This window comes from Pseudophryne corroboree, chromosome 1, assembly GCF_028390025.1.
Source record: "Pseudophryne corroboree isolate aPseCor3 chromosome 1, aPseCor3.hap2, whole genome shotgun sequence".
Lineage (NCBI taxonomy): Eukaryota > Metazoa > Chordata > Amphibia > Anura > Myobatrachidae > Pseudophryne > Pseudophryne corroboree.
Genome location: NC_086444.1, coordinates 174,154,203 through 174,442,560, shown reverse-complemented (window position 1 = coordinate 174,442,560; position 288,358 = coordinate 174,154,203). Strand labels below are relative to the sequence as shown.

Genomic DNA, 288,358 nt, shown 5'->3' with positions numbered 1-288,358 from the left:
CAGACATAGAGGGGGGGGCATAGACAGTGAGAGACATGGGGGGTTGAGATACTAAGAGACATGGGGGGGGGAGACACTGAAAGACATAGAAGGGGAGAGAAAGACACAGAGAGAGAATAGGAGAGAGACACTGAGAGACATAGAAGGGGGGAGAGAGACACTGAGAGACATAGAAGGGGGAGAGAGAAACACTGAGAGACATAGAAGGGGGAGAGAGAAACACAGACATAGAAGTGGGGGGAGAGACACTGAGAGACATAGAAGTGGGGGGGGGGGGGAGACAATGAGAGACATAGAAGGGGGGGAAAGAGAGACAGTGAGAGACATAGAAGGTGGGGAGAGACACCGAGAGACATAGAAGGGGGAAGCGAGACACTGAGAGACATAGAAGGAGGGACAGACACACAGAGACATAGAAGGGGGGAGATAGAGACAGTGAGAGACATAGAAGGTGGGGAGAGACACTGAGAGACATAGAAGGGGGAAGAGAGACACTGAGAGACATAGAAGGAGGGACAGACACACAGAGACATAGAATGGGGGAAAGACACACAGAGACAAAGAAATGGGACACACACTGAGAGACATAGAAGGGGGGGAGGAGAGAGAGAGATACATTGAGCACGAATCAATTTGATGACAGTTGAATAGCACCGGGAATTAGCTCCCGTGCTATTCAATACAGCGCCCTGTGACAACCGGCAACGGGATTTCTTCTCTCACCCCTAGAGGGGTGCAAGCAGAAATCCGACAAAAGTGCCGGCATGAAGCTGATTTCTGCTCTTAGCACTGCAGAAACAGCGTCGCACCAGGCACTTAAGTCGAAGAATGTCGGTTCTCCCGACAAAACATCCTGTTTAGTCCAGGGGAAACAGGCATTCTCCGACTTACCACTGCGCTGTATTGAATTGCACCAGGAGCTAATTCCCTGCGCTATTCAACTGTCATCGAATTGAATCGTGCCCATAGAAGGGGACAAACACACTGAGAGACATAGAAGGGGAGAAAGAGAGACACTAAGAGACATAGAAAAAGGAGGGAAGACACAGTGAGAGACAAAATGAAGGGGAGGGGAGACACAAAGACGAAGAATGTGATGGTGTGCTGAAAGACTTTGCAAGAGGAGGTGATGGTGTGCTGAGAGACGATGTAGGGGGTAGGTGATGATGTGCTGAGAGACAATGTAGGGGTTGTGATGTGCTGAGACACGATGAAGGGGAAGGGTGATAATGTGCTGAGAGACGATGTAGGGGGTAGGTGATGGTGTGCTGAGAGATTATGTAGGTGATTGTGTGCTGAGAGACGATGCATGGGTAGGTGACGGTGTGCTGAGAGATGTCGCAGCAGGAGGTGATGGTGTGCTGAGTGACGATGCAGGAGGAGGTGATGGTGTGCTGAGTGACGATGCAGGAGGAGGTGATGGTGTGCTGAGTGACGATGCAGGAGGAGGTGATGGTGTGCTGAGTGACGATGCAGGAGGAGGTGATGGTGTGCTGAGTGACGATGCAGGAGGAGGTGACGGTGTGCTGAGTGACGATGCAGGAGGAGGTGACGGTGTGCTGAGTGACGATGCAGGAGGAGGTGACGGTGTGCTGAGTGACGATGCAGGAGGAGGTGACGGTGTGCTGAGTGACGATGCAGGAGGAGGTGACGGTGTGCTGAGTGACGATGCAGGAGGAGGTGACGGTGTGCTGAGTGACGATGCAGGAGGAGGTGATGGTGTGCTAAGTGACGATGCGGGAGGAGGTGATGGTGTGCTGAGTGACAATGCAGGAGGAGGTGATGGTGTGCTGAGTGACGATGCAGGAGGAGGTGATGGTGTGCTGAGTGACGATGCAGGAGGAGGTGATGGTGTGCTGAGTGACGATGCAGGAGGAGGTGATGGTGTGCTGAGTGACAATGCAGGAGGAGGTGATGGTGTGCTGAGTGACGATGCAGGAGGAGGTGATGGTGTGCTGAGTGTCGATGCAGGAGGAGGCGATGGTGTGCTGAGTGACAATGCAGGAGGAGGTGATGGTGTGCTGAGTGACGATGCAGGAGGAGGTGATGGTGTGCTGAGTGACGATGCAGGAGGAGGTGATGGTGTGCTGAGTGTCGATGCAGGAGGAGGTGATGGTGTGCTGAGTGACAATGCAGGAGGAGGTGATGGTGTGCTAAGTGACGATGCAGGAGGAGGTGATGGTGTGCTGAGTGTCGATGCAGGAGGAGGTGATGGTGTGCTGAGTGACAATGCAGGAGGAGGTGATGGTGTGCTGAGTGACGATGCAGGAGGAGGTGATGGTGTGCTGAGTGACAATGCAGGAGGAGGTGATGGTGTGCTGAGTGACGATGCAGGAAGAGGTGATGGTGTGCTGAGTGACGATGCAGGAGGAGGTGATGGTGTGCTGAGTGACGATGCAGCAGGAGGTGATGGTGTGCTGAGTGACAATGCAGGGGGAGGTGATGGTGTGCTGAGTGACGATGCAGGGGGAGGTGATGGTGTGCTGAGAGATGATGTAGGGGGTAGGTGTTTATGTGCTTAGAGACGATGTAGGGGGTGGGTGATGAAGTGATGAGAGACGATGTAGGGGGAGGTGATGGTTTTCTGAGAGATGATGTAGGGCACTGGCGTTTCTATAAGGGGTGCAGTGTGTGCGGTGCATACGGACCCCTGAGTCCAGAGGGGCCCCCTCCGCACACGCTGCACCCATTTTTTAAAATACCCCTCCGGAGTCCAGCGCCGCCATCCGCAGCGCTGTGAAAACACAGTGAAAATGGCTCAGTGGCCATTTCACAGAGTTTTGTGCATGCGCAGTAGAGAAATCTCAGGGAAAATGTCCGCCGCACCATTTTCCCGGAGATCTGCGTATGCGCAGTAGAGTCTCAGCCCTCTAGTGCTCAGACTCTACAGCACTCTGGGCAGAGAGGAAGGGGCCCGAATGGAGGAGGCTGAACACGGGCCTCCTCCTCTCTTAAAGCACCCCTGATGTAGGGGTAGGTGATGATGTGCTGAGAGCAGTGCCAGATTAAGGTCCACATGGGTCTGGAGCTGAAATTTCTGAAGGGTCTATTTTGAGCTGCTGCAGCGGGTGTGACTAGTGATGTGGGGGACATGACCAGTGCTGTGGGGGGGTGGTCTGAAAAGGGGGCGTGATCTGAGTTATGGACTGTGGCTAGTACAGATGGAGCTGCGCTCATCTGAGGCAGCTCCATCGCAAACGAGCACTCCCGGCGTGACTAGGCGATCCGTCCACCAAGTCACGCCGGGAGTGCACAGAGACGCTCTCCCATTCATAGAATAGGAAAGTGTCTCTGTCTGGGCGCGCGTGCCTGCCCGGATGGAGACGCTCTCCCATTCTAGTGAATGGGGCGCGTCTCTGTCACGGGTGCCCACGCCCAGCTGAAGACAAAGACGCTGAGTCCTAGGTACATTTCGGCAATCATCTCAATTGCCTTCCCCACTATGCTTAAATTAACAGTGTAATGTGAGTCTACAAAAGTAAATGGCGCTTGTTAACGTGACAAAAAATTAAAAATGTCTGATACAGTAATACGAGTAGAACATATGTATGTTTTATAAAGTTTTACAATTATGTAAATGCTAACAGTAATAACAAATCTATGACATCATAGTGTATTGAACAAATATAATAAAACTTGGTCATAAAAGTGGTACAAAATAGATCTTTTAACCTCAAAAAATGTCAGCAACGTAAGCAATGAATATAGGGTCCTGGTATGTTTAATTCCATACAAAAGCGCTTAATCTGCATTTACAGTATTCTAGGGTTGAGCCATTTACCTGAAATATATCACAGTTTCCTGAAGTAAATTGCAATAGTGCAGTAGTAAAGACGGCAGCTTTAAATTAGAGATGAGCGGGTTCGGTTTCTCTGAATCCGAACCCGCCAGAACTTCATGTTTTTTTTCACGGGTCCGAGCGACTCGGATCTTCCCGCCTTGCTCGGTTAACCCGAGCGCGCCCGAACGTCATCATGACGCTGTCGGATTCTCGCGAGGCTCGGATTCTATCGCGAGACTCGGATTCTATATAAGGAGCCGCGCGTCGCCGCCATTTTCACACGTGCATTGAGATTGATAGGGAGAGGACGTGGCTGGCGTCCTCTCCATTTAGATTATAAGAGACTGAGAGAGATTTACTGGAGCTGACTAGGAGGAGTACTGTTACTGTAGAAGTGTAGAGACTGAGTGGAGAGAGTTTACTAGTGAGGACAGTGCAGTTTACTTTATAATCCGTTCTCTGCCTGAAAAAAGCGATACACAGCACACAGTGACTCAGTCACATACCATATCTGTGTGCACTGCTCAGGCTCAGGCCAGTGTGCTGCATCATCTATTATCTATATATAATATTATATATATCTGTCTGACTGCTCAGCTCACACAGCTTATAATTGTGGGGGAGACTGGGGAGCACTACTGCAGTGCCAGTTATAGGTTATAGCAGGAGCCAGGAGTACATAATATATTATATAGTGAGTGACCACCAGACACACAGTGCAGTTTATTTAATATATCCGTTCTCTGCCTGAAAAAAGCGATACACACAGTGACTCAGTCAGTCACATACCATATCTGTGTGCACTGCTCAGGCTCAGGCCAGTGTGCTGCATCATCTATATATATTATATATCTGTCTGACTGCTCAGCTCACACAGCTTATAATTGTGGGGGAGACTGGGGAGCACTACTGCAGTGCCAGTTATAGGTTATAGCAGGAGCCAGGAGTACATAATATTATATTAAAATTAAACAGTGCACACTTTTGCTGCAGGAGTGCCACTGCCAGTGTGACTAGTGACCAGTGACCTGACCACCAGTATATATAATATTAGTAGTATACTATCTCTTTATCAACCAGTCTATATTAGCAGCAGACACAGTACAGTGCGGTAGTTCACGGCTGTGGCTACCTCTGTGTCGGCACTCGGCAGCCCGTCCATAATTGTATATACCACCTAACCGTGGTTTTTTTTTCTTTCTTTATACATACATACTAGTTACGAGTATACTATCTCTTTATCAACCAGTCTATATTAGCAGCAGACACAGTACAGTGCGGTAGTTCACGGCTGTGGCTACCTCTGTGTCGGCACTCGGCAGCCCGTCCATAATTGTATATACCACCTAACCGTGGTTTTTTTTTCTTTCTTTATACATACATACTAGTTACGAGTATACTATCTCTTTATCAACCAGTCTATATATTAGCAGCAGACACAGTACAGTGCGGTAGTTCACGGCTGTGGCTACCTCTGTGTCGGCACTCGGCAGCCCGTCCATAATTGTATATACCACCTAACCGTGGTTTTTTTTTCTTTCTTTATACATACATACTAGTTACGAGTATACTATCTCTTTATCAACCAGTCTATATTAGCAGCAGACACAGTACAGTGCGGTAGTTCACGGCTGTGGCTACCTCTGTGTCGGCACTCGGCAGCCCGTCCATAATTGTATATACCACCTAACCGTGGTTTTTTTTTCTTTCTTTATACATACATACTAGTTACGAGTATACTATCTCTTTATCAACCAGTCTATATATTAGCAGCAGACACAGTACAGTGCGGTAGTTCACGGCTGTGGCTACCTCTGTGTCGGCACTCGGCAGCCCGTCCATAATTGTATATACCACCTAACCGTAGTTTTTTTTTCTTTCTTTATACATACATACTAGTTACGAGTATACTATCTCTTTATCAACCAGTCTATATATTAGCAGCAGACACAGTACAGTGCGGTAGTTCACGGCTGTGGCTACCTCTGTGTCGGCACTCGGCAGCCCGTCCATAATTGTATATACCACCTAACCGTGGTTTTTTTTTCTTTCTTTATACATACATACTAGTTACGAGTATACTATCTCTTTATCAACCAGTCTATATATTAGCAGCAGACACAGTACAGTGCGGTAGTTCACGGCTGTGGCTACCTCTGTGTCGGCACTCGGCAGCCCGTCCATAATTGTATATACCACCTAACCGTGGTTTTTTTTTCTTTCTTTATACATACATACTAGTTACGAGTATACTATCTCTTTATCAACCAGTCTATATATTAGCAGCAGACACAGTACAGTGCGGTAGTTCACGGCTGTGGCTACCTCTGTGTCGGCACTCGGCAGCCCGTCCATAATTGTATATACCACCTAACCGTGGTTTTTTTTTCTTTCTTTATACATACATACTAGTTACGAGTATACTATCTCTTTATCAACCAGTCTATATATTAGCAGCAGACACAGTACAGTGCGGTAGTTCACGGCTGTGGCTACCTCTGTGTCGGCACTCGGCAGCCCGTCCATAATTGTATACTAGTATCCAATCCATCCATCTCCATTGTTTACCTGAGGTGCCTTTTAGTTGTGCCTATTAAAATATGGAGAACAAAAATGTTGAGGTTCCAAAATTAGGGAAAGATCAAGATCCACTTCCACCTCGTGCTGAAGCTGCTGCCACTAGTCATGGCCGAGACGATGAAATGCCAGCAACGTCGTCTGCCAAGGCCGATGCCCAATGTCATAGTACAGAGCATGTCAAATCCAAAACACCAAATATCAGTAAAAAAAGGACTCCAAAACCTAAAATAAAATTGTCGGAGGAGAAGCGTAAACTTGCCAATATGCCATTTACCACACGGAGTGGCAAGGAACGGCTGAGGCCCTGGCCTATGTTCATGGCTAGTGGTTCAGCTTCACATGAGGATGGAAGCACTCAGCCTCTCGCTAGAAAAATGAAAAGACTCAAGCTGGCAAAAGCAGCACAGCAAAGAACTGTGCATTCTTCGAAATCCCAAATCCACAAGGAGAGTCCAATTGTGTCGGTTGCGATGCCTGACCTTCCCAACACTGGACGTGAAGAGCATGCGCCTTCCACCATTTGCACGCCCCCTGCAAGTGCTGGAAGGAGCACCCGCAGTCCAGTTCCTGATAGTCAGATTGAAGATGTCAGTGTTGAAGTACACCAGGATGAGGAGGATATGGGTGTTGCTGGCGCTGGGGAGGAAATTGACCAGGAGGATTCTGATGGTGAGGTGGTTTGTTTAAGTCAGGCACCCGGGGAGACACCTGTTGTCCGTGGGAGGAATATGGCCGTTGACATGCCAGGTGAAAATACCAAAAAAATCAGCTCTTCGGTGTGGAGGTATTTCACCAGAAATGCGGACAACAGGTGTCAAGCCGTGTGTTCCCTTTGTCAAGCTGTAATAAGTAGGGGTAAGGACGTTAACCACCTCGGAACATCCTCCCTTATACGTCACCTGCAGCGCATTCATAATAAGTCAGTGACAAGTTCAAAAACTTTGGGTGACAGCGGAAGCAGTCCACTGACCAGTAAATCCCTTCCTCTTGTAACCAAGCTCACGCAAACCACCCCACCAACTCCCTCAGTGTCAATTTCCTCCTTCCCCAGGAATGCCAATAGTCCTGCAGGCCATGTCACTGGCAATTCTGACGAGTCCTCTCCTGCCTGGGATTCCTCCGATGCATCCTTGCGTGTAACGCCTACTGCTGCTGGCGCTGCTGTTGTTGCCGCTGGGAGTCGATGGTCATCCCAGAGGGGAAGTCGTAAGCCCACTTGTACTACTTCCAGTAAGCAATTGACTGTTCAACAGTCCTTTGCGAGGAAGATGAAATATCACAGCAGTCATCCTACTGCAAAGCGGATAACTGAGTCCTTGACAACTATGTTGGTGTTAGACGTGCGTCCGGTATCCGCCGTTAGTTCACAGGGAACTAGACAATTTATTGAGGCAGTGTGCCCCCGTTACCAAATACCATTAGGTTCCACTTCTCTAGGCAGGCGATACCGAGAATGTACACGGACGTCAGAAAAAGACTCACCAGTGTCCTAAAAAATGCAGTTGTACCCAATGTCCACTTAACCACGGACATGTGGACAAGTGGAGCAGGGCAGGGTCAGGACTATATGACTGTGACAGCCCACTGGGTAGATGTATGGACTCCCGCCGCAAGAACAGCAGCGGCGGCACCAGTAGCAGCATCTCGCAAACGCCAACTCTTTCCTAGGCAGGCTACGCTTTGTATCACCGCTTTCCAGAATACGCACACAGCTGAAAACCTCTTACGGCAACTGAGGAAGATCATCGCGGAATGGCTTACCCCAATTGGACTCTCCTGTGGATTTGTGGCATCGGACAACGCCAGCAATATTGTGTGTGCATTAAATATGGGCAAATTCCAGCACGTCCCATGTTTTGCACATACCTTGAATTTGGTGGTGCAGAATTTTTTTAAAAACGACAGGGGCGTGCAAGAGATGCTGTCGGTGGCCAGAAAAATTGCGGGACACTTTCGGCGTACAGGCACCACGTACAGAAGACTGGAGCACCACCAAAAACTACTGAACCTGCCCTGCCATCATCTGAAGCAAGAAGTGGTAACGAGGTGGAATTCAACCCTCTATATGCTTCAGAGGTTGGAGGAGCAGCAAAAGGCCATTCAAGCCTATACAATTGAGCACGATATAGGAGGTGGAATGCACCTGTCTCAAGTGCAGTGGAGAATGATTTCAACGTTGTGCAAGGTTCTGATGCCCTTTGAACTTGCCACACGTGAAGTCAGTTCAGACACTGCCAGCCTGAGTCAGGTCATTCCCCTCATCAGGCTTTTGCAGAAGAAGCTGGAGGCATTGAAGAAGGAGCTAAAAGGGAGCGATTCCGCTAGGCATGTGGGACTTGTGGATGCAGCCCTTAATTCGCTTAACAAGGATTCACGGGTGGTCAATCTGTTGAAATCAGAGCACTACATTTTGGCCACCGTGCTCGATCCTAGATTTAAAGCCTACCTTGTATCTCTCTTTCCGGCAGACACAGGTCTGCTGGGGTTGAAAGACCTGCTGGTGACAAAATTGTCAAGTCAAGCGGAACGCGACCTGTCAACATCTCCTCCTTCACATTCTCCCGCAACTGGGGGTGCGAGGAAAAGGCTCAGAATTCCGAGCCCACCCGCTGGCGGTGATGCAGGGCAGTCTGGAGCGACTGCTGATGCTGACATCTGGTCCGGACTGAAGGACCTGACAACGATTACGGACATGTCGTCTACTGTCACTGCATATGATTCTCTCAACATTGATAGAATGGTGGAGGATTATATGAGTGACCGCATCCAAGTAGGCACGTCACACAGTCCGTACTTATACTGGCAGGAAAAAGAGGCAATTTGGAGGCCCTTGCACAAACTGGCTTTATTCTACCTAAGTTGCCCTCCCACAAGTGTGTACTCCGAAAGAGTGTTTAGTGCCGCCGCTCACCTTGTCAGCAATCGGCGTACGAGGTTACATCCAGAAAATGTGGAGAAGATGATGTTCATTAAAATGAATTATAATCAATTCCTCCGCGGAGACATTGACCAGCAGCAATTGCCTCCACAAAGTACACAGGGAGCTGAGATGGTGGATTCCAGTGGGGACGAATTGATAATCTGTGAGGAGGGGGATGTACACGGTGATATATCGGAGGGTGAAGATGAGGTGGACATCTTGCCTCTGTAGAGCCAGTTTGTGCAAGGAGAGATTAATTGCTTCTTTTTTTGGGGGGGTCCAAACCAACCCGTCATATCAGTCACAGTCGTGTGGCAGACCCTGTCACTGAAATGATGGGTTGGTTAAAGTGTGCATGTCCTGTTTTGTTTATACAACATAAGGGTGGGTGGGAGGGCCCAAGGACAATTCCATCTTGCACCTCTTTTTTCTTTTCTTTTTCTTTGCATCATGTGCTGATTGGGGAGGGTTTTTTGGAAGGGACATCCTGCGTGACACTGCAGTGCCACTCCTAGATGGGCCCGGTGTTTGTGTCGGCCACTAGGGTCGCTAATCTTACTCACACAGCTACCTCATTGCGCCTCTTTTTTTCTTTGCGTCATGTGCTGTTTGGGGAGGGTTTTTTGGAAGGGACATCCTGCGTGACACTGCAGTGCCACTCCTAGATGGGCCCGGTGTTTGTGTCGGCCACTAGGGTCGCTAATCTTACTCACACAGCTACCTCATTGCGCCTCTTTTTTTCTTTGCGTCATGTGCTGTTTGGGGAGGGTTTTTTGGAAGGGCCATCCTGCGTGACACTGCAGTGCCACTCCTAGATGGGCCCGGTGTTTGTGTCGGCCACTAGGGTCGCTAATCTTACTCACACAGCTACCTCATTGCGCCTCTTTTTTTCTTTGCGTCATGTGCTGTTTGGGGAGGGTTTTTTGGAAGGGACATCCTGCGTGACACTGCAGTGCCACTCCTAGATGGGCCCGGTGTTTGTGTCGGCCACTAGGGTCGCTTATCTTACTCACACAGCGACCTCGGTGCAAATTTTAGGACTAAAAATAATATTGTGAGGTGTGAGGTATTCAGAATAGACTGAAAATGAGTGTAAATTATGGTTTTTGAGGTTAATAATACTTTGGGATCAAAATGACCCCCAAATTCTATGATTTAAGCTGTTTTTTAGTGTTTTTTGAAAAAAACACCCGAATCCAAAACACACCCGAATCCGACAAAAAAAATTCGGTGAGGTTTTGCCAAAACGCGTTCGAACCCAAAACACGGCCGCGGAACCGAACCCAAAACCAAAACACAAAACCCGAAAAATTTCAGGCGCTCATCTCTACTTTAAATCATTGGCAGCTGTAAGTGCTGACCATACAGGGTAAGAAAACAGAAAGCAGCGTGAACATACCAGTCAAGTGTTCTTTTTACTCTATGGAGTCCCATTCGTGGCAGGTAGAAGAAACCCCCTTATTACCATGGTGTTGTGGTATGTGTAGCTGGATTGCAGAGCAGCAGTCCCATGTAGATGGCGCACTATGTGCCTAATTCAGTAAAGATTGCAGTTTCTGCGATCACATAGTTGCCGCCCAGAAATAGAGAAAAAACGCCCATCGTAAAAATTGTGAATGCATCACAATATAAGGGGTGATCGCAAAATCATACTTTAATTACCGGAACATCGAAGATTTTTCCTATCTACGCCAGGCAAGCTCGTCCACATTTTTTGCTAAACAAGAGGCTGGAAGTGGTCATCGCTAACGTCAGAGGCACTCCTTAAAAATGCCTGGGCACGCCTGCGTCTTTTCAGGCACACCCAGAAAACAGCGGCTTCCTGTCACTTAAACAGCGGTTGCATTGTGATCACAATGTGTATGCATTTTCTGTCGCTATGTTTGCTAACGCGTGAGCAATGCGAACGCTGAGCATGCGCAGTTGTTTGATAATCGTCCAGAGTGCGAATCGCAAATTTTGCAATCCAACCTGAATTAGGTCAATTATGCGCACTTACTTGTTACAAACTACGCAAGTGTCTGGCGGCAGCAGCAGCTTGAGCTCCCTGTCCCTGTAGATAGTGGTTACCTTTGGCTTTCTTGAATAAAGACAATTACATTGTAATGTTTATAAGTGAGGGCATTAAATGAAGGTGCCAGCATCAGATGCACTTATTCTGTAGTTCCGGGGTGTATTCTCTTTAAATGCAACATTGTGGTCAGCACTGTCTCAAGACTCAAAGGTAAATATTCTGCCTGTACTACACTACCTCACCCATCACAGAGCATCAGTGACCACTACATAATACAGAGAGCACCAGTGACGCATATAATACAGAGAGCACCAGTGACGCATATAATACAGAGAGCACCAGTGACGCCATATAGTACAGAGAGCACCAGTGACACCATATAGTACAGAGAGCACCAGTGACGCATATAATACAGAGAGCACCAGTGACGCCATATAGTACAGAGAGCACCAGTGACGCATATAATACAGAGAGCACCAGTGACGCATATAATACAGAGAGCACCAGTGACGCCATATAGTACAGAGAGCACCAGTGACGCCATATAGTACAGAGAGCACCAGTGACGCATATAATACAGAGAGCACCAGTGACGCATATAATACAGAGAGCACCAGTGACGCATATAATACAGAGAGCACCAGTGACGCCATATAGTACAGAGAGCACCAGTGACGCCATATAGTACAGAGAGCACCAGTGACGCCATATAGTACAGAGAGCACCAGTGACGCATATAATACAGAGAGCACCAGTGACGCATATAATACAGAGAGCACCAGTGATGCCATATAATACAGAGAGCACCAGTGATGCCATATAATACAGAGAGCATCAGTGACACCATATAATACAGAGAGCATTAGTGACGCCATATAGTACAGAGAGTACCAGTGATGCATATAATACAGAGAGCACCAGTGACGCCATATAGTACAGAGAGCACCAGTGACGCATATAATACAGAGAGCACCAGTGACACCATATAGTACAGAGAGCACCAGTGACACCATATAGTACAGAGAGCACCAGTGACGCATATAATACAGAGAGCACCAGTGACGCATATAATACAGAGAGCACCAGTGACGCCATATAGTACAGAGAGCACCAGTGACACCATATAGTACAGAGAGCACCAGTGACGCCATATAGTACAGAGAGCACCAGTGACGCCATATAGTACAGAGAGCACCAGTGACACCATATAGTACAGAGAGCACCAGTGACACCATATAGTACAGAGAGCACCAGTGACGCCATATAGTACAGAGAGCACCAGTGACGCCATTTAGTACAGAGAGCACCAGTGACGCCATATAGTACAGAGAGCACCAGTGACGCCATATAGTACAGAGAGCACCAGTGACGCCATATAGTACAGAGAGCACCAGTGACGCCATATAGTACAGAGAGCACCAGTGACGCCATATAATAAAAAGAGCACCAGTGACGCCATATAGTACAGAGAGCACCAGTGACGCCATATAGTACAGAGAGCACCAGTGACGCCATATAGTACAGAGAGCACCAGTGACGCCATATAGTACAGAGAGCACCAGTGACGCATATAATACAGAGAGCACCAGTGACGCATATAATACAGAGAGCACCAGTGACGCATATAATACAGAGAGCACCAGTGACGCATATAATACAGAGAGCACCAGTGACGCCATATAATACAGAGAGCATCAGTAACACCATATAGTGCAGAGAGCACCAGTGACGCCATATAGTACAGAGAGCACCAGTGACGCATATAATACAGAGAGCACCAGTGACGCATATAATACAGAGAGCACCAGTGACGCCATATAGTACAGAGAGCACCAGTGACGCATATAATACAGAGAGCACCAGTGACGCATATAATACAGAGAGCACCAGTGACGCCATATAGTACAGAGAGCACCAGTGACGCCATATAGTACAGAGAGCACCAGTGACGCCATATAGTACAGAGAGCACCAGTGACGCCATATAGTACAGAGAGCACCAGTGACGCATATAATACAGAGAGCACCAGTGACGCATATAATACAGAGAGCACCAGTGACGCCATATAGTACAGAGAGCACCAGTGACGCCATATAGTACAGAGAGCACCAGTGACGCATATAATACAGAGAGCACAAGTGACGCATATAATACAGAGAGCACCAGTGACGCATATAATACAGAGAGCACCAGTGACGCATATAATACAGAGAGCACCAGTGACGCCATATAATACAGAGAGCATCAGTGACACCATATAATACAGAGAGCATTAGTGACGCCATATAGTACAGAGAGTACCAGTGATGCATATAATACAGAGAGCACCAGTGACGCCATATAGTACAGAGAGCACCAGTGACGCATATAATACAGAGAGCTTCAGTGACACCATATAGTACAGAGAGCACCAGTGACGCATATAATACAGAGAGCACCAGTGACACCATATAGTACAGAGAGCACCAGTGACACCATATAGTACAGAGAGCACCAGTGACACCATATAGCACAGAGAGCATCAGTGACGCATATAATACAGAGAGCACCAGTGACGCATATAATACAGAGAGCACCAGTGACGCCATATAGTACAGAGAGCACCAGTGACGCCATATAGTACAGAGAGCACCAGTGACGCCATATAGTACAGAGAGCACCAGTGACACCATATAGTACAGAGAGCACCAGTGACGCCATATAGTACAGAGAGCACCAGTGACGCCATATAGTACAGAGAGCACCAGTGACGCCATTTAGTACAGAGAGCACCAGTGACGCCATATAGTACAGAGAGCACCAGTGACGCCATATAGTACAGAGAGCACCAGTGACGCCATATAGTACAGAGAGCACCAGTGACGCCATATAATAAAAAGAGCACCAGTGACGCCATATAGTACAGAGAGCACCAGTGACGCCATATAGTACAGAGAGCACCAGTGACGCCATATAGTACAGAGAGCACCAGTGACGCCATATAGTACAGAGAGCACCAGTGACGCCATATAATAAAAAGAGCACCAGTGACGCCATATAGTACAGAGAGCACCAGTGACGCCATATAGTACAGAGAGCACCAGTGACGCCATATAGTAGAGCGTCAGTGACGCCATATAATAAAGAAAGCACCAGTGACGCCATATAGTACAGAGAGCACCAGTGACGCCATATAATACAGAGAGCACCAGTGACGCCATATAATAAAGAGAGCACCAGTGGCGCCATATAGTAGAGCGTCAGTGACGCCATATAATACAGAGAGCACCAGTTCTAACCATAATTAACTAACCCCATTATTCCCAATAGCATTTCCCTTATTATACTTCTCCCTCCACTCCCAGGCTCTCACAAACTGCTGTTTTTTTCTATTCCTTTCCCCTCACCTTTTGAAGAGCATGTGAATCCTATTAGGGGGGCCATCATGAGGAGGTAGGGGCTATGTGTGCAACACGGCCTCTGCAAGTCCCCAGCGTAGAGCATTTTTTTTAAAAACAATAAAATAAACTATCAAATCAGCTGCAGTACAGTACAGAGTTCAAAAGACGTGTCAGTGTCCTCTCTACACTCTGCACCGATACTCACAGCGCAGACTTGAAACCATCACGCCGCTGCTAAAATCATCCTTCGTTCACCCTGGCTTCCCCCGCTAGCTCCGCCCCCGGGGTGGAACCTATGTGACGTCATGCGGTGCAGGAAGGATTGTGAAGCTCTTCACTGCATCGCTATTTTAATGCCGGGGACCCTGCTTCATGGCAATGTAGGTATTCTCCCGGGCAGGTAGGGGAGGTGGTGGCTCTGCAGGGTTTGCAAGGTGGCCAGGGAGGACGTCCGCTGGCAGCTTGTGATAGGAAAACATTTTTCCTATCAACGCTGCCAGTCTCCTGTGGGCCTATTTTCATGGGGAGGCCTGGAGCTGCAGCTCCATCCGCCCCATTGTTAATCCGGCCCTGGCTGAGAGATGATGTAGGGGGTAGGTGATTATGTGCTGAGAGTTGACGCAGGGGGAGGTGATGGTGTGCTGAGAGATGATGTAGGTGATTGTGTGCTGAGAGACGATGCAGGGGTAGGTGATGGTGTGCTGAGAGATGTCGCAGCAGGAGGTGATGGTGTGCTGAGTGACGATGCAGGAGGAGGTGATAGTATGCTGAGAGATGATGTAGGGGGAGTTGATAGTGTGCTGAGTGGCGACGCAGGAGGAGGTGATGGTGTGCTGAGAGATGATGCAGGGGGAGGTGATGGTGTGCTGAGAGATGATGCAGGGGGAGGTGATGGTGTGCTGAGAGATGTCACAGGGGGGAGGTGATGCTGTGCTGGGTGACGATTCAGGGGAGGTGATGGTGTGCTGAGTGACTATGCAGGGTGAGGTGATGGTGTGCTGAGTGATGATGCAGGGAGAGGTGATGGTGTGCTGAGAGATGACAGGGGGGAGGTGATGGTGTGCTGAGAGACATCGCAGGGGGAAGTGATGGTGTGCTGAGAGATGATGTAGGGGGAGGTGATGGTGTGCTGAGAGATGGTGTAGGGGGAGGTGATGGTGTGCTGAGTGACGATGCAGGGTGAGGTGATGGTGTGCTGAAAGATGACACAGGGGGAGGTGATGGTATGCTGAGAGATGACAGGGGGAGGTGATGGTGTGCTGGGAGACGTTGCCGGGGGAGGTGATGGTGAGCTGAGAGATGTCGCAGAGGGAGGAGATGGTGTGCTGAGTGACGATGCAGGGGGAGGTGATGGTGTGGCTGAGAGACGATGGTGGGGTAAGGAGATGGCATGCTGAGAGACGGTGGGCGACATGATGTGCCTGAGAGACGCAGGGGGCAGGATGTGACACAGGCGGCAGAATGTGAGTCTGGTTGAACTGCTGTCTTATGATGCTAACCTTGTTAATATTGCTACACAAACAGGCATCTTCTGGGCGATATGATCTCCTACATGAATAGTGAATACCGACTGAAGACACCATCTGCCTTAGAGGATACGTATCTTCAGAGATTGCACAGTGTGAGAAACCAAAATACAAGTAAGGTGCATGTGGAACTGAAAAGAATGATGCCAGTATGACGTGAATCATGTGGCGTGTCATATTGGCATGCCCCATTTTCAGTGGCCATGCCCCTTCTGGCATGTGACCACGTCTCTTCTGGTGCATGACAACTCCCTTTTTTGAGGTGCGCGCCTTCGCCGCACACACATAGTTTGTGTTCTAGGTATTGATTTATAGTGGGGGGGGGGGGGGTTGCTCTACTCCTCAACTTGCCCTGGGCTCCGAAAACCCTGGTTATACCTCTTTTTGTATGTATAAATATGCAAAAGCCACAGGAGTAAAAATATGCCTTCTGTCAGCTCGGGATCATTTGCGTTAACATTGGACATCTGGCTATGGCCCCTATACATCTGAGATGTATCAATGCCCTGATTCTCCGATGGCTGGTTCGGTGTATTGGGAACATTAATCATGTTTAAAAATCCGAATCCCCTGGTCCCAACAGTTTTCAGTTGGGATCAGGGAATTTTTAACATGTTTCATTTCCCTGACTCCACAACGGATCGCTGATCAGTGCTGGCCACCGATCGGCAGATTCAGTCAGCAGATTGGTGGTGCTTCCAGGTCAGGGAATTGGCATCGCGGCGAGTGATGTGTAGGGACCTTCACTCAAGCAGTCTGGTCAAATCACACTGCTGATGCCAGTGACGCTGCGTTCAAGGATGAAACCACTGACTTTGGCACACCCAGAAATGGACCAACACACTCCTATTTTCTAGAATGCTCCCCAGCACTACCCCCAAATGCCAGCAGTGTGTTAATCATGCTGCGTCTTTTGGGGCACTGCGAGCAACATCACATCCCCAGATCTGCACATGCGCAGGTCATTAAACATCTGAGATTTACATAACTCTCTGGATCATCCCATCTAACTTGAGGACGATAGAAGTATCTTGGTCATCAGGATGCCTAGTGTCACACAACACAATAATACCTTACTTACACAAGCTTTTGCCATTTTGCCAATGCTGTGTGTTAAATCTAGAGAGGTGGGACCTTAAGACGGTCATCAACCATCTATGTTAGCAATTATCGATGATTTCGTCCCTATGGCAAATATATACCATCAATGTTACAGGATCAATGGCAAAATCCCATCACTTTTCAGTACTGCACATGAGCGGCTGCAGTACCTGTTCCTTTGCACATGCTCAGACCCAAACCATCAGTGATTTAACTATCAATGCAGGCATGAACTTCTACAGGTGCCACTAATCCTAATCTAACTTTGGTGGAATTGTAACTATACACCAAGTAGTACTGGCCACACTTGAGCTGTGCACCGGGCTGGCACCAGTGGGTTTAACACCAGGCAGGACTGGCAGCTCTTGGACTGGACACCAGGGGGTTTATTTACTAATATTCGTGTTTTTGCCGTTTTGAAGGGTGTTTGATCTCGAATGGTATCGGGTGCATTTTACTGCAACTTTTTGAATCCTGATACGGTCATTCACTAAGCTGCCGAGTTTTGCACATTCGTTTTTTCCGATGTCGATGTGATTCGTAATATCAGGCAGTGTTTTACGGGAGTGATGAGTAAAACACTGCCTGACAAAACACAAGGAATCCCGGCCGGATCTGTGAGATCCGTGCATGGCTTCATTGTGTACCTTAAAAAGTTCATTAAAGTCAGATTTTACACTAAACAGACCCTTTCCCATAGATAACCATGCACAGATCTCACTGATCCGTGCATGGTTATCCAAACTCGACTGGAAAAAGCAGGTCTATTTTTTTGCTGCTTTTTTTAACGAATCGAAAAAAAACAGACCCGCACTTGAGCACTCAGAAACTAACACCCAAATACGAATGAATAGCGAATTCCCGTATTCTATGAAATAACAGACGCGTTTGACCGATGGTCTATTCATTCGTATTTCGGAACGTTGTCATTCAAACCATTACGAATAGACCAGACACTGCCGAGATTGGTGCTTAGTGAATTCCCGGATTGGGACTTTTTTTTTTTCCGGATTTTTAGTAAATACTGGCCCAGGTTGGAACCAGTGGAACTGGACACTAAGCTGGAAACAGTGGATGAAACTGGACACCAGGCTGGAACCAGTGGTTCTGTATGCTAGCAAGGACCAACGATTCGGTGACTGGACACCAGGGTGGTACCGGTGGTTCTGAGTGCCGGCAGGGAGCAGTATTTCTGTGACTGTACACCAATCTTGAACTTGGGATTCTGGACGCTGGCAGGGACCAGCGGTTCAGTGCTTCTGGATGCTGTGGAGGGTACAGCTGCACTGTGGCTCTGGAAGCTGTGTAGGGTACAGTGGTACTGTGGCTTTGGATATTACAGAGCTTAGATAGAAATAAAGTAGTCTCAGGACACTGGAAGATAAAGTATGCAGGAGCTTATCTAAGGCTAGAAGCAAAGGGAATGTTCACACACAATCATATGCTTGATTGCTGAAGATTCAGGGGTAAATTGCACATCTGGATTGAGAATCTCTGCAGCAGATTAATGAAAGCACTGAACAAGCTACTGATTACAAAGACGGTAACCCTGTGCAATTAGGAAATTGCAGGCTGGAAACTCAGGTGAGACTCACAGGTGAATGATTAGACTGTTAGGAAACTCAGCAACCTGATAAGCAGATACTTATACAAAGCTGTAAATGCTGCAAACTAGAAACTTGTATGCATGAGATCTCAGAAGTCTGTGAACTGTAGCAGACGTCTGTACAAGGCTGTGAGACTGGAAACAGGTATGCTATAACTTGGAAACAGATACAAACTGAATAGAGCTCTGGACCTTGTGGTAGGGAAGTTTCAGAGGCAGGGAACCCAGCAATGCAGAGAGCTGTGGAAAACCAAGAACTGTAGTCTATAATACTCTGGAACCAGGAGTAGCAATACAGCTTACTGAATGCAGCAGCCTAGAAGTCAGGATGTGATGTATTACTCTGACCCTGATTGAATGACCAGAGCCAGTTTGATAGGCAGCCAATCAGAAACATGCAAATCCTGTGTCAGCTGAGGCAAAGAACATTCTGACTGGAGGTAGTGCAGTCAGCTGACATGCTCCAAATGGTGACGTTTGTGCATCTGTTCACAAAACAAAGCAAGCAGATAACCTGACCTGCGGGAAAACTGTATTGTTTCAGGACCTGACAGGATGGTCATATGAAAGAGGTAAGTTGATCTAGAGGAGCAGATTGTGACACTCTAAAGATGTTGATGGAAGGTGGAGGTGCTTATGTGCCACCATGCTTAGCCCATGTGCACAATGGTGCAGTCATCCAGTCCTTCACTGAGCATCCACAGTGTCTACCTGCAGTAAGAGGGGGCAACTTTTCATAATAATATCAAATGTTGATCAGAAGAAACGTGGGTCAACATATATGTCTTATGGTTCTAAAATCTGTTGAGATCTGATATACTGTCCTGTTACAGAATCATGAAAGAGTTAATGGATGATGTGGGGCCATGGTTGTAAACTCTGTTTCATCTAAATCATACAGTAGCCAGCACTTTATGTTCTCCATAATAACTTGTCACTGGGTTTATAGGGAGGAGTGCTATCCATAAATATTGTAATAGCTCGTTATATTACATACCAAATCAACACAAGGCTCTCAGGTGTTAGCCTGGCATTTTGTTTAGAAAAGCAGTGTGACGTTCTTGTGATTTCTTTAGGGACTTAGTCATAAGACATGGATTTTTTTCTATCAATTACATGTTTAATGCATCAGAAGCACTGTAGAATGGCACCGTGAGTGATTATTTCTTGAGGGGGCTGGCAAGGTCAGTCTAATATAACCTTCGAGGGGGAGGAAGAAAGAAAAGTAGAGTACAGGAAAATACTTCAGAGGGGAATTTGGTTATTGTCACAATAAAGGAACACTGTTTTGTCATAGAAATTATTAGGTTTTCATTTAACACATTAATTTCTCCCCACACAAATTAGCAGCATTGTGCCATAGTGGTTAACATTGCAGGCTCAGAGTGTTGGATCCATTTACATTCTGCTTCATCCCATGGACACCCTCAGCACACCTGGGTGTAACTTCTAAATAAGAATTCCTTGGAGAAGGAACATTTATTAGGCAGAAGGGGCACATGACTGGTGAGGGATAAACTGGTGTTCTTTTGAATTCCTCTATATTAGCTTAATGAAGTACAGGGATTTAGTGGTCTATTCATGAAACAGTGAAAAGATTGGAGAAGTGAGCCAGTGGAGAAGTTGCCCACGGCAACCAATCAGTGTTGAGGTAACATTTGTAAAGTGCATTCTATAAAATTATACATAGCACATAGCAGCTGATTGGTTTCTACAGGCAAATTCTCCACTGGCTCAATTCTCTACTTTTTTCACTGTTTAATGAATAGACCCCTTAGACAGATCAGAACCCTCAAGGTACTGCCACTAGCCAGGACTAGCTTCTGTTGTAGTCTTGCACAGGAGTCATTCGTATAAGTATATACTGTACGTATATCATAAGTATAAGGATTTTTTTCACTTTAGTAAGTTAAAGATATATCAAACCTTCAGTAGAGTGTAGAAGTCGCCCATAGCAACCAATAATATTCTAGTTATCATTTCCCATGTACTTTGTATAAAATGATAGGTTGAAGCTGCCTGGTTGCTATAGGCAATTTCTCCACTCTTTAGAAGTATTTATAAATTTCCCCCAATATGTCTATAAACCACTGTACAATATATTTAGAATGTTTAGAAAAACAAAACAAAAAGCACAAACACAGGTTAGGGATGAAAATTTAAAAAAAGTTTTTATCATCAAAATACAACAGGTGCCATCATAGACAAAGAATTGAAATTGCAGTTGACCGGTCTTCTAATGAGCTTATTTTTCAGTAGTATTGCTGTGCTAAAATATTCATTGCACAATAGTATCAGAAAAAGGCTTAATTTAAATGTTAATGCAGAGTTACTATCAACTGACGAACCTTAAAAACACTGGATAAGAACGAGTAACCATGGCTACCATCCAAGAATGTCTATGTACAATTAAAATGTAGCTGCTTAGCAGGGATAATCTAACTGTACACAACCTTACTCTGCTCTATATGAACTGGTTTACTTAAGTTTCACTGGATATTGATATACGGCAAGTAAAGGAGAAATAAATAAAACTACTGTTCTTTGTCTGAACGCAACTCGTCCCCCAACCCCCCCACCCCTCCCCCCAAAAGGGAAAATAAAAAATTTAACAGTTTGTTAAAACCATCATAATTTGCGACTGGATATTGGGAGAAGAGATGAGTGACTTACATGGAAGTTACACTAGTAAAGATGGTTTCTAAGGGACATACTGTATTTATTAATATTTGCAGCTACCCCTGAAAATTGAGAATTCTTATAGTTGCATATCACGGTAATACAGGTAGTTTTTTTCATTTAAATATATTCATTTAAATTGGCAGACACTGGCAAATGTGATCACTTTGCTTCCTTGTTAGGATACCAAGCTGGCTACTGCACGGCTTTCCAGCTGCTCGTGGGCAGTGTGAAGACGGTTTGATGTGCAATTGAATCACCTGCAGCCCAAACCAGGTGTGCTAAGGGCGGAGGGGAATCTTGTACTACTTACCCGGGCTTGTTGGAGGGGCTCAGTGACACAATAGTCAAGGAGAGAAGAGACTGCTGCTGCTCAGTGGCAGCCATAGGCGGATCCAGGAGGGGGGGGGGGGGGGGGGCACTCGGTCCAGCCTTCCCCTGCTCACACTGCAACCGAACTCCCCCACTGCCAGCCAGTCAGAGTCCAGCCCAGGTGCGGGGTTCAAATGCCAGCATCGAATAAGACTGTTACTTATGACAGCGCAGAAGGCTTCATTAGCCCTCACTGCACCGCACAGTTTTCCAGCGCTTCCTCCTCCACTTCCTTTACCACCATGCTAGGTGCAGTGACACTCAGCCTCAGCTTTGAGAAGGCGGCCCGTGTGATTGTGACAGGGCTGTCCTGCAGATGTCTTATGCTGCTTGTTGGAGATCCAGCTGGCTGCTTCTGCTAATCAAAGATGGGCAGTTCGTGTCCTGCAGTGCCCAACACAAGGTATGCTGCACCTGCCACCACCAACTAAAAACTATAATAATTATATTGTGCTGGAGTGCCTTCCAAGCTCCCATACCTAATGGAACAGGTGACCAACATTTCAAGGCCCAATCAGCCTTTTCATCAGGGTGAAACATTGGCAATAAACCAGGATGCGCTCCTATAGCCAATCATTACCTGATGGCGTATTCTGTGAGGCCACGCCCCCTGTGATACCACTCCTCTTATCTGGGAGCACACGTGCCTTAGGTGCATGTAAATATAACTATTACCGTTCCCCTATCATGGTGCCCACCCTTTCATTTTCTTCTGGATCCGCCCCTGGTGGCAGCTGTCTCTCTTCCAAGTCCGGCACATGATGCTGCTTGCTGGGCTGCGGAGGGTCCAGAGATGCTGCATGATGTGAGTTTCTGCAAATGTCATACAAGTTCTTTCCCTTGTGTACATCGTTATGCCCAAATGTGCAAGGACTGACACGCCCACTGTTAGCACCTGTACATACAGCAATACTCTTCTATACCACCATCAGTCGCACTTGCACCAGCCCTATGGCAGGTACAATTTCTCCATCTGACTACGACCTCCCTTGGAGTGAACCCAGTCATTTGCATTGACTCACCTGCATCACTTCCATAGAACACCCTTTGAATGGCACATTTCTGAGCACACTTCTAGCCAAGAACACCCTTTGCTTTTGTACTCTCTGGTACAATCTGTCCAATCATAACAGCACCTCTTTGTGCAGTCCACTTTGGGTACCACCTGCGTTGTAGGGTTTCTATAACTTTGTTCTCACGTGCAGTTGTAAACAATCGCTCAACTAAATGAACAGTGTCATTGCGTTTATTACCTGCGACTCAGAATCAGACTCATTGTTGCTACACTCTGAAAAACAGTTAAGGGCCCTATACACTTGGCAACATCGATGATAGATGCGAACAATATCGTTCAAAAATGAATAATAAATCATTCATATCGTTCAGTGTGTATGCATCAACGATGAACGATGCGCGTCCCCACAGTCGTTCATCGTTGGTCGATCATCATTTGTACATGCAAGCCAATTTGGACGATATAGATGTAATGTACTCCAATTCAGCCATAGATATCATCCAGTGCGTATGCAAAAATCTTTGTTGAAAAATCGGCCAACGATAATATCGCTGAAATCGCCAAGTGTGTAGGGCTGTTTCCTCTTAAGGGCTGCATCATTCTGAAGCACTGAACACTCCATGGGTTGTTGGGGCAGTGGAACATTGCTTATTTTTGCTCACACCCTATAGTGTTGTAATTAAAAATAAGCAATGTTTTACCAACCATCAAAAGCGTAAGTACTGTGGGTGCAGGGGTGCTGTTGCCTCCGGGGCTTACCAGACGCAATCTCGGGTCTCTCGACCCTGCTATCCTGTCCTCCTCCGAGACTTTCATCTCTCTTCTTTCCACCATGACCTGTCCCAACCAGGCAGTCTCCTTCTATAACTCTTCCCTAACCTCTACTCTTGACTCTGTGGCCCCCTTCTCCTCTGTCCCCCTCCGCCACTCTAAACTCCAACCCTGGCACACCAAACTAACATAATTCTTACAAAAATGTTCACTCTCCGCTGAACACTTCTGAAGGAAATTCACTCTCTAGCGGACTTCCCCCATTTCAAATTTATTCTCTCCTCCTACAGCTCTGCTCTTTCTCTCGCCAAGCAATCCTTTTTCCAATTACTCATCTCTTCTCAGTACTCCAGTCCACGCCGTCAGGTGGTCTTCAGGTTGCCGAATGTCGGGATCCCGGCGCACAGTATACCGGCGCCGGAATCCTGACACCCGGCATACCGACAAATATTCTCCCTTGTGGGGGTCCACGACCCCCCTGGAGGAAGAATAAATAGCGTGGCGCGCCCGCAAGGGGCTCATTTGCGCTCGCCACGCTGTTGGAATGCCGGCGGTCGGGCTACCGGCGCCGGTATGCTGGTCGCCGGGAGCCCGGCCGCCGGCATAGTACCATACTACACCCACGCAGTCTGTTTGAAACTTTCAACACTCTCCTTCATCCCTCTCCATCCTCCCTCACTGCCACTGACTTTGCCTTCTTCTTCATCTCCAAAATTGAGGAAATCAGACATAATATCTCCTCCCGTCACCCCTCTGCTGCCCCCCTGCCCCCATTATCCTTCCCCTCCATCTATCCCACCCTGTCTCCTTTCACCCCACTGCAGACAAGGAAGTCCACTCCCTCATATTATCCTCCCCACCCTCAACCTTCCCCTTGGACTACCTCCCCTCCCGTCTTCTCCGCTCCCTCTCTCCCACTGCCTGCTCCCACCTTGCTTACCTCTTCAACCTATCACTCTCTACCGGCATCTTTCCCTCACCATTCAAACATGCTCTGGTCTCACCTATTCTAAAAAACAACAACCTTGATCCTTCATCACCCACTAGCTACCGCTCCATCTCTCTTCTCCCATTCGCCTCCAAACTACTTGAATGACCGGTTTACAGTCGTCTCACCAGCTACCTCTCTGACAACTCCACCCTTGATCCACTACAATCTGGCTTTCGCCCACTCTACTCCACTGAGACCGCCCTGGTGAAATTCACCAATGACCTGCTTTTGGCAAAATCCAGGGGCCACTTATCTCTGGTTATCCTTCTCTGCTGCCTTCAACACTGTGGATCATCCTCTCCTCCTCCACACACTCCAAAACATTGGCCTCTCTAGCACTGTCCTTGATTGGTTTACCTCTTACCTCACTAACCACTCCTTTTCGGTGTCTGCCTCCGGCACCACCTCACACCCTTCCATCCTTCCCGTTGGTGTCCCTCAGGGTTCGGTCCTCGGCCCCCTTTTGTTCTCTCTGTACACCTCTTCCATGGGTGCGCTTATTAGCTCCTTTGGCCTTCAATACCACCTCTATGTTGATGCACACAACTCTACCTCTCCTCATCTGTCCCCCTCTGTCCTCTCTCATGTTTCCAGCTGCCTCTCTGCCATCTCCTCCTGGATGTCTGAGCACTCTCTGAAGCTCAACATGGACAAAACTGAACTCATTCTTTCCCCCAGCCAGAGTAACACCCCACAAATATCTCTATCACTGTTGACAACACCATCATCTCCCCTGTTCCCCAACTGATGTCACTCTTTACTCCTCCCTCTCCTTTGCATCCCACATCCAAGCTCTACCACAATCCTGTCAGTTCCAGCTACGCAACATTGCTCGCATCAGGCCATTTCTCTCCCAGAGTGCAACTAAACTTATCATCCACTCACTGGTCATCTCACGGCTCGACTATTGCAACGTTCTCCTCACTGGCCTCACTCGCTCCCCTACAATCTGTCCTGAACTCCGCGCTAGGCTTATCTTCCTCTCCCGCCGCTCCACTTCTGCCACTCCCCTTCGACAAAATTTGCACTGGCTCCCATTCCCCTACAGAATCCTCTTCAAACTCCTCACCCTCAAATACAAGGCCATCTTTAATTCCACTGCTCCCTACATCTTCAATCTCCTCTCCCTTCATACTCCCTCCCGCCCCCTACGGTCGGCCAATGACCGTCGCCTCTCCTCTACCCTTCCGATGCATAACCTAGTTCTCCTCCATCCCCCTGCCTCATGCCTTGACCATCTCTGCTTTGTTTACATCCTGCCATCAGGCTACCTCCTGCTTGCTTGCACCTCTTGTCATCTGTCTGTCGCCTCTTCCCACTAGATTGTTATCTCCTCAGAGCAGGGCCCTCTTTCCTCTTGTCAACGCCCTCTTCTCGACACATTTCACTCACAGCTCTCTCCTACTCAGCGACCATCTTTACCCGCATTTTCTCCTGCTGGTAAAGGCTCATCTCTATCTATGGCCGCCAGCCCCTAGTAGTACGCTGATTACTCCCTCACTACTTACATCTAAGCTGTATTATGTTTTTAGAATTCTGGTGCTCTTTGTTACCTGTACTCTGTTTTTGTTATTTATGTGCTGTAATGTTAAGTTATGTCTCCCTGTACTGTTCTATTGTATGCCCTTTGTACAGCGCTGCAAAACACTTGTGGCACCTTCTAAATAATAAGATTTTAAACCTACCAGTAAATATTTTTCTCCTAGTCCGTAGAGGATGCTGGGGACTCCGTAAGGACCATGGGGTATAGACGGGCTCTGCAGGAGACATGGGCACTATAAAGACTTTAGAATGGGTGTGCACTGGCTCCTCCCTCTATGCCCCTCCTCCAGACCTCAGTTAGAGAAACTGTGCCCAGAGGCGATGGACAATACGAGGAAAGGATTTTGTTAATCTAAGGGCAAGATTCATACCAGCCCACACCATCCACACCGTATAAACTGGAATATACGCAACCAGTTAACAGTATGAACACAAAACAGTATCAGCTAAAGACTGATCTTAACTGTAACATAACCCTTATGTAAGCAACAACTATATACAAGCCTTGCAGATTTTGTCCGCACTGGGACATGCGCCCAGCATCCTCTACGGACTAGGAGAAAAAGATTTACCGGTAGGTTTAAAATCTTATTTTCCCTTACGTCCTAGAGGATGCTGGGGACTCCGTAAGGACCATGGGGATTAAACCAAAGCTCCCAAACGGGCGGGAGAGTGCGGATGACTCTACAGCACCGATTGAGCAAGCAGGAGGTCCTCATCAGCCAGGGTATCAAATTTATAGAACTTTGCAAAAGTGTTTGAACCTGACCAGGTAGCTGCTCGGCAAAGCTGTAAAGCCGAGACGCCTCGGGCAGCCGCCCAAGAAGAGGCCACCTTCCTAGTGGAATGGGCCTTTACCGAATTTGTTAATGGCAATCCAGCTGTAGAATGAGCCTGCTGAATCGTGTTACAGATCCAGCGAGCAATAGTCTGCTTCGAAGCAGGAGTGCCAACTTTGTTGGCTGCATACAGGACAAACAGTGCTTCTGTTTTCCTAACTCGTGCCGTCCTGGCTACATAGATTTTTAAGGCCCTGACTACATCCAGGGACTTGGAATCCTCCAAGTCACTCGTAGCCACAGGCACCACAATAGGTTGGTTCATATGAAATGAAGAAACCACCTTAGGCAAAAATTGAGGACGAGTCCTCAACTCTGCTCTATCCACATGGAAGGTCAAATAGGGGCTCTTGTGAGACAAGGCCGCCAATTCGGACACCCGCCTTGCAGATGCCAAGGCCAACAACATGACCACCTTCCAAGTGAGAAATTTCAATTCAACAGTTTGAAGAGGTTCAAACCAGTGAGACTTCAGGAACCGTAACACCACGTTAAGGTCCCAAGGTGCCACTGGGGGCACAAAAGGAGGCTGGATGTGCAGTACTCCCTTTACAAAAGTCTGGACTTCTGGGAGAGAAGCGAATTCCTTCTGAAAGAAAATAGATAGGGCCGAAATCTGTACCTTAATGGAGCCTAATTTTAGGCCCATATCCACTCCTGTCTGTAGAAAGTGGAGAAAACGGCCCAGATGGAAATCTTCCGTAGGAGCATTCTTGGCTTCACACCAAGAAACATACTTCCTCCAGATACGGTGATAATGTTTTGCCGTCACCTCCTTCCTAGCCTTTATCAGAGTAGGGATGACTTCATCCGGAATACCTTTCCCAGCTAGGATTCGGCGTTCAACCGCCATGCCGTCAAACGTAACCGCGGTAAGTCTTGGAACACGCAGGGCCCCTGTTGTAACAGGTCCTCCCTGAGAGGAAGAGGCCATGGATCTTCTGTGAGCATCTCCTGAAGATCTGAATACCAGGCCCTTCGAGGCCAATCTGGAACAATGAGTATTGTTTTCACCCTTTTTCTCTAACGTCCTAAGTGGATGCTGGGGACTCCGTAAGGACCATGGGGGATAGCGGCTCCGCAGGAGACTGGGCACATCTAAAGAAAGCTTTAGGACTATCTGGTGTGCACTGGCTCCTCCCCCTATGACCCTCCTCCAAGCCTCAGTTAGATCTCTGTGCCCGAACGAGAAGGGTGCACACTAGGGGCTCTCCTGAGCTTCTTAGTGAAAGTTTTAGATTAGGTTTTTTATTTTCAGTGAGACCTGCTGGCAACAGGCTCACTGCATCGAGGGACTAAGGGGAGAAGAAGCGAACTCACCTGCGTGCAGAGTGGATTGGGCTTCTTAGGCTACTGGACATTAGCTCCAGAGGGACGATCACAGGCCCAGCTTGGATGGGTCCCAGAGCCGCGCCGCCGGCCCCCTTACAGAGCCAGAAGGCAGAAGAGGTCCGGAAAATCGGCGGCAGAAGACGTCCTGTCTTCAACAAGGTAGCGCACAGCACTGCAGCTGTGCGCCATTGCTCTCAGCACACTTCACACTTCGGTCACTGAGGGTGCAGGGCGCTGGGGGGGGCGCCCTGAGACGCAATAAAAACACCTTGGATGGCAAAAAAATGCATCACATATAGCTCCTGGGCTATATGGATGCATTTAACCCCTGCCAGAATCCATAAAAAAGCAGGAGAAAAGTCCGCGAAAAAGGGGCGGAGCCTATCTCCTCAGCACACTGGCTCCATTTTCCCTCACAGCTCCGTTGGAGGGAAGCTCCCTGTCTCTCCCCTGCAGTCACTACACTACAGAAAGGGTTAAAAAAAAGAGAGGGGGGCACTAATTAGGCGCAGTATTAACTATACAGCAGCTATAAGGGGAAAAACACTTATATAAGGTTATCCCTGTATATATATATAGCGCTCTGGTGTGTGCTGGCAAACTCTCCCTCTGTCTCCCCAAAGGGCTAGTGGGGTCCTGTCCTCTATCAGAGCATTCCCTGTGTGTGTGCTGTATGTCGGTACTTTTGTGTCGACATGTATGAGGAGAAAAAAGATGTGGAGACGGAGCAGATTGCCTGTAATAGTGATGTCACCCCCTAGGGGGTCGACACCTGAGTGGATGAACTGTTGGAAGGAATTACGTGACAGTGTCAGCTCTGTATAAAAGACAGTGGTTGACATGAGACAGCCGGCTACTCAGCTTGTGCCTGTCCAGACGTCTCATAGGCCGTCAGGGGCTCTAAAGCGCCCGTTACCTCAGATGGCAGATATAGACGCCGACACGGATACTGACTCCAGTGTCGACGGTGAAGAGACGAATGTGACTTCCAGTAGGGCCACACGTTACATGATTGAGGCAATGAAAAATGTTTTACACATTTCTGATAATACGAGTACCACCAAAAAAGGGGTATTATGTTCGGTGAGGAAAAACTACCTGTAGTTTTCCTGAATCTGAGAAATTAAATGAGGTGTGTGATGATGCGTGGGTTTCCCCCGATAACAACGGATAATTTCTAAAATGTTATTGGCATTATATCCTTTCCCGCCAGAGGTTAGGGTGCGTTGGGAAACACCCCCTAGGGGGGATAAAGCGCTCACACGCTTGTAAGGGCTCTACCTTCGCCTGAGATGGCCGCCCTTAAGGATCCTGCTGATAGAAAGCAGGAGGGTATCCTAAAAGGTATTTACACACATACTGGTGTTATACTGCGACCAGCAATCGCCTCAGCCTGGATGTGCAGTGCTGGGTTGGCGTGGTCGGATTCCCTGACTGAAAATATTGATACCCTAGATAGGGACAGTATATTTTTGCCTATAGAGCATTTAAAAGATGCATTTTTATATATGCGTGATGCACAGCGGAATATTTGCCGACTGGCATCAAGTCTAAGCGCGTTGTCCATTTCTACCAGTAGAGGGTTATGGACACGTCAGTGGTCAGGTGATGCGTATTCCAAACGGCATTTGGAAGTATTGCTTTATTAAGGGAGGAGTTATTTGGGGTCGGTCTTTCAGACCTGGTGGCCACGGCAACAGCTGGGAATTCCACGTTTGTACCCCAGGTCGCCTCTCAACATGAGAAGACGCCGTATTATCAGGCGCAGTCTTTTCGTGGACAAGCGGGCAAAAGGTTCCTCATTTCTGCCCCGTGACAGAGGGAGAGGAAAAAGGCTGCAGAAATCAGCCAGTTCCCAGGAACAGAAACCCTCTCCCGCCTCTGCCAAGCCCTCAGTATATGCTGGGGCTTTACAAGCAGAATCAGGCACGGTGGGGGGCCCGTCTCAATGAATTTCAGCGCGCAGTGGGCTCACTCGCAAGTAGACCCCTGGATCCTTCAGGTGATATCTCAGGGGTACAAATTAGAATTCGAGACGTCTCCCCCTCGCCGTTTCCTAAAGTCGGCTTTACCGATGTCTCCTTCTGACAGGGAGACAGTTTTGGAAGCCATTCACAAGCTGTATTCCCAGCAGGTGATAATCAAGATACCCCTCCTGCAACAGGGAACGGGGTATTATTCCACACTGTTGTGGTACCGAAGCCGGACGGCTCGGTGAGACCGATTCTAAATCTAAAATCTTTGAACACTTACGTACAGAGGTTCAAATTCAAGATTGAGTCACTCAGAGCAGTGATTGCGAACCTGGAAGAAGGGGACTACATGATGTCTCGGGACATCAAGGATGCTTACCTTCATGTCAAAATTTACCCTTCTCACCAAGGGTACCTCAGGTTTATGGTACAGAACTGTCACTATCAGTTCAGACGCTGCCGTATGGATGGTACACGGCACCCCGGGTCTTTACCAAGGTAATGGCCGAAATGATGATATTCCTTCGAAGGAAGTGAATTTTAGTTATCCCTTCCTTGGACAATTCCCTGATAAGGGTAAGATCCAGGGAACAGTTGGAGGTCGGTGTAGCACTATCTCAGGTAGTGTTGCGGCAGCACGATTGGATTCTCAATATTCCAAAATCGCACCTGGTTCCGACGACGTGTCTTCTGTTCCTAGGGATGATCCTGGACACAGTCCAGAAAAAGGTGTTTCTCCCGGAGGAGAAAGCCAGGGAGTTATCCGAGCTAGTCAGGAACCTCCTAAAACCGAGCCAAGTCTCAGTGCATCAATGCACAAGGGTTCTGGGTAAAATGGTGGCTTCCTACGAAGCAATCCCATTCGGCAGATTCCACGCAAGAACTTTCCAGTGGGACCTGCTGGACAAATGGTCCGGATCGCATCTTCAGATGCATCAGCGGATAACCCTGTCACCAAGGACAAGGGTGTCCCTCCTGTGGTGGTTGCAGAGTGCTCATCTTCTAGAGGGCCGCAGATTAGGCATTCAGGACTGGGTCCTGGTGACCACGGATGCCAGCCTGCGAGGCTGGGGAGCAGTCACACAGGGAAGGAATATCCAGGGCTTATGGTCAAGCCCGGAGACATCACTTCACATAAATATCCTGAAGCTAAGGGACATTTACAATGCTCTAAGCTTAGCAAGACCTCTGCTTCAAGGTCAGCCGGTGTTGATCCAGTCGGACAACATCACGGCAGTCACCCACGTAAACAGACAGGGTGGCACAAGAAGCAGGAGGGCAAAGGCAGAAGCTGCAAGGATTCTTCGCTGGGCGGAAAATCATGTGATAGCACTGTCAGCAGTATTCATTCCCGGAGTGGACAACTGGGAAGCAGACTTCCTCAGCACGACCTCCACCCGGGAGAGTGGGGACTTCACCCAGAAGTCTTCCACATGATTAAAAACTCGACAAGTATTGCGCCAGGTCCAGGGACCCTCAGGCAATAAGCTGTAGACGCTCTGGTAACACCGTGGGTGTACCAGTCAGGGTATGTGTTCCCTCCTCTGCCTCTCATACCCAAGGTACTGAGATTGATAAGATGGAGAGGAGTAAGCACTATATTCGTGGTTCCGGATTGGCCAAGAAGGACTTGGTAACCGGAACTTCAAGAGATGCTCACGGAGGATCCGTGGCCTCTACCTCTAAGAAGGGACCTGCTCCAGCAAGGACCCTGTCTGTTCCAAGACTTACCGCGGCTGCGTTTGACGGCATGGCGGTTGAACGCCGGATCCTGAAGGAAAAAAGGCATTCCGGATGAAGTCATCCCTATCCTGATCAAAGCCAGGAAGGATGTAACTGCAAAAACATTATCACCGCAATTGGCGAAAATATGTTGCGTGGTGCGAGGCCAGTAAGGCCCGACGGAGGAAATTCAACTGGGTCGATTCCTACATTTCCTGCAAACAGGAGTGTCTATGGGCCTGAAATTGGGGTCCATTAAGGTTCAAATTTCGGCCCTGTCAATTTTCTTCCAAAAAGAACTAGCTTCAGTCCCTGAAGTTCAGACGTTTGTAAAAGGGGTACTGCATATACAGCCTCCTTTTGTGCCTCCAGTGGCACTTTGGGATCTCAATGTAGTTTTGGGTTCCAAAAGTCACATTGGTTTGAACCACTTAAATCTGTGGAGTTAAAATATCTCACATGGAAAGTGGTCATGCTGTTGGCCCTGGCCTGGGCCAGGCGCGTGTCAGAATTGGCGGCTTTATCCTGAAAAAGCCCTTATCTGATTTTCCATTCGGACAGGGCGGAATTGAGGACTCGTCCTCAGTTTCTCCCCAAGGTGGTTTCAGCGTCTCACCTGAACCAACCTATTGGTGGTGCCTGCGGCTACTAGGGACTTGGAGGCCTCCAAGTTGCTAGACGTTGTCAGTGCCCTGAAAATATATGTTTCCAGGACGGCTGGAGTCAGGAAATCTGACTCGCTGTTTATCCTGTGTGCACCCAACAAGCTGGGTGCTCCTGCTTCTAAGCAGACTATTGCTCGTTGGATTTGTAGTACAATTCAGCTTGCACATTCTGTGGCAGGCCTGCCACAGCCAAAAATCTGTAAATGCCCACTCCACAAGGAAGGTGGGCTCATCTTGGGCGGCTGCCCGAGGGGTCTCGGCTTTACAACTTTGCCGAGCAGCTACTTGGTCAGGAGCAAATACGTTTGTAAAATTCTACAAAATTGATATCCTGGCTGAGGAGGATCTGGAGTTCTCTCATTTGGTGCTGCAGAGTCATCCGCACTCTCCCGCCCGTTTGGGAGCTTTGGTATAATCCCCATGGTCCTTACGGAGTCCCCAGCATCCACTTAGGGAGTTAGAGAAAATAAGAATTTACTTACCGATAATTCTATTTCTCATAGTCTGTAGTGGATGCTGGGCGCCCATCCCAAGTGCGGATTGTCTGCAATACTTGTACATAGTTATTGTTACAAAAATCGGGTTATTATTGTTGTGAGCCATCTTTCAGAGGCTCCTCTGTTATCATGCTGTTAACTGGGTTCAGATCACAGGTTATACGGTGTGATTGGTGTGGCTGGTATGAGTCTTACCCGGGATTCAAAATCCTTCCTTATTGTGTACGCTCGTCCGGGCACAGTATCCTAACTGAGGCTTGGAGGAGGGTCATAGGGGGAGGAGCCAGTGCACACCAGATAGTCCTAAAGCTTTCTTTAGATGTGCCCAGTCTCCTGCGGAGCCGCTATCCCCCATGGTCCTTACGGAGTCCCCAGCATCCACTACGGACTATGAGAAATAGAATTATCGGTAAGTAAATTCTTATTTTTGTCTTATGATTCTCAATCTTTTTGAGATGAGAGGAAGAGGGGGGAACACATAGACGGACTGAAACACCCAAGGTGTCACCAAGGCGTCCACCGCTACTGCCTGAGGGTCCCTTGACCTGGCACAAGACCTCCAAAGCTTCTTGTTGAGGCGTGACGCCATCATGTCTATGTGAGGAACTCCCCAAAGACTTGCTATCTCTGTAAAAACTTCTTGATGAAGTCCCCACTCTCCTGGATGGAGATCGTGTCTGCTGAGGAAGTCTGCTTCCCAGTTGTCCACTCCCGGAATGAAGACCGCTGACAGAGCGCTTACGTGATTTTCCACACAGCAAAGAATCCTGGTGGCTTCCGCCATTGCCACTCTGCTCTTTGTCCCGCCTTGGCGGTTTACATGAGCCACGGCAGGTCGCGAAGAAGATCCTCCGCTTGTCGTAGGCCGTTGTATATGGCCCTCAATTCCAGTAAGTTGATGTGTGGACAAGCCTCCTGGCTTGACCATAGCCCCTGAAAATTTCTTCCTTGTGTGACTGCTCCCCATCCTCGGAGGCTCGCGTCCGTGGTCACCAGAACCCAGTCCAGAATGCTGAACCTGCGACCCTCTAGAAGGTGAGCACTTTGCAGCCAACACAGGAGAGACACCCTGGCCCGGGGGGACAGGCTTATCTTCTGATGTATTAGTAGATGGGACCCGGACCACTTGTCCAGGAGGTCCCACTGAAACGTCCTTGCATGAAACCTGCCGAAGGGGATGGCCTCGTAGGCTGCCACCATTTTCCCCAGAACTCGAGTGCATTGATGAACAGACACTCTTTTTGGATTTAGCAAGTCTCTGACCATATTCTGGAGGTCCTGGGCTTTTTCCACTGGGAGAAAAACCCTCTTCTGTTCCGTGTCCAGAATCATGCCTAGGAATGATAGTCGAGTCGTTGGAATCAATTGTGACTTTGGCAGATTGAGAATCCAACCGTGTTGTTGTAGCACTCTCAGGGAGAGCGACACGCTCTTCTGCAATTGATCTCTCGATCTTGATTTTAACAGGAGATCATCCAAGTATGGGATAATTGTGACTCCCTGCCTGCGCAGGAGCACCATCATCTCCGCCATCACCTTGGTGAAAATCTTCGGGGCCTTAGAAAGCCCAAACGGCAACGTCTGAAACTGGTAATGACAGTCCTGTACAGCGAATCTGAGGTACGCCTGATGAGGAGGATATATGGGGACATGAAGGTATGCATCCTATATGTCGAGTGACACCATAAAATCCCCCCCTTCCCGACTGGAGATCACAGCCCGGAGCGATTCCATCTTGAATTTGAACTTTCTCAAGTACAGGTTTAGGGATTTTAGATTTAAAATGGGTCTGACCGAACCATCCGGCTTCGGGACCACGAACAGGGTCGAATAGTACCCTTTCCCCTGTTGGACTAGGGGAACCTTGACAATCACTTGCTGTTGATACAGCTTTTGAATTGCAGCGAACACTACTTCCCTCTCTGGGGGAGAAGCTGGCAAGGCCGACTTGAAAAATCGGCGAGGGGGCACCTCTTCGAATTCCAATTTGTAGCCTTGGGATACAATATCCATCGCCCAAGGATCCACGTCTGACATAACCCAGACCTGGCTGTAAAGTGAAAGACGTGCCCCCACATGTGCGGACTCCCTCAGTGGAGCCCCAGCGTCATGCGGTGGATTTAGTAGAAGCCGGGGAGGACTTCTGCTCCTGGGAACTAGCCGTAGCAGGCATTCTTTTCCCTCTACTCTTACCTCTGGCGGGGAAAGATGAGCCCCGCCCTCTTCAGGACTTACGCGACCGAAAGGACTGCATCTGATACTGTGGTTTTCTTTTGCTGTGGGGGAACAAAAGGCAAAAAGGTAGATTTACCTGCGGTAGCTGTGGCAACCAGGTCCGTGAGACCTTCCCCAAATAAAACTTCACCTTTGTATGGCAAAACTTCCATATGTTTCTTTGAGTCGGCATCACCCGTCCATTGGCGAGTCCACAGGGCGCACCTAGCAGAAACCGCCATGGCGTTGGCTCTCGACCCCCGCAGCCCAACGTCTCTTTTAATCATCCCTCATATATAAAACTGCGTCTTTAATGTGGCCTAAGGTTAATAAAATGGTATCCCTATCTAGGGTATCAAGGTCAGCTGTCTGTCCAAGATGCAACTGCACTACACACCCATGCCGATGCTATTGCCGGTCTGAGCAAAGCACCTGTATGCGCATAAATAGACTTTAAAGTAGTTTCCTGCCTGCGATCAGCAGGATCTTTGAGGGCTGCCGTGTCCGGAGACGGTAGCGCCACTTTCTTGGACAGGCGTGTTAAAGCCTTGTCCACCCTGGGTGAGGATTCCCAACGTACTCTGGAGTTAGAGTCCGTGTCGGTATCAGTGTCTGCTATAGGGGATGTTTTTGAGACCCAGAAGGGCCCGGTGACCCAGCCGAAGCCGTGGATTGCCTCCCTGCTCTTTCCCTGGACTCTGCTTTCTCCAATCTCTTATGTAATAAGGTCACATTTGCATTTAAAACATTCCACATGTCCATCCAATCATGAGTCGGCGTTGCCGACGGCGACACCACAATCATCTGCTCCACCTCCTCCTTAGCTGAGCCTTCCGCTTCAGACATGCCGACACACTCGTACCGATACCCCCACACACACAGGGATATAGTTATAAGGAGACAGTTCCCCAATAATGCCCTTTGGAGAGACAGAGAGAGAGTATGCCAGCACACACCCAGCGCCAACTAACACTGGAAAATAATGTCCCAGATAACAGCGCTTTTATATTAGATTACTGTGTAATACACTCACTGCGCCTTACAAGTGCCCCCCACCCCCCTCCTCTTTCCAGCCCTGTGTCACCGTGTTCAGCAGGGGAGAGACCGGGGAGCCAGCTTCTCTGCAGATCTCTGTGGAGAAAATGGCGCTGGTTAGTGCTGAGGGACCAAGATCCGCCCCCCTCCGGCGGCGGGCTTCGGTCCCGCTCAAAATATTTCAAACTGGCGGGGGATATAAAGAATTACTGCCTCCGCAGTGTCTATGCCAGATCCAGAGGTTTTATTGCTGCCCAGGGCGCCCCCGCTGCGCCCTGCACCCATCAGTGCCCGCTAGTGTGTGTAGTGTGTGTGGGAGCAATGGCGCGCAGCGTTACCACTGCGCGCTTACCTCAGTGAAGATCCAAAGTCTTCTGTCGCCTTGAAGTCTTCTTTTCTTCTTATACTCACCCGGCTTCTATCTTCCGGCTCTGTGAGGAGGACGGCGGCGCGGCTCTGGGACGAACGGCGGGGGGGAGACCCGCGTTCCGACTCCCTCTGGAGCTAATGGTGTCCAGTAGCCTAAGAAGCAGAGCCTATCACTTAAGTAGGTCTGCTTCTCTCTCCTCAGTCCCACGATGCAGGGAGCCTGTTGCCAGCAGTGCTCCCTGAAAATAAAAAACCTAACAAAATTCTTTTTCAGATAAACTCAGGAGAGTTCCCCTGTAATGCACCCTATCTCCTCTGGGCACAGGATCTAACTGAGGTCTGGAGGAGAGGCATAGAGGGAGGAGCCAGTGCACACCCATTCTAAAGTTCTTTATAGTGCCCATGTCTCCTGCGGAGCCCGTCTATACCCCATGGTCCTTACGGAGTCCCCAGCATCCTCTAGGACCTAAGAGAAAAAAATAAGAATTTACTTACCGATAATTCTATTTCTCATAGTCCGTAGTGGATGCTGGGGACTCCGTAAGGACCATGGGGAATAGCGGCTCCGCAGGAGACTGGGCACATCTAAAGAAAGCTTTAGGACTATCTGGTGTGCACTGGCTCCTCCCCCTATGACCCTCCTCCAAGCCTCAGTTAGGATACTGTGCCCGGACGAGCGTACACAATAAGGAAGGATTTTGAATCCCGGGTAAGACTCATACCAGCCACACCAATCACACCGTATAACCTGTGATCTGAACCCAGTTAACAGCATGATAACAGAGGAGCCTCTGAAAGATGGCTCACAACAATAATAACCCGATTTTTGTAACAATAACTATGTACAAGTATTGCAGACAATCCGCACTTGGGATGGGCGCCCAGCATCCACTACGGACTATGAGAAATAGAATTATCGGTAAGTAAATTCTTATTTTCTCTAACGTCCTAAGTGGATGCTGGGGACTCCGTAAGGACCATGGGGATTATACCAAAGCTCCCAAACGGGCGGGAGAGTGCGGATGACTCTGCAGTACCAAATGAGAGAACTCCAGGTCCTCCTCAGCCAGGATATCAATTTTGTAGAATTTTACAAACGTATTTGCTCCTGACCAAGTAGCTGCTCGGCAAAGTTGTAAAGCCGAGACCCCTCGGGCAGCCGCCCAAGATGAGCCCACCTTCCTTGTGGAGTGGGCATTTACAGATTTTTGGCTGTGGCAGGCCTGCCACAGAATGTGCAAGCTGAGTTGTACTACAAATCCAACGAGCAATAGTCTGCTTAGAAGCAGGAGCACCCAGCTTGTTGGGTGCATACAGGATAAACAGCGAGTCAGATTTCCTGACTCCAGCCGTCCTGGAAACATATATATTTTCAGGGCACTGACAACGTCTAGCAACTTGGAGGCCTCCAAGTCCCTAGTAGCCGCAGGCACCACCAATAGGTTGGTTCAGGTGAAACGCTGAAACCACCTTGGGGAGAAACTGAGGACGAGTCCTCAATTCCGCCCTGTCCGAATGGAAAATCAGATAAGGGCTTTTTCAGGATAAAGCCGCCCATTCTGACACGCGCCTGGCCCAGGCCAGGGCCAACAGCATGACCACTTTTCATGTGAGATATTTTAACTCCACAGATTTAAGTGGTTCAAACCAATGTGACTTTTGGAACCCAAAACTACATTGAGATCCCAAAGTGCCACTGGAGGCACAAAAGGAGGCTGTATATGCAGTACCCCTTTTACAAACGTCTGAACTTCAGGGACTGAAGCTAGTTCTTTTTTGGAAGAAAATTGACAGGGCCGAAATTTGAACCTTAATGGACCCCAATTTCAGGCCCATAGACACTCCTGTTTGCAGGAAATGTAGGAATCGACCCAGTTGAATTTCCTCCGTCGGGCCTTACTGGCCTCGCACCACGCAACATATTTTCGCCAATTGCGGTGATAATGTTTTTGCTGTTACATCCTTCCTGGCTTTGATCAGGATAGGGATGACTTCATCTGGAATGCCTTTTTTCCTTCAGGATCCGGCGTTCAACCGCCATGCCGTCAAACGCAGCCGCGGTAAGTCTTGGAACAGACGGGGTCCTTGCTGGAGCAGGTCCCTTCTTAGAGGTAGAGGCCACGGATCTTCCGTGAGCATCTCTTGAAGTTCCGGTTACCAAGTTCTTCTTGGCCAATCCGGAACCACGAATATAGAGCTTACTCCTCTCCATCTTATCAATCTCAGTACCTTGGGTATGAGAGGCAGAGGAGGGAACACATACCCTGACTGGTACACCCACGGTGTTACCAGAGCGTCTACAGCTTATTGCCTGAGGGTCCCTGGACCTGGCGCAATACCTGTCGAGTTTTTAATCATGTGGAAGACTTCCCCGGGTGGAGGTCGTGCTGAGGAAGTCTGCTTCCCAGTTGTCCACTCCCGGAATGAATACTGCTGACAGTGCTATCACATGATTTTCCGCCCAGCGAAGAGTCCTTGCAGCTTCTGCCATTGCCCTCCTGCTTCTTGTGCCACCCTGTCTGTTTACGTGGGTGACTGCCGTGATGTTGTCCAACTGGATCAACACCGGCTGACCTTGAAGCAGAGGTCTTGCTAAGCTTAGAGCATTGTAAATGTCCCTTAGCTTCAGGATATTTATGTGAAGTGATGTCTCCAGGCTTGACCATAAGCCCTGGATATTCCTTCCCTGTGTGACTGCTCCCCAGCCTCGCAGGCTGGCATCCGTGGTCACCAGGACCCAGTCCTGAATGCCTAATCTGCGGCCCTCTAGAAGATGAGCACTCTGCAACCACCACAGGAGGGACACCCTTGTCCTTGGTGACAGGGTTATCCGCTGATGCATCTGAAGATGCGACCCGGACCATTTGTCCAGCAGGTCCCACTGGTGCGTGGAATCTGTCGAATGGGATTGCTTCGTAGGAAGCCACCATTTTACCCAGAACCCTTGCATTGAGACTTGGCTCGGTTTTAGGAGGTTCCTGACTAGCTAGGATAACTCCCTGGCTTTCTCCTCCGGGAGAAACACCTTTTTCTGGACTGTGTCCAGGATCATCCCTAGGAACAGAAGACACGTCGTCGGAACCAGGTGCGATTTTGGAATACTGAGAATCCAATCGTGCTGCCGCAACACTACCTGAGATAGTGCTACACCGACCTCCAACTGTTCCCTGGATCTTACCCTTATCAGGGAATTGTCCAAGTAAGGGATAACTAAAATTCACTTCCTTCGAAGGAATATCATCATTTCGGCCATTACCTTGGTAAAGACCCGGGGTGCCGTGGACCATCCATACAGCAGCGTCTGAACTGATAGTGACAGTTCTGTACCATTAAACCTGAGGTACCCTTGGTGAGAAGGGTAAATTTTGACATGAAGGTAAGCATCCTTGATGTCCCGAGACATCATGTAGTCCCCTTCTTCCAGGTTCGCAATCACTGCTCTGAGTGACTCAATCTTGAATTTGAACCTCTGTATGTAAGTGTTCAAAGATTTTAGATTTAGAATCGGTCTCACCGAGCCGTCCGGCTTCGGTACCACAACAGTGTGGAATAATACCCCGTTCCCTGTTGCAGGAGGGGTATCTTGATTATCACCTGCTGGGAATACAGCTTGTGAATGGCTTCCAAAACTGTCTCCCTGTCAGAAGGAGACATCGGTAAAGCCGACTTTAGGAAACGGCGAGGGGGAGACGTCTCGAATTCTAATTTGTACCCCTGAGATATCACCTGAAGGATCCAGGGGTCTACTTGCGAGTGAGCCCACTGCGCGCTGAAATTCATTGAGACGGGCCCCTCACCGTGCCTGATTCTGCTTGTAAAGCCCCAGCGTATACTGAGGGCTTGGCAGAGGCGGGAGAGGGTTTCTGTTCCTGGGAACTGGCTGATTTCTGCAGCCTTTTTCCTCTCCCTCTGTCACGGGGCAGAAATGAGGAACCTTTTGCCCGCTTGTCCACGAAAAGACTGCGCCTGATAATACGGCGTCTTCTCATGTTGAGAGGCGACCTGGGGTACAAACGTGGAATTCCCAGCTGTTGCCGTGGCCACCAGGTCTGAAAGACCGACACCAAATAACTCCTCCCTTAATAAAGCAATACTTCCAAATGCCGTTTGGAATACGCATCACCTGACCACTGACGTGTCCATAACCCTCTACTGGTAGAAATGGACAACGCGCTTAGACTTGATGCCAGTCGGCAAATATTCCGCTGTGCATCACGCATATATAAAAATGCATCTTTTAAATGCTCTATAGGCAAAAATATACTGTCCCTATCTAGGGTATCAATATTTTCAGTCAGGGAATCCGACCACGCCAACCCAGCACTGCACATCCAGGCTGAGGCGATTGCTGGTCGCAGTATAACACCAGTATGTGTGTAAATACCTTTTAGGATACCCTCCTGCTTTCTATCAGCAGGATCCTTAAGGGCGGCCATCTCAGGCGAAGGTAGAGCCCTTACAAGCGTGTGAGCGCTTTATCCCCCTTAGGGGGTGTTTCCCAACGCACCCTAACCTCTGGCGGGAAAGGATATAATGCCAATAACATTTTAGAAATTATCCGTTGTTATCGGGGGAAACCCACGCATCATCACACACCTCATTTAATTTCTCAGATTCAGGAAAACTACAGGTAGTTTTTCCTCACCGAACATAATACCCCTTTTTTTGGTGGTACTCGTATTATCAGAAATGTGTAAAACATTTTTCATTGCCTCAATCATGTAACGTGTGGCCCTACTGGAAGTCACATTCGTCTCTTCACCGTCGACACTGGAGTCAGTATCCGTGTCGGCGTCTATATCTGCCATCTGAGGTAACGGGCGCTTTAGAGCCCCTGACGGCCTGAGACGTCTGGACAGGCACAAGCTGAGTAGCCGGCTGTCTCATGTCAACCACTGTCTTTTATACAGAGCTGACACTGTCACGTAATTCCTTCCAACAGTTCATCCACTCAGGTGTCGACCCCCTAGGGGGTGACATCACTATTACAGGCAATCTGCTCCGTCTCCACATCATTTTTCTCCTCATACATGTCGACACAAAAGCACCGACATACAGCACACACACAGGGAATGCTCTGATAGAGGACAGGACCCCACTAGCCCTTTGGGGAGACAGAGGGAGAGTTTGCCAGCACACACCAGAGCGATATATATATATACAGGGATAACCTTATATAAGTGTTTTTCCCCTTATAGCTGCTGTATAGTTAATACTGCGCCTAATTAGTGCCCCCCTCTCTTTTTTTTAACCCTTTCTGTAGTGTAGTGACTGCAGGGGAGAGACAGGGAGCTTCCCTCCAACGGAGCTGTGAGGGAAAATGGCGCCAGTGTGCTGAGGAGATAGGCCCCGCCCCTTTTTCGCGGACTTTTCTCCTGCTTTTTTATGGATTCTGGCAGGGGTTAAATGCATCCATATAGCCCAGGAGCTATATGTGATGCATTTTTTTTGCCATCCAAGGTATTTTTATTGCGTCTCAGGGCGCCCCCCCCCAGCGCCCTGCACCCTCAGTGACCGAAGTGTGAAGTGTGCTGAGAGCAATGGCGCACAGCTGCAGTGCTGTGCGCTACCTTGTTGAAGACAGGACGTCTTCTGCCGCCGATTTTCCGGACCTCTTCTGCCTTCTGGCTCTGTAAGGGGGCCGGCGGCGCGGCTCTGGGACCCATCCAAGCTGGGCCTGTGATCGTCCCTCTGGAGCTAATGTCCAGTAGCCTAAGAAGCCCAATCCACTCTGCACGCAGGTGAGTTCGCTTCTTCTCCCCTTAGTCCCTCGATGCAGTGAGCCTGTTGCCAGCAGGTCTCACTGAAAATAAAAAACCTAATCTAAAACTTTCACTAAGAAGCTCAGGAGAGCCCCTAGTGTGCACCCTTCTCGTTCGGGCACAGAGATCTAACTGAGGCTTGGAGGAGGGTCATAGGGGGAGGAGCCAGTGCACACCAGATAGTCCTAAAGCTTTCTTTAGATGTGCCCAGTCTCCTGCGGAGCCGCTATTCCCCATGGTCCTTACGGAGTCCCCAGCATCCACTTAGGACGTTAGAGAAATGTAATAATAATAATCCTCCCTGCACCCAGTCATGCTTATGGGCCCAAAGCTGCTAAAACAAATTGCAGCCATGCATTATTGCTCATCGAAGCGTAGGCAACGCACAGCTGTGTTGACTTAGCTCAGCTGCAGCATATATCACTGCAGCTCCGCCCCCTAGTTAGCATTGTGCTAAAGTGCCTGACACTAGAGCCTTTTCTGCCTCCACCTGCAGCTCTACATTTGGCACCGTTGAGTTGAGGATCCAACTAGTGCACTGCAGGCTCACCTCAGAGTGGAGCGCCCCTAGCCCACCAGTGACATAGATGTTGTAAGATATACATTATGCCCTGCCGCTAATGTGGGTGTTAAACTGGAGAGAAAGATGATGTCAGATAGCTGGAATCTCTAAAGCAGACATATGCAAGTTGTGGCTCTCCAGCTATTTTTCAACACCGAACAAACAGGCTTCCTATTCTAAGTATTCTACAGCTGCCTATTTAGCCGCTTAGAGTATTACAATTTATTTCAAAAAATAACTTCTAATGTGGCTGTTGAGAGCGAGCTGTGGGTGATGGCGGGGACGGGAAATTTGGCTAGGTTGCATAATCTCTGCACAATATATCATCCACATGGCTTTCTATAAGTCCCTTACTTCTGTTGCTGGCAAATTAGAATAGCTTTGGTCTACTGCTCCCCAAACCTCCCTTGAACACAGCCAAACAAGTACACGGGGAAGCGGCATGCAGCTAGCCCCTTCAAACCTATTCATAGTTGCATCACTGCTTCTCTCTGCTCTCTAGCTATTACTCAGATGTTACTGCCCCATCCAGAAGCTTATCAAGAAACAAGTATTTATTTTGTGGAGATTTAGCAGAGTTTTTCCACTGTGATTAGATTTTTCTTCAGATTTCGTTGGTATTGTTACTTGGTCTTCCCTAGCTGTTAGATTGAAATTGTGTGAATGGGTATATGATCGCATTCCTCTTATCCATGCTCTGGTTGGTAATGCTTGTGTGCAAGTATACTTGCTGACTGCAATCTTATGCCAATTAATGTGAATGAGTTAACCTCATTATTAGAAGGAAAATTGTGTTTAAGATTGCTTGGAATTGCATTGCAGATACTGTATAATATGCACACAAGAGACCCACTTGAAGCCAGATGTGGTGGTTACTTAGTTTATAAATACTATGCTTGTTTAATTTAAATCGTGGACCCCTGCATTTTTATACTACACTTCAATACCCCTGTTGAAAGATCCCAGAAGTAGGTGTAGAATATTAGTGGGTTTGCAGCAGATGCGTGAAACTACAAGTCTCGGCATGATAGCACCGCTTAATATATTTGGTATTGGGTTATGCATTCCAAGGTTACCGTCCCCCCATATACTGTATTCCAAATTGTGTACATGTGTACATTTGAAGGCAGAGACTCCTTCAGCTCATATTTACACCTCTCTCACCTGCCCAAGCTGTTTTTGATCAGCATGGATCTCTGCCGTTTACAGACCGCATATTGGGAAAGCGATCATGATGCTAAATCCTGAATAAATTTATACAATTTGTATATGAGTTCAGGGCACGGGAACCCCTGTGTTGGTGTGACCTGGCTGCTTTGGGGCATCACATTGTAAAACTTAATCTAGCACATTTTTTGCACCTAATTATTTTTCTACCTATGTAACACCTTTTAACATTCTGAATATTACTTCTCACCGATGTAACACTCCTAACACACAGTAAGTGCTCCATAAATAAGAAGCAGAAGCTAACAATTTAACCTCTCACTAGGGGGGTTCTGTGCCTTGGACTTGATCCTGAGTGTTAGGAACCCACCAGATGGAGCTCTCCTGGTTGCAGTTGGCAGGTTCATATATTTTTGGCAAACAATTGTGCTAAGCGCCTCAATTTTGCTCTATGTTAGATTACAGAGTTTATTACAATTATTCTGATTAGCAGTGTTTAGTACCTACAGTTTCTTTTTTTTCTGGGTGAAACTACAATTTCTTAGCATCAAGGCACCTCTTATGTTTGGAATTAGGATGTGCCAGCCAAGGTCATACCTCCCCATCTGGTCAAAGAGAGGTCCTGTGTGTAGACCCCGTGTGGGCCCCCTCCTCTCTTCACAGTGCCAGAGTCTACTGCGTTTGTGCAAATTTCCAGGAAAATGGTGGGTGCAACATTTTCTGTGATTTGTACAGCGCCAGCGTGAGACTCCAGAGAAGTGGAGTATACTAAATGGGCACAGGATGTGCAGTGTAGGTGCCCCTGGAACCATGTGCACCACACACGCATTATAGATATGCCACCGACTTTCAGCTTGATACATATATATATATATATATATAAAGTAAAAAAAAGCGCCTAATAGTGTCAATGAATCACTCTTCGTGAGTATAAGTGTGGTGGTAAAAAAGACAAAATATAGCAACCGAGCTGCAGATAATTTCAGGTAGATGACTCTTAGAAGCCGGACATGTAAGAGAGAGATAAAATCGACATAGTGTGTACTGTTTTAAAATGATCACAGATTTTTAAAACCAGTGTTTTTTTTAGGAACTGTGCTGGTTCCAATTTTTGGTAAGAAAACCATATTAGTTAAAAACAGTAACACTTTAATAAACACACTCCTGCCATACATGCAGGTTACATATATAAACAATAAACAGTAAAAAAGGGCATAAGGACATATATAGCAGCTCGTTCAGTTATAAATGTAGGTATTAACCGTACAAGATTATGAAGTATAGCAGGCTTATCTGTCCACATATAAAAATTTCAGGATAAAATTCATCCGTAAATGCAAGTATCAAACGTACAGGATAGAATATAAAAACATGGCTTATCTGTCCACGAATGGGAAGTCAGAGGAGTAAGCATCCAGTCCCTGTCTTAACGCGTTTCGTCCTGGTATGAGGACTTCTTCAAGGGGATAACACACTGTGAGAGTTACAGGATTTTTATACTATAATGAGTGGTCACATGTAAGGAAGTGAACTCACTTCCTGTACATCCTTCTGGATGTAACTAGAGTATAGAAAGTTGTAACAGTATATCTAATAAGTGTCTATGAATATAAGATTTTTGCGTTCCAACATCCACAGAATAACCCAAATGGGCAAAGATGGCTGTGCGTTCCAATGACAGGATATGATGTCGGCGGAAATGGACTGTTCGTTTTCTATTATATTATCCAGGCCGGAAATGACGTCGTGCTACGGCGGCACTTGTGAGAAATTATACACACACCCTTGTTGAACACTGAGCCGCAATGAAGGCCTCACCCGCCTTTATTAAAAACTTATCGTCTCTCCCGCCTGAATTCTGCCTGAACTGTTTTTTGCCGCTGGCGGAAGTGACGCAATGCGTTCCACCGCTATAAGCGGAAATGACGTTCCTTGCGTTCGACCATCGTCTTGTACTGCTTCCTAATACGTGTTCTCTCTATGAACTTATTGTTTTAAAGATATATCAGTTATTTCTACTATATCCCCGCTATTTATATAAATAGATAATATAGATATACTGTTACAACTTTCTATACTCTAGTTACATCCAGAAGGATGTACAGGAAGTGAGGTCACTTCCTTACATGTGACCACTCATTATAGTATAAAAATCCTGTAACTCTCACAGTGTGTTATCCCCTTGAAGAAGTCCTCATACCAGGACGAAACGCGTTGGAACAGGGACTGGATGCTTACCCCTCTGACTTCCCATTCGTGGACAGATAAGCCATGTTTTTATATTCTATCCTGTAAGTTTGATACTTGCATTTACTGATGAATTTTATCCTGAAATTTTTATATGTGGACAGATAAGCCTGCTATACTTCATAATCTTGTACGGTTAATACCTACATTTATAACTGAACGAGCTGCTATATATGTCCTTATGCCCTTTTTTTTTTACTGTATATTGTTTATATATGTAACCTGCATGTATGGCAGGAGTGTGTTTATTAAAGTGTTACTGTTTTTAACTAATATGGTTTTCTTACCAAAAATTGGAACTAGCACAGTTCCTAAAAAAAACACTGGTTTTTAAAATCTGTGATAATTTTAAAACAGTACACACTGTCGATTTTATCTCTCTCTTGCATGTCCGGCTTCTAAGCGTCATCTACCTGAAATTATCTGCAGCTAAGTTGCTATATTTTGTCTTTTTTACCACCACACTTATACTCACGAAGAGTGATTCACTGACACTATTAGGCGCTTTTTTTACTTCATTTTTTAATATTTATCTTTATATCGTTTAAGAGCTGCCACTCACTTATTTGTGAGGAGTGTTAGGTCTGGCTAAAGAGTCATTATTTTTCCTTCATTCTTAGGGGTCTTATTGAATTTACCTAGGCGCTATCCTCTATTTATTTATTTATTTATTTATTTATTTATATATATATATATATATATATATATATATATATATATATATATATATATATATATACACACTATACAATATATTGCAAATATTGCCACCAGTGCTATGTGAAAACTGATTTTAAGGTGGGGCCTTCCGAGTGGCTATCAATCTGAGCTTCGGTTGCTCCTTGCCCTCTCAGTGTTGTGCATTAACAGCCACTCAGAGATTTTTATTGCACATTTGGCAAATGTAACTTATGGAACACTTGGAGATTTTGCTAACCAAATCCTAAACACATTCCATTTTATTCTCACACCATTAGAATGACTGTAGGATATACGGAATAGTTTATTGCCCAAATTAGCTGTAATGAAGATTCATCCTCAGATTCTATCACATGGATATAAATGAGTCACTGTTATCAGTCTCTCCTGCGATTTCAACTGTAAATTATACACTGGAGACCCATTTTATTGAAAATTCTTTCAGAAGCTCTCTCTGCTGGCACGGTATAATCTAGGCAGCATATAAAACCGTAGGTAGAGGGGAATTAAATATGGGTCACACCGCAAACAAAACTCTAACAGAATAATTTACCAAGAAACTACACTAACTTCTAATTTAATAAATAATAGTTAAATAAGACACATCCAATGGCCAAGCACTTTCCTTACCTCAATATTGACAAACCAAACTCCTATTTATGTGGTCAGTAATTATTTCTGGAGTGCATTATGGTACTAAGACCAGCTCTAGACTGCTTAATAAATATCTGGACGATATTGTCAAAGAATTTTGCACCTTGACTTCTCCTTACGTGCAGAGAAGTGTGAGGGTTTCTTTTCATATTGTTAGCTGTCAAGAGTTACACATGGCGAATTAAACTGTTTAAATTCAAAAGTTACAGCTACAGTGACTTCAGCTATGAAATAAGACACAGCTGGATTGGCAGCAGCTACTATCACATTTTACTTTAGCTTTAATTTAGCAGTTAGTATCTGTCACAGTACTAATAGGAGAGAACCACTTGGCTGCGGTAACTATCAGAGACGTGTCACAACTCAGCCTTAAGATGAACAGAGCTGTAGACAATGGGATGGTGAAGGTTGAATTGTAACATAGGAATCCGAGGTCCATGCTTTGCTAAACAAAAAAAAGACTGAAGACTGAAGTGTCAGCAGAGAAACCAACTTCCATCTCTGCTTGTACAAAGACTGGTATGAATGAGGGCCTTATAAAGGCTGCATACACATGAGGTCACTTAGGGGGTAATTCTGACCTGATCGCACACTAGGATTTTTCGTTGCGCTGCGATCAGGTCAGAACTGCGCATGCATATGCACCGCAATGTGCAGGCGCGTTGTACGGGTACAAAGCAGATCGTTGCTGAGCGATGGATTTTACGAAGAATACATTCACACAGCCGATCGCAAGGAGACTGACAAGAAGAGGGCGTAAGTGGGTGTCAACTGACCATTTTCTGGGAGTGGATGGAAAACGCAGGCGTGTCCAAGCGTTTGCAGGGCGGGTGTCTGACATCAATTCCGGGCAAGAACAGGCTGACGTGATCGCAGCAGCTGAGTAAGTTCTGAGCTTCTCAGTAACTGCACAAAACTTTTTTGTACGCTCGGCTGCACATGCGATCGCACACTTGCAAACCAAACATGCACTCCCCTGTAGGCGACGACTATCTGTTCGCAGTGCTGCAAAAAATAGCTGGCGAGCGATCAACTCGGAATGACCCCATTAGTCCTAACAGTCTTTACCTTTAGCATTACCTATAGCAGTAGTGAAAATACAGTTGTCATTACTGAAGGTTTACTGCCACCTGCTGTCTGGAGTTGGTATCGAAGTTTTCATTCTCAAATTTTGTTCTTCGATATCCATTTGATAAATCCTATGTGGACAGATGCAAAATGCGTCAGTGACTGTGTGGGCACATTCTCTCAACTTGATATAATGGTCTCACACTAATGCAGTAGCCTGCTATTCTTGCTTATTTCATATCCTCCACCGGAGCACATCTGATATAGAAGCTACACCTAGAGAGGCTGGTTTGTTCACTGAGATGAGCCAGAGACACTTTGGAAGTCGTTACCAGAACAACTTGTTCACTCACAAAAAGATGCCAGAAAACTGGCACAGTAACTGTAACAGGAGACGCTTATTCGCAGACAGACGCCAGAGACATGTTGGTATAGCCACAACCAGAACAAATTATTTGCACAAAGAGAGACACCAAATTTAGCAATTTTAGTTACACATATATCTTTCGAGCAGGGCCGTAACTAGGTGTGTGCTGGCGGTGCTTTGCACACAGCGCAAATGTGCTTTTCTTTCAATGCGCTGCCCCAGTCCGCTGCCGCTAGCTGTATGTAATGTAGGGTAATGTATGTAAGCTGTGCGCTCAGCTCCGTGACAGACGGACCTCCTGAGACAATGAGATCATTTGAGACCTGATCCGGTGAGGCAGGCCATCCCACTTGGCAAGAATCAGCCTCTGGAGAGGGCGGGAAATGGAATTGAGCGTACTCCACCATGTCGAAAGCCGACACCATGAGACCTAGCACTTGCATTGCCGAATGTATCAACACTTGCGGACGAGATAGGAAGCATCAAATCCTGTCCTGAAGCTTCAGGACTTTCTCCTGAGACAAGAACAACCGCTGGTTGTGAGTGTCCAACAACGCCCCCAGGTGCACCATGCTCTGAGCAGGGACCAGGGAGGATTTCTTCCAGTTGATGAGCAACCCGTGGGCTTGCAGAAACTGGATAGTCAGATCCAGATGGCGTAGGAGAATCTCTGGGGAATTTGCCAGGATCAACAAGTCGTCCAAGTACGGTAGGATCCTGACCCCTTGACAGCGGAGTACAGCCGTCATTACCGCCATGACCTTTGTGAAGACTCGTGGAGCCGTGGTCAAATCAAAAGGTAACACCCGAAATTGGTAATGGAGGTTTCCAACCGCAAACCTCAGGTACTGCTGATGCGACACTGCAATGGGAATATGCAGGTAAGCATCCTGTATGTCCAGTGAGACCATATAGTCCCCAGGCTCCAAGGCCAGAACTATAGAGCGAAGAGTTTCTATACGAAACTTGGAGATCTTCACAAATTTGTTCAAGGACTTGAGGTTGAGAATGGTCCGGGAAGACCCATTTGGTTTCAGGACTAGGAACAGCGGTGAATAGTACCCCTTGCCTCTCTGAGCCAGAGGCACCTGTACTACCACTCCTGTGTCCAGGAGGGACTGTACCACCGAATGAAGGGTCTTTGCCTTCACCTGATCCGAAGGGACGTCTGTCAGGCAAAATCGATGAGGGGGACGATTCTTGAAGGATACGGTGTAACTTCGAGTGATGACTTCCCGTACCCAGGCATCGGAAGTGGTCTTCAACCATTCCTGGGTAAACCCTAGAAGTCGGCCCCCCACTCTGGGATCCCCCAGAGGGAGGCCAGCCCCGTCATGCAGCAGGCTTGTCAGTTTTGGGAGCAGGCTGACGGGCAGCCCAGGCCCGTTTGGGTTTGGGCTTAATGGGTTTGGAAGTGCAAACCTGTTTTGGGTATGCCTGACCTTTTTGCTTTCCCTGAAGGACGAAAGGAAGTACTCTTAGCCTTCGGCACCGAAGGAGCAGTACTATGAAGACATGCTGTTTTAGCAGACGCTAAGTCAGCCACTATCTTGTTGAAAAGAATGTCTCCTTTGAAGGGGAGTACCTCCAGGGTTTTCTTAGAGTCCATGTCCACAGACCAGGACCGTAACCAGAGAATTCGGCGAGCCAAAATGGACATAGTAGAAGCCTTGGCCGCCAGAATACTGGCATCAGAAGCTGCCTCTTTAATGTAATGAGATGCTGTAACAATATACGACAGGCATTGTCTAGCATGATCAGAAGCATTGGAAGGGAACTCTGCCTCCAGCTCCTGAGCCCAGGCTTCCACAGCTTCTGCAGCCCATGTCACTGCAATAATGGGCCTATGCACTGAACCATTTAGGGTGTAGATTGCCTTCAAACAACCCTCCACACGCTTGTCCGTCGGCTCTCTCAAGGACGTGACGGTAATTACAGGCAGAGCTGAGGATACTACCAGCCGCGCCACTTGCGAATCCACTGGTGGGGGTATTTCCCAATTTTTACTAAGCTCGGCAGCGAGGGGGTAGCGGGCCAGCATCTTCTTGTGAGGCGTCTTTCCAGGATTTTCCCAGGACTCCTGACGTATGGCAAGTAAATGTTCAGTGAGGTAAAACTTGTTTAACCACCTTCTGACGTTTAAACCTGTCCGGTTTCTTAGGGGCAGCGTCAGGCTCCGGTTCATCATCAACCTGACGAATGAGTCTGATAGCCTCTAACAAGTCAGGAACATCCACCTGCGAAACAACTTCCCCATCAGAAGCATCAGGATCAGAATCTGTGGGGTCCGTATAAACGCCATCCTCATCAGACGAGGGGTCTGGGACGTTGGTGGATTGTGAGTAAGTAATTGCCCGCTTAGAGGCCCCCTTGGTCTTAGGCGACTTTTGAGCAGTCAGTGATTGGTTCAATTGCTGTAACTGATTGGACAGTTGATCTGCCCACAGCGGGTTAACCGCAGGGACCATAAGCGGTTGTACCGACACAGGAGGTCCCATAGAGGGTGTTAGTCTAGTTACCAGCGTATTCAATAGCATGGAGAAGGTAGCCCAAGGTGGGTCACTTTGCACCCCCGTTGCTACAGTCCCACTGGGGGGTAAGGAACCCCCAGAACCTGAACCCTCAGCTGCTATGTTATCCTCAAATGTGTCTGCAGCGTCAACACCATGCAATGTGGGATCAGCCCCAGCTCCGTTGCCCTTTGTAGCTGACATAATCAAAAGTTCAATGCAAGGCAACACAGTACAATATCAGCAGCACAATACTTGACAAGAACCCCCTGTGCAGTGTATCAGCACAAACAGGGAATTCAAGAGGTATATGGTGACTAAAAATCACAGAGAAAAACACACACTGAGTATATCCTGTGAACTGCCTATATTATGATAAACCTGACACACTTAGCCCCCTCAGGTTATAGAATATAGGGATAGCAATCTGAGTGAGATACACGAAATGGAGGTCACACAGAAGCTACTGTATATACACACACACACACACACACACACACACACACACACACACACACACACACACACACACACACACACACAGTAACAGTTTGTACAATGCAGAAATTATGACATGCAATAAAACTGCACTGGACTAGCAATACAGAGTAGTACTATGTACACTTAATAGATATAACAATGCACAGTAAAGACTGGATGTATATCACAGGGTACTTGTACTAAATAGCCCTGACTAATAATATAACCCTTGTACTAAATAACCTAGCATAATATAAATTGGTATTATTTTGTGGCCATGCCCCTTCCCCATGAAGCCATGCCCTATATTTTTGTATCGAGCTGTGGCCCTATTTAGAATATGGGGGGGCGCCGATGCTGTGACTTGCACACAGCGCTGAAATGTCTAGTTACGGCACTGCTTTCAAGGTGCTTTTAGAGGTAGAAAGTGTATCCTGTTTTTGGCTGTAGCAGTAATTGTGGCATATGTTGACATTACATTCCCCCTTTAGGAGCAGAATCCGGATTAGACCCCTTAGGCTTGGCAGGATGCACCTGCAGAATTTGTGGAGCGAAGCAGGTGTGTGTAACTAAACTAACTTATTCCAGGAACAGTCCCTAGGATCGAGGCACTTCAAGTTGTCAAAGTACCCAACCTCTGCCAGATTATTACAATCTTGTATTTATAAAGGCAACACAAGCGTTCTATAAAACACAATTACAGGGTGAAGTCAGCATAATTATGTAAAGAAGACAAAGCAGTGCCGTAAGTAGACATTTTAGCACTGTGTGCAAGAAACGGCATCAGAGCCCCACCCCTCAATGTAAAACAGGGGCGGCGCAAAAAATATAGGGGTGTGGCTTCGTGGGGAAGGGGTGTGGCCACCAGTGGCGGATTTGCCGCTAGGCAACCTCAGTGGTTGCCTAGGGCCCGCCGGGTCAGGGGGCCCGAAGCGGGCCCCCCGCTTGTGTCACTGAGACACGCTGCCGCTCAGTCCGGCAGCAGCGTGTCTCAGCTGTCAGGAGAGGAGAGCGCCCGCCAGCGCGGCTGTGTCTGACGCGGCGGCGTATAGCAGACTTCAAACCAGCCGCCGGTTTGTTAGCCAATCAGAGCTCGCGGACCGGCAGCCAAACAGAAGCCGCCGGTCCGCGAGCTCTGATTGGCTCACGAACCGGTGGCTGGTTTGAACGAAATCCGCTATACGCCGCCGCGCCAGACACAGCCGCGCTGGCGGGCGCTCTCCTCTCCTGACTCACCCGTCCCTCACAGCCGGAGCCCGTAGGAGGAGCAGCAGCAGCAGTGCAGCAGCGGTAAGCAGCTGCAGCACTGGCTGCTGTGGGGGCAATTGTATACCTGGCACTGTGGGGGCAATTGGCTGGCACTGTGGGGCATTTGTATACCTGGCACTGTGGGGGCAATTGTTTACCTGGCACTGTGGGGGCATTTGTATACCTGTCACTGTGTGGGCATTTGTATACATGTCAGGTATACAATTGCCCCCACAGTGTCAGATCCACAATTGCCCCCACAGTGTCAGGTATTACCTGACACTGTGGGGGCAATTGTGGATCTGACACTGTGGGGGCAATTGTGGATCTGGCACTGTGGGGGCAATTGTATACCTGGCACTGTGGGGGCATTTTTATACCTGGCACTGTGGGGGCATTTGTGGATTTGGCACTGTGGGGGCATTTGTATACCTGGCACTGTGGGGCATTTGTGGATCTGGCACTGTGGGGACATTTGTATACCTGGCACTGTTGGGGGCATTTGTATACCTGGCACTGTGGGGACAATTGTGGATCTGGCACTGTGGGGACAATTGTGGATCTGGCACTGCACTATTGGGGGCATATGTCTGTGTTTCTCGTCCCATTTTAATTGGCCACACCCATTTTTTGGCGCGCACGAGCCGTGGGGCACAGTACCTTTATGAGGCACTCTCTGTCTGATTGGTCGCCGCTTAGCCCCGCCGGGAGTGCACACAGACGCTCTCATTCCAGTGAATGGGGCGCGTGCGTGTCACGGACACGTGCGCGCCCCAGACGCGGTGATAGGCCCAGGCACAGACGGAACTCCATCTGTAATGTAAGGGGGCATAAGTCAGAACAAAAATATAGTGCTATGGATTGTTTGAGGTAGGGGGGCCCCAAATTGGTATTTCGCTTAGGGCCCCATGAGGTCTAAATCCGCCTCTGGTGGCCACAAAATACCACCAATTCATATAACAGTGCACAGTAGTCTCCATTATTCAAATTATGCCGCACAGTAGGACCACTACACCAGGTAGAGCCCCTTTTACACATTATGGCAGACAGCGTCCTCTTTTTACACATTACGGCAGTGTCCCCTTTTTACACATTACGGCAGACAGCGTCCCCTTTTTACACATTAAGGCAGAGAGCGTCCCCTTTATTACACATTACGGCAGTCGGCGTCCCCCTTATTACACATTACGGCAGACAGTGTCCCCCTTATTACACATTACGGCAGACAGCGTCCCCCTTATTACACATTACGGCAGACAGCGTCCCCTTTTTGCACATTACGGCAGACAGCGTTCCCCTTATTACACATTACGGCAGACAGCGTCCCCCTTATTACACATTACGGCAGACAGCGTCCCCTTTTTGCACATTATGGCAGACAGCGTCCCCTTTTTACACATTACGGCAGACAGCGTTCCCCTTTTTACACATAACGTCAGACAGCGTCCCCTTTTTACACACAACGTCAGACAGCATCTCCTTTTTACACATTACGGCAGACAGCGTCCCCCTTATTACACATTATGGCAGACAGTGTCCCCCTTTCACAATTGGTGATAAAATATACATATGCGGCACTGCAGTGCTGCTACGCACAAGTCAGGGGATGGAAAATTGCAGCCTGCCCGAGTGCGTTCTCCTCCTCTCAAAGCTACTGTAGCAGGCCAGCTCCTCGCAGCGCTTGGCGGGGTGCAGGGAGGCCGAGTAAGCCGGGACAGGCTCCCGAGTTGCGGGGGTGGCGATCCGGCATCCAGGGCAGTGAGAGGCAGTTGAGTGTGAAGGGAGAGACCCGGGAGCTGGCAGCTGCGCTCCCGAGTCCCCTGCAGAGGCGGGAGACAGGCGCCGGCGGAGACCTGACAGCGCGTTGTGCGGGGGGGTGTCAGGAGGAGAGATGTGGCGCTCAGGGACCCGTTCAGAGAGACAGCGCTGGACTCTATAGCAAATGCTGCCAGTGTGGCTGCGGCCGTGCGGGGGGGGTTCCGGTATGAAAGATAGATAGTGTCTAGTTAGACAGTCAATAGATAGACACCATATGTTAGACTGACATTAGGTCGACGATGTCAAAAGGTCGACAGGGTCAAAAGGTTGACATGAAAAGGGTCGACAGGTCAAAAGGTCGACAGGGTCAAAAGGTCGACATGAAAATGGTCGACATGAAAAAGGTATGTTTTTTGCATTTTTGTGGTTTGTGTGGATAGTTTTGTCATCTGGGACCCCCAATTGTAGAAAGGCATACCCTCGCGGGGCTCGCTTCGGTCACGGTGGCTCGCTGCACTCGCCACAAGGTTTATAACCAACTCTATGCCGACATGGATAGAGAAAGTATGAAATAGTCCAAAAACATGTTACATTAAAAAAAAAACATTTGTCTCTTTTTTATGTCGACCAATTTCATGTCGACCTTTTGACCCCGTCGACCTTTTGACCCTGTCGACCTAATGTCTCTCTAATATATGGTGTCTATCTATTGACTGTCTAACTAGACACTGTCTGTCTATCAAACGGATAGGGTGCGTGTGTGTGTGTGTGTGTGTGCTGACGATGGTGCGCCTTCAGTGCATGTGCGCTGTGGGCAAGGCACCATCGGCACACACCTAGTTACGGCACTGAGACAAAGGGTAGAGGGCATACTTGCCTACTTTTGAAAAAGCATTTCAGGGAGATTGTGAAAGTAACACCTATCAGCGCAGGCGCATACTGCTACATCGGAGAGGCGTTTCATGAAAATGACTTGCATCCAAATGTAAATGAGCCCCAAAGTTAGTCAAATCTATTTGTTGAAGAAAAGACACTGACATTTTGCTGGAATTGATTATGTATTGTGTTTTTCAAGAGCTTCCATATACTGTAAGTGGCCATAGGGATCATTGTGCCTTATAACCGATGCAAGGAAATAGCACTAATGATCCCATTTGAATGTATCTAGCTCTGATTTATTTTCCCCCCAAGAATGTAATAGCTGCATAATGGGGGTAAGGTGCAATCAGGGAGATTGTTGGACTTTTCAGGGAGTCAGGGAGATTGCTGCTATTTCAGGGAGTCTCCTGCAGAATGAGGGAGGGTAGGCAACTATGGTAGAGGGCCCTGTTCATATAAGCTTGCATTCTATAGTAGAGTGAAGGATTGACTGCGTGATGTGTTCCTGGTGGCCCTCTACCTCTACTACGGGAGGCAAAAAACATCTTTTCAAAGTGGCAATTTGTTCCTCTTGGTCAGATATCTGGGATTTAGTTGTCAGGTGATTGAGTTGACTGACCAGTAACTCATAGTGGGCATCACTTGCAAGGACTGCTTGATGCAGGATGCCAACTTCCGCTTTGTGTATCTTTGAGCAGGTTTGTATTGTGGCAGACCATGTAATTCAGACTACAGTATTTTTTTTTAAACTAGGTTAGTTATTCTGATGCGTAATAGCATCGAATTCATAACAGTGTTTTAGTTACCTTATTACATTCCCAACCATATGTTGATAGAATTAGAAAGTGAGAGATTTTGTGAGACTTTTCTGGAGTTTTTAAAGAAGTTGATTTTGCTGCGAAAATGATCAGTGTTAAAAAAATAAGATTTTACTTACCGATAAATCTATTTCTCGTAGTCCGTAGTGGATGCTGGGGACTCCGTCAGGACCATGGGGAATAGCGGCTCCGCAGGAGACAGGGCACAAAAGTAAAAGCTTTAGGATCAGGTGGTGTGCACTGGCTCCTCCCCCTATGACCCTCCTCCAAGCTTCAGTTAGGATACTGTGCCCGGACGAGCGTACACAATAAGGAAGGATTTTGAATCCCGGGTAAGACTCCTACCAGCCACACCAATCACACTGTACAACATGTGATCTGAACCCAGTTAACAGCATGATAACAGCGGAGCCTCTGAAAAGATGGCTCACAACAATAATAACCCGATTTTTGTAACAATAACTATGTACAAGTATTGCAGACAATCCGCACTTGGGATGGGCGCCCAGCATCCACTACGGACTACGAGAAATAGATTTATCGGTAAGTAAAATCTTATTTTCTCTGACGTCCTAGTGGATGCTGGGGACTCCGTCAGGACCATGGGGATTATACCAAAGCTCCCAAACGGGCGGGAGAGTGCGGATGACTCTGCAGCACCGAATGAGAGAACTCCAGGTCCTCTTTAGCCAGGGTATCAAATTTGTAGAATTTTACAAACGTGTTCTCCCCCGACCACGTAGCTGCTCGGCAGAGTTGTAATGCCGAGACCCCTCGGGCAGCCGCCCAGGATGAGCCCACCTTCCTTGTGGAATGGGCCTTGACAGATTTAGGCTGTGGCAGGCCTGCCACAGAATGTGCAAGTTGAAATGTGCTACAAATCCAACGAGCAATCGTCTGCTTAGAAGCAAGAGCACCCAGTTTGTTGGGTGCATACAGGATAACAGCGAGTCAGTTTTTCTGACTCCAGCCGTCCTGGAAACCTATATTTTCAGGGCCCTGACAACATCTAGCAACTTGGAGTCCTCCAAGTCCCTAGTAGCCGCAGGTACCACAATAAGCTGGTTCAGGTGAAACGCTGACACCACCTTAGGAAGAAACTGGGGACGAGTCCGCAGTTCTGCCCTGTCCGAATGGACAATCAGATATGGCTTTTGTGAGACAAAGCCGCCAATTCTGACACTCGCCTGGCCGAGGCCAGGGCCAACAGCATGGTCACTTTCCATGTGAGATATTTCAAATCCACAGATTTGAGCGGTTTAAAATGTGATTTGAGGAATCCCAGAACTACGTTGAGATCCCACAGTGCCACTGGAGGCACAAAAAGGGGGTTGTATATGCAATACTCCCTTGACAAACTTCTGGACTTCAGGAACTGAAGCCAATTCTTTCTGGAAGAAAATTTACAGGGCCGAAATTTGAACCTTAATGGACCCCAATTTGAGGCCCATAGACACTCCTGTTTGCAGGAAATGCAGGAATCGACCGAGTTGAAATTTCTTCGTGGGGCCTTCCTGGCCTCACACCACGCAACATATTTTCGCCACATGTGGTGATAATGTTTTGCGGTCACCTCCTTCCTGGCTTTGACCAGGGTAGGAATGACCTCTTCCGGAATGCCTTTTTCCCTTAGGATCTGGCGTTCCACCGCCATGCCGTCAAACGCAGCCGCGGTAAGTCTTGGAACAGACCTGGTACTTGCTGAAGCAAGTCCCTTCTTAGCGGCAGAGGCCATGAGTCCTCTGTGAGCATTTCTTGAAGTTCCGGGTGCCACGTCCTTCTTGGCCAATCCGGAGCCACGAGTATAGTTCTTACTCCTCTACGTCTTATAATTCTCAGTACCTTGGTTATGAGAAGCAGAGGAGGGAACACATACACCGACTGGTACACCCACGGTGTTACCAGAACGTCCACAGATATTGCTTGAGGGTCTCTTGACCTGGCGCAATACCTGTCCAGTTTTTTGTTCAGGCGGGACGCCATCATGTCCACCTTTGGTCTTTCCCAACGGTTCACAATCATGTGGAATACTTCCCGATGAAGTCCCCACTCTCCCGGGTGGAGGTCGTGCCTGCTGAGGAAGTCTGCTTCCCAGTTGTCCACTCCCGGAATGAACACTGCTGACAGTGCTATCACATGATTTTTCGCCCAGCGAAGAATCCTTGCAGTTTCTGCCATTGCCCTCCTGCTTCTTGTGCCGCCCTGTCTGTTTACGTGGGCGACTGCCGTGATGTTGTCCCACTGGATCAATACCGGCTGACCTTGAAGCAGAGGTCTTGCTAAGCTTAGAACATTGTAAATTGCCCTTAGCTCCAGTATATTTATGTGGAGAGAAGTCTCCAGACTTGATCACACTCCCTGGAATTTTTTCCCTGTGTGACTGCTCCCCAGCCTCTCAGGCTGGCATCCGTGGTCACCAGGACCCAGTCCTGAATGCCGAGTCTGCGGCCCTTTAGTAGATGAGCACTCTGCAGCCACCGCAGAAGAAACACCCTTGTCCTTGGAGACAGGGTTATCCGCTGATGCATCTGAAGATGCGATCCGGACCATTTTTCCAGCAGATCCCACTGAAAAGTTCTTGCGTGAAATCTACCGAATGGAATCGCTTCGTAAGAAGCCACCATTTTTCCCAGGACCCTTGTGCAATGATGCACTGACACTTTTCCTGGTTTTAGGAGGTTCCTGACTAGCTCGGATAACTCCCTGGCTTTCTTCTCCGGGAGAAACACCTTTTTCTGGACTGTGTCCAGAATCATCCCTAGGAACAGCAGACGTGTCGTCGGAAACAGCTGCGGTTTTGGAATATTTAGAATCCACCCGTGCTGTCGTAGAACTACTTGAGATAGTGCTACTCCGACCTCCAACTGTTCTCTGGACCTTGCCCCTATCAGGAGATCGTCCATTTTCTTTGAAGAAGAATCATCATTTCGGCCATTACCTTGGTAAGGACCCGGGGTGCCGTGGACAATCCAACCGGCAGCGTCTGAAACTGATAGTGACAGTTCTGTACCACGAACCTGAGGTACCCTTGGTGAGAAGGGCAAATTGGGACATGGAGGTAAGCATCCCTGATGTCCCGGGACACCATATAGTCCCCTTCTTCCTGGTTCGCTATCACTGCTCTGAGTGACTCCATCTTGATTTGAACCTTTGTATGTAAGTGTTCAACTATTTCAGATTTAGAATAGGTCTCACCGAGCCATCTGGCTTCAGTACCACAATATAGTGTGGAATAATACCCCTTTCCTTGTTGTAGGAGGGGTACTTTGATTATCACCTGCTGGGAATACAGCTTGTGAATTGTTTCCACTACTGCCTCCCTGTCGGAGGGAGACGTTGGTAAAGCAGACTTCAGGAACCTGCGAGGGGGAGACGTCTCGAATTTCCAATCTGTACCCCTGGGATACTACTTGTAGGATCCAGGGGTCCACTTGCGAGTGAGCCCACTGCGTGCTGAAACTCTTGAGACGACCCCCCCCCACCGCACCCGAGTCCGCTTGTACGGCCCCAGCGTCAAGCTGAGGACTTGGCAGAAGCGGTGGAGGGCTTCTGTTTCTGGGAATGGGCTGCCTGCTGCAGTCTTCTTCCCTTTCCTCTATCCCATGGCAGATATGACTGGCCTTTTGCCCGCTTGCCCTTATGGGGACGAAAGGACTGAGGCTGAAAAGACGTTGTCTTTTTCTCCTTTATACGGCAATACTTCCATGTGCCGTTTGGAATCTGCATCACCTGACCACTGTCGTGTCCATAAACAACTTCTGGCAGATATGGACATCGCACTTACTCTTGATGCCAGAGTGCAAATATCCCTCTGTGCATCTCGCATATATAGAAATGCATCCTTTAAATGCTCTATAGTCAATAAAATACTGTCCCTGTCAAGGGTATCAATATTTTCAGTCAGGGAATCCGACCAAGCCACCCCAGCGCTGCACATCCAGGCTGAGGCGATCGCTGGTCGCAGTATAACACCAGTATGTGTGTATATACTTTTTAGGATATTTTCCAGCCTCCTATCTGGAGACGGTACCGCCACTTGTTTTGATAAGCGTGTGAGCGCCTTATCCACCCTAAGGGGTGTTTCCCAACGCGCCCTAACTTCTGGCGGGAAAGGGTATACCGCCAATAATTTTCTATCGGGGGAAACCCACGCATCATCACACACTTCATTTAATTTATCTGATTCAGGAAAAACTACAGGTAGTTTTTTCACACTCCACATAATACCCTTTTTTGTGGTACTTGTAGTATCAGAAATATGTAACACCTCCTTCATTGCCCTTAACAAGTAACGTGTGGCCCTAAAGGAAAATACGTTTGTTTCTTCACCGTCGACACTGGAGTCAGTGTCCGTGTCTGTGTCGACCGACTGAGGTAAAAGGACGTTTTAACGCCCCTGACGGTGTTTGAGACGCCTGGACAGGTACTAATTGGTTTGCCGGCCGTCTCATGTCGTCAACCGACCTTGCAGCGTGTTGACATTATCACGTAATTCCTTAAATAAGCCATCCATTCCGGTGTCGACTCCCTAGAGAGTGACATCACCATTACAGGCAATTGCTCCGCCTCCTCACCAACATCGTCCTCATTCATGTCGACACACACGTACCGACACACAGCACACACACAGGGAATGCTCTGATAGAGGACAGGACCCCACTAGCCCTTTGGGGAGACAGAGGGAGAGTTTGCCAGCACACACCAAAAACGCTATAATTATACAGGGACAACCTTTATATAAGTGTTTTTCCCTTATAGCATTTTAATATATATAGTCATATCGCCAAATAAGTGCCCCCCCTCTCTGTTTTAACCCTGTTTCTGTAGTGCAGTGCAGGGGAGAGCCTGGGAGCCTTCCCACCAGCATTTCTGTGAGGGAAAATGGCGCTGTGTGCTGAGGAGAATAGGCCCCGCCCCCTTTTCGGCGGGCTTCTTCTCCCGTTTTTCTGAGACCTGGCAGGGGTTAAATACATCCATATAGCCCCCAGGGGCTATATGTGATGTATTTTTAGCCAGAATAAGGTACTATCATTGCTGCCCAGGGCGCCCCCCCCAGCGCCCTGCACCCTCAGTGACCGCTGCTATGAAGTGTGCTGACAACAATGGCGCACAGCTGCAGTGCTGTGCGCTACCTTATGAAGACTGAAAAGTCTTCTGCCGCCGGTTTCTGGACCTCTTCACTTTTCGGCATCTGCAAGGGGGTCGGCGGCGCGGCTCCGGGACGAACCCCAGGGTGAGACCTGTGTTCCGACTCCCTCTGGAGCTAATGGTGTCCAGTAGCCTAAGAAGCCAATCCATCCTGCACGCAGGTGAGTTCACTTCTCTCCCCTAAGTCCCTCGATGCAGTGAGCCTGTTGCCAGCAGGACTCACTGAAAATAAAAAACCTAACAAAACTTTTACTCTAAGCAGCTCTTTAGGAGAGCCACCTAGATTGCACCCTTCTCGGCCGGGCACAAAAATCTAACTGAGGCTTGGAGGAGGGTCATAGGGGGAGGAGCCAGTGCACACCACCTGATCCTAAAGCTTTTACTTTTGTGCCCTGTCTCCTGCGGAGCCGCTATTCCCCATGGTCCTGACGGAGTCCCCAGCATCCACTAGGACGTCAGAGAAATAAGATTTTAAACCTACCGGTAAATCTTTTTCTCCTAGTCCGTAGAGGATGCTGGGGACTCCGTAAGGACCATGGGGAATAGACGGGCTCTGCAGGAGACATGGGCACTATAAAGAAACTTTAGAATGGGTGTGCACTGGCTCCTCCCTCTATGCCCCTCCTCCAGACCTCACTTAGAGAAACTGTGCCCAGAGGAGACGGACAGTATGAGGAAAGGTTTTGTTAATCCAAGGGCAAGATTCACACCAGCCCACACCATCCACACCGTATAACCTGGAATATACGAACCAGTCATATGAAACAGAACAGCAATAGTCAAAGACTGAACAAACCTGTAACATAACCCTTATGCAAGCAGTATATATATACAAGTCTTGCAGAATGTCGTCCGCACTGGGACGGGCGCCCAGCATCCTTGACTAGGAGAAAAAGATTTACCGGTAGGTTTAAAATCTTATTTTCTCTTACGTCCTAGAGGATGCTGGGGGACTCCGTAAGGACCATGGGGATTATACCGAAGCTCCAAAACGGGTGGGAGAGTGCGGATGACTCTGCAGCACCGATTGAGCAAACATTAGGTCCTCATCAGCCAGGGTATCAAACTTGTAGAATTTAGCAAAAGTGTTTGAACCCGACCAAGTCGCCGCTCGGCAAAGCTGTAATGCCGAGACGCCTCGGGGAGCCGCCCAAGAAGAGCCCACCTGCCTAGTGGAATGGGCCTTTACCGAATTAGGTAACGGCAATCCAGCCGTAGAATGAGCCTGCTGAATCGTGTTACAGATCCAGCGGGCAATAGTCTGCTTAGAAGCAGGAGCGCCAACCTTGTTGGCTACATACAGGACAAACAGGGCCTCTGTTTTACAAACCCTAGCCGTTCTGGCTACATACATTTTCAAAGCCCTGACCACATCAAGGGACTTGGAATCCACCAGGTCCCTTGTAGCCACAGGCACCACAATAGGTTGGTTCATATGAAAAGAGGAAACCACCTTAGGCAAAAATTGAGGACGAGTCCGCAACTCAGCTCTATCCACATGGAAAATCAGATAGGGGCTTTTGTGAGACAAAGCCGCCAACTCAGACACTCGCCTTGCAGATGCCAAGGCCAGCAACATAACCACTTTCCAAGTGAGAAACTTCCACGGTTTTAAGAGGCTCAAACCAGTGAGACTGAAGGAACTGTAACACCACGTTAAGGTCCCATGGTGCCACTGGGGGCACAAAAGGAGGCTGGATATGCAGCACTCCCTTCACAAAAGTCTGGACTTCTGGGAGAGAAGCCAATTCCATCTGAAAGTAAATGGACAGGGACGAAGTCTGTACCTTAATGGAGCCTAATTTTAGGCTCAAATTCACTCCAGTCTGTAGGAAGTGGAGAAAACGTCCCAGATGGAATTCTTCCGGAGGAGCATTCTTGGTCTCACACCAAGACACATACTTCCTCCAGACACAGTGATAATGTTTCGCTGTCACCTCCTTCCTAGCCTTTATCATAGTAGGAATGACCTAATCCGGAATGCCCTTTCCTGCTAGGATCCGGCGTTCAACCGCCATACCGTCAAACGCAGTTGCGGTAAAGCTTGGAACAGACCAGGCCCCTGTTGCAACAGGTCTTTTCTGAGAGGAAGAGGCCACGGATCTTCTGTGAGCATTTCCTGCAGATCCGGATACCAGGCCCTTCGAGGCCAATCTGGAACAATGAGAATTGTCTGTACTCCTTTTCGTCTGATGATTCTTAATATTTTTGAGATGAGAGGAAGAGGAGGGAACACATAGACCGACTGAAACACCCACGGTGTCACCAGGGCATCCACAGCTACCGCCTGAGGGTCCCTTGACCTTGCACAATACCTCGGAAGCTTCTTGTTGAGGCGTGACGCCATCATGTCTATTTGAGGCAGTCTCCACTCTCCAATCTCTGTAAAGACTTCCTGATGAAGTCCCCACTCTCCTGGATGGAGATCGTGTCTGCTGAGGAAGTCTGTTTCCCAGTTGTCCACTCCCGGAATGAAGACTGCTGTCAGAGCGCTTACATGATTTTCCGCCCAGCGAATAATTCTGGTGGCTTCTGCCATTGCCACTCTGCTCTTTGTTCCACCTTGGCGGTTTACATGAGCCACTGCTGTGACGTTGTCTGACTGAATCAGAACCGGTAGGTCGCGAAGAACATTCTCCGCTTGACGCAGGCCGTTGTATATGGCCCTCAATTCCAGTACGTTGATGTGCAGACAAGCCTCCTGGCTTGACCACAGTCCCTGGAAGTTTCCTCCCTGTGTGACTGCTCCCCATCCTTGGAGGCTCGCATCCGTGGTCACCAGAACCCAGTCTTGAATGCCGAACTTGCGACCCTCTAGAAAGTGAGCACTCTGCAGCCACCACAAGAGAGATACCCTGGCCCTGGGGGACAGGCTGATCATCTGATGAATATGTAGATGTGACCCGAACCACTTGTCCAGAAGGTCCCACTGAAAGGTCCTCGCATGGAACCTGCCGCAGGGAATGGCCTCGTAAGACGCCACCATCTTTCCCAGAACTCGAGTGCATTGATGGACCGACACCCTTTTTGGCTTTAACAGGTCCCTGACCAAGTTCTGGAGTTCCTGGGCCTTTTCCAACGGGAGAAAAACCCTTTTTTGTTCCGTGTCCAGAATCATGCCTAAGAAAGGCAATCGTGTCGTTGGAACCAACTGTGACTTTGGTAGATTGAGAATCCAGCCGTGCTGCTGCAACACCCTCAGGGAGAGTGATACGCTGTTCAGCAACTGTTCTCGCGATCTCGCTTTTATCAGGAGATCGTCCAAGTACGGGATAATTGTGACTCCCTGCTTGCGCAGGAGCACCATCATTTCTGCCATTACCTTGGTGAAAATCCTCGGGGCCGTGGAAAGCCCAAACGGCAACGTCTGAAATTGGTAATTACAGTCCTGTACAGCAAATCTCAGGAACACCTGATGAGGAGGATATATGGGGACATGAAGATATGCATCTTTTATGTCCAGGGACACCATATAATCCCCCCCCCCCCCCTTCAGGCTGGCGATGACCGCTCTGAGCGATTCCATCTTGAATTTGAACCTTTTCAAGTATAGGTTTCAGGATTTTAAATTCAGAATGGGTCTGACCGAACCGTCCGGTTTCGGGACCACAACCAGGGTTGAGTAGTACCCCGTCCCCTGTTGAAGCAGGGGAACTTTGACCACCACTTGTTGAAGACACAGTTTTTGAATTGCATTTAAAACTACCTCCCTCTCTGGGGAAGAAGCTGGTAGGGCCGATTTGCAAAACCGGCGAGGAGGCACCTCTTTGAATTCCAGCTTGTAACCCTGGGAAACAATGTCTATTGCCCAGGGATCCACCTGTAATTGAACCCAGACGTGGCTGAAAAGTCGAAGACGTGCCCCCACTGGGGCGGACTCCCTCAGCGGAGCCCCAGCGTCATGCGGTGGATTTTGTAGAAGCCGGGGAGGACTTCTGCTCCCGGGAACTAGCTGTAGTTGGCAGCTTTTTCCCTCTGCCCTTACCTCTGGCGAGAAAGGAAGATCCCCATACTCTTTTGGATTTATGCGACCGAAAGGACTGCATCTGATAATGTGGCATTTTCTTTGGCTGTGAGGAAACATAAGGTAAAAAGGTGGACTTACCTGCAGTAGCTGCAGAAACCAGGTCCGTGAGACCTTCCCCAAATAAGTCCTCACCCTTGTAAGGCAAAACCTCCATATGCCTCTTTGAGTCGGCATCACCCGTCCATTGGCGGATCCACAGGGCTTGCCTAGCAGAAATCGCCATGGCGTTGGCTCTGGAACCCAGTAGACCAACGTCTCTCTGAGCATCTCTCATATATAGGACAGCATCCTTAATATGACCCAAGGTCAATAAAATGGTATCCTTATCCAGTGTCTCAATTTCAGCAGACAAGGTATCTGTTCACGCTGCTACAGCGCTACAAACCCAAGCCGACGCTATCGCCGGTCTGAGTAATGTACCAGTATGCATGTAAATCGACTTCTAGGTAGTCTCCTGCCTGCAATCAGCTGGATCCTTGAGGGTTGCGGTATATTGAGACGGCAGCGCCACCTTTTTGGATAAGCGCGTCAACGCTTTGTCCACCCTGGGGGAGGATTCCCACCGTATCCTGTCCTTAGCCGGGAAAGGATACGCCATAAGAATCCCAAGCCCTTTTAAACAACTCATTTAACTCATGTGAAGGGGGGAAAGTAACCTCAGGTTTCTTTTCTTTAAACATGTGGACCCTCGTGTCAGGTACAGAGGGGTCGTCTGTGATATGCAACACATCTTTTATTGCAATAATCATATAATGAATACTTTTTCGCCAATTTTGGCTGCAACCTCGCATCATCGTAGTCGACACTGGAGTCAGAATCCGTGTCGGTATCAGTGTCTACTACTTGGGATAGTGGGCGCTTCTGAGACCCAGAAGGGCCCTGTGACATAGTGGAAGGCAAGGATTGACTCCCTGTACTTTTCCCTGGACTCCGCTTTGTTCAACCTTTTGTGTAATAAATTCACATTTGCATTTAAAACATTCCACATATCCACCCAATCAGGTGTCGGCATTGCCGACGGAGACACCACACTCATTTGCTCCACCTCCTCCCTAGAAGAGCCTTCCGCTTCAGACAAGCCGACACACACGTACCGACACCCCACACACTCAGGGAAATCTCTAATCTGGAGACAGGTCCCCAACAAGGCCCTTTGGAGAGACAGAGAGAGAGTATGCCAGCACTCTGAGTCTGCAAATGAGTGAGTCATGCCCTTTGCATTTTGCAGACTAATCTGTATAGCTATGAGCTGTGCTGTTAACTCCTTCTGTGCTGCAAGCCGTAGGCTGCTGGCACAGTGCTATGCAACTCCAGCAAACATTTTACTGTTATTAAAGTCATGCTGGCACCTGTAGTGCCACAGTTGATTTGGGCTGCAGTTTCAGGGTATCACACACCCAGCGCCAATGACCCTGGATACACAATTCCCAGATAGATATATATATATATATATCTATCTATCTATCGCTTTTTTATATACTGACTGCGCCAAAATTATGTGCCCCCCCCCCCTTCAAAGCCCTCTGTCACCGTGTTCAGCAGGGGAGAGTCCGGGGAGCCAGCTTCTCAGCAGCGTGCTGTGGAGAAAATGGCGCTGGTTAGTGCTGTGGGATCAAGCTCCGTCCCCTCAGCGGCGGGCTTCGGTCCCGCTCAAAATACAAAAAACCTGGCGGGGGATTGTAGATAATAATGCCACAGCTTAATATACAATTATTTATGCCAGCCAAGAGGATTATTGCTGCCCAGGGCGCCCCCCCAGCGCCCTGCACCCATCCGTGCCTGTATCGTGTGTGTGTGTGTGTGTGTGTGGGAGCAAAGGCGCGCAGCGTTACCTCAGTGAAGATCCGAAGTCTTCTGCCGCCTGTGAAGTCTTCTTTCTTCGTATACTCACCCGGCTTCTATCTTCCGGCTCTGCAAGGAGGACGGCGGCGCGGCTCTGGGACGAACGGCTAAGGTGAGACCTGCGTTCCGATCCCTCTGGAGCTAATGGTGTCCAGTAGCCTAAGAAGCAGAGCCTATCACTGAAGTAGGTCTGCTTCTCTCTCCTCAGTCCCACGACGCAGGGAGCCTGTTGCCAGCAGGACTCCCTGAAAATAAAAAACCTAACAAAATTATTTTTTTTTACAGAGAAGCTTAGGAGAGCTCCCCTGAAAGCACCCAGTCTCCTCTGGGCACAGGATCTAACTGAGGTCTGGAGGAGGGGCATAGAGGGAGGAGCCAGTGCACACCCATTCTAAAGTTTCTTTATAGTGCCCATGTCTCCTGCGGAGCCCATCTATTCCCCATGGTCCTTACGGAGTCCCCAGCATCCTCTAGGACGTAAGAGAAATAGGATTTTTATTACCTACCGGTAAATACTTTTCTCGTAGGAGGTCCACATTCGTACCATGGGGTGTGGGCTGGCTCCTCCCTCTATGCCCATCCTACCAGACTCAGTCTAGAAACTGTGCCCGAGGAGACGGACATCTTCGAGAGAAGGATTTTACACAGATAGTGGCGAGATTCATACCAGCTCACACATACAAGGCAAACCAAGCTAATTAGCTTGAAACTCCGCAACCACTGAAACATTACTTACCACGTAACAAAGCAGTACTCAACTAAAAACAAAGTTGTACTGAACCAGATAACCACTGCAGGAAAATGAAGCGCTGTGCGGGCGCCCAGCATCCTCTAGGGCAGGCATTCCCAACCACGGTCCTCAAGGCACACCAACAGTGCAGGTTTTAGTGATATCCAGGCTGCAGCACAGATGGTTAAATCAAAATAACTGAGGTACTAATTAAGTCACCTGTGCTGAAGCCTGGATATCACTAAAACCTTTACTGTTGGTGTGCCTTGAGGACCGTGGTTGGGAATGCCTGCTCTAGGGACTACTAGAAAAAGATTTACCGGTAGGTAATTAAAATCCGATTTTCTCTTACGTCCTAGAGCAGTGATGGGGAACCTTTGGCACTCCAGCTGTTGTTGAACTACACATCCCAGCATGTCCTGCTACAGTTTTAGCATGGCCAAATAGCAAAACTGTAGCAGGGCATGCTGGGATGTGTAGTTCAACAACAGCTGCAGTGCCAAAGGTTCCCCATCACTGTCTTAGAGGATGCTGGGGTCCACATTAGTACCATGGGGATGTACCAAAGCTCCCAAAACGGGAGGGAGAGTGCGGAGGCCCCTGCAGAACTAATTGACCAAACTTAAGGTCCTCAGAGGCCAAAGTATCGAACTTGTAGAACTTTGTGAACGTGTTCGACCCCGACCGAGTAGCTAGTCGGCAGAGTTGTAAAGCTGAGACACCCCGTGCGGCCGCCCAGGAAGAACCCACCTTACGAGTAGAGTGGACCTTAATAGACTTAGGACACCGCTAGCCTGCCGTAGAATACGAATGCTGGATAGTGAACCTGATGCAGTGAGAGATCGTCTGCTTAGAAGCAGGACACCCAATTTTCTTGGGATCATACAGGACAAACAGAGAGTCCGATTTTCTGTGACGAGCAGTCCTCCTCACATAGATTTTTAGAGCCCTTACAACATCAAAGGATTTTGATGAAATTGAGGAGTAAGTTGCAACTGGCACCACAATAGGTTGGTTGATATGAAATGCCAACACAACCTTCGGAAGAAACTGCTGACGTGTCCGAAGCCCAGCTCTATCTTCATGGAAGATCAAGTAACGGCTTTTACATGACAAAGCCCCCAACTCTGACACACGTCTAGCAGAAGCTAAGGCCAACAAAGTGACAGCCTTCCACGTGAGAAACTTGACCTCAACCTCCTGTAAAGGCTCAAACCAGTCCGACTGGAGGAACTGCAACACCACATTAAGATCCCAGGGCGCCGTAGGCAGTACAAAGAGAGGTTGGATGTGCAGAATTCCCTTCAAAAAAAGTCTGAACCTCAGGGAGGGCATCCAACTGTTTCTGGAAGAAAATGTATAGGGCCGAAATTTGGACCTTTATTGATCCTAACCTCAGGCCCATATCCACACCTGCTTGCAGGAAGAGGAGAAAACGTCCCAGTTGAAACTCCACCGCAGGAAACTTCTTGGACTCACACCAAGATACATATTTTTTCCAAATATGATGGTAATGTTTAGACGTAACTCCTTTCCTAGCCTGTATCAGGGTAGGAATAACCTTGTTCGGAATGCCCTTCCGAGTTAGTATCTGGCGTTCAACCTCCATGCCGTCAAACATAGCCATGGTGAGTCTTGATAGGCGAACGGCCCCTGCAGCAGCAGGTCCTCCCGAAGAGGAAGAGGCCTTGGCTCTTCTAGCAGTAGATCCAGAAGATCCGCATACCAAGATCTTCTTGGTCAGTCTGGAGCAATGAGGATCGCTTGAACCCTTATTCTCCTTATGAGCTTAAGCACTCTTGGAATGAGTGGGAGTGGGAGTGGAGGAAACACGTACACGGACTGGAAAACCCACGGAGTCACTAGGGCGTCCACCGCCACTGCTTGCGGGTCACTCGACCTGGAACAATATCGCCGAAGCTTCTTGTTGAGATGAGAGGCCATTATGTCTATTTGAGGTACACCCCAAAGATTTGTTACCTCCTTGAACACCTCCGGATGGAGACCCCACTCCCCTGGATGGAGATCGTGTCTGCTGAGGAAGTTGTCTGCTCCCGGAATGAAGATTGCTGACAGCACCAATGCGTGTTTTTCTGCCCAGAGGATGATTCTGGTTACCTCTGACATGGCAGCTCTGCTCTTCATTCCGCCCTGTCAGTTTATGTAAGCCACTGTCGTTACATTGTCCGACTGCACTTGTATGGCCCGATTTCTCAGAAGAAAGGCCGCTTGAAGAAGACCGTTGTAGACAGCACTTAGTTCCAGAATGTTTATTGGCAGGCTGGTTTCCAGACTTGACCACCTTCCTTGGAAGGTGTCCCCTTGAGTGACTGCGCCCCGGCGCCGGAGGCTTGCATCTGTGGTTAGAAGGATCCAGTCCTGAATCCCAAACCTGTGGCCCTCCAGAAGGTGAGGTAATTGAAATCCTGACCTTTGGCGACAGACGTATTCTCTGGTGCATATGTAGATGGGATCCCGACCACTTGTCTAGGAGATCCAGTTGGAAGGACCGAGCATGAAACATCCCGTACTGTAGAGCCTAGTAAGAGGCCACCATCTTTCCAAGAAGGCGAATGCACTGATGAACCAACACCCGGGCTGGCTTCAGGACATCCTGGACCATTGTTTGTATTCCCAACGCTTTTTCCTCTAGAAGAAACACTCTCTGCACTTCCGTGTTGAGGATCATTCCCAGAAAGGACAACCTCCTGGTTGGTTCCAAATGTGATTTTGGAAGATTCAGGATACAACTGTGTTCCCTGAGAAGGTGGGTCGTGAGAAGAATGGACTGTAACAGCTTCTCCTTGGACGATGCCTTTATCAGCAGATCGTCCAGATATGGAATTATGTTCATCCCCTGTCTGCGGAGGAGTACAATCATTTCCGTCATCACCTTGGTGAATACCCTCGGTGCTGTGGAGAGGCTGAATGGCAGGGACTGGAACTGAAAATTACAGTCCAACAGTGCGAATCGGAGATAAGCTGATGCGGCAGCCAAATCGGAATGTGGAGGTATGCATCTTTGATATCCAGGGATACCAGGAATTCCCCCTCCTCCTTAGAGACTCCATTTTGAACTTGAACTCCCTCAGAAAGGGGTTGAGTGATTTTAAGTTCAGAATGGGCCTGACCGAACCATCCGGTTTCGGTACCACGAAAAGGTTCGAATAGTAACCTTTGTTTTGCATCTGGGGAAGAACCGGTACAATAACCTGTGCCTCCACCACCTCCCTGTAGGATAGCACTGTCTGCCAGCAAAGCTGGCAAGCATTGATTTGAAGAACCGGTGAGGAGGGAGATCTTGAAATTCCAGCCAATACCCCTGGGACACAACATCTTGTACCCAGGGATTTAGGACGGGCGACACCCAGACGTGACTGAAATGTCTGAGTCTCGCCCCCACCGGCTCTACCTCCAGGCCGCGTGGTCCGCCATCATGCTGAGCACTTTGGCATACCTGAAGCGGGTTTCTATTCCTGGGAACCCGCAGCAGCAGGTTTCTTGGATTTTGCTCGACCTCCTCTAAAGAAGGTGTTCGACGGTTTGGCCTTTCCGGTTTTAGCAACCCGAAAGGACTGTGATGCAGCTGAAGAAAAAGGTTTCTTCTAAGCCAGTGCAGCTGAGGGAAGAAAAGGTGACTTACCCGCTGTATCCGTGGAGATCCACGCATCCAACGCCTCCCCAAATAGGCCTGACCTGTGTAGGGTAGGGTCTCCACACCTCTCCTGGATTCCGCGTCGGCAGAACACTGGCGCAGCCACAGTCCTCGACGAGCGGAGACAGACATGGAAGAAATTCCTGCAGCCATTTAACCCAGGTCTTTCATGGATCTCACCATAAATCCTGCAGAATCCTGAATGTTACGTAAAAACAATTCAACGTCACTTTTATCCATTGTATCCAAATCCTCAAGTAATGTGCCTGACCACTTTACTATAGCTTTGGAAATCCATGCACAGGCAATAGTAGGACGTAGTATCGCCCCTGAAGCATACTTGCCTACCTGACCCTCTCCATGAGGGAGAAAATGCTCTGTTCCTGGACTTTCCTGGTAATGTATGATTGCCATCACCTGTGGTGAAACACCTTTCTTATCAATTAACTAGCTCACCACAGGTGATGGCAATCATACATTACCAGGAAAGTCCAGGAACAGAGCATTTTCTCCCTCATGGAGAGGGCCAGGTAGGCAAGTATGCCCTGAAGCCGTGTATATGGATTTGAGCGTAGTATAAATTTTGCAATCAGCCGGCTCCATTAAGGTGGTAGATCCTGGAACCGATAAAACCACCTTTTCGAGAGTCTGGATACAGACTCGTCCACTATGGGTGGGTTTTCCCATTTTTTTTCTATCCTCCTCAGGGGAGGGGAAAGCAACCAGAACCCTTTTAGGGATCTGGATTTTTTTCTCCTGGTTTTCCCATGCTTTTTCAAAAATAGCATTTCTTTGGACGCAGGGAAGGTTAGCGAGGCTTTCTTATTGTCAGTGAAGTAAGCCTCCTCAACCTGCTCAGGTGTTGTATCAGCAATATTCAACACATCCCTAATAGCCTCTATCATCAACTGCACCCCTTTAGCAAAAGATGCGGCCCCCCTGAGCACATCGCCATCACCGTCTGCTGTATCAGAATCGGTATCTGTGTCACCTTACATAATCTGGTCAAGAGCATGTTTGTGGGAACCTACAGAGGGGGTTCCTGAGGTAACAGAATTAGACCAGACTGCCATAGAATTATGTAAAACCTGAGTTGCAGATTCATTCTGTGCAACCCTAGTAGAAATCTGAGAAATCATAGATTTGATAGAGGATAACCATTCAAGCTCCCTTGCTGGTATCTGTGCTAAAACAGTGCAATCCTGATTACATGGAATGAGATCATCCTGAGAGGACAAATCCTCTGCAGCATATGACACAGAGTACCTGGACATAGCTAAATGGAGACCCCAAACACACACACACACACACACACACACACACACACACACACACACACACACACACACACTGGAGGTTAGAGTTTCACTCCCAAGAATGGCAAGACAGACACAGAGATTGGAGCCAACCCACACACAGCGCTTTCAAGGTAAAGGGAGACCCCAACCAGCGCTGACTGTGTACCTTAATAGGTTACACAGCCTGTATACAGCCTACCTCCCCTTCTACAACCCCCTGGTACCGTAAGAGATAGCTGGAGTTGATCTGGAGGGACTGCTCTTCACTGACAGCGTTTCTGCAGGCAGGAAAATGGTGCCGAATGCTGCTGGGTCCGCTCTGAGGAGAAGCTCCGCCCCCTTAATGGCGCTGTCTTCCCGCTCTCTTTTGGAGAATATACTGGCCTGAGGAATCATGCTGCCAGCGATCCTGGGACCCTGACAGACTTAGAGGTCAGTGTTGGGTGTAGACGCTGGCTCAGGGCGCCGCACTATGTACTGCTGAGCCCTGGAGCGCAGTCAGTACTGCGCTCCATACCCTGTTGCTGTCATCTTCACACCGGCTCCCCGCTTGCTAGGGGGGCCGGTGACTGACTCGCCACTGATCTTCTGGCTCTGTAAGGGGATGGTGGCATGTTGCCGGGGTGAACGATCCCCTGTGGCGGGGAACGTTCGATCCCCTCAGGAGCTCATTGTTCTGTCAGCGGAGATAGTGGCTCAGACCCCGCAGGGCGGACACTACTCCTTGCATAATCTGGTCAAGAGAATGTTTGTGGGAACCTACAGAGGGTGTTCCTGAGGTAACAGAATCAGACCAGACTGCCATAGAATTCTGTAAAACCTGATTTGCAGATTCATTCTGTGCAACCCTAGTAGAAATCTGAGAAATCATAGATTTTATAGAGGATAACCATTCAGGCTCCCTTGCTGGTATCTGTGCTAAAACAGTGCAATACTGATTATATGGAATGAGATCATCCTGAGAGGACAAATCCTCTGTAGCATATGACACAGAGGTGGTCATTCCGAGTTGGTCGCTCGTTGACGATTTTCGCTATGCTGCGATTTGTTGGTAACTGCGCATGCGCATGGTACGCAGAGCGCATGCGCTAAGTTATTTAACACAAAACTTAGTAGATTTGCTGGTGTTCGTGCGACGCTTTTCAGTCGCACTGCTGATCGGTGAATGATTGACAGGAAAGGGGAGTTTATGGGTGGTAACTGAGCGTTTTCCGGGAGTGTACTAAAAAACACAGGCGTGTCAGGGAAAAACGCGGGAGTGTCTGGAGAAACGGGGAGTGGCTGGCCGAACGCAGGGCGTGTTTGTGACGTCAAACCAGGAACTAAATGGACTGAGCTGATCGCAATCTGTGAGTAGGTCTGGAGCTACTCAGATGTCAAAGTCAGAAAAATGTCTCTATGCACACTGCCATATTTGCACCGCACACTGGTCCGCGCTGCGCATGCGTACGCTCTCCCGTGAAGGCGCATACCCGCAATAGCGTGCACTCGCAGGCGCGGTATGCGTATTTACGGTAGAGTTTATGTAGTCGTAGCGTGCGACTCATTCGTTACATATTTTCACAATTAATGTAGTTTATAGATCATGATCCCTTTGATAGTTTCTGAAAGTTTGGTTAATATGGAAGGTCCCTGTTTAAAGGAATCCCTCTTTGTATTGTACGAAGGGTCTAACAGGAATCATACAGCAGTGTTTGGTACCCATCGGAAGAGAATTTAATTAGTAATATTCCGGTGTTGGTTTGGAGCGTATTAATCGCTCGTGCGAATAGTTATGGACATAAGAAGTTTATGTCCATTTCTATTATTTACTCATACTCAGGTATGCGGCGGGAAACCCAGTTTCCCACCCACCTGAGCTGTTGGAAATCGTCACAGCCCACCTGTATGAATCACCCTATGACCTTTTGTTGTGATACAGGGTCGAATCCCTTCATCCAATGGACAATGGGATTGTAGGGACTATGAGATTGCATTGTGTGTGGGGCATAAATAGGCAGGCCGACCATATCCAACTCACACTCTCTCATCAACGGTTATCTGCTGATAGCCGGGAGCTGGATATCGAGGCGCATGCGACCATACCCTTTGTGCGTAAGTTTTCTCTCCGTAATCATTGTCTTTCTGTGAGCCAATTTCTCTCATCTCTCTCCGTCTCTCTCTCTCTCTCTCCTCTTTTCTCTTATATCTCTCATAGTATTATAGCATTGTATTGTATTGCATTTAGGTCAGTGTAGTATTGTCTTTTTGTATTTATTGTTTAGTTCTGTGGTTAGGAAGACTTTGTTATATTGTAGTGTATCATTTGTACTGTTATCCCCTTTTTACAAGTATATTAGATATAATACAGTTAATAGGCTTCGGACCCTAAACCAGTATCTGTGTATTTTCAATAGTGTTAAGTGTTCACTTGAGCGTCGGTGACGCTCAAGCAGCTTTGTAGTTAGTCAGGTTACACAAGGTTGCACTTACACCCTGTATTCACATTAAGGTATTCTGTGTATTTCATTGGTATAAGGTTTAGACATAAAGGTATAGCATTGTGAGCATCTGCGCCGCTGGTGACCTCGTGGTCTTGAGCGTAAGCCACGCCATAGCGAATCATTACTCTAGTCATAGCCAATAACGTGTCCTGTGATCACTGGGCCGTGAGCGAACGTGACGCTTGAGCGTCTCGCCTACGGCTGAGCGATCGTTACGCAACTAGCGTACCATTACGGTACTTCTTAAGCACACAGCGTACAGTGTTCTTAGACTTCATAAAGGGTTGTTTATACGACAAAGGAATTTAGCATTGTCACAGAAACGGCAAATAATTATTTAGTAGCAGTTTTGCTAATCTTTCGTTCGCAATTCTGCTATGCTAAGATACACTCCCAGAGGGCGGCGGCCTAGCGTGTGCAATGATGCTAAAAGCAGCTAGCGAGCGAACAACTTGGAATGAGGGCCAGAGTCCCTGGACATAGCTAAATGGAGACCCCAAACACTCCACACACACACACACACACACACACACACGAGAGGCTAGACAGAGTTTCACCCCCAAGAATGGCCAACCCACACACAGCGCTTTTAAGGTAAAGGGAGACCCCAACCAGCGCTGACTGTGTACCTTAATAGGTTACACAGCCTGTATACAGCCTACCTCCCCTTCTACAACCCCCTGGTACCGTAAGAGATAGCTGGAGTTGATCTGGAGGGACTGCTCTTCACTGACAGCGTTTCTGCAGGCAGGAAAATGGCGCTGAATGCTGCTGGGTCCGCTCTGAGGAGAAGCTCCGCCCCCTTAATGGCGCTGTCTTCCCGCTCTTCTGGAGATTATACTGGCCTGAGGAATCATGCTGCCAGCGATCCTGGGACCCTGACAGGCTTAGAGGTCAGTGTTGGGTGTAGGCGCTGGCTCAGGGCGCCCCTCACAGCGCCACACTATGTACTGCTGAGCCTCCATACCCTGTTGCCGCCATCTTCACATCGGCTCCCCGCTTGCTAGGGGGACCGGTGACTGACTCGCCACTGATCTTTTGGCTCTGTAAGGGGGTGGTGGCATGCTACCGGGGTGAGCGATCCCCTGTGGGGGGAACGTTTGATCTCCTCAGGAGCTCAGTGTCCTGTGGCTCCCCCCCTTAGTCCCTTGAAGCAGGGAGGCTGTTGCCAGCAGCCTCCCTGTAAAATAAAAAACTCTAAAATAAACTCTTCCAGAGAAGCTTTGTAGAGCTCCCCTAGCTGTGGCCGGCTCCTCCGGGAACATTTTCTAAACTAAGTCTGGTTGGAGGGACATAGAGGGAGGAGCCAGCCCACACACTCAAACTCTTAAAGTGCCAATGGCTCCTAGTGGACCAGTCTATACCCCATGGTACTAATGTGGACCCCAGCATCCTCTAGGACGCAAGAGGGGGGGAAAAATGCAGCCAGCTGGAATCCCAGCAAAACAGGACTACTCCCACTCGTGGGTGCACATGACACCCATAGAGTGAGAATAGTTCCTGTGGCAAGAGCAGTGAGCTACCGTGCCTGCAGCATGGTAAGCACAGCAAGCATCTTTACGCTCGCCTCGCTGATGGCATTCTGGCGGACCGAATGCCGTTGTCAGGATATGGACAGCCGGCATCCCACCCGCCAGTAAACCCTAGAACGTGTGAGAGTGTTACACAAATGTAATGAATCAGGGAGGTGATACTTTACTTTTTAATAGAGATGCATTATATACAGAGCGGTGAGATTAGCCTTAGCCGCCACCCCCTCAAGAGTTAGGGGAGGGGATATGGGAAGGTAGAAATACTTACCCCCTCCTATATCTGGATCTTAAATGATGGGATGCCGCGATCAGTCATGTAACCGCCGGCAAACCGTCCGCTGGGATATAGTATACATTCTGTCAATAAACAAAGGAGTTAATTCACGCAACTGTTAGACCCAAAATATTCTTTATTACATATGCTGTGAGTGTTACTTTTTGCGGTATGTTTATTGCTGTACAGCCTTTTTGAATTCGCTGTTTTGAGGTTCAAACACATCATAAAATATCCTGTGTTTCTCTGAATGTTCCCGAATATATAGCAGGTCACCCACAGGATAGATGTCGTCTTTTCCTGTCCAGACAGTTAGACTGTACCTGCAATGAGCCAATATTATTGATCATCAATCTCTGAGCTAAAGTTGAGCTGCTGACAGCAAGTGAACAACATTATGACTGGTTTCTAAAAATATACACTCTTCGATAGGTCTTAATCTGAAACTCAGTAAGCACCCTGATTACAGATTAGTGACTTCACTGGACAAATACAGAGACATTTCTACAGGTGCACAGCAATAGATCCTTATGACGCAAAGCATCCTTATTTAATCTTCATAAATGCCAAACTAATCTTATTGCAAGTAGAATTTATTTTAACTCATCCTGTAACAGATGCCAAATTTTGTTCTACCATGTAAAAAATACTGCATGCAATGAATGCCTGAGCTGTGTATAGCCTTCACTCATTTAAAGAAAGCTGGTTGTCTAAAAGACAATGTGCCATTTACTAGCCTGGCAATGGGAAGGGGTTGTTGGGGATGGGGTCCAATCATTCAACACTCATGTATGTACCACTATTTATTAATTAGTGTATAGGGTGAAGATGGTATGGGCTGGTGTGGATTTTTTTCTTATTTAAAGTTTTTTTTATTTTCAAAGTGTAATTACATGTAAAACATTATTAGAGTTATACAGGAGTTAAACAGGAGGAAAACAGTCAACCTGAAATCTACTGCTGTAAAACTAATTTGAAGAAACTGCGCTTTGGCTTCTCTCCAATTCAAACACCTGTTTTCTCCATGTCCTGGACACCACTTGCTGGGGAGCCTGCTTGAACATTGCACACCTCTCATTGTTTTAAGTATTTCACCTACAGCTCCTGCACCCCATCCTGGACACTCTCCCCAGCTGGACCTCAGTGACTGACTGTGAGTATCTGTCCACATAAGCTAGTTCCCTAATACCCTAACCCTCACTCGTAATCCTAACGCCTAACACTAATACCCTAACCAGTGGCGGAAGTATCGCAGACAATAGTAATTTGCCACCATGATCCAGCCCTGAAGGGGCACCTCCTCCATTGCTCCAGCATCAGGGCCACCAGTCGACAGTGACGAGGATGACAACGACTGGGGACAGCCCGGGTGAAGGGGAAGAGCCATGAGGAATCCAGGTACAGAGCAGCGCAGCTGTCGGGGGTGGGCATGTCTTAGGATGGAGCAGCAGGAGCTTGGCACACCTATTGGTCAGCTGGGTAGTGAGAAGGCTGGCTTGTTTGATGTCCGAGCACCATGTAATTTCCGTGCACATGAGCCCATGTGGTGCAAGAGAACCTGCAGTGTTGAGCTCAGACCGAGTGCTGCTACTAGTACAGTGCATGTTACACTGACTAGGGAGACCTATGTGAATCTGTGTGAGGGGGGACCAGCATGTTCTAATAAAATACAGAGAAAGAAAGAGTGATATCTGTTGGTCCACTCCTGTATAATATTAAAACATAACTTTTAATTTGGTTCTATTAATTAAAATATGTGCTTTATTCAGTGGTATTCAGGTAAGCAATATGAAAATTATTAAACTATTATTTTGAAGAATGTGAATAAAGTAAGGAAATAAAGTGATTAAAAACAAATGGTCACGGTGTTATTCTTGATACTGAGATTGGGGGTGGGAACCAAACTCTATCTTACCTCTGGGCAACTAGGATGAACTTATGCTACTGACCCTAACCCTCGCCCTTACTCTTGGTACCCTATCGCTAATACCTGAACCCTTACCCTTAAGCGCCTTGAGTCCTATTGGAGAAAGTGCACTATATAGATAAAATTATTGTTATTAATCCTAACCCCAAACACTAATACTCCAACACTAAACTAACCCTTAATCCTACACCCTAACACTAATACTCTAATACTCTAATCCTTATCGGGTTAGGTTATTACTACCATAACACCAGCACCCCCACCCCTCCCAAAGCTAGATATACTAAACAGAAGGTACAGTATATAACAGACATGCAAAGCTTATGCAGTAATATTATTAAAACTGAGGTCCATGCACTGAAAACAACGGTAAGGCAATGTGTTATGGAGGTTGTACTGTGTAAGTGTGTGCTACAGTATATGCACATTCTCAAACAGGAATGTGAATTTACGTCAGAGTAAAACTTAAACCAAAGTTATGGATTTCAGTATCAGCATTACCAGACATAAACAAAATTAATTTACCTTTTACGTTTTCAGCTGTTTTTTTTTTTTCTAAAGTATTTGAGTAATCTTTTATATTACCCAAATAAAAAATAGGATTTTAATTACCTACCGGTAAACCCTTTTCTTGTAGTGCATAGAGGATGCTGGGGTCCACATTAGTACCATGGGGTATAGACGGGTCCCTTGGGAGCCATGGGCACTTTAAGAGTTTAATAGTGTGGGTTGGCTCCTCCCTCTATGCCACTCCTACCAGACTCAGTCTAGAAACTGTGCCCGAGGAGACGGACATACTTCGAGAGAAGGGAATACAAAGATAGTGGCGAGATTCACACCAGCTCACACATAATAACAGAAATCAAGCAACCAGCTTGAAACAAGTCAGCAATGGCTGAACAAAAGTACTTAACCAAGTAACAATGCAGTACCGAACCAAGTAACAAGGCAGTACTGAACCAAGTAACAACTGCAGGAAAACGAAGCGCTGGGTGGGCGCCAAACATCCTCTATGGACTACGAGAAAAGGATTTAACGGTAGGTAATTAAAGTCCTATTTTCTCTTACGTCCTAGAGGGATGTGTAGTTCAACAACAGCTGCAGTGCCAAAGGTTCCCCATCACTGTCTTAGAGGATGCTGGGGTCCACATTAGTACCATGGGGATGTACCAAAGCTCCCAGTACGGAAGGGAGATCGCGGAGGCTCCTGCAGAACCGATTAACCAAACTTTAGGTCCTCAGAGGCCAAAGTATCGAACTTATAGAACTTAGCAAACGTGTTTGACCCTGACCAAGTAGCTGCTCGGAAAGCTGTAAAGCCGAGACACCCCGAGCAGCTGCCCAGGAAGAACCCACTTTACGAGTAGAGTGGGCCTTAATGGATTTCGGACACGACAATCCAGCCATAGAATAAGCATGCTGGATAGTAAACCTGATCCAGCGAGAAATAGTCTGCTTAGAAGCAGGTCACCCAACCTTGTTGGGATCATAAAGGACAAACAGAGCGTCCGACTTTCTGTGACGAGAAGTTCTCTTCACATAAATCTTCAAAGCCCGTACAACATCCATGGACTTTGAGGTAATAAAGGAGCCAGTAGCCACTGGCACCACAATAGGTTGGTTGATATGAAAAGCAGACACAACCTTCGGAAGAAATTGTTGACGCGTCCTTAGCTCAGCTCTATCTTCATGGAAAATCAAGTAGGGGCTCTTGTAGGACAATTCCCCCAATTCTGACACACGTCTAGCAGATGCCAATGCCAACAGTGTGACAGTCTTCCAAGTAAGAAACTTGACCTCAACCTCCTGTAAAGGCTCGCACCAATCCGATTGCAGGAATTGCAGTACCACGTTAAGATCCCATGGTGCTGTAGGAGGCACAAAGGGAGGTTGGATGTGCAGAACCGCTTTCAAGAAAGTCTGAACCTCAGGGAGGGCAGCCAATTGCTTCTGGAAGAAAATGGACAAGACCGAAATCTGGACTTTTATGGAGCCCAGGCGCAGGCCCACATCTACCCCTGCTTGCAGGAAAAGGAGAAACCATCCAAGTTGAAACTCCACCGTAGGAAACTTGGATTCACACCAAGACACAGACTTTTTCCAAATCAGATGGTAATGTTTTGACGTTACTCCTTTCCTAGCCTATACTAGGGTAGGAATAACTTTGTTCGGAATGCCCTTCCGAGCTAAGATCTGGCGTTCAACTTCCATGCCGTCAAACGTAGCCATGGTAAGTCTTGATAAGCGAACGGCCCCTGTTGCAGAAGGTCCTCTCGAAGAGGAAGAGACCTTGGATCTTCCAGCAGTAACTCCAGAAGATCTGTGTACCAAGCCCTTCTTGGCCAGTCTGAAGCAATGAGGATCACCTGAACTCTTGTTTTTTTGATTACTTTGAGAATCCTTGGGATGAGTGGAAGTGGAGGGAACACATACACTGACTTGAACACCCACAGAGTTACCAGGGCATCCACCTCCACTGCCTGTGGATCCCTCAACCTGGAACAATACCTACGAAGCTTCTTGTTGAGGCGTGAGGCCATCATGTCTATTTGAGGTACGTCCCAAAGACTTGTCACGTCTGCAAACACCTCTGGATGGAGGCCCCACTCTCCCGTTTGGAAATCGTGTCTGCTGAGGAAGTCCGCTTCCCAGTTGTCCACTCCCGGAATGAAAATTGCTGACAGTGCCACCGCGTGCTTTTCCGCCCAGAGGATGGTTCTTGTTACCCCTGACATTGCAGCTCTGCTCTTCGTTCCGCCTTGTCGGTGTATGTAGGCCACTGTCGTTACACTGTCCGACTGAACCTGAATGGCCTGATCTTTTAGAATATGTGCCTCTTGTAGAAGACCGTTATACACGGCCCTTAGTTCCAGAATGTTTATCGGAAGGATGGATTCCAGACTTGACCACCTTGCTTGGAAGTTCTCCCCTTGGGTGACTGCTCCCCAACCTCTGAGACTTGCATCCGTGATTAGGAGGATCCAATTCCGAATCCCGAACCTGCAGCCCTTTAGAAGGTGAGAAGTGTGAAGCCACCAGATATTCTGCCTTTCGGTGACAGACGTATTCTCTGGTGCATGTGAAGATGAGATCCCGACCATTTGTCCAGGAGATCCAGTTGGAAAGGTCGTGCATGAAATCTTCTGTACTGTAGAGCCTTGTAGGAGGCAACCATCTTCCCCAGAAGGTGAATGCACTGATGAACCGATACCCGGGCTGGCTTCAGGACATCCCCGACCATTGTTTGTATGAGCAACGCCTTCTCTTCCGGCAGAAACACCCTCTGAACTTCTGTGTCGAGGATCATCCCTAGGAAGGATAGCCTCCTTGTCGGCTCCAAGTGCGACTTTGGAAGGTTCAGGGTCCATCCATGAACCCGGAACAGCTGAGTTGAGAGAGCAATACTCTGTAACAGCTTCTCCCTGGAAGATGCTTTCATTAGTAGATTGTACAGATAAGGAATTATGTTCACACCCTGCTTGCGGAGTAGCATCATCTCCACCATCACCTTTGTGAACACTCTTGGTGCCGTGGAGAGGCCAAACGGCAGCATTTGGAACTGATAGTGACAGTGCAGCAGTGCAAATCTGGGATAAGCCTGGTGAGGTGGCCACATCGGGATGTGAAGGTAGGCATCCTTGATATTCAGAGATACCAGGAATTCCCCCTCCTCCAGTCCTGAGATCACCGCTCTCAGAGACTCCATCTTGAATTTGAATTCCCTCAAGTAGGGGTTCAATGACTTCATATTTAATATCAGTCTTACCGTACCGTCCAGTTTTGGTACCACAAACAGGTTTGATTAATAACCCTTGTGTTGCAGGTGAGGTGGAACTGGGACAATGACATTTGACCTTAGTAACTTTTGAATGGCTTCCTGTAGGATAGCACTTTCTGTCAGCAAAGCTGGCAAGCCCGATTTGAAGAATCTGTGAGGTGGGAGTTCTTGAAACTCCAGTCTGTACCCCTTGGTAACAAAATCCTGTACCCAGGGATCCAGGCATGAGGACACCCAAACATGACTGAAATTTCTTAGTCTTGCTCCCACCTGCCCGATCTCCAGGCTGGGAGGTCCAGCGTCATGTCGAGGATTTTGTGGAAACCGAACCAGGTTTCTGAACCTGGAAACCTGCGGGTGCAGGTTTTCTGGATTTTCCCTGACCACCTCTAAAAAAAGTGGAGGGGGATTTGGACTTTTTAACTTTAGCGGTCCGAAAGGACTGCATTGCAGACGTAGGATATGATTTCCTAGTCGGTGGTGCAGCAGAGGAAAGATAAGTTGACTTACCCGCAAGTTGTCGTGGAGATACACGCATCTAACGCTTCCCCAAACAGGGCCTGACCTGTGAAGGGCAGGTTTGCCACACTCTTCTTGGATTCCGCATCCGTAGACCATTGATGCAGCCAGAGTCCTCTGCATGCCGAGACAGACATGGAAGAAGCCCTCACCTTCAGATGTGCAAGGTCTTTCATGGCTTCCACCATGAAACCTGCAGAATCCTGTATGTGACGTAAAAACAAATCAATGTCACCTCTATCTGTAGAATCTAACTCCTCTAGTAAAGTGCCTTATCACTTTACTATGGCTTTAGAAATCCATGCATAAGCAATAATTTGTCTTAAAGCTACGCCATTTGCTGTGTATAAAGATTTGAGTGTAGTCTCAATCTTGCGGTCACCCGGATCTTTTAAAGAGGTGGACCCAGGGAGAGGCAAAACCACTTTTTTAGACAACCTAGAAACAGAAGCGTCTACTACCGGCAGGTTTTTCCACTTTTTCCTATCCTCCTCAGGGAAAGGAAAAGCAATGAAAACCCTCTTAGGGATCTGGAACTTTTTCTCTGGGTTTTCCCAGGATTTTTCAAACAATGCGTTTAATTCCTTAGACGCATAGAATGTAAGGGAGGATTTCTTATTGTCAGTAAAGTAAGCCTCCTCTACTTGCTCAGGTACCTTATCAGTAATGTGTAAAATGTCCCTAATAGCCTCAATCATGAGTTGCACCCCCTTAGCAAGGGATGCCTCACCCCCCAGGATATCCCCCTCACCGTCTCCTGTATCAGAGTCTGTATCCGTGTCCACTTGCATTATTTGGGCAAGAGCACGCTTTTTAGGATATATATCAGGGGGTTTGGATGAGGCAGCGGGAGCAGAATACTACAAAACCTCTACAGATCTTTTTAAAACCTGTGTTTCAGTCTCATTATGAGCTATCCTAGATTAAATCTGTGATATCATTCCCTTAATAGAAGCCACCCATGGGAGTTCGGATTCAGAAGGCTGAGACAGTACAACATGCACACACACAGAAAAATGTCAGACACAGTTTCCCCAAGTACCTTTAGAGGGACACAGAGTATAAGGAGCCAGCACACACAGCGCCCCAGTAGGCAGTTATTATGACAAATGCCTGGCGCTGACTGAGTAACCTTAATAGATTAAACAGCGAATAACACCCCCCCCCCCCCCCTTCCCTTCTATAACAGCCTGGTACCGCAGAGGATAACTGGAGTTAAGTGGAGTGCAGCGCTCCCTGTCAACATCTCTGTAGTGTGATCTGCAGGGAGAAAATGGCGCTGGTGAGTGCTGGATCCGCTCTGAGAAGCCCCGCCCCCCGTAATGGCGCGTCTTCCCGCATTTAGTATTTTATAATGGCCTGAGGTGTATTTATTGCTAACAGTGGGATTAGCCCCTGTTAGCTCAGTGACCAGTGTTAGGGTATTGCAGTGGCCCAGGGCGCCCCTCACAGCGCTGCGCTCCCGCCCTTGTGCCACCATTCCTGCTGGCGCCCCGCTTACCGGGTCATACTCACCACTGCATCTTCTAGCTCTGTTAGGGGGTGGCGGCAGTGCTGCGGGAGCGAGTTGTCGCCTCAGGAGCTTGCGATCAACACCCTCAGGAGCTCAGTGTCCTGTCAGCGGAGATAGGAGCCATTAACCTAAAGGGTTGGATCCTACTCCCCCCCCCCCCCAAGTCCCACGAAGCAGGGAGGCTGTTGCCAGCACCTAGCAGCTCTTAAAATATAATAAAACAAGAAAAACCCCTAGGAGCTCCCCTAGCTGTGACCGGCTCCTCCGGGCACATTTTCTAAACTGAGTCTGGTAGTAGGGTAACAGAGGGAGGAGCCAGCCCACGCTATTAAACTCTTAAAGTGCTCATGGCTCCCAAGGGACCCATCTATACCCCATGGTACTAATGTGGACCCCAGCATCCTCTAGGACAGCGGTGGCCAACAAGTGGCTCTTGAGCCGCATGAGGCTCTTTATTTAAATGTGGCTCCCAAAACTCTAAATCATGTGACCACAACAGATACAGAAACTGCTACACTCCAGCCAGACATGTAGCAGCACTACAGGGACTGAAAATTGAAGGAGCCAGATACTAGAGGCGAGACACCCACTGGCAAACAGAGAACACATTAGGGGCTGCAGCAATGGCACGACTTGGTGGGGGAACTTTAGTGACACATGAGGGTGGGCTAGAGTGACACAAGGCGGAGCTGGCTGGAGTGACACAGAAGGGTCCTGGCAGGAGTGACACATAGAGGAGCTGACTGGAGTGATGGAGGAGGGTGCTAGAAGTAGTGACACATGGGAAAGCTGGCTGGAGTGACATAGGAGGGTGCTAGAAGGAGTGTCACATGGGGAGCTGGCTGGAGTGACATAGGAGGGTGGTAGCAGGAGTGACACATGGGAGAGCTGGCTGGAGTGACATGGGGGGTGCTGGCAGGAGTGACATAGGAGGGTGCTAGCAGGAGTGTCACATGGGGAGCTGGCTGGAGTGACACATGGGGGAACTTAAGTTTATTATGTGAATCTGGCTTTTTCAATTATTTTATGTGAAAGCGGCTTTTTCAATGGATCTGATTTTAACATTTTTTATTTTATGTCGTTCTGGCTTTTTCAATGTATTTTATACCAGGGGCGTGGTCTAGCAGGCACAAGGCCACATTCCATTTTTGCATGCGCGCCTTCGGCTCGATGTCGGCTCTTTGACGTACCTAACAAGGTTTTTTGGCTCTTTGTCACTGACTGGTTGGCCACCCCTGCTCTAGGACATAATAGAAATGTATAAAATGTGTAAAATAATAGAAGAAATACAAGGGGCTAAATGTAATAGCCTGTGAGCTGCCGGACTGTGCGAGTTTGGTAATATTTTTAAAGCAGCAGTCATTTTGCATTTATTTTTAGCTTGTAAATGATTGCAGCTTTAAAAATAATGGTAGGCTCGCACAAAGTCCTGCACCTTGGACAGCTCGCAGGCTATAACATTTAGCCCAATATATCTCCCAAATAAAAAGTGTCAGATATTTAACTGTACTAACAATTACTGTTGGGATACATACCGATTGTCGACATTTATGCTGTTGACCGTCAATATGTCAACAGCATTATGCCAACACGATTGTAATGTTATTTAAAGCATTTTAACTGTCGGCATTGTAACTTTTTTTTTACATTTCTATATTCATCAGAGCAACAGTACAGTACAGTACACTGTGACATAAATGAAAGGCAAAATAGTCAGTAGAGACAAAATCATAAAGGGGAACACCATAGTCAATATATTATAATGTGCAAGAAAAGAGATATACATACTATGCATATCCCAGCCCAGGCATGCTCAGCAGGCCCCTCCTAACAATACACACATAAGTAGCGGCCGTTAGAACTTTGAACATGTTTGTAAAGCATGTTTAAAATTCTAATAGCACAGACTGCCCTAGGCATTCTCCAGCAGGTATAATGCTGTCAACATATTGACTAAACAACTACTTCCCATAACTGCAATCATACGGATAGACAGATATATAAATAGTCTATGCCTTTACTGGTTTACCTGTCTGATGTTTGCAACAGCCACTGGAGCTGAGGCCACGACTGTCGCACTAAGGCCGCTCTAACTGGGAAAGTTACTGGCTGGCTTAAAGTTTTACAGATCTTCTCCATTTCCTGCACCATCTCCCAGCTGTAGCCTAAAAGTACAACAAATGTTCTATATAACTTTTTCAATAATACTGCTAATTACATCCACCTCGGCCACAAATGTCAAGGTGGTAATACATGTAATGTAAACGGATGTCAAGGAAACCATTAAAAAAAACATAAGATTTTATTTCAAAATGAAATATATATATATATATATATATATATATATATATATACATACATACAGACACTCACTTTTGCAAAAGAAAAGAAAAAAAGACCAGCACTCACGTTTTGATGATGAAAAGAAAAAAGGGGTTTATTCCTTACAGAAGAAACATCTGGACATGATCCTAGTACTACGGCCCCAGGATCATGTCCAGATGTTTTTTCTGTAAGGAATAAACCCCTTTTTTCTTTTCATCATCAAAACGTGAGTGCTGGTCTTTTTTTCTTTTCTTTTGCAAAAGTGAGTGTCTGTATGTATGTATGTATGTATGTGTATATATATATATATATATATATATATATATATATATAAATTGTATAAAATTATGTAGCCAAAGGACAGCATGTAAAATCAGGTTGGGTTAAAAGAATTGTTATACAGGTTGAGTATCCCTTATCCAAAATTCAAAATCACACATTTTTGGTTCCCCTACTGAGATAATGACACAAATATACGTATATTGGCCCTCATTCCGAGTTGATCGGTCGCAAGGCGAATTTAGCAGAGTTACACACGCTAAGCCTACGCCTACTGGGAGTGTATCTTAGCTTCTTAAAATTGCGACCGATGTATTCGCAATATTGCGATTACAAACTACTTTGCAGTTTCTGAGTAACTTCAACCTTACTCTGCCTGTGCGATCAGTTCAGTGCTTGTCGTTCCTGGTTTGACGTCACAAACACACCCAGCGTTCGCTCAGACACTCCCCCGTTTCTCCAGCCACTCCTGCGTTTTTTCCGGAAACGGTAGCGTTTTCATCCACACGCCCATAAAACGCCGTGTTTCCGCCCAGTAACACCCATTTCCTGTCAATCACATTACGATCGCCGGAGCGATGAAAAAGCCGTGAGTAAAAATACTATCTTCATTGTTAAATTACTTGGCGCAGTCGCAGTGCGAATATTGCGCATGCGTACTAAGCGGATTTTCATTGCGATGCGATGAAAAATACCGACCGATCAACTCGGAATGAGGGCCATTATATTATATATCTATATATACACATAATATATAATATATGTCATTATCTCAGTAGGGGACCCAAAAATGTGGGATTTTGAATTTTGGATAAGGGACTGTAGTTACAAATCAAAAAAGTTTTTAGGGGGATGCGGTTAATATACCGCCTGTCGGGATCCCGGCTTTCAGAATCAGGCGCCAGAATCCCAACGGGAGTTGAAATGTCGGCAGTCGCCCTGAGCCAGGTATTTCCTCTCGGGTGGTGGGTCCAGGGGTCATATTCCCACTCGAGATTCCGACAGACAGCATGTTACTGGCGGGATTCTGACAGCCGGCATTCCATCTATCAGCCAATCATACCGAATACTCTTTAGGATACCGTTATTATATCTACTAGTCTAAGTAATTTAAATAGGAGAAAATAACAATATGTAAATATAAAAGATATAATTATTCTTATAAAAATTAAGGTGAAAATAAGATTTTACTCACCGGTAAATCTATTTCTCGTAGTCCGTAGTGGATGCTGGGAACTCTGTAAGGACCATGGGGAATAGAATGGCTCCGCAGGAGACTGGGCACTCTAAAAGAAAGATTAGGTACTATCTGGTGTGCACTGGCTCCTCCCACCATGACCCTCCTCCAGACCTCAGTTAGGATACTGTGCCCGGAAGAGCTGACACAATAAGGAAGGATTTTGAATCCTGGGTAAGACTCATACCAGCCACACCAATCACACCGTATAACTCGTGATACTACACCCAGTTAACAGTATGAAATATAACTGAGCCTCTCAACAGATGGCTCAACAATAACCCTTAGTTAGGCAATAACTACATACAAGTATTGCAGACAATCTGCACTTGGGATGGGCGCCCAGCATCCACTACGGACTACGAGAAATAGATTTACCGGTGAGTAAAATCTTATTTTCTCTGACGTCCTAGTGGATGCTGGGAACTCCGTAAGGACCATGGGGATTATACCAAAGCTCCCAAACGGGCGGGAGAGTGCGGATGACTCTGCAGCACCGAATGAGAGAACTCAAGGTCCTCCTCAGCCAGGGAATCAATTTTGTAGAATTTAGCAAACGTGTTTGCCCCTGACCAAGTTGCAGCTCGGCAAAATTGTAAAGCCGAGACCCCTCGGGCAGCCGCCCAAGATGAGCCCACTTTCCTCGTGGAATGGGCTTTTACTGATTTAGGATGCGGCAATCCAGCCGCAGAATGCTCCAGCTGAATTGTGCTACAAATTCAGCGAGCAATAGTCTGCTTAGAAGCAGGAGCACCTATTTTGTTGGGTGCCTACAGGATAAAAAGCGAGTCAGTTTTCCTGACTCCAGCCGTCCTGGAAATATAAATTTTTAAGGCCCTGACTACGTCCAGTAACTTGGAATCTTCCAAGTCCCTAGTAGCCGCAGGCACTACAATAGGTTGGATCAAGTGAAAAGCTGATACCACCTTAGGGAGAAACTGGGGACGAGTCCTCAATTCTGCCCTATCCATATGGAAAATCAGATAAGGGCTTTTACATGACAAAGCCGCCAATTCTGACACACGCCTGGCCGAAGCCAAGGCCAATAACATGACCACTTTCCACGTGAGATATTTCAAATCCACAGTTTTAAGTGGCTCAAACCAATGTGATTTTAAGAAACTCAACACCACGTTGAGATCCCAAGGTGCCACAGGAGGCACAAAAGGGGGCTGAATATGTAGCACTCCCTTTACAAATGTCTGAACTCCAGGCAGTGAAGCCAGTTCTTTCTGGAAGAAAATTGACAGAGCCGAAATCTGGACCTTAATGGAACCCAATTTTAGGCCCATAGTCACCCCTGACTGTAGGAAGTGCAGAAAACGACCCAGCTGAAATTCCTCTGTTGGGGCCTTCCTGGCCTCACACCACGCAACATATTTTCGCCAAATACGGTGATAATGGATTGCGGTTACTTCTTTCCTGGCTTTTATCAGCGTAGGAATGACTTCTTCCGGAATGCCCTTTTCCTTTAGGATCCGGAATTCAACCGCCATGCCGTCAAACGCAGCCACGGTAAGTCTTGGAACAGACAGGGCCCCTGCTGTAGCAGATCCTGTCTGAGCGGTAGAGGCCATGGGTCCTCTGAGATCATTTCTTGAAGTTCTGGGTACCAAGCTCTTCTTGGCCCATCCGGAACCACGAGTATCGTTCTTACTCCTCGTTTTCTTATTATTCTCAGTACCTTTGGTATGAGAGGCAGAGGAGGGAATACATAAACCGACTGGTACACCCACGGTGTCACTAGAGCGTCCACAGCTATTGCCTGAGGGTCCCTTGACCTGGCGCAATATCTAGTTTTTTGTTTAGGCGGGACGCCATCATGTCCACCTGTGGCCTTTCCCAACGGTTTACCAACAGTTGGAAGACTTCTGGATGAAGTCCCCACTCTCCCGGGTGTAGGTCGTGTCTGCTGAGGAAGTCTGCTTCCCAGTTGTCCACTCCCGGAATGAACACTGCTGACAGTGCTAAGACGTGATTTTCCGCCCATCGGAGAATCCTTGTGGCTTCTGCCATCGCCATCTTGCTTCTTGTGCCGCCCTGTCGGTTTACATGAGCGCCGTGATGTTGTCTGATTGGATCAGTACCAGCTGGTTTTGAAGCAGAGGCCTTGCCAGACTTAGGGCATTGTAAATGGCCCTCAGTTCCAGAATATTTATGTGTAGGGACGACTCCTGACTTGACCAAAGTCCTTGGAAATTTCTTCCCTGTGTGACTGCCCCCCAGCCTCGAAGGCTGGCATCCGTGGTTACCAGGACCCAGTCCTGTATGCCGAATCTGCGGCCCTCTTGAAGATGAGCACTCTGCAGCCACCACAGTAGAGATACCCTGGTCCTTAGAGACAGGGTTATCAGCCGATGCATCTGAAGATGCGATCCCGACCACTTGTCCAAGAGGTCCCACTGAAAGGTTCTTGCATGGAACCTGCCGAATGGAATTTTGCTTCGTAAGAAGCTACCATTTTTCCCAGGACTCGTGTGCAGTGATGCACCGATACCTGTTTTGGTTTCAGGAGGTCTCTGACTAGAGATGACAGCTCCTTGGCTTTCTCCTGCGGGAGAAACACTTTTTTCTGTTCTGTGTCCAGAACCATCCCCAGGAACAGTAGGCGTGTGGTAGGAACCAGCTGTGACTTTGGAATGTATAGAATCCATCCGTGCTGTTGTAGCACTTCCCGAGATAGTGCTACTCCGACCAACAACTGCTCCTTGGACCTCGCATTTATAAGGAGAACGTCCAAGTACGGGATAATTAAAACTCCCTTTTTTCGAAGGAGTATCATCATTTCTGCCATTACCTTGGTAAAGACCCTCGGTGCCGTGGACAGTCCAAACGGCAGTGTTTGGAATTGGTAATGGCAATCCTGTACCACAAATCTGAGGTACTCCTGGTGAGGATGGTAAATGGGGACATGTAGGTAAGCATCCTTGATGTCCAGGGATACCATGTAATCCCCCTCCTCCAGGCTTGCAATAACCGCCCTGAGCGATTCCATCTTGAACTTGAATTTTTTTATGTATGTGTTCAAGGATTTCAAATTTAAAATGGGTCTCACCGAACCGTCCGGTTTCGGTACCACAAACAGTGTGGAATAGTAACCCCGTCCTTGTTGAAGTAGGGGCACCTTGACTATCACCTGCTGGGAATACAGCTTGTGAATTGCCTCTAGCACAGCCTCCCTGCCTGAGGGAGTTGTCGGCAAGGCAGATTTGAGGAAACGGCGGGGGGGAGACGCCTCGAATTCCAGCTTGTACCCCTGAGATACTACTTGAAGGATCCACTGATCGCTGAAATTTTTGAGGCGGCCCCCCACCGTACCTGGCTACGCCTGTGGAGCCCCCGCGTCATGCGGTGGACTCAGAGGAAGCGGGGGAAGAATTTTGATTCTGGGAACTGGCTGACTGGTGCAGCTTTTTCCCTCTTCCCTCGTCTCTGTGCAGAAAGGAAGCGCCTTTGACCCGCTTGCTTTTCTGAAGCCGAAAGGACTGTACCTGATAATACAGTGCTTTCTTAGGCTGAGGTAATAATTTTTCTTCCCAGCTGTTGCTGTGGATACGAGGTCCCAGAGACCATCCCCAAACAATTCCTCACCCTTATAAGGCTCTATGTGCCTTTTAAAGTCAGCATCACCTGTCCAGTGTCGGGTCTCTAATACCCTCCTGACAGAATGGACATTGCATTAATTCTGGATGCCAGCCGGCAAAATATCCCTCTGTGCATCCCTCATATATAAGACGACGTCTTATGTTCGCAAAATAGTATCCCTGTTTGACAGGGTTACAGACCACGCTGCAGCAGCACTATCTGCAGGTCTCAGTCTAGTACCTGAGTGTGTAAATACAGACTTCAGGATAGCCTCCTGCTTTTTATCAGCAGGTACCTTCAAAGTGGCCGTATCCTAAGACGGCAGTGCCACCTTTTTTGACAAACGTGTGAGCGCCTTATCCACCCTAGGGGATATCTCCCAGCGTAACTTATCCTCTGGCGGGAAAGGGTACGCCATCAGTAACTTTTTAGAAATTACCAGTTTCTTATCGGGGGAACCCACGCTTTTTCACACTTCATTCACTCATTTGATGGGGGAACAAAACACTGCCTGCTTTTTCTCCCCAAACATAAAACCCTTTTTTAGTGGTACTTGGGTTAATGTCAGAAATGTGTAATACATTTTTTATTGCCGGGATCATGTAACGGATGTTCCTAGTGGATTGTGTATATGTCTCGACCTCGTCGACACTGGAGTCAGACTCCGTGTCGACATCTGTGTCTGCCATCTGAGGGAGCGGGCGTTTTTGAGCCCCTGATGGCCTTTGAGACGCCTGGGCAGGCGCGGGCTGAGAAGCCGGCTGTCCCATAGCTGTTACGTCATCCAGCCTTTTATGTAAGGAGTTGACACTGTCGGTTTATACCTTCCACCTATCCATCCACTCTGGTGTCGGCCCCACAGGGGGCGACATCACATTTATCGGCATCTGCTCTGCCATCACATAAGCCTCCTAATCAAACATGTCGACACAGCCGTACCGACACACCGCACACACACACACAGGGAATGCTCTGACTGAGGACAGGACCCCACACAGCCCTTTGGGGAGACAGAGAGAGAGTATGCCAGCACACACCAGAGCGCTATATAATTTTGGGATTAACACTATATTGAGTGAATTTTTCCCAATAGCTGCTTGTATATACAATATTGCGCCTAAATTTTGTGCCCCCCCTCTCTTTTTAACCTTTTGAGCCTGAAAACTACAGGGGAGAGCCTGGGGAGCTGTCTTCCAGCTGCATTGTGAAGAGAAAATGGCGCCAGTGTGCTGAGGGAGAAGCCCCGCCCCTTTTTCAACTGACTTTCTCCCGCTTTTTCTGGAATACTGGCAGGGGTAATTTTACATCTATATAGCCTCTAGGACTATATATGATGTAGATTTGCCAGCCAAGGTGTCATATATTGCCCTCAGGGCGCCCCCCCCCCAGCGCCCTGCACCCTCAGTGACCGGAGTGTGAAGTGTGCATGAGGAGCAATGGCGCACAGCTGCAGTGCTGTGCGCTACCTTGGTGAAGACCGAAGTCTTCTGCCGCCGATTTTCCGGACCTCTTCTTGCTTCTGGCTCTGTAAGGGGGACGGCGGCGCGGCTCCGGGAACGAACACCAAGGCCAGTTCCATGCGGTCGATCCCTCTGGAGCTAATGGTGTCCAGTAGCCTAAGAAGCCCAAGCTAGCTGCAAGCAGCTTCTTCTCCCCTTAGTCCCTCGATGCAGTGAGCCTGTTGCCAGCAGGTCTCGCTGTAAAATAAAAAACCTAAAATAAACTTTCTTTCTAGGAGCTCAGGAGAGCCCCTAGTGTGCATCCAGCTCGGCCGGGCACAGAAATCTAACTGAAGTCTGGAGGAGGGTCATGGTGGGAGGAGCCAGTGCACACCAGATAGTACCTAATCTTTCTTTTAGAGTGCCCAGTCTCCTGCGGAGCCCGTCTATTCCCCATGGTCCTTACGGAGTTCCCAGCATCCACTAGGACGTCAGAGAAATAATAATTAGCGTTACTGAAATTATGCACTTTAAATGTAGATATACACAGGTCACTACTAACTGGTAACCTGACCAAGTAACATATAAAGTACCTAACAAATGTAATTTACAAGAGTATATAATCTATCTATCTATCTATCTATCTATCTATCTATCTATCTATCTATCTATATCTATCTATCTATCTCATGGTGATGATCAAACCTTGCAAGGTGAGTCAACGCACGGCACTCCAGGGCATATTTCAAAATAGTGCAGTTTATTGTGCAACGTTTCGGAGCATTAATCCCCTTTTTCAAGCATAACTGAATACACAGTGTACAAAATGATACTCCTAGGAACATGTGCTCTCACCAGTCAGCATGGCCAGCCACGGGGGCGGGGATTCGGGGTTGACACCCATTGATGACAAAATCCAGCTGCACCCTAGAGGTTGCCATGGCAACCGCACTGCCAAAACCCAGTGGCTGGCGCTGGGTGTGGGAGGGCTGAACGTCCATAGGGCCTAATTCAGCAAGGATCGCAAAGCAGCAAAAACAAAATCTGCACCATATACCACAAAAACTGAGAAAAAAAATGCAACTTCTGAGATGAAGCAAAAACTGCGTATGCACTACAAAAAGTAGGTGTGTAGGGGGCGTACTAAAGGGCTGGACTCGCAAAAACTACGATCAGGGGCGTGTTGTGGGTGTATGCTGATGTTCGGTGGGTGGTGCATACGCAATTTTTACAACTGATCGCACATTTATGGTGTGCAGTTTCTGAGTGACTACAGGTCTACCTTAAAAACTGCACAAGCTGACCTCAGTTGTAGGATGCTCGATGTATACTGCAATCATTGCTTCATTACAGCCAGCTGAAGAAGCTCACATCTCAGACCACAAATCACTTCATTCAGCTGTATTGAAACTTCTAAACATGTAAGGGAGATTTAAACTCTGTAACACATGTTTATTTATAAAAAATAGGTTAGGAACCTAATTGTTTTTACACTTACTAACAATCAAGGTTTGACAACCACACTATTTTTTTTATATCGCAACACACACAAACATATGTTCAATAACAGCAACACCATTTTTTTTTTTTTGGCCTGGAAAGTAGGTAGTGCAATATTTGAAGTTAAAACACAGTTGTTTGCAAAAATTGCAACATCAGTAACATGTAAGCAAAAAATGCGTAAAATTGTAAATTTATACGCAAATAATGCGTATTTTTTTAAGTCTTCGCAATATTTGTACATTTCACAAGCCCACCTTCTTTTTGTAACATTAAATTAGTCTTGCAGCTTTTCCGTTTGGCCGTGCTTTCGCAATTTTACGATTGCTCGCAATTTTTGCAAATTTGTAATTTTCACAGTACTTACTGAATTGAATAATACAAATACAGTAAAATAAGACAATACATGCAATGCAGAAGATAAAAATAGGAACCAGCTGGCAAAAAATAAGATTTTACTCACCGGTAAATCTATTTCTCATAGTCCGTAGTGGATGCTGGGACTCCGTAAGGACCATGGGGATTAGCGGCTCCGCAGGAGACTGGGCACAACTAAAGAAAGCTTTAGGACTACCTGGTGTGCACTGGCTCCTCCCACTAAGACCCTCCTCCAGACCTCAGTTAGGATACTGTGCCCGGAAGAGCTGACACAAATAGGAAGGATTTTGAATCCCGGGTAAGACTCATACCAGCCACACCGTATAACTTGTGATACTATACCCAGTTAACAGTATGAAATATAACTGAGCCTCTCAACAGATGGCTCAACAATAACCCTTTAGTTAGGCAATAATTATAAACAAGTATTGCAGACAATCCGCACTTGGGATGGGCGCCCAGCATCCACTACGGACTACGAGAAATAGATTTACCGGTGAGTAAAATCTTATTTTCTCTGACGTCCTAAGTGGATGCTGGGACTCCGTAAGGACCATGGGGATTATACCAAAGCTCCCAAACGGGCGGGAGAGTGCGGATGACTCTGCAGCACCGAATGAGCAAACTCTAGGTCCTCCTCAGCCAGGGTATCAAACTTGTAGACTGTTGCAAAAATGTTTGAACCCGACCAAGTAACAGCTCGGCAAAGTTGTAAAGCCGAAACCCCTCGGGCAGCCGCCCAAGAAGAGCCCACTTTCCTCGTGGAATGGGCTTTTACAGATTTAGGGTGCGGCAGTCCAGCCGCAGCATGTGCAAGTTGAATCGTGCTACAGATCCAGCGAGCAATAGTCTGCTTAGAAGCAGGAGCACCCAGCTTGTTGGGTGCATACAGGATAAATAGCGAGTCAGTTTTCCTGACTCCAGCCGTCCTGGAAACATATACCTTTCAGGGCCCTGACTACGTCCAGTAACTTGGAATCCTCCAAGTCCCAAGTAGCCGCAGGCACCACAATAGGTTGGTTCACATGAAAAACTGATACCACCTTAGGAAGGAATTGGGAACGAGTCCTCAATTCCGCCTTATCCATATAAAATACAGATAAGGGCTTTTGTATGACAAAGCCGCCAATTCTGATACACGCCTGGCCGACGCCACGGCCCACAGCATGACCACTTTCCACGTGAGGTATTGTAGCTCCACGGATTTAAGTGGCTCAACCCAATGCGACTTCAGGAAATCCAACACCACGTTGAGATCCCACGGTGCCACTTGAGGCACAAACGGGGGCTGACTATGCAGCACTCCCTTAACAAAAGTCCGAACTTCAGGCAGTGAAGCCAGTTCTATTTTGGAAGAAAATCGATAGAGCCGAAATCTGGACCTTCATGGAACCAATTTTAGGCCCATAGTCACCTCTGACTGTAGGAAGTGCAGAAATCGACCTAGCTGAAATTTCTCCTTTGGGGCCTTCCTGGCCTCACAGCACGCAACATATTTCCACCATATGCGGTGATAATGGTTTGCGTTCACTTCTTTCCTAGCTTTAAATAGCGTAGGGATAACTTCCTCCGGAATGCCCTTTTCCTTCAGGATCCGGCGTTCAACCGCTATGCCGTCAAACGCAGCCGCGGTACGTCTTGGAACAGACAGGCCCCCTGCTGCCGCAGGTCCTGTCTGAGCGGCAGAGGCCATGGGTCCTCTGAGATAATTTCTTGGAGTTCTGGTTACCAAGCTCTACTTGGCCAACCCGGAACAATGAGTATAGTTCTTACTCCTCTCCTTCTTATTATTCTCATTACCCTGGGTAAGAGAGGCAGAGAAGGGAACACCTACACCGACTGGTACACCCACGGTGTTACCAGAGCGTCCACAGCTATCGCCTGAGGGTCCCTTGACCTGGCGCAATATCTTTGTAGCTTTTTGTTGAGGCGGGACGCCATCATGTCCACCTGTGGCCTTTCCCAACGGTGTACAATCATTTGGAAAACTTCTGGATGAAGTCCCCACTCTCCCGGGTGGAGGTCGTGTCTTCTGAGAAAGTCTGCTTCTCAGTTGTCCACTCCGGGAATGAACACTGCTGACAGTGCTAACACATGATTTTCCGCCCATCGGAGAATCCTTGTGGCTTCTGCCATCGCCATCCTGCTTCTTGTGCCGCCCTGTCGGTTTACATGAGCGACCGCCGTGATGTTGTCTGACTGGATCAGCACCGGCCGGTGTTGAAGCAGGGGTCTAGCTTGATTTAGGGCATTGTAAATGGCCCTTAGTTCCAGAATATTTATGTGTAGGGAAGTCTCCTGACTTTTCCATAGCCTTGGAAGTTTCTTCCCTGTGTGACTGCCCCCCAGCCTCGAAGGCTGGCATCCGTGGTCACCAGGACCCAGTCCTGTATGCCGAATCTGCGGCCCTCTAGAAGATGAGCACTCTGCAGCCACCACAACAGCGACACCCTGGCCCTTGGAGACAGGGTTATCCGCCGATGCATCTGAAGATGCGACCCGGACCACTTGTCCAACAGATCCCACTGGAAAATCCTTGCATGGGACCTGGCGAATGGAATTTCTTCGTAAGAAGCTACCATCCTTCCAAGGGCTCGCGTGCATTGATGCACCGACACCTGTATACGTATTAGGAGGTCTCTGTCTAGAGACGACAACTCCTTGGACTTCTCCTCCGGGAGAAACCCTTTTTATCCTGTTCTGTGTCCAGAACCATACCCAGGAACAGTAAACGCGTCGTAGGAACCAGCTGCGACTTTGGAATATTCAGAATCCAGCCGTGCTGTTGTAGCACTTCCCAAGATAGTGCTACTCTGCCGAACAACTGCTCCCTGGACCTCGCCTTTATAAGGAGATCGTCCAAGTACGGGATAATTATTTCGGCCATTACCTTGGTAAATACCTCGGTGCCGGGGACAGACCAACGGCAACGTCTGGAATTGGTAATGACAATCCTGTACCACAATTTTGAGGTACTCCTGGTGAAGAGGGTAAATAGGGACATGCAGGTAAGCATCCTTGATGTCCAGTGATACCATGAAATTCTCCAGGCTTGCAATAATCGCCCTGAGCGATTCCATTTTGAACTTGAACCTTCGTATATAAGTGTTCAAGGATTTCAATTTTAGAATGGGTCTCACAGAACCGTCTTGTTTCGGTACCACAACATTTTGGAATAGTAACCCCGGCCTTGTTGAAGGAGGGGTACCTTGATTTCACCTGCTGGAAGTACAGCTTGTGAATTGCCGCCAGTACTACCTCCCTTTCTCCGAGGGCAGCAGGCAAGGCTGATGTGAGGTAACGGCGAGGGGGAGTCGCCTCGAACTCCAGCCTGTATCCCTGTGATACTACTTGTAGAACCTAGGGATCCACCTGTGGGCAAGCCCACTGGTCCCTGAAGTTCTCGAGACGCGCCCCCACCGCACCTGTCTCCACCTGTGGAGCCCCAGCGTCATGCGGTGGACTCAGAGGAAGCGGGGGAAGATTTTTTGATCCTGGGAACTGGCTGCTGGTGCAGCTTTTTCCTTCTTCCCTTGTCTCTGTGCAGAAAGGAAGCGCCTTTGACCCGCTTGCTTTTCTGAAGCCGAAAGGACTGTACCTGAAAATACAGTGCTTTCTTAGGCTGTGAGGAAACCTGAGGTAAAAAAATTTCTTCCCAGCTGTTGCTGTGGATACGAGGTCCCAGAGACCATCCCCAAACAATTCCTCACCCTTATAAGGCAGAATCTCCATGTGCCTTTTATAGGCAGCATCACCTGTCCACTGCCGGGTTTCTAATACCCTCCTGGCAGAATGGACATTGCATTAATTCTGGATGCCAGCTGGCAAATATCCCTCTGTGCATCCTTTATATCTAAGACGACATCTTTAATATGCTCTATGTTAGCAAACTATTATCCCTGTCTTAGAGTATTAATATTATCTGACTGGGTATCAGACCACGCTGCAGCAGCAATATTTATGCTGAGGCAATTGCAGGTCTCAGTATATAACCTGAGTGTGTATATACAGACTTCAGGATAGCCTCCTGCTTTTTATCAGCAGGCTCCTTCAAGGTGGCCGTATCCTAAGACGGCAGTGCCACCTTTTTTGACAAACGTGTGAGCGCCTTATCCACCCCTAAGGGATATCTCCCAACGTGACCTATCCTCTGGCGGGAAAGGGTACGCCATCAGTAACTTTTTAGAAATTACCAGTTTCTTATCGGGGGAACCCACGCTACTTTACACACTTCATTCATTCATCTGATGGGGGAACAAAACACTGGCTGCTTTTTCTCCCCAAAAATAAAACCCCTTTTATGTGGTACTTGGGTTCATGTCAGAAATGCGTAACACATTTTTCATTGCCGAGATCATGTAACGGATGTTCCTAGTGGATTGTGTATATGTCTCAACCTCGTCGACACTGGAGTCAGACTCCGTGTCGACATCTGTGTCTGCCATCTGAGGTAACGGGCGCTTTTTTGAGCCCCTGATGGCCTTTGAGACGCCTGGGCAGGCGCGGGCTGAGAAGCCGGCTGTCCCACAGCTGTTTTACGTCATCCAGCCTTCTATGTAAGGAGTTGACATTGTCGGTTAATACCTTCCACCTATCCATCCACTCTGGTGTCGGCCCCACAGGGGGCGACATCCCATTTATCGGCCTCTGATCCACCTCCACGTAACCTTCCTCATCCCACATGTCGACACAGCCGTACCGACACACAGCACACACAGGGAATGCTCTGACTGAGGACAGGACCCCACAAAGTCCTTTGGGGAGACAGAGAGAGAGTATGCCAGCACACACCAGACTGCTATATAATGCAGGGATTAACACTATAACTGAGTGATTTTTCCCCCAATAGCTGCTTGTATAAACAATATTGCGCCTAAATTTAGTGCCCCCCCTCTCTTTTTAACCCTTTGAGCCTGAAAACTACAGGGGAGAGCCTGGGGAGCTGTCTTCCAGCTGCGCTGTGAAGAGAAAATGGCGCCAGTGTGCTGAGGGAGATAGCTCCGCCCCTTTTTCGCGGACTTTTCTCCTGCTTTTTATGGATTCTGGCAGGGGTATTTATCACATATATAGCCTCTGGGGCTATATATTGTGATGATTTTGCCAGGCAAGGTGTTTATATTGCTGCTCAGGGCGCCCCCCCCAGCGCCCTGCACCCATCAGTGACCGGAGTGTGAGGTGTGCATGAGGAGCAATGGCGCACAGCTGCAGTGCTGTGCGCTACCTTGGTGAAGACTGAAGTCTTCTGCCGCCGATTTTCCGGAACACTTCTTGCTTCTGGCTCTGTAAGGGGGCCGGCGGCGCGGCTCCGGGACCGAACATCAATGGCCGGTTCCATGCGGTCGATCCCTCTGGAGCTAATGGTGTCCAGTAGCCTAAGAAGCCCAAGCTACCACCAGTTAGGTAGGTTCGCTTCTTCTCCCCTTAGTTCCTCGCTGCAGTGAGTCTGTTGCCAGCAGATCTCACTGTAAAATAAAAAACCTAAAATATACTTTCTTTCTAGGAGCTCAGGAGAGCCCCTAGTGTGCATCCAGCTCAGCCGGGCACAAGAATCTAACTGGAGGAGGAGGGTCTTAGTGGGAGGAGCCAGTGCACACCAGGTAGTCCTAAAGCTTTCTTTAGTTGTGCACAGTCTCCTGCGGAGCCGCTAATCCCCATGGTCCTTACGGAGTCCCAGCATCCACTTAGGACGTCAGAGAAAACACATGTACAGCAAGACGACATTGTTTAAAAAAATGTTAGTACAAAATGCTGGAGCACACACCAACTGTAGGAAGAACAAATCCAGAATTCTGCAGAAAATGGGTGGCTGTACTGAACAAGTGCAGCCTTGACCTCATGCTATTTGTTATAGAGTAAGCTGGAAGGGAGCTGAAACCCACTAAGGAGAAAATAGAACCTACTAAAATTGTTAACAAAGACTGAATGACGCCTATTTCGACAGATGGTCGTCCAAATTGAATAACCAGTGCGAAACCTATAGGAGAGAATAACAAATTCAAAAAATGTAAAGTTCTAATGGTCCAATAGGACTACGAAACCAATCAAGTTTACAGATGACTCACAGGTACTGACAACTCCAGACACAATCAAAGACAACAGCGACCATCTTAGCTTAGCAGAAGGACACGCAAAAATCAATCAAATCTATCATGCCAAAGTGACCTCACAATAATCACAGGGAGTGAAAAAAAACCCTGTAAAAAAATAGTGCGCTGTCTACACCAAATCAAAGAGACGGATATTATTAATATGCAGAATAAATTATTCTCAAAAAAACATTATTTATTTATTAAATAATTCCGTAGATAGCTATCACATGTACATACTTCATCAATACATATTAAGTATGGCAATTGCATAAAACATAATTATAAAAAGTCCATAAAGACAGGTATAGGTGATACTGAGAATTTGCGAGGCTGATACTTGCATCCAATATAAACAGCTGTTTAATTATAACGTCCACTGGGCTATTTTATAATAGCCCGTTATTTAGTGTCCTCTGGACTGTATATGTACCAAATTGGTTTATCTTCAAACACCATAGGTGTTCATGAGTCTCAACTTTATATAATATCTTAAATGTGTGCACACACTGATATGTTGAAATAGGTGATTACCATATGGATTTAATCATTTATGTCACCTCCACCTCAAAATTAAATCCACTGATCCCTTGAGTCGCCTCCCTCTGCTGGTGCTTATCCGTTACTGCAGATTATCTGGAGATGGATCGTTTCACTGGGGACTCCTGCGATACTCAGATGGTTTTGGGTGGTCTTGTCAGCCCCAGTGATTGCTCTGTGACAGGTATAACTAGCGTACCGTCAATGGTTGGAGGTGATCGTTCCCGGCTCAGTCACAACGAAAACGCGTTTCTCCACCTATACAACACCTCGGCGGCTTCCTCAGTTCGTGACCTCACCTTCATTGTGGTGGAATCATACAGCTCTAGCAGACACCCTTTAGGGGTTACTACCCGACGAGGGACGGAGGCAAACAAAAAGAACAAGGGGAGGATATCAGAATGAAAGGCAATTCAAAAACCAACAACAAAAAGAAGACTTGATATTCAATCTATCAGACAGAACTTTAACTACCATGGAAACCTCAGTATTGAATAAGGGATTGTCATTTTTCCCAACAGTACCAGATAATCCTTTTTACTGACAACTCGACATCCACCGAATGAACAGAAAAATGAGACTGAGAGAAATCTTTCAACATCAACCTGAATGCACCAGCAGGAATAACATCACAGAATTTATACGGTCCTGTCACAAATCAACCTTCGACTCCCCATCACAAAATGTGGCAATCAAAACATATACCAGATTAATGACAGACTCTGTCACCAAATTTGTCCAAGCACCAGTCAGACTTACATCAAACATAGCCAAACGGAATGCATTAAAAGCATTACAGGAAGATCAAGGAGTCATCAGAAGGCCTGCAGATAAGAGAGGAGCGATAGTCCTACAAGACCTGAATGATTACAAACTGGAAATACTACGTCAACTGGTTGATCAAACAGTATATATCAAACTACATGCTGATCCAACAGCAATGTTCATACAAGAATTAAAAGTCCTTCTAAAACAAGTAGTATCCTCTGGCACCATTGAGCAAAACCTGACAGAGACTCTACTACAGGAATAACCAGTTATCCCTACCCTGTACACAGTCCCCAAGATACACAAGGATTCAACAAAACCACCAGGATGACCAATTATATCGGCCAGAGGTAGTTTATACCAACCTATATCACAACTACTGGACACCCTTATCCAACCTTACATCACCATCCAACCAACACACCACAAATATACAACAAACTTCCTCAACCTATTACAAGGAGTTCATGATCTAGAAGCTAATACACTAATGTGCACCATGGATCTGTCTAGTCTGTATACTTCCATTCCTCACGACCAGGGACTAGAGGCCATGGTAGACTTCAAGGACAACATCACAGGTGACCTGGGATTAGACAAACCACTATATATCCAACTCCTTAAATTGGTCTTGACCTGCAACTACTTTTTATTTGACCGGGCCCTCCAACAGTCGGGATGTGCCATGGGCTCACCGGTTGCTCCTTCCTATGCTGAAATAAAATCTCTGTTCTTCTCTGGGCAGTACAGCCAATACTTACTAATGTTCTGTCACTTCATCGATGACCTACAGTATTCATGCTATGGAATGGAAGCACAACCCAGTTTGAAATGATGATGGAAGTAATTAACTCAATCCTGACTCCTATCACATTTACTTACAAAAGAAGCTACACCAACATTAAATTCTTGGACCTGCGGGTTAAACTCAGCGATTGTAAAATCTCAACCAACATATACTACAAGAACACAGATCGCAATACCCTGCTACTGGCTAGTAGCCACCATCCTCCATCATTAAAAAAGGGTCTACGGTTCTCACATACAGATGTAGCCACCTTTATCTTGACTGGCTGAGGCATTTGTCTTGATCGAGCATACGCAGCATACTGGGGTGTAGGGAGGCACGTCTAGTCACAGAGAGGCGTACCTAATCGCACGGAGGCAGACAGAGCGTTTGGCGTTACCTTTACGTGTAATACCTGCGATCATCCACCAGATGTCGCTTTTTACAATCACCACTGCACATGCGTGTGGTCTCCCGTAAAATACAATACTGAAATATATAATAAGGACTACTTTACTAAGGCATCTCATTACGCTGCATACAGTAAATACTCATTATGCTGCATTATTTAATACAGTAAATACTCATTATGCTGCATTATTTAATACAGTATATACGGTACAGACGCAAATAGTACAGCATACAGTATATGATCCATCTACAGTACTTTATGAATATGTGAGCGTCCAAGTCCCGCAGACAAAACCACATACAACCAGTAGTGTACACTGTCGCAAATGGACGGGTTAGAAGTTCACTATCGCCTCTTGAGATTAGGAATTTTGTACAGTATGTTAGCGTCCTAATCCCATAGCCATTACAGCATAATCAAAACCAATGGATTTATTCATCTGTCTGCGGCGAAGTGGTGAAGTGTTCCGCTTCCTATACTCAGAGTCCCGGGTTCGATTCCTAAAGGACGAATGCATGTTTGTTTTTTCCAGACACTTTATTATTTTTTTTATTCACATAAACCAGGGCAAAGCTGCAGGAGCGGTTCTACTGTTAAGGTTCTATGCACCGTACAGTACACATACAATTCTGTAGCAGGGCAGACTCAATAGAAATGGCTACCACCTATGACTCCTTGCCCCATGGAGGCCCTAGACTACGGATTAAGTAACAGCACAGATTTTGCAGGCTACGGGGCAATGCTGAAGGAGCGTCAGATTCCACTAGCCAAAATACACAGGGGCAATAGAGTAAAGCGAGGTCTATGCACATTACGTTGCACCGGGCTCAATCGCATAGCAAACTGACAAAACACAAGTTTTACATATAGAAGGGCAAAGCTGCAGGAGAGTTTCTACTGTTAAGGTTCTATGCACCGTACGGTACACATACAATTCTATAGCAGGGCAGACACAATTGAAATGGCTACCGCCTGTGACTCCTAGCTCCATGGAGGCACTTGGCTATGGAGCAAGTAACAGCACAGATTTTGCAGGCTACGGGGCAATGCTGAAGGAGCGTCAGAATCCCCTAGCTAAAATACACAGGGGCGATAGGGATAAGCGAGGTCTATGCATATAACGATATACCAGACCCCATTGCATCGCAAAGTGACAAAATGTCTGAGGCACGTGAACCCCTGCCTTGTGGCAGCACTCAGCTATGGAGCGAGCAACGGCATAGGTTTTGCAGGCTACGGGGTAATGCTGAAGGAGCCTCAGAATCCACTAGCTAAAATACACAGGGGTGATAGGGATAAGCGAGGTCTATGCACATAACGATACACTGCAAAGTTCCCCATGGTTTTGATTATGCCTTTTCTTTGAACATGGTATTTTCCACTGTCTTGCCCTACCCCCATCCCACTTTCCCCTTCCCCCCTGGGAGCCTGCAAAGTACATGCAGTAGACAGGGAGGGAGTTCCAATCAGGTTACAAGACATGTGCAACAGTATACTACTGTATGTAGGAAAATCCCCCGCCCACTCTGATTTATGTGAAACCTGTGTGCACCCTTCCATTGAATGCATAACAAAGAAAAAATAATAATAAAGTGAATGTTACAGGAACACATTAAACAAAAGGTTGGCACTTCCTTCCCTCCCATTGGTGTTGGTTTATGCCTTGGGGGACTCGGATGCTAATACCTGTTTTTCAAAAGCACGGTATTTTCCACCACCTCTCCCTACTCCCATCGCCCTTCCCCCCCATGGGAGCCTGCACAGGTCATGCATTGGACAGGGAGGGAGTTCAGGTCAGGTACAATACACAAATGCCGAAGATCTACAGTACTGTGTTGCTCAGTTAGTTGCGTCGGAATACACTAATTTATACTCATTACCGCTGTGTATTTGTATATAGCAGAATGAATCGCTGCTGCAGATTTACTTTGATTTATGTGAAACCTGTGTGCACCCTTTCATTGACTGTATAACAAAGAAAAAATAATAATAAAGTGAATGTCACGGGAACATATATATATATATAAAAAAAAAGGTTGGCACTTTGGGACTCAAACCTGGGACTCTCAGCGTGGGAGGCGGGAGCCTTCATCGCTAGGTTGGTATGAAAGGGGAGACAATTAGCTACCAGAGGGTACCAACCCCAAGTTTCTGTGACCCCCACAAGGCTCATGGCAAGCGTCGGAACCAATGGTGGGTCTGAATTAACGGGCCCATTATAGTCTATGGGAAAATGGGTCCACTTTGCGTACTGATATCTCTGGTTCTGGGTGTCCCAGAGACTCAGGACTGGTACCATACAAAAGAGGAGACTCTTGGCTTTCGGGGCAGACAACCACTAGTTTATGTGACACTGGAAAGGGAAACGGGAAGCTACCGTGTATCGGGTCACCTCCAGTTGTCTGCCTAGCTTACACAGGATGCAGGGTTTCTGGCTAGATAGGAAATACTGTTCAGAAATGCTAAGCATGGTAATTTGACATCCAGGTACATAGGGAGGAGTTTTCATCTCTCTCCATTGTACTTAGAAAAATTACACTTGCCACTGTACGTTACAAGCTGTTCGTGCTAATTAGTACACTAGTAGAACATACTGTACAGAGATACTAAGTACAGTGATTTGGTATCCACGAACTTAGGGAGGAGCTTTAATCTCTCTCCACTGTGATCTTTCTAAGTATAATGGAGAGAGATTAAAGCTCCTCCCTAAATTCCTGGGTGCCAAATTACCGTCCTTAGTATCTCTGTACTCTATGTTCTACTAGTGTACTAATTAGCACGAACAGCTTGTAACGTACAGTGGCAAGTTTAATCTTTCTATGTATAATGGAGAGAGATAAAAGCTCCTCTAAGTTCCTAGATGCCAAATCACCATCCTTAGTATCTCTGTACAGTATGTTCTACTAGTGTACTAATTAGCATGAACAGCTTTTAACTGGATGCCAAATCACCGTACTTAGTATCTCTATACAGTATGTTCTATTAGGGTACTAATTAGCACGAACAGCTTGTAACGTACAGCGGCAAGTTTAATCTTTCTATGTATAATGGAGAGAGATAAAAGCTCCTCTGTAAGTTCCTAGATGCCAAATCACCGTCCTTAGTATCTCTGTACAGTATGTTCTACTAGTGTACTAATTAGCATGAACAGCTTTTAACTGGATGCCAAATCACCGTACTTAGTATCTCTATACAGTATGTTCTATTAGGGTACTAATTAGCATGAACAGCTTGTAAAGTACAGCGGCAAGTTTAATCTTTCTATGTATAATGGAGAGAGATAAAAGCTCTTCCCTAAGTTCCTGGATGCCAAATCACCGTACTTAGTATCTCTGTACAGTATGTTCTATTAGGGTACTAATTAGCTGTTCGTGCTAATTAGTACCCTAATAGAAAATACTATACAGAGATACTAAGGACGGTGATTTCGCAACCAGGAACTTACGGAGGAGCTTTTATCTCTCTACATTATACATAGAAAGATTAAACTTTCCACTGTATATTACAAGCTGCTCGTGCTAATTAGTACACTAGTAGAACATACTGTACAGAGATACTACGGACAGTGATTTGGCATCCAGGAACTTAGGGAGGAGCTTTTATCTCTCTCCATTATACTTAAAGATTACAATGGAGAGAGATAAAAGCTCCTCCCTAAATTCATGGATGCCAAATCACTGTACTTAGTATCTCTGTACAGTATGTTCTACTAGTGTACTAATTAGCACGAACAGCTTGTAACGTACAGTGGCAAGTTTAATCTTTCTATGTATAATGTAGAGAGATAAAAGCTCCTCCCTAAGTTCCTGGTTGCCAAATCACCGTCCTTAGTATCTCTGTATAGTATTTTCTATTAGGGTACTAATTAGCATGAACACCTAATTAGTACCCTAATAGAACATACTGTACAGAGATACTAAGTACGGTGATTTGGCATCCAGGAACTTACTGAGGAGCTTTTATCACTCTCCATTATACATAGAAAGATTAAACTTGCCGCTGTACGTTACAAGCTGTTCGTGCTAATTAGTATCTCTGTACAGTATGTTCTATTAGGGTACTAAGTACAGTGATTTGGCATCCAGTTAAAAGCTGTTTGTGCTAATTAGTACACTAGTAGAACATACTGTACAGAGATACTAAGGATGGTGATTTGGCATCTAGGAACTTAGGTAGGAGCTTTTCTCTCTCCATTATACATAGAAAGATTAAACTTGCCACTGTACGCTACAAGCTGTTCGTGCTAATTAGTACACTAGAAGAACATACTGGGGACTCGGACTCATACAGTACTTGCATTTCAAAAGCACGGTATTTTCCGCCGTCTCCCGCTAGCCCTTCGCCTTTCCCCCATGGGAGCCTGCACAGGTCATGCAGTAGACAGGGAGGGAGTTATTCACATAAACCAGGGCAAAGCTGCAGGAGCGGTTGTACTGTTAAGGTTCTATGCACCGTACGGTACACATACAATTCTGTAGCAGGGCAGACTCAATTGAAATGGCTACCGCCTGTGACTCCTTGCCCCATGGAGGCCCTCGGCTATGAAGCAAGTAACAGCACAGATTTTGTAGGTCACGGGGCAATGCTGAAGAAGCGTCAGAATCCCCTAGCTAAAATACACAGGGTCGATAGGCATAAGCGAGGTCTATGCACTTAACGATACCCCAGACCCCATCGCAAGTGACAAAATGTCCAAGGCACATGAACATCCGCCTTGTGTCAGCACTCAGCTATGGAGCTAGTGACGGCATAGGTTTTGCAGGCTACGGGGCAGTGCTGAAGGAGCGTCGGAATCCCCTAGCTAAAATACACAGGGGCGATAGGGTTAAGCGAGGTCTATGCACATAATGCTACAAGGCGGGGGTTCATGTGCCTCGGACATTTTGTCACTTTGTGATGCGATAGGGTCTGGTGTATCGTTATGTGCATAGACCTCGCTTATCCCTATCGACCCTGTGTATTCTAGCTGGGGATTCTGACGTTCCTTCAGCATTGGCCCGTTCTTTGAACACGGTATCTTCCACTGCCTAGCTCTACCCCCATCCCACTTTCCCCTTCCCCCCTGGGAGCCTGTACAGTTCATGCAGTAGACAGGTAGGGAGTTCCGATCAGGTTACAAGACAAGATTTATGTGAAACCTGTGTGCACCCTTCCATTGAATGTATAACAAAGAAAAAAATTATAATAAAGTGAATGTCACGGGAACTTGGACGCACATACTGTAGATGTATTTCAAAAGCACCGTGTTTATGCATTGTACATACTTCCTTTTACACAATTAGTTGCGTCTCCATACACAATCTTGCGTCTGCATACACAAGTGTTTTAACATGTTCGTTTGTGTCTGTATAAACTATTTATATTGAGATCTCTCACCGTCTGACCATTGATCTCCATCTATTAACATTACAGTCGTCACTGACCATTTGCCAGAGCTGTAGATCAATCCGCCGCTATACGATCGAAAGCACTGGATTAGTGGAGCATTAGCCACCCAATAGTGGAGATGTGTAATGCATTGCTGAGTATCTAGAATCGCCTCAATGCGCCTGCCAGTGATTAAACTCAGCAAGCTAAGCTATCGCCTTAGCGTGACTAAACGTCCATCTAGGCGGAGAATCGGTCAAGATAAAGGTGGCTACATCTGTATGTTGAGGGCAGCACGAATCTGCAATAACCACATGGAACTACTACTACAACTAGATGAAATAATTGCTAAATTTCTTAACAGGGGCTACAAACTCAGAATTCTACAAGATGCCAAAGCACTCAAACTTAAGCATTCAGAGTTGTTAAAACCAACGATCAACAAAACCAATTACACATTCACATGGATTACCACCTTCAACAAAGCCAATCCAGTCATACCCATAGCCAGCAGAGCACTATGGTCCATAGTTTCCAGTGTCAGAGAAAACGTACTGTATCAAGCATGTGGTATCTTGTGACACCAAGTTTGTCATTTACATTATAATCTTCCCATGTGGCCTTTATTATGTGGGCATGACCACTCGGAAATTAAAGGAGTGATTGGCTCTGCACAGGTCGGCAATCAAGGCTGCCTTAGAAGGAAACCCGATGGACAAACCTGTTGCCTCCCATTTCAGAGACTGTCACCATAACTCTACTTTGAAATACAAAATCATAGATCACATTCCTAGATCCAACCGAGGTCAAGATGGAACAAAAGCTCTCATGAAATTATAAGCATCATGGATCTACCATCTGGATACTGTGGAACATTAATACTCATGGAACACACTCCTTTAACAGACTTATGTGTTCTTGAAACATGTTGAACTGTGTAAAATATACCCCTCAGATCTCCTCCATCTGTTTGTCACCAATCCAACAAACGCAGTGTTACAATGTTGTAAGTTTAAGCAAGATAATGTATCAACCAACAGAGGTTATTTCTTCACCTATCCTTATATGTTGAGTAGCGAGTCATGCAACAGATTGTTCACCTAGCACACATGCATTTTTTGATACCAAAAACAATTAAAACACCTTTTTGCACCAGGTAGGTGCACCAGGTCAATGTCTTTAGCTATTATAACTGTATACATCAGACAGCACTAACATGATTCCTTATGGCATCCCTGTGCTTTTCTATTATTGCCCTGTTGTCTTGGAGCCCAGATTAACCCACTGCGCTCCAAAATTTTGCACTAACATTTCTTTAAACAATATCTTCTTGCTGTACATGTATATTTTGCCAGCTGGTTCCCATTTTTATCTACTGCATTGCTTGTATTGTCTTGTTTTACTGTATTTGTATTAGGGACGTGCAGCCCTCCCACATCCAGCTCCCGCCACCGGGTAGTTGCCATGGCAACCTCTAAGGTGCAGCTGGATGATGTCATTAATGGCATCAACCTTGCATCCCCGCCCCTGTGGCTGGACATGCTGACTGGTGAAAGCACATGTCTTCAGGGGTATAAGGCGACACCTGCACTGGGTCCCTCTAATGCCAGCTGTGATACCGTACACCTGCACTGGGGCACTCTAATGCCAGCTGTGATACCGTACACCTGCACTGGGGCCCTCTAATGCCAGCTGTGATACCGTACACCTGCACTGGGGCCCTCTAATGCCAGCTGTGATACCGTACACCTGCACTGGGGCCCTCTAATGCCAGCTGTGATACCGTACTTCTGTACTAGGGACAATACCAGCTGTGATACTGTACACTTGTATTGGAGTCTTCTAATGCCAGCTGCAATAGCGTACACCTGCACTGGTGCACTCTAATGCCAGCTGTGATACCATACATCTGTACTAGGGACAATACCAGCTGTTATACCATACACCTGCATTAGGGCCCTCTAATGCCAGCTGTGATACCATACATCTGTACCAGGGACAATACCAGCTGTGATACCGTACATCTGTATTGGGGTCCTCTAATGCCAGCTGCAATACTGTACACCTGCATTGGAGCCCTCTAATGCCAGCTGTGATACTGTACACCTGTACTAGGGCCAATACCAGCTGTGATACCGTACATCTGCATTGGGGCCCTCTAATGCCAGCTGTGATACAAAGTGACTAATAAATTACTGACCATCAGATCTCATTAATTATGTCCAGTAGAAGGTTAACATGTGTAAGTCATGGAAGCATTGTTTATGTACTGTATATCAGTACATACTGTATGCACAAACAGGCAAAATGTTTCCATGCATTGTAGATAGCAACTGAGAAAGGTATAAGCTGAAAGAGTAACCATTCTGGTTAGTTCCCATCACACTGTAGATTTAAACCAGTGGCATGTCCAAAGGCAAGGAATGCTTTAACATTATTATGACCTGCAACAATTCTGAATTTATTCTAACCAGGTTCAACAACTGAATAGAACCGTTTATGAAGGAGACTGAAGATGCTGAGTAGTGTCCTTGGGACTGACGTAAATAAGTGTAAACAGGTATTGTCTAGCAAGCAGTCAGTAGGCAAGAATGTCATATTTCCTGTGATAATATAGGAAAATGTTTGCAGATAGAGGAGGACACTGTACATCATAAATGCATTGGAGTTGTCTTTCAAAAGAAAACATTGTATAATTAAATCTAGTTGCTAAGCCTCATTAGCACATCCTATAACCCCATTATGCCACATAAAACCACACTGGACCAGTTCAAGGGGAGAGGGTCCTTTTATATTTTATCTTTGGGCCAGACATACTGGAGGTCATCCCTTTATCATCAGATCAGCCCCAATATTCAGTATTTGTAATGAGTCAGATGCAGCATGAGTAACTTTATTGTCCACTGTTATTTTAAACAACTTAAGGAGAACTGTTTACAAGAAAAACATTTTTGCAGAACAGTAAATATTGAAACCCTAATGTTACCTGAAGATGGGATGCTGATCCAAACAACACTGCTTACTAATTAAGTCACTGTATGTAGCCAATAGCTCTACTGCATAGCCCAGAGGTTCTCAAACGCGGTCCTCAAGGCACCCCAAAGGTTTAAGTATTTCCATACTTGGCCACAGGTGACTTAATTAGTGCCTCAGTCAATTTTTTTGACCATCTGCGCTGAGCCTTGGATATACCTAAATCCTGGACCATTGAGGTGCCTTGAGAACCGCATTTGAGAACCTCTGGCATAGCCCCCTTAAATAATTTTCATAGAGCTCTATTGTGAACCATGGAAGGACAATCCAGCAGCACCGAGAACCACAAAGATAGACATGTCTGCTTCAGGTAAAGGGAGGTTCCAGGCAGCAAGGGCTCCATATATTTACTACACAGATGGGTCACTAATTTTTCAGAAGAGGTTTCCCCCTTCAATAAACAACCACTTAAAATGTGATAGATTTTTTCTATGTTCCAGGGTCAGAGCATTTATTTCAGCTACCCTTCATGTCCTGCACATCTATGTGACTCTACTTCTGAAAGGCACGTGGCTTGAAGGACCTATAATTAATATGAATAGAAAAGGTGTGGATATGGAGTCTTTCAGACAAACCCTCTGTTCAGGAAGGGCTGTGTGTCTGCAAATAAGTCTTCTCAAACCCAAATCCAACTAGCAGATTCAGTAAAAAATAGGATTTTAATTACCTACCGGTAAATCTGCGTGGTGAGATTAACAAAACCAGCACACAACAGAACATGAACAATACCAGCTAGCAAAACAGAACAGCAACAGTTGATTTAAACAAAACTCCAAACAAGAACAAACTTGCAGAAAATCGAAGCACTGAGGCGGGCGCCCAGTATCCCTTATGGAATACAATAAAAGGATTTACCGTTAGGTAATTAAAATCCTATTTTCTCTAACATTCATAAGGTATACTGTGGTCATTTAATACGATGGGGATGTCCCAAAGCTCCCAGTACAGGTGGGAACGTGCTGAGACATCTGCAGTACCAAAAGTCCGAAATGGACATCCTCAGTATCCAGGGTATCAAACCTGCAGAACTTGACAAACGTGTTTGTCCCTGACCAGGTAGTGCCGCGGCATAGTTGCAAAGCCGAGACACCACGGGCAGCCGCCCAGGAAGAACCCACCTATCCTGTAGAAGGGGCCTCAACGGAATGTCGAATCAGTAAGGCTGCTGAAGCATAAGCCTGTAGGATAGCCTTATCCAACGTGCAATAGACTGCACGGAAGCAGGACAACCTCCCTTATGGTAACATTTAGCACTAAAAGGATAGTCGAACATTCTGTTACGAGCCGTCCTCTTGATCTAGTTCTTCAGGGCTCGTACAACATACAAGGGCCTTAGATTAGATGAAGTCAGAATTGACCGGAACCACTATAGGGGGTTGACATGAAATACAGGGACTCTTTTGCAAGAACTGCTGACGAGATCTGAGCACTGCCCTGTCCACCTAAAAGACTAAGCAGGGACTTGTACATGATAACACCCCTGAGTCTCTAACTCATGTAACCGAGGCTAGAGCCCATAGCAGTAATGTCTTCCACATATGGTACATCTCTACTGCTATCATCAAGGGCTCAACTCAAGAGGATTATAGAAATCCAAAACCAAGTTCAGATACCAAGGTGCCATTAGTGGCACAAAGGGTGGTTGTAAGCTCAGGACACTTTTTCAAGAACATCTGGACTTCCGGGAGTGTATCTAATTGTCTGTGAAAAAGGATAGACAAGACAAAGATCTGAACCTTCATGGAGCCTAAACGTAGGCCCATGTCCACACCTGCCTGTAAGAATCGTAGGAAACGACTCAGTTGGAAATCCGCTGCTAGATATTGTCGGCCTTCACACCAGGCATAACCCATCCATATGCGTAATGACTCAACGTGACCACTGTCCAGGCTCGGATCATGGTTGTAAAACCTAGTTTGGAATTCTGTTCTTCGCTAGAATTTCCGATCCAACCTCCATGCCAGCAAACTAAGCCATTCTAAGTCTGGCAAGATGAACGGCCTTGTTGAAGAAGATCCTCCCGTATTTGCGGAGGCCAGGGGTCTTCTAGTGACATGGCTAGAAGGTCTGCATACCAAGCCCTTCGTGGTCAAACCTGGCCAATTAGAAGAGCCTGAACTCACTCCTGCTTACCACTTTTGGAACTCTGGGATGTAATGGAAGTGGAGGAAACAGATATACCGACTGGTAAATCCACAGAGTCGTCCGTGCATCCACTGCTGCCGCCTGAGGGTCCCTCGATCTGGAAAAATAAAGAGGAGTTGTCTTGTTGAGGTGAGAGGCCAAAGATCTACCTATGGACAACCCCACCATGCTGTTATGGAAACCCGTGGGTGGAGACCCCACTCTCCCAGGTGCAGGTCCTGTCGGCCTAGGAAGCTCGCTTCCCAGTACTCCACTCCCAGAATGAATATGGTCTATATCACTTGCATTCCTTTCTGCCAAGAGGATAATATTGGAAACCTCTCTCATGGCTGCTCTACACTCTATTCCTTCTTGTCAGTTTATGTATGCCACCACAACAGTATTATCGTGCTAAAACTGGATAGCCATCCAAAGTATGTAAAAAGGAGTGTGTAACAGTAATCGACAAGGCGCCTCAGATATAGGATGTATAAAATTCACGTGTACATTCCTTGTTGACGAATGACAATTCCTCCTTTGCAAAGAGATCCTCCAATAGTGATCAACAGCACATGTAGAGAGAACAGAATCTCATCATGTGTAGTAATAACATTTAATGATACATCACAGATCACAATAAAACAATTGAAATACAGTGTTGAAAATAAAAATGAAGAGGTCCCCCTATGTTCCTGTGCAATGGAAAAGAGGGGAGCGTAATTACCAGAAGGTGTTGAGAAAGCAGTTCTCAAAATACGTGTGTTAACAGTCACCAGGTGTCCCCCCGGGTGGGTAATCTGGGATTTTCCTTCGGGCAAAGCAGCTCCAGAGTCTCCAGTCCCACACAGAGACAGCGGGGTCCCCCTCCTGTGGCAGCCAACGTGTTTCAACCCTTAAGCTATGGGTCTTTGTCAAGGCAATGACCTGTATGTCTCATTTCCAGTAATTTAAACTATGACTGTCCAATGAAAATCCTCCACACACAGCTGATCTTCAGTAGTCCAAAACGTGGTGTCACAGGTTGCCATGACAACCGGAGCAACGATCACACCCATTGGTCAAGGACCCGCAGTGTCATCTCCCCCAACATGACACCCACATACTCCCACTGCTACATCACTTTCAGGTACAGCCCCTTGTGTGAATACATCCAGAGGGCGGGAGCATCTAGTTGCTGTGGTCCCGCTCTGTCATTTCCTGGGATAGAGGTACTGCAGCCGAACGTAAAGCATCGACTCTCATGGCCCGATACGTCACTTCCGGGTCATTGAAGTGAAGGGGAAATAACGAAAATGACGTTCTTATGTTCTCTACAGCAGAAGGGGAGACGGCAATAGAAACCAATAGCAGCATATCAGTAAGGGTTTCAAATATCATATAGTAGCAGCATATCAACTCAAGATAAATATATAAAAAAATCAAATACATATAATAGTTAAAATCGATAGCAGCATATTTAACAGAAGCTAAAAATATGAACCCATATAACTGCCATGGGCACCAGGTTCGCTCCTAGTTACGCGAATATTTTTATGGGCCAGTGGGAGTTGGATAACATTTGGTCCAACAACCAATATGGAGCAAACCTGGTGTCCAGGAAACGCTATATAGATGACGTCCTGTTTATCTGGATGGGGGAGAGAGAGAATCTCGACTCCTTCTGTTCCTCGCTGAATGCAAATACCCTCAATATCGAATTCACTTTTAATATAGATATACACAGTGTTGATTTTTTAGACATTACAATATTTATAAAGGATGGTAAACTGTGTACTAAAACTTTCACTAAGCCGACAGACTCCAGGTCGTATATCGATACTAATAGCTGTCATCACATCAGTTGGCTGAATGCTATTCCTTGCAGCCAATTAAAACGTATGAAAAGGAATTGTACAGAGGAGAATACGTACTAGCAGCAGGCAAAAGAACTAAATGGTAGATTTAAAAAAAGTGGATATACACAGGAGATTGTTGACAAAGCTGTAGAAGAAACAAATAAAGTAGAGAGGATTTATTAACTGTCAAATCGAACACATCAGCCAATAAGAGCAGATTTGAGTGGGCCTTTATTACTGGATTTAATTCTCAGTATCGGATTCTGGAGAGGTCCTTTCAAAAGAATTGGAAGATACTCAAAAAGGACCCTATTATAGGAGAAGCTATACCAGAACGCCCTGTGTTTATTTACAAAAAGGCCCCCAAACTCAAAAATAAGTTAGTGAGGAGCTATTTACCAAATGTAAAAAGGGAAGGGCGGATTGCCACAAAAGGATTCCATTGATGCGGCAGCTGTATGGGCTGTCGCGAGATTAAGAGTGACGGATCAAAAAAATTAGAGAGAGAGTACAGACTAATGATAAAATTTGGAATTTGAAGGATTTTATCACATGTAACATGAATAATGTGGTTTATTTTATAGAATGCACGTGTCACCTTTTTTTACATAGGTCGTACTTCTAGACCTCTGAAGATACGCATTAGCGAACACTGTAGGAATATCAAAAAAGGTTTAGACACGCATGCATTATCCAACCACTTCAAAAAACACCATAATTGCTCAACCAAAAACATTGTGAGGTTTGCAGGGATCAAACTGGTTAGATGCAATCAACGCCAGAAAGATATTGCCACTTTATTGGCAAAGTGCGAGATGCAATGCATATATGATTTTAATACCCTGCATCCCAAAGGAATTAACAATGATTTTGAGCTGAAGTGGTTTTTATGATTGGTGACGGACTTTTATTCTTTGCACTACTCTCTTGCTAATTTTAGTTTTCAATTTAATATCTTTTATGCTATGTTTATTATCCATACATTCAGATATTTTTGCTTGATATATCATGTATAGCTCCATACATTTTTTTTTGTGGGGCTAGGTTATATGGGTTCATATTTTTAGCTTCTGTTAAATATGCTGCTATCGATTTTAACTATTATATGTATATGAATTTTAATATATTTATCTTGAGTTGATATGCTACTACTATATGATATTTGAAACCCTTATTGATATGCTGCTATTGGTTTCTATTGCTGTCTCCCCTTCTGCTGTAGAGAACATAAGAACGTCATTTTCGTTATTTCCCCTTCACTTCAATGACCCGGAAGTGACGTATCGGGCCATGAGAGTCGATGCTTTACCTTTGGCTGCAGTACCTCTATCCCAGGAAATGACAGAGCGGGACCACAGAAACTAGATGCTCCCGCCCTCTGGATGTATTCACACAAGGGGCTGTACCTGGAAGTGATGTAGCAGTGGGAGTATGTGGGTGTCGTGTTGGGGGAGATGACACTGTGGGTCCTTGACCAATGGGTGTGATAGTTGTTCCGGTTGTCATGGCAACCTGTTACACCACGTTTTGGACAACTGACGATCAGCTGTGTGTGGAGGATTTTCATTGGACAGTCATAGTTTAAATTACTGGAAATGAGACATACAGGTCATTGCCTTGACAAAGACCCACGGCTTAAGGGTTGAAACGCGTTGGTTGCCACAGGAGGGGGACCCCGCTGTCTCTGTGTGGGACTGGAGACTCTGGAGCTGCTTTGCCCGAAGGAAAATACCAGATTACCCACCCGGGGGGACACCTGGTGACTGTTAACACACGTATTTTGAGAACTGCTTTCTCAATACCTTCTGGTAATTACGCTCCCCTCTTTTCCATTGCACAGGAACATAGGGGGACCTCTTCATTTTTATTTTAAACACTGTATGTCAATTGTTTTATTGTGATCTGTGATGTATCATTAAATGTTATTACTACACATGATGAGATTCTGTTCTCTCTACATGTGCTGTTGATCACTATTGGAGAATCTCTTTGCAAAGGAGGAATTGTCATTCGTCAACAAGGAATGTACACGTGAATTTTATACATCTTATATCTGAGGCGCCTTGTTGATTACTGTTACACACTCCTTTTTACACAGTTGTATTCTGGTGTTTTGGGAGAGACACTTAATTGGGTAACTGGTTCTCCAAGGCTGACCAGATTGCGCAGTTTGCACATCACCCTACCCTTTGTTTGCACTTAGCCATCCAAAGTAGATGGGAGGTTTGGAGTAGAGCATTATAGATCCCTCTGAATTCTAGGATATCTATCGGAAGGACAGCTTCTTGGCCTGACCACCTTTCCTGAAACTGAGCCCCTTTGGCTACTGCTCCCCAACATCTGAGACTCGCGTCTGTTGGCAACAAAATCCAGTCCTGAACTGCAAAGCTATGACCTTCTACCAGGTGGGAGGTCTGCAACCACCACAGGAGGAAAATGCTTGTATGCGGTGAGAGGTGCATGATCTGGTGCATATATATGTGTGAACCTGACAATTTGATTAGAAGATCCAGCTGGAAAGTCCGCACGTGGAATCATCCATACTTAATTACCTTGTAGGAGGCCACCATCTTTTGCAGTAAGCGTATGCAAAAATGTACCGAGAGCCGGTGCGGCTTTAGTACCGAGCAAACCCACATCTGAATTGTCCTTAATTTGTCCAGAGGCAAGAATACTTTCTGAGCCACCGCGTCTAGTCCAGAGACTGAAGCCTCTACGTAGGCTCTAGGTGAGATTTCTGTAGATTGAGAATCCACCCGTGATGTTGTGAGGCTGATGCTGTACATCAGCTTTTCTCTGGACACTGTTGTTATTAACAGATCGGCCAGGTATGGGACCAAGTTCAGTCCCCTTTTTCGGAGTAGAAACATCCTTACTGCCATGACCCATGAGAAAACCCTTGGAGTCGTGGAGAGACCGAAAGCCAATGCCCGAAATTGGTAGTGCCTGTCTTGCAGCACAAAACGAAGCTAAGTTTGATGACGTGGCCATACTGGAACGTGGAGGTAAACAGCCTTGATATCCAGTGATACTAGGTATTCCCCATCTTCTAGACGCGAGATCAGTGTTCTCAGAGATTCCATCTTGAATATTTGAAAACCCTCAGGTGTGGATTTTGCGATATGAGATTCAAAGTTGGTCTTACCGAACCATCCAGTTTTGGTACCAACACACAGGTACGAGCAGTATCCCCTGTTCCTTAGATGAGGTGGATGCAGTGTAGTGAATATGAACACTCACTTATATCTCTGGGAAACCAGATCTTTTAGACAGGGATCCAGGCAGGAGCTTCTCCAACTATGGCTGAAATAATTTTGACGGGCTACTACCCCGAGAACCCTCAGGAGCGGAGGACCACAGTCGTGCTGAAGTCTTTGTGGAAACAGAACTGGTGTCCTGTTCCTGTGTAACAGGACTGTGTGCTTCTCCTCTACTGCCTCTTGCAGCGAATGAGGCCCCACTAGCGCTGCCCTTAATCTTGCAACCCGAAGGACTGCAGTGATGGCCCGGCAAGCACTCCTGGCGGGCTTAGCCGCGGACGTAGGAATGTGGACTTACCGGTAGGGATCCATGAGATCCACTTATCCTCTAATTCGCCTTCCAATACGATCTCACCTATGAAAGGTAATCCTTCCACTCAGCGTCCACAACCCGCTGACATAACCATAAGCTCTGGGAGCAGAGACAGCCGTAGTAGTAGCTCGGACATATATACTACCTATTTTCGAAATTGCCCCGCTTGTATACACCGCACAAGTATCACAGTGTCAGCTGGTGATACTTCCTCGTTAAACCCCTGCTAAAGGTTATCTGCCCATGTACAAATGGCCTGTGTAATCCAGCAGCCTACAGGGATGGGTTTCTGAACCGCCCCTGTGACTATGTAAATATACATCAAGGTATTTTCTATGTTGTGGTTAGCAGGCTCCCACAGAGAGATAACCCCTTAAACAGGTAGTACTGTGTTCTTAGACAGTATTGATACCGAGGTATCTATTGTAGGGGAATTTCCCAGACCTTTTTATTCACTGTAGGGAAGGGAAAGTCTGAAAAGATCATTTAACTCCCTAATGAAGATCTCCTGTAGAGAATTATCTGGAATATTTAACACATTCCTTATATCAGAAATAATTAACTGTACCCCCAAAGCTAGAGTACTGTCCACTACTTTTAAAGAAGTACGAATTTCTCCCCCCTCAATCTCTGGCATCTCCTCATCATATATTTAGAGGAGGACAGGGGATAACACGCATCTCTGTGTGTTAGATTAGGAGGGTGTCTGTAAACTGTCTTTATACATTAGATCAGCAACAGACTTCCTAAGCAGTAGTGGGCAAGCAGGATTTTTGCCCGGGTGCCGCCGCTGTGGCAAGATCCGCTACTGGTGGCGGTGCCATGCGCGATGATGTCATCGCGCACCACACGGCATTGTGGGAGCAGCCACAGACGCTAGAGGTCATAATTGACCTCTAGTGTCTGTGTGGTGCTATGCATAGATCCGAGGAGCGACGCCGGCTGTCGGAGACGGAGGGCAGCAGCGGTCAGGAAGCAGGAGCGGGGATGGCGAGTATTTATTTATTATTTTTTTGTAAGCAGCACAGCTACAGGAGGCACAGTATTGGGGGCACAACTATTGAGGGCACAGCTACAGGTGGCACAGTACTGGGGGCACAACTACTGAGGGCACAGCTACAGGGGGCATAACTGTGACCACGCCGCTTCCACATGAAGCTACACCCCTTTTTTTTTTAGTGAGCCCACACACCCACAGAGGAAAAACAAGTCTGAGCCAGTTTTACCCAGTTTTGTGTCTAGATCCCACATGGATTTACACATGAATTCTATCTATCTATCCGTCCCACATGGATTATATAGAGAGCAGCCAAGCTGTTCTTGTAAACCACCCCTGAAGCCTCACTGTTCTGAGAAGGCTGGCTACATTGTTCACATATGAGAGACTCTGCAGTGGATGGTGAAAACCTGATGTGACAGACATTACACACAGCCTTTTCCACCATGCTGACACACACCCTCCAACAGTACCTTTTTGGCAGGTACAGTACCTTTTTTTATGGTCTGTACCGATTTTTGACTCTCTAGTTCTCCATTGAAAGTATAGGAAAAGGGTCGTGGCCACGCCCCCTTTCCTAATTTGTGCCGATTTGTATGTGTAAAATGTTGGAGGGTATGCTGACAGGGAAACTATAACACCCAAATACACAGATACAAGCAAGCCTGCCAAGCCTAGTTTGTGTGGAGAAGACCCAGAGAGGAGGGACCTGCACATCAGCCTGAACAGACTCCGTAAGACTGTTAGGCTATTATAAGTGTTTTATATTGTGTCAGGAGCCTGTTTAAGGGTCATACAGCGAGCTCTCCCCCTTACAACTCCCCTGTAACGAGTTTTAGGTTGCTGGAGTATCCCTGGAGGAGCTGGCAATCTTGCTGCAGTGCTGAGAATGGTGCCATGAAGCCTCTGGTCCTGCTCTGAGATAGCTCCACCCCCTATAATGGCGTCGGAGCCAACATGATTTTTATACTGGCAAAGTCTCCCAATGTGTGCAAAATGAGGCACCAACACCTATTTTCACAACCGCTGGCCAGTCTACGTTGGTAAGGAGGCTATGGGATCACTCCAAGAGGAGTCTGTATGCCCGCTTCACGATCGCCCCGCACATAGAACCACGCAAGCGGGCTCCCCAGTTGTCACTCACCACTCTGCTGACCTTCAAGGGGTGTGCTGCGTGCTGCGGGTGTGTGTACGAGAGCGCAATGCCTTCGGTACACTGACCCTCAGGACCGTTGTCCCGTCAGCGGGATCAGACTCAGCACCTCCAGGAGGCCAGTGTCGGTTTCCCCCACTGCGTTCCTTGGTGCAGGAAAAATCCTCTGGCGCTCCGGAGTGTGCATCCTCTCCTGAGGGCATAGAGGGAAGGAGCCAGCACACCCTGTTTGAAGAATTTAAAGTACACCGCCTCCTTTGGACCCCATCTATACCTCATTGTACTAAATGACCCCAGTATCCCTTATGGATGTTAGAAAAAAAAGCAATTGTTTCCCCAGCACACTGAATGGATAACAGTAACCAGATATAAATCCCACATGATAATAGAATTCAGAGATCTTCGTTACACATATTTGCGCAAATGTGTGGTTAAGCCCCAAAGCCGCATCAAGGCCTCTCTGTATATTTGGGGTCCCTAGCGCTATATCTAGGTGCAGGGTGTGGCACCCCAAAACACCAGAATGAGCCAGAAAGCACAGCGTGACATACCAGTGTAAAAAACTATAGTGTTAATAAATTAGTATTTAGGAAGCCGAAGCTATAGAGGGGGTGATACAAACATGAAATGTAATTAAAATAGAGAAATAGTGTTAGAAAATTAATAAGTGAAAAGTGTTAATAGAATGTAAAGGTATGCCACACTAAAGCCATCCAGCTCAGCCAGTCCAGAGGCACCACACCTCACACCTCCATTACCCCAATCTGGGTCTAATATTAACCAGCAAGGAGTCACATGATAATGGCTCCTTACTAAAATATGTCTAAGCTAAGAGCTACTTACCTTGGAGCAACCCCATAATGCTCCATGTGGCATGTCAGGGCCTGCACCTCCTCCTAATGCAGAAACCTCTCTGCCTCTCACAACAGACATATAGATTGGTAAATGCTCAATTAGCTTAGTGATATCATTCAGGTGCTCGAAAGGAAGGGGTATTTCTGAGCAAGAAAAAAAAGTGTGCTGGGGAAACAATTGCTTTTTTTTCTTGCTCAGAAATACCCCTTCCTTTCGAGCACCTGAATGATATCACTAAGCTAATTGAGCATTTACCAATCTATATGTCGGATGTTAGAAAAAGCAAGAATACTCACCAATAAATTCTTGATTTAAAACACGTTCCTTAGAACTTTGCAGGTGAACATACAGGGTGACGTCTTTTAATGCAGATAGTTTGGGGTTCAAAAATTTCCTTCTACAATTGCGTAAAGATTGACCACTTCTCCATCAACTGTCGATGTATGCAGCTCTGCATGTACGCAGCTTGGTTAGTGTGGGACAGGCCTTGCGTTGTTGTATGCAGTTCCCCTCTGCCGCTCCCTGACTGACAAGCAGCGGTGTTGAGGGAGTGCGCAGGGGGCAAGAGCCAAGGGTCTGCATGTCACACAGACTTCCTAACCCATCAGCTCCGGCTTCCATTGGCTTGCTGCACCAGTTGAGGCTAACTCAGCTGGCCGTCTGCGGTGAATGTCCGATGGTCGCGATGTTGGATCCCAGCTGGCGACGTCTGGGATTGCAGCTACATATAGGCGACGTCTCTTCTACTGAGACGTCTTCTGCGTGTTCCTCCTACAGATAAGACGGAAATTCAATGCTGCTGATTGAACTTCTGTCCCTCTCTGAATCAGGCTCAGGCCTTTTAGGAAGCTTAATAGAAAAAAAATGTAGTGATCTGATATTATTAGGAGTACAGACTCCGTCAATTCATCAGACAGAAAACAATATTGCTTTCAATTAATAATACAATAATTCTTATCATATTAGAAAAATTAATAATAAAGTTATAATAAAGTTATGATATATTGAAACAGGACTCTATTAAAAACTCTTATTCCTATCTGCTGCGGTCCACGCAGGTGGACTTTTGTCTGATTCCTTCTCTATTACCAATGGAACCAGGCAAGGGTGCACTTTGTCACCTCTAATATTTGCACTTATCATCGAACCTCTTGCATCTCGCATCCGTGCCAACCCCGACATATCAGGGACGTGCGGTCAATACACCCTTTCCTTATTCGCGGATGACATTCTCTTAACACTAACCAACCCACTCATTTCCCTTCCAAACCTCTTCCGCGAACTCAACACATATGGCGGTCTTTCAGGTTACAAAATAAATCACTCAAAATCTGAGGCGCTGCCTCTCCATATTCCAGGTGCTACTAAAAGCCTATTACAATCTAATTTTTCATTCTCATGGCGAAATAAATCATTGCAATATTTAGGTGTTCAAATAACAAAGTCGTATGGCTCACTTTATCGTGCTAACTACCCCTCACTTTTCAGGTCGACTCACAATGATCTTCAGCTTTGGCGGTCATATTTCCTGTCCTGGATCGGTCGCATCAACGCAATAAAAATGAATGTGCTCCCAAAGCTGCTATATCTTTTTCAAACACTCCCTATACGGGTTCCGCCTCATACTCTGCAGGCTCTTCAATCGTCGTTCGGTAAATTTATCTGGAACCACAAAAAAGCGCGAATAAGACGTGATATTCTGGCTTAACACACACGAAATGGGGGACATGGTCTACACATACTCCAACGTTACTATGATGCGGCCTGTCTTAGTCAGATGATTGCATGGCATTCCCCTCGACACACTAAACGTTGGGTCGACCTGGAAAGTGACCTGGCTGCTGTTCCTTCGATTTCTTATTTACCGTGGCTGCATTGCACACATTATGCCCAAGCTATTTCTTCCTCTCCTTCGGTAGGGCTAACTTTGCAACACTGGGTGTCACTTAATAAGAGGTTGAAGTTAGCCACTTCCCCATCCCCTCTAACCCCTCTTTGGTTTAACCCCGCCTTCCCACCGGGACTTTTGCCCGCGATGGCTCTTCCCTGGACCTCATTGGGGATCACGCGAGTTCATCACATTGTGGACAGGCACGCTCTAAAGTCTTTTGCGGATTTACAAGAAAAATTCGGAATTTCTGATTCTCTGCATTTTCAGTATTTACAAATTCGTCATTTTATATCAACCCTCCACCTATCGTACCCATTGCAAATTCCGACCCCCCTAGAAAGATTTTGCATGTACAACTCTAACGATAAGGGGGCTATCTTATTTTTATATAAATCCATTTGGACTTTGGACCCCTCCCCCCCTCTTGAACCTCATGAACAGAATTGGGAAACGGACTTAGGGTTACATCTGGCAGCAGAGGAATGGGACTCAATCCGTACAGCGATATCTAAATGTTCCATAAGTGTGGCCATACGTGAAAATGCATACAAGGTCTATACCAGATGGTACTTAGTACCTGAGAAACTTCATCGCATTTATCCAAATACATCCAATTTATGCTGGAGACATTGTGGGGAAGTGGGTTCATTCTACCACATCTGGTGGTCATGCCCTGTGATTACCCATTATTGGGGTATGGTTAGGTCCCTTATTAATGCCCTTGCTGTGCCCACGACACCACCTTCTCCAGTGAACTTACTACTCTGTGCCCCAATAGACAATGTCTCCATAGAAACGAACAAATTGATTCTCCATATCTCGGGCGCGGCTAAATACCAAATAGCGCGTAATTGGAAAACTGCTACAGCCCCTGACAAACAGGAGCTACTGAACAGAATCTGGTTCATTTCAAGGATGGAATTTATAACCAGCATACAAAATAATACGGTACTAAAGTTTCACTCCGTATGGCTCCCTTGGTATAGGCTTCACAATACCCCTCTTCCAGGTCTTGGTTAAGGCTTTTGACTCCTTCCCGCTCTCTCCGCCCCTTTTTTTTTTTCCTACCCCGACCTGATGGGGACCTTCTCTTTTCATCTTTCACCGTTACCCTTCCTCTCCTACTCTCCTCTATTCCCCCACTCCCCCAGCTTGTAGTCTCTCTCTCAGTTATGTTTATAGTTGTTTTTCAACAAACTTTCCAGGCACCTTTTACCTACTTTTCTATATGAACATATGTTAGCTGACAATGTCTCTTTATAGTTTGATTATCATTGTCTACCTGATACAGTAGGTGCATTTTTTTGGTTCACTTTACATGTACATTTTCTTTTTTATACAGAGATGTCTTACTTGACGATACATATGTATATGCTTGTGTGGATATGTATGTGTGTGCGCGTGCACGCATCCACCTTTTTTTTTTTCTTTCTTATTACTGTATACATGTATTGAACCAATTACTCATTTACTTCTGGCATTTGTTTGCTACCATTTGACCCTTCGCTGTCATCTCTGTAACCGTTTGTATTTTCAATAAAATTTTATGATTGAAAAAAAAAACTCTTATTCCTCCAATACCCACTGTTTTTTTATAAAAACAATAGATATTTGCAAACTATGTAATGAGCATAAAGACTACAGTATGTAGATCACCAGGCTGTTGATATGAGAGACAAGACTGTGATTTAGCTGGAATCCATGCATGTGACAAGAAGGGTATGAGACAAATAGAACTGTTTTGCCAAGAAGCCTGTTGGATATTTAGTTTTATTAGTTTATACCTGGAGGACGGACGGAAAGGCACAGCAGTCAGTGCAGGCCAGGATATAAACATAGAATCTGACAGCAGATAAGAACCACTTGGCCCATCTAGCCTGCCCCTTTTTTTTTATCCTTTAGGCAATCTCAACCCTTTATGAACCTTAAATTCTTCGTAAGGATATTCATATGCCTATCCCAAGCATGTTTAAATTGCTCTACATTCTTAGCCTCTACCACCTCTGATGGGAGGCTATTACACTTATCCACTGCCCTTTCTGTGAAGTAATTTTTCCTTAAATTTCCCCTGAACCTCCCCCCCTCCAGTCTCAGTGTATGTCCTCGAGTTCTAATACTTTGTTAAGACCCTTGATATATTTGAAAGTTTCTATCATGTCCCCCCTTTCTCTTCTCTCCTCCAAACTATACATGTTAAGATCTTTTAGCCTTTCCAGGTAAGTTTTGTGATGTAGGCCATGCACCATTTTAGTTGCCCTTCTTTGTACACTCTCTAATGTATTTATATCCTTCTGGAGATATGGTCTCCAGAACTGGACACAGTATTCCAGATGGGGCCGTACCAATGACCTATACAGTGGCATTATCACTTCTTTTTTCCTGCTACTGATTCCTCTCCCTATGCAACCAAGCATCTGACTTGCCGTTCTCATTGCTTTGTTGCATTGCTTTCATGCCTTCAAGTCACTTGAAATAGTGACTCCTAAATCCCTTTCCTCCTCAGCAGTTTCCATTATAGTACCCTTGATACTATATTTAGCCTTTGGGTTTTTGAGACCCAAGTGCATGATTTTGAATTTTTTAGCATTACACTGTAGTTGCCACGTTCTTGACCATTTCTCAAGCCTACCTAGGTCATCAATCATTTGTTTTACCCCTCCCGATACGTCTACCCTGTTGCATATCTTTGTATCATCTGCAAAAAGGCATACCTTCCCTTCAATACCAATTGCAATGTCACCAAAGATATTAAAGAGAACTGGACCTAGTACAGATCCCTGGGGTACTCCACTGGTAACATTTGCCTCCATAGATTGCACTCCATTAACTACAACTGTCTGTTTCCTATCCTGCAACCAGGTTCTTATCCATTTAACTGTTTTATAATCCACCCCCACGCTTTCAAGTTTATTTAGCAGTCTGCGATGTGGGACAGTGTCAAATGCCTTACTAAAGTCTAGATATGCTACATCTACAGCTCCCCCTTGATCTATTATTTTCGTCACAGAGTCAAAAAAGTCAATAAGATTTGTTTGGCATGATCTCCCACCAGTAAATCCATGCTGTTTTGGATCCTGTAAGTTGTTTGATTTAAGATATTCCACAACTCTTTCTTTTAATAGTTTTTCCATTACTTTCCCTACTACTGATGTAAGGCTTACTGGTCTGTAGTTACTTGCTTCCACTTTTGTGCAGTGGAACTACATTTGCTCTTTTCCAGTCCTCTGGAATGGCACCTGTATTTAGTGACTGGTTAAATTATTCTGTTAAAGGTGTAACCAGCACATCTATTAGCTCTTTGAGTATCCTTGGGTGTATCCCATCTGGTGTGTCAAAGTCAAAAATATTACATAGAAAGAACATACAGACTACACACATTATGAGTCGCTATGCTTGCAAATATGCGCAGCGAGCACAGCAATATATGGTAACATACGCATTTACACGGACATGCCACAGAGATGGATTCAACATTTATTTCATACAGTACATAATTATAATAATATCAAGCGCCAGACATCATAATGATTTAAAATTATATAATGGAGTAATGTCATGTATGTGTATTATTGGAACGAAGAAAGATAGACCTGTCATATTTGGTATTAAAGCAAGAAGATTAATGTGTAGATTAATTTGATACTTGTTATTAAGTTGTAGGACATTGCAACAAATAGTTATGATTAAATGTATGAAAGCTAAAATCACTCTTATTAGGACAATAGACATTTACAGAAACAGGTGGTGGACAGGAAACTCAGGTCAGCCCCTTTTGATGTCTTCAAGGCTGAACCTGTTTAGCATACGAACAAACCAGTGACTCATCATGAATGATAAAGTTCCCTCCCTTAAACTAGATAACACATTACAGAGACACAGTTGCGAGTTGCTGTTTTGTCCCAGACGATGATGGAGGTGCTTCTAGACCAGTTCCTGTATTTATTTACAGAGAGAGAAAGAGTGATTTGGAGGGACGAATTTATATGAGAAAGATATGGTAATTGTATCGCTGGCCTGTAACTGAATGTATTAACTGCTTACTGTATAAATTGTAACCATGTAACTATATGTATACCGTACATTGTGATATATTGAATACATATCCTTTTAATAACAAATGTATACATCAATGAGCTTTGGAACTCAGATAGTATTGTTTTCTCTTATGGGATGCAGTGTTTTGCGATGTATAGCGCACATACATGGCACATGGTAATAAGATGTGCAGGCGTCTACAATATATATTAGAGCGGGCATTTTAAATATTTAAAAAATATATATACGAAAGCGCTATGCTAGTATGCATGTCAGTTAATCCGGTTCCCACACATTAATGAAGTTTTGCCTCTCGTTAATCATTGACTGCTGCTTTCAATGAGGGTTGTTGAATCCCAATAAAATTAGCAAACTAAAAACAAAATAGAAAGCGCTGTCCACAATAAAGAGAATTTTATTTAAAATTACTAATAACAGTTTACATAAAAACCATCTGAAAATTATCAATACATATAATTCTCTAAAAAATTGATTCTCTCAAATAGACTTCTAAGCATTCCAAATAGCCCTGCTACTTGATAAATCACAGCTGTGCACAGTGGATACACTTTCAATAAATAGACACACTCTGTTGAAACAATTGTGTCTTTCTAATCATACACATTACTCCACAGTAATACAGCACTTGTCACTCAGTAGACAGCCTCCTAGAATGAATAATGAAAATTCACTGATAATTCACAGTCCCAGACGTATCTGAAGGAAATGTGGTCACAATTATCCTCGTTAATGGACCATAGCTATTTTAATCCTCCCGCTGGAACAGTTTTAGCGTGATATTAATGGTATCAGTGTCCCCTAGAATACACGCTATAATGATTTATTTAACCACACACTGCCACTGTTAAGATCTCCTATACGAGAAGTCTCAAAATCAATTAAGGAAGGAGTTCTGACGGGCGTCCCCATCTAGTAACTGAATGACATATGCAGTTGGATTTCTAATAAAGGCGTGCTACACCATGGGCTAGTGAAGCCGTAATGAAGCCGTAAGCACGGCTGATCTCACCCGTCCAGTCCACAGCTGCACTTCGCACCAGGCACCCGTCTCCGTCCCGTGTAGCGTTTAGCTGCTACACTTGTGCTGGGGATCTTTGCGGCTCACTTCTCCGTGTCAGGACCGCATAAACCGCTGATGTTTGATGCGGTTTCCCGGGGCTGATTACCACCAACAGTTGGGCTGGCGTCTGCGCGCTGCTTTCCCAGGATTGAAAGGTGTTCTGCTGATATCGGAGGCTCAAAGGCTACTTGTAGCACTGATGTCCACACATGCAGGGGCACTCGACGCGTTTCTCAGCCTCAGAGCAAATGGCTGTTTCCTCAGAAGTATCAAACATCAGCGGTTTACTTGGAATCCAACTGCATATGTCATTCAGTTACTAGACGAGGACGCCCGTCAGAACTCCTTCCTTAATTGATTTTGAGACTTCTCGGATAGGAGATCTTAACAGTGGCAGTGTGTGGTTAAATAAATCATTATAGCGTGTTTTCCAAGGGATACTGAGACCATTAATATCACGTTAAAACTGTTCCAGCAGGAGGATTAAAATAGCTATGGTCCATTAACGAGGATAATTGTGACCACATTTCCTTCAGATACGTCTGGGACTGTGAATTATCAGTGAATTTTCATTATTCATTCGAGGAGGCCGTCTATTGAGGGACAAGTGCTGTATTACTGTGGAGTAATGTGTATGATTAGAAAGACACAATTGTTTCAACAGTGTGTGTCTACTTATTGAAAGTGTATCCACTGTGCACAGCTGTGATTTATCAAGTAGCAGGGCTATTTGGAATGCTTATTTTGAATATTTGTAAGAAGCTATTTGGTATTAACAGGTGCCATTGATTTATCCACTTTTAGTTTTAAAAGTTCTGTTAGGACCTTCTCCTCTGTAAATGTACTTTCATCTACCTTACTTTTATGAATGTCCTTGCAACTGAACTGTAGCCCCATCCCTTCTTCTGTAGTAAATACCGAGCAAAAATAATTATTTAGGTGATCTGCTTTTGCCTTGTCTCCATCCACCAAATGCTCACTCTCTGTCTTAAGTCTTATTATTCCTTCATTTGATTTTCTCCTTTCACTTATATACCTAAAAAAAAGTTTTGCCCCCTTTATCTACTGACTGGGCCATTTTCTCCTCAGCTTCTGCCTTTGCACGTCTGATCACTTTCTTAGTATCCTTCCGTCTGTCAAGATACACCTCTTTGTCATTATTATTTTGAATCGGTTTGTATTTCCTAAAAGCCATCTTTTTTGCTTTCACACTAGTTGATACTTCTTTTGTGAACTACACTGGCTTCCTTTTCCTGTTGCTTTTTCTAACCCTTTTGATACAAAGGTCTGTTACACTTAGTAATGCACTTTTCAGTTTTTCCCACCTCTCCTGCACTCCTTCCAAGTTTCTCCAGTCCGCCAGTGAATCACTTAAACATCTCCCCATTTTTGCAAAGTCAGCATTTCGAAAATCCAACACCTTTGTTTTTGTGTGACAGGAGTTGGATCTTGTCTTTATAATAAACCATACTGCTGATGATCACTGGATCCCAGGTGCTCACCCACATATATGTCTGATATCCTGTCACCATTTGTAAGAATTAAATCTAATATTGAGTCTTTGCGAGTGGATGGACAGGAAGAGTCAGCGCAGGCCAGAACGGATGGGCACAGCATTCAGCGCAGGCCAGGACGGATGGGCACAGCATTCAGCGCAGGCCAGGACGGATGGGCACAGCATTCATCGCAGGCCAGGACGGATGGGCACAGCATTCAGCGCAGGCCAGGACGGATGGGCACAGCATTCAGCGCAGGCCAGGACGGATGGGCACAGCATTCAGCGCAGGCCAGGACGGATGGGCACAGCATTCAGCGCAGGCCAGGACGGATGGGCACAGCATTCAGCGCAGGCCAGGACGGATGGGCACAGCATTCAGCGCAGGCCAGGACGGATGGGCACAGCATTCAGCGCAGGCCAGGACGGATGGGCACAGCATTCAGCGCAGGCCAGGAAAGATGGGCACAGCATTCAGCGCAAGCCAGGATTGACAGACAGAGCAGTCTGCACAGGCCGGTATGGACACTCAGCACATGCACTCCTGTGCATGAAAAGGCTGCCGCAATACAGGCACGCCCACAAATCTCCACTGGGGCTGCTGGGTCTGACAAGGATCTGCTTCCTCCCTCCCTGCATAATCTGGTCGTACGGCAGCAAAATCTGGTCATAATGGCGATCTGGCCCCCAGGACTTGCCCAACCCTGGGTTCTGGTGACATTTTGGTACATTGCGTGAGAACTAGGAACATCTACTGAATGGGTAATACCTTGGCCGGGGCATAATTTCCTTCTTGCATTTAAATATAAATCCCTTAATCCCTAAGAACCTATGAATATTCCTAGGTCACATGGGGCCTAATTCAGATGTTGATGAAGCGGTGGCTCATACAGCAAACTACCAATGCTCGGTACTTTACGCTGGACCCATACTGCATGGGCCTGCAACATCGGTAACAGATTGGCTGCAGACTGTCAGTGATTGACAGTCTGCTGCCGTTTGGGGAACAGGGAGGGGACGCGTCATCTCCATTTTGGGGAAGTGACGAGGCTAAAATCTCTGTTGGAAGACGTAGATTTCCTGGCCTTTTTGTTGGATACGTGGTTTATTTGTGAAACCCCATCGGTTACGCAGTCAGCCGTTGGTGTCGCAGGTGATCCGTTGCCACAGATCACTACTAATGCAAGCTGGATTACATGGTCATGATGTATTCTAGTAACTGAAAGAAAAGAAAAAAATATGGCGCATGTCATGCTTTAAGGAAAGATAGAAAAGGCCTTAACAATGGTTCCATTCTGTCAGTGAGATGAGGAAGAGTCTTTCCTGCCATACGTATACACTAGAGTTTTCATTATATAAAGTATATGAAAAACACAAAGAATATATAACAAATATCAACTTTGTATTATTCTAATAATTTTTATAGTCAAAACTCTGGAGTATAAAGTCTATGTCAGGTGAAGCAGTGCCTCACCTGGCTAACTTTTCTGCACATCTCTGATCAAAACTCAGCAAACTTCCAGGAGTTTATACTGCTGCACCTGTGTATAATGCCCACATGTATATACTGCTGCACCTGTGTATAATGCCCACATGTACCCTTTGGCTCATACAGTATATTGTGTGTAAACCTGGCTCTGGTACTAGCCAATGCCTCCTCAGCCATTTACCTCACCGCACTTCCCTGCTTTCTGTACTACACAATATTCTGATTCATGCATGTATGTATGTATGTATGTATGTATGTATGTATAAGGCTTATGTTAAGCAACCTATAAGTTCTATATACAAACAAAAAATGAAAAAGATAATAAGGAATAACCTGTATAAAGGTTACTGCTATATTCAGCCACGTCTACTGTAACACTCTCATGCCTAACAGTGTCCAATATTTCATGTATACATGAAATTATCCACACTGCCAGAACAATACCCACCATATGTTAAACCTATTGTAGACCCACTACATGTGCCCAGCATATGTATAATACACACAGTTATGTCCCACTCTACACTTGGGATCAGTTGCTATGTCATGGGGGGTGACGCTGGTTGCGGCGTCAAGGGGAGGGGGGTGGCATTCTGTTTGTGGTGCCAACATGGTTGCAGTATCAGAGTGATGCTGCCACACTCCGTAAGGTCACTGAGCCAGCTATGCTTCACTGCAGTCATAAGACCTGTCAACTAGTTCTTAAAAGTTTGCAGAACCACTATTGTTTTTTTACTGAAAAGTAAATATTAAACATCACGGTGTTACAGATGACTACGGACACAGGAAATGATTCACTTTAACAACAAGAAACTTGGAAAAAGTAGAAAGTATGTCCTTCAGTTGATACCAGTTTCATGGTCATATCATCATCATAAATGGCAATTCAACCTTTTCTGCTCTTTATACCAAGGACGTTCCGCATGCAGTAAGAGAGAAAAATACATTTGCATCTGGTAGGTGACTCAGCAATACAATTTGTACAGTCTTTCTTTTAGAATAATGTAATTCTCTGAATTAATACCTGATCTCAGTATTGAAAGACAGAACGTGAATATGTTCAGGGTCAGAATTACTGTATTTGTGTCACTTCTCACTAAATGCTAATTCACATGAGTGCTCAGCCAATATACTGGGAAGAGTGAAAAATAAGGATATTATATAGAAGAGGGGAATTACTGTATACCACAATATAACAGCACAAGGCCAATGATCATGAAACCCAAAGGTCCCTATTTATTGAAGTTTGGAAGTGAATGAGACAAGAATTGTGCAGTAGCTGTATAGAGAGGCAAAAGCAAGAGGTTTTTGAGTATGGGGAACTTACTTAGAATACACTAGTGTCAATTTGGAACTTTTTCATAATATGTGACCCTCATTATCAGGTCTTCTGCATGCACTGGATTACTTTGAAAGCAAGGTGATAATTGACATCATTGCTCAGTGCTAACCAAATAGATAAATATAGTCACAAGATAGTTGTTTAGTGACAAAGGCAAGTGGAGTGGGTTTTCCCAGCATCACGTATTGGGCTAATTAAGCCTAAAGATGTACTATATAAGGAGAATGGTTATCCCTGTGGATCCCTATGGAATCCGAAGAAGAAATTAGGCATAACAGTGTATAGTAGAATGATAGAGGTATATATGGTGGCAAGTCAGCCCAAAGAGAACTCAGTGTGTGTCAGTGTTAACAGAGTAAGGCCCAGATTTATCAAGCCTTGGGGAGTGATAAACTGCAGGGTGATGAAGCACCAAACAATCAGCTCCTAAGTGTCATTTTTCAAACACAGCCTGTAACATGGCAGTTGGGAGCTGGTTGACTGGTACTTTATCACTCTAAAAGGCTTGATAAATCTGGGACTTCGGGGGACATGTACTAAGCAATGATCAAAGTGGAGAAGTGAGCCAGTGGAGAAGTTGCCCATGGCAACCAATCAGCATTGATGTAACATTTATAATTCGCACACTATAAAAAAATAAGATTTTACTTACCGGTAAATCTATTTCTCGTACTCCGTAGAGGATGCTGGGGACTCCGTAAGGACCATGGGGATAGACGGGCCCTGCAGGAGACATGGGCACTTTAAGAAAGAATTTAGTTCCTGGTGTGCACTGGCTCCTCCCTCTATGCCCCTCCTCCAGACCTCAGTTAGAGAAACTGTGCCCGGAGGAGATGGACAGTACGAGGAAAGGATTTTGTTAATCCAAGGGCAAGATTCATACCAGCCACACCAATCACACCGTATAACTTGTGATAACTACCCAGTTAACAGTATGAAAACAACATATCATCAGTTCAAGACCGATGCAACTATAACATAACCCTTATTGAAGCAATAACTATATACAAGTATTGCAGAAGAAGTCCGCACTTGGGACCGGCGCCCAGCATCCTCTACGAACTACGAGAAATAGATTTACCGGTAAGTAAAATCTTATTTTCTCTAACGTCCTAGAGGATGCTGGGGACTCCGTAAGGACCATGGGGATTATACCAAAGCTCCCAAACGGGCGGGAGAGTGCGGATGACTCTGCAGCACCGATTGAGCAAACAGGAGGTCCTCCTCAGCCAGGGTATCAAACTTGTAGAATTTTGCAAAAGTGTTTGAACCCGACCAAGTAGCAGCTCGACACAGCTGTAGTGCCTAGACCCCCCGGGCAGCCGCCCAAGAAGAGCCCACCTTCCTAGTGGAATGGGCCTTGACCAATTTTGGTAACGGCAAACCAGCCGTAGAATGCGCTTGCTGAATCGTGTTACAAATCCAGCGAGCAATAGTTTGCTTTGAAGCAGGGGCACCAATCTTGTTGGATGCATATGGGACAAACAGCGCTTCAGTTTTCCTGACTCTAGCCGTTCTGGCTACGTAAATTTTCAAAGCCCTGACCACATCAAGTAACTCGGAATCCTCCAAGTCACGTGTAGCCACAGGTACCACAATAGGTTAGTTCATATGAAAAGATGAAACCACTTTTGGCAGAAATTGCGAACGGGTCCGCAATTCTGCTCTATCCAAATGGAAAACCAAATAGGGGCTTTTATGTGACAAAGCCGCTAATTCAGACACTCGCCTAGCCGAAGCCAAGGCTAATAACATGACCACCTTCCACGTGAGATATTTCAACTCCACCATTTTAAGTGGTTCAAACCAGTGTGACTTTAGGAAACTTAACACCACGTTAAGATCCCAAGGTGCCACCGGAGGCACAAAAGGAGGCTAAATATGCAGCACTCCCTTTACAAAAGTCTGAACTTCTGGGAGAGAAGCCAATTCTTTTTGAAAGAAAATGGATAAGGCCGAAATCTGGACCTTAATGGAACCTAATTTAAGGCCCAAATTCACTCCAGTTTTTGCGCCTAATTATGTGCCCCCCCTCTCTTTTCAACCCTCTTCTACCGTGTATCAGCAGGGGAGAGTCCGGGGAGCTTCCTCTCAGCGGTGCTGTGGAGAAAAAATGGCGCTGGTGAGTGCTGAGGGAGAAGCCCTGCCCCCTCAACGGCGTGCTTCTGTCCCGCTTATACAGTCATTTTGGCGGGGGCTCATACATATTTACAGTGCCCAGCTGTATATATGTGTACTTTTGCCAACATGAGGTCCCAAATGCTGCCCAGGGCGCGCGCGCCCCCCCCCCCCCCCTGCGCCCTGCACCCTTACAGTGACCGGAGTATGTGAGGTGTGTGGAGCAATGGCGCACAGCTGCAGTGCTGTGCGTTACCTCTAGTGAAGATCATGAAGTCTTCTGCCGCCTGTGAAGTCTTCTTTTCTACTCATACTCACCCGGCTTCTATCTTCCGGCTCTGCGAGGGGGGCGGCGGCGCGGCTCTGGGACGGACGGCGAGGGTGAGATCCTGCGTACCAATCCCTCTGGAGCTAATGGTGTCCAGTAGCCTAAGAAGCAGGACCTAGCTTCAGAGAGTAGGGCTGCTTCTCTCCCCTCAGTCCCTCGATGCAGGGAGTCTGTTGCCAGCAGAGCTCCCTGAAAATAAAAAACCTAACAAAATACTTTCTATCAGTAAACTCAGGAGAGCTCACTGAAAAGCACCCAGCTCCTCTGGGCACAGTATCAAACTGAGGTCTGGAGGAGGGGCATAGAGGGAGGAGCCAGTGCACACCAGGAACTAAATTCTTTCTTAAAAGTGCCCATGTCTCCTGCGGAGCCCGTCTATCCCCATGGTCCTTACGGAGTCCCCAGCATCCTCTAGGACGTTAGAGAAATACAGAGTAGTTGATTGGTTGCCATGGGCAACTTCTCCACTGTCTCACTCCTCCACTTTTATCACTGATTAGTACATGTCCCCCTAAGTGTTTGGAATATACTTGGTTAAAGGAGAAACAAAGTACAGAAATTAAGTGGGAACTGATGATAAAAGGGAACAAACTAACTGTAGAGGCACAGGGAGAGGACTCTGGCGAAGACCAGGTTCAAAAATGCCTAGAGTATAAGTGTCCATTCACTGAAATATTATTTATTAACAGTTTCTTATATAGCGCAGCAAATTCCGTTGCACTTTACAATTGGAAACAACAGTGATAAAACAAAACTGGGCAATAACAGACAGACATAGAGGTAGGAAGGTCCTGCTCGCAAGCTTACAATCTATAGAGAGAATAGGCATTGATACATAAGGATTGGTGTTATCTATTGCAAAATGGTCCTGCCAGATTGCAAAGGGCTGTATGATATGGTCACAAATAAATGTTGGCCAGGGATCAGGAGGATGTGAAATGAATAAAGACAAAATATATGAGGTTATGTGTGGACTTTACAGGGGGGATGTACTTGAGTGATATAGCTTATGAAGGCTATGTGGCCACGTAATTTGATAAGCTTGCCTGAAGAGCTGAGTTTTCAGTGAACGACTGAAGGTTTGGAGACTAGAGGAGCGTCTAATTGTGTGTGGGAGGGCATTCCACAGAGTGGGTGCAGCTCGAAGAAAGTCCAGCAATCGTGAATGGGAGTGAATAATGTGTGCGGATGAGAGAAGCAGATTTTGTGCAGAGCGGAGAGGTCGGAATGGGTGATATTTTGAGATAAGAAATGTACACAGATGTAATTTGGTTAATAGCCTTGTCAGTAAAAGTATTTTATATTGAAATCGGTAGAATACAGGTTACCAATGGTCGGACTGACAGAGCAGATCAGCAGATGAACATTTAGCGAGGAAGATTAGTCTCACAGCTGCATTCAGAATGGATTGTAGTGGTAAGAGTCTGTTCTTGGTAAGACCAGTAAGGAAACAATTGCAATAATCAATGCGGGAGACAATGAGTGTATGGATTAGTTTTTGCAGTGTTTTGTGTAAGATATGGTTGTATTTTTTTTTTCTTCAAAAGTTTTTTATTGACCAGTGAGGTAACAATAGAACAAAATGATACAGCATGCATTACATAACCATTGTAGCATAGACATTTAATAACAATAATTATAATTATACTCCGTGTAAGCCCCTAGGCAATAATAGTGTTGGAACAGTAGAGGAGGTATACCAATATCAAAATTGTAATTGTAAGAGACCTAGCTGGTATATGGAAGCGGCATAGAGCCTTAAGCTCAAAAGGGGGCTACGGAGTCCAGGGTCTCTAGCAAGTACCATTTAGTGTCTTTGAAACATTTCCGTAGGGCCTCCTTTGTAACCTGGGGGAGGGTTTGGACATAGGGTAGCCAAATATGGAAGTATTTCTCGGTCAGTTTGTCTTTCTGTAAAGCAGTATTGGTCCAGTCTAGATGGACTAGATGAGAGATCCTATGGTGTAATAGTGAGATGGGGATAGGATCAGTGGAGATCCATTGTGAAAGGATCGTCTCTTTGGTAGCAGCCGCCAGTTTAATTAATAAAATACGTTGTCCCTTGGACAGACCGGTGGTGGGTGATTTCGGGAATATGCCCCAGAATGCCCACGTCTTAGTGATGGTAAATTGTAACTGTAAGTCGGTCGTGATGTATGATTGGAGTGCCTGCCAAAGTGTACGTACCTTGGGGCATGACCACAGACAGTGTACAAGGTCTGCTTCTGGAGCAGTGCACTTGAAACAGTGAGATGAGGGGGCTGCTCCGATGAGGTATCGTAGCTTGGGAGTGACATATGTTCTATGTAGAATTTTCTGGTGCATTTCTGAGTATGAAACTAAGCCTAGTGTTTTATCTAAGTAGGTGTTGGCCTCCAGAATCAGTTTCATAGTGAGATCTGGGAATTCCAGTTTCCATTTTAGGAGGCCCGCTGAGCCGGATTCCAAGTTTAATAGAGTGCGGGAGTGTGTGTATATGAGTGCTGTGGGAAGATTACTATTTGGGGTGAGTCGTAATGTTTTGTCCAGGGTATGGGAGGTATCTTGCATAGATAACAAAGATGTAACCTTTTGTACATAGCTACATGCTTGAAGAAAGGGAAAGAATGGGATTCGTAAGGATGGAAAACGTGCCATAATTTGGGAGTGTGTAAGTAAGGTCAGAGTTTCGGTATGCAGAAAATTCTGAATGTATTTTAGACCTCCATCATACCAAGTCTGAAATATGGGGGATGTAGTGTGAGGCTTGAAGTCTGGGTTACCCCAGAGAGGTAGGAACAGTGATATATATCGTGATATTTTTAGTCGTGAGCGAATCGGTCGCCAGGCAACACAGGTAGAGTAGACAAGTATATTGTCTGCCACACAGTGTGGCATGGAAGTAGGGGTGGTGTGTAACAGGGACACCAAAGTCTGAGAGGGAGTAAAAGATTGTTCCAGATGTGTGTTGGCATATATGTCTCGACCGCCAATCCAGTCCAAAGCGATCCTGTAGTTGGCTGCCAGGGCATATGAGTGAAGGCATGGTAAATTTAAGCCCCCAAGAGAACGGGGTTGGCGTAATTTGAATAGTGAGAATCTAGGGTGCTTATCCGCCCAAATAAATTTGGACAGTGCTTTGTCCAATTGAGCTAGTATTTGTTTGGGCGGAATCAGCGGGAGCATCTGTAATACATAAAGGAAGCGGGGAAAGCTTATCATTTTATACAAGTGACTCCTGCCAGTATACGTGAGAGGAAGGTGGGTCCATCTGGCAAAGTCTGCATATGTCCTAGTGAATAGTGGGGGGGAAATTAAGTGAGTATAGCTTGGATGGGTGATCAGGGAATAAAATCCCTAAATAAGTAATACAATTGTTTGTGGCCCAGTGAAATGGGAACGTGTCTCCCCAGCCTGTTTTCATTGAGGGAAAGAAAGCCAAGGCTTCTGTTTTGGAGTGATTAATTTTAAATCCAGAGACTAGTTCAAATGAGTCTAGGATGTCGAGTAAGTGTGGTATGGCTTTTCGGGGGTTGCTAAAGTAAAGTAAAATGTCATCTGCAAATGCTGAGAATTTAATTTCATGATCAGCCAGTTTTATACCGTGCCATCTGTGTTCTCTATAGAAATGGCGAAGGAGGGGGTCTAAGGCCAAATTAAATAAGAGGGGGGATAAGGGGCATCCCTGCCTGGTACCTCGATATAAGGAGAATAGTCTCGAGTTGTGACCATTTACCGTCAAAAAGGCTTGGGGCGTTTGGTAGATGTGAAATACCTTAATAAAATCAGGACCAAAATTTTGAAGTCTAAGTAATCTGTCTATGTGGGCCCAAGATACTCGGTCAAAGGCTTTGTCTGCATCACAGCTCAATACCATATTGTCCTGCTCCAATGAATCATGTGTTTTATACATAGCTGCCAGCATTGAGCGAACATTATGTACTGAGTGTCTATTACGCATGAATCCTGTCTGGGCAGGATGTAGCAGTTTGGGTAGAATCACTTGGAGACGGGTGGCAAGAATCTTTGTGAATATTTTAAAATCCTGGTTTAGCAGTGAGATTGGCCGGTAGGATGAAACTAAAGTATGGTCCTTATTAGGTTTAGGGAGGACTATGACTCGGGCCGTATTAAAGCCTGTCGGGGCAGGGTGTCCGGTCAAGAGCGCATTATACAATTGCCTAAGGTGTTCACTTAAATGTGGGAGAAGTAGCTTGTAATAGGCCGCCGACATACCGTCGGGGCCTGGGGATTTCCCATTTGCTAGGGATTTGATGGTCGATTCCAATTCCGCTGCAGTAACGGGGTTGGTAATAAATTCTCTATCGCTCTCAGAAAGCGTAGGAAGATTAGCCTGTGTCAAAAAGTCCATGCCAGCAGTAGGGTGGCCGGGTGGTGCGGTGTATAATTTCTCAAAGAAAGCCAGAAAAGTGTCGCTAATCTGTTCCTGTGTCACTGAGGGGGGTACGCCTGTGTCTCTAATTGAGGAGATATGTTTTGGTGTTGCATGAGTTTTTACCATGTTTGCCAATAACCTTCCTGGGCGATTGCCCCAGCGAAAATATTTGTTAGATTGGAAGGAGAGGAATAGCTTGGCCTGTTCAGCACTGAGGATATCATGTATCAGTTTGGTGTCTTTATATAATTTCCTGTTAGTCTCAGATGGGTCAGCCAACAGTTGGGAATAGGCCGAGGCAACCTGGAGGGATGCCTCTGTCATCCTTTCTCGAAGTTGCCTTTTTCTGGTGGCAACATATGAAATAATCTGCCCTCTAAGAACGGGTTTAGAAGCCTGCCAGAAAAGATTTATGTCATTGACATGTGCTGCGTTATCATTAGAGATGAGCGGGTTCGGTTCCTCGGAATCCGAACCCGCCCGAACTTCAGTTTTTTTACACGGGTCCGAGCGACTCGGATCTTCCCGCCTTGCTCGGTTAACCCGAGCGCGCCCGAACGTCATCATCACGCTGTCGGATTCTCGCGAGGCTCGGATTCTATCGCGAGACTCGGATTCTATATAAGGAGCCGCGCGTCGCCGCCATTTTCACACGTGCATTGAGATTCATAGGGAGAGGACGTGGCTGGCGTCCTCTCCGTTTATAGAGATTCGAGAAGAGAGTGAGAGAGAGAGACACAGTAGTAATTTTGGGGAGCATTAGGAGGAGTACTACTACTACTAGTACTTGCTGAAGTGATAGAGATAGTGTGACTGTATTATCTGACTTGTGGGGGAGACACTGACAGTGGGGAGCAGTTAGAGTCTGAGAGCAGGACTCAGGACTCAGGAGTACATATAACGTACAGTGCACACTTTTGCTGCCAGAGTGCCACACTGCCATTGTTTGTGACCACACTGACCACCAGTATAATATATATTGTGATTGTCTGCTTAGGACTCAGGAGTACTACTTGCAATTGCAAGTTGCTGATAGTGTGACCAGTGACCTGACCACCAGTTTAATAATCACCACCAGTTTATGAGTTTAATATATATATATATATATATATAATTGTATATAATATATATATAATATTGTATACCACCTAGCACCTACCCGTGTTTTTTTTTTTTTCTTTCTTCTTTATACATACTACTATAGTAGCTTACTGTAGCAGTCTGCGGTGCTGCTGAGCTGACAGTGTCCAGCAGGTCCGTCATCAGTCATTACATAATAAATATATATACCTGTCCGGCTGCAGTACTAGTGATATTATATATACATATATATTGATTTCATCTCATTATCATCCAGTCTATATTATCAGCAGACACAGTACGGTAGTCCACGGCTGTAGCTACCTCTGTGTCGGCACTCGGCAGTCCATCCATAATTGTATACCACCTACCCGTGGTTTTTTTTTTCTTTCTTCTTTATACATACTACTATAGTAGCTTACTGTAGCAGTCTGCGGTGCTGCTGAGCTGACAGTGTCCAGCAGGTCCGTCATCAGTCATTACATAATAAATATATATACCTGTCCGGCTGCAGTACTAGTGATATTATATATACATATATATTGATTTCATCTCATTATCATCCAGTCTATATTATCAGCAGACACAGTACGGTAGTCCACGGCTGTAGCTACCTCTGTGCCGGCACTCGGCAGTCCATCCATAATTGTATACCACCTACCCGTGTTTTTTTTTTTTTCTTTCTTCTTTATACATACTACTATAGTAGCTTACTGTAGCAGTCTGCGGTGCTGCTGAGCTGACAGTGTCCAGCAGGTCCGTCATCAGTCATTACATAATAAATATATATACCTGTCCGGCTGCAGTACTAGTGATATTATATATACATATATATTGATTTCATCTCATTATCATCCAGTCTATATTATCAGCAGACACAGTACGGTAGTCCACGGCTGTAGCTACCTCTGTGTCGGCACTCGGCAGTCCATCCATAATTGTATACCACCTACCCGTGGTTTTTTTTTCTTTCTTCTTTATACATACTACTATAGTAGCTTACTGTAGCAGTCTGCGGTGCTGCTGAGCTGACAGTGTCCAGCAGGTCCGTCATCAGTCATTACATAATAAATATATATACCTGTCCGGCTGCAGTACTAGTGATATTATATATACATATATATTGATTTCATCTCATTATCATCCAGTCTATATTATCAGCAGACACAGTACGGTAGTCCACGGCTGAAGCTACCTCTGTGTCGGCACTCGGCAGTCCATCCATAATTGTATACCACCTACCCGTGGTTTTTTTTTTCTTTCTTCTTTATACATACTACTATAGTAGCTTACTGTAGCAGTCTGCGGTGCTGCTGAGCTGACAGTGTCCAGCAGGTCCGTCATCAGTCATTACATAATAAATATATATACCTGTCCGGCTGCAGTACTAGTGATATTATATATACATATATATTGATTTCATCTCATTATCATCCAGTCTGTATTATCAGCAGACACAGTACGGTAGTCCACGGCTGTAGCTACCTCTGTGTCGGCACTCGGCAGTCCATCCATAATTGTATACCACCTACCCGTGGTTTTTTCTTTTTCTTTCTTCTTTATACATACTACTATAGTAGCTTACTGTAGCAGTCTGCGGTGCTGCTGAGCTGACAGTGTCCAGCAGGTCCGTCATCAGTCATTACATAATAAATATATATACCTGTCCGGCTGCAGTACTAGTGATATTATATATACATATATATTGATTTCATCTCATTATCATCCAGTCTATATTATCAGCAGACACAGTACGGTAGTCCACGGCTGTAGCTACCTCTGTGTCGGCACTCGGCAGTCCATCCATAATTGTATACCACCTACCCGTGGTTTTTTTTTTTCTTTCTTCTTTATACATACTACTATAGTAGCTTACTGTAGCAGTCTGCGGTGCTGCTGAGCTGACAGTGTCCAGCAGGTCCGTCATCAGTCATTACATAATAAATATATATACCTGTCCGGCTGCAGTACTAGTGATATTATATATACATATATATTGATTTCATCTCATTATCATCCAGTCTATATTATCAGCAGACACAGTACGGTAGTCCACGGCTGTAGCTACCTCTGTGTCGGCACTCGGCAGTCCATCCATAATTGTATACCACCTACCCGTGGTTTTTTTTTTCTTTCTTCTTTATACATACTACTATAGTAGCTTACTGTAGCAGTCTGCGGTGCTGCTGAGCTGACAGTGTCCAGCAGGTCCGTCATCAGTCATTACATAATAAATATATATACCTGTCCGGCTGCAGTACTAGTGATATTATATGTACATATATATTGATTTCATCTCATTATCATCCAGTCTATATTATCAGCAGACACAGTACGGTAGTCCACGGCTGTAGCTACCTCTGTGTCGGTACTCGGCAGTCCATCCATAATTGTATACCACCTACCCGTGGTTTTTTTTTTTCTTTCTTTTTTATACATACTACTATAGTAGCTTACTGTAGCAGTCTGCGGTGCTGCTGAGCTGACAGTGTCCAGCAGGTCCGTCATCAGTCATTACATAATAAATATATATACCTGTCCGGCTGCAGTACTAGTGATATTATATATACATATATATTGATTTCATCTCATTATCATCCAGTCTATATTATCAGCAGACACAGTACGGTAGTCCACGGCTGTAGCTACCTCTGTGTCGGCACTCGGCAGTCCATCCATAATTGTATACCACCTACCCGTGGTTTTTTTTTTTTCTTTCTTCTTTATACATACTACTATAGTAGCTTACTGTAGCAGTCTGCGGTGCTGCTGAGCTGACAGTGTCCAGCAGGTCCGTCATCAGTCATTACATAATAAATATATATACCTGTCCGGCTGCAGTACTAGTGATATTATATATACATATATATTGATTTCATCTCATTATCATCCAGTCTATATTAGCAGCAGACACAGTACGGTAGTCCACGGCTGTAGCTACCTCTGTGTCGGCACTCGGCAGTCCATCCATAAGTATACTAGTATCCATCCATCTCCATTGTTTACCTGAGGTGCCTTTTAGTTGTGCGTATTAAAATATGGAGAACAAAAATGTTGAGGTTCCAAAATTAGGGAAAGATCAAGATCCACTTCCACCTCGTGCTGAAGCTGCTGCCACTAGTCATGGCCGAGACGATGAAATGCCAGCAACGTCGTCTGCCAAGGCCAATGCCCAATGTCATAGTACAGAGCATGTAAAATCCAAAACACCAAATATCAGTAAAAAAAGGACTCCAAAACCTAAAATAAAATTGTCGGAGAAGAAGCGTAAACTTGCCAATATGCCATTTACCACACGGAGTGGCAAGGAACGGCTGAGGCCCTGGCCTATGTTCATGGCTAGTGGTTCAGCTTCACATGAGGATGGAAGCACTCAGCCTCTCGCTAGAAAAATGAAAAGACTCAAGATGGCAAAAGCAGTAGCACCGCAAAGAACTGTGCGTTCTTCGAAATCCCAAATCCACAAGGAGAGTCCGACTCCAATTGTGTCGGTTGCGATGCCTGACCTTCCCAACACTGGACGTGAAGAGCATGCGCCTTCCACCATTTGCACGCCCCCTGCAAGTGCTGGAAGGAGCACCCGCAGTCCAGTTCCTGATAGTCAGATTGAAGATGTCAGTGTTGAAGTACACCAGGATGAGGAGGATATGGGTGTTGCTGGCGCTGGGGAGGAAATTGACCAGGAGGATTCTGATGGTGAGGTGGTTTGTTTAAGTCAGGCACCCGGGGAGACACCTGTTGTCCGTGGGAGGAATATGGCCATTGACATGCCTGGTGAAAATACCCAAAAAATCAGCTCTTCGGTGTGGAAGTATTTCAACAGAAATGCGGACAACAGGTGTCAAGCCGTGTGTTGCCTTTGTCAAGCTGTAATAAGTAGGGGTAAGGACGTTAACCACCTCGGAACATCCTCCCTTATACGTCACCTGCAGCGCATTCATAATAAGTCAGTGACAAGTTCAAAAACTTTGGGTGACAGCGGAAGCAGTCCACTGACCAGTAAATCCCTTCCTCTTGTACCCAAGCTCACGCAAACCACCCCACCAACTCCCTCAGTGTCAATTTCCTCCTTACACAGGAATGCCAATAGTCCTGCAGGCCATGTCACTGGCAATTCTGACGAGTCCTCTCCTGCCTGGGATTCCTCCGATGCATCCTTGAGTGTAATGCCTACTGCTGCTGGCGCTGCTGTTGTTGCTGCTGGGAGTCGATCGTCATCCCAGAGGGGAAGTCGTAAGCCCACTTGTACTACTTCCAGTAAGCAATTGACTGTCCAACAGTCCTTTGCGAGGAAGATGAAATATCACAGCAGTCATCCTGCTGCAAAGCGGATACCTGAGGCCTTGACAACTATGTTGGTGTTAGACGTGCGTCCGGTATCCGCCGTTAGTTCACAGGGAACTAGACAATTTCTTGAGGTAGTGTGCCCCCGTTACCAAATACCATCTAGGTTCCACTTCTCTAGGCAGGCGATACCGAGAATGTACACGGACGTCAGAAAAAGACTCACCAGTGTCCTAAAAAATGCAGTTGTACCCAATGTCCACTTAACCACGGACATGTGGACAAGTGGAGCAGGGCAGGGTCAGGACTATATGACTGTGACAGCCCACTGGGTAGATGTATGGACTCCCGCCGCAAGAACAGCAGCGGCGGCACCAGTAGCAGCATCTCGCAAACGCCAACTCTTTCCTAGGCAGGCTACGCTTTGTATCACCGCTTTCCAGAATACGCACACAGCTGAAAACCTCTTACGGCAACTGAGGAAGATCATCGCGGAATGGCTTACCCCAATTGGACTCTCCTGTGGATTTGTGGCATCGGACAACGCCAGAAATATTGTGTGTGCATTAAATCTGGGCAAATTCCAGCACGTCCCATGTTTTGCACATACCTTGAATTTGGTGGTGCAGAATTTTTTAAAAAACGACAGGGGAACCCGACTGAGGCCCGGGCTCACTTACAGCCGCCTCGTCAATCTGGAAACTCCCCTACCCGGTCACATTAATGAACCTCTCTGGCTCTTTTGCAAACTAAGATGGTACGCTCTCCTATATTTGTGTTAATTAACACGCTTGATTCTATCTTATGTATGTTATTTTACCAACTGTTATGGTGTTTGTTTTTTTATGTTTGGTTATACTTATGTTTATTCTTGCTGCCCCCTGAAATAAATTTCAGGGGCTGGCACATCGTTTGTTTGGAAGGGAAAAATTGTGAAAATTTTCAGTTGAGGATGACTGTTTCTTGGATTGACGCACTGTATGCGGTCTTACTTCATGTATTGGGCCCGTATCCATGCCTGCTATACACCCTTGGGGTTCACCCTGCTTGCTGGGACAGGGATGCCCCCACGTTTATTGGATACACCTACGTTAGTACGCAACCATTGACTGGTATAGGATGACAGCTTGTAGTCCTGGGCCAAGTAACTCTTACCGACGACTACCCTGCTCCATTGCGATCACCTCATGGAATGTGGGGGGTCTTAACACCCCGATAAAACGCAAAAAAGTGACCTCCGCCCTTAAAAAGTTTAAGCCTGACATTGTATTTCTCCAGGAGACGCATTGGAAGAGGGGGGAAGATTCCACACTACGTGACGGGTGGATAGGCGACTGTATCTCTGCGCCATACCGTACCAAATCGCGCGGAGTGGCAATAGCTTTTGCCCGACGACTTCCCTACACTATCCTGCACACAGACCTAGACTCGGAGGGACGCTATATTCTCATGGACGTTCAAATTTATGATGCTAGGTTCACTCTGCTCAATCTGTATGCTCCCAATACGGAACAACCGGCTTTTTACCAACGTATCTCACAACTTCTTCATAGTAGAAACAATCACGAACTTATCATAGGCGGCGATTTCAATACGATCTCGGACCCTTCGGCTGATAAAAGCCCGGTCCCAGTTAACCGAATGGCCCCCCAGTGGGGACAGATTTCTCGATTACTAGCGGATCACTCCTTAGTTGATCCATGGAGATTGTTTAACCCCACTGACAGGTCTTACTCGTTTCACTCGGTGGTCCATGGGTCCTTCTCCCGCATAGATTATATACTGCTGTCCACGCCCTTGCTCTCACATACTACGGATGCCCGGATGGGTGACATTGCCGTTTCTGACCATGCCCCGGTGTCGGTTACACTTAGTACCCACTCCATGGGCTCACGCCCTCTCTTCTGGCGATTCCCCTCATACCTCTACCACTCGGAACAGTTCAAGCGGTTTCTCAAATTGAAATGGGCGGAGTTCTCAGACGATAATCTGGAACACTGGGACAACCCTGTCTTGTTTTGGGAAACGTCTAAAGCAGTGATGAGGGGGCACATTATGTCATATGTAGCAAACAGAAATCGGATAAATAAGGCGCAACACGATGACCTGTTACACACGATGCAGTTACACTTAGCAGAATATATCACAAATCCTAACTCCCTCACTCACAGCACCTATGTTGACTCTCGTCGCCTGTATGACAGTTTCCTAGTAGCGCAAGCTCAGCAGAAACTTGACTACACTACACAAAAATATTTCCGCTGGGGAAACAAAACGGGGACTTTACTAGCAAACATGACTAAAAGCTTTAAGCGACGTGGCCACATTTCTGTGATACGTGACAATCGCACTGATGTCTTACACACTCAAAATACGGACGTTGTGAGGACGTTTCAGGACTATTTTCGTCAACTTTACACGCCGGCCCCGCATGACCCGGCTTTATCGGCCAAACTACTAGATGAGGCTAATCTCCCTTGTATAACACCCTTACAGCGGGAAGATTTAGAGAGGGCAATCACAGAGGAAGAAATTGCTAAAGCTATCTCCTCTATGCACTTAAACAAGGCGCCAGGACCAGATGGCTATTCAGCTGAGTATTATAAACTCCTGCATCACGATGCGGTCCTGGCATTACATGCCTTATACAGACATATTCAAGTAGAGTCTCCTTTATATCCCACTTTCAACCAGGCTCATACAACCCTGATACCAAAACCCAATAAAGATCATTCCCTACCATCCTCTTACCGACCTATTACACTCTTGAACGTTGACTTCAAAATTTTGGCTAAGATAATGGCGGACAGACTCCAGTCCTTTTTAGCGTCTATGCTCACGGACCACCAACTGGGTTTCACTAAGGGCAGACACTCGGTGAAGGGGATTCGTACTGCCATAGCTGCAGTTATGGCGGCGAGCCTCCAGACTAACACTCCGAATATGCTCCTGAGCCTAGATGCGACTAAAGCATTTGATATGGTCTCTTGGCCCTACCTTTACGACATATTAGAAAGAAGGGGCTTTGGACGGACATTTCAATGCCTGATAAAAATTTTCTATAACCGACCGTACACTTCATTATTAATTAATGGGACTAAGGGGGACAACATTGAACTTACCAGGGGGACAAGACAGGGTTGCCCACTTTCGCCTTTGCTCTTCAACTTAGCGTTAGATCCCATGTTACGCGTCCTCCAGAGCTCACCCCACTTCAAGGGCATAAACATTGGCGCGGAGGAGGTAAAAATATCGGCATTTGCAGATGACGTCCTCTTGTTCTTGTCAGAGCCAAGGAAAGACATGGGACCGCTGATGGAACGTATTAGAGAATTTGGGCTGGTGTCAGGGTTTGAAGCCAACTTTGAAAAATCCACGGCCCTATATTTGAGGCCGGGTTATGCGCGGCCGGCTTGGTTCCGGGAGACCCCAGTTAGTTGGGCTACCAAAGCAATTACTTATTTAGGGGTACAGATACCCAAAAATTTGAACAACTTATACAGCCTTAATCTGAAACAAATTGTGCGTAGTATGAGGGAGGATACAGAACGTTGGAAACATCTTAAAATTTCGTACTTGGGCAGAGTGAACTTGGTAAAAATGATCTTATTCCCTAGACTTCTATACCCATTACAATCCCTTCCTATTTTGCCGTCTAGAAGTACTACGACGGAAATTAATAAAATCATGCGTACTTTCATTTGGAACGGTAAGCGAGCGCGTATTAGCTTGGTGAAACTACAGCAGCGTAGACACAATGGAGGTGTAAATCTCCCCAATGTATTGGAGTACAGCTATGCCTCCCACTTACGTTACTTAAGAGACTGGCTACATGGTGGAAATCTATACTCCAATACAACTTTGGAAACTGCCTTCCTAAATGGCGGCAGTATTATTTCTTTTCTGCATTTACATGAAGGAGAGATACCCACTTCGGTTAGCGCGAACCCACTGCTAATGTCCACTTGGAGAGTTTGGCACTCCCTACGGCGCAAATGCTCTCTAAACCCGCATGTGTCTCTTTTCCTCCCCTTAGTCCGCAACCCCGGTTTCCAGGATGGGAACGCAGGCCATCCTTTTACTCTCTTGGAAAAGCATGGTATTACGTCCATACGTCAAATTACACATAGCGAACTGCGAAAACCACTTACGTTTACACAGGCAGCGTCACTCTTCCCGATATTAAATAGATTCCCCTTAGCGTATCTACAAGCTCAACATTATGTGGCGGTTAACTCTAGGGTACTATCCCCACAGGACTATGACAACCCATTGGATAAACTATTATTGGTTGGGAACCCCTCTTCCAGAGCAATCTCTATTCATTATTCATTCCTGCACACACCTTTACAATATGATGACATGACGACGGGACTGGCACAGTGGAGAGACTATTTTCCGTCTCTTACCATGACAAAACTGTTGAGGACCTTTGAGCTATCTGTTAAATTAATACCTGCTGCGTCCTATGTCGAACTCTTTTTGAATATCTGGCATAGAACGTATCTGTCGCCACACCGTAGACACCTGATGGGACTATTAGAAGACTCATCATGCCCTAGATGTGGTACACAACGGGCCGAGCTGTTTCATTGCCTATGGGGATGCCCCATAATCCGGAGATTTTGGGTCCAGATATGGAGATACACTACCCAACACTTAGTTAACTATTTACCGCTTACCCCTGAGTGGGCAATATTTGGTATAATGCCGGAGGGTCTTGGGATGGCACAAGGTGTCAAAAAATTGTTAATGATAATTTCCGCAGCAGCTAAAAAATGCATCTTACAGATGTGGTTACAGCCCTCGGCCCCGTCAATATCCCTCTTCTCAGGGAAGATTTTTCATATTTTTAGAATGGAATGGCTGGAAGCCTCTTTACAAAAGGAACGGTTTACCATGAAATTTTTTGAGACATGGGAAAGTTACATAGAAACTTTATCTCGCCCATTAAAAGAACAAGTGTGGAGATGTTTTCATAACACTTTGTGGTACGAGACTAGAGTTCATGGACAGGACCCCCCAGTTTCATTTGATACTGACTAGTTATTAGTTCACCAAACCAATTTGAGGGGGAGGGAGGCCACACTACCTTGCACTGAGGGGGAATGGATACGGATACTGGTGTGGGCGTGGATCCGGGCCCAAGCCACTCATTTTCATTAATTGAGAGTAACCTCTCTGTGACGATGCTGTATATATGTATTGATCCCTATATTAATTCATACTATTGCCATACTCTCATTGTTTGATGAATGGACACCTCTATTATACTCTCAAAAGACTGTATGCTTTGATATACCTTAATGTGAGATTCTCTTTGTTATGCTTCAACTGAAATAAAGAAATTAAAAAAAAAAAAAAAACCGACAGGGGTGTGCAAGAGATGCTGTCGGTGGCCAGAAGAATTGCGGGACACTTTCGGCGTACAGGCACCACGTACAGAAGACTGGAGCACCACCAAAAACAACTGAACCTGCCCTGCCATCATCTGAAGCAAGAAGTGGTAACGAGGTGGAATTCAACCCTCTATATGCTTCAGAGGTTGGAGGAGCAGCAAAAGGCCATTCAAGCCTATACAATTCAGCACGATATAGGAGGTGGAATGCACCTGTCTCAAGCGCAGTGGAGAATGATTTCAACATTGTGCAAGGTTCTGATGCCCTTTGAACTTGCCACACGTGAAGTCAGTTCAGACACTGCCAGCCTGAGTCAGGTCATTCCCCTCATCAGGCTTTTGCAGAAGAAGCTGGAGACATTGAAGGAGGAGCTAACACGGAGCGATTCCGCTAGGCATGTGGGACTTGTGGATGGAGCCCTTAATTCGCTTAACAAGGATTCACGGGTGGTCAATCTGTTGAAATCAGAGCACTACATTTTGGCCACCATGCTCGATCCTAGATTTAAAGCCTACCTTGGATCTCTCTTTCCGGCAGACACAAGTCTGCTGGGGTTCAAAGACCTGCTGGTGAGAAAATTGTCAAGTCAAGCGGAACGCGACCTGTCAACATCTCCTCCTTCACATTCTCCCGCAACTGGGGGTGCGAGGAAAAGGCTCAGAATTCCGAGCCCACCCGCTGGCGGTGATGCAGGGCAGTCTGGAGCGACTGCTGATGCTGACATCTGGTCCGGACTGAAGGACCTGACAACGATTACGGACATGTCGTCTACTGTCACTGCATATGATTCTCTCACCATTGAAAGAATGGTGGAGGATTATATGAGTGACCGCATCCAAGTAGGCACGTCACACAGTCCGTACTTATACTGGCAGGAAAAAGAGGCAATTTGGAGGCCCTTGCACAAACTGGCTTTATTCTACCTAAGTTGCCCTCCCACAAGTGTGTACTCCGAAAGAGTGTTTAGTGCCGCCGCTCACCTTGTCAGCAATCGGCGTACGAGGTTACATCCAGAAAATGTGGAGAAGATGATGTTCATTAAAATGAATTATAATCAATTCCTCCGTGGAGACATTGACCAGCAGCAATTGCCTCCACAAAGTACACAGGGAGCTGAGATGGTGGATTCCAGTGGGGACGAATTGATAATCTGTGAGGAGGGGGATGTACACGGTGATATATCGGAGGATGATGATGAGGTGGACATCTTGCCTCTGTAGAGCCAGTTTGTGCAAGGAGAGATTAATTGCTTCTTTTTTGGTGGGGGTCCAAACCAACCCGTCATTTCAGTCACAGTCGTGTGGCAGACCCTGTCACTGAAATGATGGGTTGGTTAAAGTGTGCATGTCCTGTTTATACAACATAAGGGTGGGTGGGAGGGCCCAAGGACAATTCCATCTTGCACCTCTTTTTTCTTTAATTTTTCTTTGCGTCATGTGCTGTTTGGGGAGTATTTTTTGGAAGGGCCATCCTGCGTGACACTGCAGTGACACTCCTAGATGGGCCCGGTGTTTGTGTTGGCCACTAGGGTCGCTTATCTTACTCACACAGCTACCTCATTGCGCCTCTTTTTTTCTTTGCGTCATGTGCTGTTTGGGGAGGGTTTTTTGGAAGGGACATCCTGCGTGACACTGCAGTGCCACTCCTAGATGGGCCAGGTGTTTGTGTCGGCCACTAGGGTCGCTTATCTTACTCACACAGCTACCTCATTGCGCCTCTTTTTTTCTTTGCGTCATGTGCTGTTTGGGGAGGGTTTTTTGGAAGGGCCATCCTGCGTGACACTGCAGTGCCACTCCTAGATGGGCCAGGTGTTTGTGTCGGCCACTAGGGTCGCTTAGCTTAGTCATCCAGCGACCTCGGTGCAAATTTTAGGACTAAAAATAATATTGTGAGGTGTGAGGTATTCAGAATAGACTGAAAATGAGTGGAAATTATGGTTTTTGAGGTTAATAATACTTTGGGATCAAAATGACCCCCAAATTCTATGATTTAAGCTGTTTTTTAAAAAAAACACCCGAATCCAAAACACACCCGAATCCGACAAAAAAAATTCGGTGAGGTTTTGCCAAAACGCGGTCGAACCCAAAACACGGCCGCGGAACCGAACCCAAAACCAAAACACAAAACCCGAAAAATTTAAAGTGCACATCTCTAGTTATCATGTGTATAATTGAGATATGATTGTGACAAAAAGAGTTTGAAGTCCTCAGTATGGACAAGGTATTCAGGGAATCGCCAGACATAGGAGTATTGTCGGAATGTGGTTAACGTTATTGTCAGGGTGATGGGGGCATGGTCGGATATGAGAATACTAGTTATGGTGGAGTCTATTATTCTATGTATTGAAGAGGCAGGTATTAGCCAGTAATCCAATCTGGAGAATATTTTATGGGGGTGTGAGAAGAAGGAATACTCCCTAGAGTCAGGGTGGAGAAATCTCCATGGGTCCAGAAGCTGTAAAGAGTCCTGCATTAGGGACAGGGAGGGTGGCATGGATCTATTGCAGTTCAGCTGTCTGGGGCCTTCGGATACATCTAATAGCGGGTCCATTACAATATTAAGGTCTCCCCCTACAATCAAAACTCCCTCCATCCAGTCCTGTAATTTAACAAAGATATCTGAGAAAAAGGAAGCATTCGGTCCTGTAAGGGCGTAAATACATGCTAGAGTAAAAAGCTCTCCTTCGACCTCCATCTTTAGAAACAAAAACCTGCCCTCAGGGTCCACCCAATCATCCTTGATCTTATAGTTCAAAGATCTACGAAACAGAAGAAGTACTCCCCTTGCTTTAGTAGTATAGGAGGCGCTTCTGAAGTCTCCAACCCAGGTATCTCTAAGTGTGTTGGGGTCATTGAGACGCCAGTGTGTCTCCTGCAGAAATACTATATCAGGATTACATTTTTTGAGGTGGGTCAAAATCTTTTTCCTCTTGATTGGTGTGTTCAGGCCCTCTACGTTCCACGAGACCAATTTAAGAGACGTCTTTGAGCCATCCGTAGAGGCCCCAGCGTCCCTAGGGGCTGGCATTATCCAATGCCTAGTCTAGTGGAACGCAGAAGGAGAAGCCACAAGCGAAAGTCCAATCCCCCGTCCCAGCACGCAAGGGGAGGACAAGAATGATGTGTCGGGCAAACTAACGGAGTTAGAGTATACATACAGTAACTAAACAATGTAATGCAAAAAGAAAACGGTAGCCGATGTAGCATAGGCCACCAGTCATAACGTTTTTTAAATTTTTGAACCCGAGAAGACAGTAATAATAACCGTCCAACTGTAACAGAAACTCTAGTTTGATTAGAAAAAGGGGAGGGGAAAAAGGTTGATAGGAGATTGAATAAATTGAATAAAGGAACCCCACCATGCCTGCATCTGCGGCAGGCGTGGAGAATTCCCCTTTAACCCTGTGTGTAATAACCATATAGCAACAATCAACCATGTGCTATCCATTAGAAAAGAGGAAGAGATAAAATAACATAGAAAGATACTTAAGTCTAGGAGAGTCAATCAGCATCGTCCATTCGAGAGTTAGACTGTGATGATGACAGAGACTTGAGAAAGTTCCGAGCAGAATCTGGTGTGTCGAAGAAATGAGGTTTGCCGGCATGGAAGATTCTCAGTTTTGCCGGGTATAGGAGAGCAAATCTGATGTTTTTAGCATAGAGTTCCTTGCATACAGGGGAGAATTCCCGTAGTTGCGTCGAAATTTGAAAGGAAAAGTCCTGGAAAAGAAGAAGCTTGGATTCCTCATATCGTAGGTCAGAGCGTTTGCGGTAGGCTTCCATGATCTTCACTTTGTCAAGGTAATTTAGTAGCTTAAAAATTACTGGTCTAGGACGTGACTGAGAGGATTGTGAAGACTGCCTGTCGGGGCCAATGCGGTGGGCTCGTTCTACCAGGTAAGAGGTGGGGGAGGGGGGCAGGTCAAGGGTTGTGGGGAGCCAGCGAGTAACCAAGTCCAGTAGATATGCCTGTCTGACGGATTCTGGAAGACCAATCAGGCGTAAGTTGTTCCGGCGATTCCGATTTTCAAAATCTTCGATCTTATCAGTCATGGCCACTAGGGTGTTGTCGTGTGTTTGTTGTTGGGATTGAATCATTTGATAATCATCTTCCAAGGTAGATATTCGGTCTTCGGCCTCAGCCAGGCGTTGTGTGTGTTGGGTCAGTTGAGCTGCTGCTGACGTAATTGCCTCCATTAGGGGTGCTAATTTTGCGTCCAGTAAAGGTGATATGATGTCTGATATTTCTCTGGCCCTCTGTATTGAGGATGGACTAGCATTGACGTCAGCAGGCACCATGTCGTCAGTGACTCGCCTGCCTGGTGAGGATGGAGACCCCTGCAGAATAGGGCTGAGTTCCCTATCTTTGGCCGTTGATTTATTTTTGTTTCGAGAATTCTTATTCGCACGGAGCGTTTTGGCCACGTATTTTTCCATGGTGGGGAATCTGGTCCAATCATGGCGTCATGCAAGGGGCACAATGAACGCAGATGTATCGCTGAAGATTATAAGTCCCTTGGGAGTATGGCAGGTAGAGTCCGGAGGAGTGGGGAAGGGACCAGGGGAAAAAGCACTATGAGGAATGTGTGTTGGTTTGTCCAATCAGGATGCAGTTCAGGGAGGCACATGTACAGTAAGGGATGGAGGGAGATGGGGGAGGAAGATCTACTTGTGATAACAGCAAGGTCTGGGCCCAGGCAGCGACCAGCGCAGTACCCGGAAGACCCCCTGTTTTGTTTTTGTTTTGATTTTTGAATTTGGTCTGTTGGTGTAAATCGTTGCTTATGGAGTTACAGCTGGAGGGTGACAGGTTATAGTGTCGCCGCCAGCATTAGCTGAGTGATGATCCAGATCAGTGGAGTAGTGGGGATCGGGTCTGAGTCTTGTATATCCCCTAAGGAGGCAAGAGGCTCCAGACAGTCTAGGATTTCAGCCAGGGGAGCAGGAATCGCGGCCTCTGCGGTGGTAAGGTGGGGTTCCGTTTCACGTATCTGTGTTGAGGGGAGCTGTCAGCCAGCAGTATGGGATCCAAGGGGCTGGCAGGTGAGCACAGCGGGGTGCTGTGAGTGGCCAGGGATCCCTCCGGCAGCGTTTTCCACGAGACCCAAGATGGCTGCCGTCATCTAGTGCACATGCTTGTGTGCGTTCCAGTGGGTGCGATGGGGGGGGGGGGGGAGCGAACCGGGGCCTATGCCACTTTGCTCCGGGGTATCTACGGAACCTACTGGTGTGGTTGCAGGGTCACTGGTCCAGGGAGAGCCGTTGGTCTGGGCTATTAGGGATACCCGGAGAGATAACTCTCAGAGGGAGCGGCCGGGTCGTTCGGTGCGCCCACCGGAAATAGGGGCCTAGTACTGAAAGCCGGTGGAGGGGGTAGTGGGGCTTTCAGGCCAGGGTGGGTGGTCCGTAGCTTATAATGTGGGCATTTCCAGGTCCTTGCATTAGCGAGGGATATGTAGTGAGGGGTTTCCGGATAATAACAGCCGTGGAGCTGAGTGTCAAATAATAGGTGTCCGTAACCTTCCGATGTCAGGCCCAGTGATGGGGGTATTGTGTATTAAGGGAGGAGATGACCTACCGGACTGTCAGAAGGCTGTATGGTGTTTAGCGCTGACGCTTTCTCTCCAGGGCTCAACGTCTCACACCGGAGCCCCCGTATGAAATCAAAGATGGCCGCCGGATCGTGCAGCTTTTCAGCAGCTTCCAGATTATTTTAGCCCGCTTCCCACCACTATCTGGTCGCCCGCAGGCTGAGTAAGGCTGAGGTCTTGCTGTGTGGATGGGAGCGTTCCAGTCCGGGCAGGAGCGTCGCAGCCGCTATGCGTCCGGAGGTCTGGCGAGGTCCCGGTCCCAGCAGGGGGAGCAGGCCACAATCCGCGGGAGTCTCCACGTCGCTCCCCGACTTCGCGGCCCGTTGGCAGCAAGGGGAGGTAGGCGGAGAGACGTAGGGGAGCAGGCACGGCCAGGCAGCCACTGGGGAGATAGTCAGGAGGGCGGCAGGTGCAGCGCTAGCCGGCTGCGTGTGACTTCCGGTCCGGGCTCCGTCTGGGCTCGAGGTCCCGGCTTTGCTCCCCGTTTAGGCCGCAACCTGCACGGGCACACAGGGTGTCCGCCGGCTCCGCAGCTCGAGTCAGGGGGTTAGCGCAGGCCTCTAGAGATGGTAATGTGCCCTTAAAGTTTCCAGGTAGGGACAGGAAAGAGGGGATAAATCAGCGTTGGCCGGGAGCTATAGAGAAACACGTCCACCCTGGATAGTAGCTAGGCCACGCCCCCGTATCTCTATGGTTGTATTTTTTATATGTTTTTTTTAGATACAGGTAACATGATTTTGAGACAGATTGAATGTGGAAAACAAAGAACAAGGATGACACCTAGACAGCAAGCTTGTGGTGTAGGATTGATTGTTGAGCTCTTAACAGTGATATAGATATCAGGTTGGTACTGTACCTACTACTGGTCGGTGGAAATATTCATTCTGTTTTGGAAATATTACGTTTGAGGTTGCGAGATGACATGCAAGATAAAACAGCAGAAAGGCATTCATTGACACGGACTAAAGGAGATGGTGAAAAATCTGGGGAGGATAGGTATATTTCAGTCATATCTGCATACAGATTATACTGAAATCCAAAAGAGCTGATTAGTTTATCAAGAGATGAGGTATAGATTAAGAAAAGCAGAGGGCCTAAGACTGAGCCTTGCGATGCTCCAGCTGACAGATGTGGCAAAGAGGAGTTGGATTCAGAAAAATGAACACTGAAACAGTTATTAGATAGGTAGGATGAGAATCATGAAAGGACTGTGTTCTGAAGACCTAAGGATGGTAGTGTTTGTATGAGAAGAGAATGGTCAAAATGTATCAAATGCAGCAGAGAGATCTAGAAGAATAAGAATTGAATGGCTATTAGACTTAGCAGTGACCAGATTATTCACTACTTTAGACAGTGCTGTCTCTGTGGAGTATTGGGAATGAAAGCCTCTCTTAAGTGGGTCCAATGAGATTTGCGAGTTAAGAAAGTGTGTTATGTTAGAGTAGGCAAGTCTCTCAAGTAGCTTGAAGGAGCAGTATGGGAGCTGGGAAATGGGATGGTAGTTTGAGAGAGAGAGAGTTAGGGTCAAAATTTAGTTTTTTTCAAATTGGAGTAATCACTGCATGCTTGAACAGTGAAGGGAAGTTACCAGTAGAGAGAGAAAGATTACAGATTTTAGCTAAGGTTGGGATGAGTACGGGAGACAGAGCTTTACTGATTTGTGAGGGTTTAGGATCTATGGGAGAGGTAGTAGAGTAGGAGGGTGAGAAGAGTGTTGATTCTTCATCTTCATTTGAAGGATCAAATGAGAAGAAGGTGGCAGAGGGTTCAGGGAGAGAATTGAGCAGGTCAGTGGCTGTGGAAGAACATATCATTTCATTTTAGATCAATCTAGTCCATGAAGTAGGAAGCAAGTTCTTGTGCACTGATAGTAGCTGGTAGGTTGGGTAAGAGAGGGTTGAGAAGTGATTTAAAAGGTATTAAAAAGTCTCTTGGAGTTAGAGGCTTGAGCAGATATGAGAGATTGGAAATATGTTTGTGTGACAGTATCCTGGGCATTATGATAGGAGTGGTAGATAGTTCTAAGTGAGGAAGTCGCTCTGAGTACAAGATTAATGCCACTGACATTATATTTTACATGAGAGTTTTTATAGGTGTCTTGTTAATTTAGAGTACCACAGTTGACATCTAGGCCTACGTGGAATGTGATGAGTGGGGTTCAAGTGTGATACAGCAGTCTCAAGAGAAGTGAATGTACTGTAGAAATTGGTGAGAGCAGTTGTTGTGAAGAGGTTCTTGAAAATGAATTGTATTAATATTTCTGGGTTTGAAGTAATGGAGGAGAGCTTGCAAGTTATAAGGTTGTGATCTGACAGAGGGAAAGGAGTGTTAGTGAATTCAGAAACAGAACATAAGGCTCGATTTAATGCAGCACAGATTGAATAGCGCCGGGAATAAGTTCCCAGTACTATTCAATTCAGCGTGCTGTCATGTCGGAGAAGGCCAATTCTCGTGGACTAAATAAGGTGTTTTGTCGCGAGAACTGGTATTCTCCGACTAATGAACGGCATGATGCTGTTTCAGACGCGCTAAGGGCAAAAATCAGCTTTGCACCAGCACTTTTTAAAACATTTCTGCTCCGAGAAGAAATCCTCTAGTCGGGCAGCACATAACGCTGATCTGAATAGCACCAGGAGCTAATTCCCAGCGCTATTCGAATGTGCACTGATTTGAATCGAGCCCATAGTCTGGTGAATACACGATTAATCACTGATGGATATAAAACAGGGCCTGACTCAGAGATATACGCTAATGCATTCACAGCCGCGATCCTATACGCAGTCAATGTGCAAAAATATCTTTATGCCGTAGCCGCCTGGATGCACAATCAGCAAATAATCACTCAACTACATAAAAATCGGCATACATCTCTGAACCGGGCCCACAGTAAGCAGAAGTCAAGAAATCCAAGACATGGGGTCATCAAAATGACAGTCACCAAGAAGACCGTAATCATCGGTGGAGTTACACAGATCGGCAGGAACGCAGATCAGAAGCAGAGTGGAAAGACAGATGACAGTCTATACAGGAGTAAGGTGCTAAGCTATATGCCACTTAAGGTATTAAAATATAAAGAGCCACTGAACAGGAGCTGTGTGTAATAAAGTATTGTCAAAGTGTCAACTTGAACATATTGGGCTGTAGTGGAAAGGTCTATTTCTGTATGATACCTTATGGTTTTCTACTACTCTAATCATCACTCATTGCTTCAATAAAAATATTTACAAAGATAAATATGTTGTCAAAGTGATTTAAGTCCTTTTGGAGAAAAGCGTTATAGAAACAAACATTATTATTAATATTCATCAGTATAAAATAAATAAATAATAAAATCTGAGCCTTGCACACGTAAGTGTTGTGATAGGCAAAGGTCAACAGTGATAAACTGTCTATAGTGATTGGCATGGCAATAGCAAATGCATGGTTATTGTAATTTATCAATTTTGCATTAATTAGCCTTGCAGTAGACTAAAGGAAATGTGTATATGGTTGGAGAATACCAGTGAAGGAAATTAGTAGTGTTGAAGTTTATTACTGTACCTTTGTTATTTTTTTGGGGATGCCATCCAGTCGTCCAACCCAATGATAAAGTCACATCTGGGAAAGATGAAGTAACCATCTGCATAAATTCTCCGGCATCCACGGCCTTGGCAATTCCTCCAGGACCCGCGAGTATATCAGCATTTATCCAAACAGGTTGCTCAATTTTATTTTTCATCGTATCCAAGATCTTCATGGAGGGCGACACAGCATCCAAACTAAATAAGGGGACAGGGAATAATAAATATATAAGTCTACAGTCCTAACCAGAGCAGCTAACCAGAGGAATATATGTAGGAAACGTGCGTTTGTTTTAGTGTAAAACAGCAAGGAAGGAAGGAATTCAGCTGTTTTCTGGGCAGTGATTGGTAATGGGCGCCCGTCTGAGCTATTGAATTGTTTCTGCAGAAAGACGAGAATGCATTACTTATCGCGCTTGTCGCAACAAAATGCATTGGGTTTAGCCATGTAACTGGCTAAACCCATCTAAAGTCCTGGTTAGTGTCGAAGTCGAAAAATATTGCAATACACACACCACATGCAAACACCATACAGATGGCATTCATGCATGTACTCAGTCTGCCGTGCGTGCGCATACTCGCAAATTGCGTACAATCGCCTCCCACGGGAGTGCACGTATGGGCATGGTATGAGCAATTACAGAAAGATTCTTACTTGCAATGGAAAATGATTACAGACACATGCCACAGTACCCAGCCTGTGTCGAGTCACTGTTCACACACACACTAATCTAACCAAACATGCACATCCTTCCAACACAATGTCTTGTTCACTCCTATGTTTGAACAGACCCCCTGGTCTGTGAAGAAAGACAAACACAAACCAAACAAGACATCGTTTGGTGGGGGCCAGAACAATGGGAGACAAATATCCCAATAGATACACACAAGCCTGCGGTTGCAAATTATTAACTCCTGGCAGCCTGCAGTCTAGAAAACCTTTGAAAGATAGATATAATAGCAGGGAAACACTTATAATAAGAATTTACTTACCGATAATTCTATTTCTCATAGTTCGTAGTGGATGCTGGGAACTCCGTAAGGACCATGGGGAATAGTGGCTCCGCAGGAGACTGGGCACAAAAGTAAAAGCTTTAGGACTACCTGGTGTGCACTGGCTCCTCCCCCTATGACCCCCCTCCAAGCCTCAGTTAGGATACTGTGCCCGGACGAGCGTACACAATAAGGAAGGATTTATGAATCCCGGGTAAGACTCATACCAGCCACACCAATCACACCGTACAACCTGTGATCTGAACCCAGTTAACAGCATGATAACAGAGGAGCCTCTAGAAAGATGGCTCACAACCACAATAACCCGATTTTTGTAACAATAACTATGTACAAGTATTGCAGACAATCCGCACTTGGGATGGGCGCCCAGCATCCACTACGGACTATGAGAAATAGAATTATCGGTAAGTAAATTCTTATTTTCTCTGACGTCCCAGTGGATGCTGGGAACTCCGTAAGGACCATGGGGATTATACCAAAGCTCCCAAACGGGCGGGAGAGTGCGGATGACTCTGCAGCACCGAATGAGAGAACTCCAAGTCCTCCTCAGCCAGGGTATCAAATTTGTAGAATTTAGCAAACGTGTTTGCCCCTGACCAAGTAGCTGCTCGGCAAAGTTGTAAAGCCGAGACCCCTCGGGCAGCCGCCCAAGATGAGCCCACTTTCCGTGTGGAATGGGCTTTTACAGATTTTGGCTGTGGCAGGCCTGCCACAGAATGTGCAAGCTGAATTGTGCTACAAATCCAACGAGCAATAGTCTGCTTAAAAGCAGGAGCACCCAGCTTGTTGGGTGCATACAGGATAAACAGCGAGTCAGATTTTCTGACTCCAGCCGTCCTGGAAACATATTCATTCAGGGCCCTGACTACGTCCAGCAACTTGGAGTCCTCCAAGTCCCTAGTAGCCGCAGGTACCACAATAGGCTGGTTCAAGTGAAACGCTGAAACCACCTTAGGGAGAAATTGAGGAGGAGTCCTCAATTCCGCCCTGTCTGAATGGAAGATCAGATAAGGGCCTTTACAGGATAAAGCCCGCCAATTCTGACACGCGCCTGGCCGAGGCCAGGGCCAACAACATGACCACTTTGCATGTGAGATATTTTAACTCCACAGATTCAAGTGGTTCAAACCAATGTGACTTTAGGAACCCCAAAACTACATTGAGATCCCAAGGTGCCACTGGAGGCACAAAAGGAGGCTGTATATGCAGTACCCCTTTTACAAACGTCTTAACTTCAGGAACTGAAGCTGGTTCTTTCTGGAAGAAAATTGACAGGGCCGAAATTTGAACCTTAATGGACCCAAATTTTAGGCACTTAGACACTCCTGTTTAAAGGAAATGCAGGAATCGACCTAGTTGAAAATTCCTCCATCGGGGCCTTACTGGCCTCACACCCCGCAACATATTTTCGCCAAATGCGGTGATAATGCTTTGCGGTTACATCCTTCCTGACTTGATCAGGATAGGGATGACTTCATCCGGAATGCCTTTTTCCTTCAGGATCCGGCGTTCAACCGCCCTGCCGTTAAACGCAGCCGCGGTAAGTCTTGGAATAGACAGGGTCCTTGCTGGAGCAGGTCCCTTCTTAGAGGTAGAGGCCACGGGTCCTCCGTGAGCATCTCTTGAAGTTCCGGGTACCAAGTCCTTCTTGGCCAATCCGGAGCCACGAGTATAGTTCTTACTCCCCTCCGTCTTATAATTCTCAGTACTTTTGGTATGAGAGGAAGAGGAGGGAACACATACACTGACTGGTACACCCACGGTGTTACCAGAGCGTCCACAGCTATTGCCTGAGGGTCCCTTGACCTGGCGCAATACCTGTCCAATTTTTTTGTTTAGGAGGGACGCCAACATGTCCACCTTTGGTTTTTCCCAATGGTTTACAAGCATGTGGAAGACTTCTGGGTGAAGTCCCCACTCTCCCGGGTGGAGGCCGTGCCTGCTGAGGAAGTCTGCTTCCCAGTTGTCCACTCCTGGAATGAATACTGCTGACAGTGCTATCACATGATTTTCCGCCCAGCGAAGAATCTTTGCAGCTTCTGCCATTGACTGCTTCTTGTGCCACCCTGTCTGTTTACGTGGGTGACTGCCGTGATGTTGTCCGACTGGATCAACACCGGCTGACCTTGAAGCAGAGGTGGCTGAGAGCATTGTAAATGGTCCTTAGCTCCAGAATATTTATGTGAAATGATGTCTCCAGGCTTGACCATAAGCCCTGGAAATTTCTTCCCTGTGTGACTGCTCCCCAGCCTCGCAGGCTGGCATCCGTGGTCACCAGGACCCAGTCCTGAATGCCGAATCTGCGGCCCTCTAGAAGATGAGCACTCTGCAACCACCACAGGAGGGACACCCTTGTCCTTGGTGACCGGGTTATCCGCTGATGCATCTTAAGATGCGACCCGGACCATTTGTCCAGCAGGTCCCACTGGAAAGTTCTTGCGTGGAATCTGCCGAATGGCTTTGCTTCGTAGGAAGCTACCATTTTTCCCAGAACCCTTGTGCATTGATGCACTGAGACTTGGCTCGGTTTTAGGAGGTTCCTGACTAGCTCGGATAACTCCCTGGCTCTCTCCTCCGGGAGAAACACCTTTTTCTGAACTGTGTCCAGAATCATCCCTAGGAACAGAAGACGAGTCGTCGGAACCAGCTGCGATTTTGGAATATTGAGAATCCAACCGTGCTGTCGCAACACTACCTGAGATAGTGCTACACCGACCTCCAACTGTTCCCAGGATCTTACCCTTATCAGGAGATCGTCCAAGTAAGGGATAACTAAAACTCCCTTCCTTCGAAGGAGTTTCATCATTTCGGCCATTACCTTGGTAAAGACCCGGGGTGCCGTGGACCATCCAAACGGCAGCGTCTGAAACTGATAGTGACAGTTCTGTACCACAAACCTGAGTTACCCTTGGTGAGAAGGGTAAATTTGGACATGAAGGTGAGCATCCTTGATGTCCAGAGACACCATGTAGTCCCCTTCTCTTGAATTTGAACCTCTGTATGTAAGTGTTCAAAGATTTTAGATTTAAAATCGGTCTCACCGAGCCGTCCGGCTTCGGTACCACAACAGTGTGGAGTAATACCCCTTTCCCTGTTGCAGGAGGGGTACCTTGATTATCACCTGCTGGGAATACAGCTTGTGAATGGCTTCCAAAACTGCCTCCCTGTCTGCTTGTAAAGCCCCAGCGTCATGCTGAGGGCTTGGCAGAGGCGGGAGAGGGCTTCTGTTCCTGGGAACTGGCTGATTTCTGCAGCCGTTTCCCTCTCCCTCTGTCACGGGGCAGAAATGAGGAACCTTTTGCCCACGTGCCCTTATGGGAACGAAAGGACTGCGCCTGATAATACGGCGTCTTCTTATGTTGAGAGGCGACCTGGGGTAAAAACGTGGATTTCCCAGCTGTTGCCGTGGCCACCAGGTCTGAAAGACCGACCCCAAATAACTCCTCCCCTTTATAAGGCAATACTTCCATATGCCATTTGGAATCCGCATCACCTGACCACTGTCGTGTCCATAACCCTCTTCTGGCAGAAATGGACAGCGCACTTACTCTTGATGCCAGTCGGCAAATATCCCGCTGTGCATCACACATATATAGAAATGCATCTTTTAAATGCTCTACAGGCAATAATATACTGTCCCTATCTAGGGTATCAATATTTTCAGTCAGGGAATCCGACCACGCCAACCCAGCACTGCACATCCAGGCTGAGACGATTGCTGGTCGCAGTATAACACCAGTATGTATGTAAATACATTTTAGGATACCCTCCTGCTTTCTATCAGCAGGATCCTTAAGGGCGGCCATCTCAGGAGAGGGTAGAGCCCTTGTTTTGACAAGCGTGTGAGCGCTTTATCCACCCTAGGGGGTGTTTCCCAACGCACCCTAACCTCTGGCGGGAAAGGATATAATGCCAATAACTTTTTAGAAATTATCAGTTTTTTATCGGGGGAAACCCACGCTTCATCACACACCTCATTTAATTTCTCAGATTCAGGAAAACTACAGGTAGTTTTTCCTCACCGAACATAATACCCCTATTGGTGGTACTCGTATTATCAGAAATGTGTAAAACATTTTTAATTCCCTCAATCATGTAACGTGTGGCCCTACTGGAAGTCATATTTGTCTCTTCACCGTCGACACTGGAGTCAGTATCCGTGTCGGCGTCTGTATTTGCCATCTGAGGTAACGGGCGCTTTAGAGCCCCTGACGGCCTATGAGACGTCTGGACAGGCACAAGCTGAGTAGCCGGCTGTCTCATGTCAATCACTGTCTTTTGTAAAGAGCTGACACTGTCATGTAATTCCTTCCAGCAGTTCATCCACTCAGGTGTCGACCCCCTAGGGGGTGACATCCCTATTACAGGCAATTTGCTCCGCCTCCACATCAGTTTCCTCCTCATACATGTCGACACAAACGTACCGACACACAGCACACACACAGGGAATGCTCTGATAGAGGACAGGACCCCACTAGCCCTTTGGGGAGACAGAGGGAGAGTTTGCCAGCACACACCAGAGCGGTATATATATATATATATATATATATATATATATACAGGGATAACCTTATACAAGTGTTTTTCCCCTTATAGCTGCTGTATTGTTTATACTGCGCCTAATTAGTGCCCCCTCTCTTTTTTAACCCTTTATGTAGTGTAGTGACTGCAGGGGAGAGCCAGGGAGCTTCCCTCCAACGGAGCTGTGAGGGAAAATGGCGCCAGTGTGCTGAGGAGATAGGCTCCGCCCCTTTCTCGGCGGCCTTTTCTCCCGTTTTTCAGTGTAATCTGGCAGGGGTTCAAATTCATCCATATAGCCCTGGGGGCTATATGTGATGTATCTTCGCCAGCCAAGGTGTTTTTATTGCTGCTCAGGGCGCCCCCCCCTAGCGCCCTGCACCCTCAGTGACCGAAGTGTGAAGTGTGCTGAGGAGCAATGGCGCACAGCTGCAGTGCTGTGCGCTACCTTGGTGAAGACAGGATGTCTTCTGCCGCCGATTTTCCGGACCTCTTCTTGCTTCTGGCTCTGTAAGGGGGCCGGCGGCGCGGCTCTGGGACCGGACTCACTCCATGGCTGGGCCTGTGTTCGATCCCTCTGGAGCTAATGGTGTCCAGTAGCCTAAGAAGCCCAATCCACTCTGCTCGCAGGTGAGTTCGCTTCTTCTCCCCTTAGTCCCTCGATGCAGTGAGCCTGTTGCCAGCAGGTCTCACTGAAAATAAAAAACCTAAAACTAAACTTTTCACTAAGCAGCTCAGGAGAGCCCCTAGTGTGCACCCTTCTCGTTCGGGCACAAAAATCTAACTGAGGCTTGGAGGGGGGTCATAGGGGGAGGAGCCAGTGCACACCAGGTAGTCCTAAAGCTTTTACTTTTGTGCCCAGTCTCCTGCGGAGCCGCTATTCCCCATGGTCCTTACGGAGTTCCCAGCATCCACTAGGACGTCAGAGAAAAAAAAAATATATATATATATATATATATATACCACTGTGCAACCCGGCACTCAGAGGGACAGCAACACCTTGGGATAACTGGCTGGGGTGCCCTCCATGAGACGAAGAATCTCCAATGTAAGCAAAAGAAAGAGGCGGCACTCCCAGCACTTTTCAATGGTGAAAAAAATACTTTATAGTACACAACGTTTCGGGGGGTCTCACCCCGTCATCAGGATAAAGGTGCAATGTACAGAGAAAGATATTTATACTTACCCGCTGTCCGTGTCACGCCTGACGCCGGCTGCAGCCCACGATCACCCGCGCCCGCTTCCGGATCCAGGGCTCTGACGTCACCGGAACCCGCGAGGTCACGTGGGTCCACGCCAAGCAGTCTGGGGGAGACGGACAGCAAGTATTTACATGTTACCTTGGTAACCACATGCAAAACAGTGAGCAATACTTAAGATGTGAGGAAAACCCCACAATGGGACAGTGCAAATAATCAAAATATAATGTAATTACAGACAACATAATGAAGCACAAAATGCGGGCTGTACAGACCATAAATCTCTAAAATAAAAACTTTTTTTCAGAATGAAGGGAAATTCTTTGCTCTAAATAAGGCATCCGGAACCTGCAGCTGCACTGAAGTACATAAATGAAAATGTTGCACGAATCGGACTGTCACTGATCTTTAATAAATGGGCACAAAATTATAACTGCAGAATAAAGACTACTCTTGAATGAGAGACACTGGGCATGGGGTAAAAAATAGAAAATCGTTAGAGTAAATATCGATGCAGTTAAACTGGAATGCTTATGCCAATTATCAAGCATTCGGCATTGCCTATGCATCATTTAAATAAATGCAGCATTTAAATAAATGCAGATAAACTTAACGATTCATTCAATCCCTTAGGGTTCACTGTATCCAGGGTATAGATCCACCAAGCCTCTAATTGAAGTAGCTTCTTGCCTCTATCACCTCCTCGTAGAGACTTGGGCACCTGTGCAATCATTCTATATCTTAATGCCGCCAGACTATGCTTGGCCTGCGCAAAATGCCTAGCCACTGCTTGATCGCTGGTGCCGGATACCAGTGCTGCCCTAATAGCAGTTCTATGTTGGGCAATCCTTTCTTTAAATTGCCTTTCTGTCTTGCCCACGTAGTGCAATCCACATGGGCAAGACAGGAGGTACACCACAAATTTAGAGGTACAGGATAGAGCTGGCTTGATGAAAAATACCTTTCCAGAAAATGGGTGATTAAACTTATCACCTACAATGAGTGCACTACATGTAGTGCACCCTATGCATCTGAAGCACCCTCCTTTCCTAGATAGAAAGTGCTGCTGTTTAGGCGGCCCCATCCCCGTTATATCTGTGCGAACTACACGGTCTTTTATATTGGGGCCTCTAGTAAAACTGGGAAGGAGCCGTGAATTATGCAATGATGGTAATTCTGGCTCTGAGTTTATGATGGGCCACAGTTGTTTGGCCCTTTTACAAGTGTATTTACTTTTGCTGGTGTACCGATTAACCCAAGGGATTGATAAAGTGGTATCTGTGCTTAATTCTTTTTGTTTCAATAATGTCGCGCGATCCATTGACAGAGCCCTCAATTTGGCTTGTTTAAGCAATTTATGTGGATATCCTCGTTCTAGGAATTTAGAGGTCATTTTGTCTATTTGCACCTCTCTATCCTTGACATCACTGGAGATCCGACAAGCTCTAATGAATTGAGAAAAGGGTAAACTGTCAATGGTCGCGGCAGGGTGAAAGCTGTTGTGCTGTAGGAGGGTGTTACGGTCCGTAGGTTTTACAAACAGACTAGTACGTAAACATCCCTGAACAATACTGATGTCAACATCAAGAAAATAAACCCTCTCAGTACTGATGTTGGCTGTCAACTTAGCTGGACAGGAGGAAGCATTATGGGCTGATATAATCTCCTGTAGACGCTCAATGCTACCTGTCCAGAATAGCAAAATATCATCTATGTATCTAAAATATTTAAATACATAGTTTTGAACGGAGGGCTCTGAAAAAAACAATTTGTTTTCAACAACATGCATAAATAAATTAGCATACGAGGGGGCCACCCGGCTCCCCATAGCACACCCTGCTTGCTGCAAAAAGAAATTACCATCAAATAGAAAAAAATTGTGCCTTAATGTAAACTCCAATAATTTCATAAAGAAACCTATTTCAGGTCCCTCATATAATGGGTTGTCAACAATCAATTCATGCACAGCCGCCAACCCCAAATCATGAGGAATGCAAGTATATAAACTTGTGACATCAATACTGGCTAAAATCATATCTGTAGGTAATGGGCCAATATCCTCAAATGCTCTTAAAAGTGACGATGTATCTTTAAGGTGCGTTCTAGTGCCCTGAACTACTGGCTGCAGAAAGAAATCCAAAAAACTGGCTACCGGTTCACACAGCGACCCCCTGGCTGATATAATCGGTCTGCCCGGGGGGTGCTGTGGATCCTTGTGTAGCTTAGGGATAATATAAAAAATTGGAACCACAGGAAACGCTTTACACAGAAATGCCTTGGTATCCGCATCTATTATACCATCCTGTAGTCCAATCTGTATAATACCCAACAATTCCTTCTTAAATCTCTCAGTTGGATCTACCGACAGTCTGGAATACGTCTTGGAATCGTCCAACAGCCTGAGACATTCCTGTTTGTAAAAGCTGAGGTCCATAACCACAACGGCACCCCCCTTGTCCGCTCCCCTGATGATGATATCTTGACGTTTACTTAAGTCATTGAGAGCGGACCTCTCATCTCTTGAGAGATTATGATGGATGTAGGGGGCCATTGTAGAGGGTTCCTGGCTGCAGGTATCCAGCAACCTATGGAATGTACGGACTGAAGGGTTGAATGACTGTGGATCAAACGTTGAAGCAGGTTTAAATTTCTTGACTGTCTGTAAGTCATCAAAGGTTCCTGCCACACCACCGTCAGTTATTCCACCAAGTCCTTTATTTTTATTTTTATTTTTGTCAAAAAATTCTCTAATTTTAAGTTTTCTATGAAACTTAAAATTGTCCACCTTCCACTGGAAATCTTGGTGGAAGTGTGTAGGCACAAAGCTGAGACCTTTGGCCAACACCTGTGTCTCAGCTTTGGTCAGAGGCTGGCTGGATAAATTGAAGATTAGGTCCTGCGACCCCTCGGTGGCTTGTTTGCGCCTCTGCCTTTCCGTCTGCTTCCCCCTTCTCGTGCGTTTATTCTTGACCCGGCCTTGTAGGCTCGGGTATCCACACCTAAAGGGGCACTCTTTGAAGCCTGTGTTGCCTCATTGTCACTGGCTGAAGTGCTGGAATAAGTGGTAGCTCTCTGTGCTCTGGTTTTGGTAAAGTGCATTGTGCCTCTTGGTGGTCTGTTGGTGGTGTGCAACCAGTTGTACACTCTGTGTTCCGTGTAGTCCTGTTGAACTTTAATGAGTTTTTCTTTTTTGAACTTGAGGAGATCCTTCTGGTAGGTATCCAGCTGCTGTTGTAGTTGATTAATCCAATTCGTCTTGTCGTCTTGTCTTAAAGAAGTCAGATGCTCCTGCTCAAATCCTGTAATTTTTTCTTTTACAGCGTTAAGTTCTTTAGTGGATTCCTCAATCACAAGAAGTATGAGATCCATAGAACACTTGTTGAGGATCGCTATCCACTTAGAGCAGAAAGGGATGCTGTATCTGCCAATCGTCGGGATGTTGTGAAGTCTAAAACCCCTAGGGATCTGTTTATTTCTATAGTATTCTGAGAGGGTCAAACCATGGTATTTAAAGTCCATTTCACGTTTTTTCAATTTAAACCACTCTCTGTATAGATCCTCATTTGAGCCACTGGCTTGTAGATCAAACTGGGGTTCTGTCCTTAAAATATCGTTGGCCTCAGCATCAGAAAAGCTAAATGTGTCTGTGGTGTCACACACGAGCATCTGGTTAACAAGTTCCGTTGCTGTGCTATCTGAGCCAGTCATATTGCCCACACAGTGCTTCAAAGTGACGTGCAGAATAAAGTGCAAGTGCTGTTATAAAGAGACCAGTGCTGGTTTAAAGTGCTAAGTGCCAAATTCAGTGCTGCAAGTCCTGAGAGTATAAATAATGCTGATTACTGGTGCCTTGGTAGCTAATCAGGTTCCTAAACAGGGCCACCTGTAGCCATACATACCACTGTGCAACCCGGCACTCAGAGGGACAGCAACACCTTGGGATAACTGGCTGGGGTGCCCTCCATGAGACGAAGAATCTCCAATGTAAGCAAAAGAAAGAGGCGGCACTCCCAGCACTTTTCAATGGTGAAAAAAATACTTTATAGTACACAACGTTTCGGGGGGTCTCACCCCGTCATCAGGATAAAGGTGATAAAGGTGCAATGTACAGAGAAAGATATATATATATTTATTTGTGTGTATCTTGAGAATGGTTGGTCGTTTCATGTGTAGGATCATGTTGCCTGGAGATAACATAACAAAGTAACCTAATGAACATGGAAATATCTGTCACACATTACATATTTCCCAAACTTAGTACACACATTACACATAGTCTCCCTTTTCCCCTCATGCAACTTTTACTTATTTACAAGGCACAACAAGGGAATTATACACCTTTACAGTATGCGAGGGGACAGTAACTGATCAGAGCATCATGCATGGTATCTACGTGTTCGGATAATTATGAGTAATAATCCGGTGTTGGTTTGGAGAAGATCACATGTCGTTGCGAATAGTTATTCGCAAAGGCAGATTAAAGGTATATTTGTGTTTATTATGTACTTGGTATGCGGTGGGAATCCAGAGCTGACCAGCTGTACACACCCCTGGATCAAGGCATCGCCCATCTCTTCAAACCGAACAATGACCTCTCCAGTACTGTAAACGACCATCCCTCCAACCAATCAGTGGAGAGCATACAACCCCATTGTATTGTATTTTGGGCAAGGGTATATAAACCTTGCACCTGGGCCGGTCACTCTCTCTCTCTGCTTTTTTAAAGACTCATAGGTCGTCTCGCCAGATGACTGGGGACCGGATCCGGGTGGCGCAAGCGACAAAGCGTACGTATCATTGGGTGTGACTCTCTCTCTGTGATTGAATTGTATTGTGTTGTACCATTTATATTGTAACTTATTGTAACCCCCTTTTTTAAATATATTATTACTTGTTGCTGCTTTGGACCACAACTTACAATCAAATACTGGTGTCGCATTCAGTTTCTGTTGAGCGTTTGTATAGTGTAATTGCCACACCTAGAGCTGCCTCGTGCTCTCAGCGTGTCGGTCTGTGTGTATGCACTGAGTGTAAGCTGCACGGCTATTCCGGCGTGTGTACGCAAAGTGCGTGCACAGTACGGGACTGTGTACGCTAACTGGGGACAGAGTACGTAGGTAAAGGAATTATTACAGCGGCGCAGCGGCTTCAGTTACAGTGTGCAATAGGGGTTAGTGGCTGCTTTCCAAGAAGTCTATCGAACTTCTCATTAGCACGCCAAGATGGAGAGTAATGCTCGCTCCCCCCTAAAACCACTTTTAATGACATAAAAATGAAACTTTGCAATGCAGATATTTTATTTCTAATAAAATAAATGACAGTACAATTAATTTTAATATTTTTAAATTGTATATTGGTACTAATGTTATTTACACATTTTATATAAGCATGGAGGCTGTATTTTATAGTAAGGAAAGATCATTTGCATTATTTATATTGTACATATTGTAACACTGTAAGGGAACAAGGTGCCGTTTCCTGGGGTAAATGGCAGCAAGCAGCAGCTGAGGAATCACACAAGTCCAGTTTGTGGTGCAACTGGCCACAACCAGTTTTATTTAAGCAGAAAATGAAACAAACATCAAAAGAAAATACCTTGCCTGTCCGGCACTAACTAAACACAGGACGTTCCTAACTATCACTAAACAAAAACACAGAGTTCTCCAGTAAACCCTGTATGGCTCACTTGCATAAAGAAGCGTGTTTCTCTCTTCAGAGATCCTCAAGTCTCCTCAGGCAGTCTGCACACACTAATCAGGCCAGCAGCCCTATAACACTCTTACACAGCTGAAACCCTGATTAGCCTTCTATGAGGCCAAAGACCCGAACTGGGTCCAACGTCTGGAACTTGCCCTATCTCTCTTTCAGGGCCATTATCCAGCTTTTCCAATAAACTGAAAAGGTTCTGACAAAACAAAACATTTTCCTAGAAGTTTCCATCTTTTCTAATACATGTAAGACAAGAACCTGGGACAAACACACCTGCCCTCAAACACCATTCCAGTGTTCTTGTCACATATCCCCCTCCCCTGTTTCGACCTAGGGGCCAGAACACTTGTAGCCCCCAAACAGAAGATGCGGGACAATGCATCTGCGTTGCCCAACTGTGTAGCCGGTCTATGTTCGACAGTAAACTTAAAATCCTGCAATGCTAGAAACCATCTAGTTACACGAGCATTCTGACCTCTATTTACATACATCCATTTTAAAGGGGCATGATCTGTCACTAGTCTGAATTGTCTACCCAAGAGGTAATATCTCAAGGTATCTAGTGCCCACTTAATGGCCAAAGCCTCCTTTTCCACAATGGCATACCTTTTTTCATGCTCATTGAGTTTCCTACTCAAATAAATGATAGGGTGTTCATCCCCATCTCTGGTTTGGGACAACACAGCCCCTATCCCTACCTCTGAGGCATCTGTCTGTACAACAAATTCTTTTGAAAAATCTGGTGTTATCAATACAGGTTGTGAACACAAAGCCACTTTTAACGTTTGGAACGCTTTTTCCGCATCAGGGTTCCATTTCACCATATTTGACTGCTTCCCTTTGGTAAGGTCTGACAATGGCACTGCTGTGGTCGCAAAATAGGGAATAAACCATCTATAGTACCCAGTTATTCCCAAAAAAGCACTTACCTGTTTTTTATTCACTGAACGAGGCCATCAATTTTATTCAATTAGGGCCTAATCAGACCTCTGCCTATGGTGAAGCCCAAGTATTTGACCTTCTCCATTGCGAGGCAGCACTTCTTTGGGTTAGCAGTTAACCCTGCCTCTCTGATTGAGTCCAGTACTGCTTGTACTTTAACCAAATGGGACTCCCAGTCTGTACGGTGAATTACCACATCATCCAAATAGGCAGCTGCATGTTTTCTATGGGGCCTCAAAATTTTATCCATCGCCCGTTGAAAGGTTGCTGGAGCCCCATGCAACCCAAAGGGTAACATCTTATACTGGTACAGCCCCTCCGGAACCAAAAAGGCTGTTTTTTCTTTTGCGCTCAGTTAAAGGTATTTGCCAGTAACCTTTGGTCAGGTCCAACGTGGTTAGAAACCTGGCTGTTCCCAGCCTTTCTATAAGCTCATCCACACGGGGCATGGGGTATGCGTCAAATTTGGACACCTCATTTAACTTACAAAAGTCATTACAGAAGCGTATGCTACCATCTGGCTTCGGGATGAGAACTATGGGACTGGACCACTCACTATTAGATTCCTCTATGACTCCAAGTTCTAACATGTTTTTAACTTCTTTAGAAACAGCTTCTCGCTGAGCTTTAGGAATCCTATATGGCTTTAAATGGACCCTGACCCCTGGTTCTGTGACAATGTCATGTTTTATTATGGTCGTTCGGCCAGGCAGCTCTGAAAATATCTCCCTATTTTGGATGAGAAATTCTTTTACCTGATTGTTCTGATCAGCTGATAATGTCTCTGACACCTTTACTGCGGGAAGCAACCGAAGTGAAGACACTGAAGGGCAAGGCTCCGCTGACAGAGACAACCTATCTTTCCAGGGTTTGATTAAGTTAACATGGTAGTTTTGTTCGGGTTTTCTCTTTCCCGGTTGGTATACTTTGTAATTAACCTCATTCACTTTTTCCCTTATCTCAAATGGACCCTGCCATTTAGCTAGGAACTTGTTTTCCACAGTGGGTACCAAAACAAGAACTCTATCTCCGGGAGCAAATTACCGATTCTTGGCACTCCGGTTATATACCCTCTGTTGAGCACTTTGGGCCTGTTCCATGTGCTCTCTGACAATAGGTACCAAGGCTGCAATCCTATCCTGCATTTGTGTTACATGTTCAATAACGCTTCTATAAGGAGTGGGCTGTCCTTCCCATGTCTCTTTGGCAATGTCCAACAGCCCTCTGGGGTGTCTACCATACAACAAATCAAATGGAGAAAATCCCATAGAGGACTGAGGAACTTCTCTGATGGCCATTAACAAGTAGGGTAACAAACAATCCCAGTTTTTCCCATCTCTATCAACAACCTTTTTTTAACATACTTTTTAATGTTTTATTAAACCTTTCCACCAACCCATCAGTTTGGGGATGGTAGATGGACGTCCTGAGGTGAGTGACCTTAAATAATTTGCACAATTCTTTCATGATCCTTGACATAAATGGAGTACCTTGGTCAGTTAAAATTTCTTTTGGTATTCCCACTCTACTAAAAACCTGCACCAGCTCCCTAGCTATCGCCTTGGTTGTGATAGTGCGTAAAGGGACAGCCTCAGGATATCGAGTGGCATAGTCCATTATTACCAGGATATACTGATGGCCCCGAGCGGTCTTTAACAAGGGCCCCACGAGATCCATGGCTATTCTGTCAAACGGGACCTCTATAATAGGCATGGGAACTAGTGGACTCCTGAAATGGGGTCTAGGGGCATGATACTGGCATTCAGGACAGGAAGAACAATATTCAGAAACTTCTTTATAAAAACCTGGCCAAATGAACCTTTGTAAAACGATTTCAGTGGTTTTTTCTGCCCCTAAATGTCCTGCTGTAACGTGACTGAGCTAAATCTAGTACCGTTCTCCGATAAGGCTGGGGAACTACCAGCTGTTCCACCACATCCTCACCCTTTTTGACAATGTGGTACAAGAGCTCATTACAGATGGCCATGTGGGGATACGTAACCCTGTTACCTGGTACCACAGGTTCCCCATTAACAATCTTAACATTCTCTCTAGCCTTTATCAAGGTAGGATCCTTTAACTGTTCAGACGCAAACAGATCTTTCTTTACCTCCAGGTCAGGCACACTTTCAGTTCTAACTACCATGTCTCTGTTCCCAGCAAGAGGGTCCTCACTGGACTCCCCAGCTGTCACTTCCCCAGCCAAACTAGCAAAAGCCAAAGGGTCAGAAAGTTCCGAAGACACATGTACATCCATAAAATCACCGGTATTATCAACTGGCTCTTTACTTCTCACATCTGTTGATAAACGTGATTCCCACAGTTTCCAAAAATGAGGAAAATCCCTCCCTATTATGGCCTCATGCACCAAGGTGGGGACCAGTCCTACTTTAATAATTGCTGACCCACAACAAGTTTCTATATTCACTTCAGCAGTGACATAATGTTGGGTATCCCCATGTATGCAAGTTACCCCAATAGGTATTTGCTGGACCTTTAAGGGGTTCACTTAGCCAGCTTTCACGAGGGTAATTAAACTTCCTGAATCTAGCAAGGCCTCTACCCGGTTACCGTCTTAGAACACATCACACATTTGTTTTTCCAGCTCAGGTGAAGGTACCACAGTACAGGCTAACCTAGCAAAGAAAGACATTCTGCGACATTCAAAGGCCGCATCACATTGCATGGGTTCTTGCGTGACTGGGCAATTGGCAATAACATGACCTGGCATACCACACCTAAAACATTTAACCACATGATTATCAACCCATTTGGGCAGCACAGACCATTCTAGCCCCATTGGCCTGTCTCCAGGGCCAGTGTTTACAGTCTCTCCAGCCTTGTGTTCTCTTAACCGCCCAGCAACATTTTCCCACGGAACAGTCTTACCAGTCTTTACTGAAGGGCGCTGTTGAGGATCTATGGGTTGCTGGGTGGTCATCAGTAGTTCCTCTGCCGCCAAATACCTCTCTACCATGTCCACTAATTGGTCAGCAGTATCCGGGTTTCCATGGCTCACCCACTTGCGCAGGACCACGGGCAAAGATCTCAAATAGCGGTCCATGACGACTCTTTCAACCATCTGAGGACCAGTTAATGTCTCTGGCTGTAACCATTTTTTTGTTAGCTGAATAAGGTCGTGTATCTGGGAGCGAGGAGGCTTCTCCATGGCGTACACCCAACGGTGCACCCGTGACTCCCAGGCGGGTCAGGATCTCAGTCTTTAGCTTATCATAGTCCCGAGCCTCAGCAGGGCTTAAATCAAAGTACGCTTTTTGGGGCTCACCTGACAAAAAAGGTGCCCGCAGACTGGTCCACTGTGCTTTCGGCCAGTTCTCACGCTCGGCAGTCCTTTCAAACTTGGTTAGGTAGACCTCCACATCATCAGCCTCTGTCATTTTCTGCAGGAAGTGACTCGCCCGTATAGAACTAGAGCTGGTCGGAGCCCTGACGGACACATCTCCAATCCGGGCTGCAAGGCTCTGCACCACTTCTGTTAAGGCCTCTCTATCCTGACGCTGTTGCCTGTAAAGTTCGTCAATAGCCATCTGCTGCTGTCTCCTATTTTCCTCCATTCTCCATTGCCACCTGGTGCTGTCTGTTGGCCTCCTGCTGTAGTCTCCAATTTTCCTCCATTGCCACCTGCTGCTGTCTGTTGGCCTCCTGCCCAGCCGCTGTAGCTTGCAGCAGGGCTTTAAGCAGTTCCTCCATGTCGACATATTTTTCAGGCGGCTTTGTAGCTGCTTTCACCCAGGACATATATCAAACCCTCAGGGGTGAGCCCTGTCCGGCACTAACTAAACACAGGACGTTCCTAACTATCACTAAACAAAAACACAGAGTTCTCCAGTAAACCCTGTATGGCCCACTTGCATAAAGAAGCGTGTTTCTCTCTTCAGAGATCCTCAAGTCTCCTCAGGCAGTCTGCACACACTAATCAGGCTAGCAGCCCTATAACACTCTTACACAGCTCAAACCCTGATTAGCCTTCTGTGAGGCCAAAGACCCGAACTGGGCCCAACGTCTGGAATTTGCCCTATCTCTCTTTCAGGGCCCTTATCCAGCTTTTACAATAAACTGTAAAGGTTCTGACAAAACAAAACATTTTCCTAGAAGTTTTAATTTTTTCTAATACATGTAAGACAAGAACCTGGGACAAACATACCTGCCCTCAAACACTATTTCAGTGTTCTTGTCACAATATATACAGGGTGATTCAATAGTCGCAGTACACCCTTTTGTTTAAAAAAGCGTGCAGGAAACAGGAAACTGAATACTCCAGTAATACCCCTTTCACACAGCACAAATAACCCGGTATCGACCCTCCACCTCCACCTCCGCCCCCCCCCTTCCCCTCCGCTGCTATGGCAACCCACCGGCTTATTGGTGAGTCAGGGGAAGCCAGCAGCAGCTGCCAATGCCAGATCCCACCCGGGAAGGATCTGCTTCCAATTCCCGGGTGGGATCCGGCATTGGCAGTGTGAAAGGGGTATAAGGTATGGGTGAGATGGGCTATCTTTTAGGGTAGGTACCGAACATGGGCGCCATCTTGAAACCACCCATATTGAATCCAAGTCAGTTTTCCCATTTCCAGCACAGTTTTTGAAACAAAAGGATGTACTGCGACTTTTGAATCAAGCAATCAAACTATATATATATATATATATATATATATATATATATATATATATATATATATATACACACACACATACATACATACACACACACACACACACACATATATATATATATATATATGTGTGTGTTTTATTTTTTTTTATTTTTTTTGGGGGGGAGGGGAAGCAATGATGATTCCACAGCTGCTTATGAAAATTAATCTGTCTGGGAGGATCTACTACCCTTGAGCAAAACATCAGATCGCTTATATTCTGAAAGCTCTAAAGGCAGAAAGTGACACAGTTATAAATCAGTAGAATAAAATAACACGACAGTTATTAATTGGAGAGGGACATTCCTGACACAGAAAACAAGCAGCATCCCAGGAGCATAAACTGCACACTACTCAGAGGAGTTAACAGTCTCTGCAAGAAAAGATTATGACATTTGATGAATAATTGCTAACATTTTAGAGTTTTCATTTACAGTAATGTACACATACATTAACCTTTCTGAACTGTGATCATTCAGTGCAGTGTAATGAGAATTTCCAGCAGAACAAATATACCCAATACTGCGCTGTTATGCCCTGTCCTAATAATCTGAAATATCTCATTCATATTTCAGGCAGCTTAACATGAAAGTCAACCACAAATAACATGTTTGTAATTAAAATATATAAATCCATCATTATTTGTTTAAAGCAGCAGTCCCATGGGGGAAAAAATAAACATCCAAAGTGTTTTTCTCTCTTTAGGCAGATATTGATTTATGATTCTTGACTACCATGGCAACACCAATCATACAGCACTAGATGTAGTGAGCAGAGAGGCTTTGGGATAGCCCTCTGAGTCCTGACTGTCCTGTTGTGACATCCTCGTTCTCCCTCCTCTGCCATCACATGACATGCTGAAAGTCTGCACAGACAATGTCATGCATATGCTCTTTTGTAAACCCTGGGTTGCATCTCCCCTGCCATGACAGAGTACAGCCCACTAGCAACTCCATATCCTCACATAGGGGCAGATGTACTAAGACTTTGAGGGGGATAAAGTGGAGACAAATAAACTACCAACTAATAAGCTCTGAACTGACATTTTTTCAAACACAGCCTGTAACATGGCAGTTAGGAGCTGATTGGCTGACACTTTATCACTCTCTGGGGCTTAGTACATCTCCCCAATAAAAAGATGACGCATATCCTGTCAAATTGAAGGAAAATGGTACACTTATTCAGACCTCTGAATAAGGGCCAGCTCTGATAAGCTCCTTTTTCGATGAGAAACAAGATGCTTTACAAAATAAATTCTATAGAAATGATATCAATGTTTTCTTAAATTAATAATAGTAGATGTGTCAAATCCAGAATGTATTGTATAATAGGATTGAATAAGGTGTAGAAAACATCAAATTGGCTTAACTCCCAACAAGACCCATTCAAGGAGTGACAAAATGCTCTGTTCCCGGCCTTCCCTCTTAATGTATGATTGCCGGCACCTGTGTTGAACTTGTTACTTAATTGGAAATGTCCATTGTGGAGCGGTGGAAGCTGGGAAAAATAAGAATTCATACATAAATTCTGAGATCTGATCATCCTTAATCCTCTACCAAGAAGAACCCAATATCCCTGATACTCAGTTTTTCTATCATTCTTCTAGAGATTCATTTGCTTTATACAGTAGCAATATGGGAGGGGGTATTTATCAAAGCTTGGCGAGAGACAAAGGGGTAGATGTATGAAGCAGTGATAAGAGTGAAGAAGTGTGAAATGGCAACCAGTCAGCTTTGAAGTAACATTTATCAAGTGCATTCTATAACATTATACGTAGCAGCTGACTGGTTGCCATGGCACACTTCTCCACTCTTATCACTGCTTCATACACAAAGCCATTAATCAAACTACACCAAAGTACATCTTTTCACTTATCTCAAAATATCTCCCAACCCGAGCTCTCCGCTCTTCACAAGATCTACGTCTCCTATCCACACACATTACTCGCTCCCATGCACGATTGCAGGACTTTCTTCGGGCTGCACCCACTCTGTGGAATGCCCTACCATGCACAATAAGACTCTCCCCCTAGTCTCCGAACTTTCAAACGATGCCTGAAAACTCACCTCTTCAGGCTAGCTTATCACATTCCAGAACCGCTCACTCAACCTTCATAAGCTTTCTTATCCAATTATATCCCCACTGTACAGTCCGCACATATCCTCCACATATTTTCTCTTTCTTCACTTTCCCTTCCTCCTGACCCTGGTTCATCATTGCTGTGATGTGATATAATGCAGCCCACCTTGAATCTTTGCAATCTGGTGGACAACTATGCAATAGATAGCACCTATCCTTCTGTATCAATGCCTATTTCCCTATAGACTGTAAGCTTGCGAGCAGGGCCTTCCTACCTCTATGACTGTTTGTTAGTACAAATGTAACCCCCTTTTTCTGTATGCAGCGGATACTATCCCTGCAGAATGCTAAGACTATATGTGCCTCCACCCAAGCTATAAGAAGTCTATGGGGCTTGCTTGGGAAAGCCCCCTAGCTACCAATGTAGTACTGTGTTTTCCTTTAGGGTTATACTTTTTCTCAATGGGTCACTTACCATACACTGGTGTTTGTTTTCAGGAAACTACAGCGATCCCAGGGAATAAAGGTCCACCATCTGGTAAGTATAGGTAACATTTAATAGCAAATATTATGTAACTAACAGTCTTAATGTCATACCAATCACCCTCTAGCCCTTAGTACCCACCTATACATAGTACCTTGCATGCAATTTCACAAAAATTACCTTGGTACCGGAAAAAAAAAAAAATTACCAATATAGAATGTACATGTACTTTAACCTTGAATACCCGGGTATTTCAGTATTTGGTTTAACTGCAGTAGGTAAGTTGTTGGGCACTAAAGTTTTGCATTGGTTGTAGTCCTCCGCTAATAGTGAAATCCTTGTTCAATGCTCTCATGGGATGTGAGATGACATCTGGATAGCCTCCAAGTACCTGACACTTATTAAACCTGCTGTGGTGAGGTGCTCCAAATAGGGATTGTCTTCTAGCGTAAACTGTCACTCTGTAAGCATTAGATGGTGTCGAAGTCCTTATGTTACTCTCTGGAGTGTCTGCAGGATTTATGTGCTTCAACAGACTCCATGCACACCCATACTAGTAAAGTCTTGGCTTTTATATGTCCTGTGCAGATGGAACAGGCACTCACCTCTCTATCCTGCAGGTATTTCTAGTCTGTACACCGGTAATACAGGGTCTCTGCTCACCTGTCCTGATATAACTGCCTGTTGATCAGTTAGCCTCCAGTTTATTAGGGTAGGTGCGGATACCTATCACATCTCCTGAGTCAAAATTTCAGGCAATTCCCCACGTACAGTTCAACTAATGTGGGACATGATACATTAAGTACTTATGCGGTCTCATTATGGTACTTTTCATAGAGCCATAGCTACTCTTTTTACATACTATCCATCCTTATATAATAGTGGCAGATTGTGCTGTAATGGCTGTCTCCGCTAATAATATATCACTTTGTAATACTGTGAAGCTTAAGGGGTATAACTCGGGCGCACTCCCCCGGCCCCTGGACAGTCGGTTATCACTCTTGTAGTACTGAGTAGGCAGATGCAAAACAGAGTTCAGCCATACTGGGCTAAGGGGACTGGTTACGATCCCTTTACTGACACAGTCTCTAGTCACCTCTCTCAGGCAGGGCAACCCAGATTATTAGTAGCTGAATGGGGTTAACTCAAGCAGGGGACTCTGTGAGCTAAAGGCAGTACTAGTCTCTTCTGCGCCACCCACTGCTGGGCTTATAGGCTGGGACACTCCTCCCTCAGGCCGTTCCTATTATCTCCTCACAGCCACCTTTGGATCCCGAAAGCAGTGCTGCACACCAGCTCCAGCCAGACGCTGACATCGGTAATCACTTACTCCGATCCCTGCAGTATCACTGCATAGCGCTGCCTCTCTCCTGTCACCAGCCCTCACTCACTCCTCGCTGCCTGTCACCTGCTTGCCTCCGGAGGACCCCGGGTCGGTTCACCAACCTCCGTCACCACGCCGCTGCCATCTCCGACCAGTGGCGATCAATCCGGTCCCGTAGACACTGGCACCGGACACCTTCACTCCCCCAGTCTCTGTGCCTTGCCTCACTCCAGCTGCTGCGGCACCAACTGCTCCCTCCAACTGCCGCCTTCCTCCCTGCTCGCAGGGGCCCCTCACTCCTCTCTCTTGGTCCTTACAGACCTTTCTCCCCGGGTCCACCAATCATGTCAGCGGGCATCCCCTCACGCTAGGCATGCTTAGGCACCACCAACTACAAGTACACTTCTTGTCATTTAATATATTAATTATATACAGTATATACAATATCTAATTAATAAAACAATCAATCTCTATTGTACATATAAACTATTAACGGGATTACACCCAGTTTTGTTTTATCATTGTGTCCAATTGTAACGCGCAACGGAATTTACTGTGCAATGTAAGAAATTGCTAATAAATAAATAAATAAATACAGACATCTGCCCCAAAGTACCAGACAATTAGCTCCTACTGATATTTTACAAGCTCTGTTTGAAAAATGACAATTAGAAGCTGACTAGTTGGTACTTTATCAATATTGCTTGGGTAGTATATAATATTCAACTAAATTAGAGATTTGCATAGCTGGTTTAAATACATGGTCATGAATGCCATATATGCAAATCTAAAAACATAAATAATTACTGATTCTGCCATCCTTAATACTCCCAATATGTATAATCACTGCTCCTCCAACCATTGTCAGTGTTACATATCAGCCACTGATCTCCATCTTACAAGAACTTTAATACACCTTTTAGAGTTCTGAGAAGTTTACTCATCATACATTTGCTTGAATACTTTTAACATCTTAAAAACTGTACATGACAATTAGCCAATGTCTTGTACTACAAGGGTCATATTCTGAATGATCCCCATGTTTTTAGTTATAATTCATAAAATATGGATTTTTTTTCTGCAGACAAAGCTAATATAATAATAATAATAATAATAATAATAACAACAACAGTCTTAAATATTGAAAGATGTTTTTGATTGTATATTCTACAATGCGTCAATAAAAAATATTTTTGAAAAAACCCCAACAAGTTCTGTATTGAAATATTTTGAACACTGGAGAGTATTTTATTTTTTGAAAGACCAACCTTGTCAACCATAATTCGATGTACCATTCCTGCAAACAAGATTTTTGAACTAATCCTCTTTTATACATTAATACTATTATTTTAATGGTGAAAAAAAAAAAAGAGTAATATAATTGGGTACAGCATTTCAGAAGGTTCTGCTAAACATACGGATTTTGTTCAAGAAAAACAAAAAGGGGAAATACTTTTCATTCTGTGCAGGTTTACAAAATTATTTGCTAACCAAGTAGAAATGTTGGGTAACTCACATCAGCTAATCAGCAATGAGCTTTAACTGAGCTGGTGCAAGTTACAACAAATAGCAACTTCTTATTGGCTGCTAAAAGCCAGCAGACCTCTGCACTCCAGTAATTAATAGCTTAATTAGGACTATAAATATAGGAAATAACAGATACACCTTAATATGCAAATATATTCACTGGGGTCTGAAAACCATACATGAAATTACCTGATTTTGACAGACTATGGAACAGTATGATGGCTCTTAATTATCCTGTAGTAATGTCTACGGTAGGATCGCTGACACTTGAGCAAATTACTCAGTGTGAAATTAAAGGGCAAATGAACCCTAATTATAAGAATACTATACTGTACCTTCACAGTACTCTCTTATAAATATCCAGTAATAAACATGGGCAAATGCTACACCAACATGACAGCTTTATATCCATGCATACTTACAGGAATGAAAGGGAGTTGCTATATTGCCTGAAAATTGCAGAACATTTACTTGAAACTGCCAAACAAACCTTCGAAAAAAAACCCACTTAAGCTGGGTAAAAACTAGGAGATATTTTAAATGATATCGCTCATTTTCACCCTTTTGAGTGATATCGTTTGTAATATCGTCCAGTGTGTGAGTGCAATATCGTTAATGATGCGTGCTTCCACGGGTCATTAATGAGGGCTTCTGTACATGCAGGTCAATTTTGACAAAGTTGTTGACGATGCATTTACAGGTCGGAGGCAGGATGACATCACTGAACGATATCGTTAGCGATAACATTCAGTGTCTATGCACTACCTCGTTTACCTGGGATGTCAAGGAGATACACTGACAATATCGCTCATGGAGTGTATCATGTAGTGTGTAAGCGGCTTTAACAAACAAGAAAAGCCCTTGTTTATGTACAAAACATGCTTTAAAAATATATCTATGTATATCTATCTATATCTATATATACGTAAAATGAGGCAATAAAATCCACCTTCAGGAGTGCAGGGCTCATAAATGGTTCAATAGGTAGAAAAAAAGCCAGCAACCATCATCCTATAGAAATGGTGTACAGCTCGACAGCTGTTTCTATGCACGTGCTCATGCTCATGCCTAAGGTGCAATGGATGCGCCGAAACAGCTGTTGAGCTGTACACCATTTCTATAGGATGACTGACGCTCTCTTACCACCCTGACACTACTGGATAAGTACTCCTTTTCTATTTATCACGCTGTTGATTGAGATATGTGTATTCCAGTCTCCTATTTTTGATGCAATTTACTGTTTTTGATATGCACTTCACCTTTGTCTGTTAGTGATCTGCAGTAATAAACACTTTAATATTTCTGATTGAACTGGATGTTGCTGACTTTTTTCTACATATATATATATATATATATATATATACACACACACACACACACACACACACACACACACAGCTCAAAAAAATAAAGGGAACACTTAAATAACACATCCTAGATCTGAATGAATGAAATATTCTTATTAAATACTTTGTTCTTTACATAGTTGAATGTGCTGACAACAAAATCACACAAAAATTATCAATGGAAATCAAATTTATTAACCCATGGAGGTCTAGATTTGGAGTCGCACTCAAAATTAAAGTGGAAAAACACACTACAGGCTGATCCAACTTTGATGTAATGTCCTTAAAACAAGTCAAAATGAGGCTCAGTAGTGTGTGTGGCCTCCACGTGCCTGTATGACCTCCCTACAACGCCTGGGCATGCTCCTGATGAGGTGGCAGATGGTCTCCTGAGGAATCTCCTCCCAGATCTGGACTAAAGCATCCGCCAACTCCTGGACAGTCTGTGGTGCAACGTGGCGTTGGTGGATGGAGCGAGACATGATGTCCCAGATGTGCTCAATTGGATTCAGGTCTGGGGAACGGGCGGGCCAGTCCACAGCATCAATGCCTTCGTCTTGCAGGAACTGCTGACACACTCCAGCCGGATGAGGTCTAGCATTGTCTTGTATTAGGAGGAACCCAGGGCAAACCGCACCAGCATATGGTCTCACAAGGGGTCTGAGGATCTCATCTCGGTACCTAATGGCAGTCAGGCTACCTCTGGCGAGCACATGGAGGGCTGTGCGGCCCCCCAAAGAAATGCCACCCCACACCATTACTGACCCACTGCCAAACCGGTCATGCTGGAGGATGTTGCAGGCAGCAGAACGTTCTCCTTGGCGTCTCCAGACTCTGTCACATCTGTCACATGTGCTCAGTGAGAACCTGCTTTCATCTGTGAAGAGCACAGGGCGCCAGTGGCGAATTTGCCAATCTTGGTGTTCTCTGGCAAATGCCAAACGTGCTGCACGGTGTTGGGCTGTAAGCACAACCCCCACCTGCGGACGTCGGGCCCTCATACCACCCTCATGGAGTCTGTTTCTGATCATTTGAGTAGACACATGCACATTTGTGGCTTGCTGGAGGTCATTTTGCAGGGCTCTGGCAGTGCTCCTCCTGTTCCTCCTTGCAGGCGGAGGTAGCGGTCCTGCTGCTGGGTTGTTGCCCTCCTACGGCCTCCTCCACGTCTCCTGTTGTACTGGCCTGTCTCCTGGTAGCGCCTTCATGCTCTGGACACTACGCTGACAGACACAGCAAACCTTCTTGCCACAGCTCGCATTGATGTGCCATCCTGGATGAGCTGCACTACCTGAGCCACTTGTGTGGGTTGTAGACTTCGTCTCATGATACCACAATAGTGAAAGCACTGCCAGCTTTCAAAAGTGACCAAAACATCAGCCAGAAAGCATAGGAGCTGAGAAGTGGTCTGTGGTCACCACCTGCAGAACAACTCCTTTATTGGGGGTGTCTTGCTAATTGCCTATAATTTCCACCTATTGTCTATTCCATTTGCACAACAGCATGTGAAATTGATTGTCTATCAGTGTTGCTACCTAAGTGGACAGTTTGATTTCACAGAAGTGTGATTGACTTGGAGATACATTGTGTTGTTTGTGTTCCCTTTATTTTTTTGAGCAGTGTATATGTGTGTATATATATTTTGTGACAAGAACACTGGAATGGTGTTTGGGGGCAGGTATGTTTGTCCCAGGTTCTTGTCTTACATGTTTTAGAAAAATTAAAACTTCTAGGAAAATGCTTTTGTTTTGTTAGAACCTTTTCAGTTTGTTGGACAAGCTGGATAAGGGCCCTGAAAGAGAGATAGGGCAAGTTCCAGACGTTGGGCCCAGTTCGGGTCTTTGGCCTCACAGAATGCTAATCAGGGTTTCAGCTGTGTAAGAGTGTTATAGGGCTGCTGGCCTGATCAGTGTGTGCAGACTGCCTGAGGAGACTGGAGAATCTCTGAAGAGAGAAACGCGCTTCTTTATACAAGTGAGCCATACAGGGTTTACTGGATAACTCTGTGTTTTTGTTTAGTGATAGTTAGGAACGTCCTGTGTTTAGTTAGTGCCGGACAGGCAAGCTATTTTCTTTTGATGTTTGTTTTATTTTCTGCCTAATAAAACTGGTTGTGGACAGTTGCACCACAAACTGTACTTGTATGATTCCTCAGCTGCTGCTTACTGCCATTTATCCCAGGAAACGGCACCTTGTTCCCTTACAGTGTTACAACTTGGTGGAGAACGCGAGCATTCCGTTCTGAGCATAAGTGAAAGCAGCAGCTTTATGAGGCCTGCAGAAAATGGTGGTTTATGCAGATACAGCCCAGTGTGAAGTTGCTGAGACTTACCCCTGAGGGTTTGATATATGTCCTGGGTGAAAGCAGCTACAAAGCCGCCTGAAAAATCTGTTGACATGGAGGAACTGCTTAAAGCCCTGCTGCAAGCTACAGCAGCTCAGCAGGAGGCCAACAGACAGCAGCAGGTGGCAATGGAGGAAAATTGGAGACTACAGCAGGAGGCCAACAGACAGCAGCAGGTGGCAATGGAGGAAAATTGGAGGCAACAGCGTCAGGATAGAGAGGCCTTAGCAGAAGTGGTGCAGAGCCTTGCAGCCTGGGTTGGAGATGTGGCCGTCAGTGCTCCGACCAGCTCTAGTTCTATACGGGCCAGTCACTTCCTGCAGAAAATGACAGAGGCTGATGATGTGGAGGCCTACCTGACCACGTTTGAAAGGACTGCTGAGCGTGAGAACTGTCCGAAAGCACAGTGGGCCAGTCTGCTGGAACCTTTTTTGTCAGGTGAGCCCCAAAAAGCGTACTTTGATTTAAGCCCTGCTGAGGCTCGGGACTATGATAAACTAAGGACTGAGATCCTGACCCGCCTGGGAGTCACGCTGTCAGTATGAGCACAACGGGTGCACCGTTGGGTGTACGCCATGGAGAAGCCTCCGCGCTCCCAGATGCACGACCTTATTCAGCTAACAAAAAAATGGTTACAGCCAGAGACATTAACTGGTCCCCAGATGGTTGAAAGAGTCGTCATGGACCGCTATTTGAGATCTTTGCCCGTGGTCCTGCGCAAGTGGGTGAGCCATGGAAACCCGGATACTGATGACCAATTATTGGACATGGTAGAGAGGTATTTGGCGGCAGAGGAACTACTGATGACCACCCAGTAACCCATAGATCCTGGACAGCGCTCTTCAGTAAAGACTGGTAAGACTGTTCCGTGGGAAAACGTTGCTGGGCGGTTAAGAGAACGCAAGGCTGGAGAGACTGTAAACACCGGCCCTGGAGACAGGCCAATGGGGCTTGAACGGTCTGTGCTGCCCAAACGAGTTGATAATCGTGTGGTTAAATGTTTTAGGTGTGGTATGCCAGGTCATGTTATTGCCAATTGCCCAGTTACAAAGGGAAGGGGGCCCTAATTTGCACAGGTAATGAGGTGCTACTCTGCTTGAGACTTAATACAATGTACAGAGGGAAAAAGTAGCAGGTGCACTGTCTCACACTAGCTCAACCTGTAATAACCAGAGGCACTTAGCATATTCCTAGCCAGGGCTATGAGCTTACCCACCGCATCAAGGTAGCCTCTCATTGGATAAGTCCCTAACACTAACTATAGGGGTTCAGGTCCGGGGGGGCAGGAAACCCCAGAGCCACCCAGCCAGACAACCCCAGGGCATCGCAAGAGTGATACAAATAAAGAGTTAAAGAGGTAGGAGCAGCTGCTGCTGCATGTGTGAGTAATGTGAGGAGTAAAAGAAAATAATGTGAAAGTGTATCCCGGCTGCTGAAATGAGTGAGCCTACTCCTATAGAAACAAGAGAGGTGGATACATTATAAATACAGTGCTAAATATAAATGAATTATAGTCGGATCCCATATACTTTACATCTACAGTGGTAGTGCAAAAGAAGGAGCTGACAGGTGGGTGCCTTCATCGAGCTTCCATTTGTAAGGAAAGAAGAAGCCAAGCCAGAGTGGGGAGAGACGTGACCACCGACGTCCGCGTTTGTACGACCAGAAGTCGGAGCCAGCCCGGAGCGGAAGTTCCCCAGCCTTATCGGAGAACGGTACTAGATTTAGCTCACAGTCATGTTACAGCAGGACATTTAGGGGCAGAAAAAAAACACTGAAAGAGTTTTACAAAGGTTCTTTTGGCAAGGGGTTTATAAAGAGGTGTCTGAATATTGTTCTTCCTGTCCTGAATGCCAGTATCATGCCCCTAGACCCCATTTCAGGAGCCCACTAGTTCCCATGCCTATTATAGAAGTCCAGTTTGACAAAATAGCCATGGATCTCGTGGGGCCCTTGTTAAAGTCCGCTCGGGGCCATCAGTATATCCTGGTAATAATGGACTATGCCACTCGATATCCTGAGGTTGTCCCTTTATGCACTATCACAACCAAGGCGATAGCTAGGGAGCTGGTGCAGGTTTTTAGTAGAGTGGGAATACCAAAAGAAATTTTGACTGACCAAGGTACTCCATTTATTTCAAGGATCATTAAAAGAATTGTGCAAATTATTTAAGGTCACTCACCTCAGGACATCCATCTACCATCCCCAAACTGATGGGTTGGTGGAAAGGTTTAATAAAACATTAAAAAGTATGTTAAAAAAAAAAGGTTGTTGATAGAGATGGGAAAAACTGGGATTGTTTGTTGTCCTACTTGTTAATGGCCATCAGAGAAGTTCCTCAGTCCTCTACGGGGTTTTCTCCATTTGATTTGTTGTATGGTAGACACTCCAGAGGGCTGTTGGACATTGCCAAGGAGACGCGGGAAGGACAGCCCACTCCTTATAGAAGCGTTATTGAACATGTAACACAAATGCAGGATAGGATTGCAGCCGTGGTACCTATTGTCAGAGAGCACATGGAACAGGCCCAAAGTGCTCAACAGAGGGTATATAACCGGAGTGCCAAGATACGGGAATTTGCTCCCGGAGATAGAGTTCTTGTTTTGGTACCCGCTGTGGAAAGCAAGTTCCTAGCTAGATGGCAGGGTCCATTTGAGATAAGGGAAAAAGTGAATGAGGTTAATTACAAAGTATACCAACCGGGAAAGAGAAAACCTAAACAAATCTACCATGTTATCTTAATCAAACCCTGGAAAGATAGGTTGTCTCTGTCAGCGGAGCCTTGCGCTATGGTGTCTTCACCTCGGTTGCTTCCCGCAGTAAAGGTGTCAGAGACATTGTCAGCTGATCAGAACAATCCGGTTAAAGAATTTCTCATCCAAAATAGGGAGATATTTTCAGAGCTGCCTGGCCGAAAGACCATAATAAAACATGACATTGTCACAGAACCAGGGGTCAGGGTCCATTTAAAGCCATATAGGATTCCTGAAGCTCAGCGAGAAGCTATTTCTAAAGAAGTTAAAAACATGTTAGAACTTGGAGTCATAGAGGAATCTAATAATGAGTGGTCCAGTCCCATAATTCTCATCCCGAAGCCAGACGGTAGCATACGCTTCTGTAATGACTTTCGTAAGTTAAATGAGGTGTCCAAATTTGACGCATACCCCATGCCCCGTGTGGATGAGCTTATAGAAAGGCTGGGAACAGCCAGGTTTCTCACCACATTGGACCTGACCAAAGGTTACTGGCAAATACCTTTAACTGAGCGCAAAAGAAAAAACAGCCTTTTCGGTTCCGGAAAGCCAGTATAAGATGTTACCCTTTGGGTTGCATGGGGCTCCAGCAACTTTTCAACGGGCGATGGATAAAATTTTGAGGCCCCATAGAAAATATGCAGCTGCCTATTTGGATGATGTGGTAATTCACAGTACGGACTGGGGGTCCCATTTGGTTAAAGTACAAGCAGTACTGGACTCAATCAGAGAAGCAGGGTTAACTGCTAACCCAAAGAAGTGCTGCCTCGCAATGGAGGAGGTTAAATACTTGGGCTTCACCTTAGGTAGAGGTCTGATTAGGCCCCAATTGAATAAAATTGATGCTATTCAAAACTGACCTCATCCAATGAATAAAAAACAGGTAAGGGCTTTTTTTGGGAATAACTGGGTACTATAGACGGTTTATTCCCAATTTTGCGACCACAGCAGTGCCGTTGTCAGACCTTACCAAAGGGAAGCAGTCAAATATGGTGAAATGGAACCCTGATGCAGAAAAAGCGTTCCAAGCATTAAAAGTGGCTTTGTGTTCACAACCTGTTATGATAACACCAGATTTTTCAAAAGAATTTGTTGTACAGACAGATGCCTCAGAGGTAGGCTGTGTTGTCCCAAACCAGAGATGGGGATGAACACACTATCATTTATTTGAGTAGGAAACTCAATGAGCATGAAAAAAGGTATGCCATTGTGGAAAAGGAGGCTTTGGCCATTAAGTGGGCACTAGATACCTTGAGATATTACCTCTTGGGTAGACAATTCAGACTATTGACAGATCACGCCCCTTTAAAATGGATGTATGTAAATAGAGGTCAGACTGCTTGGGTAACTAGATGGTTTCTAGCATTGCAGGATTTTAAGTTTACTGTTGAACATAGACCGGGTACACAATTGGCCAACGCAGATGCATTGTTCCGCATGGTCTGTTTGGGGGCTATAAGTGTTCTGGCCCCTAGGTCGAAACAGGGGAGGGGATATGTGACAAGAACACTGGAATGGTGTTTGAGGGCAGGTATGTTTGTCCCAGGTTCTTGTCTTACATGTTTTAGAAAAATGAAAACTTCTAGGAAAATGCTATTGTTTTGTTAGAACCTTTTCAGTTTGTTGGAAAAGCTGGATAAGGGCCCTGAAAGAGAGATAGGGCAAGTTCCAGACATTGGGCCCAGTACGGGTCTTCGGCTTCACAGAAGGCTAATCCGGGTTTCAGCTGTGTAAGAGTGTTATAGGGCTGCTGGCCTGATCAGTGTGTGCAGACTGCCTGAGGAGACTGGAGAATCTCTGAAGAGAGAAACATGCTTCTTTATACAAGTGAGCCATACAGGGTTTACTGGAGAACTCTGTGTTTTTGTTTAGTGATAGTTCGGAACGTCCTGTGTTTAGTTAGTGCCGGACAGGCAAGCTATTTTCTTTTGATGTTTGTTTTATTTTCTGCCTAATAAAACTGGTTGTGGACAGTTGCACCACAAACTGGACTTGTATGATTCCTCAGCTGCTGCTTGCTGCCATTTACCCCAGGAAACTGCACCTTGTTCCCTTACAGTGTTACAATATATATATATATATATATATATATATATATATATATATATATATATTGTATGTATATACACTGCTCAAAAAAATAAAGGGAACACTAAAATTACACATCCTAGATCTGAATGAATGACAAATTCTTATTAAATACTTTGTTCTTTACATAGTTGAATGTGCTGACAACAAAATCACACAAAACTTATCAATGGAAATCAAATTTATTAACCCATGGAGGTCTAGATTTGGAGTCGCACTCAAAATTAAAGTGGAAAAACACACTACAGGCTGATCCAACTTTGATGTAATGTCCTTAAAACAAGTCAAAATGAGGCTCAGTAGTGTGTGTGGCCTCCACGTGCCTGTATGACCTCCCTACAATGCCTGGGCATGCTCCTGATGAGGTGGCAGATGGTCTCCTGAGGGATCTCCTCCCAGATCTGGACTAAAGCATCCGCCAACTCCTGGACAGTCTGTGGTGCAACGTGGCGTTGGTGGATGGAGCGAGACATGATGTCCCAGATGTGCTCAATTGGATTCAGGTCTGGGGAACGGGCGGGCCAGTCCACAGCATCAATGCCTTCGTCTTGCAGGAACTGCTGACACACTCCAGCCGGATGAGGTCTAGCATTGTCTTGTATTAGGAGGAACCCACACAAGTGGCTCAGGTAGTGCAGCTTATCCAGGATGGCACATCAATGCGAGCTGTGGCAAGAAGGTTTGCTGTGTCTGTCAGTGTAGTGTCCAGAGCATGGAGGCGCTACCAGGAGACAGGCCAGTACATCAGGAGACGTGGAGGAGGCCGTAGGAGGGCAACAACCCAGCAGCAGGACCACTACCTCCACCTTTGTGCAAGGAGGAACAGGAGGAGCACTGCCAGAGCGCTGCAAAATGACCTCCAGCAAGCCACAAATGTGCATGTGTCTACTCAAACGATCAGAAACAGACTCCATGAGGGTGGTATGAGGGCCCGACGCCCACAGGTGGGGGTTGTGCTTACAGCCCAACACCGTGCAGGACGTTTGGCATTTGCCAGAGAACACCAAGATTGGCAAATTCGCCACTGGCGCCCTGTGCTCTTCACAGATGAAAGCAGGTTCTCACTGAGCACGTGACAGACGTGACAGAGTCTGGAGACGCCAAGGAGAACGTTCTGCTGCCTGCAACATCCTTCAGCATGACTGGTTTGGCAGTGGGTCAGTAATGGTGTGGGGTGGCATTTCTTTAGGGGGCTGCACAGCCCTCCATGTGCTCGCCAGAGGTAGCCTGACTGCCATTAGGTACTGAGATGAGATCCTCAGACCCCTGGTGAGACCATATGCTGGTGCGGTTGGCCTTGGGTTCCTCCTAATGCAAGACAATGCTTGACCTCATGTGGCTGGAGTGTGTCAGCAGTTCCTGCAAGATGAAGGCATTGATGCTATGGACTGGCCCGCCCGTTCCCCAGACCTGAATCCAATTGAGCACATCTGGGACATCATGTCTCGCTCCATCTACCAATGCCACGTTGCACCACAGACTGTCCAGGAGTTGGCGGGTGCTTTAATCCAGGTCTGGGAGGAGATCCCTCAGGAGACCATCCGCCACCTCATCAGGAGCATACCCAGGCATTGTAGGGAGGTCATACAGGCACGAGGAGGCCACACACACTACTGAGCCTCATTTTGACTTGTTTTAAGGACATTACATCAAAGTTGGATCAGCCTGTAGTGTGTTTTTCCACTTTAGTTTTGAGGGTGACTCCAAATCCAGACCTCCATGGGTTAATAAATTTGATTTCCATTGATAATTTTTGTGTGATTTTGTTGTCAGCACATTCAACTATGTAAAGAACAAAGTATTTAATAAGAATATTTCATTCATTCAGAACTAGGATGTGTTATTTTAGTGTTCCCTTTATTATTTTTTTGAGCAGTATATATATATATATATATATATATATATATATATATATACATACATAAATACACACACACACACTAGTGTTCACTCTAGGATTTTTTAGTGCAGGGTGCTGAGCATTGAAGAGGGCACATTTTTATTTTGAAGGGCACAATTTTGACGTGACGCTTTGCGCGCAAAGCATAACGCACATGTTTATAGTTTTTGTACATACATTTTGCCCTTAGTAAATCATATACCCATGCATACATATAAGACACCTAACATCTGTACTGAGAAACATACTGTATATGTCCAGTCTTCTATGTGTTATAAAACAGAAAAGTTAAACAATTGGTTAAAAAGTATAGGAAAAATATAAGTCCGTTCTACTAGGGAAATACTGTAAGCAGTACATGCTCACTGCTTACCCTGTTCTTTCCCTCTTTAGCAGAGTGCTGTGTTATTTACAGTGCCTCCTCTGCCATCCAGTTGGCTAAAGGATAGAAATTGTGTTCCAATTTCAGAGGTGGGCAAGGAGTAGACGACAACATTGTAACATGCACTCTGACTGTTGCATTCTGTATACAAGGGGGCGATTTATGGTCCTGCAGGGTGCACTGAAAAAGGGCAGGGTGCTTTTTCACATATCAAAAATGGGCAGGGTGCAGCACCCTGCTGAAACAGCCTAGAAGGAACACTACACACACAGTATATAAAATTTCCACACCGGACTGGCCATATCAGATGAGTTGTAGTCAGTGGTGCAAGTAGAAATATTTTCTTAGTGGTACTGAATGCCGAAAAATGGGTGTGGTCTCATGTCACTAGTGGCAGTGGCTACCTGACACTAGCAGCATGGCCACACAACACAGCCCCTTTTCTTTGCACTCTGGAGGCAAGGCTAGAAATATATAGTACTTCCTCCAGTATAATAGAAATATATAGTAATAACCCCAGTATAATAGAAATATACGGTAATGCCCCCAGTATAATAAATATATATAGTAATGCCCCCAATTTAATAACAATATATAGTAATGCCTCCATTATAACAGGAACATATACTGTAGTAGTGCCCCTGGTATATGAGAAATATATAGTATTGCCCTCATAATAATAGAAATATATAGTAGTGTCCACATTATATTAGGAATTAATGACCCCACACAGTGAAGCCAGAGACATGCCCAGCATCCCAGCCTGTGAAGAACAAAACCCACACAGTGCTGATGCGTCACATGAGCCAAGTGAATGGAAACAGCTGCACTGCTGCTCCCAGCAAGGGACACTGCGGGAAAGTGCAATCAGGCTCCTCTCTTCACGCCAACCACGGCCACCAGAGGAGGGAGGAAGCATGATGTGACATGACATCACCGACGCGCTCCCATTAACCCTGACAAAGTGGGAGACACCGTCATGCTGCCAAGCGCCATGGTCTTGTTGCTTTGTGGCGCATTATAATTGTTTTAATGGCAAAGGGTGTGGCAGGTGGTACTGCATACCCGCTGCAAGATTCTTAAGGGTACTCTGTACCCGAGCGTACCCGCATACTTGCACCTCTGGTTCTAGTCATCTGTCTCTCCAGCCAGGCAGCAAGATCACCTAGGCCTTTATTATGGCCTCTTGGAGATGTTAAAAGATGAGCCCACTTATTCTTCAGACAGCGCCAAGAGGCCACAGTGACCCCTCTGCTTTTGATGGAGTAATTATCTGGTGGCAACGGGTCTATGTACTAAGCCTTGGAGAGAGATAAAAGTGGATGGAGATAAAGCACCAGTCACTCAGCTCCTGACTGCCATGTTATAGACTGTATTTGAAAAATTGCAATTAGGAGCTGGTTGACTGGTACTTTGGGGGTTATTAAAGTTGGATTGCAGATTCTGCTAAAGAGCACTGCGTGTGATGTCACATAGCCACCCTGAAAATGCCGCCGACCTGCACCCATTTTCCACGCGCCACCCCTGCCCACCTTTACCTGTCAATCAGGCAGAGGCATTCACAGCCAATGTGATGCAACCAAATTGGCCGGGCCACACACAAGCAGGACGGGACCTGCACATTCGCATTAGCACTGAGAACGGTGATATTGTGGTTGCAGCGTGTTGCGATGCGACCTGAATACCCCCCTTAATCTCTGTCTAGTTTTTCTCTCTCCAAGGCCTAGTACATAGAACTCACAGTTAAGGAACTGAGAAAACTAGAGATGAAGTACAAGGTTAACCCGGGTGTGATATAGCACATAGACAGTTAAAAGATAGACAGTCATTAGGTAGACACCATATGGTCAACAGTCAGTAGACAGGGTCAAAAGTCAGATAGTCAAAAGTCAGTCAGGTTCATAAGTCAGACACAAAAAAATAATGTTTTTTGTGTGTTTTTATACATTTTTACCCCAAACTTAGTGAAATTTGTCCCCTTGCGAGCTCGCTATGCTCGCAACGCTTCGGGCTTGGTGTCTCGCTCCGCTTCGCTCGCCACAAATTTACTAAAAGGTAATAGTTTGTGACATGGATAGTAAATGAGGCAAAAGTTGTAAAAAACACAGAAAAACAAAAAAACTTTTGTGTGTGTCTGACTTATGACCCTGTCTGACTTTTGACTGTCGACCATATGGTGTCTACCTAATGACTGTCTATCTTTTACCTATCTATAGACTGGAACAGGGTTGGACTGGCCCACAGGGAAATAGGGGAAACCACCGGTAGGCCCCACTGCCTGTGAGCCCTCCTCCTCTAGGGATCAGGTTCCAGACTCTATCCTAGTGCACTTCAAGTATGCATTATACTTATGTTACATTATACTTCACAATAATATGGTTTATTATATATTTACCAAGGGGTACAGAACATGTACTCTGTAACAGCCAAACCTCTGTGGTGGCTGCACACGCCCCAGTGGAGCCTGGTCACACCCTTAAGCATGGGCCCCTACAACAGCATTCCCCCGGTGGGCCCTTCATGCCACGATTCGACACTGGACTGGAACCCGGTAAACCCACGGGCAGGCCAGTTGGCTGGCAGGTCACAAACCGCTAAACATAACCCCAACATCCTCACAGCAGCCATTAAAGAGCCATATCATGAGACATTGGCTGCAAAAGAGCAGTGTGTGACCAGCTGACTGAACTTAGTAGAGCTTGAAAAACAATGTATGAGGGTCTAATAAGGTTTATCTTTAGCAGGATATCTAAAAAAATACCTAGGGAAAAGTAAAATAAATGGCTGTCCCCCTGAGCAATCGCGTAGACAACTTCAAACTCATTGAGACTGTACGTATAACATATTAAAGAAGTTATTACAAGATACAGACACATTTGTCACATGTTTGACACAATCCGAGACTGACGTTCACTTATTATATTCTAGTACAGCCAGTGGTTCTGTATCTTGAGCTATAAGGCTCCTGAAGAATGTGGGCAGCAGTTTTGATCAAAATTTAATCACTATATAATTTAGAGTTGCATAATGTCTATTAAGAGCGCTAGGGAATTTCTAGATTAATTTCAAAAGTGACATTTGCTTTTTTGACTAAAAACCTTCACAAAACACCTACACTTTCTGCAAAATTATTTAGCTCAGCCCACATATTCTTTACTTGAGGAACCTGTCAACGCACTGCGATCATTACAAATAGAAGCAGAACTCTTTAAAATGATTGTTGTACCTTTCATGTGTTACTTCAGTTTTAGATCGAGAGAACGTATTATGAATGAACAAGATAAGATGAATAGCGCCTCCTAGTGGCTTCAAACAATAATGGAATAATCCTCTGCCATTACTATGCTTCTTTTTACTAGATTTTTCTGCATTAATGTGACTATTTGTAGCACAATACAGAGAAATGATCATTGGTGTTTGATATGATATTTTGATGATACTTCAATAAATTGTGAAAGATAAAAATAACTGTTACTGTTTAATGATAAAAAAATACAGCACAACTGCTACTATGGTATTGTGCTTCCTCAGTATGCTGCTTTTTTGATTTTTTATATTAAAATTCTTACCTTGTTCCTACTCACCAGTTCACTACCGCTGGCTGCTGTATAGCAGCGCAGCAGCGGATCATTCAGGGATAGAGACGGGTGTTCTTCAGGTTGCCGACTGTCGGGATCCCGGCGCCCAAATCCTGACAGCCGGCATACCGACAGATTTTCCCCCTCGTTGGGGTCCACGACCCCCCTAAAGGGAGAATAAATAGCGTAGCACGCCACCGTGCCCACAAGGGGCTCATTTGCGCTCGCCACGCTGTCGGTATGCCGGCGGTCGGGCTCCCGGCGCCGGTATGCTGGTCGCCGGGAGCCGGGCCGCCGGCATACCATACTACACCCATAGAGACTGCTGCTGCTCAGCTTCCCAAGACTGAATCCCCAACCTTTCTGCAAATAAAAATGTTTTAAAAAAGGCGCAATTTGCTACAAAAAAAAAAAACCATGTTGCTATGCAAACGTCACAAATGCATTTATTATTGTGCATGCAGGGAAAATATTGGTTGCTTTTGCATACAGTGAACAATTGCTGGGCAGCTTTGTTTTTACATTAAATTTAGAATTAAAGCAGGACATGCCCTTCCCAACTCCAAATCTTTCTGCACATTGTAAAAGTCCCATCTGCAGTGCAACATAGTTTTGCCAAGGTGCAAATTGTTCTTTTTTTGTTGTTGCTTTCTTTTATTTTTTTATCCCAAGGGATGCTAAGGGCAGGCAACCTGTGGTGCTGTCCTATGTGTAGAACTGTACATTAGGGTGGGCATTGACCATTGATTATTCAATATCATCAATAGTCTGTGGTCATTGTTGAATACTTTTACCATAGATGGGGGAGAACCGCATGGTTTCCCACCATGGATGATTAAGAAACAACTGAATATACATTATTTCTCTTTAAGGTACGGCACATGGAGCTTAGCTCTGCACCCGACTCTCCCACGAAGCCCCGCCTCCGGGCTCTGATTGGCCGGCGGCCTTGTGTATACTAAAGCAGGGGTGACAATTGGTGGGTGAAACCATCAATGGTTCCCTTGCAAATGGTTTCACACCATCGAGGTTATCCATCAATGGTACCATCGATGGATAAGCCACTCATGACCATCCCTAAACTCTATTTCCCAGAGTCGGAGGCCCGCCCCCTAGCCTGCACATGACACACTGAAAGTAGGCTTTATAGACAGCACTGCAAAATGGTGGTCACGATCTGCGCACAGATCTGTAGGCCATGGCAGTTAATGGCAGCGGGGGCCCATGATAGAAACAGAATGTTTCCTGACCCCATAATTATTACTTACAGCATTAAAATGAATGTGGTTAATTAATAACTGATGCGTTTGTAACACATTATTAAAAAGTCACCACCAAGATTTCCTTACAGGGTAGAAAGATGCTATCTAATACATGGGAGGCTTGAATCAAATATTCAAGTCTGCCATGCAAACCTTTACAAATAAATGAATGGAAATTGATCTAGTAACACACTTTAGGGGTTATTCAGAGTTATTAACAAACCAATAAAAGCACACTAGTGGGCAAAAATAGGATTTTGGTACTTACCAGGTAAATCCTTTTCTTTGAATCCATAGGGGGCACTGGAGTACTCTTGGGATATGGACGGCTTCCGCAGGAAACAGGGCACTGAATATTTAAATTTAGAACTCTCCACCCCTCCATATCCCCGAGTACCTCAGTATTTTTTACTGAGCCGAACAGGAACTATAGAGAGGTTGACAATGGAGAATTACATATAACATAACGGACAACAACAAAGTTGACACATAACGTTACTGACAACTAAACAGTTGACACCATAACCGATAGAACTTTATAATTTGAACCAGTCGGTGAAAATGTGTTACCATAAGATCCCCTGAGCTTACTACAAACCAGGTAAAACTGCTCTTGGTGGGCATCCAGTGCCCCCTATGGATTCAAAGAAAAGGATTTACCTGGTACCAAAATCCTATTTTCTTTTTCATCCACTAGGAGTCACTGGAGTACTCTTGGGACGTACCAAAGCTTCCCCCGTGGGCGGGAGAGCTGTTTGACACCTGTAACACTAGGCGGCCAAAGCTATATGCTGATGCCGCAAAACGTATCAAACTTGTAAAAGCGCACAACCGTGTGCACTGAAGACCATGTAGCCGCACGGCAAAGCTGCATCGTAGAAGCTCCACGTCCAGCTGCCCATGAAGTTCCCACAGAACGTGTGGAATGAGCTGTTACTGATGTAGGCGGCTGTAACCTAGCATTAAGGTAAGCCTGACGTATAGTCAGTTTTATCCATCTGGATAAGGTCTGCTTAGAAGCTGGCCAACCCATCTTGGCAGCATCATAGAGAACAAACAACGTATCCGTCTTACGTACTGTAGACGTTCGGGATACATAAACGCGTAATGCGCGTACCGCATCCAGAGTTCCAGAATGTGCTGTTAACACAGGAACTACTATTGGTTGATTGATGTGAAAAATTACACTACCTTTGGTAAGAAAGCGGGATTCATCCGAAGTTCCGCTCTGTCATCATGAAACACCAAATACGGTGGCTTGCATGACAAGGCACCCAAATCTGAAACACGCCTTGCCAAAGCTAAGGCTAGAAGAAAAATTGTTATCCAAGTGAGAAACTTTATATCCACTTGCTGTAAGGGTTCAAAATATGAAGACTGTAAGAAATCTAAAACCAGATTCAAGTCCCCTGGCGCTGTAGGTGGAATGAATGGAGGCTGTACTCTGAGGACACCTTGTAGAAAAGTGTGTACCGACGGCAATAGAGCCAATCGTCTTTGAAAATAAATTGACAACGCAGATACCTGCACCTTTAGTGTAGATAAACGCAGTCCTCCATCTAACCCCGCCTGTAGAAATTACAAAAGACGGGATAACTTGAAAGATGATGTCGGAAACTTCTGAGCTTCACACCAACCTATATAGGCACGCCAAATTCTGTAATAATGAGCTGCCGTAACCGGCTTCCTAACTCGTAACATGGTTGGTATAACCGATACTGGAATGCCCTCTCTTCTTAAGAGGGCGGTCTCAACAGCCACCCCGTCAAACGCAGCCGCGCTAAATCGGGGTAAAAGAACGGACCCTGTTGTAACAGGTCTGGACGTAGTAGGAGCGGCCAAGGATCGTCTGTGAGTAGTCCGCGGAGATCCGAGAACCAAGCTCTCAGAGACTAATGAGGCACCACTAGTATGACTGTGACGGACTCTCTTTTGATCCGTTTTAGCAACCGAGAGAGCAGCGGAAACGGTGGAAACAGATACACGAGGCTGTACGGCCACGCGATTGTGAGAGCATCCACCGCCACTGCCTTTGGATCTCTCGTTCTGGACACATACTGGGGCGTTTGGTAATTGTGGCGAGATGCCATCAGGTCCACCTGAGGGTAACCCCACCTGTGGACCAACATGTGAAACACCTCTGGATTTAATGGCCAGTCTCCTGGATGAAAATCCCGACGGCTAAGATAATCCGCCTCCCAGTTGTTCACTCCCGGAATGAACCCTGCCGACAATATCACCTGGTGGTATTCTGGCCAATTGAGGATTCGAGCTACTTCCCGCATTGCCATGCGGCTTCTCGTTCCTCCTTGGTTGTTGATGTATGCGACTGCCGTCGCGTTGTCTGACTGCACTTGGACAGTCTGAGAGCGAAGCATGTGTACTGCTTGTCGTAGTGCATTGTAAATTGTGCGGAGTTCCAGGACATTTGTAGACAGCAATCTGTCGTGATCCGCCCAGAGACCCTGTCGCTGACAATTTTGAACTACGGCTCCCCAACCTCTGAGGCTCTCGTTCGCCGTTAGAATTATTCAATTCCAGCCGCCGTCTGCGGTTAAATTGAAATGGACGCAAGTGAAATCTTCTGAACTGAAGCGCTTCGAAAGCCACCACCATTGTTCCTAATAGGCGAATACACAAATGTACAGAGAGTGTGCGTGGCTTGAGCACTAATTGTACCAGATGGCGAATAATCTGTACTTTCTGTTGTAGTAGGTAAATTCTTTGATTTACCGTATCGAGAATCATACCTAGGAATTGAAGTCGTTGAGCCGGAATTAGATGCGAGTTCTTGAAGTTGACACTCCAACCGTGGTGTACGTTAGCAGCGCAAGTTGGAGGAGCATCTGTTGAGACGGAGCTTTTATGAGCAGATCGTCTAAGTATGGAACGATTGTCACTGCCAGGGATCTGAGATGAGCTATCATCACAGACATCACTTTGGTGAATACCCGAGGCGCTGACGAGAGGCCAAACGGTAGAGCCTGAAACTGTTAATGGTTGTGGCGTATTGCAAACCGCAAGAACCTCTGATGAGGTGACCAAATCGGAATGTGTAAGTACGCATCCTTGAGATCAAGCGCAATCATGCAATCTTGTGGCTCCAAATCTGCAATTACTGACCGCAGAAATTCCATCTTCAATCTGTAGTAAGTGACTTACTGATTGAGACTGTGACGGAGCCCTCCGGCTTCAGTACCACAAACAGACGGGAATAATAACTCTGACCTTGTTGGTGTCGTGAAATGAAAAACTGCTGAATCCAGGAGACACTGAATGGCAATCTGCCAAAACGCCTTCTTGTCGTCCGACAGAGGCAGTCCTGTCTTGAAAAAGCGCAGTGGCGGGAGACAGCTTTCTTTTAGCACTAAATTGCGGATACATCCATCAGTGGATGTCTGGAATCCCGGCAACGTCTGAAGGCGCGCTCCCACAATTGGAAATCCGAGATGGCCTGGGAGCCCGTCAAGCCACTGGCTTGTTGGTGACTTTAGCGCCCTGGCGTTACAAGGCGTGGCTGTTTCTCTACCACAGCCTTGAAAGGACTGAAGTCTAAAGGATTTGAACGCCGGACCAGAGTATTTCCATCTTGGTACCGGTGGAGGCAATGACCAAACAACTTCTGGCCACCGTATTCTTTTGACCTCTGACTCCGCTTGCCAAGAACGCAGCCAGAGTACTTGTCGTGCTGTAACCAGCGACGATGAAAAGCGAGAAGCGAGCTAACAGCCGGCAGCAGAAGCTGTACATAGATACTCAGCAGCTTCTCAGATTTGATTAACGATAAGTATAACGTGATCGTCATTGTTCCCATACAAAGAGCGCCTTAGTGACCCAAATCTATCTTACGTCTGAAGGGTCTTTATAAGGTTTGACACAGACAAATCCACCAATGGCGGATTCTCCAATGTTACTGTGTGGAAACGGGTAAGCAGACTTAAATCTGTGAGGTATAGAACCGGTTATTCGGTTATTTTGTGTTTCTACTAACATCTTATTAAGATATCCTAAATAAGAACCCCATTGGAGATCTCTGTCGTTTAGTAAATACGACTAAGTTAGTATATGTTAGAGGCTCCTTAGTCTCTGTAAACTTCAGAAACTGACGCACTGGTCATTATCAATGTCTGGGCTGTCAAAAACTGCACTATCTGACTGCTGGTCTAATGTGCCCTCCTCACCCTTATTTAGCGCCGTGAGGTTTGGCATAGAATTGTCAGACTGCAACATAGCAGAAACGGTTAAATTATAAGACCAATTAAATTAATACCTTGTTACCCAAAGTGAAGTTGGACCTTTGCAACGGCTGAGACTCCATCCGTTAGATTTGGCGGTCTCATCCGAGACTGCGATCTTGCCGCTCGTGTCGAGCGGCGGCCAATTCTAATTGCAACCCAGCCCTTACATTTGCGTAATATAGGAATGAAACCGGGTTCCGGGGTGGAAACCTACAAAACATACTGAACATGTGGTAGATTCATGTACAGACATTGCAGTAAAACTTCTTATTAGTCTTTGCTGGTGCCGTACTCATTATGCAGACAGACAACACAATAGACAAAGACAGACACTTGCACGACTCAGTAAAATTGTTACTTAAGGTGTGTAATATACATATATATATGGCCGAAGTGCATTCACATGGCCAGCCTATATGAAACCTGAACCAAAAATTCCCACTAACACCCCTGCGCCTCCGGTGGAGTAGAGATGTAGGACAGGAACGTTCTGGAATTACAAACAGGAAGAAACAGGAAGCATGGTTAAAATGGCCCCCATGCCATGCTTACAGTGATAAACACAGGTCAGGTTACAATACATGCCTCCTGTGTTTAATATAGGCTCAATAGTCTATTAATATAACCTACGGTGCATATGAATCTGGCAGCCTGTCATGCAGCCTATTATAAGTGTTTTTTCCCTTGCAGCAGCGCTGTCTGTGATCAGACTTGTCCCCCCCCCCCCCCCCTCCCCCTGTGTGTGTCTCAGCGGGGAGCGGGTGTCGGGAAGCTGACCTGGTCATTGCAGGGAGGCGGGGGACGCTTGTGAGGACAGCGGCCGAGTGAACTGACTCAGCTGGCTGGAGCGGCGTGTAGCGGCTTCCGGCGGCACTAGTGAGAGCGCTGTGCTGCGCGGTTCTCCCTCGTAGCGCTGGCTTTGAAGTCCCTACATCGCGGACGGAGCGGCTGGGGCGGGCGCTGGTATTAGCGGCGAGTGCGGGCGGCGGTGATGAACACGGACCCCCCACAGCGGGGCAGCAGCGCGCGCTGACCGCACCGTCCCCCCCCCCAGCATACCTTCTTTCCTTGTAGGGAGGGCTGCGACGGGCTTCTTTGTGTAAGCTCCGTCCAGCTCTTCAGTTCATGGCTGCGACGGGGCTTCTTTGTGTAAGCTCCGTCCAGCTCTTGCATCAGTTCATGGCTGCGACGGGGCTTCTTTCTGTAAGCTCCGTCCAGCTCTTGCAGCAGTTCAGTGGGCTGCGTGTGGCTGTGAGGGTGCTCTTTGTGAGGACCGACACGCCATGCGCTGCACCGTGCAGCGGCACTATCCCGGACCCATGTTTTTAGTAGAAACTGGGAAGGGATGTGCTGGAGTAGTAGAAAAAAGTAAAAATTAAAAATTAAAATCAATATTCAACGAAAAGTGTGGGAACCCACACAAGCCTCTGTTAGTGCATGAGCACAGAAAAAACACTGAGGTACTCGGGGATATGGAGGGGTGGAGAGTTCTAAATTTAAATATTCAGTGCCCTGTTTCCTGCGGAAGCCGTCCATATCCCAAGAGTACTCCAGTGACCCCTAGTGGATAAAAAAGAAACCATGCTGCACGGCGGGGGGGGGGGGGGGGGGGGGCAGATATAACATGTTCAGAGAGAATTAGATTTGGGTGGGGTGTGTTCAAACGTAAATCTAAATTGCAGTGTAAAAATAAAGCAGTCAGTATTTACCCTGCACAGAGACAATATAACCCACCCAAATCTCTCTCTGCACATGTTACATCTGCCCCACCTGCAGTGCAACATGTTTTTGGTTTGCTTACAACTCTGAATAACCTCCTTGGTGTAATAGCTGGGATCCGGACTATAGGGTGACATATATTAGGTCAACAGTCATTAGGCCAACCCATATGGTCGACAGGAACAAGGTTGACATGGACAAAAGGTCAACATATTAAAGGTCCCCGATGAAAAAAAAATGATCTACACTAACCCCAAAAATGGGGGGGGGAAAAAGTGTATTGACCATTGCCTGTTGACCATATGGGGTTGACCTAATGACTATAAACCTACTGATTGTAGCTCTCCTATACCACACCCGTAATAGTCACTATAAGACACAATCCGCACTGGATATTAGGCTGAAAGCGCTGTCAGGGTTGTCTTTAGTCTGTACTAATCATATGATCTCCTTCACCCCTGTTACCACAAGGACCAGATCTGCTTTGCACTTGAATGAGACACATGACAGCTATGGGAATAGGAGGCCTCTAGAACCCGTTATAATTACATGTATTGGTGGTTACAACCGTGAAATGTTAATTGTAGAGACACGTGACATTATATCAGCATTACCTCATTAGTTTTCTTTCATTTTTAGGAAAAATCTTTTCTAATTGTGCAGCATTGGGTTTCTGCACTTGAAGATAAAGCCATTCGTGTATCTACAGTATCTTGGATCTGCCTTACACTATTCTGGCTGCTATTCTCACAGCTTTCCAAGAATGTCGTTATATTACAGACAGCATCTGTGTTGTCTTGCCTGTGGGGCAGGCCTAATGTGTGCTGTTCTCCATCATCACGGTCACAGTAATGAATGGGAATCAGCAGGTCAGGTCCAATGATCTCATTGCCTTGGCTCCATTATTTTAGATCTACACTGATCAACTGACACTGAACAAAAACTAATAATTATCCAATATCAGCAATCATCAGGACTACGATTCAAAGAATCTAGTCAAGAAAATTAAACAAGAAAACAAACCTTTTTAAATTAAGAAGTCCACATGTGGATCTGATCTTATCGAGTGACCCTTGACCACATACATTTTGTTGATATAGATGTTGATTTTGCCATGCATGTGGCCAAAGTTACGTAATGGGAGATCTCTTCAGGGGCAATTGCAGAGAACAGAGATAAGCAGAAATTCAATATGTCCTTTTGCAGTATTATTAACCATTCTGATTAACTAATAAAGCACATTTTATATATTTAAGAATAATTATGTTCTAATTGTAGAAGACAAGGGACGGCAACCAGACGTGGCACACGGAACACTTAAGCAGCATGGCATCTTGCTGGCTCCTGGATGGACAGGACTTGGGGGCATATGTAATAGGGTCCGAGTTTGCCCGAGCTGTGGGATGCAGGACGATCGCGGACATATTTTTAAAGGGGCAATCATTTACAGGCATAGTTTTTCCTTGTAAATGATTGCCACTTTAAAAAAATGTCAGAGATCGGCCGGCATCCCTCACCACTGGCAAACTTGGACCCTATTACATACATATGTCGCTTAGAGTCAGTGCACTTCAATAAGGGCCAGATGACAGAAGTGTGCTGTCCCAAATCTGAATGAGCTGCAGTCTGAAAAAAAAAATGGGGCGATTCTGATGAGCATATATGTATATCATAAGGGGCACATGGAGACATCTGATAGCATATAAGAGGAATGTGGAGACATCTGAAGGCATATAAGGGTCATGTGGAGACAATATTTGCCTACTTTTGTTTTCTTCAGCTTAAGCTGTTATACAGTATGTTTTTCTACCAATAGTCTCCAAGGGGTTCACTACGATATGCCGGCGGTCGGGCTCCCGGCGACCAGCATACCGGCGCCGGGAGCCCGACCGCCGGCTTACCGACAGTGTGGCGAGCGCAAATGAGCCCCTTGCGGGCTCGCTCGCCACGCTACGGGCACGGTGGCGCGCGACACACTATTTAATTCTCCCTCCAGGGGGGTCGTGGACCCCCACGAGGGAGAAGAAGTGTCGGTATGCCGGCTGTCGGGATCCCGGCGCCGGTATACTGTGCGCCGGGATCCCGTCAGTCGGCATACTGAAGACCACCCGTCTCCAAGTACTGCCATAAAGAGAATTCAAAGCTTTTATTTAGGCCTCAAATAAGTCCCATAGCAATGTGTCATCAGTTTATGAGAATATGTGCAAGTTAAATATATAACCTGTTAAACCAGGACAACTTAGAGTCCTAGTATAATAGCACCAGATTATTACAGGCCCTGGTGGAGCAAGATGAGGAGAGAGATCTAATAACATCAGCTATAAGGCTATGGGAAGTCACTGCCACAGGGCACATAAAACTATGAAGTGCCCCTGGTTCACACAGCAGCTCTAGACTTGAAACTATAGACAGAACACTGACCTCTATTTCTCCCTGTCACTGATGATGCAAGTGACTTAAATATTACATTATTCTACATGTGGCCACCACATATGCTAAATACACATCAGCGCATAAACGGATTATGTTTTTGTTATATTCTTTACGGGCAATCGAAGCACTCTCAGCTAATAACTACTTCATTAAAACAACACACAATTAAAAAAAAGAGTAACAGCATCAAATGTTTAATGAGACCCTTATGTAAACAAATGCAATTAACGGGTCTAATATGTTCAGGGAGGATAGTAATGAAGGATGCAGAAACAGGCATTATTACACTCTCTCCACAATGATCCACTTTTATTTTCATTATTTTTTTAAGGCCCAGAAAATTGTCTTACGGTCTCCTTTGGACTAGAATAATGCGATATTACCAACGGGTAGATGATGTAAGCTATCACTATACTGTATATCCAAATTGAAAAATAAAAAAGGGTAAAAAAGTGTTACCGGCCTATATAAAATAAATGTCTAACTATTTCAGAAATAAAAAGAAAAAAATAAATCAGTCAATCAATCAGTCAGTCATCTATCCAGATCAATGTGTATTAAAACAATTTATTAGACAATCACTTTTGGAACTGCTCTCAAACTATGGCCCTCATTCCGAGTTGTTCGCTCGCTAGCTGTTTTTAGCAGCAGTGCAAACGCTAAGCCGCCGCCCTCTGGGAGTGTATCTTAGCTTAGCAGAAGTGCAAACGAAAGGATCGCAGAACTGCTCCAAAATATTTCCGAGCAGTTTCTGAGTAGCTCCAGACCTACTCCTAGCTTGCGATCACTTCAGACTATTTAGTTCCTGTTTTGACGTCACAAACACGCCCTGCGCTTGGCCAGCCACTCCCCCGTTTCCTCAGGCATGCCTGCGTTTGTATCTGACACGCCTGTGTTTTTCAGCACACTCCCTGAAAACGGCCAGTTACCTCCCAGAAACGCCCCTTTCCTGTCAATCACTCAGCGGTCAGCAGTGCGACTGAAAAGCGACGCTAGACCTTGTGTGAAAGTTCTTCGGCTGTTGTGAAAGTATGTCGCCGCGTGCGCACTGCGCCCCATGCGCAGAAGTGCTGCTTTTTTACCTAATCGCTGCGCTGCGAACGAAAGCAGCTAGCGATCAACTCGGAATGAGGGCCTATATACTGCCCACCAGTGACGTGCACGGGGTTGGGTCCGCGTTACTGGCTGGCAGGTTACCGGCGGTCAGCATAACGACCCCGTCAGCATAATGCTGGCGGGGGGAGGGGCGAGCGCAACAAAGCCCCTTGCAGGCTCGGTGTCTAGCTATGCTAGCCACAGGTTTCTATTCCCACTCTATGGGTATCGTGGACACCCACGAGTGGGAATAGACCCTGTGGGTCGGCATTTCGACTGTCGCCATTTAGAGGGCCGGGATCCCGAGCGCTGGTCACATGACCGCATCTCCTGCCCACTACCACTTTTATTGTTCTCTATGCTGGATGGAATCCTCGGTATCAGTTGTGTATATACAGTATAATCAATGTACTGTACAGTACTACTACACTGGATATTATTATGAGGATTACCACAGTAGCATCACCAACCCAACAATGGGCCGGATGTAATGACACAGAGTTTGGCGGCCGTCGGACTCAGACATTTTTTAAAGGGGCAATCACTTAGAAGGCACGGCTGCCGAACTCATTACATCCGGCCCAATATGTTTATTTGGAGATCCACAGGCACATCAATATTTCCTTAACAATGCTGCAAATAGATGTGAAACATACAATAAATGCAGACTAGGTCATCCTGAGATTTTGGAAATAGGTAATTAAGACTATGGTATGTCCTGAAGATTGCAGAGTCGTAGCTAAAGCTCATTAATCTAATAAATGCACATTTGAAAACAAGAAATACACAAATGAAGTGCGCCGTCAGCGGCAGCCTGTACTGGGAAGGTCAATTCCCTAAAATAATATGGATAAAAAGAAAGATCGGTACTGGCGCCGGCAAAGATCGAATATGAGATAAATAACTCAATTGGTGAAATTTAAAAATTATTATATTTAATAAACATTCATGAAAGAGGATATCTCACTCCTCTATAATGAAACACAAGCAATTGCTGTACAATAAAAAATACACTTTGTAGGATCCCACAGTATTAACCCTTTTAGAGGTAAAGTCCACAATTCCTGGCTAGGACACTATTCCACATTTGCCCACAAGTTCAATTAGGTATAGGTGATTTACCAGACTGGGTTCCAGATAAGTCCCTATGCATGTTATATTGCCGTGTCGAAACGGGTCCGTGTGCGATGTGAAAGGTCCTTCGGTGAATTAGCGGGTCGTCTGACCCGGTAATTCAACCAGGTAAAAAAGAAGGGTTATTACCGGGTTGATTACCGGGTCAGGCGCAGTGTGAATGGGAGCCGTTCCGATGCGACACGGCTCCCATTCACAGTATAGGCAGAGGCGGCGCAGGAGATGAGCTCATCTTCCGGCGCCGCCTCCACCCCTGCCCCTGCTGCTGCTGCGCCCTCCGTTGCTATGGTAACCGACCCGGTATATTGCCGGGTCGGAAAGCCAGCAACGGAGCGCAAATGCCGGATCCCACCCGGTAAGTACACGTTTCTCTTACCGGGTAGGATCCGGCATTTGCGATGTGAAAGCAGCATTAGTCATTCAGCTACCTCATTGCTACAATATAGGTTTGCAGTTCCGCACCAACTATTGAAATATTTACAAAGTAAAGACTGAATAGTTCATTACCAATATAAACACTGCTTTCTAACAGTTTGTAGCAGTTACTTATTGGTGGTGCTCCCAAATATTTTTGTAGATTATACTACAATAATTTGAGAGAAAGAAAAGACAAAAAAAATTGTTTATAATTTATACCATATTAAGAAAATCTATCGATGTCCTGGTGAATAACCTAAAACTTAACTTTTATTCTGTATTTACATACTAAAATAGTGACAATCAGTCAGAAATACTACAATAATAACAAAAATGATTGTTATTATTGTAGTATTTCTGACTGATTGTCACTATTTTAGTATGTAAATACAGAATAAAAGTTAAGTTTTAGGTTATTCACCAGGACATCGATAGATTTTCTTAATATGGTATAAATTATAAACAAATTTTTTTTTGAAGAGTGCTCCCAATAAGGTATTTTTTTTGTCTTTTCTTTCTCTCAAATTATTGTAGCTACCTCATTGCACCTCTTTTACTTTTACGCATGATGTGCGGTTTGGGGCCTAGTTTTTTTAAGTGCCATCCTGTCTGCCATTGCAGTGCCACTCCTAGATGGGCCAGGTGTTTGTACCGCACACTTGTGCCGCTTAGATTAGTCATCCAGCCACCTCTGTGCAACCTTTTGGTCTAAAAACAATATTGTGAGGTGTTCAGAATAGACTGGAAATTAGTGGAAATGAATGTTATTGAGGTTAATAATACCATAGGCTCAAAATTACCCCCAAATTATGTGATTTTAGCTGTTTTTATGTTTTTTGCAAAAATCATCCAGATCCAGAACCAAAACCAAAACACGAAAGGGTGGTTTTGGCAAGACCAATCCAGATCCAAAACACGAGCATGGAACCAGATCCAAAACCAAAACACGAAAAGTGCCCACCGCACATCTCTATTAATAATGTGTGTCATATGTGTTAGGGGCATTACTGTGTGGTATTACAGTATGTGTATAAAGGCATTACTAATGTGTGGCATTATGTGTATAAGGTGCTCTACTGTGTGGTGTTACATATAGAAAGGGCACTATTGTGTGGTGTGGTGTAATGTGTATAAAGAGCAATATGGTGTGGTATAATATGAATAAGGGGCACTACTGTGAGGAGTAACGTTTATAAGGTTAATTGGTACTACTGTGGGACACTATCGCATGATAAAATATGAATAAAGTTGCACTACTGTGTGGCGTAATTTGAATTGGGAGTACTATTGTGTGGCCATGCCTCTTGCCAGCAAAAACATGTCCCTTTTTGGGCTGTGCACCGAATGTGCACACTGTTCCTATTTAAAATAATAAGATTTTACTTACCGGTAAATCTATTTCTCGTAGTCCGTAGTGGATGCTGGGGACTCCGTAAGGACCATGAGGAATAGACGGGCTCCGCAGAAGACAGGGCACTTTAAGAAAGAATTAGGATACTGGTGTGCACTGGCTCCTCCCTCTATGTCCCTCCTCCAGACCTCAGTTAAGGAAACTGTGCCCGGAAGAGCTGACAGTACAAGGAAAGGATTTTGGAATCCAGCGTAAGACTCATACCAGCCACACCAATCACACCGTATAACTCGTGATACTATACCCAGTTAACAGTATGAACAACAACAGAGCATCAGATAACCCTGATGCAACCATAACATAACCCTTATTTAAGCAATAACTATATACAAGTATTGCAGAAGAAGTCCGCACTTGGGACGGGCGCCCAGCATCCACTACGGACTACGAAAAATAGATTTACCGGTAAGTAAAATCTTATTTTCTCTAACGTCCTAGTGGATGCTGGGGACTCCGTAAGAACCATGGGGATTATACCAAAGCTCCCAAACGGGCGGGAGAGTGCGGATGACTCTGCAGCACAGAATGAGCAAACACAAGGTCCTCCTCAGCCACGGTATCAAACGTGTAGAACTTTGCAAAAGTGTTTGAACCTGACCAAGTAGCCGCTCGGCAAAGCTGTAATGCAGACACCCCTCGGGCAGCCGCCCAAGAAGAGCCCACCTTCCTTGTGGAGTGGGCTTTCACTGATTTTGGAAGCGGCAATCCAGCCGCAGAATGAGCCTGCTGAATCGTGTTACAGATCCAGCGAGCAATAGTTTGCTTTGAAGCAGGAGCACCCAGCTTGTTGGATGCATACAGGATAAACAGCGACTCAGTTTTCCTGACTCTAGCCGTTCTGGCTACATAAATCTTCAAAGCCCTGACTACACCCAGTAACTCGGAATCCTCCCAGTCACGAGTAGCCACAGGCACCACAATAGGTTGGTTCATATGAAAAGATGACACCACTTTTGGCAGAAATAGTGGACGAGTCCGCAATTCTGCCCTGTCCATATGGAAAACCAGATAGGGGCTTTTATGTGACAAAGCCGCCAATTCTGACACACGCCTAGCCGAAGCCAAGGCTAATAGCATAACCACCTTCCACGTGAGATATTTTAACTCCACGGTTTTAAGTGGCTCAAACCAGTGTGATTTCAGGAAACTCAACACCACGTTAAGATCCCAAGGTGCCACTGGGGGCACAAACGGGGGCTGAATATGCAGCACTCCCTTTACAAACGTCTGAACTTCAGGAAGAGAAGCCAGTTCTTTTTGAAAGAAAATGGATAGGGCCGAAATCTGAACCTTAATGGACCCCAATTTTAGGCCCATAGTCACTCCCGACTGTAGGAAGTGAAGGAAACGGCCCAGCTGGAATTCCTCCGTAGGGGCATTCCTGGCCTCACACCAAGCAACATATTTTCGCCATATACGGTGATAATGTTTAGCCGTCACGTCCTTCCTAGCCTTTATCAGCGTAGGAATAACCTCATCCGGAATGCCTTTTTCTGCTAGGATCCGGCGTTCAACCGCCATGCCGTCAAACGCAGCCGCGGTAAGTCTTGGAACAGACAGGGCCCCTGTTGTAACAGATCCTGTCTTAGAGGTAGAGGCCATGGGTCCTCTGTGAGCATTTCTTGTAGCTCTGGATACCAAGTCCTTCTTGGCCAATCCGGAACAATGAGTATTGTTCTCACTCCTTTTTTTTCTTATGAGTCTCAGCACCTTGGGTATGAGAGGAAGAGGAGGAAACACATAAACCGACTGGAATACCCACGGTGTCACTAGTGCGTCTACAGCTATCGCCTGAGGGTCTCTTGACCTGGCGCAATACCTCTGTAGCTTTTTGTTGAGACGGGATGCCATCATGTCCACCTGTGGCAGTTCCCATCGCCTTGCAATCTGCGTGAAGACTTCTTGATGAAGTCCCCACTCTCCCGGGTGGAGGTCGTGTCTGCTGAGGAAGTCTGCTTCCCAGTTGTCCACTCCCGGAATGAACACTGCTGACAGTGCTCGTACGTGATTCTCCGCCCATCGAAGAATTCTGGTGGCTTCCACCATCGCCACCCTGCTCCTTGTGCCGCCTTGGCGGTTTACATGAGCCACTGCGGTGATATTGTCTGATTGAATCAGCACCGATTGGTTGCGAAGCAGGGTCTCCGCTTGACTTAGGGCGTTGTATATGGCCCTTAGTTCCAGGATATTGATGTGAAGGCAAGTCTCCTGACTTGACCACAGACCCTGGAAATTTCTTCCCTGTGTGACTGCCCCCCACCCTCGGAGGCTTGCATCCGTGGTCACCAGGACCCAGTCCTGAATGCCGAATCTGCGGCCCTCGAGAAGGTGAGCACTCTGCAGCCACCACAGAAGAGACACCCTGGCCCTGGGGGATAGGGTGATCAGCTGATGCATCTGTAGATGCGATCCGGACCACTTGTCCAACAGATCCCATTGAAAGGTCCTCGCATGGAACCTGCCGAAGGGAATGGCCTCGTATGACGCCACCATCTTTCCCAGGACTCGCGTGCAGTGATGCACCGACACCTGTTTTGGTTTTAAGAGGTCTCTGACCAGTGTCATGAGTTCCTGAGCCTTCTCCGTCGGGAGAAAAACCTTCTTCTGGTCTGTGTCCAGAATCATGCCCAGGAAGGGCAGACGCGTCGTAGGAATCAGCTGCAACTTTGGAATATTCATAATCCAGCCGTGCTGTTGTAACACTTCCCGAGAGCGTGCTACGCTGATCAGCAACTGCTCTCTGGACCTCGCCTTTATGAGGAGATCGTCCAAGTATGGGATAATTGTGACTCCCTGCTTTCGCAGGAGCACCATCATTTCTGCCATTACCTTGGTAAATATTCTCGGTGCCGTGGACAGACCAAACGGCAACGTCTGGAATTGGTAATGACAATCCTGTACCACAAATCTGAGGTACTCCTGATGAGGTGGATAAATGGGGACATGAAGGTAAGCATCCTTTATGTCCAGAGACACCATAAAATCCCCTTCCTCCAGACTTGCGATGACCGCTCTGAGCGATTCCATCTTGAACTTGAACCTTTTCAGGTATATGTTCAGGGATTTTAAATTCAATATGGGTCTGACCGAACCGTCCGGTTTCGGTTCCACAAACATTGTTGAATAGTATCCCCTTCCCTGTTGAAGGAGGGGAACCTTTACCACCACCTGCTGGAGATACAATTTGTGAATTGCTGCTAACACTATTTCCCTCTCTATGGGGGAAGCTGGCAGGGCCGATTTGAGGTAACGGTGAGGGGGCATCACTTCGAACTCATGCGGCGGATTTAGAGGAAGCCAGGGAGGACTTCTGTTCCTGGGAACTAGCTGTATTGTGCAGCTTCTTTCCTCTACCCCTGCCTCTGGCAAGAAAGGACGCACCTCGGACTTTCTTGCCTCTATGTGATCGAAAGGACTGCATTTGATAATACGGTGCTTTCTTAGGTTGTGAGGGAATATATGACAAAAAATTTGACTTTCCAGCCGTAGCTATGGAGACCAGGTCCGAGAGACCGTCCCCAAACAACTCCTCACCCCTGTAAGGTAAAACCTCCCTGTGCCTTTTTGAGTCGGCATCGCCTGTCCATTGCCGAGTCCACAGGACCCTTCTGGCGGAAATCGACATTGCATTTATTCTAGAGCCCAGTAGGCTAATGTCTCTTTGGGCATCTCTCATATATAGGACAGCGTCCTTTATATGCCCCAGGGTCAGTACTATAGTATCCTTGTCCAAGGTATCAAGTTCCTCAGATAAGTTATCTGTCCATGCTGCTACAGCACTACACATCCAGGCCGACGCAATCGTCGGCCTTAGTAGGGTACCTGAATGTGTATAAATGGACTTCAGGATACCCTCCTGCTTTCTATCCGCAGCATCTTTTAAGGTGGCCGTATACTGTGACGGCAGGGCTACCCTCTTGGATAAGCATGTTAAAGCTTTGTCTACCCTAGGGGAGGATTCCCAGCGTAACCTGTCCGTTGGCGGGAAAGGATACGCCATAAGCATCCGTTTGGAAATCTGCAGTTTTCTATCTGGAGATTCCCAAGCCTTTTCACATAACTCATTTAACTCATGTGAAGGGGGAAAGGTTACCTCTTGCCTTTTTTCCCCATACATATAAACCCTCTTGTCAGGGACTGGGGTATCCTCTGTGATGTGTAACACATCTTTCATTGCTATAATCATGTAGCTGATGGCTTTAGCCATTTTAGGCTGCAACTTTGCATCATCGCCATCGACACTGGAGTCGGAATCTGTGTCGATATCTGTGTCAACAACTTGGGATAGTGGGCGCTTCTGAGACCCCGACGGCCTCTGCGCTGTAGGATCAGGCATGGGTTGAGACGCTGACTGTCCCAAGGCTTCAGCTTTATCCAACCTTTTATGCAAGGAATTAACATTATCATTTAAAACCTTCCACATATCCATCCAATCGGGTGTCGGCACCGTCGGCGGCGACCCCACATTCATTTGTACCCGCTCTGTTTCCACATAGCCTTCCTCGTCAAACATGCCGACACACGCGTACCGACACACCACACACACAGGGGATGCTCTATTTGAAGACAGTTCCCCCACAAGGCCTTTTGGAGAGACAGAGAGAGAGTATGCCAGCACACACCCCAGCGCTATATTACCCAGGAGTCACACAGTAACTTAGTGTTAACCAAGTAGCTGCTGTATATACTGTTTTTGCGCCAAATTTATGTGCCCCCCCCTCTCTTTTTACCCTCTTTCTACCGTGATTCTGCAGGGGAGAGCCTGGGGAGCTTCCTCTCAGCGGAGCTGTGGAGAGAAAATGGCGCTGGTGAGTGCTGAGTAAGAAGCCCCGCCCCCTCAGCGGCGGGCTTCTGTCCCGCGTTTTGTGTAAAAATAATGGCGGGGGCTCATGCATATATACAGTGCCCAACTGTATATATGCTGCTTTTGCCAAGAGGTACCTAATTGCTGCCCAGGGCGCCCCCCCCCCCCCCCCCGCACCCTCCAGTGACCGGAGTGTGTGGGTTTAGTGTGGGAGCAATGGCGCACAGCTGCAGTGCTGTGCGCTACCTCATATGAAGACTGGAGTCTTCTGCCGCCGATTTCGAAGTCTTCTTGCTTCTGACGCCGGCTTCTGTCTTCTGGCTCTGCGAGGGGGACGGCGGCGCGGCTCCGGTATCGGACGACCAAGGGTGCGTTCCTGTGTACGATCCCTCTGGAGCTAATGGTGTCCAGTAGCCTAAGAAGCAGGACCTCTCTCATACTTACCGATATTCTGGCTGCTCTCTGCGGGAGAGAGCAGCCAGGTCGGCTCAGCGGGCGGGCAGGGGAGGCTGTGCTGTAAAGGAGGGGGTGGCCGGAGGCGGGACAGGGGCGGAGCAAGGGTGGGACAGGGCGGAGCAAGGGCGGGGTCACAGTGACACCTCCTTTAAGCCACGCCCCCGCTCTGTAATGCCGCGATCACCGGCATTACACTGCAGGGGGCGTGGCTATGATGACGCGATTCAGCAAGAATCGCGTCATCGACTGCCCGGACCGCCCACTTTACACACTAAGTGGGCGGACGGGCAGGGGGGACCCCGCAAATCGGGAGACTTGCCTGCTCTTCCGGGGGGCCGGGAGGGTCACCCGATTTTCGGGAGCCTCCCGGCCATTCCGGGAGAGTAGGCAAGTATGACCTATCTTCTAGTGAGTAGGGCTGCTTCTCTCCCCTCAGTCCCACGTAGCAGAGAGTCTGTTGCCAGCAGATCTCTCTGAAAATAAAAAATCCTAACAAAATACTTTCTTTCCTAGCAAGCTCAGGAGAGCTCACTAAGGTGCACCCAGCTCTGTCCGGGCACAGATTCAAACTGAGGTCTGGAGGAGGGACATAGAGGGAGGAGCCAGTGCACACCAGTATCCTAATTCTTTCTTAAAGTGCCCTGTCTCCTGCGGAGCCCGTCTATTCCCCATGGTCCTTACGGAGTCCCCAGCATCCACTAGGACGTTAGAGAAATAGGGGGTAGGAACACCAAAATAAGGACTGCTATGTGTGAGGGGTGATGGTGCTGGGAAAGGGGTGCAGGGTCAGAGGCAGAACTAGTGGTGGTGCTAAGGGGGACCATCCAAAATCTTGCCTAGGGCATCATATTGGTTATGGCCGGCTCTGTGTGACTGAGTCTGTATATGGAGAACAACTTGTATTGAAAAAAAGCTGCGGATGCTATTATATATACACAGATTCAGAGACTCGCACAGAGATATACAAGTGTTGTATATCAAATTAATCAGCACATTCTCCAGGTGCATCCTAGCTTCATGGAGCCAAAGACATATTTTATGCAAAAAGATGCCTGGCGTTAGCAGAGACTCACGGGCAGGACTAGACTGCCCATCTGGCTCTTCTGGCACATGCAACAAGGGCTGATGGGCTGGTGAGCCGGTCCTGTCACACAGAGAGCTGGGAAGGCCGCACACAATGCAGCCTCCGGCTCTCTGGCATGGCCGCTCCTCCACTCATCTCCATGGAAATGGGAGCATGCCGTGAGTCCAGCCCCAGACTCGGCCCCAGTCCGTCCCTGCTCACAGGACCTGGCTCGCCGAAAGGGGCTGTATGCACTACTGCAGCAGTGATTAATGAGGAGTACCCTAGAAGATTTATGCACTAAGGGGTCTATTTACTAAGCCTTGGTCGGGGATAAAGTACCAGCCAATCAGCTCCTAACTGTCATTTTTCAAACACAGCCTGTGACATGGGAGCTATTTGGCTGGTACTTTTAACTCCATCCACTTTATCTCCACCCAAGGCTTCGTAAAATAGACCCCTAAATCTTGGAGAAAGATAAAGTGCACAAAGATAAAGCACCAACCAACCAGCTCCTGTCATTTTTTTTTAACACAGCCTGTAACATGGCAGATGGGAGCTGATTGGCTGGTACTTTATCTCCGTCCACTTTATCTCTCTCCAAGGTTTAGTAAATAGACCCCTTGTTACTAATTAGTCAGCAAGTATCAACAAAATATGCTTTGTATCAAGTATCAAGAAAATGCTTTGTCTGTCCGTTTTGAAAATATTACCTTTTAAAATCAAGCTTTATGCCTTTATTAGATGCAGAGACAGCAGCCAGCCAATCCTTTAGAGTTATGTCACTGTCAGTTTCAGGAGGATGCGCCATGATTGGCTCCCTGTCAGCTGACCCGCGAAGGAGGACATCCGCCTCTATCATATGGACATCACCTGCGAGTGTGAAGCAAAAACAGATTAAAAAGGATGAATAATATCTATGACATATGTTTATTTTTCTACTTATTTCTTAGCACTGAGCAGCTTTTGACAGTGATTGTAAGTTCTAAACTGTACCGGTTATACTAGTCACACAACCTGGGTAAGAGGAGCTTGCCAACTATTCCTCCCCCCATGAATATGTAATAGTGTTGTGTAAGCTAGGGTGTATACAACACAAAGGTACACAATTCCCTACAGCTCATACTAGCTTGTTTACTTTAAGGTAATTTACATTATTTTTTCTTGCTGTTTAAATAAAGCTTTTACTTTAAAGCTGCAACAAGTAAAATGTAACCATACCATCAATGTACATAACATAGGGAGATGTACACATGAAATAATCACCACATCAAGCAGGGAATTTACTAAAGTTTGTCAACCCCCAAATTTTGTGTATTTTTTCCCCACTAGTATCATAACGGCTTGATTTCCGAATGGCAAAACCCCCCACTACACATCGCTGTCACATGTAAAGAATAGAAACCCCAACATTTATCAAGCGGCAGTTTCGCAGGACAGGTACGCGGGGGCAAGACAGAGGGGCAAAATAACTCAAAAACACACTATATTGGCTATCTAGCCAATGAGCAGATGATGAGGCTCCATGCATTTCTTAGGAGTGCCTTAATTATGATGCCGAGAGTGGGAAGTGGGAACCCCCTTCCCCTACTGCCATAATGTAGTGATCTTGCGCCATAGGAATGTACACCAGGATGGGGTATAGCCAGAGGCGCTTTAAGAGAGGAGGGGGTCTGTGTGCAGGCTCCCATTGGACCCCCTCCTCTACGGCAGAGCAGTAGACTCTGGCATTGTGCAAGAGTGTACTGCATGTGCAGGTCTCCAGGAACATGGTGCCTGCGCAACATTTCCGGAACATCTCTATTACGCATGCGCGAATCACCAGAAAATGGGAACGGTGGCCATTTTCCCAATGATATTTGCAGCTCTGTAGCCAGTGCTGAGAAGCTCAGTAAGGTGGTTTTTCTCCTGGTGCTTGTTAGGACTATGGGGGTCATTCAGACCTAATCGCACGCTAGATTTTTTTGCTGCGCTGCGATCAGGTCAGAACTGCGCATGCACCGCAATGCGCAGGTGCGTCGTATGGATGCAAAGCGGATCGTTGCTGTGCAATGGGTTTTACGAAGGATCCATTCGTACAGCCGATCGCAAGGAGATTGACAGGAAGAGGGTATTTGTGGGTGGCAACTGACCGTTTTCTGGGAGTGTTTGGAAAAACTCAGGCGTGTCCAAGCGTTTGCAGAGCGGGTGTCTGACGTAAATTCCGGGACCTGACAGACTTAAGTGATCGCATCGGCCGAGTAAGTTTTTGTACCGCTCAGCTGCACATGCGATCGCACACTTGCAAAGCAAAAATACACTCCCATATAGGCGGCGAATATCTGATCGCAGCGCTGCAAAAAATAGCTAGCGAGCTATCAGGTCTGAATTAAAACCCATGCCCGCTTCAGCTGCAACATCGGTGTGCACCTTTAGCGCACTTCGCCATCCTAATGCATATCCTGGTACTTCAGTTCATCAAGAACACACAGCTGAGCTGAGCTTGTTTGACGTATTTAGAGAGTTTGTTACCAGAAATGAAGAGAAGAAACGTATTTTGGCAAAGTGTAGGAGTAGGTCCTTCATGCTACTTTCTGCAGTCATCGGATCTGTTCTACTTTTTTAAATATAGATTGTCTTAGTATACAGATTGATTGATTTGTTTATTTAAAAAACGAAGTGTTCCATTCATACACATTTAATAAATAACCTGTATTGATGAACAACTATTCACTTTATTTTTACCCTGAATTTCGTGTGGTGCATCCAGTAACAAACATTATTTATTATTACCAGTTATTTATATAGTGCACACATATTCCGCAGCGCTTTCCGGAGAATATTTGACCATTCACATCAGTCCCTGCTCCAGTGATGCTTACACTCTATATTCCCTATTACATGTACACACACACACATTCACACTAGGGTTAATTTTGTTAGGGGCCAATTAACCTACCAGTATATTTTTGGAATGAGACCGAAGTACCCGGAGGAAACCCACGCAAGAACAGGGAGTATATACAAACTCCGCACAGTTTGGGCCATGGTGGGAATCGAACCCATGACCTCAGTGCTGTGAGGCAGTAATGCTAACCATTACACCATCCGTACATGAGATATAGCAATTTAAATTTATAGCACATACCGTAACCAGTGAGGCAGTGACTATAGATTTACAAACACTCCCAATCAGTGGTGGATTTTAACTATGGACTGCAGCCCCCCAGGTAAAATCAGCCACTACAGCTCAGTGTCATTGAAGCCAGATGCAGTCAGTGACTGTACTGGCTTCACTGTGACTGGCAGTGACTTCTTATTGAAAGTCCTACCTGCCAGTCACAGACACACAAGGCAGTCCCACTGGGATGTGCTTCCTCCCTCCGGGACTGCCAGACCAGGCTGTGCCTTTCGCGCAGCCCAATCTGACTTCTACGGGCTGCAGCTGATGCAGTACATAGAATCTTGGGGTTTGCGGATGCGCAGTCGTACGGCAGCGTCTATGTGTGTGCAGTCGTACAGCGGCGTCTGCGCATGTGCCGGTACTGACACCTGCCGGATCCACTGCACAGGTGCAGGGACCCGGGCTGGCGGCTGGCTGTCTCCTCTGCTCAGTGACAGCCCTCCTACTAAAGATAAGTAGGAGCCGCCACTGCTCCCAATCAAATGAGATTAGGCTGTCACTGAAATGAAAACTAGGTTAAGGACTATGAAAAATGTAAAATCTGAACAAGATGAACAACTGAATTTAGCCATCTTTCTAACAGTGATTACACTAATTGATAGTTAATATTAATAATCATTTTTACTTAATAATGCATAAATACATTTTTATCGTAAAATAAACAATGGAACTGGGGTTGGCCAACCCCAGAAACATTAACATAGGATTGGGAGTCTTTGTATATCTACAGTCACTATTACAAATGTTGTAAAACGAGATACCAAACACAAGAAAAAGGGCTCCAGGCCCTATAGTAATCCTTGGCCTTTTGCCCCACATCAGGGCTGTAACTAGGTGTGTGCCGAGTGTGCTTGGCCCTCAGCGCATATGCACTGTGGGCGGAGAACCAGCACGTCTTCCCCTCCGAGGCCGCCCAAATCCACCACAGCCGGCCAACACTCGCGATCTCATCAATCTGCCACCGCCGCCTGCCCGTAGCTTCAATGCTGCCGCTTGCATGTCTCCCTTGAAGGGAGTCCTTTCTGTCAGGCTGCCAGAAACCCCTCCCCTCTGCCACCTGCCCGCCCGTGTCCACTGAGGCCTGTCAATACCCGCAATCACATCAATCTGCCGCCCGCCAGCAGCTTCAGCGCTGCCGCTTGCCTGTCTACCTTGAAGGAGCTCTCAGCAGTGGCACCTTTCAGCTTTGTTAGGACTGAAGTAGAGCTGCAGTGCAGAGCTCCGCCTTCCACACACACACGTTAGTGTAGCCATCCCTTGCTGGCATCTGCTGACGTCATCCTGCCGCTAGATACCTATTGCTTGGACCCACCCACCTGGGGGGGTCCTTGCAATAATTGCAAGAAACAGCTCTGCTCCCACCCTCCCCTTACAGCTCTCTGTAACAACCCTCACTCACTGCTTCCTACACTCGCCCGCACTGCTCCCTACACTCTCCCTCACTGCTCTCTACATCAACCCTCACTCACTGCTACCTACACCCATCCTTTATGCTCCTCTCCCACCCTCATTGCTCCCTACACTCAGCCTCTCTCATTGCTCCTTACACCTGACCTCACTCACTGCTCCCTACACTCACTGCTCTATACAACCCTCACTCACTGTTACCTACACCCATCCTTTATGCTCCTCACCCACCCTCACTGCTCTCTACTCCTACCCTCCCTTGCTGCGCTCTACACCGTCTTTTACTCACTGCCCAATCAAATCTGCCTCACTGACAGGGGCGTGCTCCAAAGTGGGATGAAGGCATGTCCCTGTCACTGAGGATGTGTTGGTGCCTCTACTCTGTTTTTTTAATGAGCTCTACCCGCCGTAATGTGTAAAAGGGGACTCTACCCGCCGTAATGTGTAAAAGGGGACTCTACCCGCCATAATGTGTAAAAGGGGACTCTACTTGGCGTAATATGTGGTGGGGTCTCTACCTGGAGTAATGTGTAAAATGGGGCTCTACCTGGAGTACTGTGTGACAGGGGCTATCTGGTGTAATGTGTAAAAGGGGCTCTACCTGGTGTAATGCGTGTAAGTTGTGCTACTTAATTAAGCTGCAACTTAATTTGAATAATGGAGACTACTGTGCAGTATAATATGAATTGGTATTATGTTGTGGCCAAGCCCCTTCCCCATGAAGCCACGCCCCTATATTTTCGCACTGGCCCTATTTTAAATATGGGTGGGGGTGCTGTTTCTTGCACACACCACTAAAATGTCTAGTTACGGCACTGCCCCACATGAACATTTTTAGTTCCTGCACTCATGTTATGCCACCTTGTATTATTCTGTTGCGTAGCGTATGTCCTCCGAAAACTTTTTCTTCTATCTTCCTTCTGTGCATCTTAGTCATGTATTTATGTGATCAGACAGGGTGGCTTATTTTGGGTACCTGATACAGGGGGTACGGGTCGTTGGGTCGACTCAACTTAGATCGACAGTCATTAGGTCGACCACTGAAGGTCAACATGAACATTAGGTCAACATGTACTAGGTCGACAGGTGAAAAGGTCAACATGAGTTTTTGGACTTTTTTTGGTGTTGTTTGGTGTTGTTTTCTACGTAAAGTGACGAGGAACCCCAATTAGTGCACTGTGACCCCTCGCATGGTTCGCTTCGCTCGCCATGCTTCGGGCAAGGTTACCGTTCCCAATTGTAGTCCACGTGGATCGTCAAGTATGAAAAAGTGCCAAAAAAATGGGGGGGAAATGAAAAACTCATGTCTTTTGACCTGTCGACCTAGTACATGTCGACCTAATGACCATGTCAACCTATTGATCATGTCGGCCTAACACATATCGACCTAACGACCGTATCCCAATACAGGAAACTAAGCTTGTCAATACAACTGTACAATATTGTTGTTTCCAGATGTAACAAAAACACACACACAACTGAATACAGTATAAAGACAGAGCATAGAATCCCAGGGCCACAAGAAAAATACAATGTAGAAAATAAAAGTTACACATTAGAGGGTAATCTGTGCTGTGGGAATTCTGGCACTTCTCATTTCAGCCAAAATGGCTGCAATCATAACTGCGTTAAATCTTTTAAACTATATTAAACTGTTCCAGACCTACTTACGTCTTTCTAGATCAGCATTCCCAATGTGTAAGGGGGGTACACACGGGGTGATGTGTGCTGAGCGATCAATCACAGAACGCTCAGCACACATCTCTCTCCCCGCTCAACACGCAGCGCGATGTGTGCACCCAGTGGTGAAGTGAGCGATCTGACTATCGCTATGGGGCATACACACGGAGTGATGTGTGCTTCTTTTCTAAGCAATCTTGTCAGAATGCTTAGAATTCAAGCACACATCGCTACGTGTGTACTGCCCTTAAGCTACAGTAATGTTTATATTCTGAATAAGGCTGTTTAATGCAAGTTACGGATACCAGAGGCTATACTGTAGGTGTGTAACGATATTCCATGTCTCGTCGTTAGCTGTACAGCACAATACTCACTCTGCAAGGCTTCACGTAACTTCTCCTGGCTGTTTACCGCATGGTCCCAGACTATCTCGCTTCCATCTTTGGCTTTTATGAGACCTTTGCTCAAGAAATAGTCCAAAATATTGTCACTCCATGGACCTAATAGAACAGAACAAGACGTCATCCATCCTGGCCTGAAATCTTACATAGCAATAGTCAGGAACAGCGGTTAAACAATCACTGGGTGCAAGAATCACATTCCTGAAGGTAGAGGACCTAATGTAAAAGGTGCGATTTAGGTAACATTTATATTGCCTGGCAATTTTGCATCATAATTTAAAGCAGTGGGGGTTTTTTCGTTTGGGGGAGGGGGGTTAAGGCAAAACTAGTTTGGTATATATATAAAAAAAAAACATTTTTTTTATACTTTTGCCAAAAAGTCCAATGTAACAAAACAACATCTTGTCACGATCCGGGTATCTGGACGCCATTTCTTACCCATCAGATGCCTCCTAAGGCTGGCTCAGCGCTCCAGGACCGGATCCCATCTGTTATCCTGATGTGTACATTCCTGTATCCTCTCCTGTCACTCTGGGACGCTGTCACAGTAAACGCCATATTACACCTGGCATGGCGTCTCCCGCGGCCTCCGCCGCCGTCCCTGAACTTCTGCATGCAGAGTGTCTGAGTGGCGATTACGTCAGCCGCGGCCTCCGCTGTGTCCGCGTGGTTGGATGTGCATCTGTCAGCCTGGCGCCTCCTGTCTCCGGTGGCCGGCGCCGCCATTACTGTTTTCATTACCACATGGATTACAAACCAAACTTCCCTCCAAGTGTCTGCATGGGCGCAGCCATCTTGGATTCTGTCAGCTGATCATTTCCACCGATCTGTTCTCAGTATTGATAATCTGCATAATTGCCTAGCCAATCCCTTCCTTGCTGCAGGTATAAATACACTGTGCCTGAGCAAGGAAGGCGTCAGTGCTTTGGTTGTCAAACCTAGTTCCTGTTTGTCTCTCTCCTGTGATTGTCTTCCAGGTTCCAGCTCCTGTCTCAAGACTTCCACCATGAGACCCGCACCAGCATTCCACCTGCGGTGTAGCCTGACTCTCCAATCCATTGTGGATTCATCTGTTTCCAGCTACAACATTACCTGCTTCCAGCTCAGCTTCCAGCAGAGTACAGCTTCCCTTAAAGGGCCGGTGTCCTTTCTACACTTTACCACTCTCCACCGGTATTATTATTTCTCCGCTCTCAAGTTCTACATTTCAGTTCATATTTCATCGCTCCCAAGTTCATTTATTATTTAACTGGTTCCAGCCAGTATCCACTCCGTGCTAACAACAGTCTGGTTCCAGCCAGTATCCACAGCAGCTGTTTTACCTTCAGCAACCCAGCTTTTCCTGGAACACCAGCTGGCACAATCCTGGGTTATCTCCATTGCTACAGTCGGGCCTGGTAAGGACTTTCCATCTAGAAGATCATAAGAACTATCTCACACTACCAGTGCCCTGTGGCTCCTGCCATCCTGTAGTACCCAGGAACTGTATTTATTATTTGCTGACTTTTACGTTTTCTTTTACTGCTGCTGTGTTGCGGAGTTGTCATAATAAACATCATTGACTTTTATCCAAGTTGTCGTGGTCACGCCTTCGGGCAGTTATTATTCATGTTACTTACATGTCCAGGGGTCTGATACAACCTCCCAGGTTCCGGTACATCTCAGCCCCTACAACTGAGGCTGCCTCCCGTCAGCTCAGGCCCTCAGTTGTGACAGTAAGCACTGACCAAATGAATCCAGCCGGAGACCAGGATCAAGCGGCCAGGCCGATGCAAGAACTGGCAGCCCGACTAGAACATCAGGAGGCTGCACAGGGCCACATCATCCGCTGTCTCCAGGATCTCTCTACTCGGCTGGATGGGATTCAGACAACTCTCCGTGGATCAGGCGCATCTGGTGCGTCAACCACAGTGACTCCAGCTATAACCCCACCCACCTTACCCATTTCTGCTCCACGTCTTCATCTTCCAACGCCAGCAAAATTTGACGGATCTCCAAGATTTTGCAGGGGATTTCTCAACCAGTGTGAGATTCAGTTTGAGCTACAACCTGGCAATTTTCCCAGTGACCGTACAAAAATTGCCTACATCATCTCTCTTCTCAGTGGCTCCGCCCTTGACTGGGCATCACCGTTATGGGAGAGGTCCGACACCCTGCTATCTTCTTACACTGCATTCGTGTCAACATTCAGGCGCATCTTCGACGAGCCAGGCCGGGTAACCTCAGCTTCATCCGAGATTCTCCGTTTACGCCAGGGGTCACGTACTGTAGGACAATATCTGATACAGTTCCAGATCCTGGCATCCGAACTGGCATGGAACGACGAGGCCCTGTATGCTGCATTCTGGCATGGCTTATCTGAGCTTATTAAAGATGAGTTAGCTACCAGAGACTTACCTTCTAAGTTAGATGAGCTAATCTCACTCTGCACGAAAGTTGATTTACGTTTCAGAGAGAGAGCAACTGAGCGTGGAAGATCATCTGCTCCAAAATCTTCTGCTCCTCCTCCTCGTCAACTGTCACCATCTAAAGATGAGCCCATGCAAATTGGCCGTTCCCGTTTAACTCCTGCTGAGCGCCGAAGACGTCTCTCTGAGTCTCTTTGTCTTTACTGTGCAGCTCCGTCTCACACCATCAATGCCTGTCCCGAACGTCCGGGAAAACTCCAAACCCTAGCTCGCCCAGGAGAGGGCCGGCTAGGAGTAATGATCTCCTCTCCATCTCCTCATGATTGTAATCTCCCAGTCTCGCTTCAAGTTGCTCAACGTTATCGGAACGTCATTGCCCTCCTTGATTCCGGAGCAGCTGGGAACTTTATTACTGAAGCCTATGTTAAACGGTGGTCCCTACCCACCGAGAGACTTCCTTCCTCCTTTTCCTTAACTGCCGTGGATGGCAGTAAAATTTTTGATACTGTTATTGCTCTAAGGACTCTACCAGTTCGTCTGAGAGTGGGAGTTCTTCATTCCGAACTTATTTCACTTTTAGTGATTCCAAGAGCCACACATCCTGTGGTCCTGGGCCTTCCATGGCTCCGTCTTCACAATCCTACAATTGATTGGACGACTACGCAAATCCTGGCATGGGGTTCCTCCTGTGCAGAGACATGTTTGTTTAAAGTATTGCCTGTCTGTTCTTCCTCCCCCAGGTCGTCTGATGTTCCACCTCCTCCATATCAAGATTTCACGGATGTGTTCAGTAAAGCTTCTGCTGATATCCTTCCTCCTCATAGAGAATGGGACTGCCCGATTGATCTCGTTCCAGGGAAGGTTCCACCTCGAGGCCGAACTTATCCGTTGTCTCTGCCTGAGACGCATTCTATGGAGGAATACATTAAAGAGAACCTAGCAAAGGGGTTCATTCGACCTTCTTCTTCCCCAGCCGGCGCAGGCTTCTTTTTTGTAAAAAAGAAAGATGGTGGTCTGCGGCCGTGCATCGACTACAGAGGTTTGAACGACATTACCATCAAGAACCGTTATCCTTTACCCCTGATTACTGAGCTCTTTGACAGAGTTAGCGGAGCTACCATCTTTACAAAGCTGGACTTGCGAGGTGCATACAATCTCATCCGGATCCGTGAGGGTGACGAGTGGAAGACCGCCTTTAACACCCGTGACGGACATTATGAGTACCTCGTCATGCCCTTCGGATTGAGCAATGCTCCAGCTGTCTTCCAGCATTTTGTCAATGAGATCTTCAGAGACATTCTATACCGTCATGTCGTGGTCTATCTAGACGATATCCTCATTTTTGCCAACGATTTAGAGGAACATCGTTTTTGGGTTAAAGAGGTTCTGTCCCGTCTCCGTGTCAATCATCTCTATTGCAAATTAGAAAAATGCGTCTTTGAAGTCAAGTCCATTCCGTTTCTAGGGTACATTGTGTCCGGTTCCGGACTAGAGATGGATCCTGAGAAACTACAAGCAATTCAGAATTGGCCGGTACCCTTAACCCTCAAAGGGGTCCAGAGGTTCTTAGGGTTCGCCAATTATTACCGAAAGTTTATACGAGACTTTTCCACCATTGTGGCGCCTATTACTGCTTTCACCAAGAAGGGTGCTAACCCGTCCAAGTGGTCTGAAGAAGCCATGCAAGCTTTTCATCTTTTAAAACAGAGGTTCATCTCTGCGCCTGTCCTGAAACAGCCTGACATCGACTCTCCTTTCATCCTAGAGGTGGATGCCTCCTCCGTTGGAGTAGGAGCGGTGTTATCTCAGAGGGCTAAAGATGGCCATTTACATCCTTGCAGTTTCTTCTCCCGGAAGTTCTCCCCAGCTGAGCGCAACTATGCCATTGGCGACCAGGAGTTGCTAGCCATCAAGCTCGCTCTAGAAGAGTGGAGGTATCTGTTGGAGGGAGCTTCTCATTTAATCACCATACTTACAGACCACAAGAACCTTTTATACCTGAAGGGCGCACAATGTCTCAACCCTCGTCAGGCCAGATGGGCACTTTTCTTTTCCAGGTTCGACTTTAAACTCCAGTTCTGTCCGGGCTCTCAGAATCGCAAGGCCGATGCCCTTTCCCGCTCATGGGAGCAAGAAAATGAGTCAGAGTCTTCAGACAAGCATCCTATTATAAATCCGTTGGCATTCTCCACGGTAGGGATGGACTCTACGCCCCCATCAGGGAAAAGTTTTGTGAAGCCGATGCTAAGGAAGAAGCTCATGCATTGGGCCCATGCTTCCCGTTTTGCCGGACATACAGGTATCCAAAAAACCCTGGAGTTTATCTCTAGGTCCTATTGGTGGCCAACTCTGAAAAAAGACGTCTTGGAGTTTATTGCATCTTGCCCAAAGTGTGCCCAACATAAAGTATTCCGCCAGTCGCCTGCGGGGCAACTGGTTCCACTATCCGTTCCCCGTCGACCATGGACCCACTTGTCGATGGATTTCATTACAGACTTACCCATGTGCAACAAGTTCAATACCATCTGGGTGGTAGTTGACCGGTTCACCAAGATGGCACACTTCATTCCTCTCACCGGTCTTCCGTCAGCTTCCAAGTTGGCTCAAGTATTCATACAAGAGATCTTCCGACTCCACGGTCTTCCTGAAGAAATTATCTCAGATCGAGGAGTTCAATTCACAGCCAAATTCTGGCGAAGTTTATGTCAAGTCCTCCAAGTCAAGCTAAAGTTTTCCACGGCTTACCATCCTCAGACCAATGGTCAAACCGAGAGGGTGAATCAGGACTTGGAGGCCTTCCTCCGCATCTATGTGTCCTCCTCTCAAGATGACTGGGTTCAATTACTTCCCTGGGCCGAGTTCTGTCATAACAACCAGTATCATTCTTCATCTGCTTCAACACCATTCTTCACTAACTTTGGATTCCACCCTAAAGTCCCTGAGTTCCAACCGCTTCCAGCAACTTCTGTTCCCGCAGTGGATATCACCTTGCATCAGTTTGCCAATATCTGGAAGAGCGTACGATCAGCTCTGCTCAAGGCATCGTTCAGGTACAAGAAGTTTGCGGATAAGAAGCGTCGAGCAGTTCCTGCTCTCAAGGTGGGTGATCGGGTATGGTTATCCACGAAGAATTTGAGGTTAAGAGTTCCCAGTATGAAGTTTGCACCTCGCTATATCGGTCCTTTCAAGATTGAACAAGTCATCAATCCTGTTGCTTACAGACTCCAGTTGCCTCCCTTCTTAAAAATACCCAGGACATTCCATGTTTCCCTGTTGAAACCGCTGATCTTGAATCGGTTTCATTCCTCACTTCCTCCAACTCCGAAAGTCCAAACTCAACGAGGCGTTGAGTATGAAGTGGCCAAGATCCTGGACTCACGTCACCGTTACGGTCAACTACAATATCTTATTGACTGGAAGGGTTATGGTCCTGAGAAACGTTCATGGACCAATGCTTCCGATGTCCATGCTCCTGCCTTGGTCCGGAGATTCCATTCCAAGTTTCCTCAAAAGCCAAAGAAGTGTCCTGGGGCCACTCCTAAAGGGGGGTGTGCTGTCACGATCCGGGTATCTGGACGCCATTTCTTACCCATCAGATGCCTCCTAAGGCTGGCTCAGCGCTCCAGGACCGGATCCCATCTGTTATCCTGATGTGTACATTCCTGTATCCTCTCCTGTCACTCTGGGACGCTGTCACAGTAAACGCCATATTACACCTGGCATGGCGTCTCCCGCGGCCTCCGCCGCCGTCCCTGAACTTCTGCATGCAGAGTGTCTGAGTGGCGATTACGTCAGCCGCGGCCTCCGCTGTGTCCGCGTGGTTGGATGTGCATCTGTCAGCCTGGCGCCTCCTGTCTCCGGTGGCCGGCGCCGCCATTACTGTTTTCATTACCACATGGATTACAAACCAAACTTCCCTCCAAGTGTCTGCATGGGCGCAGCCATCTTGGATTCTGTCAGCTGATCATTTCCACCAATCTGTTCTCAGTATTGATAATCTGCATAATTGCCTAGCCAATCCCTTCCTTGCTGCAGGTATAAATACACTGTGCCTGAGCAAGGAAGGCGTCAGTGCTTTGGTTGTCAAACCTAGTTCCTGTTTGTCTCTCTCCTGTGATTGTCTTCCAGGTTCCAGCTCCTGTCTCAAGACTTCCACCATAGAGACCCGCACCAGCATTCCACCTGCGGTGTAGCCTGACTCTCCAATCCATTGTGGATTCATCTGTTTCCAGCTACAACATTACCTGCTTCCAGCTCAGCTTCCAGCAGATTACAGCTTCCCTTAAAGGGCCGGTGTCCTTTCTACACTTTACCACTGTCCACCGGTATTATTATTTCTCCGCTCTCAAGTTCTACATTTCAGTTCATATTTCATCGCTCCCAAGTTCATTTATTATTTAACTGGTTCCAGCCAGTATCCACTCCGTGCTAACAACAGTCTGGTTCCAGCCAGTATCCACAGCAGCTGTTTTACCTTCAGCAACCCAGCTTTTCCTGGAACACCAGCTGGCACAATCCTGGGTTATTTCCATTGCTACAGTCGGGCCTGGTAAGGACTTTCCATCTAGAAGATCATAAGAACTATCTCACACTACCAGTGCCCTGTGGCTCCTGCCATCCTGTAGTACCCAGGAACTGTATTTATTATTTGCTGACTTTTACGTTTTCTTTTACTGCTGCTGTGTTGCGGAGTTGTCATAATAAACATCATTGACTTTTATCCAAGTTGTCGTGGTCACGCCTTCGGGCAGTTATTATTCATGTTACTTACATGTCCAGGGGTCTGATACAACCTCCCAGGTTCCGGTACATCTCAGCCCCTACAACTGAGGCTGCCTCCCGTCAGCTCAGGCCCTCAGTTGTGACACATCTAAATCAGCTATCCCAACAAAAACAGCAACTGGTCTGATCTATAAGGGTCTGGGACTCCAGGTCGACAACAAAAAGGTCGACACACCTTAGGTCGACATGGACAAAAGGTCGACATGACCAAGGTCGACATGGAAAAAAGGTCGACATGAGTTTTTTATGGGGGGTTTTTTTGTCGTTTTCTTCGTAGAGTGACCGGGAACCCCAATTAGTGCACCGCGTCCCCTCGCATGGCTCGCTTCGCTCACCATGCTTCGGGCATGGTGCCTTCGCTCCGCTACCGCTTAGCTCGGCACAGATTATCGTTCCAATCGTAGTCCACGTGGATCGTTAAGTATGAAAAGGTTCCAAAAAAGAAAAAAATCGTGAAAAACTCATGTCGACCTTTTTCCATGTCGACCTTGTTCCTGTTGACCTTTTGTCCATGTTGACCTAAGGTGTGTCGACCAATTGACATCGACCTCTGGTGTGTCTACCTTTTTGTTGTCGACCTGGAGTCCGGATACTGATCTATAATGTGTGGAGTACTTGAGCTCATTCAAATTCTACACTGGTCTTTGCCCACAAAACCATCCCTGAAGGATGCGACTGCTAAGAGAGTGACAGGCTACGGGTGTTTCGGGGGCGGGGAGGGAAGAGCAGGAAACGCAGGCATGTCATGGCCGTTTTCGGGGCGACCCGATGACGTAGTCTGCATTTCATGCGATAGGAAACATGGTTGCAATGCAATATGAGCAGCATGGAGGAGTTCCTCGCCTTCTGCACTAAGCTGCCGGTGAGAAACATAAAGGTCAATCCAATTGACATAGTGACATAGTTAATGAGGTTGAAAAAGACAAATTGCCCATCGAATTGAACCTGTATTATAATTCTTACACTATACTGTATTTAGATAAGTTTACTACAATGACCCAGCTGAAATACGGCACAGCAAAAACCTGTATTGCCAAAACAAACAATTTTGCAATCTTGTTAATAAATAGCCGTTGTAAAATCATCAGCATTTACAATGAGCTTAATAGGCTCACTGACGGATCCCAAGCTTAACAGCATCCACCAGAGGCCCAAGATTAATTAAAATAGAATGTGACTGAAAGTGTCTATACTAGAGGTGTCTGTAACACTCAGCACTGGAATGGTGTATACTAGAGATGTCTGTAACACTCAGCACTGGAAGGGTGTATACTAGAGATGTCTGTAACACTCAGCACTGGAAGGATGTATACTAGAGGTGTTTGTAACACTCGCCACTGAAAGGATGTCTATAGGGATGCAGGTAACACTCGATACTGGAAAGGTGTATATTAGAGACGCCGGTAACACTCAGCACTAGTGATGAGCGGGTTCGGTTCCTCGGAATCCGAACCCCCCGAACTTCACCCATTTTACACAGGTCCGAGGGATACTCCAGTATTGCTCGGTTAACCCGAGCGCGCCCGAACGTCATCATCCCGCTGTCGGATTCTCGCGAGATTCGGATTCTATATAAGGAGCCGCGTGTCGCCGCCATTTTTCATTCGTGCATTGGAAATTATAGTGAGAGGACGTGGCTGGCGTCCTCTCACTTTGTTTCAGAACTTTCAGGGTGCTGCAAATATCTTTATTCTGGGGACCAGCAGTATTATAGGAGGAGTACAGTGCAGAGTTTTGCTGACCAGTGACCACCAGTATTATACGTTCTCTGCCTGAAAAACGCTCCATATCTGTGCTCAGTGTGCTGCATATATCTGTGCTCACACTGCTTTATTGTGGGGACTGGGGACAGCAGTATTATATACGAGGAGTACAGTGCAGAGTTTTGCTGACCAGTGACCACCAGTATTATACGTTCTCTGCCTGAAAAACGCTCCATATCTGTGCTGCATTGTAGTATATAGTAGGAGTACAGTGCATAATTTTGCTGACCACCAGTATATAATATATAGCAGTACGGTACAGTAGGCCACTGCTCTACCTTCCTCTGTGTCGTCAAGTATACTATCCATCCATACCTGTGGTGCATTTCAGTTTTGCACAGTTTGCTGACCACTAGTATATAATATATAGCAGTACGGTACAGTAGCCCACTGCTCTACCTACCTCTGTGTCGTCAGGTATACTATCCATCCATACCTGTGGTGCATTTCAGTTTTGCACAGTTTGCTGACCACCAGTATATAATATATAGCAGTACGGTACAGTAGGCCACTGCTCTACCTACCTCTGTATCTTCAAGTATACTATCCATCCATACCTGTGGTGCATTTCAGTTGTGCGCAGTATATATAGTAGTAGGCCATTGCTATTGATACTGGCATATAATTCCACACATTAAAAAACGTAAAATAGGGAAAGATCAAGATCCACTTCCACCTCGTGCTGAAGCTGCTGCCATTAGTCATGGCCGAGACGATGAAATGCCATCAACGTCGTCTGCCAAGGCCGATGCCCAATATCATAGTAGAGAGCATGTAAAATCCAAAACACAAAAGTTCAGTAAAATGACCCAAAAATCAAAATTAAAAGCGTCTGAGGAGAAGCGTAAACTTGCCAATATGCCATTTACGACACGGAGTGGCAAGGAACGGCTGAGGCCCTGGCCTATGTTCATGGCTAGTGGTTCAGATTCACATGAGGATGGAAGCACTCATCCTCTCGATAGAAAAATGAAAAGACTTAAGCTGGCAAAAGGACAGCAAAGAACTGTGCGTTCTTCTAAATCACAAATCCCCAAGGAGAGTCCAATTGTGTCGGCTGCGATGCCTGACCTTCCCAACACTGGACGGGAAGAGGTGGCGCCTTCCGCCATTTGCACGCCCCCTGCAAGTGCTGGAAGGAGCACCTGCAGTCCAGTTCCTGAGTCAAATTGAAGATGTCACTGTTGAAGTACACCAGGATGAGGATATGGGTGTTGCTGGCGCTGAGGAGGAAATTGACAAGGAGGATTCTGATGGTGAGGTGGTTTGTTTAAGTCAGGCACCCGGGGAGACACCTGTTGTCTGTGGGACGAATATGGCCATTGACATGCCTGGTCAAATTACAAAAAAAATCACCTCTTCGGTGTGGAATTATTTTAACACAAATGCGGACAACATGTGTCAAGCCGTGTGTTGCCTTTGTCAAGCTGTAATAAGTAGGGGCAAGGACGTTAACCACCTCGGAACATCCTCCCTTATACGTCACCTGCAGCGTATTCATCATAAGTCAGTGACAAGTTAAAAAACTTTGGATGACAGCGGAAGCAGTCCACTGACCACTAAATCCCTTCCTCTTGTAACCAAGCTCCTGCAAACCACACCACCAACTCCCTCAGTGTCAATTTCCTCCTTACACAGGAAAGCCAATAGTCCTGCAGGCCATGTCACTATCAAGTCTGACGAGTCCTCTCCTGCCTGGGATTCCTCCGATGCATCCTTGAGTGTAATCCCTACTGCTGCTGGCGCTGCTGTTGTTGCTGCTGGGAGTCGATCGTCATCCCAGAGGGGAAGTCGGAAGACCACTTGTACTACTTCCAGTAAGCAATTGACTGTCCAACAGTCCTTTGCGAGGAAGATGAAATATCACAGCAGTCATCCTGCTGCAGAACGGATAACTCAGGCCTTAGTAGCCTGGGCGGTGAGAAACGTGTTTCCGTTATCCACCGTTAATTCACAGGCAACTACAGACTTGATTGAGGTACTGTGTCCCCGGTACCCAACACCATCTAGGTTCCATTTCTCTAGGCAGGCGATACCGAAAATGTACACAGACCTCAGAAAAAGTCACCAGTGTCCTAAAAAATGCAGTTGTACCCAATGTCCACTTAACCACGGACATGTGGACAAGTGGAGCAGGGCAGACTCAGGACTATATGAATGTGACAGCCCACTGGGTAGATGTATTGCCTCCCGCAGCAAGAACAGCAGTGGCGGCACCAGTAGCAGCATCTTGCAAACGCCAACTCGTTCCTAGGCAGGCTACGCTTTGTATCACCGCTTTCCAGAAGAGGCACACAGCTGACAACCTCTTACGGAAACTGAGGAACATCATCGCAGAATGGCTTACCCCAAATGGACTCTCCTGGGGATTTGTGACATCGGACAACGCCAGCAATATTGTGCGTGCATTACATCTGGGCAAATTCCAGCATGTCCCATGTTTTGCACATACATTGAATTTGGTGATGAAGAATTATTTAAAAAAATGACAGGGGCGTGCAAGAGATGCTGTCGGTGGCCCGAAGAATTGCGGGCCACTTTCGGCATTCAGCCACCGCGTGCTGAAGACTGGAGCACCAGCAAACAGTCCTGAACCTGCCCTGCCATCATCTGAAGCAAGAGGTGGTAACGAGGTGGAATTCAACCCTCTATATGCTTCAGAGGATGGAGGAGCAGCAAAAGGCCTTTCAAGCCTATACATCTGCTTACGATATAGGCAAAGGAGGGGGAATGCACCTGACTCAAGCGCAGTGGAGAATGATTTCAACGTTGTGCAAGGTTCTGCAACCCTTTGAACTTGCCACACGTGAAGTCAGTTGAGACAATGCCAGCCTGAGTCAGGTCATTCCCCTCATCAGGCTTTTGCAGAAGAAGCTGGAGACATTGAAGGAGGAGCTAAAACAGAGCGATTCCGCTAGGCATGTGGGACTTGTGGATGGAGCCATTAATTCGCTTAACCAGGATTTACGGGTGGTCAATCTGTTGAAATCAGAGCACTACATTTTGGCCACCGTGCTCGATTCTAGATTTAAAACCTACGTTGGATCTCTCTTTCTGGCAGACACAAGTCTGCAGAGGTTCAAAGACCTGCTGGTGAGAAAATTGTCAAGTCAAGCGGAACGTGACCCGTCAACAGCTCCTCCTTCACATTCTCCCGCACCTGGGGGTGCGAGGAAAAGGCTAAGAATTCCGAGCCCACCCGCTGGCCGTGATGCAGGGCAGTCTGGAGCGACTGCTGACATCTGGTCCGGGCTGAAGGACCTGCCAACAATTACTGACATGTCGTCTACTGTCACTGCATATGATTCTCTCACCATTGAAAGAATGGTGGAGGATTATATGAGTGACCACATCCAAGTAGGCACGTCAGACAGTCCGTACGTAAACTGGCAGGAAAAAGAGGCAATTTTTGAGGCCCTTGCAGAAACTGGCTTCCTTTTACCTAAGTTGCCCACCTTCCAGTGTGTACTCCGAAAGAGTGTTTAGTGCAGCCGCTCACCTTGTCAGCAATCGGCGTACGAGGTTATTTCCAGAAAATGTGGAGAAGATGATGTTCATCAAAATGAATTATAATCAATTCCTCCGTGGAGACATTCACCAGCAATTGCCTCCAGAAAGTACACAGGGACCTGAGATGGTAGATTCCAGTGGGGACGAATTAATAATCTGTGAGGAGGGGGATGTACACAGTGAAAGGGGTGAGGAATCGGACGATGAGGAGGAGGTGGACATCTTGCCTCTGTAGAGCCAGTTTGTGCAAGGAGAGATTGATTGCTTCTTTTTTGGTGGGGGCCCAAACCAACCAGTCATTTCAGTCACAGTTGTGTGGCAGACCCTGTCGCTGAAATGATGGGTTGTTAATGTGTGCATGTCCTGTTTATACAACATAAGGGTGGGTGGGAGGGCCCAAGGACAATTCCATCTTGGACCTCTTTTTTCTTTCATTTTTCTTTGCATCATGTGCTGTTTGGGGACTATTTTTTTGAAGTGCCATCCTGTCTGGCACTGCACTGCCACTCCTAGATGGGCCAGGTGTTTGTGTCGGCCACTTGGGCCGCTTAGCTTAGTCACACAGCTACCTCATTGCGCCTCTTTTTTTCTTTGCATCATGTGCTGTTTGGGGACTATTTTTTTGAAGTGCCATCCTGTCTGACACTGCACTGCCACTCCTAGATGGGCCAGGTGTTTGTGTCGGCCACTTGGGTCGCTTAGCTTAGTCATCCAGCGACCTCGGTGCAAATTTTAGGACTAAAAATAATATTGTGAGGTGTGAGGTGTTCAGAATAGACTGAAAATGAGTGGAAATTATGGTTATTGAGGTTAATAATACTATGGGATCAAAATGACCCCCAAATTATATGATTTAAGCTGTTTTCGAGGGGTTTTTGTAAAACAACACCCGAATCCAAAACACAACCGAATTCGAAAAAAAAATTCAGGGAGGTTTTGCCAAAACGCGTCCGAATCCAAAACACGGCCGCGGAACCGAATCCAAAACCAAAACCCGAAAAATGTCCGGTGCACATCACTACTCAGCACTGGAAAGGTGTATACCATACTTGCCTACTTTTGAAGAAGCATTTCAGGGAGATGTGAAAGTAACACCTATCAGTACGGACGTGTACTGCTACATCTGAGAGGCATGTCATAAAATAAGATTTTAAACCTACCGGTAAATCTTTTTCTCCTAGTCCGTAGAGGATGCTGGGGACTCCGTAAGGACCATGGGGTATAGACGGGTTCCGCAGGAGACATGGGCACTATAAAGAAATTTAGATGGGTGTGCACTGGCTCCTCCCTCTATGCCCCTCCTCCAGACCTCAGTTAGAGAAACTGTGCCCAGAGGAGACGGACAGTACGAGGAAAGGATTTTTGTTAATCTAAGGGCAAGATTCATACCAGCCCACACCATCCACACCGTCTAACCTGGAATATACGCAACCAGTTAACAGTATGAAACAAAACAATATCAGCCAACGACTGATCTTAACTGTAACATAACCCTTATGTAAGCAACAACTATATACAAGTCATGCAGAAAAATGTCCGCACTGGGACGGGCGCCCAGCATCCTCTACGGACTAGGAGAAAAAGATTTACCGGTAGGTTTAAAATCTTATTTTCTCTTACGTCCTAGAGGATGCTGGGGACTCCGTAAGGACCATGGGGATTATACCAAAGCTCCAAAACGGGCGGGAGAGTGCGGATGACTCTGCAGCACCGATTGAGCAAACACAAGGTCCTCATCAGCCAGGGTATCAAACTTGTAGAATTTTGCAAAGGTGTTTGAACCCGACCAAGTAGCTGCTCGGCAAAGCTGTAAAGCCGAGACGCCTCGGGCAGCCGCCCAAGAAGAGCCCACCTTCCTAGTGGAATGGGCCTTTACCGAATTTGGTAACGGCAATCCAGCCGTAGAGTGAGCCTGCTGAATCGTGTTACAGATCCAGCGGACAATAGTCTGCTTAGAAGCAGGAGCGCCAACCTTGTTGGCTGCGTACAGGACAAACAGTGCCTCTGTTTTCCTAATCCGAGCCGTCCTGGCTACGTAAATTTTTAAGGCCCTGACTACATCAAGGTACTTGGAATCCTCCAAGTCTCCCGTAGCCACAGGCACCACAATAGGCTGGTTCATATGAAACGATGACACCACCTTAGGCAAAAATTGAGGACGAGTCCTCAACTCAGCTCTATCCACATGGAAGATGAGATAGGGGCTCTTATAAGACAAGGCCGCTAATTCGGACACCCGCCTTGCAGATGCCAAGGCCAACAACATGACCACCTTCCAAGTGAGAAATTTTAATTCAACTGTTTGAAGAGGCTCAAACCAGTGAGATTTTAGGAACTGTAACACCACGTTAAGGTCCCAAGGTGCCACAAAAGGAGGCTGGATGTGCAGCACTCCCTTTGCAAAAGTCTGGACTTCTGTGAGAGAAGCCAATTCCTTCTGGAAGAAGATAGATAGGGCCGAAATCTGTACCTTAATGGAGCCTAACTTTAGGCCCATATCCACTCCTGTCTGTAGAAAGTGGAGAAAACGGCCCAAGTGGAAATCTTCCGTAGGAGCATTCTTGGCTTCACACCAAGATACATACTTCCTCCAGATACGGTGATAATGTTTCGCCGTCATGTCCTTCCTAGCCTTTATCAGAGTAGGGATGACTTCCTCCGGAATACCTTTCCTAGCTAGGATTCGGTGTTCAACCGCCATGCCGTCAAACGTAACCGCGGTAAGTCTTGGAACATGCAGGGCCCCTGCTGTAACAGGTCCTCCCTGAGAGGAAGAGGCCATGGATCTTCTGTGAGCATCCTGAAGATCTGAATACCAGGCCCTTCGAGGCCAATCTGGAACAATGAGTATTGTCTGCACTCTTTTTCATCTTATGATTCTCAATATTTTTGAGATGAGCGGAAGAGGAGGGAACACATAGACCGACTGAAACACCCATGGTGTCACCAGGGCGTCCACCGCTACTGCCTGAGGGTCTCTTGACCTGGCACAATACCTCCGAAGTTTCTTGTTGAGGCGCGATACCATCATGTCTATTTGAGGAAGTCCCCAAAGACTTTTTATTTCTGCAAAAACTTCTTGATGAAGTCCCTACTCTCCTGGATGGAGATCGTGTCTGCTGAGGAAGTCTGCTTCCCAGTTGTCCACTCCTGGAATGAATACAGCTGACAGAGCGCTTACGTGATTTTCCGCCCAGCGCAGAATCCTGGTGGCTTCCGCCATTGCCAGTGCGCCTTGTCCCGCCTTGGCGGTTTACATGAGCCACGGCCGTGATGTTGTCTGATTGAATCAGAACCGGTAGATCGCGAAGAAGATTCTCCACTTGTCGTAGGCCGTTGTATATGGCACTTAATTCCAGTATGTTGATGTGTAGGCAAGCCTCTTGGCTTGACCACAGTCCCTGAAAATTCCTTCCTTGTGCGACTGCTCCCCATCCTCGGAGGCTCGCGTCCGTAGTCACCAGAACCCAGTCTTGAATGCCGAACCTGCGACCCTCTAGAAGGTGAGCACTCTGCAGCCACCACAGGAGAGACACCCTGGCCCTGGGGGACAGGGTTATTTTCTGATGTATTTGAAGATGGGACCCGGACCACTTGCCCAGAAGGTCCCACTGAAAAGTCCTCGCATGAAACCTGCCGAAGGGGATGGCCTCGTAGGTCGCCACCATTTTCCCCAGTACTCGAGTGCATTGATGGACTGACACTCTTTTCGGTTTTAACAGGTCTCTGACCATGTTCTGGAGTTCCTGGGCTTTTTCCATCGGCAGAAAAACCCTCTTTTGTTCTGTGTCCAGAATCATGCCTAAGAAAGATAACCGAGTCGTTGGAACCAACTGTGACTTTGATAGATTTAGAATCCAGCCATGCTGCTGCAGCACTCTCAGAGAGAACGACACGCTTTTCTGCAACTGTACCTTTGATCTCGCTTTTATCAGGAGATCGTCCAAGTACGGGATAATTGTGACTCCTTGCCTGCGCAGGAGCACCATCATTTCCGCCATTACCTTGGTGAAAACCCTCAGGGCCGTGGAAAGCCCAAACGGCAACGTCTGAAACTGGTAATGACAGTTCTGTACAGCGAATCTCAGGTATGTCTGATGAGGAGGATATATGGGGACGTGAAGGTATGCATCCTTTATGTCTAGTGACACCATAAAATCCCCCCCTTCCAGGCTGCAGATAACTGCCCTGAGCGATTCCATCTTGAACTTGAACCTTTTTAAGTACAAGTTCAGGGATTTTAGATTTAGAATGGGTCTGACCGAGCCATCCGGTTTCGGAACCACAAACAGGGTTGTATAGTACCCTTTTCCCTGTTGTATTAGGGGAACCTTGATAATTACTTGCTGTAGACACAGCTTTTGAATTGCAGCTAAAACTATTTCTCTCTCTGTGGTTGAAGCTGGTAATGCCGATTTGAAGAATCGGCGAGGAGGCACGTCTTCGAATTCTAGCTTGTAGCCTTGGGATACAATTTCCATCGCCCAAGGATCCACGTCCGACTAAACCCAGACGTGGCTGAAGAGTCGATGACGTGCCCCCACCGGTGCCGACTCCCTCAGTGGAGCCCCAGCGTCATGCGGTGGATTTAGTAGAAGCCGGGGAGGACTTCTGCTCCTGGGAACTGGCCGTAGCCGGCATTCTTTTCCCTCTACCCTTACCTCTGGCGAGGAATGAAGAGCCCCGACCTCTTCTGGACTTATGCGACCGAAAGGACTGCATCTGATACTGTGGTGTTTTCTTTTGCTGTGGGGGAACACAAGGCAAAAAGGTAGATTTACCCGCGGTAGCTGTGGAAACCAGGTCCGCGAGACCTTCCTCAAATAAAACCTCACCCTTGTAAGGCAAAACTTCCATATGCCTCTTTGAGTCGGCATCACCCATCCATTGGCGGGTCCACAGTGCTCGCCTAGCAACAATCGCCATGCCGTTGGCCCTCGAACCTAGCAGCCCAACGTGTCTCTGAGCGTCTCTCATATATAATACTGCGTCCTTAATGTGACCTAGGGTCAATAAAATGGTATCCCTATCTAGGGTATCAATGTCAGCTGACAAGGTATCTGTCCAAGCTGCTACTTCGCTGCAAACCCAAGCCGATGCTATTGCCGGTCTGAGCAAAGCGCCCGTATGTGTATAAATTGATTTTAGAGTCGTTTACTGTCTGCGATCAGCAGGATTCTTGAGGGCTGCCGTGTCTGGAGATGGTAGCGCCACCTTCTTGGATAAGCGCGTTAAAGCCTTGTCCACCCTGGGCGAGGATTCCCACCGTACCCTGTCCTGTGCAGGGAAAGGATACGCCATAAGAATTCTTTAGGGAATCTGTAGTTTTTTGTCTGGGGTTTCCCAAGCCTTTTCACATAACGCATTAAGCTCATGAGATGGGGGAAACGTTACCTCAGGTTTCTTTTCCTTAAACATGTGTACCCTCGTGTCAGGGACAGAGGGGTAATCTGTGATATGCAAAACATCTTTTATTGCAATAATCATATAATGAATACTTTTGGCCACCCTTGGGTGTAACCTTGCTTCATCGTAGTCGACACTGGAGTCAGAATCCGTGTCGGTATCAGTGTCTGCTATTTGGAATAGGGGACGTTTTTGAGACCCTGAAGTGTCCTGTGACACCTTCAAAGCCATTGATTGACTCCCTGAAGTATCCCTGGACTCTGCTTTGTCTAATCTCTTATGTAACAAAGTCACATTTGCATTTAACACATTCCACATGTCCAACCAATCAGGTGTCAGCGTTGCTGACGGAGACACCACAATCATCTGCTGCATCTCCTCCTTAGATGAGCCTTCCGCTTCAGACATGCCGACACACGCGTACCGACACCCCTACTCACGCAGGGATATGTTTATATGGAGACAGTTCCCCAATAAGGCCCTTTGGAGAGACAGAGAGAGAGTATGCCAGCACACACCCAGCCCCAACTGACACTGGAAATCAATACCTAAATAAACAGCGCTTTTAAGATATATATATATATATATATATCTTAATATACACTCACTGCGCCAATTATAAGTGCCCCTCCCCCCCTCCTTTTTGCCCTCTGTCACCGTGTTCAGCAGGGGAGAGTCCGGGGAGCCAGCTTCTCTGCATGTGCTGTGGAGAAAATGGCGCTGGTTAGTGCTGTGGGATCAAGCTCCGCCCCCTCAGCGGCGGGCTTCGGTCGCGCTCAATTTTTTTAACACTGGCGGGGGATTGTATAATCTACTGCCTCTGCAGCCTATATAACTCTAATAGCCAATCCTAGAGGTTTATTGCTGCCCAGGGCGCCCCCCCTGCACCCTGCACCCTTCAGTGCCCGCTGTGTGTGTGCGTGTGGGAGCAATGGCACGCAGCGTTACCGCTGCACGTTACTTCAGAGAAGATCTGAAGTCTTCTGCCGCCTTTGATGTCTTTTTTCTTCTTATACTCACCCGGCTTCTATCTTCCAGCTGTGTGAGGAGGACGGCGGCACGGCTCCGGGACGAACGGTGAGGGAGAGACCTGCGTTCCGACCCTCTAGAGCTAATGGTGTCCAGTAGCCTAAGAAGCAGGGCCTATCATTTAAGTAGGTCTGCTTCTCTCTCCTCAGTCCCACGATGCAGGGAGCCTGTTGCCAGCAGTGCTCCCTGAAAATAAAAAACCTAACAAAATTATTTTTCAGAGAAACTCAGGAGAGCTCCCCTGCAATGCACCCAGTCTCCTCTGGGCACAGGATCTAACTGAGGTCTAGAGGAGGGGCATAGAGGGAGGAGCCAGTGCACACCCATCTAAAGTTCTTCATAGTGCCCATGTCTCCTGCGGAGCCCGTCTATACCCCATGGTCCTTACGGAGTCCCCAGCATCCTCTAGGACGTAAGAGAAAAATTACTTACATCCAAATGTACATGAGCCCCAAAGTTAGTAAGATCTAATTGTTGAAGAAAACACTCTTATATTTTGCAGAATTTGTTTGTGTATTGTGCTTTACAAGAGGTTCCATATACTGTAAGTGGCCACAAGAAAATAAGAATTTACTCACCGGTAATTCTATTTCTCGTAGTCCGTAGTGGATGCTGGGTACTCCGTAAGGACCATGGGGTATAGACGGGCTCCGCAGGAGACTGGGCACTCTTAAAAGAAAGATTAGGTACTATATCTGGTGTGCACTGGCTCCTCCCTCCATGCCCCTCCTCCAGACCTCAGTTAGGGAAACTGTGCCCGGAAGAGCTGACATTACTAGGAAAGGATTTGGAATCCAGGGTAAGACTCATACCAGCCACACCAATCACACCGTACAACTCGTGATAACTATACCCAGTTAACAGTATGAACAATAACTGAGCCTCTCTCAACAGATGGCTCATACAATAACCCTTAAGTTAAGCAATAACTATATACATGTATTGCAGAGAGTCCGCACTTGGGACGGGCTCCCAGCATCCACTACGGACTACGAGAAATAGAATTACCGGTGAGTAAATTCTTATTTTCTCTGACGTTCTAGTGGATGCTGGGTACTCCGTAAGGACCATGGGGATTATACCAAAGCTCCCAAACGGGCGGGAGAGTGCGGATGACTCTGCAGCACCGAATGAGCAAACTCAAGGTCCTCCTCAGCCAGGGTATCAAACTTGTAGAATTTTGCAAAAGTGTTTGAACCCGACCAAGTAGCAGCTCGGCAAAGTTGTAAAGCCGAGACCCCTCGGGCAGCCGCCCAAGAAGAGCCCACCTTCCTCGTGGAATGGGCTTTTACTAATTTAGGATGCGGCAATCCAGCCGCAGAATGTGCAAGCTGAATCGTGCTACAGATCCAGCGAGCAATAGTCTGCTTTGAAGCAGGAGCACCCAGCTTGTTGGATGCATGCAGGATAAATAGCGAGTCAGTTTTTCTGACTCTAGCCGTCCTGGAAACAAAGTTTCAGGGCCCGGACTACGTCCAGCAACTTGGAATCCTCCAAGTCCCTAGTAGCCGCAGGCACCACAATAGGTTGGTTCAAATGAAACGATGATACCACCATAGGGAGAAATTGGGGACGAGTCCTCCATTCTGCCCTTTCCATATGGAAGATCAGATATGGGCTTTTACATGACAAAGCCGCCAATTCTGACACACGCCTAGTCCAAGCTAAGGCCAAAAGCATGACCACTTTCCACGTGAGATATTTTAGCTCCACGGTCTTAAGTGGCTCAAACCAGTGGGATTTTAGGAATCCAACACACGTTAAGAACCCAAGGTGCCACTGGAGGCACAAAAGGGGCTGAATATGCAGCACCCCTGTAACACGTCCGAACTTCAGGCAGTGAAGCTAGTTCTTTTTGAGAGAAAAAGGGATAGGGCCGAAATCTTGGCCTTTATGGATCCTAATTTTAGGCCCATAGTCACTCCTGACTGTAGGAAGTGCAGGAATCGACCCCCCTGGAATTCCTCTGTAGGGCCTTCCCGGCCACACACCAAGCAACCTATTTTCGCCATATACAGTGAAAAAGTCTTGCTGTCACGTCTTTCCTAGCCTTTATCAGCGTAGGAATAACTGCATCCGGAATGCCCTTTTCCGCTAGGATCCGGCGTTCAACCGCCATGCCGTCCAACGCAGCCGCGGTAAGTCTTGGATCAGACAGGGTCCCTGTTGCAACATGTCCTGACTGAGAGGCAGAGGCCATGGGTCCTCTGAGAGCATTTCTTGCAGTTCCGGGTACCGAATCCTTCTTGGCCAATCCGGAGCAAAGAATATTGTTCACACTCCTCCGTTTATTACAATTCTCAGCCCTTGGGTCTGAGAGGAAGAGGAGGGAATATATAGACCGTCTGGAACACCCACGGTGTTACTAGTGCGACCACAGCTATCGCCTGAGAGTCCCTTGACCCAGCGTAAAACCTTTTTTATCTTTTTATTGAGGTGGGACGGCCATGTAGTCCACCTGAGGCAGTTTCCATCAATTTGCAAAACTGCGTGAAGACTTCCTGATGAAGTCACCACTTTCCCGGGTGGAGGTCGTGTTCACTCCCGGAATGAGCACTGCTGACAGTGCGCTTACTCGATTCTCCGCCCAGCAAAGAATTCTGGTGGCTTCTACCCTCGCCACCCTGCTCCTTGTGCCGCCCTGGCGGTTTACATGAGCCCCTGCGGTCTGACTGGATCAGAACCGGTTGGTCGCGAAGCAGGAACTCCGCTTGACTTAGGGCGTTGTATATGGCCCTTAGTTCCAGGATATTGATGTGAAGGCAAGTCTGTTGGCTTGACCACAAACCTTGGAATTTTCTTCCCTGTGTAACTGCCCCCCACCCTCGGAGGCTTGCATCCGTGGTCACCAGGACCCAGTCCTGAATGCCGAATCTGCGGCCCTCGAGAAGGTGAGCACTCCGCAGCCACCACAGGAGAGACACCCTGGCCCTGGGGGATAGGGTGATTAACCGATGCATCTGAAGATGTGATCCGGACCACTTGTCCAGTAAGTTCCATTGTCCTTGCATGGAACCAGCCGAAGGGGATGGCCTCGTATGATGCCATCATCCTTCCCAGGACTCGAGTGCAGTGATGCACTGACACCTGTTTTGGTTTTCAATGGATTCCTGACCAGTGTCATGAGCTCCTGAGCTCTCTCTATCGGGAGATAAACCCTCTTCTGGTCTGTGTCTAGGATCATGCCTAGGCGAGGCAGATGAGCTGTAGGAACCAACTGCGACTTCGGAATATATAGAATCCAGTCGTGTTGCCGTTTCACTTCCAGAGAAGGTGATACGCTGTCCAGCAACTGCTCTCTTGATCTCGGTTTTATGAGGAGATCATCCAAGTATGTGATAATAGGGACACCTTGCTTCCGCAGGAGCACCATCATATCCGCCATTACCTTGGTGAAATTGGTAATGACAATCCCGTACCGCAATTCTGAGGTACGCCTGATGAGGTGGATAAATGGGGACACGAAGGTATGCATCCCTTATGTCCCGATTCATTTCAGGCTTGCAATGACCGCTCTTAGCGATTCCATCTTGAACCTGAACCTTTTCAGGTATATGTTCAGGGATTTTAATTAGAGATGAGCGCCTGAAATTTTTCGGGTTTTGTGTTTTGGTTTTGGGTTCGGTTCCGCGGCCGTGTTTTGGGTTCGACCGCGTTTTGGCAAAACCTCACCGAATTTTTTTTGTCGGATTCGGGTGTGTTTTGGATTCGGGTGTTTTTTTAAAAAAACACTAAAAAACAGCTTAAATCATAGAATTTGGGGGTCATTTTGATCCCATATTATTATTAACCTCAAAAACCATAATTTCCACTCATTTTCAGTCTATTCTGAATACCTCACACCTCACAATATTATTTTTAGTCCTAAAATTTGCACCAAGGTCGCTGGATGACTAAGCTAAGCGACACTAGTGGCCGACACAAACACCTGGCCCATCTAGGAGTGGCACAGTGTCACGCAGGATGTCCCTTCCAAAAAACCCTCCCCAATCAGCACATGACGCAAAGAAAAAAAGAGGCGCAATGAGGTAGCTGACTGTGTGAGTAAGATAAGCGACCCTAGTGGCCGACACAAACACCGGGCCCATTTAGGAGTGGCACTGCAGTGTCACGCAGGATGTCCCTTCCAAAAAACCCTCCCCAATCAGCACATGACGCAAAGAAAAAAAGAGGCGCAATGAGGTAGCTGACTGTGTGAGTAAGATTAGCGACCCTAGTGGCCGACACAAACACCGGGCCCATTTAGGAGTGGCACTGCAGTGTCACGCAGGATGTCCCTTCCAAAAAACCCTCCCCAATCAGCACATGACGCAAAGAAAAAAAGAGGCGCAATGAGGTAGCTGACTGTGTGAGTAAGATTAGCGACCCTAGTGGCCGACACAAACACCGGGCCCATTTAGGAGTGGCACTGCAGTGTCACGCAGGATGTCCCTTCCAAAAAACCCTCCCCAATCAGCACATGACGCAAAGAAAAAAAGAGGCGCAATGAGGTAGCTGACTGTGTGAGTAAGATTAGCGACCCTAGTGGCCGACACAAACACCGGGCCCATTTAGGAGTGGCACTGCAGTGTCACGCAGGATGTCCCTTCCAAAAAACCCTCCCCAATCAGCACATGACGCAAAGAAAAAAAGAGGCGCAATGAGGTAGCTGACTGTGTGAGTAAGATTAGCGACCCTAGTGGCCGACACAAACACCGGGCCCATTTAGGAGTGGCACTGCAGTGTCACGCAGGATGTCCCTTCCAAAAAACCCTCCCCAATCAGCACATGACGCAAAGAAAAAAAGAGGCGCAATGAGGTAGCTGACTGTGTGAGTAAGATTAGCGACCCTAGTGGCCGACACAAACACCGGGCCCATTTAGGAGTGGCACTGCAGTGTCACGCAGGATGTCCCTTCCAAAAAACCCTCCCCAATCAGCACATGACGCAAAGAAAAAAAGAGGCGCAATGAGGTAGCTGACTGTGTGAGTAAGATTAGCGACCCTAGTGGCCGACACAAACACCGGGCCCATTTAGGAGTGGCACTGCAGTGTCACGCAGGATGTCCCTTCCAAAAAACCCTCCCCAATCAGCACATGACGCAAAGAAAAAAAGAGGCGCAATGAGGTAGCTGACTGTGTGAGTAAGATTAGCGACCCTAGTGGCCGACACAAACACCGGGCCCATTTAGGAGTGGCACTGCAGTGTCACGCAGGATGTCCCTTCCAAAAAACCCTCCCCAATCAGCACATGACGCAAAGAAAAAAAGAGGCGCAATGAGGTAGCTGACTGTGTGAGTAAGATTAGCGACCCTAGTGGCCGACACAAACACCGGGCCCATTTAGGAGTGGCACTGCAGTGTCACGCAGGATGTCCCTTCCAAAAAACCCTCCCCAATCAGCACATGACGCAAAGAAAAAAAGAGGCGCAATGAGGTAGCTGACTGTGTGAGTAAGATTAGCGACCCTAGTGGCCGACACAAACACCGGGCCCATTTAGGAGTGGCACTGCAGTGTCACGCAGGATGTCCCTTCCAAAAAACCCTCCCCAAACAGCACATGACGCAAAGAAAAATAAAAGAAAAAAGAGGTGCAAGATGGAATTGTCCTTGGGCCCTCCCACCCACCCTTATGTTGTATAAACAAAACAGGACATGCACACTTTAACCAACCCATCATTTCAGTGACAGGGTCTGCCACACGACTGTGACTGATATGACGGGTTGGTTTGGACCCCCCCCAAAAAAGAAGCAATTAATCTCTCCTTGCACAAACTGGCTCTACAGAGGCAAGATGTCCACCTCATCATCACCCTCCGATATATCACCGTGTACATCCCCCTCCTCACAGATTATCAATTCGTCCCCACTGGAATCCACCATCTCAGCTCCCTGTGTACTTTGTGGAGGCAATTGCTGCTGGTCAATGTCTCCGCGGAGGAATTGATTATAATTCATTTTAATGAACATCATCTTCTCCACATTTTCTGGATGTAACCTCGTACGCCGATTGCTGACAAGGTGAGCGGCGGCACTAAACACTCTTTCGGAGTACACACTTGTGGGAGGGCAACTTAGGTAGAATAAAGCCAGTTTGTGCAATGGCCTCCAAATTGCCTCTTTTTCCTGCCAGTATAAGTATGGACTGTGTGACGTGCCTACTTGGATGCGGTCACTCATATAATCCTCCACCATTCTTTCAATGGTGAGAGAATCATATGCAGTGACAGTAGACGACATGTCCGTAATCGTTGTCAGGTCCTTCAGTCCGGACCAGATGTCAGCATCAGCAGTCGCTCCAGACTGCCCTGCATCACCGCCAGCGGGTGGGCTCGGAATTCTGAGCCTTTTCCTCGCACCCCCAGTTGCGGGAGAATGTGAAGGAGGAGATGTTGACAGGTCGCGTTCCGCTTGACTTGACAATTTTCTCACCAGCAGGTCTTTCAACCCCAGCAGACTTGTGTCTGCCGGAAAGAGAGATCCAAGGTAGGCTTTAAATCTAGGATCGAGCACGGTGGCCAAAATGTAGTGCTCTGATTTCAACAGATTGACCACCCGTGAATCCTTGTTAAGGGAATTAAGGGCTCCATCCACAAGTCCCACATGCCTAGCGGAATCGCTCCGTGTTAGCTCCTCCTTCAATGTCTCCAGCTTCTTCTGCAAAAGCCTGATGAGGGGAATGACCTGACTCAGGCTGGCAGTGTCTGAACTGACTTCACGTGTGGCAAGTTCAAAGGGCATCAGAACCTTGCACAACGTTGAAATCATTCTCCACTGCGCTTGAGACAGGTGCATTCCACCTCCTATATCGTGCTCAATTGTATAGGCTTGAATGGCCTTTTGCTGCTCCTCCAACCTCTGAAGCATATAGAGGGTTGAATTCCACCTCGTTACCACTTCTTGCTTCAGATGATGGCAGGGCAGGTTCAGTAGTTTTTGGTGGTGCTCCAGTCTTCTGTACGTGGTGCCTGTACGCCGAAAGTGTCCCGCAATTTTTCTGGCCACCGACAGCATCTCTTGCACGCCCCTGTCGTTTTTTAAAAAATTCTGCACCACCAAATTCAAGGTATGTGCAAAACATGGGACGTGCTGGAATTTGCCCATATTTAATGCACACACAATATTGCTGGCGTTGTCCGATGCCACAAATCCACAGGAGAGTCCAATTGGGGTAAGCCATTCCGCGATGATCTTCCTCAGTTGCCGTAAGAGGTTTTCAGCTGTGTGCGTATTCTGGAAACCGGTGATACAAAGCGTAGCCTGCCTAGGAAAGAGTTGGCGTTTGCGAGATGCTGCTACTGGTGCCGCCGCTGCTGTTCTTGCGGCGGGAGTCCATACATCTACCCAGTGGGCTGTCACAGTCATATAGTCCTGACCCTGCCCTGCTCCACTTGTCCACATGTCCGTGGTTAAGTGGACATTGGGTACAACTGCATTTTTTAGGACACTGGTGAGTCTTTTTCTGACGTCCGTGTACATTCTCGGTATCGCCTGCCTAGAGAAGTGGAACCTAGATGGTATTTGGTAACGGGGGCACACTGCCTCAATAAATTGTCTAGTTCCCTGTGAACTAACGGCGGATACCGGACGCACGTCTAACACCAACATAGTTGTCAAGGCCTCAGTTATCCGCTTTGCAGCAGGATGACTGCTGTGATATTTCATCTTCCTCGCAAAGGACTGTTGAACAGTCAATTGCTTACTGGAAGTAGTACAAGTGGGCTTACGACTTCCCCTCTGGGATGACGATCGACTCCCAGCAGCAACAACAGCAGCGCCAGCAGCAGTAGGCGTTACACGCAAGGATGCATCGGAGGAATCCCAGGCAGGAGAGGACTCGTCAGAATTGCCAGTGACATTGCCTGCAGGACTATTGGCATTCCTGGGGAAGGAGGAAATTGACACTGAGGGAGTTGGTGGGGTGGTTTGCGTGAGCTTGGTTACAAGAGGAAGGGATTTACTGGTCAGTGGACTGCTTCCGCTGTCACCCAAAGTTTTTGAACTTGTCACTGACTTATTATGAATGCGCTGCAGGTGACGTATAAGGGAGGATGTTCCAAGGTGGTTAACGTCCTTACCCCTACTTATTACAGCTTGACAAAGGGAACACACGGCTTGACACCTGTTGTCCGCATTTCTGTTGAAATAGTTCCACACCGAAGAGCTGATTTTTTTGGTATTTTCACCAGGCATGTCAACGGCCATATTCCTCCCATGGACAACAGGTGTCTCCCCGGGTGCCTGACTTAAACAAACCACCTCACCATCAGAATCCTCCTGGTCAATTTCCTCCCCAGCGCCAGCAACACCCATATCCTCCTCATCCTGGTGTACTTCAACACTGACATCTTCAATCTGACTATCAGGAACTGGACTGCGGGTGCTCCTTCCAGCACTTGCAGGGGGCGTGCAAATGGTGGAAGGCGCATGCTCTTCACGTCCAGTGTTGGGAAGGTCAGGCATCGCAACCGACACAATTGGACTCTCCTTGTGGATTTGGGATTTCGAAGAACGCACAGTTCTTTGCGGTGCTACTGCTTTTGCCAGCTTGAGTCTTTTCATTTTTCTAGCGAGAGGCTGAGTGCCTCCATCCTCATGTGAAGCTGAACCACTAGCCATGAACATAGGCCAGGGCCTCAGCCGTTCCTTGCCACTCCGTGTGGTAAATGGCATATTGGCAAGTTTACGCTTCTCCGACGACAATTTTATTTTAGGTTTTGGAGTCCTTTTTTTACTGATATTTGGTGTTTTGGATTTGACATGCTCTGTACTATGACATTGGGCATCGGCCTTGGCAGACGACGTTGCTGGCATTTCATCGTCTCGGCCATGACTAGTGGCAGCAGCTTCAGCACGAGGTGGAAGTGGATCTTGATCTTTCCCTAATTTTGGAACCTCAACATTTTTGTTCTCCATATTTTAATAGGCACAACTAAAAGGCACCTCAGGTAAACAATGGAGATGGATGGATACTAGTATACAATTATGGACGGACTGCCGAGTGCCGACACAGAGGTAGCTACAGCCGTGAACTACCGTACTGTGTCTGCTGCTAATATAGACTGGTTGATAAAGAGATGTCGTAGTATGTATGTATGAAGAAGAAAGAAAAAAAAACCACGGTTAGGTGGTATACAATTATGGACGGACTGCCGAGTGCCGACACAGAGGTAGCCACAGCCGTGAACTACCGTACTGTACTGTGTCTGCTGCTAATATAGACTGGTTGATAAAGAGATGTCGTAGTATGTATGTATGTATGAAGAAAGAAAAAAAAACCACGGGTAGGTGGTATACAATTATGGACGGACTGCCGAGTGCCGACACAGAGGTAGCCACAGCCGTGAACTACCGTACTGTACTGTGTCTGCTGCTAATATAGACTGGTTGATAAAGAGATGTCGTAGTATGTATGTATAAAGAAGAAAGAAAAAAAAACCACGGTTAGGTGGTATACAATTATGGACGGACTGCCGAGTGCCGACACAGAGGTAGCCACAGCCGTGAACTACCGTACTGTACTGTGTCTGCTGCTAATATAGACTGGTTGATAAAGAGATGTAGTAGTATGTATGTATAAAGAAGAAAGAAAAAAAAACCACGGGTAGGTGGTATACAATTATGGATGGACTGCCGAGTGCCGACACAGAGGTAGCTACAGCCGTGAACTACCGTACTGTGTCTGCTGCGACTGGATGATAAATAATGATATAAAAAATATATATATATCACTACTGCAGCCGGACAGGTATATATATTATATAATGACGGACCTGCTGGACACTGTCTGTCAGCAGAATGAGTTTTTTATAGAATAAAAAAAAAAACACCACACAAGTGAAGTCACACGACGAGTGTTTAACTTTTTCAGGCAATCACAATATAGTATACTACTAACTATACTGGTGGTCAGTGTGGTCAGGTCACTGGTCAGTCACACTGGCAGTGGCACTCCTGCAGCAAAAGTGTGCACTGTTTAATTTTAATATAATATGTACTCCTGGCTCCTGCTATAACCTATAACTGGCACTGCAGTGCTCCCCAGTCTCCCCCACAATTATAAGCTGTGTGAGCTGAGCACAGTCAGATATATAATATATACATAGATGATGCAGCACACTGGGCTGAGCAGTGCACACAGATATGGTATGTGACTGTCTTGTACTCCTGGCTCCTGCTATAACCTATAACTGGCACTGCAGTGCTCCCCAGTCTCCCCCACAATTATAAGCTGTGTGAGCTGAGCACAGTCAGATATATAATATATACATAGATGATGCAGGCATGCAGCACACTGGGCTGAGCAGTGCACACAGATATGGTATGTGACTGAGTCACTGTGTGTACCGTTTTTTTCAGGCAGAGAACGGATATATTAAATAAAACAACTGCACTGCTGGTGGTCACTGTGGTCAGTCACTAAACTCTGCACTCTCTTCTACAGTATCAGCCTCAGGTCAATCTCTCTCTCTCTCTCCTAATCTAAATGGAGAGGACGCCAGCCACGTCCTCTCCCTATCAATCTCAATGCACGTGTGAAAATGGCGGCGACGCGCGGCTCCTTATATAGAATCCGAGTCTCGCGAGAATCCGACAGCGTCATGATGACGTTCGGGCGCGCTCGGGTTAACCGAGCAAGGCGGGAAGATCCGAGTCGCTCGGACCCGTGAAAAAAAACATGAAGTTCGTGCGGGTTCGGATTCAGAGAAACCGAACCCGCTCATCTCTAATTTTAATACAATATGGGTCTAACCGAACCGTCTGGTTTCGGGATTATAACATGGTCGAATAATAACACCCTCTTGTTGAAGGAGGGGACCCTTGACCACCACCTGTTGAAGATACAATTTACGAATTGCAGTTAACACTGGCTCCCTCACTTGGGGGGAAGCCCGCCGGGTCCCCGGTGAGGGGGCATCTTCTCACAGTCCAGCCTGTATCCCTGCGATACAATTTCTATTGCCCAGGGATCTAACAGGGAGTGAACCCACTTGTGGCTGAACTTACGAAGGCGTGTCCCCACCGGGCCTAGCTCCGCCTGTGGAGCCCCAGCGACATGCGGTGGATTTTTGTAGAGGCCGGGGAGGACTTCTGTTCCTGGGGACTAGCTGTGTTGTACAGCTTCTTTCCTCTGCCCCTGGCTCTGACAAGACTTTCTTGTTTCTTTATTCGAAAAGCTGCATTTAATAATGTCGTGCTTTCCTAGGCTGTGCAGGAATATAAGGCAAAATATCAGAATTACCAGCTATAGCTGTGGAGACCAGGCCCGAGAACCTTTCTCCACACAATCTTCAGCCTTCCATATGCCTCTTAAGTCGGCATCATCTGTCCAATGTATATTCTACAGGACACGTCAAGCAGAAATCGACATAGCTTTTGTCTCTAGGACCCAGTATACTCATGTCCCTTTGGGCATGCTTTATAATTATATATCTATCACTTAAGACAGCATCTTAAAATAGTTATATGCATACTAGGGTCTCAATCTCTGCTGATAAGGTACCTGTCCACGCTGCCACAGCGCTATAAACCCATGCCGACACAATCGCCGGTCTGGGTAGTATACTAGAATGTGCACACTATCTGCAGGATCCCTGAGAATAGCTAGTGCAAACAGGACACCCAAGGGGAAGATTCTCAACACATCCTGGCCCTAGTGGGGAAAGGATACAGCCAGAGAATTCTCTTGTGGGAAGCTGCCGTCTCTTGTCTGGAGATTCCCGCTCTTTTTCCTCATGAGAGGAGGGAAATTTACCTCAGCATTCTTCCCCTTAACATGTGTACTCTCGTGTCAGGGACAGATGAGTCATCAGTGATATGCAAATCATCTTTTATTTCAATAATCATATATTGAATATCTTTTAGCCCTCTTGGCTGTAACTTTGCATTATCGTAGTCGACAGTGGAGTTAAACTCCGTGTCGATACTTTGTTATTTTGGATAGTGAACATAGAGAGACTCTGAAGGACTCTGTGACATAGGGACAGACTAGGGTAGATTTCCTTTCTGTTCCCTAACCTTTTGTGCAATAATTTTACTTCAGCACTTACACATATCCATCAGGTGCCGGCGTTGTCGACGGAGACACCCTCCCACACACATATCCGCTCTATCACCTCCTTACAGGAGCCTTTTACCTCAGACATGTCGACACACGCGTACCGACACACCAAACACACAGGGGATGCTCTATTTGAAGACAGTTCCCCCACCAGGCCCTTTGGAGAGACAGAGAGAGAGTATGCCAGCACACACCACAGCGCTATATAATACAGGGATGTACACTATCCTGAGTGATTTTTCTCCTATAGCAGCTTATATACACAGTTTTGCGCCTAAATTTATGTGCCCCCCCTCTCTTTTTTACCCTTTGTGTACCAGGATACTGCAGGGGAGAGCCTGGGGAGCTTCCTTCCAGCTGAGCTGTGAAGAGAAAATGGCGCCGGTGTGCTGAGGAAGAAGGCCCGGCCCCCTCAGCGGCGGGCTTCTGTCCTTTTATGTACTTTAATGGCGGGGGTTAATGCACATATACAGTTTATCAGACTGTATTATGTGCTTTTCGCCAAGTAAGGTAATCTAATTGCTGCCCAGGGCGCCCCCCCCCAGCGCCCTGCACCCATCAGTGACCGGAGTGTGTGGTGTGCTAAGGGAGCAATGGCGCACAGCTGCAGTGCTGTGTGCTACCTTAATGAAGACCGGAGTCTTCAGCCGCCGATTTTCAACTTCTCTTCGTTCTTCTGGCTCTGCAAGGGGGACGGCGGCGCGGCTCCGGGACCGGACGACCGAGGACTGGGCCCGTGTTCGATCCCTCTGGAGCTAATGGTGTCCAGTAGCCTTAGAAGCCCAAGCTAGCTGCAAGCAGGTAGGTTCGCTTCTCTCGCCTCAGTCCCACGTAGCAGTGAGTCTGTTGCCAGCAGATCTCACTGAAAATAAAAAACCTAACAAATACTTTCTTTTCTAGGAAGCTCAGGAGAGCCCCTAGGGTGCATCCAGCTCTGGCCAGGCACAGATACTAACTGAGGTCTGGAGAAGGGGCATGGAGGGAGGAGCCAGTGCACACCAGATATAGTACCTAATCTTTCTTTTAAGAGTGCCCAGTCTCCTGCGGAGCCCGTCTATACCCCATGGTCCTTACGGAGTACCCAGCATCCACTAGGACGTCAGAGAAACTTTATTTAAAATGCTTGTAGCCATAGGGATCATTGTGTCTTATAACCAATGCAGGGAAATGGCATTGATGTTCCCATTTGAATGTATGTACTGTATCTGTGATTTATTCCCCCCCCCCCCCAAGAGTGTAACTGCTGCATAATGAGGTTAAGGTGCAATCAGGGAGATTACTAGACTATTCAGGGAGTCAGGGAGATTGCTTCTATTTCAGGGAGTCTCCTGCAGAATGAGGGAGCGTAGGCAAGTATGGTGTTGTATACTAGAGACACTGGTAACACTCAGCACTGGAAGGGTGTATACTAGGAATGCAGGTAACATTCCACACAAGAAGGGTGTATATTAGAGACGCCGGTAACACTCGGCACTGGACGGGTGTATACTAGAGGTATTTGTAACACTCAGCACTGAAAACGTGTCGACTTTGGTAACAACCATTACTGGAAGGGTGTAAACTAGAGACCCCGGTAACACTCAGCACTGGAAGGGTGTATACTAGAGACGTCGTGACATTCAGCACTGGAAGGGTGTATACTAGAGACACCGGCAACAACTAGCACTGGAAAGGTGTATATTAGAGACACCGGTAACACTCAGCACTGGAAGGGTGTATATTAGAGACGCCGGTAACACTCAGCAGTAGAAGGGTGTATACTAGAGGTGTCTGTAACCCCAAGCACTGGAAGGGTGTATACTAGGAATGCAGGTAACACTCGATACCGGCATCTCTAATATACACCTTTACAGTATCGAGTGTTATCTGCATTCCTAGTATACACCCTTCCAGTGCTTGGGGTTACAGACACCTCTAGTATACACCCTTCCAGTGCCGAGTGTTACCGGCGTCTCTAATATACACCCTTCTAGTGTGGAATGTTACCTGCATTCCTAGTATACACCCTTACAGTGCTGAGTGTTAGGGTGTGTACACACGGTGAGATTTTTTTCTTCCGATTCTGACTATATAGTCAGAATCGGAAGAAAAGTTAGTGCAGATCGCAAGGTGACAGTCACCTTGCGATCCCGATTCGATGCCGATGCGCAGTCGGCATCGAAAGAAAAAATAGACTGTGCAGGCAAGTAAATTTTGGCTATCTCTATAGAAGAGATAGTCAAAATCAGGACTTAGCCAAAATCGCACATAGCAAGTATCGCAAGCACACTCATTATGTTCTTGCGATACTGGCTAAGTGCCGACCCGGCCCGTCACGTGGTGAGAATCGGGCATAGCACAAATCTCACCGTGTGTACACACCCTTAGACACCTCTAGTATACACCCTTCCAGTGCTGAGTGTTACCGGTGTCTCTAGTATACACACTTCCAGTGCTGAGTGTTACCAGCATCTCTAATATACACCTTTCCAGTAACTCAGCACTGGAAGGGTGTATACTAGAGACACCGGTAACACTCAGCACTGGAAGAGTGTATACTAGGGATGTAGGTAACACTCAGCACTTCAAGGGTGTATATTAGAGACACTGGTAACACTCTACACTGGAAGGGTGTATACTAGAGGTGTCTGTAACACTCAGCACTGGAAGGGTATATACTAGGGATGCAGGTAACACTCGGCACTGGAAGGGTATGTACTAAAGATGCAGATAACACTCAGCACTGGAAGGGTGTATATTAGAGATACTGGTAACACTTGGCACTGGAAGGGTGTATACTAGAAGTGTCTGTAACACTCAGCACTGGAAGGGTGTATACAATCTACTTCGGTAACAATCATTACTGGAAGGGTGTATACTAGGGATGTAGGTAACACTCAGCACTGGAAGGGTGTATATTAGAAATACTGGTAACACTAAGGACTGGAATGGTGTATACTAGAGGTGTCTGTAACACTCAGCACTGGTTGGGTGTATACTAGGAATGCAGGTAACACTCGGCACTGGAAGGGTGTCTACTAGGGATGCCGGTAAGACTCGGCACTGGAAGGGTGTATACTAGAGACACCGTTAACACTTGGCACTGGAAGGGTGTATACTAGCAACTTCGGTAACAATCAGCACTGGAAGAGTGTATATTAGAGACACCGGTAACACTCAGCACTGGAAGGGTGTATACTAGAGGTGTCTGTAACACTCAGCACTGTAAGGGTATATACTAGAAATGCAGGTAACACTCGGCACTGGAAGGGTATATACTAGAGATGCCGGCAACACTCAGCACTGGAAGGGTGTATATTAGACACCGGTAAAACTCGGCACTAGAAGGGTGTATACTAGAGATGTCTGTAACACTCAGCACTGGAAGCGTGTATACAATCGACTTTGGTAACAATCATCACTGGAAGGGTGTATACTAGGAACGCAGGTAACAGTTGGCACTGGAAGGGTGTACTGTATATTAGAGACGCCGGTAACACTCAGGACTGAAAGGGTGTATACTAGGAATGCAGGTAACACACAGCACTGGAAGGGTGTATATTAGAAATACTGGTAACACTAAGGACTGGAATGGTGTATACTAGAGGTGTCTGTAACACTCAGCACTGGTTGGGTGTATAGTAGGAATGCAGGTAACACTCGGCACTGAAAGGGTGTCTACTAGGGATGCCGGTAAGACTCGGCACTGGAAGGGTGTATACTAGAGACACCGTTAACACTTGGCACTGGAAGGGTGTATACTAGCAACTTCGGTAACAATCAGCACTGGAAGAGTGTATATTAGAGACACCGGTAACACTCAGCACTGGAAGGGTGTATACTAGAGGTGTCTGTAACACTCAGCACTGTAAGGGTATATACTAGAAATGCAGGTAACACTCGGCACTGGAAGGGTATATACTAGAGATGCCGGCAACACTCAGCACTGGAAGGGTGTATATTAGACACCGGTAAAACTCGGCACTAGAAGGGTGTATACTAGAGATGTCTGTAACACTCAGCACTGGAAGCGTGTATACAATCGACTTTGGTAACAATCATCACTGGAAGGGTGTATACTAGGAACGCAGGTAACAGTTGGCACTGGAAGGGTGTACTGTATATTAGAGACGCCGGTAACACTCAGGACTGAAAGGGTGTATACTAGGAATGCAGGTAACACACAGCACTGGGAGGGTGTATATTAGAGACGCCGGTAACACTCAGGACTGAAAGGGTGCATACTATAGGTGTATACTAGGGATGCAGGTAACACAGCACTAAAAGTATACAGAGTAAATAAATAAGTATACTGCTGGGAAGCAGCACAGCTCTGCTTGGAGATTACTACGGAACACTGCAGGATTCAGGTGCAGGTAACAACATACTATTTCTAGCTCCCTTACCCCTTTCACATCGCACTAAAAACCCGGTATCGACACGGCATATTGCCGTGTCGAAACGGGTCAGTATGCGATGTGAAAGCTCCTTTTCAGAATTAGCGGGTCGCCTGACCCGGTAATTCAAACCGGTAAAAAAGAAGGGTTATTACCGGGTTGATCACCGGGTCAGGCGCAGTGTGAATGGGAGCCGTTCCGATGCGACACGGCTCCCATTCACAGCATAGGGAGAGGCGGCGCAGGAGATGAGCTCATCTCCCAGCGCCGCCTCCACCCCCGCCCCTGCTGCTGCTGCGCCCTCCGCTGCTATGGCAACCGACCCGGTATATTGCCGGGTCGGAAAGCCAGCAACGGAGCGCAAATGCCGGATCCCACCCGGTAAGTACACATTTCTCTTACCGGGTAGGATCCGGCATTTGCGATCTGAATGCAGCAGAAGTTATATTTAGAAAGAGCTGATCCAGAGAGCAGGGAAAGCCGCTGATCTGTCTGCACGGCATCTACAGTGTACTGTGAATGTGCAGATCACTATCTCTATGTACTGCTTACCATGTCTCCTCCTGTCCATAGTTATACTCGGGGGAGCTGCACAGCACAGCTGGTAGTAAGTAATTAGTGCTCCTGCTGTAAGAAGCACAATGCAAGTGACACAGGGGCAGGACTTGCTGCATGTCAGAGACTTTCTCATCCAACTCCAAGTACAAACACTCACACGGCGTCTAACAACAGGCATGTGACAGGATGACCAGGAAGGAGGAGGGGAGGAGCTAAGCACAAAACAGGATAATCCAGGACGGCTCCAATTATGAAGCTTCCGTCCATACACAGCAAGCCTGTGGTGCACAGGTAAACTGGTGGTGCACCCCCTGCTGTCCACACACAGTACCTGCATGTAAATTGCCTCCATACAATCTGCTAATATTCAAACAATGGGGCAGATGTATTAACCTGGAGAAGTGATAAGCGCGAGGTGATAACGCACCAGCCAATCATTACGGATTTGAAAAATGACAGGAGCTGACTGGCTTGTGTGTTATCACCTTCCATTTGTCACTGCTTTATCACTTCTTTCTCCCTTCTCCAGGTTGAATACTGTACATCTGCCCCAATGTCCCAAATGTTTTAAGCCTGAAAAAGTGATAATGTTTACACGGGAAAGAGTGATAAAGTGCCAGCCAATCAGCTTTCTGTCATTTTTCAAACACAGCCTGTGACATAGCAGTTAGGAAGCTGATTGGCTGGTACTTTATCACTCTTAGGGGCAGATTTATTAAGCTTGGTGAAGTAATAAAGTGGTGGGTGATAAAGGACCAGCCAGTCAGCTCCTAACTGTTATTTTTCAAACCCAGCCTGTGACATGGCAGTTAGGATCTGATTGGCTGGTCCTTTATCACATTCCACTTTATCACTTCACGGAGCTTAATAAATCTGCTCCTTAATCCTTCTCCACTTTATCACTTTTTAAGGCTTAAATACATTTGGGCCTAAGTTTACAAAAAATCTACATGAAAATTGGAGAAATCGCACAGGCACCCCCAAATATCCGGCACCCCCCACACACCACGCCTGTAGCACACTGATCAGTGCTCATTCCTGAGTCTGCCTCAGAAGTGAGAAGCCCCCGCCGCCGTGCCCATCGTCCGGTCAGGAAGGATTAATGTAAAAAATGATTATGGTGAGGGGCAGTCTGGGGATTCCAGCGTGGGCTGCCCTTAACAAAGATGGCCACCGCTCTGGGTGGAGGGCTGCTGCGCATTCACGGTCGTTGCAGCTCCTCCTCCCATGGTCCTTTGCGGAGTCAGGCAGCAGACTCCGGACCCCGGCCACTGCACCACCACTGAGGCAGAGCCACCTCACTTCTAGCCCTCACAGCAAAGCTTTAAAACTATAAAGGTGGACCAGGCCAGCGCTAAGCACAAAGCAGTAAGCCCTTTTATATTTATTTAAAATTCAGGCTGCGTATATATTAAATATATATATATATTTCTCTAACGTCCTAGTGGATGCTGGGGACTCCGTAAGGACCATGGGGGATAGACGGGCTCCGCAGGAGACAGGGCACTCTAAGAAAGAATTAGGACTACTGGTGTGCACTGGCTCCTCCCTCTATGTCCCTCCTCCAGACATCAGTTAGAATCTGTGCCCGGACAGAGCTGGGTGCACTTTAGTGAGCTCTCCTGAGCTTGCTAATAAGAAAGTATTTTATTAGGATTTTTTATTTTCAGAGAGATCTGCTGGCAACAGACTCTCTGCTACGTGGGACTGAGGGGAGAGAAGCAAACCTACTAACTGCGGATAGGTCGTGCTTCTTAGGCTACTGGACACCATTAGCTCCAGAGGGATCGAACACAGGAACTCACCCTTGGTCGTCCAATCCCGGAGGCGCGCCGCCGTCCCCCTCGCAGAGCCAGAAGACAGAAGCCGGCGAGAGAAGCAAGAAGACTTCAAAATCGGCGGCAGAAGACTCCTGTCTTCATATGAGGTAGCGCACAGCACTGCAGCTGTGCGCCATTGCTCCCACATTAAACCCGCACACTCCGGTCACTGTAGGGTGCAGGGTGCAGGGGGGGGGGGGGGGGCGCCCTGGGCAGCAATTGAGTACCTCCTGCCAAAATAGAGCATATATACAGCTGGGCACTGTATATATGCATGAGCCCCCGCCATTATTTTACACAAAATCGCGGGACAGAAGCCCGCCGCTGAGGGGGGCGGGGCTTATTCCTCAGCACTCACCAGCGCCATTTTCTCTCCACAGCTCCGCTGAGAGGAAGCTCCCCAGGCTCTCCCCTGCAGAATCACGGTAGAAAGACGGTAAAAAGAGAGGGGGGGGCACATAAATTTAGCGCAAAATCACTAATACAGCAGCTACTGGGTAAACACTAAGTTACTGTGTAATTCCTGGGTTATATAGCGCTGGGGTGTGTGCTGGCATACTCTCTCTCTGTCTCTCCAAAAGGCCTTGTGGGGGTTCTGTCCTCAAATAGAGCATCCCCTGTGTGTGTGGTGTGTCGGTACGATTGTGTCGACATGTTTGACGAGGAAGGCTATGTGGGAGCAGAGCAGGTGCAGATGAATGTGGGGTCGCCGCCGACGGCGCCGACACCGGATTGGATGGATATGTGGAAGGTGTTAAATGATAATGTAAACTCCTTGCATAAAAGGTTGGATAAAGCTGAAGCCTTGGGACAGTCAGGGTCTCAACCCATGCCTGATCCTACAGCGCAGAGGCCGTCAGGGCCTCAGAAGCGCCCACTATCCCAGATTGTTGACACAGATATCGACACGAATTCTGACTCCAGTGTCGATGGCGATGATGCAAAGTTGCAGACTAAAATGGCTAAAGCCATCCGCTACATGATTATAGCAATGAAGGATGTATTGCACATTTCAGAGGTAAACCCGGTCCCTGACAAGAGGGTTTATATGTTTGGGGAAAAAAGGCAAGAAGTGACTTTTCCCCCTTCACATGAGTTAAATGAGTTATGTGAAAAAGCTTGGGATTCTCCTGATAGGAAAGTGCAGATTTCCAAACGGTTACTTATGGCGTATCCTTTCCCGCCAACGGACAGGTTACGCTAGGAATCCTCCCCTAGGGTAGACAAAGCTTTGACACGCTTATCTAAGAAGGTGGTCCTGCCGTCACAGGATACGGCCTCCCTAAAAGATCCTGCGGATAGGAAGCAGGAAGGTATCCTGAAGTCCGTTTATACACATTCAGGTAACATACTAAGGCCGGCAATTGCGTCGGCCTGGATGTGTAGTGCTGTAGCAGCATGGACAGATACTCTGTCTGAGGAACTTGATACCTTGGACAAGGATACTATATTACTGACCCTGGGGCATATAAAAGACGCTGTCCTATATATGAGGGATGCCCAGAGAGACATTTGCCTACTGGGCTCTAGAATAAATGCAATGTCAATTTCTGCCAGAAGGGTCCTGTGGACGTGGCAATGGACAGGTGATGCCGACTCAATAAAGCACATGGAGGTTTTACCTTATAAGGGTGAGGAATTGTTTGGGGACGGTCTCTCGGACCTAGTTTCCACAGCTACGGCTGGGAAGTCAAATTTTTTGCCATATATTCCCTCACAACCTAAGAAAGCACCGTATTACCAAATGCAGTCCTTTCGATCGCACAGAGGCAAGAAAGTCCAGGTGCGTCTTTTCTTGCCAGAGGCAGGGGAAGAGGAAAGAAGCTGCACAATACAGCTAGTTCCCAAGAACAGAAGTCCTCCCCGGCTTCCACAAAATCCACCGCATGACGCTGGGGCTCCACAGGTGGAGCTAGGAGCGGTGGGGGCGCGTCTCTGAAATTTCAGCCACCAGTGGGTTCGCTCACAGGTGGATCCCTGGGCTATACAGATTGTGTCTCAGGGATACAAGCTGGAATTCGAAGTGATGCCCCCTCACCGTTACCTAAAATCGGCCCTGCCAGCTTCCCCCATAGAAAGGGAAGTAGTGTTAGCGGCAATTCACAAATGATATCTCCAGCAGGTGGTGGTACAGGTTCCCCTCCCTCAACAGGGAAGGGGTTACTATTCCACAATGTTTGTGGTTCCGAAACCGGACGGTTCGGTCAGACCCATATTGAATTTAAAATCCCTGAACATTTACCTGAAAAGGTTCAAGTTCAAGATGGAATCGCTGAGAGCGGTCATCGCAAGCCTGGAAGAGGGGGATTTTATGGTGTCTCTGGACATAAAGGATGCTTACCTGCATGTCCCCATTTATCCACCTCATCAGGAGTACCTCAGATTTGTGGTACAGGACTGTCATTACCAATTCCAGACGTTGCCGTTTGGTCTGTCCACGGCACAGAGAATATTTACCAAGGTAATGGCGGAAATGATGGTGCTCCTGCGAAAGCAAGGAGTCACAATTATCCCATACTTGGACGATCTCCTCATAAAGGCGAAGTCCAGAGAGCAGTTGCTGATCAGCGTAGCACACTCTCGGGAGGTGTTACAACAGCACGGCTGGATTCTGAATATTCCAAAGTCGCAGCTGATTCCTACGACGAGACTGCCCTTCCTGGGCATGATCCTGGACACAGACCAGAAGAAGGTGTTTCTCCCGAAGGAGAAGGCCCAGGAGCTCGTGACTCTGGTCAGAGACCTCTTAAAACCAAAACAGGTGTCGGGGGATCAATGCAGGCGAGTCCTGGGAAAGATGGTGGCGTCATACGAAGCCATTCCCTTCGGCAGGTTCCATGCAAGGAACTTTCAGTGGTATCTGTTGGACAAGTGGTCCGGATCGCATCTTCAGATGCATCGGCGGATCACCCTATCCCCCAGGGCCAGGGTATCTCTTCTGTGGTGGCTGCAGAGTGCTCACCTTCTCGAGGGCCGCAGGTTCGGCATACAGGACTGGGTCCTGGTGACCACGGATGCAAGCCTCCGAGGGTGGGGGGCAGTCACTCAGAAACTTCCAAGGGCTGTGGTCAAGTCAGGAGGCTTGTCTGCACATCAATATCCTGGAACTAAGGGCCATATACAACGCCCTGAGTCAAGCGGAGCCTCTGCTTCGAAACCAACCGGTGCTGATTCAATCAGACAACATCACCGCAGTGGCTCATGTAAACCGCCAGGGCGGCACAAGAAGCAGGGTGGCGATGGCAGAAGCCACCAGGATTCTTCGTTGGGCGGAGAATCACGTGCAAGCACTGTCAGCAGTGTTCATTCCGTGAGTGGACAACTGGGAAGCAGACTTCCCCAGCAGGCACGACCTCCACCCGGGAGAGTGGGGACTTCATCAGGAAGTCTTCACACAGATTACAAATCGATGGGAACTGCCACAGGTGGACATGATGGTATCCCGCCTCAACAAAAAGCTACAAAAGTATTGCGCCAGGTCAAGAGACCCTCAGGCGATAGCTGTGGACGCACTAGTAACACCGTGGGTGTTCCAGTCGGTCTATGTGTTTCCTCCTCTTCCTCTCATACCCAAGGTGCTGAGAATCGTAAGAAAAAGAGGAGTGAGAACAATACTCATTGTTCCGGATTGGCCAAGAAGGACTTGGTACCCGGAACTGCAAGAAATGCTCACAGAGGACCCATGGCCTCTGCCTTTCAGACAAGATCTGTTGCAACAGGGGCCCTGTCTGTTCCAAGACTTACCGCGGCTGCGTTTGACGGCATGGCGGTTGAACGCCGGATCCTAGCGGAAAAAGGCATTCCGGATTAAGTTATTCCTACGCTGATAAAGGCTAGGAAGGACGTGACAGCAAAACATTATCACCGTATATGGCGAAAATATGTTGTTTGGTGTGAGGCCAGGAAGGCCCCTACAGAGGAATTGCAGCTGGGCCGGTTCCTTCACTTCCTACAGTCGGGAGTGACTATGGGCTTTAAATTAGGGTCCATAAAGGTCCAGATTTCGGCCCTATCCATTTTCTTTCAAAAGGAACTGGCTTCTCTTCCTGAGGTTCAGACGTTTGTAAGGGGAGTGCTGCATATTCAGCCCCCTTTTGTGCCACCAGTGGCACCTTGGGATCTTAACGTGGTTTTGAGTTTCCTGAAATCTCACTGGTTTGAGCCACTTAAGACCGTGGAGTTAAAGTATCTCACGTGGAAAGTGGTCATGCTATTGGCCTTAGCTTCGGCTAGGCGTGTGTCAGAATTGGCGGCTTTGTCATGTAAAAGCCCCTATCTGGTTTTCCATATGGACAGGGCAGAATTACGGACTCGTCCGCAATTTCTGCCGAAGGTGGTGTCATCTTTTCATTTGAACCAACCTATTGTGGTGCCTGCGGCTATTCGTGACTTGGAGGATTCCAAGTTACTAGATGTAGTCAGGGCTTTGAAGATTTATGTAGTCAAAACGGCTGGAGTCAGGAAAACTGACTCGCTGTTTATTCTGTACGCATCCAACAAGCTGGGTGCTCCTGCTGCAAACGAAACTATTGCTCGCTGGATCTGTAACACGATTCAGCAGGCTCATTCTGCGGCGGGATTGCCGCATCCAAAATCTGTAAAAGCCCATTCCACAAGGAAGGTGGGCTCTTCTTGGGCGGCTGCCCGAGGGGTCTCGGCATTACAGCTTTGCCGAGCAGCTACTTGGTCGGGTTCAAACACTTTTGCAAAACTCTACAAGTTTGATACCCTGGCTGAGGAGGACCTTGTGTTTGCTCATTCGGTGCTGCAGAGTCATCCGCACTCTCCCGCCCGTTTGGGAGCTTTGGTATAATCCCCATGGTCCTTACGGAGTCCCCAGCATCCACTAGGACGTTAGAGAAAATAAGATTTTACTTACCGGTAAATCTATTTCTCGTAGTCCGTAGTGGATGCTGGGCGCCCGTCCCAAGTGCGGACTTCTTCTGCAATACTTGTATATAGTTATTGCTTACCTAAGGGTTATGTTATGTTGCGTCAGGTTGTCTGATGCTCTGTTGTTGTTCATACTGTTACCTGGGTAAGTTATCACAAGTTATACGGTGTGATTGGTGTGGCTGGTATGAGTCTTACCCTGGATTCTAAAATCCTTTCCTTGTACTGTCAGCTCTTCCGGGCACAGTTTCCTTAACTGACGTCTGGAGGAGAGACATAGAGGGAGGAGCCAGTGCACACCAGTAGTCCTAATTCTTTCTTAGAGTGCCCTGTCTCCTGCGGAGGCCGTCTATTCCCCATGGTCCTTACGGAGTCCCCAGCATCCACTACGGACTACGAGAAATAGATTTACCGGTAAGTAAAATCTTATTTTATATATATATATATATATATATATATATATATATATAATAGGATTTTGATAACCTACCGGTAAATCCTTTTCTCCTAGTCCGTAGAGAATGCTGGGGACGACATCAAGACCATGGGGTATAGACAGGATCCGCTGGAGACATGGGCACTCCAAAGACTTTTCATTGGGTGTGAACTGGCTCCTCCCTCTATGCCCCTCCTCTAGACCTCAGTTGTAGGAACTGTGCCCAGTGAGACTGACATTTCGATTAAAGGAATTACTTAACTAGATATCTACCAACTCACACCCTCAACCATGCCGCACACATGGCATTCAACATAACACAGGCCAACAGGCATGAACTAATTGCACCAACATGCTGAAACCAAGATAACACAACTTGTGTAACTGTAATAACTAAACTGCAGATAAAGTACACACTGGGACGGGCACCCAGCATCCTCTATGGACTAGGAGAAAAGGATTTACCGGTAGGTTATCAAAATCCTATTTTCTCATACGTCCTAGAGGATGCTGGGGACGACATCAAGACCATGGGGTCTATACCAAAGCTCCAGTACGGGCGGGAGAGTGCGGATGACCCTGCAGCACCGTTTGACCAAACTTTAGGTCCTCATCGGCCAAGGTGTCAAACTTGTAGAACTTAGCAAATGTGTTTGACCCTGACCAAGAGCTACTCGGCAAAGTTGTAATGCCGAGCCCCCCGGCAGCCGCCCAGGATGAGCCCACCTTCCTAGTGGAGTGGGCCTTTACAGGGCCGTCTTAACAGCAGTGTAGGCCTCTGGGCACAGCAATGCACTGGGCCCCCTACGCATCCTCCAGCAGTAGGGGTGGGGGGTGCTATCAGCGGCAGATTTGATGTCCCGCGGGCGGTAGGGGGTGTTCTATCTGCCACTCAGCATGTAGGACCTGGAGCAGTCATTTCTGCTAATTACTCCTTTACTGCACAGATGGGGCTAAACTGTAGAAGGGGCATTAGGCTGAATGAAGAAGCCCCGGTACATGACTTCCAGGTTGGTAGGGGGTGTTTAATACGTAGGGGATGGGTGGATAGTGGAGTGGGCTTAATATTTATCATTTTCCGGTGGGAGGGCAGCTTGCTTGACTGCAGATATCTCAAGTTCCTGAAAATATATTTCTGAATGGGATAAAAATCTAGAGAGTCTGACCTGTCAGGAGGTACTGGGGATTTGGGGATCAGAGTTCAGGAGCCAGAGCAATTCACCAACGAAAATCTAAAACTGCATATTAGGCGTGTGGAGCTGATGCAGAGACCAGCTGATGGAAGGCTGATATCTCTGGTTCTGGTCACAGTAGAGACAAGCTGTTAGTGTCCACCGAAAGGGGAGAGTCACAGCTTTAGGATTATACCCTCAGAAAAACTCTAAGTCAGACAGAACCTGAGATATCTGGCTGGGAATAGCAATTAACAGGCTTGGATGGGGACCACTGCTTATAAGTCGGATATTTCCAGTTCCCCAGGTCCGATTTTCAAAAATCTGGCACCCCTGGAAAGAGGGGACCCTCAGCTATCAGGCTAGGGCCCTTATACTCCTGGGGCCCTTGGGCAAGAGCCCATTGAGCCCATACGAAAAGACGGCCCTGGGCCTTTACCGACGTCGGTAACGGCAATCCAGTCGTAGTATGAGCTTGCTGAATCGTATTTCTTTTTTTAAAATTCAATAAGTTTTTATTGATTTTTCCAGACAAACAGACAAACCATAACATTAAATAAAAAGGTATACACTATGTGTACACAGAGAAAGAAAAAACCAACGAATGTTGTATGCATCAACAGAACAACATGAATAAAGTTGCAAACAGCTACAAGTTATACATAACGAGTGTCGTGACTTCTTTTCATTTGTTCATACAATGGTGGTACCTGAAGTGACCAGATATCAATGCGAGGCAGAAGCTCGGGTACACCGGTATTGTGGGGACGATAACCACCTATCCCATATCTTGTAAAATTTATCCGGGGCTTTCCTAGAAATGTAAACAAACTTTTCATGGGACACAACCGAGTTCACTAACGGGATCCATATATTAATGTCAGGGCCCGCAGTCGCCATCCAGGAGCGTGCTATCAATACTTTGGCCAAATCGCATAAATTAAGAATATATCTTCTAGAATGAGCATCCAATATCTCCTCATCTATGACCCCAAGGATACACACAAGGGGGTAAACACGTCAAAGAGGCTATTATCCGTATCACCGCCTGCCAAAAGTCCTGCACTAACGGACAGGCCCACAATAGATGCCAGAAGGTACCGTCCAGAGAGGCACACTTCGGGCACTTAGAGTCACTCCGTCCCCCTATGTTGACAAGACGGGTGGGAGTAATGTAGACTCGGTGTAATATAAACAAGTGTATCTGTTGAAAACGAGCCGAGGTGGTAGCGGTACGTGAAGTCCCCAAGGCCTCCTCCCATACATCTAGGGAGACCGGTCCCAAATCAGCCTCCCATTTAGATTTAAGGTGTGAGAGACTGTCAGAGTGATGGGCACCGAGCAGAGCGGAGTAGAGAACAGAAACAGTCCCGGAGCTTAGAGTATCAGTCAGGAGCAGGTGAACCGGTGACTTCCGAAGCAGAGGTGGAGCAGCACTAAACTGAGACGCGTGGCGAAGCTGAATATATCTATAATAATAGGATGCGGGTATATTAAACTCAGTCTGCATTTGTCCAAAAGAAATAAACGTGCCCGAGGAGTACAATTGATTGAGGGAACAAACACCCCAGCATCCCCACACCGATCCCATTTGTAGGGACGTGAAATGAGTGAGAGCACGAGTGTGCATCGATTGGGTGTCAGGATCCCATCCCTCCCCCCCCCCCCCCCAACATAGAATGTATCTGTCTCCACACCATAATCGCTTGTTTAACCAACGGCATCTTAAGGAGTGCAACATTGTCACTAAGTAGGAGCTGGAGTGGTGACAAATTGATTTTAGATGCTAGTAATAGAGTAGAGATTAATAAATCCCCAGATGAGTCGGAGACCCAAGGAATTAGATGGAATAACTGAGCCGCTAAGTAATAGAATCTAAGTTTAGGGAGGGCCAGACCCCCCGAGCCCCGAGGTCTAGTTATGGTATCTAGTTTAATCCGAGCTCTACGGTTGGACCAAACCAGTGAGGACAAGAGACCATCTATGATACCAAATAATCTCTGGGGGAGATAGACAAGGGAATGTTGGAGGACATACAGCATTTTAGGTAATACAACCATTTTAATTAGATTTATCCTACCCGTAACAGTAAGTGTCAGTTTACTCCACACCCTGACACGAGACCGTAGATAGTCCATTTGTGGGCGTATATTCAGATCAACAAATTGCGAGGACCGGTTGGTAACCCATATCCCCAGGTATTTAAAGGAGTCCACCCAGCGAAGCGGCAGGTCCCCGGGAGGGCAGACAGGACAGAGGCATCTAAGCGGACAGACACAGGACTTGTCCCAGTTAATGGACAAACCAGAGAATCCCCCAAAAGTCTAAATTACTTCCAAGACATGAGGCATAGTGGGAAAGTAATCAGGTACAAACAACAGAATATCGTCTGCATAAAGAGCAATTTTGTCTGTCCTGCCACCCAACCGGAAGCCCACCACCCGCGAGGAGGATCTAACAATACAGGCCAGGGGCTCTATGGCCAGAGCAAATAGGATCGGGGACAACGGGCAACCCTGTCTCGTCCCTCTCTGTAGAGAGAAAGTGGAGGATATGTGGCCGTTAACAGAAACCCTAGCCTGGGGTGCATAATAAAGCAGTTGGACCCACTTTTTAAAAACAGGTCCAATACCAAATCGATCCAGCGTCCCCCACAAGAAGCCCCACTCCACAGAATCAAACGCCTTAGCATCATCCAGGGAAACTATAGCTGAGGAGCAGGACCCCTCGTGAGGGGCCTGGAGATGCGTATAGAGTCTACGTAGATTAGGTAAAGTGGACCGGCCCGGCATGAACCCTGATTGGTCCTCATGTATCAATTGTAGAATCACAGCGCTAAGCCTTGTCGCTAGTATTTTAGCTAAAATCTTAACGTCAGTTGTTAACAAGGAAATCGGACGATAAGATTCGACCCGTGTTGGGTCTTTATCCGGCTTAAGGAGAACTATAATTAGGGCCTCAGCCATAGAGTCAGGCAGCCTCCCCTGCGCAAATAAATAATTATATATATCAAGGAGTTTAGGGCCATAAAAAGGTAAATGCTTTTTATAAAGTTCCAGGGGCATTCCATCAAGACCCGGGGCCTTCCCTCCAGGAAAAGAGTTAACAGCGGATTCTACCTCAGTCAGCGTTAAGGGGGAGTCCAAAAACGTTATAGCGTCCTGGGACAGCGTGGGTAATGGAATATAGCCAAGTACATCTCTATTTCCGTCTCAGTGTGAGTAAGCCTATAACTATACAGCCGTCTATAGTAATCTACAAAGTCCCCCACGATATCGGGAGTATTAAAATGAGTCACATTGTCATTGGTACAAATTGCAGGCACCATATTAGATGCCCTGTCCGCACCCACCAATGTTGCCATAAAGCTACCAGGCCTATCACCCGTTGCATAGTACGTATGTTGAGCATAAAGTAGACGGTACTTAGCCTTATCAGCCAAGCAATCACGCCATTCAGCCTGCGCAAGCAACCACCTCTCCCTCGTAGTGTCAAGACCATCAGCCATATACTGCACCTCGAGCCTCCTACATCCTGCCTCAAGGTCACGCTCACCCTGGGCATAACCAAATTTCAAGCCAGCCACTGTTTTGATCAGGGTGCCACGGACATATGCCTTGAAGGCATCCCATAAAACTGTGTCAGACATCGAGCCCTGATTTTCCAGCAAAAAGGCCTCCCACATCTCCACCAACTCCGCACCGGTGCCCATCTGAGTCAGCCAAAAGGAATTAAACCTCCAAAACCATGCCCCCCTAACATCTCCCATGTCTAAACAGAGAATTACCGGGGAATGATCTGATATGCCCCTAGTAGCATACTGAACATCAACCAACCTTGGCAGCAAGCCTTTAGAGGTGAGGGCCAAATCTATCCTGGAGAAGGATAAGTAGGCAGGAGAAAAGCATGTATACTGTCGTATGCCAGGATGACGGACCCTCCACGCATCGACCAAGCCCAGACTGTCCACCAACAGCGCAAAGTCCCTCCTGCGCACCACCGGAGCATCAGGGGACTGTCTAGTTCTATCTAGAGCATGGTCGATGACGTTATTAAAGTCACCAAGACAAACTATGGCAACATTTGGATATAACGTGATAAACTCGGCTGCCTTTCTGAGAACCTCCGGGGAATAAGGGGGCGGTATATAAACAGCCAGGATAAGCAAAGACATAGAATAAACTTGACATTTTAGAAAAACATATCTGCCGCACTGGTCCAATTGGACCTGATCAAGGACAAACGGGACCGATCTTCTAACTAGAATTGACACACCCCGTGAATGCGACGTATGGGTGGCGTGGCAAGCCCAGCCCACCCATGGTTTCTTAAGAGCCAGGACTTTTGCCCCCACCAGATGGGTCTCCATGAGGCAAATAATATCTGCACCATATTGTTTAAAGCACAGGTTCTCAAACTCGGTCCTCAGGACCCCACACAGTGCATGTTTTGCAGGTAACCCAGCAGGTGCACAGGTGTTTTAATTACTCACTGACACATTTTAAAAGGTCCACAGGTGGAGCTAAATATTTCACTTGCGATTCTGTGAGGAGACCTGTAAAACATGCACTGTGTGGGGTCCTGAGGACCGAGTTTGAGAACCTATGGTTTAAAGTGATGGAGCACTAGTGAACGTTTGACTTTATCGTTCAGCCCCCGGACATTCCGGGATAGAAATTTAAGTTGATTAGAGGCCATAAGTCAAGACAAAACAAAATATATGATCGGTCCCGCGTATCCCCGACAGGCCAACAGCACCAACACTAGATGAAGTTAAAAAGATCAATGAACCCATAGCACCTGCAACACATGCAAGAAAAGAAAAAAAGAAAACAAACAACAAAATACAATCCCTCCCATCCTGCCCCCCCTCCCTGTATACCCACCCGAACTGAGGCATACCTTATCCCAATAAACTGTTCCCCTTTAACAAAGAAAAAACAAACTATACCAACATAAAAGGGCAATGAATAAAATGACCCAAAGACAAAAGGCGTAGGTCCCCCACCCTCACCTAAGAAAAGTGAGGAGACCCCACCCGAGCCCTAAATATAAACATCAGTGAAGTGAAAAAATAAAACATTAGCAGAGGAAATTAGTATTATCTGGGTAACATACTGCAACGCGGATATCAGCAAGAAATACCAGACTAAACGTAAGAATATATCAGGCATTAAGGATCATCAGCAAGCGCCCGCGTGGCCGGGGCCCATCGATCCAGCCACAGGGCAGCGTCCTGAGGTGTAGCAAAGAATTTTGTTTCTCCGTCTGCCACCACCCTTAGCCTAGAAGGAAAAAGCATTGCATACTGTAGATTAAGTTCCCTGAGGCGTCTTTTAATCGGAACAAATTGTGCACGGTCCTTTTGCACCTCCAGCGCAAAGTCAGGAAACACGGAAATTTTAGAGCCATTCCACAACAGGGGACCCTTGGTGCGCGCCAGAGATAGAACAGCATCCCGATCTCGGTAATGGAGAAATTTCGCTATGAGTGTGCGCGGTGGCGCACCTGGCGGCAGTGGCCTGAAAGGGATTCTGTGAGCCCGTTCAACTGTGAAGAAAGGCGTAAAGGAGTCAGCCCCAAAATAAGTTTTCAGCCAAGATTCAACGAACTGCTCTGGGGCATTGCCCTGCTCCTTCTCCGGGAGCCCCACAAAGCGGACATTATTCCTCCTCAGTCTGCCTTCCATATCCAGCATCTTGCCTTTTATATCGGACAGCTGACCATCAATGGCAGTAACTCGGGAGCTAAGCGAAGAGATCTTATCCTCCAGCGTGGATGTTCGGGTCTCGACTTCCCCGACCCATTCTCTAACCTTTTGGATATCGTGATGGATTATGGTCAGGTCAGCCTGTTACCTGGCCGATCTTGTCAGAGAGACGGGATTCGCTAGCCGCCAGGGCTTCCAACACTTTTTGCAGCACATCATCAGAAGCATCACCAGAGGAGGATGATTGACTGGGGGACACCGGTGGAGGGGTTCCCCAGCCGGCGACGCTGCATGCCTTCCAGGGGTATGCGTGTACCGAGCAAGCCGGGCTGCAGCAGATTTGTAGTGATTCCTCACCATTTTCAGATACACTGCTCAAAAAAATAAAGGGAACACTAAAATAACACATCCTAGATCTGAATGAATGAAATATTCTTATTAAATACTTTGTTCTTTACATAGTTGAATGTGCTGACAACAAAACCACACAAAAATTATCAATGGAAATCAAATTTATTAACCCATGGAGGTCTGGATTTGGAGTCACACTCAAAATTAAAGTGGAAAAACACACTACAGGCTGATCCAACTTTGATGTAATGTCCTTAAAACAAGCCAAAATGATGCTCAGTAGTGTGCGTGGCCTCCACGTGCCTGTATGACCTCCCTACAATGCCTGGGCATGCGCCTGATAAGGTGGCGAATGGTCTCCTGAGGGATCTCCTCCCAGACCTGGACTAAAGCATCCTCCAACTCCTGGACAGTCTGTGGTGCAACGTGGCGTTGGTGGATGGAGCAAGACATGATGTCCCAGATGTGCTCAGTTGGATTCAGGTCTGGGGAACGGGTGGGCCAGTCCATAGCATCAATGCTTTCATCTTGCAGGAACTGCTGACACACTCCAGCCACATGAGGTCTAGCATTGTCTTGCATTAGGAGGAACCCAGGGCCAACCGCACCAGCATATGGTCTCACAAGGGGTCTGAGGATCTCATCTCGGTACCCAATGGCAGTCAGGTTACCTCTGGCGAGCACATGGAGGGCTGTGCGGCCCCCCAAAGAAATGCTACCCCACACCATTACTGACCCACTGCCAAACCGGTCATGCTGGAGGATGTTGCAGGCAGCAGAACGTTCTCTTTGGCGTCTCCAGACTCTGTCACGTCTGTCACATGTGCTCAGTGAGAACCTGCTTTCATCTGTGAAGAGCACAGGGTGCCAGTGGCGAATTTGCCAATCTTGGTGTTCTCTGGCAAATGCCAAACGTCCTGCACGGTGTTGGGCTGTAAACACAACCCCCACCTGTGAACATCGGGCCCTCATACCACCCTCATGGAGTCTGTTTCTGATCGTTTGAGTAGACACATGCACATTTGTGGCTTGCGGGAGGTCATTTTGCAGGGCTCTGGCAGTGCTCCTCCTGTTCCTCCTTGCACAAAGGCGGAGGTAGTGGTCCAGCTGCTGGGTTGTTGCCCTCCTACGGCCTCCTCCTGGTAGCGCCTCCATGCTCTGGACACTACGCTGACATACACAGCAAACCTTCTTGCCACAGCTCGCATTGATGTGCCTTCCTGGATGAGCTGCACTACCTGAGCCACTTGTGTGGGTTGTAGACTCCGTCTCAAGCTACCACTAGAGTGAAAGCACCGCCAGCTTTCAAAAGTGACCAAAACATCAGTCAGAAAGCATAGGAGCTGAGAAGTGGTCTCTGGTCACCACCTGCAGAAAAACTCCTTTATTGTGGGTGCCTTGCTAATTGCCTATAATTTCCACCTGTTGTCTATTCCATTTGCACAACAGCATGTGAAATTGATTGTCAATCAGTGTTGCTTCCTAAGTGGACAGTTTGATTTCACAGTAGTGTGATTGACTTGGAGTTACATTGTGTTGTTTAAGTGTTCCCTTTATTTTTTTGAGCAGTGTATATTAGAATAAATCAGGATCGGTAGCTCAGTGAAGACCAGTCAGCAGCACAGAAATTGTAGAGCCCAGAATGATATAAATGTATGCACACACTCAAAGCAGGAGGATATAATCACAGCCCCTCATAAGACCATATAACAGTCCATAGCAGATCCAGGAAAGCGTACAACAGGGACCCAGAAAGAAGGAGCACGACCCCTAGTTCATATAGGGCCCCAAGGCAGCCCCAGGTCCTGTTGCACACAGGCAGTACAGGAGAGGGGGGGTCACGGGTTTTACAGCTCACAGCAGCGCTGGGTTAGTGTGGGAGAGCGGTGTGCAGGCTCCGGCAGGCTTGTACAGCAGTTCCCAGTGAGAGAACGGGTCCCGCGGGGCGTACACTGTAAGGGCGCGCTGGAGAGCTGGGACCGGAAGTCACTGCGCCATCTTAGGAGGCCAGGGGAGAGGAGACTCGGCGCTCAAATGCTCCGCGGTCAGCACCCGTCCGGCGGCCCGCTATAGCTCCACGGCGGCTCGGCCCCTTCCCCCACCAGACAAGGTAGATTGGGCTCGGGGGGACCCCACAGGATATCATAATCGGATGAATAAGAGCGGAGAGCACTCACACCGAGCTGCTACTCCATGTCCCGCTAGGCCACGCCCTCCGCTGAATCGTATTTCTAATCCAACGTGCAATAGTCTGCTTGGAAGCAGGACAGCCAATCTTGTTGTGATCATACAGAGCCTCTGTTTTCCGTATACGAGCTGTTCTAGCAACATAGATTTTCAAAGCTCTAACCACATCTAGAGACTTTGAATCAGTGAATGTGTCAGTAACTACTGGCACCACAATAAGTTGGTTTATGTGAAAAGCACAAACCACCTTTGGAAGAAAATGTTGGCGAGTTTGCAACTCTGCCCTATCTTCATGTAAAATCAGGTAAGACAAAGCCCCCAATTCCGACACCCGCCTTGCGGATGCCAATGCCAAAAGCATCACCACTTTTCAAGTGAGAAACTTCAACTCTATCTTTTGTAGAGGCTCAAACCAATCCAATTGAAGGAACAGCATTACCACGTTAAGGTCCCATGGTGCCACTGGAGGCACGAATGGAGGCTGGATGTGCAGAACCCCTTTCACGAAGGTCTGAACCTCTGGAAGAGAGGCCAGTTGTTTTTGGAAGAACACTGACAAGGCCGAAATCTGGACCTTGATTGATCCCAATCGTAGGCCCGTCTCCACACCATCCTGCAAAAAATGGAGAAAACGTCCTAAGTGAAACTCTTCCGTAGGAGCTTTCTTGGATTCACACCAAGACACATATTTTCTCCAAGTACGGTGGTAATGTTTTGACGTTACTCCCTTTCTGGCCTGAATAAGGGTGGGGATGACCTCCTTAGGAATACCCTTCCTGGCTAGGATACGGCGCTCAACAGCCATGCCGTCAAACGTAGCCGCGGTAAGTCTTTGTACACACACGGCCCCTGCTGCACAGGTCCTCCCAAAGAAGAAGAGGCAGAGGATCTCCTATGAGTAACTGCTGAAGATCTGGGTACCAAGCCCTTCTTGGCCAGTCTGGGGCAATGAAGATTGCTCGAACCCTTGTCTTTCTTATGATTTTGAGCACTTTTGGGATCAGCGGAAGTGGAGGGAAAACATACACTGACGGAAACACCCACTGGATCACCAGTGCATCCACTGCTACTGCTTGAGGGTCTCTCGACTTGGAACAATATCTCTGAAGCTTCTTGCTGAGACGAGACGCCATCATGTCTATTTGAGGAACTCCCCAAAGACTTGTCACCTCTGCGAAGACTTCTTGGTGGAGGCCCCACTCTCCTGGATGGAGATCGTGTCTGCTGAGGAAGTCTGCTTCCCAGTTGTCTACTCCCGGAATGAATATTGCCGACAGAGCTTGTACATGTTTTTCTGCCCAGCGGAGGATTTTTGTCGCCTCTGCCATTGCCGCTCTGCTTTTCGTTCCACCCTGCCTGTTTATGTATGCGACTGCTGTTACATTGTCCGCCTGGATCTGCACGGGGCGGTCTTGAAGGAGATGTACCGCTTGTTGAAGGCCGTTGTAAATGGCTCTTAGCTCCAGAACGTTTATGTGAAGGCAGGCTTCCTGTTGTGACCAACGTCCCTGGAAGTTTTCTCCCTGAGAGACTGCTCCCCAGCCTCGGAGACTTGCATCCGTGGTTACTAGGACCCAGTCCTGAATCCCGAGCCTGCGTCCCTCTAGCAGGTGAGAGCTGTGCAACCACCACAGGAGCGAAAATCCTGGTTTTTGACGGCAGGATTATCTTTCTGTGCATGTGTACGTGTGACCCCAACCACTTGTCCAACAGGTCCCACTGGAATACTCTGGTATGGAACCTGCCAAACTGTATGGCCTTGTAGGCCGCCACCATCTTCCCCAACAACTGAATGCACTGATGGATCGACACACTTGATGGTTTCAATATCTGTTTTATCATATTCTGGATTTCCAGAGCCTTTTCCAGCGGCAGAAATACTCTCTGAACTTCTGTGTCCAGAATCATCCCGAGGAAAGACAACCTTGTTGTCGGTTCCAACTGTGACTTTGGGTTATTTATGATCCACCCGTGTTGTTGGAGTATTGACAGGGAGAGGGATATGTTTTGTAATAACTGGATCTCGCCTTTATCAGGAGGTCGTCCAGATAAGCGATTATATTGACTCCTTTCTGACGAAGGAGGACCATCATCTCCGCCATCACCTTGGTGAATACCCTCGGCGCCGTGGAGAGACCGAAATGTAACATTTGGAATTGGTAATGGCAATCCTGAATCGCGAATCTCAGATAAGCCTGGTGAGGAGGATAAATGGGAACATGCAGGTAAGCATCCTTTATGTCCACCGACACTAAGTAGTCCCCCTCCTCCAGACTGGCAATCACCGCCCGAAGTGATTCCATCTTGAACTTGAACCTTTTCAGGAAGAAATTCAGATCTTTTAGATTTAGGATCCGTCTGACCGAGCCGTCCGGCTTCGGAACAACAAAGAGGCTTGAATAAAAACCTTGCCCTTGTTGTGACAATGGTACCAGGACTATAACCTGGTCTTGACATAATTTTTGGATTGCCGCTCTCTGGCGGAGAAGCTGGCAAGGTCGATTTGAAAAATCGGCATGGGGGAACGTCTTGAAACTCTAGTTTGTATCCCTGGGATACTATTTGCAACACCCAGGGATCCAGGCCAGACAGAATCCAATCCTGGCTGAAGGGAGTTCCAGCATCATGCTGGGGATTTGGCAGAATTAGGGGTAGACTTCTGCTCTTGGGAACCTGGAGCCGGTGTGGGCTTCTTTCCCCTTCCCCTACCTGCAAAGAACGGGGAACCTCTCGCCTTTTTGTATTTATTGGGCCGAAAGGACTGCATTTGCAGGTGATAGGTCTTTTTTGCCGGTGCAGGCGCAGAGGGCAAAAATGTCGACTTACCTGCGGTAGCCGCCGAGACTAACGCATCCAGGCCATCGCCAAATAAGGCCTCACCTTTATATGGGAGAGCCTCCATGTTTCTTTTGGAATCTGCATCCGCGTTCCACTGGCGAATCCATAACGCCCGCCTAGCCGATACTGCCATGGGAGCGGCTTGTGAACTCAAGAATCCAATATCCTTCATTGCTTCCAGCATGTAGGCGGCAGCGTCCTTGATATTCCCTAACTTAAGGAGTCTTTATCAATCGTGTCAATTTCTGATGACACGCTTTCTGACCATTTTTCAATAGCGCGACTCACCCATGCGCAGGCAATAGTGGGCTTGAGCAGTGTACCATTGGTAACATAATTGGATTTCAATGTCGTTTCCATTTTGCGGTCTGCTGGCTCTTTGAGAGAAGCCGTGCCAGGAGCAGGGAGAATTACCTTCTTTGTCAACCTGGAAAGTGCACTGCCTAACACAGGGGGTGACTCCCATTTTTTCCTGTCTTCAACCGGGAAAGGATAAGCTATGTGAATCCTTTTGGGAATACGAAATTTTTTATCAGGATTCACCTGCATCCCTTCAAACAGAGCATTTAGTTCGTGTGAAGGAGGGAACGTGACTTTGGATTTCTTTTCCTTACGTAAATAAGCTTTCTCCTGAGGTACTTCTGTAACCTCCAACACGTCCCTTATAGCCACAATCATAATTGTATACTTTTTGCCAATTTATGATCTATCTCTCTGGATTCACTATTGTCGACACAAGAATCAGAATCCGTGTCGGTATCAGTGTTTACAACATTTGCAAATGGTCTCTTATGTGACCCAGAGGGGCCGCCCGCATAAGGAATAACAGCATCCTGAAAAATCACATCTTCCACAGATTTTCTCCAGCATGCAGCCTTAGATTCAGACTTATCTAATCTACGGTTAATCAGATGCATACTGTCACGTAGCTCTTTCACCCATGCAGGCTCTTGGTGTGCTGGTAGCGCCACCACATTACAACTCTGTGTCCCTAAAATGGCTTCCTCCGGGGAGGAACTCCCTGCCTCAGACCATACTTGCCTACTTTTGAAAAGTAGTTTCAGGGAGATTATGGGGGTCATACCGAGTTGATCGCTAGCTGCCGTTTTTCGCAGCGTAGCGATCAGGCTAAAAATCGGCTGTTCTGCGCATGCGTATGGGCCGCAGTGCACATGCGCCAAGTACTTTCACAAGTACTTTCACACAAAACTGCAGTTTTACACAAGGTCGAGCGACGCTTTTCAGTCGCTCTGCTGACCGGTGAGTGATTGACATGAATGGGGCGTTTCTGGGAGGTAACTGACCATTTTCCGGGAATGTGCTAAAAAAACGCAGGCGTGTCAGCAGATAACGCAGGCGTGCCTGGAGAAACGGGGGAGTGGCTGGCCGAACGCAGGGCGTGTTTGTGACGTCAAAATAGGAACTAAACTGTCTGCAGTGATCGCAAGGTAGGAGTAGGTCTCGAGCTACTCTGAAACTGCATGAAAATATTTAATAGCAGAACTGCTAACCTTTCGGTCCCACTTCTGCTAAGATACACTCCCAGAGGGCGGCAGCTTAGCGTGTGCACTGCTGCTAAAAGCAGCTAGCGAGCGATCAACTCGGAATGAGGGCCTATATCCAGTACTCTAATGTGCTGCGCAGCACGCCATTGAGGGGCTGTGTCACAGTCCACTCAAGGGGCGTGTCTATCAACTCCCCTTCGGTGTATCTATTGTCACTCAGGGGTGTGCCTGCAGTGGCAGGTGAAAACGAAAGTACAGTACAAAGCGCGGTACATGCTACATACTGACATTACACCTACATTACACAGCAGGGCTACATACGGACATCACAACCACATTACATGACAGGGCTACACACCCACATCACACCCACATTACGCGGCAGGGGGAATTTTTTTATAAACAGGCCACCTTTGGGGGAGAAGATCCTACTGCTGCCGCCCCCGATGCTTCTTCCACTGCCGCCAAGAAACAGCTTCTGCTTTCAGTTCTCCTCATCCAGCGTATAAGTGCTACGTTACTGTGCTCTGCTATACACAACCCTGCAGTGCCAGTCGCCAGCCTTTCAGCAACATGGCATCACGCATAGTGACGTCTCTCCTATAGGCCCCTCCCCCGTCAATTCCAGACTTGTGCGTACGCAGTCCAGATTCTAACGATATGGGTGGGGTGGGGGGAGTATCCTGGAGCTGTCGGATAATTTGCGGGGCAGCGGTAGACTAGTCAGTATCTATGATTTTGGGTTGCAGCCTAGACCCCTAGGTTGGACCTGGTCACAGTTGTATTATGCTTCTGTTAAACAGCCCTCTACATTGTGTGTTTGCTAGATCTATAGAGAAGCTTATAATCAATTGCCTGAAACTTACCAGATAAATATTTTTTCACCTATAATAAACATGAGTCTGTCAGGAACAGTAGGCAATGCTGGTGCTTGGTATCTCGGCAGTCAGGTAACCGACTCTGGGATAACCGAAGTTCGGAATAGCGACAGGGGATGAGTTGTGGCTGTTTTCCGCCCTCCCCTAACACTCACTTGCCGCAGCCTAACCCTCTCGCAATCTAACCTCCCTCGGCCTTAAAGCTAGCCGCGGTGGTATACTTAGTATGGTTGGGATTCAGACGTGGGTTTATTGACCATTTTGGAATTCCGGCGCAGGCATTGTGACTGGTGTCGGGATCCCGGTGTCGGTATACCAACAGCTGGGATCCTGACTGCCAGTAACTTAAACCCATACCGTCAGAAAGTCAGCCTGTCTATGACCATGTGTAGAAGTGTCTGTCTCCACTGATTTATGTAAACTACATTCTCCAGCATGTCAGGTCAGAATTGCACCTGCACTAAATCTATATGACACACAGCCAGGGTGTGTATCAATTAACATGAGTCTGTACACAGGGAAAAAGGCAGTGATGTAGGGTGGAGGTGAGGGAAGTTAAACAGATAGAGACAAATCTGTGGACCATCAGTGAGAATGAAAGTGAAAATGGAAGGGAGAGGAGGGGGGAGCGCTGGCAATAACGGGAGATCAAAGTTACATACTGACTGTGGAATGCAGGTCCCGGGGTTGTGTCAGCTTGCTGGAGTCCTGGAGTCAGTGGTACAGGCTGTGCCAGCCATTTCTCAGGCAGTGTGACTGTGAGGCTGTACAGTCTCACAGGAGGATGCAGTCCACCACCGGACCTTGTGCTTCTCACCATCTCAGGCTCTCCGTAATTGTGGCAAGCGGGTAGGTGGGAGGACAGGAAGGCAGCCAGCCAGTTAGATCAGTCTGGTACAGTACGTGGGTGGCCCTTACTCCCCGGCTTCTGCACTGCCGCTACCCACTGGCCTGCAAGTATCCCGAAGTCACGCGTTGTCCTGTCATGCAGGCCCCGCCCCCATCGCATCGGCACTCGCGGATGTCTAGTCTGAATTCCTGAGGGGGAAGAGGGGATCCGGGAGGATCATTTATATTTCTGGGGCAACGGGAGACTCCACGCTAAACCGGGAGTCTCCCGCAGCATGCGGAAGGGTAGGTAACTATGCTCAGACATGCCTCACACGTGTACACCACACTCACAGACACACTGGGACTTATTTTGGGGACAGACCCACAGTAAAATCTGTCAGAGGGACACAGGATAGGAGCAGCCAGTTCACAAACCCAGCGCCAGTATTGCCTGTGAACACAGTATGTCCACAGCCCAAAAGCGCTGTGCCAGTGGCATCTTATGCCCCCTTTTAGCCAGTTTGAGGTATTTTTCTTGCTGCCCAGGGTGCCCCCCCCCACGCCCTGCAGTGCCTGTGTTGTGTGGGCAGCAATGGCGCGCTGCGCTCCCGCCAGCCGCGCCGCACCTCAGCCGTCACTTACTTGATTGAAGATCATTCTTCTCATACTCACGTGTCTTCTGACTTCTGGCTCTGTGAGGGGGTGATGGCGTGCTGTGGGAGTGAGCATCTAGACACAGCTAGCATTCAGTTCCCTTCAGGAGCTAATGGTGTCCTGTCAGCCAGAAACAGAGCCAAGAAACTCTGAGGAAGTTGGTTCTGCTTCTGCTCTCTCAGTCCCACGAAGCAGGGAGTCTGATGCCAGCAGATCTCCCTGAAAATAAAAAACCTAACATAAGTCTTTTCAGAGAAAGTCAGTAGAGCTCCTCAGAGTGCATCCAGTTGACCTGGGCGCATTTATAAAACTGAGGTCTGGAGGAGGGGCATAGAGGGAGGAGCCAGTTCACACCCAATGAAAAGTCTTTGGAGTGCCCATGTCTCCTGCTGATCCCGTCTATACCCCATGGTCTTGATGTCGTCCCCAGCATCCTCTAGGACGTATGAGAAATATATATATCAAGCAGAATTCCGGCACTCACCCCTGCATGTATTGTAAGTGAAATAAATTCCGGTGGCCTCAGTGTAATCCCCCAGTCCGCGGGTGTGCTGTTGGTCTCTACTTCCAGCTGACAGTCTTCTGGTACCTTGCTGCTGCCAGCACCCCGTAACAGAGAGGCAAGCGTGAAATTCCCTTTGTGAAGCAGACACAGACTGACATGCAATGCATACAACACAATATTATTATGCTGACAAAATTAACAGGATTCACAGAAATAATATAACAGTCACCAAAATAGCTCAATGAATTACCTCCGTAGGTTAATGAGCAGGTGAGACAAGCTGGCGTTTCTATAAAGCACAGTCTCGTATAACCAGCGTTGACACTAAAGCAGGTATATTGCGGGAACAGGTGAGCAAGCTGGCGTCTCTACAAAGGGGTGTCGTACGGTATGCCGGCGCTCGGGCTCCCAGCATACCGGCGCCGGGAGCCCGACCGCCGGCATACCGACAGCGTGGCGAGCGCAAAGGAGCCCCTTGCGGGCTCGCTGCGCTCACCACGCTGTGGGCACGGTGGCGCGCTACGCGCGCCACACTATTTTATTCTCCCTCCAGGGGGGTCGTGGACCCCCACGAGGGAGAATAGTTGTCGGTATGCCGGGTGTCGGGATTCCGGCGCCGGTATACTGTGCGCCGGGATTCCGACATTCGGCATACAGAAGACCACCCCTACAAAGCAGTCTCGTATAACCAGCGTTGATAATAAAGCAGGTATATTGCGGGAACAGGTAAGCAAGCTGGCGTCTTTATAAAGCACAGTCTCGTATAACCAGCGTTGACACTAAAGCAGGTATATTCCGGGAACAGGTGAGCAAGCTAGCGTCTCTATAAAGCACAGTCTCGTATAACCAGCGTTGATAATAAAGCAGGTATATTGCGGGAACAGGTGAGCAAGCTGGTGTCTCTATAAAGTACAGTCTCGTATAACCAGTGTTGATAATAAAGCAGGTATATTGCGGGAACAGGTGAGCAAGCTGGCGTCTCTATAAAGTACAGTCTCGTATAACCAGTGTTGATAATAAAGCAGGTATATTGCGGGAACAGGTGAGCAAGCTGGCGTCTCTGCAAAGCACAGCAGTGTTAACTTGAATAAGCACTGGTGGGCGGAGCTTGCATAACACAGTCATTAATCACCTGCCTTGGAAATAAATAACAGCACACAGCAGTATTAACTTAAATAAGCACTGGTGGGCGGAGCTTGCATAACACAGTCATTAATCACCCGCCTTGGAAATAAATAACAGCACACAGCAGTATTAACTTGAATAAGCACTGGTGGGCGGAGCTTGCATAACACAGTCATTAATCACCCGCCTTGGAAATAAATAACAGCACACAGCAGTATTAACTTAAATAAGCACTGGTGGGCGGAGCTTGCATAACACAGTCATTAATCACCCGCCTTGGAAATAAATAACAGCACACAGCAGTATTAACTTAAATAAGCACTGGTGGGCGGAGCTTGCATAACAGAGTCCAGAGGTCCCTCTTCCTCCTCTCTCCTCGCGATCCTCTCCCGACGGCTGCAGTCCACGGTCCGGTGATCAGGTAAGCCGTGCTCCTTCTTTCTCCAGGGCAGCCTCCTCTTCACCCTGCAGGGTAGCTATCACTGACCTGGTTTGGGAGTGTTGTGGACTCGGGGCTTCTTCCGATGACCGGGAAGAGGAACCGCCACTGGGTCGTAGTAGAGATGGCCGGATGTAGGTCTTCCTCATGCAGGACTAAGACGGCAGGCGGGAGGCCCAGAGGAATTCTTGAAGGTCTCCTGTAAGACAAGACTTGTAGAAATACTGAAGGCTGGGGTACTGAGATATTGGAGACACTGTGGTATTGGAGGCACTGAGGTGCTGGGAGTACAGGGAGTGCAGGGAGGCCCTTGGAGGCACGGAGGTGCTTGGAGGCACGGAGGTGCTTGGGGGCACGGAGGTGTTTGGAGACACCGAGGTGTTTGGAGGGATG

General features: G+C 46.8%; 1 protein-coding gene across 7 annotated transcripts; it reads right to left on the bottom strand.

Moving 5' to 3' along the window:
- Positions 1 to 78,250: 78,250 nt before the first annotated feature.
- FAM151B (family with sequence similarity 151 member B) lies at positions 78,251 to 262,844 on the bottom strand. 7 transcript variants are annotated; one of them, XM_063963909.1, is made up of 7 exons: positions 262,616 to 262,834; positions 226,725 to 226,850; positions 220,814 to 220,973; positions 182,818 to 182,877; positions 162,190 to 162,407; positions 87,899 to 88,034; positions 78,251 to 78,455 (listed from the first exon to the last, which is right to left on the bottom strand). In XM_063963909.1, the coding sequence occupies exons 1-7, from the start codon at positions 262,797 to 262,799 to the stop codon at positions 78,308 to 78,310; spliced, it is 1,032 nt and encodes a 343-aa protein (XP_063819979.1). In that variant the 5' UTR covers positions 262,800 to 262,834; the 3' UTR covers positions 78,251 to 78,307. The 7 variants fall into 7 exon arrangements, 4 of the variants coding, with proteins under 4 accessions (XP_063819979.1, XP_063819980.1, XP_063819982.1 ...); XR_010245896.1 differs by lacking the exon at positions 78,251 to 78,455 and adding an exon at positions 125,600 to 125,804 and having other exon boundaries at positions 87,944 to 88,034; positions 262,616 to 262,840; XR_010245902.1 differs by lacking the exon at positions 78,251 to 78,455 and adding an exon at positions 125,624 to 125,804 and having other exon boundaries at positions 87,946 to 88,034; positions 262,616 to 262,840.
- Between the last annotated feature and the right edge of the window lie 25,514 nt (positions 262,845 to 288,358).

Coding starts and splice junctions, on each gene's coding strand:
- FAM151B (XM_063963909.1), bottom strand. CDS start 262,799: ATGCCTGTTGTTAGACGCCGTGTGAGTGTTTGTACTTGGAGTTGGATG. Junction 226,851..262,615: donor TATGGACAGGAGGAGACATG/GTAAGCAGTACA, acceptor CTGTTCTATTAG/GTCCATGGAGTGACAATATT. Junction 182,878..220,813: donor ATAAAGCTTGATTTTAAAAG/GTAATATTTTCA, acceptor TATACTTACCAG/ATGGTGGACCTTTATTCCCT.